Source organism: Typopeltis vanoorti, chromosome 25 (genome assembly GCF_054136105.1).
Source record: "Typopeltis vanoorti isolate ZY-2024b chromosome 25, IOZ_Tvanoo_1.0, whole genome shotgun sequence".
Lineage (NCBI taxonomy): Eukaryota > Metazoa > Arthropoda > Arachnida > Uropygi > Thelyphonidae > Typopeltis > Typopeltis vanoorti.
Window position 1 is genome coordinate 48,563,293 of NC_143573.1, and position 261,070 is coordinate 48,824,362.

The 261,070-nt window shown below is 35.6% G+C and overlaps 1 protein-coding gene across 1 annotated transcript; it reads left to right on the forward strand.

Moving 5' to 3' along the window:
- The first annotated feature begins 12,366 nt into the window (after positions 1-12,366).
- On the forward strand, positions 12,367-242,431 carry LOC150092727 (carboxy-terminal kinesin 2-like). The gene is made up of 13 exons (XM_090414368.1): positions 12,367-12,430; positions 30,773-30,872; positions 48,541-48,685; positions 80,461-80,767; positions 93,849-94,059; positions 99,010-99,177; positions 126,696-126,836; positions 154,790-155,101; positions 181,581-181,748; positions 200,910-201,048; positions 215,742-215,881; positions 230,111-230,260; positions 239,260-242,431. The coding sequence occupies exons 2-13, from the start codon at positions 30,792-30,794 to the stop codon at positions 239,302-239,304; spliced, it is 2,007 nt and encodes a 668-aa protein (XP_090270494.1). The 5' UTR covers positions 12,367-12,430; positions 30,773-30,791; the 3' UTR covers positions 239,305-242,431.
- The last annotated feature ends 18,639 nt before the right edge of the window (positions 242,432-261,070 follow it).

The following is a 261,070-nucleotide window of genomic DNA, read 5'->3' on the forward strand; positions in this document are numbered from 1 at the left end:
CCATCAATGAATATGACATTCTAGCAAGTTTTGACATTATATCTAGACGAGGTACTTACATTACTAAAGGACAAATTATCCAAAAAAATGTTTGCTTTATTAAACATTGCATTCATTCTAGTTACTTCAGATATCAGGACTCCGTTTACCAACGAAAACAAGGCTTGTCAATGGGCAATCTTTTGTCCCCAGTTCTAGCTAATATCTTCCTTGAAGATTTTGAAACGAAATCCATATCTTCCTTCTCATTTAAACCAAACGTTTGGAAACGATATGTTGATGATATTTTCATTATTTGGAATCACAGGCATACATCTCTGAGAGATTTTCTTCATCATCTAAACATCCAACATCCTAATATAAAATTTACTGCTGATCTAGAAAATAATAACTCCATACCTTTCCTGGATGTCATGCTTACACGATGCTCTGCAAGATTAAAAATCTCTATATACAGAAAACCTACACATACTAATAGATATCTGCATAATCTTCCTCATCATTTTCCACCACAAAAACTTGGAACTATTTCTACCTCAGGACACAGAGCACGCTCTCTCTTGAATGAACAAGATGAACTACAAAAAGAAATAAATCACCTCATTCTTATCTTTAAACAAAATGGATACTCTGAAAAAACGATTGAGAAATTTCTTCTGGATCCTCCTAGGCAGTGCACAACAGAAACTCTTAATTTTAAAGGTATCATCTCCATTCCAGACATTAGCACAGTCTCTAAAAAATTAGCTCAGGTCCTTAAAAATACAATATCAGGACGTTCTTCACCACACTCCCTAAAACTCATACTTTAATCAGCCATCCAAAGCCTACTCATCGCAACTTAAAATATCCAGGTGTATATAAATTATGGTGCGATTGCAATATCCCTTATTTTGGACAAACTAACAAATCTATTGAACAACGTATAGATGAGCATAAGAGAGACATCTCCTACAAAAGATCACATGCAACTGCGTTATCCAGTCATGTTCTTTTTTCAAATAATCCTAATGATGATCAACAAAGCCACTCCGTTTGCTGGGATAGATCAGAAAATATTTTTCGCTGTGATGATGAGTTTGAGAGTAAAATTGTAATATCAAGGGAAATCCTACTGAACCCTGTCCACTTAATCAACAATTTGAGTTATAACATCTCAGATAGCCATGTTGCAATTATTCAATATTGGCGTTCACGTGAGCCTGCACGCACACTTGCAATAAACAATGGCACGCCTGTTAGAAGAACTTGAAAAAATACGTTTTTTATGTATCAATTATGTGTGGCAATTTTTACCTGTAATTTCCATTTTTTTTAGATACTTCAATGTTTATAACTATTAATAATTACAACACACACACACACACACACACACACACACACACACACACACACACACACACACACACACACACACACACACACACACACACACACACACACACACACACACACACACACACACACACACACACACACACACACACACACACGCACGCACGCACGCACGCACGCACGCACGCACACGCACGCACGCACGCACACACACACACACACACACACAGCAGAAACTATTAATTTTAAACGTAGCATCTCCATTCCATACATTAGCACAGTCTTTAAAAAATTAGCTAAAGTCCTTAAAAAAATACAATATCAGGACTTTCTTTACCACACTTCCTAAAATCCGTTCTTATATATATATATATATATTACACACACATATAAATATATATATATTGCTAAACACTGTGCACATATTCAGTCAAGATATATCAATGGATTTTGGCGTAGACAAATGTGCAATTGCTAGAATAACAAGAGGAAAGTTTGAAGTTATGAACGATATCGAGCTGCTGAATGGTGAAATAATCAAAGCAATAAAATTCAAAGACAGCTAGAAATATTTGGGAATGTTAGAAGCTTCACAAATTCTGCACAATAAGATCAAAGAAAGAACTAGAGCAGAATACATAAGACGATTAAGAAAACTCCTTAAGTCAATGCTTAATGCTGGAAATTTGATAAAAGCAATTAATACCTGGGCCATACCTGTTCTGAGATATTCAGCAGGCACTGTTGAATGGACCTAGCTAGAGATGGAAGATTTAGATCGAAAAACTCGAAAATTAATGATAATGCACCATGCCCTCAATCCTCGCAGTGACATTGATGGGCTATATCTATCACGCAAAAAAGGAGGCAGAGGATTATTACAAATGAAGCAAGTTATTGAAGAAGAAAAACAAAATTTAAACGATTATCTGCAGCAAACAACGGAAAAATTTCTAATTGAGGTAAGGAAAGAGGGTTTATTTAAACCAATGGAGACAAAATTGGAATACAAAACCAACCAAGTCAAAGTGCGAACCGAAAGATGGAAAAATAAAGCTTGGCATGGAAAATACCTTACACAGCATAGAGGACAGCGCTGACAGCAACTTGTCCTTGCAATGGTTGAGAAATGGAGCACTAAAGAAAGAAACAGAATCGCTAATTTTTGCAGCACAAGAACAGCCCATTAAAACGAACGTTATGAAGGCAAAAATACAAAAAATTCAAGAAGACAGTAAATGTAGATTGTGTAAAGAAAACGAAGAAACGGTAGACCACATTATAAGTGTATGCAGCAAAATTGCACCAATTGAGTACCGTAAAAGGCACGATAACGTAGCTAAGATATTCCACTGGCATTTCTGTAAAAAGTATGGGTTTGAAGTATCTAAAGACTATTGGAAGCATAAAGTTCACCAGAAAGTGGTTGAGAATGAAACAGCTAAAATACTCTGGGATGACAAAATCTAGACTGACAAAAGCTTGGAATGTAATACGCCAGTTATTACAGTGGCTGAAAAAAGTGAAAACAAGGGTGTTATGTTTATCGAAATATCAGCCAGGAAAAGGTCGGATTGACAACAAAGAAAATGAAAAAATTACAAAATATTGCGATTTTATATATATATATATATATATACACATATACAGGGTGTTTCAAAATTCACGCAAGATTTAAATTTAGCGCCATTTGTGCGGTAAAGTGTTGCAAACGAGAAAAAAAACACAGCGTGACAGCTGACAGTTCAGGGTTATTAAAAATGGAGCGCTACACGAAAGAACAACGCATTTTCATTGTTGAGCAATGTTTTAAAAATAATGAAGGTTTGGCAGCTACAGTTCACAATTTTCATACAAAATATGGTCGGAATAGTGATTTAACTTCGTCAACTGTGAAAAGATTAATTAAAATATTCAAGGAAACTGAATCAATTAATGATCTTATACACTCTGGCCATCCTTCAACAAGTCGTTCAACAGAAAACATCTAAGCAGTTAGTGAGAGTGTTGCTGAGAGTCTAGGAACATCAATTCGGCACCGTGGTCTTGAATTGGACATTTCGAGATGCACTCTACAGCGTATTCTCACGAAAGATTTGCATCTTTCTGCTTACGAAGTTCAATTGACTCAAGAACTGAAGCCTACTGACCACACACAGCGAAGAGAGTTCGTTGAATGGATTATGGAACAACAACAAGTGGATGCTTATTTTTCGAACAAAATCATCTTCAGCGATGAGGCTCATTTTCATTTTGATTGTTTCGTTAATCGACAAAATTGTCGTATTTGGGGTTCAGAAAATGTACGAGTGATTGTTGAGAAACAAATGCATCCACAACGTGTCACTGGTTGGTGCGGATTTTAGGCTGGGGGCTTCATCGGTCCATTCTTCTTCGAAAATGCGGCTGGTAAGGCAATAACAGTTAATGGTGCTCGCTATCGCGACATGATAATCCAGTTTTTTGTGCCTAAATTGCAAGATATGAATGTGGACGACATGTGTCAACAAGACAGTGCCATATGCCATACAGCCGGAGAAACAATTGAATTACTGCATGAGTCATTTCCTGGTCGTGTAATTTCCCGTTTTGGTGATCAGAATTGGCCACCCAGATCATGTGACTTATCGCCGTTGGACTTTTTTTCTTTGGGGTTTTTTGAAGTCTAAGGTTTATTCCAACAAGCCCATGACCACCCACACCTTGAAGGAGGAAATTGAGCGCTGTATCAACGAAATTCAGCCTCATTTACGCAAAACGGTTATGGAAAATTTTGACAAAAGGGTGCGTATGTGCCAGCAAAGCCATGGAGGTCATTTTCCCGATCTGCTATTCCATGCATAACCCTATACTGTATACTTTTTGAATCAATAAGAAATTACAATTTTTAATTATAAACCTGTGCTTTCTATCAAAATTACTTCTTGCCTGAATTTTGGGATACCCTGTATATATATATATATATATATATATATATATATATATAGTTTTATGAAGAATTAAATGACTAAAACCGAAATTTAAGTAAAAAGGTTTTAATATAAACACACTACCACACTGCTAGTTTCGGCCTGTAACAGCCTTCTTCCGGTGACATTATAAAAGAAAAAACACTAAATATTGAAGGTTAAAAGACTATGAACAACATAGACAGTCTTTATACATAATTAGCATGAAAACGTTGTAGTTGTATTTGAAGCTGTTCTTTCGTTTGTTGCATTGTTGGTAGAGTGCGTGCTTGCTGCATCACGTGAACACCAGTACATGATTACAGCTGAATGAACCATAGCTGAAAAACTGGAAGAATCTCTAGATAATGAAAGTTGGCATACCTTTAGTACATACTGTGAATCTCAAGCAGCCAGAATACAATATAATAACAAAGTAAATCTTATAAGTAAATTTGAAACATTAATGATATTACAAAATAATAGGAACTCAAAACCACACATCAATATTGACAAAGTCGTTATCAACAAATCATCCTATATACTTTCAGATGTAGTACAAAGCATCCTTAGTAAAGGTCTAAACTTTATTCCTTCCCCAAAATTAATACCAAAGGAGACACTACTTACAAATATAGAAAAAGCTACTTGTTTTCTCCCTCCACAAGATGCAAAACTTCTATGTATTGAATCAAACTTTATTATCAATAACGCAAAACCACCTGCAGATAACATTACTTCAACAGAACGCAAAGCTATTAAAAGTTTAAAAAACAACAGAGATATAATAATCCTTCCTGCGGATAAAGGCAATGCAACAGTCATCCTCAACTCTGAAGATTACCAGAATAAAATGCTTGAATTACTACATAATGATACCTTCTCAATACTCGAGAGAGATATCCAACTCCTGAACTTCAAAATCGTACAAACAACTTATTAAAAACAACAAGTGAATTATCCCGAAACGTTCGTTTATCTCTACGCTCTCTCCATCCGTTAATTCCTCGCATATATGTTGTTCCTAAAATCCATAAAGAGAACATCCCGTTAAGCCAAATTGTAGAAGGTATCGATTCTCCTACATACAATCTTTCAAAATATCTTGGTACATACCTCGAATGTTTTTCAGGGAAGTTACCATCTTTTATCAAGAACACTACAGAATTTGTTACATACATCAAGGATATTACAGTTAATGAAGATGACATCATGGCTAGCTTGGACATAACTTCTTTGTTCACTAATGTCCCAACAGATCAAGTCCTAACATTACTCAAGGACAAGTTATCTAAAAAAATGTTAGCGTTGCTTACACATTGCATCAGGTCCGGTTACTTCAAATTTCAAGATAATATATACAAGCAAAATCATGGACTGGCTATGGGTAATCCTTTATCTCCTGTTCTTGCAAATATTTACTTAGAAGATTTTGAAACCAATGCTATCTCTTCCTTTATTTTAACCCCTAAAGTTTGGAAATGTTATGTGGATGATGTCTTCTTTGTTTGGAGCCATGGACATGAATCCCTTATGGTTTTCCTCGAACATCTCAATAGCCGACGTCAAAGTATTAAGTTTACTGCTGAGCATGAAACGGATAATTCCATGCCTTTTCTTGATGTCAAACTGACTCGCTCTTCTGGTAAATTCAAAATATCGATATATAGAAAGCCCACACATACCAACAGATATCAACACAGTCAGTCCCATCATTTCCCTCCTATAAGCTTGGAATAATTTCCACCTTTGGGCATAGAGCCCGTTCTCTTCTTGATGACCCAAATGAACTGCTTACAGAAATAAACCATCTGAAAAGTTCTTTCGAAGTTAATTGATATTCCAAGAGAATTACTGAAAAATTCCTTCTTAATCCTCCTAGACATCGTTCAGAAGAAACAAATAGATTCAAAGGCAATATATCTATTCCTTACATAAGTAAAGTTTCACATAAATTAGCAAAAGTTCTAAGAAAATACAATATTAGAGCCTTGTTCACTCCACTTCCAAAGATCCATTTCTTAATAAGCCACCCAAAACCTTTTCCTCATCAACTCAAATACCCTGGTGTATATAAAATATTATGTGATTGCGATATTACTTATTTTGGGCAGACAGACAAATCTGTTGAAATGTGTATGGAAGAACACATGAGAGACATTACTTACAAGAGACAGCGAGCGAGTGCATTATCAAGTCATATCCTTTTCTCGGCTAATCCTAATGATGATAACCAAAGTCACAAAGTCTGCTGGGAAAGATATACTAACATCTTCCGTTGCAGTGACGAAATAGAGAGAAAAATTGTGGAATCTAGAGACATCATCTTCAATCCTGTTCATCTAAATAACAACTTAAGCTACAACCTCCCAGATAGTCATTCAGCTGTAATCATGTACTGGCGTTCACGTGATGCAGCAAGCACGCACTCTCCCAACAATGCAACAAACGAAAGAACAGCTTCAAATACCACTACAACGTAAGACTATTACACTTTTTTTATAATCTTTGTCAAGTAGCTTTATTTTATCCTCCTACATGTTTCGCCAATCTTTTTCTATTGGCATCCTCAGGGAATACAAACTAGTAAGCTAAAATGAAGGTTACAGACTAGGTTATAACTGGTAATTCTAATTCATACAAAAAATTGGTATTGCGCGTGACAATGTGCGTGTCTCGTTAACGTGATTTATTCGTTATGGCTCATTACGTAATTGTTATGAAAGTTAATTTCTTTGATGTTTAATGATCTGATAAAAGTTTTCCAAATTTCTGGTAAAATTAGACCTTGATTCTTGTTTAGGTTTTCAGTTTTACGGGCGACTGTAGCTGCTTCTCTAAAGGTTCTTGAATGGTAGTTATCTTCTATGTATGGCATAAGGCTCTTATCCACTCAATATGATGGTTAGTAGAGGCAACGTGCCTGAAAGGCCTGAAATGAAATGTAGGTCAGACCTCTAGAAGCTTTGAAACGAGAAAGAAAGAACACATAGGATATGTCAGAAATGACAGACAAGACATTTCAGGCCTTTATCCCAGCAAACTGAGTGACTATGTAGATCATCGTGAGGATTGTTTGAGAAAAGAACATGACTGGATAGGGCACATGCATGTCATCTTTTATAGGAGATGTCTCTCTTGTGATCCTCTATACGAAGTTCAGCAGATTTCTTAGTCTGTCCAAAATAAGGAATATTACAATCGCTCCACAACTTGTAAACACCTGGATATTTCAGGTTGTGATGAATAGGCTTCGGATGGCTTATAAGAGAACGGACTTTAAGGAGTTGGATCTTAGGTCACAGAGCACGCTCTCTTTTAAATGAACCAGATGAGCAAAAAAGAAATTAACCACCTTTCTCTTATCTTTAAACAAAATAGATATTCTGAAAAAAACGATTAAGAAATTTCTCTGCATCCTCCTAGGCAGTGTACTACGGAAACTACTGATTTTACAGGTAGCATCTCTATACCGTACATTAGTTCAGTCTCCAATATATTGGCTAAAGTCCTTAAAAAATACAACATCAGGACGTTTTCCAGTCCGTTCTTTAATAAGCCATCCGAAGCCTATTTATCACAACCTGAAATATCCAGGTATTTACCAGTTGTGGTGGGATTGTCTATAATGTGTTATGGTCTATAATTTGCTACCGTAGTCTTAGTACCTCCTGTATGCAAAATAATAATTTTGCCCTCTTTCCACTCCCTTGGAACTCTACCAGAGCTGAGACTTATATTAAACAGCCTTTGTGAAAGGCATTACCATTTCCCTTGTGCATTCCGGCAGAACCGTAGCTGATATCCCATCCACTCTCACAGTTGTATTTACATTGAGATTCTGTAATATCCTAAGAACAATTTAGTATCACTGTTTCCACATTAGTGTGTCACATAAGTTAAAGCAATAACCTCTAATCGAATTTTGCTCATAATCGTTGATACAGTATGGGATACTCTGGATATATATAGCCAGGGTATCTGGTAATGCTTATATATACAAGAAGAATAGTCATTAAAGGATTTCATGAGAAAACGTTGTATTGCTTCAGCTCGAGTAAAGAATTAATGTCAGAGTATAATTTCCTGTAAGGTATAAATGTCGTAGTGTGATGTACTTTGTAGAGGGATCATTAAGAAGGTCTTATAATCATAAATACCTCTTACAGTTTTCCCAAAACCATTTATTATAAACCATTTATAATCATTTCCTCTTACAGTTTTCTCAAAACCTTTCTTCATGTAACTGGACGGCTAATAATTTTATTCCAGTGTTGCCCGTGTCTTCGTAATATGCTATTCAAAGACAAATATAATCAATTATTTCGCACAGAACAATTTTGAGAATAATCCGATACCACGGTAATAGATATAAGTACATATTGCATACTCTAATACTTTCTGATTTCATTTTCAACTAAACTGTCGAACAAAGCCTTTTTAATGATGATTTGCTAATAGTGTTGCTGGGAAAAGAAATACTCACATGTGGCAGTAGAATATTAGTAAGTATTCATTAAAATTATAAAAAATGAAATAAATACACGAATTCATTGTTTCTGCTCCCACTTATAGAATAACAAAAACATTTGATTTTTTTCTTGCTAAGATGGATATTAAATATACCCCGCATTAACCTACATTATATTAATCTTGTCTACGAGTATATGCAAACTGTAGTCAATTCAGATGGAACATATAAATAGAGTATATTAGTTAAATAATACTTAATCGATTAATCTTCTAAAAACATCTCATATTTCTTCTCTAAATACTAAGCAAGGAGCAGGTTGGTACAATTGATGAGCGACTAATTGCCTAGGATTATTTTTACTTTCATATTTCCTCGTTGGTATTGCTGTTGTAATGGAATCGTCAGATTTTAGACCACATAGACGATTCGATTCCAATAATGAAAAAACAACAAGGTCAGCCACTCCAGTGGTTGACATTCTTGACATTCAAATTCTCTTAATATCATCAGGCATTTTCTCCTTATTCTTGTTATTCGTTCTGTTTAGAAGGTTCTTACTGATCACTTCTGCCTTAGGCTGAAGAGGGAAGAAGAGACTGAGTGGGCAGTTCAATCTCCACTGGTACGCAATCAGAGATAGCTGGTCCTAGGTTATCACTAATTAAGCAACACGCAGTGAAGTGAGACGCTGAATAAGTCTCAATAAGTGCCGCCATCTCGTGGTCCCTAACTCTAACACTCGTATTTAATATATGAAATAATGTGGGTTCTACGGTCGAGTTTCTTGAGTTCACGGGACGACAAACCAGAGTTTCCGGAAAAAAAATCTGCTTTCCTGTGCCAGAGATCGACTAACTTCGGGAAGCGGTTGAAAAAGGCATAGAAAACTTTCTTCTAGTGGCTGACTAGATTCGAAACCAAGAAGTCTTCCTTCGTGTTGTTAAGCGCCGTGGTGTGCAAACGTCACATCCACTGAGTTACACAGGCCTTAGTCTGATTAGATAGAAATTCCCTTGATTCTCACACATTAGCAACAAATGCAGTCTCTAAATTTAGTAACAATTCGAAACATTTGTAATGTTGAGTCATCTGTAGCAGAAGTAGCAGGATAGTTTTGTGTGTTTTTATTAATTTGGTGGAGTCCAATTCTGTCATTAATTGTATTTCGCTGTTTGAAAGAAAGAGACATCATTTAAAACTGGTATCTTTGAAAAAAAGTTGCATGCAATGAATATTCAGCAATGGAACTAGAGTTTAGTCTCGTTGTAATATATAAAATACTTTTCAAAATAGCACATGAGATTATGTGGTCTTTAATAACACATGAATTGGAGAACTCACTAGCAAACATAAAGAGAGAGATTTTTCTCCCCTCCCCTAGATATGGCAAAATCTGGAATACTGCGCTGGACTACACCACCGGTTCATTCCCATGATCCATAGGGGAACGACCCAGATTTTGGCAGGTCTATGGACGAATGTTCCCTGCTAGAATGAATTGAGTGTCTGCGAGTTTCAATCTAGGTGATAGTCGAAAAACAAGGAGATGATATAAACTTATAAGTTATTAAAGAGGTTTTATATGATTAACACTGAAGACTTTTTTCAGTACACGGTAAGAATGGAATGAATCAGAGGTCACCCTTGGAAGCTGTTTAACAATGTGGTTAACAAGGGTATTGAGAAATGGTGAAGAAATATGATGGAAAGATGAAGATAAAAGGTTGCTGCTATTGAAAATGATCATCACAAATTTTGAAGTAAGACAATGAATCTGTTCTTTCACCTGTCGGAGAGAGATAGTATCAGAACTAAGATTTGAAGGAAAAACTCACCTGGGTTGGTCATTTCAGCAGATTTGATGGTCTCCCGATGCAAGTTCTTGAAGGACTTATTACAGGAACTGCAAAAAAGAGGCAGACCAAAAATAAAGTAGATAGACATTATAAAAAATTGGATATGTGCTTCACTACCAGTGCTGAAAGTAAAGTGTCAATGAAGGACTGAGTGGAGTTTTTGCAAAGTATGTTTCCTGATATCTATGCGATTGTCCGTTTTGGACTGTTGGTGGAAGAAGCAAAGGTGGTAGAACTAGATTTTTTTTTGAATGGCGTTGAATAATTTTGTCAGATGTGATTGTGAGTGCTTCTTCCGTGAATGAGTTTATGGAGACGTATAATAGGTAAATAAAATAAAATAAATCAGCTAACCCCTTTTATTCTCTTATAGGGAGTAGGCGAGGCTTTTATACCCTATCTAGCTTTTGGAGACTGAGTGGGCAGTTCAATCTCCACCGGTGGCCAATCAGAGATAGCTGGCCCATGTCTATCACTAATTATAGCATCCACCGATGAAGAGCCTGGAAAACAAGTGCTGCCATTTCTCGGTACCTAACCCTAACAAGATATGTCACTGTCTGAAATAATGAGGGTACTTCAGTCTATTTTCTTGAGTTTATGGGATGAAAAACCCGCTTGCTAGTGCCAGAGATCGGCTACATGTGGTTAGTCTGAGAATAATATTCTCTCATTATGGGTCTTCTGACTTCATGGAGATATCTCTACAAAAAAAAAATAATAATCAAAATAATAATAATAATAAAGCCTGTGTAGCTCAGTTGATGTGGCGTTTGCATACCACTGCGCTTGGCCGCACTAAGGAAGACTTGGTTTCTAGTCTAGTCGGCGACTAGAGGAAATTTTTCTAAGCTGTTTTTCGACCGGTTCTCGAGTTAGTCTATCTCTAGCACGGGCAAGCGGGTTTTTTCTCCCGTTAACTCGGGTTTTTCATCCCGTAAACTCAAGAAAATTGACCGTAGAACCCACATTATTTCAGACATTAAATATATTGTGTTAGGTTTAGGGACCACCAGATGGCGGCACATTTGAGCCGTCTCTCTTCACTGCGTACTGCTTAATTAGTGATAGCCTTGGGCCATCTATCTCTGATTGGTACCAGTGGAGATTGAACTGCCCACTCAGTCTCCAAAAGTTAGATAGGGCTAAATGGCCTCGCCTACTCCCGTATACCGGAATAAAAAGGCGTTAGCTGATTTTTTTTTATAATAATAATGTCGAGAATTTAGAGAAATATAAGAATCTAGGGAAATTGCTGTATTGGTTATAGGAAGTGATGTGCGTGCTCACCCAAAGAGCTAGGCTGCCCGTAGAAGGAAACTCGGGTGTTTTCGTGTCGTCAATAAAAAATAGACTGTAAACCACACACTCTTTGAAATAACAATTATTGTCTTATCATTAGGAATCTCTAGATAACGTGATTGATAAATGGGCTCTCTTCACCGGATACCGTTGGCTGATTGGCAACCGGTAGGGACTGAATTTTCACCTCAGTTTCCAATAGTTGGATAGGATTAAAATGGCCTTTCCTACTCTCTATAAGGAAATAAAAGGCTTTACTGGATTTGTTTTATTATTATTATTATTATTATTATTATTTTGTGAAATGTATAAATAAAGTAGAATTATAATAATAAAACACTTCTATCATTTCGCCTATTTAGTTATCTTCTTTGTAGATGGCGCGCTAACGAAAGTAAGTTATCAACCAATCATCAAATGTCAAATAAGCGTGGGTAATTTTAAATATTATGAAAAGTTAAGTTTGTGAAGTTGAATGCTATTTTTTGTTTACTTTTAATTTATATATATTAGAAGTGAGTAGCCTAATTATTAATTATCTAATTAATTCTTAAAAGTGTTAAGTTATCCGCTATGCCGATTTTTTGTAGGAGAAGTAGTTTTATCGATTTCTGTAATAATTTTTAGACTGGAAACACTGACAGTTCTTAATGGAAATGTAGTAAACTTGAATTATCTTTATATAAATATAGTAAACGTGATTATATATTTTTTATTTATGTATAAATATATTTACTTTTATGTAAATATATATTTCACCCTTGCTACGCTCCTGTTGATCATATATTTCTGAAGGGATGCATAAATTAATACTATCTTCACCAGGCTCTTCGGAAGTAATGAATTAAAAGAAGGACGTGCAGTGTCATACGACCTGCTATTGGGAACAGCACTGCCGTGGTTTGTTTTAAGGTGGGAGATAAACAACCATCTGGTAATTATAGCATTATAAATAGAATGGCCTATATTATATAAAAAGCTGACAAGACAACAGAGAATAGGGATGATGCAGTCAATAAATTTAGTTCAGCTGCATCTTGTCACCATGTCTTATTCATGATTCCTTGTATAGTGAAGAAAAGGTGTTACTCATTGTACATAAAAGTGGATAACACTATTATCTTAGCTGATAACAATTCACAAAATTAGTAGTTTCTCATATTTGGAGAAATATGTATTCATACCCACAGTCATCCCCAAATTTGTTCTAGCACTAAATGATAACTTTTAAAAGTCCCTCTCTCCCTCCTCATCTACTGACCAAATCTTAGATAATTTATACTGAGGCAGAGGTTCCTTGCAATATGAGAATGTAAGCCAAAGCTGGTCTTATTTGTAAATATGGTCCTGTTCATATTAAAGCTATAAAATGTGGGATATATTTATAGTAGGTATTTTTTTTTTTTTTTTGCATATTGCAGTAGTTTATGAAAGAGGTAAAACATTTTGTTTACTTTATTTTTTCTCATGTACACATTTACAGTTCTCATGCAAACTGAATATGATTCAGTTTTTCACAAGTATATTGTCACAATTTCATTTTTCAGTAAAAAATAGTTTTCTCAAGAATTTCAGTAAATAAAATCAAATGCTCTGAAATATAAAATTTTTATTAAGAAAGCCTAAAAGGGCTTCAGGTTCCATTCTTTATTAAGAATGCCAATAGTAAAACCATTAAAACTGGGGTGTGATGAACTTTGAAAGGAAGGAAGACAAAACTAGGATGCAACTAGGAAGTATATAGCAGTCTAATGGTGCTGAATGTGGGAGAAAAAAACAACAACAATAAAGTATAATAAGTTTGTGAAGAAACAGAAAGCATTATGAAAACAGAGGCAACTTGATTGGGCAGTCAAGAAATATTAACTGGGGGGAGGGTGTTAATAATTTATTTGCAGTAGTTTTTTTACTTGATTTATCTCCTCACTGATCGGAGACAGTTCTTGGATAGGATACAGTTAGTGCGGTCAGTACTGTTACTGTGGTTTGCAGTGAATGAAATTGTGTTTTCATAGTGTACATGATAGATTGATTCAGTGTATGGACTAATACAGCAGTAAATAATGCAAATTACAATGTGTAATTGTTGTGGAAAGATATTAAGAGATGTTTTGGTGGTATTTAAGATCTGTTTGTTTATTTATGGGAATGAAAATGTGAGAGAAAAAAATTTGCTGTTCTTTGAACTAGAGTAAGGGATTATAAATACGTTTGTTATATTATTATTATTGCATGGGAAGACCCAAAGCAACTGACTCTGGCAACCCTTTTGATTCTTTCCACTCGAACTGAAAAAGCTAGTTCTCATGCCCTTACTAACCATACTCATAACCAAATTCCAGAGATGACATCTTGTTCTGCTCACTCTAGCCAACTGCTGAAATATTGCCTTTGTATTTAATCCTATAAAATCCTTTAAGTAGCTTAAATGTTTCTATCACATCCTCCTCCCCTTTTCCCCCAACAACCAAAGGCTCAATCTATCCTCACAGGGAGCATTCCATAGACCTCTCACCATCTTGGTCATTCGCCTCTCGATACTTCCACCACATCTTCAAGAAACTAAGATGATCAGACCTAGCACAGTAATCCAGTGGTCATATCAGAGCTTTATAAAGAGGAAAGATGAATGATAACTTCCTTATCTCTGCTTGTTAATGTGTTCTTCAATAACCAAGTAATCCTGAGAGCTATTCTGGCTACTTTAGTAATATGCTCTCTAAATTTACTCCCAAAAGCCTGGCTTCATCAGTTTCCTGGAGTAGAATTCCTTGATGTGGTACATAGCAATCTTTGTATCCCAAAATGCATAACTTCACACTTTTCTACATTAAATTGCCATCCATTATGTTTTGCCTAAACTATCAGCCTATTAAAATCATTTTGCAAGCTTTCTACATCTATAACTATTAACTAAGTTTAATCAATACAATCTGAATCCCATATCATGGTTTGCCTTCCAGTATATCTTGAATCTGGTCAAAGCAAGATGGAAGGTATATTGAAGGTATAAGGTGTATTGATTCGTACTACATCACTTTAACAATTAACCTTGGTTAATAGTTAAAGTGATGTAGAGAGCTTCTAGGATGATTTAAATAGGCTGATAGTTCAGGCAAAACATAATAGATGTCAATATAATGTAGAAAAGTGTAAAGTTATGCATTTTGGAATATAAAGATTGTATGCTATGTACTATATTCAGGGAATTGTACTCCAGAAATTGTTGAAGATAGGAATTTGGCGGTAGTAGTAGATAGATAGTTGAGGTTTAGAGAGCATATTGCTAAAGTAGCCAGGATAGCTTGCAGGGTTACTTGGTTATTGAAGAACAACACACTAACAGAGATAATGAAGTTATCATTCCTCTTTATAAAACCACATCTAGATTACTGTCATCAGGTTTGGTCATGTTAGTAATGAGGAAGTGGTGGAGAGGATCGAGAGGTGAGTGACTATGGTGGTGAGAGGTCTTTGGGATGCTCCCTATGAGGATTTAGAGGTTGCAAAAGTTGGTCGATAGGGGGAAAAGGTGGGATGTGATAGAAACATTTAAGCTATTTAAAGGATTTTATAGGATTAATACATAGGCAATATTTCAGCATTTGGCTAAAGTGAGCAGAACAAGAGTTCATCTCTGGAACTGGGGTAAGAATATGGTTGCAAGGGCACGAGGACTAGCGTTTTCAGTTGGAGTGGTGAAAGAATCAAATGAATTGCCTGAGTCAGTTGTGAGTGCTTTGTCTGCTAATGGTTTCAAGGAAAGGTATGATAGATACTGTATTGACAGTTTGGGTCTTCCTGTGTAATAATAATATAACAAACATAATTATAATCCCTTACTCTAGTTCAAAGAACAGCAAATTTCTTACCCATTTTCATTTCCATAAATAAACAAACAGACCTTAAATACCACCAAAATATCTCTTTATATCTTTCCACAACAATTACACATTGTAATTTGCATTATTTACTGCTGGATAAGTCCTTATACTGAATCAATCCATCATATACACTATGAAAACACAATTTCATTCACTGCAAACCACAGTGACAGTACTGAATGCATTAACTCCAATGATGCTGTCTCTAATCAGTGAGAGGAGACACATCAGCATGCCGTCAAGTAACATTTCTTGATTGCCCAATCAAATTGCCTTTACACTTATATGTTTTTTTTTTTCTTCCGATATTTGGCATTTCTAGACTGCTATATACTTTTTTGCATCCCAGTTGTTTCTTTCTTCCTTTCAAAATTCATCACATCTCACTTTCAGTGGTTTCATTATTGGCATTCTTATATAAGAATGCCAAGAACAATGCTAAATATTTGCAACAATACTAAGTTTGCTCTGCCACCTCCCTTTTTTTTGCTTCTGTGCAAGCCAAAATATATCTTCACTAATAAGCAGATTCGTTTCATCTCAGTGTACTCTTGAATAAATTTGGTACTTGATTCTGACTTCATCTTATGTTGTACATAATGAAGGGAGAACTTAAATTCTGAACAAGTTCCACATCAACAAGCTTTATTGGTTCTTCAGCTGTCTCAAATATCCAATCATTGTATCCATTTAGCAGCAACACACCTCCAAATTCATAAGCACTGTTGACTGAAAGCTTACAAAAGTACAAATTTTCAGCATGAGTTACTGGTAACTGCACTATTTAAACGAACTGTTCCAAAAGCCAGAGTCAAGGTATATTGGATGGCATTGTAAGTTATTTAATTGTTGTATCAGTCAATTTTATAACCTCTTTAAAAATCTTGGAGGAAAGTAAATCAATTTTGTTTCTACATCCTATGGATCAGTTACATTTTCTGGTGTTGTAGATTTGAAAATGCAAAACAACCCATTCAACATCCAACATTCAACTCATATCAACCTTTTTTTTTATGTCATTCCTATCCATGAAAAGTTGTAAACCTATAGCACATATAACAAATTGTCCTCTGTACCATCCAGTGCATTACCAATGCCGCACTTAAATGATTTAACCACTGTCTCCGTTTTCACAGCATCCCATGAAGCTTTGACCCACTCACAAACTGGCAAAATGCTAGGCTTCTTCTTGATGGTTTGACCTCACAATCTGAAGACTGCATCCAGCTATTCCACTTCCCCTTCATAAATCCCTTAAATGGTTTATTAATACAGACATCTCAAGGTTGAAACTGACTAGTTAGACCTCCTGGAATTACAGCTAACTGAGATTTTAACATCTTCTGTTCTGTGAGAACGAAACTGAGCCCACTAACAGGGCAGGTCTTCAACATTCCTACGGGGTGCCTAGACCGAATTTTATCTATCCATAACTTTATTCCTCCTCCATCCATCCACAATTTTGTCCCATCAGCACAGCAGGATAAAACAACCGTGTAGTGAGTTTTTTGTTCCCAGAAGTTTTAACAGTAACACTTTTTGTGTCCTTGGAATCTACAGTTTTGTTTGAGGGCACATCAAAAGTCAGCGAAACCTCGTCCATGTTTCCTATTTAAGCAAGTTCAAAATTTTCTCATTTTCTTGCGTTAATGACGAATTGATGAAATTCAATTTGTAGACACTGAAAGTCCTGCTTTTCTGTGGTCTAAAATCCAAGTATTCAGTTATGCCTCAAGTTCCAGTTACGTAGAGTTCAGTGGATGCCCACTGAACTCTACGTAACTGGAATGCTCTCACACACTGCAAGGAAGCAAGAAAGAAATCGCGTAACTCGGAACAGAGAAAATTTCCAGAAATGAAAGTAATAAAAAACTGAATATTGGTGTATACGATGCACCCTATTTTTCAGACCTATTTTCAAAGAAAAAAAGTTCGTCTTATACGCCGGCAAATACAGTAAACAAGGAATTGAATAAAAATAAGCAAATAAAACCCAACAAGTTTCATACATCGTAAGACTTGCATCATCAGGTGTAGCGGTACAACAAGTCTATTAACAATTAATTACACATAATATAATGCTGGGTATAGAAACAACGGCATTTATATGCTTTATACTAATGCCAGGAGTATCCGGAATAAGGGAGAGGAATTTGTGGTGCAGATAGCATCAGCCTGGCCAAAAATTATTGGGATCACAGAGACATGGCTGACAGAAGAGGATATAATAACAGGAATAGAAGTTGCTGGGTACAGCATTTTTCGGCAGGATAGGAAGAGAAAGCGTGGTGGTGGTGGAATACTGCTTATGATAAGTGACGACCTATGTCCTCTAAGAGTGGAGACTTTGGAAGGCACTAATGATTTTGAAAGCATATGGTGTGAGATAGAGGTGGGCAAGACAGGATATTTAGTAGGGTGTTGCTACAGACCCAGGAAGCACAGGGCAGGGACCAGGAAATGTTTAGACAGTTGAGTATGGCAAGTGCAAGAAGAATGATTGTTATGGGAGATTTTAATTACAGTAGTATAAATTGGAGAGAGAAAGATGCATGTAGCAATAAGGGAATGGAATTTCTAGAATTCTTGAGGGACAAATGTCTTAGGCAACATGTAATTGAGGGAACAAGAGTTTTGGATTTGGTTATAGTATCAGAAGAGTTGATAATAAGTGAGATGACATCTCTCCCACCAGTTGGAGAGAGTGACCATATGGTTTTGACTTGGAAAATGAATAGACATGCAGGAGTATCAAAGAGACGGGAATATATATGGAATTATAAGGCAGGTGATTATAATATTCTAAGACGTCAACTTTGGGAAGTTTCATGGAGGGAGGAATTAGAAGGCCGGGATATCATTAGTGCATGGGAAATTATAAAAGAATATTTGATAGCAGCAATGGTAAGTTGTATACCATGAGTGAACAAGAGGACACAATTTGGAGTAAAGTGGATGACAAACAATATTAAACAGGAATTGCATGCGAAAAAGAGGCTATGGAAGAGATATAAGGAGACAGGTGAAGAGAAGATGCATGAAGAGTATAAGACACAGGCCAGAGGAGTGACTAGTATGGTAAGGAAGACAGAACGAAATATGAGAAAAGATTGGCCCTAAGATCCAAAGAAAATCCTAGGGAATTTTTTAGATATGTGGCCAGTAGGAGGAGAAATGACTGTCGAAGAATGATATTGTGAGATAAAAATGGGAATAGAGTGACTGATGAACACTTTATTGGATTATTTCATCCTGGAGGAGTCAGTTTTAATACTAGAAGGAGTGGGCAGGTTTGAGGTTTAGAGGTACAGGAGGAGAGTGTGTTTCAAGTACTGAGTACTCTGGATGTCAGTAAAGCTGTGGGACTGGATGGTATTTCACCACGAGTTTTGAGAGAATGTGCGAGGGAACTGACAGTGCCTTTGACCTGGCTTTTCAATGAAATCTGGCTGCAGGAAAGGTGCCCATGGAAGGAAGGTAAGATAGTGCCATTGCATAAAGGCTGTAGCAGACTGGAAGTGTCTAATTATAGGCCAGTTTGTGTGTCATCAGTAGTTAGTAAGATCTTGGAGAAAGTAGCGAAGGACCGTATACAGCATTGGGCAGATGAGGCTAATGTTATCTGTGAGAGTCAACATGGATTTGTGAAGGGGTGCCTTGTTTTAGCAATATGCTAGCCTTTTATGATAAAGTTACAAGAGCATTAGATGAGGGAAAGGCATATACTGCCATTTTCTTATACTTAGCGAAGGCATTTGACAGGTATTTAAGTTGCAGCACATGGGTCTAGATGTCAGATTGGTCAACTGGATTCAGGATTGGCTGTCTGATAGGTATCAGAGAGTTGTGTATGGTGGGGCAGTTTCAAGGAAGCAGAGGGTTACAAGTGGGGTCCCACAGGGCTCAGTACTGGGACCTATATTGTTTAACCTTTATATCAATGACATTGTCAGTGGATTGCAAGGGGATATTCAGTTGTTTGTGGATGATGCGAAGCTTGGAAGGATTATTAGTAATAGTGCAGATGTGGCAGCCCTGCAAGAGGATTTGAATAAGCTAGATAGATGGGCAAATGAATGGGGGTGTCGGTTTGATGCACAAAATGTGAGGTCTCGTGGTTTGGGAAACATCGATAGGACACTACATACTCTATGGGAGGAGTTATATTGGAGGAAGTAGGGGAGACAAGAGATCTGGGGTTGATGATTGATAGAAACCTGAAATTTAGGGGACATATTGCAAAGGTGGTGACGGTAACACAGAGGATTGCTGCAATAATGAGAAACATGCTGACCTGCAGAGATAAGAGTTATCATTTTGTTGTATAAGACCCTGATCAGATCACACTTGGACTATTGTTCTCAGATTTGGTCCCCAGGATTTGAAGGGGATAAATTAACGGTGGAAAGGGTACAAAGGCAGATAACAAAGATGGTTTCAGGACTGTACAATGATAGTTATGAGGATTGGCTGAGGGAATGTGGACTGCAGAGTTTGATGGGTAGAAAGAGAGGTGATATGATTGAGACTTTTAAACTGTTGAGAGGTGGTTACAGGGTTGACACTGGGGAGTTCTTTCGCTTGGTTGAACAGCAGGAAGGAGTGATGACAAGAAGCCTTCCCTGGAAGTTACGAAAGGAAACTGTGAGCAAGAGGGTGAGGAGTAGTTTCTTTGCATGGATGGTGGTTGAACCATGGATTGCATTGCCTGATGGAGTGGTGAGAGCGAGAACAGTCAATGAGTTTAAGGAGTGGTATGATAGACTTTGTGTTTCTTAGGGGGGCACCTCCCACGATGAGTCTTTTGACTGGAGGCCTGAATAATAATAATAATATCCTAGGTCCATGGTAACATTTTTGATGAAAGCAGACCATACTTGATATAAAATTAAGCCTAGATTTTTATTGCATTGTGTAGGAATCCTAAGCATTTGTGAGGCTAATTTAAATTTTCTTGTAAAACAGTTCTGATCAATATATAACAATTTTGTTTGTTATATATTAGTGGTGGAGACGGAGAGTTGCAGAGTAGGAGCCCTCCCTCGATGAGTCTTTGGACTCCTTGGAGGTGTCACATAATAATAATAATAATTGATAGCTTGATAACATATACTTGATAGCTAGTGGTTGTGTGGAATGCCAGTCCTGATTTATGCTCTTCTTTTTTCGAAATCTTTTACGTGTTCAGACATGCAGATCTTTCCCAAACTTCCTAACAAATGCCACAAGAGCAATGAATCTCATAGATGTCTAGTTTTTTCATGGGATGATGTGGAGATTTTGGTAGATGTAAGAATATTGATATTTTTTGTAAAGGCAAAAATGCCACTTTTATGTTGTACTTGTAGAGCAATGCAGCCACTTTGTGATGTAAGACAGCATGATTACATTCCCAAAATCTTGTTTAAATATGGGAGTTTGAAGGAGATGTATTAAGAATTTTTCTGATTGTCTTCGGTTCAAAACCATTAAGTGCATAAAATTATAAATCTGCTAAGCTTGGTTTTGCTAAGTGAGGTTCTGTTTCAGGTAGTGCAATTCTTGATTCATTTTAATGGACGTGCTTGATATATTGTATGTCCTGCCTCATAAAGTTTTAATTATATCTATCTTTTGCAATGGATGGTGGTGTGAAGTGGCATTTAAAAATCTTCCTGTTGTGGTAGATTTTCTGTATACTGAAAAGGATAACCTTTTTTTTTCTTCTTCGTTTACTTCAAGGATATCAAGGAACTGTAATTTTTTGTGCTGTTCTAGTTCAAGAGTGAATTTTATATAGGGATGTGCAAGTTATTCAAATCTTTGAAAGCAATTAGCTCATCCACCGTTCCTGACCAAATGATGAAAACATCATCGATGTAATGTAATCAAATTTTTGGTTTCTTCTGATAGTTTTTAATGCATTAGTTTTGAAATTTTCCATAAATAGGTTGGCTACGACTGGAGCAAGGGGGAACCCAGGGCAAGGCCTTTTTGTTCCCAATATTTGTCTTGAAATACGAAAAAAGGTGTGTTTCATGCAGTGTTTGAATAGTCCTAAAGTGTCCGGTCGAAAAAGATTTACAAGTAGATTCACTACATTGGTGAAGAGACTGTAGCATAGTCGTTTCACCATTCGAAACTTGCTAAGATGTCTGAAGGTTCTTTATATCTTTTACCTTTTTTCAATAAAATGTAAGCTATTTTTTACAAGTGATTCTGTTTTTCCTCTGTGTGGTGATATCAGGTTTGACAGATATTTCGCTAAGCTTGAGGTTGGAGAATCTCTCCTATCTACAATTGGCCATAACGGAATATCCTTTTTGTGTAGTTTTGATTCACCATAAATTTTTGGGACCAATGGATGTTTTGATGATGATAGATTTTTTAAATTCTTCTGGCCAATTAGGTAGCTTTTTGATCAAGTCATTGGTTTTATTATGTGTGCGCCCTGTGAGATCCCTGTCTGAGGATGAATAAATATTGGAATCTTCTAATAGGCTGTTCATTTTTCTTGCGTATTTATCTTAATTCATAACTACTGTTGTACTTTCTTTATCTGCTTGACTATTACTATGTTTTTATTTCATCTCAATTCTTTAAGGGCTGTTAACTCCGATTTTAGTATGTTTTTACGTGGTAATTTAAATTTTAGTAATAAGGTTGAAATATGTAGGCAGTTGAGATAGCCGAATCTCTAGGAAGACTGCGAATTCCTTTTTCAATTTGCACTATTATGTCTACTTTTGGAATGTGCTGTGGAGATGATGCAAAATTAAAACCTCTCATTAGGAGATTTCTTTTCATTTTTGACAGGACTTTGGAAGAAAGATTAATGACAATTTTAGACTGATCTAGATGTTTTTCTTGTTGAAGCAAGTTAAACTTTCTTATCAAATTATTAAAGAGGAAATTGTATGTTAGACAATGAATTTATATACATATTTTCTGTTAGAATTGATATAAAAGAATTACTGTGTAAATTGCATATAACCAACTGAGATTATAAGGTGAAAATACGTGGGCAAGACACCGAATTAGTAAGTTTCTTCAAGCGGTCACACGTGCATACGGCATGTGGTGACCTAAGTTTTTGGGGAAGACGCTACGAAAAGGCAAGACCCATGAGTGCGAGGGAATAACGTGTCGTGTGAAAATTTAGGGTTACAAGATGTCCCGGTAGGGGTTGATATAAAAGGGCTGAACCCCCCCCCAAAGGGACTTATTCGCCTTTTGTCTGGAGTCTGTTCTCTCTCGGTGGCAGAAGTCGGAGGTGTCGGGTCGTGATTAGAGGGATCGCGAGATTCCAAGCCCTACAATGAACGAATAGAGGATTTTCGAAGCAATGGCAACTCTCGGAAAAGATAGTGGCCAGGTAGCATGCGCCTTATGGATGCAGAATCGCCTTGCGCTAAGAATATTTGGCATAGATGATCGATATACAGACTCGCTGAGGACCAACCTAAGCTGACAGGAATTTTAGCCTTAACATAGAGGGAAGAAAATGTTTAGAAGGAAAGGAATCCAAGAATCAAAAGGACATGCATGAGGAATCCTCGAGTTCGGTATAGTAAACCTTTAATCAAGTAATGTATGAGAGGAAGGTAATTGTAACTTAAAAATCATTGACCTTCATAAAGTTTTGAGACTATCTAAAATTAAGACAGAAATGTGATATTTTTATCGTATTCGGTGAGCAACATGTGCTATGTATTATAATTGTATTTGTGTTGATTGCTAGCTATGTTTAAGAGCTGTAGAGATGTCTAATCCAGACACCATGAATAAACCTTTAACACCTGAAAGTCATTATTGGTTTTATAATCTAAGAATGCGAGTTTTGAATCTTTGAACATAATGTTTTTTGTAGTATTAATTACTGTGTGATGTATATTGATTAATTTTACTTTGTAATCTAGTAATACAGTGATAATTGAAAGTTCTTTATTCTGTATGATGATCATTATGTTAAATAAACCTTTTGCTCTTATTAATTTGATTGCCTGTGTCTAAGAATCCGATGCACTACTCATAAATTATTCGGATCTAAGTGGGAAATAATTGTTAATTAAGACAATGACTGCAAACATGGTTGATTATAGAAGGTTTTGATAATTGATCACTTAGTATAGAAATATATTAGATTAACCACGTGTATATCTGAAGATTCACTTCTTGACTGAGAAGTTTTTCCAATCTATGGGTTCTGGATGGTGCAGCGGAACAAACAAATTTTCCCAGAACCTTAAGAGAAGTTAACTTCAGAAGCTTTGTTACCAAGGAGTTGGCTTAACCTTGAGACAATCCCTGTGTAGATCAGGCTCGTGCACGTGATAATCAAAGGGGCTGAAGTATATAATAGTAAGACAAAGACGGACACATTATAGGCACTGCTGAGATAGGAAAAATTATTCAAGAGATAGTTAAGTAAAAGAGTTAAACCATATTAAGTAAATATTACTACTACGACCTTATAACACTCATCTAAAGACAATCATATACATCCATGTCCACTGCTGGATTCAAACCTTCAGGCTGCTAATTGAGGAGCAGTGGATAGACTAGGAAAAGATAAACCAGCACAGTTGATAGGCTTTTGACTATTGGAAGATTACAGATTTGTACATATTTTGATCTAAAATCTAATCTCTGTAGAACAGCCAGGCATCCTTGGCACTGATAGCTTGTGTAGACAGATGCAATGAGTAACTCAAGCTGTTTAAAAAAAAGATTAGTATTTAGAAAAAAATTAGAAAAGATTAGTAGTATTTAAAAAAGTTTAGTATTAAGAAAAGATATTGTGTTTGTTTTTATTTATATAAGTTTTATAAACATATAAATTATAAATATAAATTTATATATGTTTGCAGTATTTGAATTGACATCTTTTTTTTTGTATAATTGTTTGGTATTTAGTTAGGATTTTATGATCCCTGTATTGTTTCCACATATTGCAATTATATTTATAAATTTAGGGACACAAAAACACACATGTTGAACAGATTATTTTATTAATTACTAATAAAATAAAACTAGACGTTTCGACCCCTGTATCATCAGAAGTATACACGTGTATAAGGAACCAAGCTACATACTCTAGCTTTGTATACCGGTAAACTAAATCTACCTAGTTAATTAATCCTTTTCCCTAGCCTGACCTCTAGTGATAAAAAAAAATAGAAAATAAATAAATAAACAATAAAATAAAATAAAATAAATAAATAAATAAAAAAAAGCACACCATTACATCCGATTGTTGAAGGAATTGACAGCCCAAATTATCACTTAGCCAAAAAATTAGCGGCTACACTCAAGGAATTGGTAGATCAGTCCCCTTCTTACATAAAAAATACACCAACATTTCATCAATAAAATTAAAAACATTACACTCAACGACCAAGATTTATTAGTCAGCTTTGACATAACTTCCCTTTTCACCGATGTCCCAATCAATGACACTATCTTGCTCTTACCAACATATTTTCATATGTTGATAGTTTAGGTAGTTAAGGTGCAGCAATGGGCTCACCGCTCCCCCCCCCCCCTCCATAGCTAACTTTTATATGGAAGACTTTGAGCAACATGCTCTAGAGACAGCATGTCTAAAGCCCAAAACATGGCTCAGATATGTCGATGAAATTTTTACCATTTGGCCCCACAGCTGCAAAGCTCTAAATACATTCCTTAGCCACCTAAACAAACAACTCTCTTCCATTCCTAGATATACTTGTTGCACGTCTTCCCTCTGGCTGCCTCTCCTTCTCAGTTTACCGCAAACCTACACACACAGGCCAATACATACACAAAAATTCTTACCACCATCCAACACAAAAATTAGGTGTCATAAGCACCCTTAAACACAGAGCTCTAATTATTTGTTCTAATGAACAAGCTCTAAACCAGTAATACAAGATCATCAACCAAACATTTATAAAAAATGGATACAGTAAAAAACTATTCACAAGATCCTCCACAAATACCAGTAAGAACAAAAAAGATTTCAGGAATGCTATTGCCATTCCTTATGTTAGAGGCATTTCTGAAAAAATAGACAGAACGCTACGCAATTACAACATTAAAACCACCTTTAAACCCCCAAATAAGTTAAGACACCTACTCAGTTCTTCTAAAGATCCTCTTCCACACCTAGCCCACCCAGGGGTATACAAAATACAATGCACATGTAAAATACCATACATAGGGGAAACAGGGTGAACTATCCCAATCAGGCTCCATTTTGAAAAAACCGGCCTTTCTGACCATGCACTCGAAACATACCACACAATTGATTGGAAAAATACCAAGTCCATACACTGCACCAAAACCTGGTTTGAGAGAAATTTTAAAGTCATGTGAAATGCTCAAACATAACCCAAATCTCAACAAAAAAATGATGGCCTGACCATTTCAAGAATGTGGAGGACCCATCTACAACCTGTATAACAACCTAAACTAGCCGTAGAAAAATCCCATTACAAGAAGACAACCTGGTGAAGTGTTTGTAACATTCAACAGCAACTGAAGGAAATCATATTATAACAATTAGAACTGCACAAATCCAGAAGAATATTAATACATGAGGACTTTAGCAGTTTATTGTAGTTATATTTTATTATTATTATTATTTATTTATTTATTTATTTTATTTTATTATTTTTTAAAAATATTTTTATTTATTTTTATCACTAGAGGTCAGGCTAGAGAAAAGGATTAATTAACTATTTAGATTTAGTTTACCGGTATACAGGGCTAGAGCATGTAGCTTGGTTCCTTATACACCTGTATCCTTCTGATGATGACCTTGATACAGGGGTCGAAACGTCAAGTTTTATTTTATTAGTAATTAATAAAATAATCTGTTCAACACGTGTTTTTGTGTCGCTAAATTTATAAATACGAATGCTGATCACCGTGTAACCTTAAAGAAAGAATGTTGCAATTATGTTCAATGTGGTGGTTCTTCCCCATTTGAAGACCGTTATTTGTAACATAGTCGAAGATTTTGTAGCTTACTACACGTGATATGTACACATCCCATTGTTTAAGAATATGGCAGGTGTGAGACGGGAATGTGTATGTGTGCATGAAATGCAGGTAGTGGGAGGTGCTGGCAGATACGAGTGTCTCAATCTCGAGATTTAGTGGCAGTGGAGATAATGCAAGTATGTTGGAGGATGGAGAGAATGTTAAAGAACCTACATATAGATTTAGCTTTGGGTAGTTCAGCTGATGGAGAGTTCAGCTACTTGAGAAGGGTGAATTAAAATCTTGGGAGGATAGAGAAGTTGGCTAGTGTAAGAGGAACAAGAGTAGGTCTAAGAAAACAGCATCAGAGAGCAATGGAGAGAATGGGAGAGACAGTAGAAGAGAGATAATTGCAGAAAGACAAGTGAGTATAGAAGCAAGGGGAGGAGAGAGGTGAAAGGTAAGAGGAAGAGAAAGGAGAGAGAGATTGCAAGCCATAAGTCAGGGTAGCCAGTGAGAGAAGAATGAATGCATCTTTCGTTTGAATGAATGAATACGTTTAAGGATAGAAGGGAGTATGCAAGAGATGGGTTGCATTTGAATGCAGAAGGGAGCAGGAATTTGGAGAGACTGTTATTTTCTGGACAAGTGAGTGTGTCAGACAGGGAAACTAGAATTGCATGGAATCGAATGTTGCAGGGATGGCCTCATGTGGGGATAGTGGCTTGAGAAATGGGGGGGGGATTATTATGCAGAGTCGGGTGGAGTATGAGGGGAGTAATAATGGCTATAAGAAGGCTGGCAATACACTTGTTTTTCTGTATACAAATGCTAGTAGCATTAGGAATAAAGGAAATGAGTTTGTGTCATTGATGACTCATTCTCTCCATAGTCAGTGAAACTTGGTTAACTGAGGAGGATGAATAGAAATATTCATCCTCCTCAGGAATAGGCTAACAGGAATAGAAATCGAAAGATATAGCATATTTTGGCAGGAAAGGAAGGTAAATGTGGTGGAGTGTATGCATGATAACACATGAATTGTGCACTCTCAGGGTGGAGAACCTTCATATGGCCACCACTCCAGTAAAACTTTGTCCATCTATTGTCTTTGAGTCTTGCGATGTGTCCTGTCTGTTTCCATTTCTTTCGAAGTATATGTTTGCTACAAACCAGGAAAACTCGATGGCAATGAGCAGCAAATGTTTAGGCAAATTGATTTGGCAAGCACAAAGCAAGTGATCATTGTGGGGAACTTCAACTATAGTGATATAAGCTTGGCTGAGGAGATAGCATGCAGTAATAAAGGAACTGAATTTTTTAATTTCTTGAGAAACAGGGAGATACTTAAGAAAAAATTGTTGATACCAGTGACAAGATTGTATACCTCGAGTGAAGAAGGTAAAGCAATTTGGAGTCAAATGGATGATAAAAGGAATGAAAGGGAATTGCAGAAGAAAAAGAGATTATGGAAGGCATATAAAGAGAGAGAGGTGGAAAACAGTTGCACGAGGAATATAAAGTTCAGACTGGGAAGGTGACTAGTGTTATAATACTGTAAGGAGAGAAATTAGAATATGAGAGGAGACTGGTACTTCAATCCAAGGAGAATCCCAAGAGTTTTTTTGCTATATGGCAAGTAAGAGGAAAAATGATGGTAGGGAGATTATCTTGCTAGGTGGAGATGGGAATCAGATAACCAAAGTAGATGACATAGTTGAGCTATTTAATGACCACTTTATTAGTGTGTTCCATCCTGCTACTGCAGGCTTTATTCCTAGAAGGATAATGAGTGGTAAAGTGTTAGAAGTGAATGAAGAGGATGTATTCCAAAAACTGAGTGCACTAAATATCAATAAACCAGGGGTGACTAGATAGAATTTCAAAATGTTTTACGGGACTCTGCCTTATCGAACCGATTATGTCATCTTGGCTGTTTAATGAAAGTCTTGCAATGGGACATGTACACCTGTTTGTATTTTTTCTGTAGTTAAGATTTTTGGAGAATTGGGCAGACGAGGGTAATATTATTTATGTAGGCCAGCATGGATTTGTTAAAGGGTGCTCTTGTTTTAGTAATCTGGTTATTACCTTTTACTATACAGTAATAAGGTAATAAGAGCAGTGGATGATCTAAGGAATACCCTTTCATTTGTTTGGATTTTTCCAATGCATTTCACAGGATGCCATGTGACAAGTTGATCTTTAGTGAAATGTTTAGTGAAATATTACGAAGTCAGAAAGTGTAACTTACAATTAAGTAGAAAAAATTACCTACAGCGTTCTCGAACTAGGGTATTTTAATAATATGGTGATACACCATTTTACTACTTGTGTATGAAAATATGTCTTTTGTATTGATTCCACCTAGGTATCTTCCATGGTCTGGCTTCCATTAATGAGACTTTAATAAAGGTCGAAACTAGTGTGGATAGTAACCCTTCTCATAATGCATTGCATCAGGATACTAATGTAATTGATGTTGAAGTCAACAGCCTCTATATACAAGAAGCCTACTTGAAGATACTTCACATGCAAACTTTGCTTACACTTGGATGAAGAATTAACACAAATATAATTTCTTGTCAAGCAAGATATATACTTTATTACCGTATATATATATATACAGGTACACGATTAATTAATCCCTCAATGTTACCGCATATATCAAAATCACGTTAATCAAATATAATGATCATTGGTAAAAATTACAATTCGTTCATGATCCATTACTGTATTAATAATTCGTTTTATATGGTATTCTTTTAGGAAAGATAAAAAATGAATGCAAAGGAAATGTTTAATAAATACTTGAACCTACATTAGTTACTGCAATTCAATTTTTTATCAAAAAGTCGTTCGAATTTTCATCAAGAGTCGTTCGAATAATTTTAGTTTTATTCCTATCAGCATAAATTCTATGGTAACAAACAAAATGACTCTCTAGACCTCGGCAAACAAGCATTCCTTGATTAACATCTGGATCCATATCCATTACTTGCTGTTTAAGCGATTCTAAACTGCAAAATATTCCATCCAGTTCTTTGACTGTTATCTCCTTTGGAACATCATCTTCACATTCCATTTGTTCGTTGTCTTCATATGCGTGTTGTTGTTCAATTTCAAGAAGATACTGAACTCTTTTGAATTTGAATTCAATAATTCTTTAACATCATCTGCATCAACACCATCAAAACCAAGGTCTTCACCAATTGCAACGATTTCTTCAACCACGTTTTCAAAATCTTGTTCACAAGATTTTGAAAACCACCTAAGTCATTAACGCATTCTGCAAAAGGTTTTTTCAAACAGCTCTCATGCAGGTAGAAGTTTGCTCCCACGAATCATGAATGTTTTCAATTGCATGTTTAATGTTAAAATTTTTCTAAAATTCTTGGAGCGTAATTGCATTTTCTCCCATTGTTGTTTTTACTGCCTTTGAGGATGTCTTTTTAAGAAAATAGGCTTTGAAAGTTGCAATGATGCCCATGTCCATGAGTTATAACAGTGATGTCGTATTTGGTGGAATTTTGGTAAATTTAAAGGCACGTTAATTAAACACTTGCTGCGTATATCAAGGAATTGTCACGATTAATTTCACTGTGTTAATCAAATCCCGCATTAAGCAAGTATTTAATATTTTTATAAAGTACAGGGATACCTGTACTTTATAAAAGTATATAGATATATATATAGATAAGTATATAGATATATACTTTATAACCAAGCAAAAAACCTTCCTCTGTTGTCCAAATGATAGCTGTGCTTCTTATTATTTCCTTAATCCATTGCTTGGGATAATTTTTTGTTGGATTTTATTAATGACAAGAAATTATAAGAAATATGCACAGATCTTCTAGTTTATGATGATTGTTATTTTATTTTTTTTTAAATTTTGTGATCAGCTACTTGATATTTCTAGTTTAAATTAATTCTATGTGATGATATTTGGCAAAACCAATCGTATTATAAAATGTGTACATATATTTGTGCTATACATCTGCTAAGAATATGTGTATTTTATTTTAGTATACTCACAATTCAAGAAATGACTTCAAAAAAAATTGTTAGCCGCCTTAAACCACCTGAGGCCTCTTTTAAACGTCCGCTATTTTCTGAAGAAAATCAGGTAATTATGTTACAAATTGTGTGTATTGTCATTATTAAATCTAATTGTCTAATCTTTATTCATATTCTATGCATTTGTGTTTTAACCTGTAATTACTGGGTTTACTAATTGTGGATTGCCAAGTTGTCATTAAAGTGTTTGGTCAAATGATACTCCTGTGGAAGTATTTTAATTTCAGGTTTTTGATAGGTGTTTTGTATAACATTTGGTTTCAGTGTTATTCTAGTATTAAAAAGTAAATATTCAAAGGTCTATGTATGAAGTCTTAGAACAGAAGTTTCATCCTCTATTTCCCTTCCCAATCTTCAGTGGTACAATAGTAACAGTTCCTCTTACTGGCTGTCAAACAGTGTATTGGACTGAACCAGATATCAACACTAGATTTGCCACTCACTTGGTACATAATCCTGCTGCCTTCTACATTGCTAGATTGTGAATAAAGGGAGAGTGAGTAGTTGTATTCTGTGGGAACACTGTGAAGGCCACATAATTGCAAGGATTCATCTCCCCCCCCAGCCTCTTTGCTTGTTTATCTTCACCAGTTAAAATTTTTTAACAATTCCTCAATCTTCCCAAAAAATTGAAATAAAAACATGGAAAAATCTTACAAAGAAAAGAGATTTTTGAGTTTTTCCACATTTGCTTCACTGATGTTTGCTGCATAAACACCAACTTAAATTATGTGTCTTATTAAAACACTTAAGGAATTGAACAACGTAGTTAAGGATATAAATTAAATTATACTTTAATAAATAGTTTCCGATATTTTGGCAACGTCACATAGCCATCTTCTAAAGGAACTTACAAAAAAAGGCACGTGCACGTAGGCACTACAAACACAGTAACTGGCAATGAAGAGATGAAGCTATTGTTCTCCTAAAAGTCCTGATGGTGCCCTCTAGTGGACTAAGTAGGTGTTCTTGGCCGTTGGGCTGAAGGTCTGCTGATGTAAGCCTCCAAAATTTGGACAGTCACATACAACCAAATTTGTTGAGGTTTGGAGAATTTCTTAGGGCTGAGGCTGATTCCATAAATAGTCTTTCAAATTTGTATTTGCTATGGTGTATTACTGTAGCTTTCTTCCACCGTATTCTGTGGTGTGTATGCAGAGCATGGTCCGCAAGACCAGAATGGCTGTACTTGTGAAACCGAATGTAGTCCTTGTGTTCAGAAATTCTGATATTCGCTGTCCTGCCTGTTTGGCCAAAGTAAGAAAGTAAGACAGTAAACAGGAAGAAAGCTACAGTAATACACCGTAGCAAATACAAATTCGAAAGACTATTTATGGAATCAGCCTCAGCCCTAAGAAATTCTCCAAACCTCAACAAATTTGGTTGTATGCGACTGCCCCAAATTTGGGAGGCTTACATCAGCAGACGTTTAGCCCAACGGCCAAGAACACCTACTTAGCCCGCTAGAGGGCACCATCAGGACTTTTAGGAGAATAATAGCTTCATCTCTTCATTCCCAGTTACTGTGTTTGTAGCCTACGTGCACGTGCCTTTTTTTGTAAGTTCCTTTAGAAGATGGCAATGTGACGTTGCCAAAATATCGGAAAATATTTATTAAAGTATAATTTAATTTATATCCTTAACTACGTTGTTCAATTCCTTAAGTGTTTTAATAATGCATAACCAACGTATAAGCCTGTCTACGAGAATAAATTATGTGTCCTGTCACCTGCATGCATCCAAACCTAATCTCTTGTTTTTGACTGAATTCTAAATTTCAGCTGTAACAACCACATTCTACCTTAACTGTTCACACTACATTCTGTATCATTTCTTCTAACACAAGGGTGGTATATGCTTTTGTGTGGTCTGATATTTCTTGCCGACTATGCCAAATCTTGAATTTACTCTTTTTGACCTTCTCCATGATGTATCATTCATCTGTTTTCTCTGCTGCTCTCCCATTCTGAAAATCACTCTGACCTCTTTGACTTGTTTTCTCTTGAAACTCGATATCCTACAATCTATCTTAAGAGTGAAGTCATCTTGATGAGTTTAATGTTCCTAATTTCAACTGTTTCCCTTGTTTTCAGTTTCACTGACCAAGCTGGAAGAGAAGCTGAAGTATTTTTTGCAAGCAGTGACTTAAAGGAAATTGTTTATCTACCAACCACAATACCTGACAATCCTGTCTGCTCACCCAACACTCTAGTCTATCTTAACTAATTTTTCTTTCATGTATACTGTTGAGGTGATCTTTGCAGTTTGTAATTCAGATTGTAATCGCATTCATCTCTAGTGGAATATCCTTGTGAAGCATTCATAGCTTCATATCGGTTGGCAGTACAACAGCTTCAGATGTTCAGATTATTGTTCATGATCTCCAGATCTATATATATATATAGTACTTGTGTTCATGTTACAGAAATTATCAATGTTGGAAATTCTTAATCTTTCCAATTTCCACATTTTCCAGTAAATGTGTTGAGCCAGTCAAAGAAAGAAAGATATTAAGTGGCTTGAAGACAAAACTCCAGATTTATTCTCATCCTGAAGTCAGTAACAATTGCAAAACATTCATTAACAAAGCTAAGTCCAATTTTTTTAAAGAGCAAAATGCAGTAAACGCTTTGCAGAAATGGCAGTCATACCTACAAAGGCTGTTGGATGCTACTGTCATCTGCTTCTCTCTCTCTCTTTCTCTCACTCACCCGAATGGCACTACTGCAACATCACTTAAAGCTGACCTCCTGGCATCATTCTTCTCCTCCAACCATCTCCTGCATAGATGACCAAGGCAAATTACCTTAGACTATACCTGGAACATTATACCAGAAATTGCCTTATCATCTGTGCAGAAGTTGGTTGGAAGAGTAGAATGATGCTAGATCAGCTTTCAGTAATGTTATAAAAATGTCATGGCATGTGTGAGAGATGGGTGATCTACATCACCTGTCTCCATAATTTCTGCACAGTGAACTCCCTTTGTAATTGGATCATTTTTCTCATTTCTCATGTAAGGGTAGAGGTTTTCCCCTTCAGATATTCCTACTGATGCAGATGCTTCTCAGTGCTCTGTTATTTCAATCCATCCTCTTCCTCATAAGTAAACGATCTTCTCTCACTGACCTCAAACTCTGTCCACAGTTTTACAGATGATAGCACTTTCCATATCTCCCACTTGTAGAACAAACCTTGCAGTGTTCAAATATCTGAAGTTTCAAAATCTTCTACAACTGGTTAGTGCTCTCAACACTGATATCCATCACATCTCTCAATGAAATGACTAATCTGGTCACCTTCTGTCTCCAAAACACAATTTTGTCTTTTAAGGTTAAAAAAAAAAAAAAAAAAAAAACTTACCATATTTGCCGGCATATAAGACGCATCCCCTTTTTTGTACACATTTTTTAGGAAAAAAGATTTTTTAGATCCTCTTCCTGATTCTGCCAAGTGCTTATCATTTTCTCAGTTGGGGAGTGTCCCGAAATGCCTCTCTGCAGCCCTGTTTCCATGTTCTTTAGCACACACAATCACACGTAGCTTGTATGCAATACTGTAGCAATGCCGATGTTTTACAGCCATAATTTGCCAAGAAATTTGGAGAAAATTTAACGGCAAAAATTTATCACCTACACAACAACCGCGACAACAATTTGAAAGTTTAAACGAACAGGAACACAGATGTGATCGTTGATGACAGCACATGCGCATCTACTGAACACGTAACTGGAATACTCTCACACACTGCAAGGAAGAAATCTTGTAACTCGGAACAAGGAAAATTTCCAGAAATGAAAGTAATAAAAAACTGAGTATCAGCATATAAGATGCACCCTGTTTTTCAGACCTATTTTCAAACGAAAAAAGTGTCTTATACGCCAGCAAATACGGTAATTCGTTTCCCCTTACCTTTTGATAATGCCCAGCTCAGCAACCAAGATCAGATCTCTTTTCTCAGACTTTAACCTTTCCTAGCCCAAATATATATATAGATTAACTGTATTATGCTCAGATGTAGCAGTTTGTATAGAAATTTCTCATGTCTTTTGCAAGTGCTTTTTATCTTTTATGACCTTTTTGAAACAATTTTTGGTTACATGCTTCTCTCCTACCTCATTTGTCTCTAGCTTTGTTTGTTCAAGGTCTGCTAATGCTATCATTCTCCAAAATATTTCTGTCCTCTCTCTCTCTCTCTCTCTCTCTCTCTAGGTTATCCACTCATTTGTTTTCTTTTGTATGGGTATACCACTAGGTTATCATCTATATCCATCAATATGACCTACCCTTTCCATTTTAATTTTAAAATATCTTCTCCTGTTTACATTTAAAATATCAAGTTCTGTGGCAGTATATAGAAATGGCCTATGTTGACATAACTTTGTTAGAACAATCAGTGAATTTTACAGAAATGTTACAAAATCCTGGTCACTGCAACAAGAAGCAAAGAATTATCCCATTAAGTATGGTTGTGTTTCATCAAAAATCTAGCATATACAGATTTGAGATATGATGCTCATTATAATGCTATTAGACAATATAATACATCTTGTGCTGTGCTGTTAATCTAGTGTTAAACTAATAAATTAGTATTATGTTGGAGGTTTAATGGATTTTTTACAACACTCAAAAATAATTAAAATAGAATTTAATACTTCCTATATTTCGTCCTAGTCACTAGGACATCTACGGGGATTACAAAGACAATTAATGTAGCATGCACACAAAAACTTACAATACTAAGCCCAACCACGTGGGTGACAATAAAGACCTATCTAGGTGGAGCGCCCTCTAAGGGCAGTAGTAGGTAGCCTGGAATTTAAGGTGGGACCTCTGGTGATGACTGTTTCCCAAATCTTCGGAAGCTTAATGCAACCGTATTTGTTAAGATTTCGTTGGTTTCTGAGAGCTGCTGCTGCTTCTAAGAAAAGTCTCTCTTTCTTGAATTTGCTGTGGTGGAGCATGGTGGTTTTCTTCCATGATACTCTGTGGGTGGTGTCCATAACATGGTCAGCCAAGCCTGAATGGCCATAGTTGTGTTTAACGATGTACGACTTGTGTTCCTCCAGGTGGATGGATGCTGATCTGCCTGTCTGTCCAAAGTACGCAAGCTTACAGGAACAGGGTACTTTGTAAACTCCAGGCAGAGAGAGAGAGGAGGGAGCTGATCTTTCGTAGAACGGATAAGGGTAGCCAGTTTGCGGTAGGGCTTATATGCTGTGTGTAGGTTATACTTTTTTAGTATCTTGGCTATTTTTTCCGAAGTGCCACGGATGTAGGGTATGGTGATGGCATTTTTAAATTCTTGTTGACGAGAGGGATGGGGAATGGGGGAGGAATTGATTATTTTTTTGATGCTGTGTTCGCTGTAGCCATTGGAGATGAAAGTTCTGTGTATGTGGTTAAGCTCAGTAGTGAGAGCGGTTCCACTGGAACAAAGATTGTGGGCTCTCTTGGTAAGGGTTTTAATGATGCCATATTGTTGTGAGGGGTGGTGGTGGGAGAGTTTGTGAATGTATGTGCCTGTGTATGTGGGTTTTCTGTATCCAGTGAAGGCAAGTGTATCATTAGGCAGGTGCGTGACTAAGGTGTCTAGGAAGGGTAAACAATTGTTCTTTTCCTTTTCCATAGTAAACTGGATTCTTGGATGTAGGCTATTGAGATGACCGAGGAAGGAGTCTAACGTGTCTGGGCCATGAGGCCAAATAGAGAACACATCATCTACATATCTTAGCCAGATAGAAGGTTTGAGTGGGGCTGAGTCTATGGCTCGTTTTTCGAAATCTTCCATATAGAAATTGGCATGGGGGGGGTGAGAGGGGGGAGCCCATGGCGGTTCCCTCTATCTGCTTGTAGATTTTGTTATTCCAAGCGAAATAGCCAGAGTTGATGGCGAAGGAAAAGAGATCTAAGATGTCAGAGGGAAAAATGTTTTCTAAGAGAGATAAAGTGTCAGTTAAGGGAATATTGGTAAACAAGAAGGAGATATCAAAGCTTACTAATATGTCTGTATTATTCAAGTTAAATTTTCTGTGAGGGCTTTAAAGTGGGTCGAGTTTTTTATATAGGAAGCTGAATTTCCGGTGAGGGGGGACAGAGAGTTGGCCAGCTGTTTAGACAGTCTGTAACAAGGTGCATTGGTGGCATCTACTATAGGCCTGAGTGGGGAATTAGGTTTGTGGATTTTTGGTAAACCGTATATTCGGGGGGGATGGGAGCGGAAAGGTTTAAGTTTTTTCGTGACGTCGGTGGGCCAGGAGGTTACTTTTTTAAGTAAGATTTTTCATTTCTTAACTTGCGTTTTTGTGGGGTCGTGTTCTAGCGGGATGTAGGTAGCGCGATCGCGGAGGATAATGTTCATTTTACGATTGTATTTGCTGGTATTAAGGACAACTGTGGCATTACCTTTATCCGCTCTGGTGATGACGATACTTTTTTCTTTGCGTAATTTCTGGAGAGCCATGCGTTGGGAATAAGATAAGTTACTTTTTGGAGGCGAAGAGTGAACGAGGATGTTGGCTACGTCGAGTCTGATGTTGTTGGCTACTTCCAACGGTAAGCGACCGATCCCCGTTCGACGTTAACCATTACAACGAGCACTGGCACTTCTTTCGGGACGACGGCAAAATTACGGCCGAGGCAAAGGGCGCTGACGGCATCATCGTTGAGCCTTTTGTACGAGAGGTTTATTACTGTCTGGAGCGGTTGAATTTGTGGTTGTGGTTTGTCTTTAACCAGGTTGCTGTATTTCTTGACATGTTTGTTTTTTATTTTCTGAAATTCTCTCTGTGCGGAAGTTCCCGAAATGTCAGAGAGAATCGACCAAAGTTCAGGGTTGCACCACAGCAAATTCAAGAAAGAGAGACTTTTCTTAGAAGCAGCAGCAGCTCTCAGAAACCAATCAAATCTTAACAAATATGGTTGCATTAAGCTTCCGAAGATTTGGGAAACAGTCATCACCAGAGGTCCCACCTTACATTCCAGGCCACCTACTACTGCCCTTAGAGGGCGCTCCACCTAGATAGGACTTTGTCACCCACGTGGTTGGGCTTAGTATTGTAAGTTTTTGTGTGCATGTTACATTAATTGTCTTTGTAATCCCCGTAGATGTCCTAGTGACTAGACGAAATATAGGAAGTATTAAATTCTATTTTAATTCTTTTTGAGTGTTGTAAAAATCCATTAAACCTCCAACATAATGTCCTCACAGCACTTAAGCCTCTACACAAGAATTCTAATCATCCATGAAGAAGAGTTAGCACGCAAATCCAAGCAATACGGTAAGTCAAAACTACGACTATCTAGACAACTAAATAGGCTGGCCTTTTTAAAAAGATGTCGGGATACAAGAGTGATACCGAAATGTGTTAAAATGAAGATCAATTTCCATTCCAAAAAAGCACTCCGGATATACAAACGTGCCAGCTTAGCATTACTACGCGAGCAAATCGCCTCTACTCGTGCCGCCCTCGCAGTGACGAACGCCGCCATTGGCTCCTTACATGCGGAGCTCTCCACCGTTCTTAACACTGAACTTTGGTCGATTCTCTCTGACATTTCGGAAACTTCCACACAGAGAGAATTTCAGAAAATAAAAAACAAACATGTCAAGAAATACAACAACCTGGTTAAAGACAAACCACAACCACAAATTCAACCGCTCCAGACAGTAATAAACCTCTCGTCCAAAAGGCTCAACGATGATGCCGTCAGCTCCCTTTGCCTCGGCCGTAATTTTGCCGTCGCCCCGAAAGAAGTGCTGGTGCTCGTTGTAATGGTTAACGTCGAACGGGGGATCGGTCGCTTACCGTCGGAGGTAGCCAACAACATCAGACTCGACGTAGCCAACATCCTCGTTCACTCTTCACCTCCAAAAAGTAACTTATCTTATTTCCAACGCATGGCTCTCCAGAAACTACGCAAAGAAAAAAGTATCGTCATCACCAGAGCGGATAAAGGTAATGCCACAGTTGTCCTTAATACCAGCGAATACAATCGTAAAATGAACATTATCCTCCGCGATCGCGTTACCTACATCCCGCTAGAACACGACCCCACAAAAACGCAAGTTAAGAAATGAAAAATCTTACTTAAAAAAAGTAACCTCCTGCCCCCCCCCCCCCCACGTCACGAAAAAACTTAAACCTTTCCGCTCCCGTCCCCCCCGAATATACAGTTTATCAAAAATCCACAAACCTAATTCCCCACTCAGGCCTATAGTAGATGCCACCAATGCACCTTGTTACAGACTGTCTAAACAGCTGGCTAACTCTCTGTCTCCCCTCTCCCCTCACCGGAAATTCAGCTTCCTATATAAAAAACTCGACCCACTTTAAAGCCCTCACAGAAAATTTAACCTTGAATAATACAGACATATTAGTAAGCTTTGATATCTCCTCCTTGTTTACCAATATTCCCTTAACTGACACTTTATCTCTCTTAGAAAACGTTTTTCCCTCTGGCATCTTAGATCTCTTTTCCTTCGCCATCAACTCTGGGTATTTCGCTTGGAATAACAAAATCTACAAGCAGATAGAGGGAACCCCCATGGGCTCCCCCCTCTCACCCCCCCTTGCCAATTTCTATATGGAAAATTTCGAAAAACGAGCCATAGACTCAGCCCTACTCAAACCCTCTATCTGGCTAAGATATGTAGATGATGTGTTCTCTATTTGACCTCATGGCCCAGACACGTTAGACTCCTTCCTCGGTCATCTCAATAGCCTACATCCAAGAATCCAGTTTACTATGGAAAAGGAAAAGAACAATTGTTTACCCTTCCTAGACACCTTAGTCACGCACCTGCCTCATGATACACTTGCCTTCACTGTATACAGAAAACCCACACACACAGGCAGATACATTCACAAACTCTCCCACCACCACCCCCTCACAACAATATGGCATTATTAAAACCCTTACCAAGAGAGCCCACAATCTTTGTTCCAGTGGAACTGCCCTCACTACTGAGCTTAACTGCATACACAGAACTTTCTTCTCCAATGGCTACAACGAACACAGCATCAAAAAAATAATCAATTCCTCCCCCATTTCCCATCCCTCTCGTCAACAAGAATTTAAAAATGCCATCACCACACCCTACATCCGTGGTACTTCGGAAAAAATAGCCAAGATACTAAAAAAGTATAACCTACACACAGCATATAAGCCCTACCGCAAACTGGCTACCCTTATCCGTTCTACGAAAGATCAGCTCCCTCCTCTCTCTTTCTGCCTGGAGTTTACAAAGTACCCTGTTCCTGTAAGCTTGCGTACTTTGGACAGACAGGCAGATCAGCATCCATTCGCCTGGAGGAACACAAGTCGTACATCGTTAAACACAACTATGGCCATTCAGGCTTGGCTGACCATGTTATGGACACCACCCACAGAGTATCATGGAAGAAAACCACCATGCTCCACCACAGCAAATTCAAGAAAGAGAGACTTTTCTTAGAAGCAGCAGCAGCTCTCAGAAACCAACGAAATCTTAACAAATACGGTTGCATTAAGCTTCCGAAGATTTGGGAAACAGTCATCACCAGAGGTCCCACCTTAAATTCCAGGCTACCTACTACTGCCCTTAGAGGGCGCTCCACCTAGATAGGACTTTATTGTCACCCACGTGGTTGGGCTTAGTATTGTAAGTTTTTGTGTGCATGCTACATTAATTGTCTTTGTAATCCCCGTAGATGTCCTAGTGACTAGGACGAAATATAGGAAGTATTAAATTCTATTTTAATTATTTTTGAGTGTTGTAAAAAATCCATTAAACCTCCAACATAATGTCCTCACAGCACTTAAGCCTCTACACAAGAATAATAAATTAGTAGTTTCTTAACATTTGGTAACTATACTGATATTAGATTAACATATATCTAAGTCACAGAGGTCTCAAAAGCAGCAAATTTTAAATTATTATTAATTATATAAGAATTGTATAAGGGTTAAAGATGACTGCAAGAAACTTGCACCCCGTTTCCTGCCATCATACAAAAATTATAGCAAATCACCGGGATCCTTAAAAGTGATTCCTAAAGGCATTATCCTCTTCCAAAAAGCAGTAGCATTAGCTTGTAGTACTGTGATGAACGTATAGTTCATCAGTAGGAAAATTCCCCTTAATTCTTGCATTCAGTTTTATTTCCCTTTTTTTTTTTTTTTTTTTTTATTTATTTTTTATTTATTTATTTTTTTAAGATGGGTCCTTTGATAGCCAGGGATTGGGGAAAAAAAAAAAAATTAACAATCAGAGGATTTTAGTTTTCTTTACATAATGATAATTCTGTAACATGCTTTGTTGTAAATAGTTAGTGTATTTTTACCTTATCACTCCTGCTGGCTTGTAGGTCATTAGTCAATTATGACAAAATCACTGATTTTGTCATAATCGAATACAACAACAAGAGGAAGGGGAGGCCAAGATATGTACTTTTATTGTTTCTAGAGAGAGAGCATACTGCAAAATAGCCCTTGTGATATGTAACATAAATAGATGTAAAGCAGATAGTACTGATTTCATTTTCTCAGAATATACAATTCCTTGATATTGACTCAAAAAAACATAACCTAAATGTTTTACACTTGTTCTCCTGGTTATTTCTATTTCATTTGACTTCGCAGTCCTGTCCATCCACCAGTGTTTCAGAGCCAGTCAGAATTCTGTAAACCTAATAATATATTCCAGGGGTTCTCAACCTTTTCTAGTGGCGTACCGCTATATCTAATTCAAGATATTAGATGTACCAGTAAGGCAGTAGCTCATGTACCACCAGTAGTACACATACCATAGGTTGAGAATCCCTGATATATTCAGTGTGCATTTTATTTTACCCTCAATATTTGTTTATAATGATACACAGAAGAAATTGTATGATTTCTTTTTTTAATTAATTTTTTTCCTCTAAAATGATTTAAGACATATTGTAACAACTGGAAATTTGAAAATGAGCATATATCATCATCATCATCATCATCAAATTTCTGATATATCCCCTCAGGGAGTGTACAGGATATTAAGATAGTATGACATGAAAAAAGTTACATAGTTACTAAACCATCGACAATCTTCCTCCATATTAATGTGTTATCTCAAGACTCCAATATTACTATATTGTATATTTCTGTCTTCTAAGGTAATCAGTCCATTCATTTTGGTCTTCCTTTGGAATTCCAAAATGAATGGACTGATACAGTAAGAAGTCTTTTCGTGACGTGGTTGTTTTGCTAGCCTTTTCTCTCCCCTTCTGTTTACTGCCAGAGGTTAGTTCTGCTAACACATTCCTGAATGTTAACAATTTACAGTCTAAATCTTGCATCATGTTGTTCCCTTGGTATGTGAAGTTCCTAACCTCTTCCAGCTCATGTCCATTGATCTGTATTTGCCTTTTTAACCTCTTCTCTTTGAATATTGTTTTTGTTTTATCAATGTTTGTTATCAACCCATATCTCTTCTTAACTTCAGCACTGTTTCCATTTCCATCTTTTTCAATAATGACTGTCATCTGCAAATTGTAAATTATTTATTTTTGTACCTTGAATTGAAATTCCCCTTTTATTATTTTTTATGACATCCATTGTTCTTTCCAAATGCATGAAGATATTGGGTTTCCTTGTTTCATGCGTCTTGTCCAAAACCATCTTCCTATTTCTCCACAGTTTCTCACAGCAGTTTCTGCATCAGACATATCAGGCTACTGTCCACTCCATAAGATTCAGGTACAGTCCATGCCACTTTCTGATTATTATTGTCAAATGGTTTCTGAAAATCAACAAAGCTGGTATAAATGTTTTTTTTTTTTTTTTTTTTACACAGAGCTTTCTCTACAATTAATGTTAACATTAATATTCACAGTACTTCTGTCTCTTCTTAATTCTGCTTGCTCATCTTCCAGATGTTCTTCTCTTAGTTTCTTATTCTTTTTGTTAAATATCATCACAATACTTTTCCTACATGATGTGTTAGAGCAATTATTCTGTAGTTTTTGCAGTCCACTTTGCTTTCTCTCTTGTTTTCCTATTCTTTTGTTGCTTTCTCTTTGTTCCATGCAATGTTACACAACCAGTATAGTTCATCTATGATCACTTTGCTACCATGTTTCAGCATCTCTTTTATGGTTTTTCAGACATTTTACTGCCTTCACAACCTCATCCCTTAGTATATGTGTTTCTCCCCTGTGCTTGGTGGTGATATTTGTCTGAATTCATTAATTATAACCTCCCTTGCACTTCAACATCTCCCTTTGTCTTATATAACCAAGCAGTATCTTGTCCATCTCTCCTATTTCTTCTGTGTTCATTAAGCTTTCACCCTTTTCATCTTTTATAGTGCTCTGCTTTGGACTCCATTTCTGGTTGATGTTTCTGATTATCTTGTGCACTTCTCTTTGTTCTCTCTCTCTCTTCACCATAGTATTTATTGATCCTCACACTGCTCCTTTAGCTATTTTGATTTGTCACTTCTGACCACCTTCTTCACTTATTACATTTTGCTCTATACTGTTCTTCCATTTTCAAAGAAATCTCTCTCTAATCCTTGATGCTCTTTTTTCTTGAATTATTTTTAATGTCTCCTGTGATATCCTCGTTTTCTTTGGTTTTCCTCTCTCTCTCTTTCTCTCTGGACTCTTTATTCCACTACTCTCTTTCTCTTGATTGCAGATACCACTTTGTTGTTTCAATCTCCCTGTTCCTTTTTCTGTAATGGATTTTGGTTCTTCCTCGAGCACCTTTCTGTACATTTTCTCTGATTTCCTCATTAAGTGTCCTCTTGTCTTTCTGACTATGAAACTGATGTTGTGTTGAAACCCACACAACATCACTTGTGTGGGTTTCAACTTATATTGGCAATCACTAAGCTATGATTTGATTCTACATCTGCCTCCCCGAAATGTTCAATACTGCTGAACTGATGTGGCCCAACACTTGATTATGAGTATCATGTCTAGCCTGTTGTTTGTTCTTCCATTAGAACTTCCATGTCCATTTCCTGCAGTCTTTTTACTGGAATTTTGTGTTGCAAATTACTGTGTCATGCTTCAAAGTGAAATCAAGCATTCTTTTTCCTCTTTCACTGCTTTCTCCTTATCCATATTTACTCATTGTTCTTTCCAATCTTTGCATTCCCATCTCCTCCAATGATTAATATATCTTTCTTTCTTTGGTTCTGACTTCATGATTATTTACAAGTTGCTATAGAATAACTATTTCTTCTTTAATACTTTCTGAATTAGTTGAATAGACAAGGACTACTGTGATGTTAAATGGCCTTACTGCAGATATTGCCATTATTGTTCTTTTGTTTACTGGTTTGTATCCTAATAATGCTTATCTTCCTCTTTTACTGAGAGGAAATCTAACTCCTACTTTATGTTTTATGCTATTGCCAGACCAGATGATTCTTCCACCTATCACTCATCTTCTTTAATATATTAATGTATTTGCCAGTATGAGTTGTTTTTGTGTATACAGAGAACTGTAGATTGCCATTAGGTTGACAAAGAATGTCCAGAAAGGGAAGATGGTTGTTATCTTCTACTTCTAGTGTAAATTTGAGGCTTTGATTTAATGAATTAATCTTCCCAAGAAATTATAGAGATCAGACAAGGAAGAGTTCAATACAGCAAAAACATCATCAGCATACCTGTACCAAATGGATAGCTAAGGTGAAAAAATCAATTCATATTGGCAAATACATTAATTCTACTTCACATTATCATCCTTATCAGAAATATGGTGTAGTTAAATCTCTAGTTTACAGAGCTCATAAAATTTGTTCAACTGATTCTTTTTTCAAATATGAACTTTTTATTATCAAAGCCACCTTGATCTCTGATGGTTATAATGCAAAAACTATCAATAAAGTAATTAATAATTATGGCCTTCATTTTAATTCTCCTTGAGAAGAAGTTTCTAGAATCTCTCTTTCATATGTTAAATGACTATCAGAAAAAATAGCAAGATTTCTTAGCCAGATTAACCTAAAAGTCTCTTTCCATCCAGTTCATAAACTAAATGCCTTCCTTGTGTCTCCTGAACACAAATATCCTCCTCTCTCTTATTCTGGAGGTTATACAAGGTGTCCCAAAATTCACGCAAGATTTAAATTTAGCACCATTTGTGCGGTAAAGTGTTGCCAACGAGAAAAAAAAGACAGTGTGACAGCTGACAGTTCATGGTTATTGAAAATGACCACACACAGCGAAGAGAGTTCGTTGAATGGATTATGGAACAACAACAAGTGGATGCTTATTTTTCAAACAAAATCATCGTCAGCGATGAGGCTCATTTTCATCTTGATGGCTTCGTTAATCGACAAAATTGTCGCATTTGGGGTTCAGAAATTCACGAGTGATTGTTGAGAAACAAATGCATCCACAACGTGTCACTGTTTGGTGCGGATTTTGGGCTGGAGGCATCATTGGTCCATTCTTCTTCGAAAATGCGGCTGGTAAGGCAATAACAGTTAATGGTGCTTGCTATCGTGACATGATAATCCAGTTTTTTGTGCCTAAATTGCAAGATATGGATGTGGATGACATGTGGTTTCAACAAGACAGTGCCTCATGCCATACTGCCTGAGAAACAATTCAATAACTGCATGAGTCATTTCCTGGTCGTGTAATTTCCCGTTTTGGTGATCAGAATTGGCCGCCCAGATCATGTGACTTAACGGTGTTGGACTTTTTTTCTTTGGGGTTTTTTGAAGTCTAAGGTTTATGCCAACAAGCCCACGACCACCCACGCCATGAAGGAGGAAATTGAGCGCTGTATCAACGAAATTCAGCCACATTTATGCAAAACGGTCATGGAAAATTTCGACAAAAGAGTGCGTATGTGTCAGCAAAGCCGTGGAGGCCATTTACCCGATATGCTATTCCATGCATAACCCTATACTGTATATTTTATGAATCAATAAGAAATTACAATTTTTAATTAAAAACCTGTGTTTTTCTATCAAAATTACTTCTTGCGTGAATTTTGGGACACCCTGTATAATCCCTTGTTCTTTGTGGCCTGTGTTATTATGTACAGACTGGTCATTCCACCCAAATTCATCTAGTAGTAGGGTGACTAGTAGTGTCCTAGGGCACTGTACTAGGACCACTACTATTTAATTTGTATGCATTAATGATAATGGAGATGATTTGAGGGATAATATTCAATTGTTAGCTGATAAAGCAAAACTGAGGATATCAATAGTTGATAAAGATGATATAGATATCTTGCACAATGACTTAAATAAATTGGTAGTGTGAGCAAAAGGCATTGGTTGTCAATCTAATGTAAAATGTAAGGTAATTCGCTTTGGGATGAAAGGGTTACATACTTCGTATCATATTAATGGTATTAGTTTACAGGAAATTGATAATGCTAAGGATCTGGGTGTTATGGTGGATAGAGATTTGAAATTCAGAGAACATATTGCAAGAGTTGACAGTACATCTCAGGATTACTTGGATATTGAAGAACATATTGACAAGTAAAAATAGGGATATTATTATCCCTCTTTATAAGGATATGATTCTGCCACTTATTGAGTACTGTGCAGAGATTTAAGGGTATGTGGGTTGCAGAGTTTAGCTGACAGGTAGAGGAGGGGGAGATATGATAGAAACTTGCAAGTTACTAAACAGATTTTAAAATTGACACAAAAGAAATTTTTCAATACATGGGGAATATGAGGAAAAAGGAGGGATCATACTTGGAAGTTGTCTAAGAGTTTGTGGAATAGGTTCTTTACTTGGAGAGTGCTAAATGAGTGGAATGGATTTGCTAGAGTTGATTGTGAATGCCCCAAGAGTGAACGAGTTTAAGGAGATGTATGATAGGTATTGTGTTAATGAATAGTGTTGGTCTCTTGCAATGAGTCTTTTGACTCCATGGAGTACCTGTATAAATAATAATAATGTAAATATCAAAAATTTTTGCCATATAATGAAAATATCGTCAACATATCTCCACCATATAGATGGTCTAGAGGAGATTGTGGAGAGAATTTCTTTTTCAAGTTTTTCCATGAAACTCTTACTAATAGCCAACACATTATCACAAAATGGATATCCTTCAAACATCTTCAAAAAATATCTATACGGTGACAACCCCAGACAAGAAGAATCAAGCTCCCAGCACTCTACTGTAGTGATCCCTTTCATCAAGTCAATTTCTTATCAAATAGCCAGAATACTAAGAGCCTACAACATCAGAGTGGTCTTCAAACCAACCACCAGCATCAGACAGGTTTTAGGATCCCCAAAAGATAAGGCACCATTCTACAAATATCCAGGAGTATATTACATTCCTTGCTCTGTGGTCTTGCCTGCATCGGACAAACTTCACGGAGTTTAGAAATCAGACAAAAAGAACATGTTGGTGATGTAAACCACAACAGAAGTATCTCTTCCGGCTTAGCACATCATTTCTTTACATCTAACCACACGATAGAGTGGCAAAACAGCTCCATGCCATATCTGGATGACGACTACAGACATCGTTTATTCAAGGAAGCCATAATAGTGTTAATAACTGGCGGAAACCTCTACAGAAATCAGGGTGCAATCCTAAACAGTTTGTGGAAAAACCTGATCCTCTCTTTAAATCCATCTGAACTACAGCCAGTAATCACATTTATAACATGTGTAATGTGATTACTGTGAAACACGCATGCGTGATAATGAATAAGAACAATAAGTTCTTTCAGTCTCTGTCACGCGAACATGTAACCTTAGCTACTAGTTTGTTGACAACGTTTTTATGTTTCTTTCAATTTGCATTTACTAGTATTTATGTCTTTCCGATAAATGCCTTGAAAAAGCTAGACAGTTTTCTGGCGAAACTGGTAGGCTATAATGTAAGATGCTTGTAAATGGTCAGTATTAAATAAGTTTGTATTTTTAATTATCAAACGACCAAATATGTTTAGTTTAAACAGATTTCACTTTTGTTCCAAAAGAAAACTCTCAGTAATATCACAGCAAGTGGTGTTGCATCAATTTACTGTGCTATTAAAAGCTATTCATTTTATACACCAGTTACATATAATGATATAGCCATGCTGTGCTGAAATAATTTATTTCACATAATGATTTTCCTGAATGCATCCTTTTACATTAACGTGAATATTTTAACTATAAAAGGAAAGTGACTAGATAACGTAATGAAGAGGAGCAAAAATTTGGTTCACAACCTGACCATGGTACTCAGAAATATTAATAATCATAATAAGATAAAACATGTAATTTATCTGATAGTTTTTATTTTTGTATTAGTTTAATCAACTTGAAAAAGTAGAACAAGTTAAAAATCTTTTAGAACATTTCCAAATGCCCATATTAGGTTGTTTCCGAAAACACCAGCAACTAAAAATATATTTTTTTTAATTACTGAAAAACATTTTTTTTACTGGAGAAAGAGCTTTGCAAGGCTACAGCCTGGTTTCTTAAATTATTATTAAAATGATAATAACATGTCAATTTTTTTCTCACTTGATGAGACATTGTGTTAGGATCTCTGAATGAGATGATTTGGCCATGTTCCAAAGCATTTTAATATAGGGAAAAAAAAAAAGATATTTCAACAGTGCAATAAAGGCAGTTAAGTGATTAAGAACATTAATGTAGTTATTATTCTTTTATATCTTTAAGGGAGATACAAACAATTATAGTTTGTTAACTGTGCTATATTTTCATTGAGGTTTTATTTTTTTTTTAAATTCTCAGCCTCCCGGTATGAAGAGGGCTCGAATAGAGGGTGTGCTTTCTTCAAGGCGTGCATCACAATACTCAAAGGCTGTTATAAGAAAATCTCCACAGGAATCAAGTGCTACAATGAGTAGTACAGTAGTAGGAAATAAAAGAAATAATGGTAAGTATTTTAATTTTTTATTGTTTCTTTAAATGCTTCCTTTTAATCAAACTTGGCAATGTTCAAACTGATTTGTAACTTTGGCCATCTCAATTGTCATATTCATTTGACTCTCTGTAGCAAATTTATATAGCAGTCCAAAGGAGCATTTTATCATAAGATTGGTGCTAGTGAAATTTAGCTTAGCCTTATTTGTAATTTTTCATAGTGGACGAGTTCACTATAACATGGTGAACCCTCTCGCTGTTCTATATTACGTGATTGCATAATTACTAATTTCCTACTAACACTGCAGCTTGGCAGGAGAGAGAGAGAGAGAGATGAGCATCAAGCAAGATTTTACAGGTAACTGAGTGGAAAGAACATGCTGTGCTGGCTAAATGAAGTTAATTTCAAAGTATTAGAAAGATAAACTCGGCACAAATCTTATCAGTGAGATTGAGAAGATTGAACAGGGAAAATGTGGAAATACATGTGGGAAAATAGTAAGCAGTTGTATGAAGTGCATTCAAGCAAAGTGACAGGTATAGCAATGAACAATGAAAATAAGCTTACTGAAGAAGCCAAGTCTAATTGAAGGAAGTTCTTTAATTATCTTGTTAAAAGGAAGGGCGAGCATGGAATAGTCCAAACTGAATTTCAAAATTTATGTATCAGATACTATTTTTGTATTATATTAGTTACATAATTGGATAAATTTCAAGATGGAGGAAGGAGTGGAGAAAAAGGTGTGTGTAAAAAAATAAGAGGTAAGGCAACACAGGTGATCACTACCTGCTGCAGAATTAATGAAGTTTTTCGTAAATCTGTTGATATTACAGCTCACTGAAGCAAAGAAATCATTGGACCTTTTGAATATAAAATTAATTCCCTTAAGAACTCTTTTTTAACTGTGTTATCAAAGCTTTTAAATATTATTTTTCATTTCTTACAAACAAGTTTTTATTTAAATTCCCTTAAACAAGTTCAGTTTACTAGTCAGTCATTCTAGAACACCACCTTCTATACGAACAGAGATAGTTTTTTTAATTGATTAGAAATTTTATTGACTGGTTATTGTTTTACTTACACTGTTCTTATGTTACTTATGTCTTACTCATGCTGTTCTTATGTTTATGCTATAAAATGCATCTGTTATTTCTATTTTAATTGTGTTCCATTGTATTGCACCGAAGATGTCATTGATATTAAAGTGAAAATTTTACATCATTAAAATAGTTTCCATCTAACTTTTTTTCTGTCTCGTTATTTATACACATACTGTTTAAGGGAATAGAATTAAAAAAAAAAATTTCATCATCAAATTCCTGCGATGTACCCTCAAGGGGTGTACAGGATATGATAGTACTACATGAAAAAAATTACATCAATACTAACTTCCTATCTACAATTTTCCTCCAAATCAGTCTGTTACTTGTCAAGACTTCGACATTATCAGATCTTATATTTCTATCGTCTAAGACACTTAGTACCGTATCAATCCACCTATATCTTGGTTTTCCTCTGAGTCATTTTGCTGTCACCTGGCAAAGAACACTTGTTTTGCTAATCTTTCTTCTCCCATTCTGTTTAAGTGACCATACCACCTGAGATTAGCTCTGCTAATGCATTCCTGGATGCTAACAATGTCAAGTTCTTTTCTAATATCCTTGTTTTTAATATGATATTGCACTTGATGCTATCTGTTCACTCCTATAATCTTTTTCAGGATCTGCGGTATCTAGTCTTTGGTCAAGTGTTTTACTTCTGACCCAGCTCTCACATCCATAAGTTAAAAGTGGTTTGAACACTATCTTGTATACAGCTAATTTAGTGTTCTGACTAATTTCTTTCTTATTCCATATGAATTTATTCAATTGACTTCCTACCATACCAGCTTTGTTGATTCTGTTGTCTATTTCTATATTTAATTTACCATCTTCACTAAAAAACATGCCTAAGTAGCTGAAATGTTTTACTTGTTCCACAGGTTCTCCGTTCATAACACAGTTAACATTTTCAATGATTCTGCCTATTTTCATTGTTTTTGTCTTTTTATTGCTGACCTTCATACCATATCTATTACAACAGTTATTCAGTTTAGTCAGAGAATCTTGCAGACTTGTAGCGGATTTATTTAGAAGTATAACATCGTCCGCATAAAGCAAAGAGCTGATATTAACATCTCCAATTTTGATATCATGTTTAATACCACTTTCCTTCATAATGCGATCCATATAGATAATGAACAACAGAGAGGATAATGTACATCCTTGTCTCACATCAAATTTAACATTAAACCATCTCCCTGTGTTGGATTCTGATTATGTAGAGATTAGAGTAATTATTATTTGCTTCAGAATCCAACATGATCTTCCATCACAAAGGCTAAACTTGTAAATATTATTTAATGTAAACAACTTATTTTACAAATTAATATTCATATAACTACCTTAATTTTGTCTAATATTTAATTATTTAATCAAGATATATGTATTAATAATGAAAAGACTGTATTAAATATTATTAAGCTATTTTGATTATTATTATGTTAACATTATAAGAACTTGTATTTGATAATTTAACTGCGCATTATTTGAAATGTAAATATTCTCTATCTATTCCTGTTTGTAAAGTTTAATGTTATGTAATAGCTCAATTTTATTATATTTTGTTTTGTTGTTATGGAAACGTATGTAAGTGAGCGAGCACGTTTTGGAACACCACGTGAGGTTTAGTGAAAAGAGTTTTAGAAAGAAATCACGAGAAGAATTTAGGCGGGAAGAATGGATATAAAAAGCAATGAACGCTGAAATTAATAATAAGGAAACAGAGAGAGAGAGAGAATTAGCATTAGGTTGGAATCGGGGCATTTGGGAATCACAGTGCGATAATAGCGAGTCGGCAAGTCACTCAAGCAGCTAATAAAGTCTACTAGTCGAGAGGCAGTTAGCTAATAAGTTGTAGAATAACAATTATAGCTATGGAAGACAGCTGAGTTACTACTAAATAGACTAGCAATACTTGAGTTGAGATTTAATTTTCAGAGCCGACCTGTCAAGGACACACAGAATCTTGAAATAAAGCACGGAGTTACTAGAGAATAGTAGAGCTGTAAAGTTGAAGTTTATCGATAGCTGTGTTTAGAATTGTAGTGTCTAAGAATTAATTGAATGCTGGAAGAGTGAACAACTTTGCATATAAAACCTCAAGTTAAGGAATTATTGTGTATTGCCTTAATTCATAAATGATCAGTAGTATTTCATGCAAGAATGTTTGTTTATGTGTATAGCGACTGATGATTAATTCAGTTATTGCTTAGAAGATTTATTTAATGAGTGCTGTTTACTGTTCAAAGTGTTTACAGTTATAAAAAGTGTTTACGTATAAGTAAATGAAGAAGAAAAGATTATCGGTAAGATTATTCCAACCTTAATATTTCTGTACAGAGAAGTGTGTGTGTTTCATCTTAGAATTCCCTGATACTAACAGTAACTATTGTGGAGAATTAGCCGAAGTGTAAAATTAAAAGTGATTGTTTGTGAAGAAGTGTTACTGAAATTTTTATTGTATTTGTAATTTAAGGAACTGTGAGAAGACTGTAAAGTAGAGATAGCAGAATTACCATTGTCTGAGTTTGCATGACTGTATTGCCAGGAAGGCTGAAGTGTTTCTAATAACTTAATTAGTGATTTGAAGTTAAGTGTAAAACTTGTGATTCTAAATTAAATGTTTGTTTTTGTTTATCTAAATTGTATTTTGCCTGAATCTCTTTTACTGCACCATTTCATAAAATATTCGAACCAAAGCGGGAGAGATAAATAAGTTAAATATACTCGGCCAGTATATACAATATTAACACCTAAAAGGAGAGATAGTTGTGAGTTGGTTTTTCTTCAGTTCTTGAACTAATTCAGATATAGAGTGGCGCAGTCTTTAAATATAAATTTTCTCTATATTTGAATTAGAAATCAACTTGCAACCTATCAACTAGTTAAGAACATCGTAATAGTAATCATGTTGGATCCAAAGTATGTGTTAAGAAGAAGTAGGATCCAACACCTGTACTTCCTTCAATTCTAACTGCTGACTTACAACTCAAATAAAGACTAAGTATTGTTTGATATAACTGTAGCGTATTGAATAGCTTCTCTCTTGGCACCTTGTCATATGCCTTTTCCAAATCGACAAAACTTAAATACAGATCTTTGTTATATTCCCATGCTTTCTCGACTATTTGTCGTAAAGTGAAGATCTGATCCTGACAGCCTCTATTTGGCCTGAATCCAGCTTGTTCTTCACCCAGCTTTTCTTCCACAATTCTTTCAATCGTTTCTCAAGTATACTTGCATAGATCTTGCCAGGAACACTCAGTAGGGAAATACCTCTGTAATTCTCGCATTCAGTTTTATTTCCCTTTTTATATATGAATACTATGAGAGCCCTACTCCAATCATTGGGAATTCGTTCCTCTGTCAAGGCTTTCTGAACTATGCAGTGCAGCCACTGTAAGACTTTTATACCACCATACTTCAGCATTTGTGGTCGAATATCATCTACTCCTGCTGCTTTTCCACATTTTAAGCCTTTAATGGCTTTTTCCACTTCAGGTATGGATATGTATTCCTGACTGCATGCCTGGTCAGTGTTTTTTGCCACTGTGCTGTCATCACTGCTTGTTTCATTTAGCAGTTTTTCAAAGTAATTACTCCATACTTCAAGGATATCTTTTTCTTCCATTTTCATGTCACCTTTATCATCTCTAACTTCTTTTACAGCACTTTCCACCATTTCTGAGCTTCTTCAACAACCTCCAGAATATTTTGCACCTTCTTGATATTTATTTTCTCTATTCTTACTGAAGTCTTCCCATGACTTTTGTTTAGCTAGTTTTACACAGTGTTTAGCTTTCTTACATTTGTCTCTGTATTCTCTAAGAGCACAGGCTGACTTATTTGCTAGGAACTTTTGATATGCTTTCTTCTTTTCCTTCACCGCCTCTTTAACTTCCTGTGTCCACCATGGAGTTCCAATTTTTCTATCCTTGCAGACATCTTCACCACATGCCTCTCTGGCTGAATCAATCAGTGTTTTCTTCAACGCTTGCCACTGAATCTCCAAAGTTTGATATCTGTTCTCAAACTCTTTCATTTTTTCTTCAATAATCTTTGTGTATTTTAGTCTATAGTACATATCTGAGAGCTGGTCAACTTTTATTCGCTTTAAAACTTTCTTACATGTTTTTGTTTTCAGTATGAACTTCAATTTTATCCTGCTCAAGACTAAATGGTGATCACTTCCAATTTCAAATCCTCTGCACACTCTGTTGTCCTGCACCAGGGGTAAAACATCACTATCAACAACAACATAGTCAATGAGACTTTTCTTATTCCTTGCCTCTACTCTTCATGTGAATTTGTGCACATTTTTATGTTGGAACATGGTGTTACTAATAACCAGCCCATGTCCTGAGCAGAAATCCAACAGATATTTGCCATTATTATTAGCTTTGCTCTTTTCTCCAAATTTTCCCAAAATATTTTTGTATGTCTCACAATACTTTCCTACTCTGCTATTTAGATCCCCAACAAGGACCAACTTTTCCTTTTTCATTGTGTCAGTTGCTTTTTCTAAAGCCTCAAAAAATAAATTCCTCCACTTCTACCTTAGTAGAACCTTCTGTGGGACCCATAGGCACAAATAAGTCTCATTGTCAAATTCTCCATTCCGATATTTTCCCACATCACTCTACTTGAGACTGACTGCCATTCAAGAAGATTAGCCTCGTATTTTGTGTTGAATACTATGGCTACTCCTTCTTTTCCTTGATTGTCATTTCCTGAATATAACATTTTGCTCAAAAAGATCTCACCAGTTTTTGTCTTTATTGTTTCAGTCACCCCTATTATGTCGATTTGGTACTTATCTAATTCCTCAGCTAGCTCCATTTCTTTGCCATTCAGGCTTCTTTTGTTGATAGTACCAATCTTTAACTCTGGTGATGTTGAGTTGGGGTTTGTTTTCATATTTGTTCCAGTAGCTGCCTTTTTGCTGTTCGCCCTGGTTCCTTGGCGAAACCAACGGGGCCTTGTTTAACTGGGCGACACCCCAGCTGGCATGAAATTTTGTCATGTCGTACCATCATTGATACTGAATGAAAGAGGATGGGCTGCCAAAGTGGGATTTAGCAGACCAAATTGTATTCTTATTGGTTAAACCAAAATAAAAAAAAACACTTTGTAAATAAAATTAAAAAATCCCACTTGATAAAAGTGCTTTATTAGTCAGTTTTATGTATCTGCCTGCCCTTTCACAAATGTCCCAGTCAGTGATACAATTCTTCTATAACAGGAAAAATTCAGATTGATGTCATGATGCTCTTTATCCATATATTACAGTTTGATTATTTTGAATGCAAAATACTTTCAAAAAGAAGGTATAGCTGTGGGCTTGCTATTATTTACCCCAGTTGCTAACTTTTATATCGAAGCTTTAGAGAATGTGTACTGGATTCTTTTACTTTAAAACCCAAAGTCTGGCTTGGTTACGTTAATGATGTTTTCGTTATCTGGCCCCATAGCTGACAGACTTTAGACACCTTCCTCAGCCACCTGAACAACGCAAACGCATACAATTCACAACTGAAACTGAAAGCTAGAACACACTTCCATTTCTGGATACACTTGTCACATCTTCCTTCCAGCAGTCTTTCCTTCACTGTTTACTGTAAGCCTACATGTACTGGCTATTATATACACCTAAGCTCTTACCATCACCACCCAATATATGAACTATGTGCCATTAAGACACTAAAAACATAACTTTAAAGATTTGCACCAATGAACAAGTGCTTAAGCATGAGTTAAAAATTATCAGTAATACTTTCATAAAAAATAGCTACAGTAAAAATACAATCAACAAAATTCTTCACAAGATTACACCTAATAATAAAAATAAAGATTAAAATAAAATTAGCCATCCCATACATTAAATGGATATCAGATAAAATAAAGAATACTACACAAATAAAACCTTAATGCTGCCTTTGAACTTTCTGGAAAATTAAAGAGCTTATTCAACTTCTCCAAGGATCTCCTTCTTACCCTGGAGTATACTGTATTTAATGCACCTGTAACTTGTCTTATATAGAGGAAACTGGATGACAATTCCTATCCAGAGAAAGGAACATAAATAACACATTAATTTAATAACTATGGAAAATCTGGCCTTTCTGATCATGCCCTGAATGCTTAAGGGTGAAAGCTGTATAACTGAGAGGAAACCTCCACATAGCCTTTAAAGGAATGGAGAGAACCGACCAGGGCTTCTGACCTAATGTCCAATCCTCACCTTCTCGTGGTGCACCCTGTTGGGTATCTACCTGGATACTGAACGAACGAGGATGGGCTGGCAATTTGAGACTTAGCTGACCAAATTGTATTCTTATTGGTTAAACCAAAATACAAAATGATGGTACTACAAGACAAAATTTCATGCCGGCTGGGGCGTCGTCCAATTAAACAAGGCCCCCGTTGTTTTCGCCAGGGAACCAGTGCGAACAGCGAAAAGTCAGCTACTGGAACAAATCTGAAAACACACCCCAACTCAACATCACCAGAGTAAAAGATCTGTACTATCAACATAAGAAGCCCTGAATGGCAAAGAAATGGAGCTAGCGGAGGAATTAAATAAGTACCAGATCGACATAATAGGGGTGACCGAAACAAAAAAGACAAAACTGGTGAGATCTTTCTGAGCAATAAATACAAAATGTTATATTCAGGCAATGACAATCAAGGAAAAGAAGGAGAAGCCATAGTATTCAACAGAAAATAAGCAGCTCATCTTCTTGAATGGCAAGCAGTGTCAAGTAGAGTGATGTGGGCAAATATGAGAATGGGGAACTGGACAATGAGACTTATTTGTGCCTATGGTCCCACAGAAGGTTCTACTAAGATAGAAGTGGAGGAATTTTTTGAGGCTCTAGAGAAAGCTACTGACACAATGAAAAAGGAAAAGTTGGTCCTTGTTGGGGATCTAAATAGCAGAGTAGGAAATGATTGTGAGACATACAGAAATATTCTGGAAAAATTTGGAGAAAAGAGCAAAGCTAATAATAATGGCAAATATCTGTTGGATTTCTGCTCAGGACATGGACTGGTTATTACTAACACCATGTTCCAACATAAAAATGTGCACAAATTCACATGGAGAGAAGAGGCTAGGAATAAGAAAAGTCTCATTGACTATGTTATTGTTGATAGTGATGTGTTTTCCCTGGTGCAGGACACCAGAGTGTACAGAGGATTTGAAATCGGAAGTGATCACTATTTAATCTTGAACAGTATAAAATTGAATTTCATATTGAAAAGAATAACATGTAAGAAAGTTTTAAAGTGAATAAAAGTTGAGCAGCTCTCAGATGTGAACTGTAGACTAAAATACACAAAGATTATTGAAGAAAAAATGAAAGAATTTGAGAACAGGAATCAAACCTTGGAGATTCGGTGGCAAGTGTTGAAGAAAACCATGATTGATTCAGCTAGAGAGGCATGTGGTGAAGTTGTCTGCAAGGATAGAAAAATTGGAACTCCATGGTGGACACAGGAAGTTAAAGAGGCGGTGAAGGAAAAGAAGAAAGCATATCAAAAGTTCCTGGTAAATAAGTCAGCCTGTGCTCTTAGAGAATACAGAGACAAATGTAAGAAAGCTAAACACTGTAAAACTAGCTAAACAACTCATGGGAAGACTTCAATAAGAATAGAGATATAACTATGAAGAAGGTGGCAAAATATTCTGGAGGTTGTTGAAGATGCTCAGAAATGGGAAAGAGTGCTGTAAAAGAAGTTAGAGATGATAAAGGTGACATGAAAACAGAAGAAAAAGATATCCTTGAAGTATGGAGTAATTACTTTGAAAAACTGCTAAATGAAACAAGCAGTGATGAGAGCACGATGGCAAAAAACACTGACCAGGCATGCAGTCAGGAATACATATCCATACTTGAAGTGGAAAAAGCCATCAAAGGTTTAAAATGTGAAAAGGCAGCAGGAGTAGATGATATTCGACCAGAAATGGTGAAGTTTCCTGACAAGATCTATGCAAGTATACTTGAGAAACGATTGAGAAGAATTGTGGAAGAAAAGCTGGGTGAAGAACAAGCTGGATTCAGGCCAAACAGAGGCTGTCAGGATCAGATCTTCAGTTTACAACAAATAGTGAGAAATCATGGGAATATAACAAAGATCTGTATTTAAGTTTAGTCGATTTGGAAAAGGCATATGACAAGGTGCCAAGAGAGAAGCTATTCAATACGCTACAGTTATATGGTGTCAATTGGGCATTATATCAAGCAATACTTTGTCTTTATTTGAGTTGTAAGTCAGCAGTTAGAACTGTGGGAAGTACAGGTGGTTTAATGTTAAATCTGGTGTGAGACTAGGATGTACATTATCCCTTCTGTTATTCATAATCTATATGGATCATATTATGAAGGAAAGTGGTATTAAACATTGATATCAAAATTGGAGATGTTAATGTCAGCTCTTTGCTTTATGCGGACGATGTTATATTTCTAAATAAATCTGCTACAAATCTGCAAGATTCTCTGACTAAATTGAATAACTGTTGTAATAGATATGGTATGAAGGTCAGCATTAAATAGACAAAGACAATCAAAATAGGCAGAATTATTGAAAATGTCAACTGTGTTGTGAATGGAGAACCTGTGGAACAAGTAAAACATTTCAGCTACTTAGGCACGATTTTTAGTGATGATGGTAAATTAAATTTGGAAATAGACAACAGAATCAACAAAGCCGGTATGGTAGGAAGTCAATTGAATAAATTCATATGGAATAAGAGAGAAATTAGTCGGAACACTAAATTAGCTGTATACAAGACAGCGTTCAAACCAGTTTTAACTTATGGATCTGAGAGCTGGGTCAGAAGTAAAACGCTTGACCAAAGACTAGAGACCGCAGATATGAGAGTCCTGAGAAAGATTAGAGGCGTGAATAGATGGCATCGATGGCAATATCATATTAAAAATGAGAATGTTCGGAATGAACTCGACATTGTCAGCATCCAGGAATGCATTAGCAGAGCTAATCTCAGGTGGTATAGTCACTTAAACAGAATGAGCGAGGAAAGATTAGCAAAACAAGTGTTCTCTGCCAAGTTGGCAGGAAGACAACCCAGAGGAAGACCAAGATATAGTTGATTGATACGGTACAAAGTGCCTTAGATGATAGAAATATAAGATCTTGTAATGTTGGAGTCTTGACAAGTAACAGCTGATTTGGAGGAAAAATGTAGATAGGAAGTTAGTAATGATGTAAATTTTTCATGTAGTGCTATCATATCCTGTACACCCCTTGAGGGTTCATAGCAGGAATATGATGATGATAATCTTAACAATAATGATGGTCTGAAAATCCTGAGAATATGGATGGCACATATTATTATAAAAACCTCCATGGAGTCAAAGACTCATCGTGGGAGGTCCACTGTTACACACACAGTTTATTGTACTGTCCCTTAAATATATTCCCTGTCTCTGCACTCATGACACTCTCTGGCAAAGCATTCCAATCACTCACCACTCTCCATGCAAAAATCCTGCTCCTCACTCCCCTGCTCACACCCTCCTTATACAGCTTCCAGGAATGATCTCTTGTTCTTCTGCTATCCTCACCTATTCTGTGCAAAACCTCCCCGACATTAATCTGGTAACAACCTGTTAACAGTTTATATGTCTCAATCATATCACCCCCCCTCCTCCTTCTATCTGCAAATTGCATGTTGACAATCTGTCTTCATACTTTACATTCCAGAGACCAGAAACCACTTTAGTCAATCGCCTCTGAACTTTTTCCAATGCAATTTCATCTTTTTGAAAACCAGGTGACCAGATCTGTGCACCGTAATCCATATGTGGCCTGATCAAAGCCTTATACAAAGGAACCGTAACATCCTTACTTCTACAAGTCAATGTCCTTTGCATCATTCCCATTGTGTGCTGTGTTGTCTTCACAATTTTAGTGACATGTCCCCAAAATTTTAGGTCTTTGTCTACAATCACTCCCAGATCTCATCTCCTCTACCTCTTCCAACATATTTTCACTGATTGTGTACTTTATATTTCATCTCTGCTTCCCAAATTTCAAACCTTACACTTTGAAACATTGAATTGACATCCCCACTTATTTACCCATTCAGCCAGTGTATTCAAGGCCTCCTGCAAAGCTAAAGCATCCACACTACTCCTGATAGCTCTCCCCAACTTTGCATAATCTGCACATCACCATTCAGACCTCTCCAGAATTCATTTACATACAAATTAAACAGCAATGGACCCAAAACAGACCCTTGAGGTACACCACTAGTAACTTTCCTCTTCTGGGATATCGCTCCTCCATAGACAACTCGCTGATACCTATCAGACAGCCAATCTCCAATCCAGCAATCTACTGTTCAACCCCATCTATTCTAATTTAATTACCAGCTTGTCATGTGGCAATTTATCAAACGCCTTTGCAAAATCTAAATATACCACTGTATATGCAACACCCTTATCCAACGCATTTGTCACTTTATTATAAAAAGTAAGCAGGTTGTTAAAGCACGATCTTCCTTTAGTAAATGCATGCTGGCCGCCGAAGAGTATTTTTCTGTTTTTAACCCAATTCTGAATATTATTCCTAACTAACTTCTCTAATACCTTGACCACAACTCCAGACACACAGACTGGTCTATAATTCAAAGCCTTACTCTTATCACCTCCCTTATGAATTGGAACAATTTTACCCTCTTTCCACTCTTTTGGAACTTGACCCAGTGAGAGACTCGTTGAAAAGATATACAAAAGCTGTTGTTGACTCTCTGGCACATTCCCTCAAGACACGTGGTGAAATAGCATCAAGTTCCACCCCCTTATTTACATCAAGTCTATTCAATTCCTCATATACCTCCTGTTTACTTACTAACAGTTCCTCCTCCTCCTTTCCCACTGCTTTCAAGTTCTGCATGATGCCACATTCACAAGAATGAAATACCTTTAGAAATTGCTCACTAAATATCTCAACTATATCCTCTGCAGCAGTTATCATTCCTCCATTTTCACCAATCAATCCCATCCTACCATAATCATTCTATCTTCTACTGGCAACATATCGAAAAAACTCCTTAGGATTTTTTTTGGCCGATTTAGCTAACTGCTGTTCATACTGCATTTTTGCTACCCTTATCAAGCTAGTCACCTTCCTCGCCTGCTCTTTGTACTATTCATGCAACTGGTTGTTATAAATACCCATTTTGTGTTTCTTTTATAATACCTTCTTCCAGATTGTATACCTTATTGCTTGATTCATCCATTTTACACCCACCTCTATTTACCCTCTTGACCCTTGGAATACACTCTGATATTGCCTCCACCAAATAGTTCTTGAGTATGGCCCAAGCAGCATTGATATCCTTTCCATCCAGTTCCTCTTTCCAATTTATTATCGCAAGCTGTTTCCTGAGCTTTTCGTAATTACCAGTCTTATAATTCCACATATATCTCTTTCTAACAGACGTCCTCGAATGACTGGTCACCCTGCACGTGATCACCTCGTGGGCACTCTCACCAACTGGTGGAAGATTTGACACCTCATTTATAATAACATTGTCTGATGAGATGATCAAATCCAATACTCTTGATCCTCGTGTACCCTCCGTTACGTGCTGCCTAAGATAATTATCTTTCAAAAACTCCAAAAATTCATTTTCTTTATCCCCAGATGGTCTCTTGCTTCCAATCTATATTACCATAATTAAAGTCGCCCATAATGATAACTCATTTCTTGCTAGCTAGGCCAATTTGCCTATACATTTCCTTCTCATTACCCTCCATATTACCAGGCCTATAGCAACACCCAACTAAATATTTCATCCTGTTTACTTCTACCTCACACCATACTGCCTCAAAACTGTGACCACTATTTTCACCTTGCAAATCCACCTTAGATGGGCACAACTCATCTGCTACCATTAACAGTACTCCTCCTCCCTTTCTTCCCTGTCTATCTTCACGAAAAATATCATATCCATTCATCTCTATTCCTGTCAGGATGTCATCGTCATCTAACCACGTCTCACTTATACCAACAATTTTGGGGTGAACAGACTCAAGCAAAGCAACAATTTCATTCCCCTTATTTCGAATACTTCTAGCATTAGTGAATAAACATAAGAAATCATTACTGCTTCTACAAGTTCTACGATGTGACTCTTCAATACCTTCCCCAGTCACTTCCTCTATATTACCACCAATTCTACAACTTTCCTCACACCTAAACTCTTCCCACCCATCCTAGGCCATCTCAATCTGTGTTTGCCTGCTTACACATTCACCTCTGAATTCAGCATCCACATGTCTCATAAAGTTTCTCCCCATCCACCCTGACTCCCCCCCCCCCCATTTCCCTGTTCGTGTTGCACCTCCACTCTCTCTCTCATTTACTTCATTCATGATATTCACCTCCCCATTTGCAAGTGAACAAATACCTCTCCCTACCCTACTTTTTTGCTCTTTCATATCACTTCGCACCACCTCAGATATATTCATTACAGTCATTACCTCTCCCGCCTGTAATTGTTCTAAGAATTCATTATAAATAATAATTAAAACTACATTATTCCAGGATATTAGCTTTAATATAACAAACACTTATGTTAAATTATTGATTAGGGCACTACTATTGCTGTTGTTATATCGTTGTTTTCTAAACTTATATACCTCATTAACCTCTATTATCTTTTCTTATGTGTAGCCTAACTTGATTCTTCCCAGGGATATTCCCTTTTCAGATACTGGCAAATTTGTATTATATTGCGCCAGCCAGTATCCTATAACAGGAATTAATTCAAGTTCAGGGAAATATTCCTAGATTCATTGGCATACGCTCTAACATACACTTAAATAGATATCGGTACTTTGCAGTCATGATCAATGATCTATTACTTAAATATGTATATCTAAAATTTCTCCTGCTAAGGTTCTAATTTCATAAGTGGTAATTTGATATCTCGAATTCAGACATGACTCAGGCATATGCAATAAAACATGTTTATTGGAACTAAAAGACAAGTACAACTAAATTGAATCAAAATACTAAAACTTCTAAATCTCTTGCTAAGTTAAATCTCATGCTAAGATAGTTAAACAATTCTAAATTAATCAAATTCGCGTAGACAGATCAAAATGTTAATCATACAAAAACAATGGAAAGCAATGACAATATCACACTAAATTAAGATCCTCTCATGCATGCATCACAACTTGTTGCTTTCTCAGTTAAGGTTATCTACTAAACAAAATACACTTATCATTTCAGTCACATTCAATTAGAGATTCGTTGACAATTCCTTGTCCAACAGAATTAGCGGTTTCAAAATACGAAATTTTATTAAAGTTCTCTAAAGGATTGTCCACATTACTTGATCAAACACAAATTTCTATCACTTCCGTAACATATAACAAAGATCTCTACATTACCCAGTTCCTTCTGAAGATCTATTAACTACCGCGTGTTGTTCTGGTGATCCTTCGATCGGCTATCTCAGCGTCTGGCTTTTGGCTACGTCGTCCTTTCTACTGCTGCCGGACTTGAACTAGTTTCTGTCGCTACTAAGGGCTATCTCTGTTCCTTTCCGATGGGACATGCAGCGACTGGCACATTCTGCATAGGCTGATGATTCACATATGGCTCTGCGTGGAATCTTCTTCAGCATAATCAGGAAAATGGCCCACTGTCCGACATCATAGAACCCTGGCTCGTTTTTTCTCCAACCATCGGTCAAGAATCCTCGAGATGAAAATCTGGAACAAAAAGCCTTGCAATATGGCACGCGTTGCCTTATATTCCGTGTTCGAGCGCCCTCTTTCTACTGTATTCTTTTTCACATGACCCTTTACTTTTAATGCCCTTAGGTTGATCCCTTACTCTCCCTTTTGCTGTTAGGTGCTGCATTTTCGTGGAAAGTGCTCGTATGTCACTTTCAGCTTAAGGTGTAGCCTCTGCCGTTACGATCATACGTGCAGTCCAGACGCACCCTTTGAGCTGTTACTCACTACCTGTCTAGCGACTTACGTTATTTGAGACAGCTTAATAGGACACACATTTAAGCTAATATTTCTTTTACATAGCATCACTAATTTGACAAAATTCCCTAATTTTAGTCTTCCGTTTGACAACAAAATATTTCCAATACATTACACATATTAATGCACATTCTCATATACAATAAACAAGATCTTTCTTACTTTCTGCTGGTGTGCAGGTATTATCTTAAATTGGTTAAATTTTCATGTTAGATTCTGAATGAACAACTTTTTAGAAAATTCTTCATTCAGGATCTAACACTGTGTTAAAAGTATTAAAAAAATAATATGAATTTGTTCTTTGGCCATGTTATTAAAAAGCAGGATGTAGTTTTTTTTTTTTTTTGTTGTAAAAGAGGTTTGCTTATGCCTACTGTTTGAATTGTAATGTAGCTTGTGTTGTGTATACTCCAGTTGATGACCTTGATATGAAGGTGTAAACGTTGGGAAATTAAAGTAATTATTCTTAACACTCTATTCATCGAAATGAATACTGATCCCCATGTAATATGTGGAAGACTGCCAAATGCCTTTGCTAAGTTTAGCAGTATCATTGAGTAGCTATTTCCTTTATCCAACTCCAGTGTCATTTTATTATAAAAAATAAGTAAATTACTAAGGCAAAGCAAACTCATCATAAAACCATGGTTACCCCTTATATATTCCCATCAACCCAGTCCTGAATTCTGTCTTTCTAATTTCTCCAATGCTTAATCACCACTCCTGTGATACTGATTGGCCTACAATTTGCTACCTCTGTCACGAAGTCTCAAACTCTCTTCCCACTTCTTTGGCACCTTCCCAGTACTGAAGCTTAAATAGCTTGATTAGAGGAGCTGTTAATTCCCTTAGACGTTCTCATAAGTCCTAATCCCACAGCAGTGTTCCCATTAAGGTTCTGCACTATACTAAACACCTCTGTTCATTTCATCTCTATTCTCCCATCATTCAGTGTCCTATTTGGCATCAATATCACCACCTAGATGGGATGCCCTTGCAAAATGATCGCTGTAACTTAATTATTCGGTTTGCTTCTACCATCAGCAATTTTTATGGTCTTCCTTTCATAGTCATTCCTGCTTTTACTTGCTACATAGTGAGAGAACTGTGTAGAATTTCTTTTGGCCGTTCTTATTATATAAGTCATCATCCTGTACATTGTAATATTCATGGGCACGCTGATCGCTTTTTTATTTGTGTTTGTTCTCTCCACAACTTTTCTATTGATGATGCTATTCATCTATATAAATCCTACTTGATTTATCCTTCTGAATCTGAGTATATAGTCTGATACTGCTTTCTTCGAATACCACCCATTTATCACCAACATCTTTCCTTTCCAAATTCTTATGCTATGGTGCTGACTTCTCATCATGTCATAATCACCTGCTTTGTAATTCCACATATATTCCTTCTTACCATAAAATTTTACATGTCTGGCAATTTCCCAGGTCAAGACTACATGATTGCTTTCCCACTCCTTGTTACTAACCATTTCTCCTCCCAGTCTGTGTCCTCATAGTTGAAATCCCCCCATAATTACTCTTCCCCATAATTACTGAACCTGCACTCATCATGCTAATTTGTCTGCCATCTATGTTCTCCTTTCTTCCCCCTGGATTACTGCAGCAATCAGTTACATGTTTCGTACTATTGACTTCTATCTTATGCCAGATAGCCTCAAATGAACTGCCCTCTGTATCCCTGTCTACTTTTGGCCAAGTTGAGCTTATCAGTGCAAAAACTCCTTGCCTTTATTCTGAATACTTTTGGTATTAGTATATATATAAACTTCAATATCTCCTTCATCCCACAACCTTTACACCTTGTGTTGCATAGCCCACTAAAGTTAAGAACATAGGGAGCTACATTCAGTACTATGTGATGGCTCTCCCACTTACTAACCTCTGGGTTGCTAATCTCAAGACTCCTGACTCCAGATGCATTTAAATGCAAGCATCCACCTTATATAAATCCTTTCTTCCATCATATTCACTTGACACAGCCACATACTGCATGCCATTCCTCCTGCACAATCTGTATACTGACTCATTTGTGATCATAGCTGCCTTTTCAGCTTACTTCTATCATACCATAACAACAGACAACTTTTACTTTTCCACTCTTCTTTTTTGCTTGTATTAGTAACGCTTTCATATCTTATCTTCTGTTACCGAAGTCTTCCCATGACTTTCATTTAACTACTTTTACACACCAGAGAAAATTAATTAATGCAGTGAAATATCTTCAGAGCCCAAAGTACAACTGTGATAAAGCACACTGCAACCAATTAGATTGCTGTAGAAACATTTAAAATTTTAACTGAAAAGGAACTAATGTACTAATGTCATCCTCTAGGGCAGGGGTCAGGAACCTTTTTGAACCAAGAGCCATTCCACCAAAAAAATTAATTAAAACAAAATTTTGGGAGCCGCAACTTCAATTTTATTTTTCGTGGTGACTCAAAGTTGCAGTTAGTTCAAACTTAGGTAAATTTGTTTTTAATTCAGTACTTCCAGATATCAAATACCACTTTTATGTTTGCATATAAATTTTTTATATGTTCAATAAATAAAACAACATTAAGTTTGATTAAGTTTTTAATCACAAAACATGTTTAAGTAAGTATAATATTGCAAAAAAGTTAAAATTTGTATTGCAAAAAGAATTAATCCGAACAAAAATGCAATATTATGTATTTTAATAGATATTTGATTGTTTTAATTTAAAATTCACTAATGAGATTTTTGATTTTGCATCTTCTCAGCCAATTGACTTAAATCTGGATTGAATGTCATGCACTTTAATAGTAATTTAGCTTTCAAACTTTCATCAGTCAATTTGTTCCTATACTTATTTTTAATGTAATTTATTGAAGAGAAAAATTGTTCGCAATTGTACGTTGAACTGAAACGAGTCAAAACCCCAAAAGCAAGTCGCCTGGCATTTGAATAATTAGTTGGGAAAGAATTCCAACATTTAAATATAATTTCCTGTGGTGTTTTTTCCATAGTTCCCTCATTTTCTTCAATTTGTGCTACCATTTCCTGAAGTTTTTGTACCCAGATGCTTTTATTCTGAATTTCCGGAAGCTCCATTTGTAGTTTTGCAATTGATATTCCGGGAAAAGCTTCAATATCTATTAATTTTAAATTGCAATTTAACGGATGTAATATAAATTTCATCATCTCCTGATGTTTTTTAAAATCCTGAAATCTGCTTGTAAATGAATCTAAAATTATGGTAATCATTTCAGCGAATATTTTGCAATTAACTTTTTCTTGATTTAAATTCAATCTATAATTTTTTAGATTTTCAAAATATATAAATTTTTCTTCACTAACATCTTTGAAAAACACTCTTAGTTTCTGTTCAAAGGTAAGGACTTCCTCTAGTAATTGTAAGGCTGTGTTTCCTTCCCTTGGGACTTCAAATTTAGCTTATTAAAATGTTCTGTCATATCAAGCAAAAAAACAAATATTTTGTATGCATTCTGGATTACTTTGAAGTTCCACATGATTTACGTTATAATTTTTAGTGGTTAAGAAAACCATTACTTCTTTTAAGCACTGAAAAAAATGTTTTAATGCTTTTCCTCTTGATAACCATTGTACAGATGTAAATGTCACTAAATCTTTATGTTGACTACCTAGTTCCTCTAAAAATGTGTCAAAGTCTGTGATTCAACGCCTGAAATCGGATGAAATTGATCATTGGCACAACAATTCATCACTCTTTTTAATTGTGGTAATAATCCCAAAGAATTTGCAACTAAAGCTTCTTGATGCAAAATGCAATGAAATGAAATAACTCCATGTGGAATATGAGTGGAGAATAATTTAACAAACCCCTTATTTTTTGCAATCATAGAAGGCATGCCATCGGTCACAATGCATACTATATTATTAATATTTATATTTTTATTCTGTAAACTTGTTAGAAGGTTTTCTGAAATATCTTGACCTGTAGTGTGTCCTTTAAGTGTTAGTAGATTAAGAAGTTCTTCTCGAATACCAGAAGATGTGATATATTTAACCATCACGCAGCATTGTGCCATATCGGAAATATCATTTGATTCATCAACTGCAATAGATATAAAATCGACAGAATTAATATCTATAATTTGCATATTTGAAACTTCTGCAGAAATTGTTACAATCCGTTCCTTGACGGTTCTAGCCGAAAGATGTAAATCTTTAATTTTTTTACGTATCTCGTCCTTATTTTTCATATCCTTAAATAGAATTTCAGAGACATTATACATGCAATTTTTTAGAAATTCACCATCGGTAAAAGGTTTTCCCGCTTTTGCTATTTCAAGGGATAACAAAAAACTTGCTTCAGTAGTATTCGACGAAGATTTCGTCCAAGTTGACAAATTTCTTTGCTGAAGCAATGTTTTCTTTTGTAATTCTTCAATAGCTTTTTTTCTATTATCACCCTCAGGATATTTTTTACTGACGTCTAAATGTTTTCCTCTAAAATGTTGTTCAACATTACTTGATTTGTTATTTTGAAGTCATAGATGGCAAATTAAACATTGCGGATTTCCATTTATTATTTGGCAGGGTTAACATTTAGCAGTATTTCAAATGTAACGTAGTTGTCAGTTGTTCGTGTCATAAAATTTCACGTGTAACACACGTCACATGCATAGTATCTAGCGCCATGAACAGGACATTATATAGAGTAGCCATTGTATGATCTATCAGTTTTGACATATCCTACAGATGATGATGAATATAGTTTTTATATTCTGCAAGGTGGTTAACTGATTGATCTGACCATTCAAAGTTGGTTAAGTTGCTGGCTTAGGACGCTGCAATCCAGAATGTGCAAAAGGATGAAGATGAAATAAATATTTTCCTTGTGGCCTCCTATGGTAACACTATTACTGATCCCAAACGCAAATATTAACTCAATTCAAAAAATTTTAATTATTGTCCATTTTAGCTGAAGTCAGTTATTACTCCAAGTGTAATAAAGCATTTGATAAATCAAATATTATTTACATTTAATATTAAATCACTCACACACTGTCTCTCAATTTAATTGTACAAACAATTGGAGATAAATATGTAATGAGCTCAACTAAAAGAGTTTAGCGAACTCATAATGACAATTATGTAGGTCAAGTTATCACATCACATTAATCCATCAGATTACACTCTAAACAAGTAAGTGAACTAAACAGAGCAGACAATTACACCAATTGCCTGTTCTACATTCAAAGTTCAAGGCATTAGAACCCATCTGTTCCACCTTCACCATGAGAGAAGAATTTAACTGTGGAAAAAAAAACAGTGTTACCTTTCAGTAGTTGAGAGAAAATTTAGACAAATGCTGCTTCCATTCCGAAATGAAGAACACAGGTTCTCACATAGCATAATGGAAGTACATACTAATTTCTTCTGTTCCAATGATTACAGGAAGTACATACATACTTAAAATATTAAAAAATATTGGCATATACCTTTTTGTCATTAATAGGCTGTATTTCCATTCACTTCTTAAATCTCTATTTTATTCTTTACATTTAATGAAAATTCTGGATCCAAAATTATCTATCTTAACATTATTCCTTCTCTCTCTCTCTCTTTCAGCTCTTGAGTGTTATTTTTTTCAGCATTCTCCATTGCTTGTGAATGAAGTGCTGCATGGCATCATGCAGATTGTATCAGCCACATCTGGTTTCTTTGCTTCTATGTTTAGGCTGTCAACATGTGCTTTTGTTATAATACACCCTACCCATGGAGAGTTGTCCATTAAATTTTTTTCAAATGTAGTGTGTGTATATATGGGTGTATATTCAGGGTGTACAGGAATAGCAATAACACCAACATTTTTGCATTCATTCCTGTTAAGGACTCTCCTAGTTGTTTCCTGGCTTTGTATGATTCCTAAAATTAAACATAATGTATTAATGCTTTGTGAAGAAGATACTTTTCAATGCCTAAACATTGCATCACATTCGTGTTAATAGCCTGGTTGTGCAGTCACAAATATGGACACCTTTGAGCAGATGGTGCAGTAGGTCAAATTCTTAGCTTTCCAGTGGTTTAAGAATACCCAGAAAGCGAGGCAAGATGTACAGTGAGACAATAGCACCCAGAAATCAGTGGCTGTGATTGGTTATTGTGTCAGCCAATCCAATTGAAGGTTGTCATTTGTCACGAGTGCTGTTTTTGTTTTCCATCTGTTTAGCGAGTGCGAAGTGTGAACTCACGTGTTTAGGACACCAATATAGACAAGTTTTTAATATATAATTTTCTATGAATAATTTATAACTTTTTTGTCCATATTTACAATGGGAAACTGTTGATGATCTGCTGAATGTCCTTTTCTGTCAGAGCCTCTGCAATTGTATGATTGTAGTTGAAGGAGATAAGCTTCATCCTCCTCCTCTTCTGAATTTACTGAGCAAGCACAAAGATGCAAAAACTGAGTACATGAGACTCTTCTTGATTTCACAATCCATGCTTAACACATTGGTCCTCCCCACTCTATGCAGATTTGGTTACAATTAACTGATAAATTGAAGTATTTAAAGTTATCCTGTAATTAATTGCATTGGAAAAATTAAGATGAGCACTGATGTGCTCCACACTCTTAAAACTTTCATACATCAATAAAAATGCAATCATACGGAAAAAATCGATGTGAATTTTGTAGTGCGAGTTATATATATAACACGACAGCACATACCCAACAAAAATGGGCATGCGATGCCATTGGTATACACTAGCTACCAATAATTGTCCAGACACCTCTGTTATTTGAAGTTATGGAATATTTGGAACATTCCAGGCGTGTTAATAACATAAAAACCAATGTACAGATAGTCATCATCAAATCTTTCTATGCCTACTGGCACATAAGGCTGCAATTCTGGTTTTCCATCTGCTCCTGTCCTTTGCAGTTGCTCTTGTTTCTGCCTATCTTGCCTCCTTCATTTCAAATTCCATCATTCTTCTCCAAGTTAAATTTGGGCGACCTCTAGATCATCTCCCTTCTGGAGCCCAACTCATTGCTACTTGGGGAATTCTGTTTATCCCTATGTGAAGAACACGGTCCATTTCCATCTTCTTAGGTAAATCTCTTGGAGAAAGTTTTCTTTAAAATTCTTCGTAAGATGTATAGATGGTAGGAAGCAGTATTACATTGCAGCTGCTGAATGCAAGTGGTATGGCAACACTACGTGAACTCAGTGACTTCGAGAGAGGTGTCATCATGGGCTGTCATATTGGTGGCCTGTCCATACATGCTGTTGCTGCTCAACTGGAGCATTCAAAATCAATGGTTGGCAAAACAAATTGAGATGGGAGGGATCACTAGTGCAGGAAAACACTTAGGGCACCCACCAAAAATGACTGACAGGAGGGTGTTAAAACGGATGGCATACAAAAATAGTCTACAATTGGCACAGACCACCCATGATGAGTTCCACAATGCAAGTAATACCATTGTGAGTACTAACGCTGTATGAAAAGAACTCCATTTACTGGGTTTCCACAGAAGAGCAGTGGCATACAAGCCAAACATCACAACAACAAACAAGGTGGCTTGTCTGGCATGGTGCAAAGAGTGAACCACTGGACAATTGACCAGTGGAAAACAGTACTCTGGAGCAATGAATCAAAGTTCACCTGTTTCCAGTATGATCGCAAGGTGTGGAGGCAGCCTGGTGAATGCTTGTATCCACAGTAAAGTTTGGTGTTAAAGGAGTAATGGTATGGAGTGCATTCAGCTAGTTTGGAGTGAGACCACTGATCTGTGGTTCCATGAAGGCAGCTCAGTACCTTGATATTCTGGATAATCAGGTGCTGCTTACACTGTGGAATTTTTGTGGAACGGACCCATGTTACTATCGAGATGACATTGCCCCATGTCACAAAGCTGCAGCTGTGATGGAATGGTATGAAAAGATGGGTGTTAAACGACTGCCCTGACCTCAACCCTGTCGAACACCTGTGGGACAAATTGGAGTGATGGTTGAGTTCAGAGCAGCACATCCTCGATCTGTCACTGAACTCAGTGTCTCTTTGATGGAGGAATGGAGACGAATTCCACCTAATGTCTGCCACACATTGGTAGAAACCCTCCCTCAAAAGGTGCAGGAGGTGATCAAAGCCAAAGATGGAAACATCCAATATTACAGTTTCCCTGCTGTATCAGTTGTAAAGTACCTGGACAATTATTGGTAGAGTACGTGTGTAAATTTTTTTTTTAAATTCTAAATCCTAAAATATATACAATCTACCTGTTTTAATCCTAACTACGGAATCCTTGTTGGTGTAATTTAGCTTCTAGTGTATGTATGCATTTTTCAGGTAAATTAGAGAATAGGGATGAACAAAAAATCCTGAATAGTTTCTCATGATCTTGAATAAGAATTAGCCAGTCATTACAAGATCAGTTGTGGTTGAGAGTGCAAGGAGATGCTGCAATTCATGTATGCTAATGCTAGAAAAATCAGAAATAAGTTTGAGGAGTTTAGGGCATTGATTAGTTCTACTTGACTAAAAGTTATTGGCTTTAGTGTTACTTGGTTGATGGAGGATGATGCATTTAGAGTGATTATGTGAAGAATATTGTATTTTCAGTGAATATAGACAGGGTGGAGGAGTTGTATTGCTGATAGTAGAATTACAACTAGTAATTGTATAGGTGGATGACAGTGCATTCGAGATTTTTATATTCTTATATTTTTCCTGCTTATTCTGTATACACTGCTCATGAGCTTGCAGATCATGTCTTTATATTAAATCCATAACACGGACTCAGTTTTTGAGTTCCTGCTTAATGCTAGTTATCCATTTAATTCCTACTTGATTTATACATAGAGGTGTACTTGATGTGTAGAGGTGGGTGGCAGTGCATTTGAGATTATCTGAAGGCCAACAAGACAAAATATATTAGCTGCTACTGTAGGCCAGGGAGGGGGGGGGGGGCATCAAAGGAGGATGTAGTGGAAATGCATCAGTAAATTAGCTCTGATGAAATGCAGGTAATGTAGATTGGGAGGAAGAAAGGATACACGGAGAAAAGGAAATGGAATTTATATAGATACTATAATTACAGCATGAGAAGGAAGAAGCCAGTTGGACAGTGTTGGACCTTGTGATAACATCAGAGTATTTATCCATAAGTAATGTACCTTTTGCATCTGATTGGTCTGGGAAGTGTCTTAACATTAAATTTTCAGTTAAGAAGAGGTAAATATGGAATTACAGAATTGGTGATTGAGATGACTTAGGAGACAGCTTGGAGTTCTATGACAAACTCCAAGAGAAAGATTATGATAATGTATGAGAAATAGTTATGTTATTTGAGGGAAGTAGTATGAGACTTGCATACCTAGGATCAGGAGGATAAATCAAGTAGGAATTAAATGGATCACTAGCATTAAGCAGGAACTCAAAAACTGAGTACATGTTGTGGATTTAATATGAAGATGTGATCTTCAAGCTCATGAGCAGTGTATACGGAATAAGCAGGAAGAATGTGAATGATCATGGCTGCTGGTTGGTGTATCTGCTCTCCATCCAAAAGGCTGCAAGTTCGAATCCTGTCATGGGCATGGATGTTTGTGATTGTTTTTCACCTTCATACATTCATTCATACAATTTTATATAAACTCTCCCAAGATGGAGTGGGTTACCATGGGAGAAGTAGATCCAACTAATTAATCAGTGGACCCTGCACCAAGCGGGATATAATGCTAGGAAGAAGAATGTGAATGACCATCTGAAGTCAAAAGATTTTGTTAGAAAATTAACTGTGAGAAGGCCAAAGGAAATCCTATCTATAGGGTTCAGTTCTTTTACAGTGTGGCAAATAAAAGGAAGATGATTATGATAGTGTAACCTTCATGAATCTTGTTGGTAGAAAAGTGAAGCAGAAAGAACAGTTGAATTATTGGATGATTGCTTTATGGATGTATCATCCAGGCAGAAGTATTACAATGAGAGATGTGAGGGACTGTTGTGAGAATAGAAATAGATAAACTGAATAAAATAGAAAAACTGTTTGGGATACCACAAAATCTTAATGTGAATATTGCTATGCCATTCAAAAAAAAAAAATAAAAAAAAAAAAAATGGCTCTCTGACCAAGCTGTTCAAGTTAATCTCAGTTTTGGCATTCTTTCAAGAGAATGAAAAGAGGTTCCATTACATAAAGGAAACTCCATGACAGAGGTAGTAACAAATTACTAGAGACTGATCAGTATCTCAGGAGTAGTGGTGGTGGTGGCAAAAGAACTAATAAAGTTGGTTAAGGGCAGAATTCAGGAATGGATGGACATGAATATATTACTTCTTGGGGGGGGGGAAGCAGCATGATTTTCTGAAGGATAAAAGTTACATTAGTAATATACTCACCTCTTATGGTAAAGTGACATTCACATGGGTATGTTATGATATTTCTGAACTTTACAAAGGCTTTTGACAGAATACCTTATGAAACTCTTCTACTTAAATTGGATCAGGTGAAGATGGACTGAAGCTGATGACATGGATAAGAGGATGGTGATGGATAGATTAATATATGCCAAAGTAAATCCAAGAGAAAGCAAATAACCAGTGGTGTGCATTAATGATATGGGGAATGATTTGTAAGGGAATATTCAGTTTGACGATGGTGCAAAAGTGAAGAGTAGTTAACAACAGTGATTTAGACATCCCACAAGATAATTTAAATGGACTGACTGTGGGACAAAAGTTCATTATTGTCAGTTTAATGTGGAAAGTGTAAATTTATACACTTTGGAATGAAATTAGTACTGGACTGCAAAAAATTGACACTGCCAAGGATTTGGAAGTGGCATATTGCAGAAGGCATATTGCAAAAGTGGAAAAATAACTTAAAGGATCACTTGGATGTTGATGAACACACTAAATCAACAAGTTATTAGATAGGAGATAAGAGTTATTATTCTTCTTCATAAGGCTTTGTTATGGCCACATCTGGATTACTGTGCAGAGGTTTAGTCACTTGGGTTTCTTGGGGATGAGAACCTAAACTACTAAATGGATTTTATAAAATGCTCAAGAATTTTATGACAGGAGAGTACAAGGAGTCACCCTTGGAAACTGAATGAGGGTATGGGTAAAGAGCATGGAGACTCAGTTTTTGCTTTGAGAGTAGTATTTATTTATGCTTATGGCTACATGAAACTGGTAAATGAAAAGTACAATCACAATTTCCAGCAACAAATGATGAAAATCTTAACTATAAAAGTTCATTACATAAAAGGCACAACCAGCTTTCTAAGTCTTTCCTTTTTTTTAAAATAAAGCAAAAGTAACTTGTCATAATCAAGCCAGGGGCAATTATCACCCTACTGTAACAAGTATGACAAGGCTGCATGTTCTCACAACATAAATGTAGCTGTATCCTAGATTTAATTAGAGAGCAGTTGTGTCTTGTGTGAGAAAACTTGATCCATTAGAGGGGGGGGGGGGCCATTTCACATTTCATCTTCTAACATGAGGAGGAGTTCTGCTGATACCATGACGAGGACTATGAGAGTGACTACGAGAATAACGTCATCGTGGCGAGATGGGACCATGATCTTCTGTTTCCTCCATAATCACCGCCACACCAACTACAGGTCAAGGTCCAGACTGGAAAGCCATGAAATTGCCGCCTTGGGCAGTCGTACACAATATGAGTAATCTGACAACCCCCATTTATGTAGAAGGTAGCCACATCTGCCCTAACTAGTTCTGATCCTGTGTATTGATGACCAAATCTTCCTAGGAAGATCAAAACCAGGCTGTGGAGCACAAGGATCTTCTACCAGGAAGCCATTTGTTGGTAGATTGTTGGACCAGTGTCTCTCCATATGTCAGATATTGATGGTAGCTGAGCTGAAGAGAGAGTTCTTCCATGGACCAAAGAGGCCTTCTAGATTTGAGGTGGGTTTATGAGAGTCTGATGTATGTTAAATTCCTTAATCGAGGCTTGTCTTCTCCGTATGTGTGGTGGAGCAATGTTAGATAGAACAGGCAGCCAGGAGAGAGGGGTGCTTCTCACTGCCCCACTAATTGTGCGCCATACATATACTTGCTTGATCTGGTATGAGGTAGATCATACATGTAGATGTTAAAAAGTATAGGGAATAACACAGAGCCCTGAGGAAGACCATTGTGAAGAAATCTGGGCCTGCTCTTTTTTTTGCCAATATGGACCCAGATCTTTCTGTTGGAGAGAGAGTAGAATCACAAAGTTGGAAAGTTTTTTTTACACTTTATAATATTTCCTAGTTTTAGGAGGAGGCCCCTGATCCAGACAGTGTCATAAGCAGATGTTAGGTCAATGAAAGTGCTCCAGATTTAAGTTTCTTCTGGAAGCCTGCTTCAATTTGAGTTGCCAGGACCTGGCCACAGCAACTTCTTCCTGGCCTGAAGCCAGCTTGTTGAGTCGGGAGTGCTTTTCCGATGAGTGGTGAAATTCTTTTAAGGAGAATTCTTTCAAAGAGCTTAAAGGTGGTGCAAAGCAAGCAGATAGGTCACAGGTTTTTCACATAATTTGGATCTTTCCCTGGGGGGGGGGGGCACCGGAAGGCTGTCTCAACCCCCCCCCCTGGAGAGTAGTGAATGAGTGGAATGGCTGGTGAAAAGCAGTCGCAACTGTCAGTGAAGGAATTTAATGAGAGAAACGATAGGAATTGTTTGAATCATGATTAATGTAGGTTTCCTGTGTTAATTTTTGGACTTATTGGTAAGATGGTTATTCCTATCACTACAGTCTTATTGTGCTTGTGCTCGCGAGTCGTTTGTCTGACCTGGCAAAGAACCCACCCCCTGTCACTATCCGTATGAGATGACTAATTCACCTTTACTTGAAAAAAGTCTTATAGAGGCACTTTGCATCCTAGATGGGATTTCAAACTCAGATTTCAGTCATATGGCATTATTGGATATCGATATGCTAACATTTATGAAATATACTTACTTTTAAAATTTTTGGAGAATACAGATATTTTGAAAATATACTAATAAAGCTATATTATGAATATGACAATTTATAAATCTCTTGAGCAAAGATAACCTTATTTACAGTTATACTATATTCTGTGTTATGATCTGTTATTTTATAATCATGTTCAATGGTACACTATCTCTGCTGCTTTGCATTACAGTTAAGCCAAGCTGAGAATGCAATCCTTAATCAGTGCAGGGGTCGGCAACCTTTTCAGACTCGTGGGCCATGTTCAACTTTTATTTTTAATAATCAGGCCGCAAGTGTTTAATTAATAGAAAATAGTGAATGAAAAAAATACTCAAGGTATCAATTTTTATTATATCAATCTTAAAAAAATACACAGAAATATTTAAAGTACATGATATGCAACAATCGTGAAAATTAAACTCAATAAAAAATTATCACGTAAAAACAAAGTAATATAGTTTTATGCATCACAATATGTCTCCCTGCTTAATGTGACTTTTGTGATTGTTTTCTCTTAGCCAAATTATCTAGATGATTAGATCCACTTTATAACCTGTGATGTAAATTCGAATCAAAGCATGCAAATATTCATCAGTTAGTCAAGAAGACAATTTATTTTTTCTAAAACTCATGGCAGAAAATGCTTGTTTGCAAATGAATGTGCTTCCAAATGTGACTATCATCTTCTCTGTGAAACTGAATAATCCTTCAAATTTTTTGGTAAGCATTGATCAATTTTTTGGATATTTTCTAAAGAAAATGTGTTCTTTAATATTTCATTGTGTTTCATTTCCAAAACTTCCATCAGCAGTCAGTTTGATAGGTCATCAATGTCGACATTAAAAAGGTTCAATATCCACAAATCTTGTTGAAAATTCCATTTTGTAAATCTTCAATAATACCAACAAAAGTTTCCTTTTGTGTTTGCCATCAAACTGGATGCTGATTTGCAACATATATAATCATGTAGATTTTCTTCCATCATATATTTCTTCAACAGACATAGTTTGCCTTCAAAAGCTTTTATGTCAGAAAACAGTTCTGATAATAATTTACCTTGGCCCTACAGGTGCAAATTAAGTTCATTAAGGTAGTTGTAATGTCTACCATAAATGCAAGAGACATAATCCATTTTTTATCTGATTGTTGTGGGACAGAATTTTCATGTTCTGTCATGAAAATCCTTTCTTCACGTAAATTAAAAAATATTTTTAGCACAGCACCTCTACTTGACCATCTAGCATTTGACTAGTTGATAACGTCCTGTTGAAATATCCATAAAGTATTTTCTCAATGATAAAATTTTATGGGCCACATGCCATGCAAGTATGGTCAACCTTTTATGGGCTGCCAAAAATGCATGTTTGGGCCGCATGCGGGATATTGGTTGCCAACCCTTGCTCTAGTGGTTTCGGTTAATCAGGAATTCACATTCAATAACTACAAGTTAGTAGAACCATTCATAGAATGAGATTTTAGGTTGAGAGCTGCTGCTGAAGCCACCTTGAATGAATCTACAAACTGAATAGAAATAACTGCCTTAAAATATTCAAAATATGGATAACTTATCTACATTCAAGGTTTGTCAGTTGCTTAGGTTTTTCTTCCACTTCCAAAACAAATATGGAATTAATTCATATCAGACAAATTTTGGAGACTATAACCTCATTAAAAATAATTGCTTTAATTTCATGACGGTTTGATAGGTCATCAATGTCTGATGACCTATATGTGTATATCAATATATGTGTATACTCCAGACTGTATGAAGATGACTTGGTGATCAAGGTGAAATATTGATCTAATAATTTAATAACTATAGTTACTTTATTATTTTTCCTAGATGTGTTTTCTCTTCTAAACAACTCGAGTGAAATCAGCATCTAGGAATTCTTACCAGATCAGTATATCAAGATATTTCAGTCATGCAGTCAATATGCAGTTAGGAGTCAGTCCTTTGGCCCAATCTAAATGCTTATGTCTTCTTAACTGCAGTATGCTACTCAGAATATTTAATGCAAGTAGTAGCATCTCCACCTTTCTGTCATATATCTTCATGAATAACATCATATCTCTCCATCTCCATTCCTTTGTCATCCTCATCCAGCCACATCTCACTTATTCTGAGTCTTCTTCTTTGTCCTCACCATTATCCTATTCCATTTAGGGTCAGCTCATCTAATCTGTAATTGCCAAGATATTCTGTTCTGGATTGTTGATGTCTCTAACTAAGATTCAAAGGTGGTTTATATATATATATATATATATATATATATATATATAAGGATATGACTCCTCTGTAACCTTCTCCAGCCATTGCTCTGTATTACTGCTGATCTCAACCCACTCCAGACCTTCAGTTCTTTCTTGTGTCTACTTACACATTCACTTCTGCATCCAGCATCCATACTTCTCACGCAATTTCTCTGTTCATCCTGATCTCCTATTTTCCTGTCTGTCTTTACCCTCACTCACACTATTTTCCTCTTTATATACAAGCTCTCCTATCTTATGTTAAAGATACCAAGCTATTTTAAACCTGGTTTTTACTCCATTTCCCAAGTAAGCACACAGACAAGTAAGTCAAGTTTGCGCCTGCAAGTATTGCAAGTCTAGGTGATCCCACACGTAGTGCAAAACCAAGGCAACTCATGGTAAAAGGTGAATAAGCTCTGATCACTATTCTTAATATTTACCCTTAATGCAAAGCATCTCCTGGAGGAGATGTATGATGCTATGTATTAAAGGCAAGGGGCCACTACCCAGACCGGTTTCGACCTTTATTGAGGTCTCATCAGTGGGAGCCAGGCTAGAAATACCAAGATTTTAGTAATACAGAGCTTATAAGTATTTTACCAGAACAAGTTACCATAAGGTGTTTTAACCTTATTATATAAAAATCTAAGGAAGAGAGATAGATGTAGAAAGTATTTTACCTTGGGTATAATAAATGTTAAATATACCAAGCTATTTTAAACCTGGTTTTACTCCATTTCCCAAGTAAGCAAACAGACAAGTATGTCAAGTTTGTGCCTGCAAGTATTGCAAGTCTAGGTGATCCCACACGTAGTGCAAGACCAAGGCAACTCATTCACCTTTTACCATGAGTTGCCTTGGTCTTGCACTACGTATGGGATCACCTAGACTTGCAGGCACAAACTTGACATACTTGTCTGTTTGCTTACTTGGGAAATGGAGTAAAACCAGGTTTAAAATAGCTTGGTATCTTTAACATTTATTATACCCAAGGTAAAATACTTTCTCCTACCTTACTTTCCTGCTTTTCCACATCACTTCTTACCTCCCCAAATTTTTTATTTGTTGCAATCATTACCCTGCTTTTTTGGAACAGTTTCCAGCTAACTGCATTTTAAAGTTACTCCTGTTTTTATATTTAATTAAATTTAATTAAAACATCACCTTTATTTTCTTTTATATTGGCTAGAAATGGCTGATAATATGGGAATTCCTCTCTCTCTCTTTCTCTCATGGACTGAACCATGTAGTTTGTTAAAAGTTTGTTTGTCCATGTTTACACAATTCAAGCTACTCATCCTTCATTCTCTTTTGATCTTTTAGATTTCTTTTCTTTTCCTTTTTTTTTTTTTTTAAATTTACAATGATTAATGAAATATGTGATTTAGAGCATCACTGCTCTAAAGTAGAAATTATCTGACATTTTTTTTTTTAATAGATAAAATATTACAGTGTACTACCAATAAAGGAGGAACAAAAGATTCTACAAAAATTGTACCTGAGAATTTGCCTAAAAAGTCCAAAAGACCAGCTTGGGATTTAAAAGGTAGAATTCAAGACATGGAAGAAAAGGTTTTATATTCTCATAATGTAAATAGTAATTTGCAAAAGCAGTTGGAAGATAACAAAATCAGAATTGAAATGTTGGAACAAAAAAATATTAATTTACATCAGGATGTGGAAATGAAAGTATCACAAACAGAGGAAGCATCCTTTAGAATTAACCAACTTGAAAATGCATTAAGGTAAGGAATTTAATATACTCTTCTAGAAAATTTTTTTTTTACCGCTATTTACCTCAGTTGTGTGGTGGTCTTAGTTGCAAGAGATCTGTCATTGACTAATATAAATTTATTTCTACACACCCACACACACACAAACTCATTCTTTTTGTTTTAATGAAATGATCTATATTTCACAATCAAGGTATATTTGTAGGATTTTAAACCAGATTAGTATTTAATATGTGACTCACTGCTTTGAGTGTTTAATTGCATGATGCTTCCAGAATATTTTATCATATACATAATATTAGGTTAGAAAGAAGAGTTATTAAAGAAACCAAACTTTTTTTTGAGACCATGTTATGTAGTCATCATTGTTATCATCATCAAATTCCTGCCATGTACCTCAAGGGGTGTACAGGATATGATAGTACTACATGAAAAATTTACATCATTACTAACTTATCTACAATTTTCCTCCAAATCAGTCTGTTACTTGTTAGACTCCAACATTATCAGATCTTATATTTCTATCATCTAAGAGGCACTTTGTACTGTATCAATCCATCTATATCTTGGTTTTCCTCTGAGTCGTTTTCCTGCAAACCTGGAAGAGAACACTTGTTTTGCTAATCTTTCCTCTCCCATTCTGTTTAAGTGACCATACCACCTGAGATTAGCTCTGCTAACGCATTCCTGGATGCTGACAATGTCAAGTTCTTTCCCAATATCCTCGTTTTTAATATGATATTGCCATTGATGCCATCTGTTCACTCCTCTAATCTTTCTCAGGACTCTCATATCTGTGGTCTCTAGTCTTTGGTCAAGTGTGAGACATCCTTGTCTCACACCAGATTACTTCTGACCCAGCTCTCAGATCCATAAGTTAAAACTGGTTTGAACACTGTCTTGTATGCAGCCAATTTAGTGTTCCGACTAATTTCTCTCTTATTCCATATGAATTTATTCATTTGACATCCTACCGTAATTGCTTTTTTGATTCTGTTGTCTATTTCCATATTTAATTTACCATCTTCACTAAAAATCGTGCCTAAGCAGCTGAAATGTTTTACTTGTTCCAAGTTCTCCGTTCACAATGCAGTTGACATTTTCAACGATTCTGAATATTTTCATTGTCTTTGTCTTTTTATTGCTGACCTTCATACAATATCTATTACATGAGTTATTCAATTTAGTTAGGGAATCTTGCAGAATTGTAGCAGATTTATTTAGAAGCATGACATCGTCTGCATAAAGCAAAGAGTTGACATTAACATCTCTAATTCGGATATCATGTTTAACAACAATTTCCTTCATAATATGATTTATATAGAAAAGAATAAAAGAGAGGATAATGTACATCCTTGTCTCACACCAGATTTAATATTAAACCATCTTCCTGTACTTCCTTCAATCCTAACTGCTGATTTACAACTTAAATAAAGACAAAGTATTGCTTGATATAATGCCCCATCGACACCATATAACTGTAGCATATTGAATAGCTTCTCTCTTGGCACCTTGTCATACGCCTTTTCCAGATCGACAAAACTTAAATACAGATATTTAAGTTTTTTATATTGTTATATTCCCATGATTTCTCGACTATTGGTCGTAAAGTGAAGATCTGATCCTGACAGCCTCTATTTGGCCTGAATCCAGCTTGTTCTTCACCAAGCTTTTCTTCCACAATTCTTCTCAACTGTTTCTCAAATATACTAGCACAAATCTTACTAAGAACACTCAGTTGGGAAATACCTCTGTAATTCTCATATTAAGTTTTATTTCCCTTTTTATATATGGGTACTATGAGAACTCTACTCCAATCATCGGGAATTCGTCCCTCTTTCCACGCCTTCTGAACTATGCAGTGCAGCCACTGTAAGACTTTTATACCACCATACTTCATCATTTCTGGTCGAATATCATCTACTCCTGCTGCCTTTCCACATTTCAAGCCTTTGATGGCTTTTTCTACTTCAAGTATGGATATGTATTCCTGACTGCATGCCTGGTCAGTGTTTTTTATCACTGTGCTGTCATCACTGCTTGTTTCATTTAGCAAATTTTCAAAGTAATTACTCCATACTTTTGATATGCTTTCTTCTTTTCCTTCACTGCCTCTTTTACTTCTTGTGTCCACCATGGAGTTCTGATTTTTCTATCCTTGCAGACAATCTCACCACATGCCTCACTGGCTGAATCAATCATGGTTTTTTCTTCAAGGTTTGCCACTGAATTTCGAAGGTTTGGTTCCTGTTCTCAAACTCTTTCATTTTGTCTTCAATAATCTTTGTGTATTTTAATCTATAGCTCACATCTGAGAGCTGCTCAACTTTTATTTGCTTTAAAACTTTCTTACATGTTGTTCTTTTCAATATAAAATTCACTTTTATTCTGCTCAAGACGAAATAGTGATCACTTCCAATTTCAAATCCTCTGTAACCCCTGGTGTCTGGCACCAGGGAGAAAACATCACTATTAACAATAACATAGTCAATGTGACTTTTCTTATTCCTAGCCTCTTCTCTCCATGTGAATTTGTGCACATTTTTATGTTGTAACATGGTGTTAGTAATAACCAGTCCATGTCCTGAGCAGAAATCCAACAGGTATTTGCCATTATTGTTAGCTTTGCTCTTTTTTAGGAAAGAACTTGACATTGTCAGCATCCAGAAATGTGTTAGCAGAGCTAATCTTAGGTGTTGTGGTCACTTAAACAGAATGGGTGAAAAAAAATAGCAAAACAAGTGTTCTCACTAGGTTGGCAGCAAAATGACCCAGAGGAAGACCAAGATATAGGTGGATTGATACGGTACAAAGTGCCTCAGACGATAGAAATATAAGATCTGATAATGTTGGAGTCTTGACAAGTAACAGACTGATTTGGAGGAAAATTGTAGATAGGAAGTTAGTAAAGATGTAATTTTTTTCATGTAGTTCTATCATATCCTACACATTCCTTGAGGGTACACGGCAGGAATTTGATGATGATGATGATGATTGCTCTTTTCTCCAAATTTTCCCAAAATATTTTTCTGTCTCACAATCACTTCCTACTCTGCTATTTCGACCCCCAACAAGGACCAACTTTTTCATTGTGTCAGTAGCTTTATCTATAGCCTCAAAAATATTCTTCCACTTCTACATTAGTAGAGTCGTCTATGGGACCATAGGCACAAATAAGTCTCGTTGTCCAATTCCCCATTCTGATATTTTTCCACATCACTCTACTTGAGACTGACTGCCATTCAAGAAGATTAGCCTCGTATTTTGTGTTGAATTTGGCTACTCCTTCATTTACTTGATTATCATTTCCTGAATATAACATTTTGTATTTATTGCTCAGAAAGATCTCACCAGTTTTGGTCTTTTTTGTTTCAGTCACCCCCATTATGTCGATCTGGTACTTATCTAATTCCTCAGCTAGCTCCATTTCTTTGCCATTCAGGCTTCTTACGTTGATAGTACCGATCTTCAACTCTGCTGATATTGAGTTTGGGTGTGTGTTCAGATTTGTTCCAGTAGCTGACTTTTCGTTGTTCGCCCTGGTTCCCTGGCTAAAACAATGGGGGCCTTGTTTAACCGGGCGATGCCCCAGCCGGAATGAAATTTTGTCATGTTGTACCATCATTTTCTATATTGGTTTAAGCCAATAAGAATACAATTTGGTCAGCTAAATCCCAAATTGCCAGCCCATCCTCGTTCGTTCAATATCCAGGTAGATATCCAACAGGATGTACCACGAGAAAGTGAGGATTGGACATTAAGTCAGAAACCTTGGTCGTTTTCTTCATTCCTTTAATGGTTGTGTGGAGGTTTCCTCTCAGTTATACAGCTTTGACCCTTTAGCACCCGCATGTTATATAGTAGTTCATTAATTTGATAATTTCTATTCATTAACATTGCCATAAAGTAATATTTTTCTAGTAATATTGAGCATTGGGTCCTATGCACAGTTCTAAAATGTAACTGTTATTGTGGTCAGATTGTTTTCACTTAATAAGCTGCTTATAATGGCATTTTATTCGAGTTTGAAATTCTTGATTCAGTGCAGTGAATCTTTCATGTTAAAAATTAGAAATGTTCATTAATTGTTGCAGTTTAGTGAAATTGAAGCTTGCTTGAGGGATTATTTTGGAAATTTTTCATGTTTTTGAATTTGTGGGAGGTAATAAAAAACGAATGTCAGTATTTCTCTTTTTGATTACTTGCTCTAGTATGCTTCCATTGGCAATAACACACAAATTTATTATTCCTAATGGTTTGTTATGATGTTGACATTTTTGGAGTTTAAAAAAAATGTGCAAAAACTTTTCTGAATTAACTTGGTTGCTAATTCAAAGTTGGTACCCTAAAGAATAAATTTACCAAGACTTATCATTGTCAAACGATGCATTCTGTGCTTATTTTATTTTATATTTACTACTTCTTCTCAAGTTTTTAATTTTGAAGAAGTAATTTTGTCTGTTCCAGACTATGTAAATAACTAAAAATTTTTTGAAACTTTGAAAGTTTCTACATGCATTTGGCTTTGAAATAGCGTTGGATCTTTAATATCCACTCTTTCTATATAATTTATGTGTGTGTGGTGTTAATGATTACTGAGATAGAAGTTTTTTTTGAAGAGCTGAAAGTTGCTTGGGAATACTTCATGTGAAAGGCTCTTCCAGAGGACTGAGGTGGAGAGAATAAAAGAGGAAGAGGAGGAAACAAGTTTGGTGCATTTGCAGTTGCACTGTAAAGGGATGCTGGGCAACTTATACTCTTGTATAACAGGTGCAACTGAAAGTGAAGGAATGATAGTTTCCAATTCACTAGAGCAGTGACTGTGGAAGTACCTGTAGAATAGACACAGTGCTGAAACACTGCATCTGTGAGATAGAGGCTGAAGTAAATCTGTAAGAGAGGGATCATCAATGAGCCTGCTTGTCTCTGGACAGCATCAAGGATTTTAAAGAAAGTGTTAGGTGCACTTCCCGAGACATGTGAGCAGTATTCTAGGCATGGGGATTTGGGTTTGTATATAGTTAGGAGTTGGTTGGGTATACAGTATCCTTTAGAACAAAAGAGAATGCCTAGTTTCTTGAATGCTGAGGAGGCTATTGATGTTATGTGACAGGAAAAACTGGAGGTAAAGATCAGATCTCTCTGCTTGGACTAATCTTTACCTCCAGTTTCTCCTGGTGATTTGTGTTACTGAGGGTAAGGGTAGATGAACTGAGATCTCTTTTACAAGATAAAAGACAAGGCTGTGTTTTGGTGGCATTGACATGACAATGCTATCTTTGCTCCACTAAACAATAGTATGAAGATCAGTGCTTAGGGTACTGGTTGAAGGTGATCTTAAAGCATGGGATGTCAGAATACTGAATGGTTTGTTGAATGAGTGGAGAGTACTATCATTAGGAAAGCTGTGGATAGGATTAATGGTGCTTGTGAATAGGTTGTTTATGAACAAGAGAAAGAGACTATGTGATAGGACAGAGCCTCGAGGCACTCTGCATTGATGGTGAAGCTCAAAGAGAGAAACATCTACCATGACTCGCAGAAAACGACCAGAGAGAAAGTTGGCTATCCATTTACAGAGGGAGGTAGGGAGACTAAAGGATGACAATTTGTTGAGCAGGCCACGAGGCAATGCTCAAGGGGCAACAGCTCAAATTTCTCTGAACCTTAATATATATATATCTGAATTATATCCAATTAATTAATATATCTGAACCTTAGTATAGTGAATACCCCTCCCTAACTCTCACACACACACAACACAGCAAGAGAAAAGTAGTTTTATTGTGGCATTAAGTATGGTACAACATTCTAACAACCTATTTTAAAATAATAGATAAGGGAAATTCTAAGAATTTTTTATCCCAAGAAAGAAAGAAAGGACTTAAGTTTTCAGAGTTTATTTCCAAGAAACACCTTGCTAATCCTTTAATCTTTTGAAAATGCCTGGAGAAAAAGTGGACTAAGACATTGTGAAAATTGATGTAAAATGTGCATTTCAAAACCTGTTGATACGCCAATAACTTTGTTTATTTAAAACAGAAATATATATTCAGAATGTCATGTTTCAGGATTTTGAATTTTGTTTGATAAATGAAATCAAACAAATATGATTATTTTATATAAGTAATGATTATAGTGTGTGTGTTTTCATAACTGTAGGGGAGATAAGAATGGAAATTCTATCTCTGTATTTAATATTTGCATTTGCTATCAGTATATAAAATAATTGCAAGTCATTACAGCGAATTATATGTATGGATGAATTCATATCTCATCTGCCTTTTTCAAACAGCATTTAATTGATTTTTAAAAAATCTGCAGTTGTAGAAAATAAAAGTGGTTGTAGCAGTTCAAAATACTTATAAACGTAGTGCTACTTCAATATTGCTGCAGAGCCTGCTATTTGTTATGATTTCCTTTTTTGTAGATAATAATGCAGCATGATGTAACCATAAAATTGAAATATCACTAGACATTCATATATGCTTCAGTAGATACAGAAGTCAACCAATTGATGTAATACAGAATAATTTTAAAAGAAAATTTTTTTTTTTTAGTGATTTGAAATAAGATCACATTACTGTTGAAATTTTTGATACCATTCAGACAGTTTACAAATTAGTTTTACACAAACATTATACTGATGAAAATTGAAACTAGTTTACCATATATATTAATGAATTTGTGAAAAATGTGCCTTCTCAATGCAGAAGAGATGTGAGCCATGGCCTAGCGCAAACGGGTTATTTCCAGGTTCGCTGCATGTTCAGCAAACTGTGTGTGTGTATTATAGAATTGTATGTCATGTTCTCATTATTGTAACACATCCCTGTGAGCTAATTTAAAAATCCAAGGTGAGTGATGTACTTCCTTTGTAGACTGGTTAAAAATTAGGAGATTTATGGTAGAAAGACTGTTTTTGGAATTGGCCTGAGTCATTCCATATGTATCCAACTTTAATAAATATAAGTATTCAAGATTTTGAAAATGGCTATAGTATGTGATATATCTGTCTAAAACATTACCATTTTTTTACTTAATTGTCAACAAAATATTGGTAATAAATGGTGTTTATTTCATCTTTGCTTCTCTTATTACCATTAAGCCTTAGGATGAATTATGACCAGTATGTCCCGAATCTGTATTTCAGTAAAAGTATCACATCACATTATTATCAACAGTAGTTTGCACTTGTGAGGTCAAAATATAAGTTGTATTGCAAATTCTTGTTACTATCGCAGTTGGCAGTATGCCTCTATAGCTCAGTCAATAATGACGATGTCCTTTGGTTGGAAAGACACTGGTTCAAATCTTATTTAGGATGTGAGGAACCTCTGTAAGGAGTTTTTAGCTGAAAGTACTTTGCCTTCTCATATATATAGTGTTGTCTGGATTTTTCCTCCATGAAACTCAAGGTTTCATACTGACCAGAACACACAATGTTTAGATGTTTATCTTTCCTAGCTTATCTCTGAAAATTTGCATTCAACTGGCTAACTCTTTCTTTGTTTCTCTGAAGTTTGATTTTTCTTCTGTGATTTGAACCTCTTCTTTCATGTTGATTTAATTAGAAGACGTTTTTAGTGCTCAGCATTCAGATGGATAATGCAAAATTGTTTTATATGTTTAGCTGGTATATTTAATGGTTAGTAGCTTAATAGTAGGTTGACTTTCTCAGAGAGGCTAAAATCATAATAAGGATATCTGTTAATCTTAGGTTCCCTGACTAATGGCCGGTAGCTTCTCCAGGATAAGTAAGTACAGGCAACCCTCGTATAATGCGGTTTCGATATATCGCGGTCTACAAATTGTAGTAACCCTTGTCAAACGCAGTACTTATACAATGCGGTTTCGATATAAGACGGTCTACAAACTGTAATAACCCTTTATCTTTTCATATATTTTTCAATGCGTGACTTAAAAATCTAATTTTATCTTCATTGAATTTTCGTCTGCTCGTATCGCACATGTAGTTATAAGTAGCAAATTTATATTAGTGGAAATACCTTTTATCACACATGTACGTCAATTGTTTACCATATAAAGTATTTATTGTTGAAAATTGTCTTTGTTTTCTGCCAAGAAAGTGCATTAAAAATCATAAATGTGTTAATCTCAAGCTCAGCACTTTCATTTTTTTGGTGAGTTACACACAATATGTAATGCTTTTTTTATGTAAAAAAAAAAGATTTTTATAGTAATGGCCACTTAGAGCGCTTTAGCGATATACACATTTGTTAATAGTGATAAAGCCACCCAGTGTAAACTGCGAAGGTAACAATTGAACAAGACCGAAGATACATTCGGTTTCGATCAGCACCCGAGACTCAACCTTCACGAACTTCTTCGTAAGTGCTCCAATCTCTTCATGTTGTTAGTGAATTAATTGATGGGGAAATAGATTTAAATGAGGAGGAACTGGTACAATTAATAGATGAATTCGAACCAAATGGCGGAGAAAGTTCTGCCGAAGATTCTGATTGTGATGAATCCGTTAAAGAATTCAGTTTAAAGAAATTAGCAGAAGGATTGGACTTGGCAAGAAAGTTATTTTATGGATAATGATCTTTCAATGGAGCGCTCCGGAAAATTCCCGAGGCAATTGGATATTTGTTTAGCTCCGTATTATGAACTTAATAAAAAAAATTGCAGTTTAGTGGTAAGCAATGTCTTATTACTGACTTCTTGATAACTAAACCAGCCGAAGTATGCAATGAGAATTATACTAATGATGTCCAAGAGATTTCAAGTGATGACGACGTCTTGCCACGCTTAAATAAACGAAATGTTCATTTTGAAGAGAGTGATGATGATTAAAATATACACTTTATTTTATTTTGCCTAAAATATTTATGTATTATGTGCAAAGAAGTTTACGTACAATTTATAAATTTTTATAATTTTATACTATGTGTTTGTTTCATAGTTCATTTTCTTAACTTACATGAATTGCCTGAATTAAATAAAAAATATTTTTTCGTTGGATATGTCATTGTTGTTTATATAATTTAAAAAAAACGATTTCAGAACCTAACCTTACTTTTTCTATGTGATCTGAGTCTCGCATAATGCGATTTATGTAACGCTTCATTTTTGTGGAACCTAACATCCCCATTGTACGAGGGTTACCTGTACATATAAAGAGCAGAGAATGGATAATCTGAAACTACACTATGAACACTGCAAATGATTTTGATAAAAAGATAAGAGGACAGATATGATTTGTAAACTATGTTATGTTCTCTGTGAGGTTTGAGCAGATTGTTGGCATAATGGAACTCAGACATGTTAAGAGGCCATTTGACACTTGTACACATAATGAAATTACAACTTGGTTCTTTTGTGAAGTAATCACTTTCGTGGATTCCTTGATACATCATGGCAAGTTTGCTTCTATACTGGTTTCCATTAATTAAGGGACAGAGAAAAATCACAATAACTCAAACACTTTATGATGAATTTTTATGTAATTCGTTGAAAAGCAGTGTGATATGAGATGTGAAAGAAGCACCCACAAAAATTGTAAATAGTTTAATTCAGCAACAAATGGATACATGAAGACAATGGTCAAACAAGAGGTCAAAATAAGACCTTCATCCTTTATAGCAGTAATGTTTCATTCTGTTTATAATAGTATCCAGGAGCTTACCAACAATGTTACCAACTTATAGTGTCTCTATAAGTTGGTAATAATAACCATTGTTCCTGCAAAGCTAAGTCTTTCACAGTTTTGGAGGGTGGGGAAGGGGTTGAGAGCAGCAATATATCTACTTAGAGTATCACAGATGTGGTCAATAGGATTAAGGTCAGGAGACCTGGTTGGCCAGGCCATTCATTCAGTAGATATAGTCTCTGCTTGAAGATATTGGTCCACAAGCTTTGCTCAGTGAGGACAAGCATTAACATCTTGTAGGCTAAATGTCTTTCTTATTGCACCTGCATATGGATGAACATAGTGGTCCAGGACTTTCTTAATCAGTTGCAACATTCATGATTCTGCTAGGAAGCACGTACAGGTCAATGTGTCCACCCATTGAGATGCCTTCTCCAGCTAGCCTAAAATGTATCTCTCTGATTTTAGATATATTGACAATTTCATTATCTGTAAACTGTATTGCTGACAGACAATCCTCTCTCAACTCATGTGATCAAAAAAATAAAATAAATAAAAATATCTGTGAATTACAGTCAAGCTTTCTGGTCCTTCGCCATGGGTGTTGGGCAAAACTTCTCCTATACCATGTTTCCACCTTGTGCTCTCATAGTCCAGGTAATCAGTTTCTTCCAAAAACCTTTGTTCCAGAATTAACACTCATCCTCTGTTGCCTATATAAGTTCTAATACTCTCAAAAGTAAAGGTCATCAACAACCATCTTCTTTACTTTACCTGGAGATCCATCAGTTAATTAGTGATCACCAGTAAGAATTTTACTTTTCTCATTCTGTACCAGACAATACTTATCTTATCCTCCTTTGGACACAGACTATGAAAAGATTTGGAGAAATTCTCAGTAGTTCTCGATATTTTCAAGGCATTTGATCCTGTATGGTATCAAGGTCTCCTTAGTATGCTACCATTTTATAGTCTCTCTCTCTCCTGCCTTTGGTTGATTGAATTGCCAGTTTCCCTCTCTGGTCATAAATTGCATGTTATGGTGGGTGGCTTCCTGTCAGATTTCTTTATCATTGCTTGGAGTACCACAAGATTCTGCACTGTCATTCATGTTCTTTCTCTTATGTATCAGTGACCTTCTTTCTCTAACTTTGTTTCTATAGTTTTGCTAATTACAGTCCTTTCATTTCCTTTTTTTTTTCATTTGAGAAACCTTAGATTTTCCATAACCAATATCTTAAACACTAATCTGCTCTCCATTCTGAAGTAAGGTGAAGTTGAACTAGTGAATTTCAGTGCAATATCAAAGCACAGTTCTGTCATATTACTTAGAAGAAAGTTCCTGCTTCACCCCCCCCCCCTTACTTTTGATAATGTTCTGATTTCCAGTCAAGATCAGTTTTCTTTCCTTGGATTTCTCCTTCTCAGTTCCTAACTGTAAATTCTAAATCCAGCCAACCTTAGAATATTATTTTCACATTTGGGATGATGCATCCAAAGGGCAGCTTGGTTGGCCAAGTGGTTAGCGTATCCACTCTCCAGCCAAAAGGCTGCATGTTCGAATTCCGCCCTGGGCATGGATGTTTGTGATTGTCTGTGAAAGTACTAGTGGTGGTAGTCGGCAGTAGATGGAGTTGGTGTTAGATGAAGGTTAGTGGAGTAGTGAGACAAAGAGTTGTAGAGTAGATGTCCTCCCTTGATGAGTCTTTGGACTCCCTGGAGGTGTGATATAATAATAATAAAAACCTCCCTAAAGTTTCTTGATTGTATACAGCAAGCTGCCTGGTAGGTGACCTCCCTCTCTCACAGACTCACTCTGATTACTTCCACTGTATTTTATAGGTACTTTAATGAGTGTTGCTTGCTCCACCAAATTGTCTGCAACAATTTCTTCTAATCATGTAAGAACTCAATCAGCTGCTGGTCAACATCCATACACAATTTAACTATCTTCTGATCAACCTTTGCACTTTGGAACACCCTTCTCTGTATTGTTTTTCTCAATGAATGCAAACTTGCAAATCGATTCCTTCTTTCTTTTTACAAAATAGCTGATATTAGTTGGCCAAGTGGTTTGTGTATCCACTCTCCAGCTAAAAGGCTGCAGGTTCGAATCCTGCCGTGGGCATGGATGTTTGTGATTGTCTGTGAAAATACTAGTGGTGGTGGTGGGCAGTAGATGATGTTACTGTAGTTGGTGGATTGAGTGGTGGTGACAGAGTTGTAGAGCAGGTGCCTCCCTCGATGAGTCTTCTCTGACACCTCCAAGGAGTCCTGGGAGGACTCCCTGGAGGTGTCAGAGAAAATTCCAGAAGTGTCACATAATATTAATAATAATAATATTTCTATTGGAATCCTTAGAGAGAACTCAATGACCAAACACTTGATGGAAGTTTTTTCACTTGGCTATGCTACCAATTATATATTTGGTTTAATCCTTTATCCAAGTGTAAGCAAACAAAGTTTGTGCCTGAAGTATTTTCAGGACTGGGGTAACTCGTAAAGGTGGGACAAGTTCTGATCACTTCCTTTAGTATCCCATAATGCAAAGCTCATCTCCTTGCGGACATGTATACTGCTATGCATTAAGGGAAGGGTCACTATTCAGACTGGTTTTGACCTTTATTTCAAGTTCAAGGACAGGTCAAACTCCAAAAACTCAGCATTGTTTCCCTCAGTAACACGCTCACCCTGCCACTGAGAAGAACTCTCAACGTTGGCTCTACCCCCGTGCCAGGCTCACCGAGCAAAACTGCTCATTTGATCATATGTCATCTGAGGGGTAACATCAACAGCCATGCATCAGTTAACTTCATGGGCTACAGCATTGCCATTCATTATCTCCCTACCACCACCACCACCCAGGACCTGGGTGACAGCAACAGCCAAGCCTCAGTTAAAACTTCATGGGCTACAGCATTGTCATTCATCACACAAGCTTCCAACCAGTTTCGATCTTTATTGAGGTCTCGTCAGTGGGAGCCAGACCCAGAGATGGTGATGCTAAGGCGGAAGCAATGCAGAAGTCATATCACCATATACCGGTTGCCGAAAGGTGTCAACACCTTATTACTAAAATTCTCTGGATTAGAGGTAGCTGATGGAAGTTTTTTCACTTGGCTATGCTACCAATTATATATTTGGTTTAATCTTTTATCCAAGTATAAGCAAACAAAGTTTGCGCCTGAAGTATTTTCAGGACTGGGGCAACTCGTGGTAAAGGTGGTATGACTTCACATCACTTGCCTTAGTATCCCATAATGCAAAGCATTATGGGATACTAAGGGTTTATTTTTTCAAATTTTTGAAATAGTTTTTTCTTAAAATGGTCTCTACTTGTACAACATTTAGAAGAATTTATGTTGACCACTGTCAAAAATTTGATAAATCAATTTTTTTTTTTTTTCAAATAAAATCCAAAGTTAAAAAAAAAAATATTTTTTTCTCCTTTTATTAATGTAATGATTAATTTCAAAGGCAAAAAGAAGAAGAATCAAAAATCATCATTGCTAAGTTAACTGCTGAGATTGATCAACTCATACTCTCCAAAAATTGCTTGGATCGTCAGATTTTGAGACTTCAAGAAAACCTTGATATGGCTAATCAAGAAAATTGTATATTGAAAACAACTGTTACACATTTAACAACAGCTAATACAGCACTGAATGCTGAAACTGAAGCCATAAAAGTAAGCAACAACAATTCTTTGCTTTTATAAGAAGTGCTATATGCATTTTCAGTGAATTTTATTTCTTATTTAAAAAATACCATGTTTCACTTTATACAATACTTAAAACAGATCCAATCATTCTGGGGGAAGTATGGTTTAGAAAATTAATTTAAAGAAATTACATTAATCTAGAAAACATCCGGAAGTTTTGAGACTTACTTTGGATTTGTGAGACAATTGGAAAGTATCTCACTGTAATATCATTTAATACATTTCGCTGCAATACATAACTTGCTGCTCATATCATTCAGATTTAAGAAGTGATTGCATTGTGAATTTCATTACCTTAAAAAAAGTCTATATTTTAAAAAAAATCGAAATATCTAAATAAAATAAGCAGTGGTGTGAGAGTAAAAAAGAAAAAAGGGAGGCATTAAAGCATCAGTATTTTTTGTGTGTGGTGAGCAGATTGCAAGAAAAGAGATTAGGGATCATGTGATAATATAGCCAAATAGGTTAATTATCTAGTTTATTAAAATATATGAATGTTAATTCTGTGCAGTAAAACTTGGATAATTGGATATTACTATTAATTCAAGGCAGATTCCTTTCTTTTAGTATTACACGATGATCAACTTTCATTGTAGTAAAATTATGGAAACTACAACCGTGTTAGGAATAATTACTTTATATTCTTTGTGTATATATGTATGTGTGTGTACTACAGATGACCTTAATATTAAAGTCAGAATGTCGAGAAATTAAAGTAATTATTCCTAACACAGTTGTAGTCTCCGTAATTTTACTACGATGAACTGTAGATTCCATTTCCTGCCTATGAAGCATAATTTTGTATTAATTTTTATGGCTATTTTGCATTTGTGTATGCTTTTCAATTAATTTATTGCAAAATATTTTGTTTAATTCAAGCACAAAATTGCCCATTATTATCCATGTCATTTTGATTAATTCAAAGTTTATGTTATTGTGTCTATTCCTAAAAAAACGTTACTAGATTTTCCTTTTCGTTTTCATACATATTTGAAACTTTCCAAAGGCTGATCTCAAGCTTAAAGCAAGTTTTTATTTTTAGCAAACCTGCTTGAGATGAATGGTTGCCAACTTTTAACTGCATATGTAATATCAGGATTCCTAAGAGATGCAGTGTATTTACCTAATACAGCAAGCTACAAGCAAACATACACAGGTCCATTAACTATTTAATTTCAAATTTGTGGTTACTATCTCTCAATTAGTCAGGCAGGAAATTCACACTGTTTGTAAAATTTACATCTGAAAAACAGTGCTATTAGAAACATTTTCATATATGTTTCTTTAACATACTAAAATTACTATATAGTAGTTGTTGATATTTTTGTAATTACTGAACTACGTTAAAAAAAAAGTTTAGCATTATTTGTTAAGAAGTTGTGTATTATAGCAAGTCACTGGCTTATGCAATTCTGTTAACAGTTGAAACTTCCTTATAGAACCCATGTATAATTTCAGTATCTGCATTTATTATTATAAAATCAGATTTGAATATATTTAAGCGTTGAAGAAAATCTTGATTGCATGTAACAAAAATAACTTTTAAACTAAGCTTTGTTGCCAATTTTTCATATACTGAAAACACTAAAGCATATATATCTTCAGTAGCTATGTCAGTCAAAAGAATAGTTTGAAACTGCTAGAATTTTCATTAAAGAGAGAGAAATGATCTAACTACTTTTTTACAATAATCTATATACATATGTTTTGATCTGAAAAACACTATTAGAAACATACTAAAATTACTATATTGTAGGTGTTAATATTTTTGTAATTACTGAACTACATTAAAAAAAAAATGTGCACATATAGATACTGCAGCAAGTGATTAATTGCATAAAGAAAATTAACAGGTAATCATTTATGCATTTATATTAGTCTGTAGTCATAAAATAATTTCCTTTATCCCCTACCTTTCCCCATTCATGTTACAAAATCAATGTAAGCTCTCTTCCTTGACATTAAAATCTTTTAAACCGGTAAATTGCCATTCAAATTTGTTTACAAGTTCATCTAAGTTTTTGAAATAAATTACTGAACACCTCTTTAAAATTTTTCACAACCAAATTTATTCTGTTTACTATAGTTAGTTAGATTAGCGTGTATTAGCAAAGATGAGATTTTTTAATATTTTCATTCTTGAAAGTCTCTTTTACGGGAGGGAGAACTCTGCCTCTATTTAAATTAGATTTTAAAATTGAGAAGTAAGTAGAAGACATGAGAATAACAATGAATACAGATGCCACTTGCATTAATTTATTATTTAATAAATTAAATTATATTAATAAATTAACATAAGTGACATCTGTACTTAAGTATAAAGAGCTAATAAGCTTCATTTCGGCAATGAAAACATTACTTAAATTAAGGGGATATTAAATCCCACATAGTTTTAAAACCTTTGAGTTTCTCATTCGGTTTTAAAACTATGTGGGATTTAATATCCCCTTAATTTAAGTAAAGTGACATCTGTATTTATTTATTGTTATTATCATCAAATTCCTACCATGTACCCTCAATGGGTGTACAGGATATGATAGTATTATATGAAAAATTTACATCATTACTAACTTCCTATCTATGATTTTCCTCCAACTCATTCTGTTACCTGTCAGGACTCCAACATTATCAGATCATATATTTCTATCTTCTAAGGTGCTTTTTACTGTATCTATCCACCTATATCTTGGTCTTCCTCTGTCTTTTTTTTCCCTACCAACTTGGCAGAGAGCACTTGTTTTGCTAATCTTTCCTCGCCCATTCTGTGTAAGTGACCATACCACCTCAGATTATCTCTACTAACATATTCCTGGATGCTACAGGAATGTGTTAGCTTATCCACTTGCCAATGTCAAGTTCTTTCCTAATATCCTCATTTCATCATCATCATCAAATTCCTGCCATGTACCCACAAGGGGTGTACAGGATATGATAGTACTACATGAAAAAATTATATCATTACTAACTTCCTATCTACAATTTTCCTCCAAATCAGTCTGTTACTTGTCAAGACTCCAACATTATCAGATCTTATATTTCTATCGTCTAAGGCACTTTGTACCGTATCAATCCACCTATATCTTGGTCTTCCTCTGGGTCGTTTTCCTGCCAACCTGGCAGAGAACACTTGTTTTGCTAATCTTTCCTCGCCCATTCTGTTTAGGTGACCATACCACCTGAGATTAGCTCTGCTAACGCATTCCTAGATGCAGACAATGTCAAGTTCTTTCCTAATATCCTCATTTTTAATATGATATTGCCATTGATGCCATCTGTTCACGCCTCTAATCTTTCTCAGGGCTCTCATATCTGCAGTCTCTAGTCTTTGGTCAAGTGTTTTACTTCTGACCCAGCTCTCAGATCCATAAGTTAAAACTGGTTTGACCACTGTCTTATATACAGCTAATTTAGTGTTCCGACTAATTTCTCTCTTATTCCATATGAATTTATTCAATTGACTTCCTTCCATACTAGCTTTGTTGATTCTGTATTGTATATTTTCATATTTAATTTACCATCTTCAGTAAAAATCATGCTTAAGTAGCTGAAATATTTTATTTGTTCTATAGGTTCTCCATTCACAATCCAGTTGATACTTTCAATGCTTCTGTTTATTTTCATTGTCTTTATCTTGCTGTTGCTGATTTTCATACTAAATTTATTACAACAGTTATTCAATTTAGTCAGGGAATCTTGCAGACTTGTACTGGATTTATTTATAAGTATAACATGATCCACATAAAGCAAAGAGCTGAGATTAACATCACCAATTTTGATATCAGGTTTAATACCACTTTCCTTCATAATGTGATCCATATAGATAATGAATAACAGAGGGGGATAATGTACATCCTTGTCTCACACCAGATTTAACATTAAACCACCTTCCTGTACTTCCTTCAGTTCTAATTGCTGACTTAAAACTCAAATAAAAACTAAGTATTGCTTGATATAATGCCCCGTTGACACCATATTACTGTAGCATTTTGAATAGCTTCTCTCTTAGCACCTTGTCATATGCCTTTTCAAGATCTACAAAACTTAAATACATATCTTTGTTATATTCCCATGATTTCTGAACTATTTGTCATAAAGTGAAGATCTGATCCTGACAGTATCTATTTGGCCTGAATCCAGCAATTAGTTAATGCAGCCTAAGTTGAATAGTTTTTGTCACCATTCATTACATTCTGATTTGTTCTTCAGTGCCGTGGAAGTGTCAGAAATTTGAAATGGGTAGCTTGTATTTTTGTATTGTAGCCTGTATATCATCACAACTGCTTGTGATGATATACATCAATGAAGGGGAAGGTGTCATGTATACTTGTTAATGATGAGCAGAAGACTGCATTCTTAGGTGTGCACACTATGACATTTCTGATTACTAGTTATCTGGGTACTTGAAAGCTAATGCACTTACGTTAATATTTTTCTTTAATTTAAACAACTTTAGAACTTATTGAAGGGATCTGTTAAAAACAGACTAAACCTGTTTCAAGATAGCCTTCATATTTTTCAGTTTTGAAAATTTGATAAGGTAGATTCTTAATTTCTTATCTTGTCATTTTGTTCATCATATTAGAAAATAATATATACTTAGAACAACTCAGATTCCAGTTTTGGTATCAGTATAAATGTATGAAATGTATAAATTTGTATGAAAATGCTTTGTATTTAATATTCTTTGTAAGAAAGACTTTTTGCAAAACTTGCCTCCCAAAATTTGATGTTAAATATTTTTTACATGAATAGTCTGATTTTACATAATAAAATTCTACTTGCTTGGAATCAGTTTTCTCATTATATGCTCTTTGATTCGTCATTAAAATAAAGCCTTTATCTATGTGAAGCTTAAAATTAAGGTTTAGAAATGACTTTATGTAATATCACAATTCTTTTTTGTATTTTCCCATGTAGCTGAGCCTGCATCAGGAAAAAGAAAACAAACAGAGAGTTCAAAAATTAAATGAAGAACTTTGTTTAGAAATTCAGCAAAAAAATTGTGAAATAGCAGATTTAGAGGATAAAATCAGAAAAGATGAATCAACTAGACGTCATTTGCATAACGTTATTCTAGAACTAAAGGTATTATTTGCCATTATTTCTTTATTTCAGTTAATTTACTAGCTGCTGTTCTTTGTGATGTTCTTTTAACACATGGTTTAATTAGTATTTCTCCTTGATTACTAGTGTTCATTTAGATCGCTGAGCTGCTTAACAAGTTGCCAGAGCCATTGGCATTTTTTTTAAAGATACCACACATATATTGTAGTCATAATAAATGAACTTATCATATTCATAACTGTCTCAGACTCCAACACTTTTCCACTCAACATTTCTTTTCACCCCATAAATTTCCAATTGTCTCTCTCATTAGTTAATGTTCACCCTTCTTTGTTAAACTGTAGATCATCTTTTCATCTCTTGATATCCACTTGCTGCCTAATTTTGACCATCTTTCATCTATTAATCTGATAACTGGAGTATAGGATGCTGTGAGATACTTGTTTTACAGTATCTCACAGCATCCTATACTCTAGTCATAACACTAATTTTATTATTTCTAATTCTATAATTTTTTTTTATGTATAGCATTCTTCTCTCCAAGACTCTTTGATCTATCTTTCTATTCTTTAGTCTTTGCCAATGTCTCTTCCATAAGTTAACCAGAATAAATAATCTGTGTAGCTGTTGAAAGTTTTCCATTTGGTTATATTATAAATTAAAGATGCCAAGAAATTATATTCTTGGTTTAATCCTTTATCCAAGTGTAAGCAAACAAACTTTGCATGTGAAGTAACTTCATGACTAGGCAACTCGTATTTAGAAGTTAATGACTTGTCTTAGTATCCCATAATGCAAAGTACATATCCTTACAGATATGTATAATGCTGTGCATTATGGGAAGGGTCACTACCCACTTCATGCACAAACTTTGTTTGCTTACTCTTGGATAAAGGATTAAACCAAGTGTATAATTTCTTGGGAACTTTAATTTATAATCTATCTAGCTGCAATGCTTTTTACTAATTCAATTCTCATATTTATTTCTTTACCTGGTTTCTCTTAAAGCCAGTTGTCCAAGATCAATATAACCATCCATGATTTCAATAGAATTATCTATTATGTTAACTTAAGTTCAGTTTTGCATGAATTTGTGTTGAAATTTGTTTTAGCTAGGTTAATCTTTAAACTTTTTTTTTTTCCTATCTGCAAAATATAAATGATTTAGATTTTTTCTAACATGGCAGAAAACAGTTTGGGTGATATCTTTACTTCACTTCTCTTTTGATGCCAGATTTCTTTCCCTTATGTTCTAAGTTTATACTGGCTGTTGAGCTCCAAGATATAGTTTGTAATAATTTATCTTTTGCTGGGATTGCTGATTTTTTAAAAAATTTTAATTTAATTTTATTTTTTAAGCTGCTTATTATTTCTGATTGATTTAAAGAGTCATACTTTTGCAAAATATATAAACACCAAATATGTGGGAAATAGATATTGTTTTACTTTTTATTGGATAATAACATGAAAAATAAGTTTCTCTACAATAAATCCAACAGAATTTAGTTGAAGATATTAAAAAGTTTGTACAATTGCAATAGTTAACTGATTGACCCATAATTATTGATATCATCCTTGAAGCTCTTTGATAAGATAATTGAGTGGAACAATCTGTGGAACCATAGGCTCAATGAAATTTATTTGTGTCTAGGGTCCTGCAAAAGGTTCTACTAATAAAGAATTGGATGAATTTTTTGGATCATTAGAGAAAGCACTTGACATGAAAGAAATGGAAAAGCTGTTTCTTGTTGGATATCTAAGCAGCAGGATGGTAAATGAATCGCAGTCGGATAGGTAGATAAGTTTGGGGAAAATTTGGATAAAAGGACAAAAACAATAATAATCATTAGTGCCTAATAATCAAGACGCAGACTAGTCATCACTAACACCATGTTTCAACATAGAGATGTGCACAAATTCATATGGAGAGAAGACACAAGAAAGAAAAAAAAGAAATGTTAGCAACTATGTTATTGTTGATAGTGGTCTTCTCTGGTTCAGAATACAAGAGTATAACATGGAATTTGAAATTGGAAGTGATCATCACTTAGTATTAAGCAGAATAAAAATATATAAAAACATGTTAAGAAGAACTAAAATTTAACTTAATAATGAAAGTGCTCGAAAACAAAACCCAAACCATGGAGTCTCAGTGACAAACACTGAAAAAAACAAACAAACATGAAGTTGTTACAAGGATAGAAAAAATTAGAAATCCATGGTGGACACAAGAAGTTAGAGGCAGTTGTATGAAAGAAGAAAGCATATCAAAAGTTCCTAGCAAATAAGTTGGCTGATATCCTAAAAGAATACAAAGAAAAATATAAGAGAGCCATTAAGAGGCCAAATAGGGGTTTTCAAGATCAGATTTTCACTTTGCAACAATTAGTTGAGAAATCATGGGAACATAGCATATCTATGTAAGTTTTCTAGATCTGGAAAATGCATATGACAAGGTGACAGAGAAAAGCTTTTCAACAATTATAAGCAGTAAATGGGGAACAATTTTGGAGAACAATACATAGTCTGTATTTAAGGTGCAAGTCAGCAGTTATAATTGAAGGAAGTACAGAAAGATGGTTTGATGTAAAATCATGTGTAAGACAAGTGTGCGGACTATCTCTACCATTATTCACCATCTATATGGATCATATTAGGAAGAAAAGAAGCATTCAAGTAGGTATCAAAATTGGAGATGTTGATCTCACTTCTTTGCTTTATGTGTATGAAATTCAGTAGAAATTTGCAAGATTCCTTAACAAAGTTGAATAATTGCTGTAACATATCAAATGTAGCATGGAAATAAAGAGTAAAAAGATCATAACATTGAAAATATGCTGGAACATAGAATACATCAATTGCATTCTGATGAAGAATTTATACAACACATAGAACATATCAGCGGTTAAGGTGCAATTTTTAATAAATGTGGCAAATTAAATATTGAAATGAAATTTAGAAGTTAGTGAGAAGGTTAAACTACTAATAGTAATACAGAAGACACTGTTCAAACCAGTTTTTAGTTATGAATCTGAAAGCTTAGAAGTAAAACAGTTCATCAGACCAGCAAACCACAAACATATGAGGGTATTGAGAAAAATTAGGAAGAACTTGATATTGTTAGCATTCACAAATGTGTGAATTGGTGGTATCAGATGGTATCTTTGCTTAAACAGAATGGAAGAGAAATGATTTGCAAAGCAGGTTTTTGACACCAAGATGACAGGGACCTGGAGGTAAGGCACAATATAGGTGGATTGATTCAGTTGGAAGTGTCTTAGAAGACTAAAATATAACAGCTTACATTATTGGAGTCCTGGAAGATAACAGACTAATTTGGAAATTTTCAATAGGAATTTAGTAATAGTGTAAACTTTTCATGAAGTACTTTCTTAGAATCTTGTATATCCCTGTAAGGGTACATATCAGCAATTTGATGATAGTAATAATTGTTATTTTTCAGGAAATAACAACATATACAGGTAACCCTCGTATAACGCGGATGTTAGATTCCATAGAAATGCCGCATTATGCGAGACTCAGATCACATATAAAAAGTAGGGTTATGTTCCCATATATATTTTTTTTTAAATTATATAAACAATAATGACATATCCAACAAAAATATATTTTTAGTTACTTCAGGTAATTCATGTAAGTTAAGAAAACATAAACTATGAAACAAATACATAGTATAAACTTATAAAAATTATGAATTGTATGTAAACTTCATTGCACATATTTCATAAATGTTTTAGGCAAAATAAAATAAAGTGCATATTTTAATCATCATCATTGTCTTCAAAACTAAAAAATGTAGATGTTCTTTATGTACGAATGGCCGGACATAGTCATCACTTGAAATCTCTTGGACATCATTTCTATAATTCTCATCACATACTTCGGCTGGTTTAGTTATCAAGAAGTCAGTAATAAGACCTTGCTTACCACTATTCTGAAAATATTTATTAAGTTCATAATATGGAGCTAAACAAATATCCAACTATCTTGTGAATTCTTCAACGGAGCGCTCCATTGAGGATTCATTATCCGTAAATAACTTTCTTGCCAAGTCCAATCCTTCTGCTAATTTCTTTAAACTGAATTCTTTAACGAATTCATCACAATCAGAATCTTCAGTAGAATTTCCCCACCATTTGTTTGACGTCATCTATTAATTGTGCCAATTCTTCATTTAAATCTATTTCCTCATCAATTAGTTCACTAATTTCGTTTTCGACCATTGCAAAAGCCCTCTAAGTGGCCATTACTATAAAAATAATATTTTTACATAAAAAAGCATTACATATTGTATGTAACTCATCAAAAAAAATGAAGTGCTCAGCTTGAGATTAACATACATGATTTTTAATGCGCTTTCCTGGCAGAAAACGAAGATGATTTTCAACAATAAACACTTTATACGGTAAACAATTGACATATATGCACACTAAAGAGTATTTTCCCTAATATAAATTCGCTACTTATTAATGCATGCGCAAACAGGCGGATGTGAATTTAACGAAGATAAAATTTGATTTTTAAGTTGTGCGGTGAAAAATATATGAAAAGATAAAGGGTTAGACAGTTTGTAGACCGTATTATAACGAAACCGTGTTGAACAAGGGTTACTACAATTTGTAAACCTCGTATAAGTACCGCATTATACGAGGGTTACCTGTACTAAATATTAATTATAATAAATTTATTTGTAATATTTTTAATAATTTAATTTTAATTAAAGTTATTATAATAATACTTAATAATATAAAGTAATATAAATATAATATAATAATACTAAAATTAATATTTGTATTATTATTTATGGCATCTCCATGTAGTCCGGAGACTCGTTGTGGGAGACCCAAATCAACCATCATACGCACAAATCCTATCGTACCTCTCCTTGAATTCATTCACCATCAGGGAACTCACAACCAATTCTGGCCATCCATTCCACTCGCTTACCACTCTCCATGCAAAAAATCTGATCTGCGCACCCCTAGTAACCAAAGTCTTACACAGCTTCCATGGATGTCCCTAGTTCTCTATTTGTCATATATTGAGAAATTTCACTTGCATCAATTTTATAAAACCTCTTTAATATCTTAAAAGTTTCTGTCATGTCCCCTCTTTTACGCCTATCAACTAAACTTCGTAATTCACAAACCTTCAACCTATCCTGGTAGGGGGTATTCCACAGACCTGTCACCATCTTGGTCACTCCTCTCTAAATTTTTTCGACCACCTCCTAGTCCCCAGGAAACTCAGGTGACCAAATCTCTGCGCATTAGTCGAGATATGGCCAAATCATATCCTTATAAAGAGGAACAATTACTTCCTTATCTTTACTTGTTAGCACTTGTTTTTCAACATCCAAGTAATTCGTTGAGCTATTTTACCAACTTTTGCAATATGCCCTCTGAACTTTAACTTTTTATCCACCATTATCCCCAAGTCCCTATCCTCATCAAACCTGCAAACCAATACCATCGATATGATACACCATATACAATCTTTTCAACCTGAAGTGCATAATCTTACATTTTGCAACATTAAATTGGCAGTCATTATTCTTTGCCCCCCCAATACCAATTTATTTAAATCATCCTGCAGGATATCTACATGACCTTTATCAACTATTGCTTTCCCCAGTTTTGCATCATCAGCAATCAACTGAATATCCCCTCTTAAATCTTTTCCTATGTCATTGGTATTCAAATTAAAGAGTAGAGGTCCAAGTACCGAATCCTGAGGTATTCCACTGCTCACCATCATCTCCTAGACTTTATTCACTATATGTTACTCTCTGGTGTCTGTTGTGAGATCTTGAATGAAGAGTTTTCATTCAGGATTTAACAAGTATAATAAATCTACAAAGAGATTCTTGTGCTTAAGTAAAGAAGCAGACTGTAAAAGGTGCTATTAATTGGATACCTAATATGGAATTTATTTAATCTAAGTAATGTGATCTGTTTTGTAAACTGTAACAATTACGAGGTATTCTATATGAAATATTTGTCGTGAGATAAAATCAAAAGTTCAAAATCTGCTGGCGAAACTTTCGGATGAACATTTGGCCTAAGGCAGTGGCCCTTGCACGGAGAACAGTGCGTGCTCGTATTTCTCGGAAGACGCGGAGGAGAGAATTGTCCCGTGTGCACAGGGAGACGCGGTATAGGGGACTGTCCTGCGTGAAAAGGATCGGTACCGAGCTAGAAAAAAACGTAGCAGTAAAGAGGGTGCCAAAGGTGCAACATAAAAGGAGTCTGCTCTCCTTTGAGAAGGCTTTTTCGTTCTTCGTGGATGTCGGATCTCTCACCTCTTTATGGATTCCGGACCACCTTCGGTAGTTTGATGTCGACAACTGTCATTCCAGAGTCTTGGCTCGGTACGTTTTCGGAAAGGAATAACTGAGTATGGCAGTCAGGTCGACAATACGGATGACGACAAATGGCAGCGGAATGAGTCAAGAGTGGGTGCAACGAGACAACCTTTTGAGATAACCAGATCGAAGGACCGCCACGAGTGACCACATGGGTAAAAGCCAGACTGAGACGTTCTAGTCACATTAGAGGAAGAAGGACCGAGCAGTGCAAGCTGAATTAAGAACTAAGTGACGGACCTATTGAACATCCTGAAAATTGGTAATGTACAGCTTTTAGTTTTTCCTTTCGAAGAGAAGAAATGTTGTAAGATAGTGTACTAGGACATTTAGTGTAGAACTCTTAAGTAATTATTGTAGATAGCAACTGCATAACTCCAATGAACATTTCTTGAGAGAATGTTAAATAGATGCATTGTGTCAATAATGTTATGTGAAGTGATTAACGAAATTAAGTAGAATAATTGTATGGATGCAAAATTTTGTCAGTATATTGTATACAGGGAAGGTTTAACCTTGTAGAGAGAGCTCATGATAGAATCCAGTCGAGTTGAGATTTAGTGGTCCTAAATTGTTCTATAACGTAGAATGATATTAATTTAGTAGAGTGTATGTATGTGAACTTGTAATCTTATGATCTCAATAAATGTGCTTTGTATTTTACCTGAAATTTTAGCCTGAGATTGAATTCAATGCACCACTCATTTAATCTAGAACCAGAGTGGGATAGAATAGTATGTCAATAACCATGACTGCAAACGACAATTGACAAAGGTGATACAGATAATTAAGTACTACGTATTAATGATAGATTGATCATCGCTGTATGTTTATCTGAGAGTTTTCCTTGGTTAAGGAAACCTTCTAACCTAATGATATTGGCGGTGCAGCTAAACAAATAAATTTGCCAGTATCTAGTCAGGAAATATCTCCAGACAGTAATAACAAAGGATTTGTCTCCAGTCTGAGGTAAACCCTTTGTCTAAGTAGTTAATGCATGTGATCAATCTAGGGATCTGCCAGATTGTATAGATAACTTCTATTACTAGCACCGAAGCTCATAATAAAGTTAGGGTCTTAGATGTAGATGAGAAAAGGTATGTAAAATTTAAATAAATAAACAACAAACTAACAACGAACTAAAAACAACGAAGGGGTGCTTAAGGGTCAAAGCTATATAACTGAGAGGAGACCTCCACATAGCCTTTAAAGGAATGCGGAGAACCGACCAGGGCTTCTGACCTAATGTCCAATCCTCACCTTCTCGTGGTGCACCCTGTTGGGTATCTACTTTGATACTGAACGAACGAGAATGGGCTGGCAATTTTGGATTTAGCCGACCAAATTGTATTCTTATTGATTAAACCAAAATAAAAAAATGATGGTACAACATGACAAAATTTCATGCCGGCTGGGCCATCGCCCGGTTAAACAAGGCCCCCGTTGTTTTCGCCAGGGAACCAGGGCGAACAGCGAAAAGTCAGCTACTGGAACAAATCTGAAAACAAACCCCAACTCAACATCACCAGAGTTAAAGATCGGTACTATCAACGTAAGAAGCCTGAATGGCAAAGAAATGGAGCTAGCTGAGGAATTAGATAAGTACCAGATCGACATAATAGGGGTGACTGAAACAAAAAAGACCAAAACTGGTGAGATCTTTCTGAGCAATAAATACAAAATGTTATATTCAGGCAATGACAATCGAGGAAAAGAAGGAGTAGCCATAGTATTCAACACAAAATACGAGGCTAATCTTCTTGAATGGCAGTCAGTCTCAAGTAGAGTAATGTGGGTAAATATGAGAATGGGGAACTGGACAATGAGACTTATTTGTGCCTATGGTCCCACAGAAGGCTCTACTAAGGTAGAAGTGGAGGAATTTTTTGAGGCTTTAGAAAAAGCAACTGACACAATGAAAAAGGAAAAGTTGGTCCTTGTTGGGGATCTAAATAGCAGAGTAGGAAATGATTGTGAGACATACAAAAATATTTTGGGAAAATTTGGAGAAAAGAGCAAAGCTAATAATAATGCCAAATATCTGTTGGATTTCTGCTCAGGACATGGACTGGTTATTACTAACACCATGTTCCAACATAAAAATGTGCACAAATTCACATGGAGAGAAGAGGCTAGGAATAAGAAAAGTCTCATTGACTATGTTATTGTTGATAGTGATGTGTTTTCCCTGGTGCAGGACACCAGAGTGTACAGAGGATTTGAAATTGGAAGTGATCACTATTTAGTCTTGAGCAGGATAAAATTGAATTTCATATTGAAAAGAATAACATGTAAGAAAGTTTTAAAGCGAATAAAAGTTGAGCAACTCTCAGATGTAAACTGTAGACTAAAATACAGAAAGATTATTGAAAAGAAAATGAAAGACTTTGAGAACAGGAATCAAACCTTGGAGATTCAGTGGCAAACTGTGAAGAAAACATTGATTGATTCTGCCAGAGAGGCATGTGGTGAGGTTGTGTGCAAGGATAAAAAAATTAGAACTCCCTGGTGGACACAGGAAGTTAAAGAGGCAGTGAAGGAAAAGAAGAAAGCATATCAAAAGTTCCTGGCAAATAAGTCAGCTTTTACTCTTACAGAATACAGAGACAAATGTAAGAAAGCTAAACAGTGTGTAAAACTAGCTAAACAAAAGTCATGGGAGGACTTTGGCAAGAATATAGAAAATAAATATCAAGAAGGTGGCAAAATATTCTGGAGGTTGTGGAAGAAGTTTAGGAATGGAGGAAAGAGTGCTGTAAAAGGAGTTAGTGATGATAAACGTGACATGAAAACAGGAGAAAAAGATATCCTTGAAGTATGGAGTAATTACTTTGAAAGACTGCTAAATGAAACAAGCAGTGATGACAGCACAGTGATAAAAAACACTGACCAGGCATGCAGTCAGGAATACATATCCATACTTGAAGTAGAAAAAGCCATCAAAGGCTTGAAATGTGGAAAGGCAGCAGGAGTAGATGATATTCGACCAGAAATGCTGAAGTATGGTGGTATAAAAGTCTTACAGTGGCTGCACTGCATAGTTCAGAAAGCCTGGACAGAGGGACGAATTCCCGATGATTGGAGTAGAGCTCTCATAGTACCCATATATAAAAAGGGAAATAAAACTGCATGTGAGAATTAGAGGTATTTCCCTACTGAGTGTTCCTGGCAAGATCTATGCAAGTATACTTGAGAAACGGTTGAGAAGAATTGCGGAAGAAAAGCTTGGTGAAGAACAAGCTGGATTCAGGCCAAATAGAGGCTGTCAGAATCAGATCTTCACTTTACGACAAATACTCGAGAAAGCATGGGAATACAACAAAGATCTGTATTTAAGTTTTGTCGATTTGGAAAAGGCATATGACAAGGTGCCAAGAGAGAAGCTATTCAATACACTGCAGTTATATGGTGTCAATGGGGCATTATATCAAGCAATACTTAGTCTTTATTTGAGTTGTAAGTCAGCAGTTAGAATTGAAGGAAGTACAGGAAGATGGTTTAATGTTAAATCTGGTGTGAGACAAGGATGTACATTATCCCCTCTGTTATTCATTATCTATATGGATCACATTATGAAGGAATGTGGTATTAAACATGATATCAAAATTGGAGATGTTAATGTCAGCTCTTTGCTTTATGCGGATGATGTTATACTTATAAATAAATCTGCTACAAGTCTGCAAGATTCTCTGACTAAATTGAATAGCTGTTGTAATAGATATGGTATGAAGGTCAGCAATAAAAAGACAAAGACAATGAAAATAGGCAGAATCGTTGAAAATGTCAACTGTGTTGTGAATGGAGAACCTGTGGAACAAGTAAAACATTTCAGCTACTTAGGCACGATTTTTACTGAAGATGGTAAATTAAATATAGAAATAGACAACAGAATCAGCAAAGCTGGTATGGTGGGAAGTCAATTGAATAAATTCATATGGAATAAGAAAGAAATTAGTCGGAACCCTAAATTAGCTGTATACAAGACAGGTTCAAACCAGTTTTAACTTATGGATCTGAGCGCTGGGTCAAAAGTAAAACACTCGACCAAAGCTAGAGACCGCAGATATGAGAGTCCTGAGAAAGATTAGAGGCGTGAACAGGTGGCATCAATGGCAATATCATATTAAAAATGAGGATATTAGGAAAGAACTTGACATTGTCAGCATCCAGGAATGCGTTAGCAGAGCTAATCTCAGGTGGTATGGTCACTTAAATAGAATGTTAGAGGAAAGATTAGCAAAACAAGTGTTCTCTGCCAGGTTGGCTGGAAAACGGCCCAGAGGAAGACCAAGATATAGGTGGATTGATACGGTACAAAGTGCCTTAGACGATAGAAATATAAGATCTGAAAATGTTGGAGTCTTGACAAGTAACAGACTGATTTGGAGGAAAATTGTAGATAGGAAGTTAGTAATGATGTAATTTTTTTCATGTAGTACTGTCATATCCTGTACACCCCTTGAGGGTACATGGCAGGAATTTGATGATGATGACAACGAACTAAGGGACATAACACTGTCCATCAGCCATCCCCCCTATACGTGCTACTAGCCTCATATCTATTCCCATTTGCTCCAGTTTTTGTAATAGTTTTCCATGTGGTATTCTGTGAAATGCCTTGGCAAAGTCGAGCAGTATCATGGTGTTGCCGTGACTATATTATAAAATATGAATAAGTTACTAAGACAGCACCTAACTTTTACAAAGCTGTGCTGCTGCTCACTATAGAGTAGCGCATCCGTGTCCACCCACTGTTCTATTTTACCTTTCAGCAACTTTTCCAATACTTGAACAACCTCTCCCAATATATTAATTGGTCTGTAGTTTGCTGCCTTTGTCTTGGAGCCACCTTTATGCAATGGTACTATCTTACCCTCTTTCCATTCCCTTGGAACCCTGCCAGAGATGAGACAGTTTGAACACTTTTGTCAGAGGCAATGTCAATTCTCTTGCACATTCACGTAGTACATGGGCTGATATGCCATCCAGTCTCACTGCTGTGTTCACATTCATATTTTTTAATATGCTGAACGCCTCCTGTTCATCTACCTCAATGTTGATATGTATCTTATTAAATTTAGTTTAATCCTTTATCCAAGTGTAAGCAAACAAAGTTTGCACTTGAAAATACCTCCAGGACTGAGGTAAGGTAGTGCAACACCAGGCAACTCTGAGCAAAGGTGGACCAAGCTCTCATTACTCCTTGTCTCAGTATCTCCCATAATGCAAAGCACATCTTGCAGATATGTATACTGCTATGCATTAAGGGAAGGGCCACTACCCAGACCAGTTTCGCCCTTTATTGAGGTCTCATCAGTGGGAGGCTGACCCAAACGTGGAGATACTAAGGCAGAAGCAATAGGAGAGGTCATATTTACCTATAGGAGTTATAGGTAAATATGAACCAGGTATACCACCTTATTATTGAATTACTCTGGATTTAGAGAAAGATGTTGGAAGTTTATTTTTCACTTGGTTAGACTATAATAAATTTAGTTTAATCCTTTATCCAAGTGTAAGCAAACAAAGTTTGCTCCTGAAAATATCTTCAGACTGAGGTGAGGTATGTATATGTATCTCTATAACATCAGCAATTGTAAAATCACCACCTGGATGATACATCTTTGCAAAATGATCACTCAGCAACTCAACTGTTTCTTTTGGTTCAGTCACCTTCCTACCATGAGCATTGTTTAAAGTCATTTTTCCTCTTACTTGTTACATAACAAAAAAAAACTCTTTTCGATTTACTTTGGCCTGTTTGGCTAATTTTCTCTCTCATAGTCTGATTTGGCCTTCCTTACCACACGAATCACCCTACTTGCACTTTGTACTGCTCGTGAGTATGCGCTGATCACTTTTTTCTTTATATTTCCTCCACACTGTATTCTTTTTTTTTTTTTTTTTTTTTTTTTTTGCAGCTCTTTCTTTATATCCCTTCTCATCCACTTAATTCCAACTTTGTTCATCCTCCTGAGTTTGGGAATGCAGTCTGATATTGCTACTCTCAAGCAATCTCTGACCACTTGCCAAGCACTAGTGACATTTTCCTTGTAGCTTTTCAAGCCATGGCACTGTTCCAAGATGACTCCTGAGTTTTTTAATTGCCAGCCTTATAGTTGAACATAAGTTCTTCTTGACAGAGAACTCCATGTGTTTGGCAACTTCTCAGAACAAGACTGCATGGCCACTCCCCCCAATTGGAGGCAGAGTGGATACATATGGATACATCTTCTGTTGCTAATATCAGATCCATCATCTTCAAACCCCTTGTCCCCTCTATAACATGTTCTTTCATGTAATTATCCCTTAGCAACTGTATAAATCTCACTTCCATCTTGCTATGCCTCCCTCCAGTCGATGTCCCCATAGTTACGATCCCATAATAATTGTTCAGCCTACACTCATTGTGGTGATTTGCTGATACGTGGTATCTACATCTTCCACTGGACCCCTTGGTCTATAGCAGCACCCAACATGTTTTGTCCTATTTGCCTCAGTCTCACACCAGACAGACTCAAATCCCTCACACCTAATATCCTCTTTAACTTCTAATTTTGTTGATTCTAATTCTGCATCAATATCCCACTTCCTGTCCTGTTCCTTCTATTCTCCCTGAAAATACAATACCCTTTACATTCTATCCCTGTAACTATATCATTTTCAGTCAACCAGGTCTCAGTGATGCCTACAACTTTTGGATAAGTTGAGCTAACCGATGCCCAAAACTCCTCACTCTTATTCCTGATACTTCTTGCATTCGTGTATATGCATTTCGACATCCCTTTGTACCCTTGTGTGTATAGTTACTCTTGTATCATGTCATTACATCCCACTTAAATTGGAGATGTGAAATTCTGTTTGTCATTGCATACTGTTACTGGGGTGCTTAAGGGTCAAAGCTGTATAACTGAGAGGAGACCTCCACATAGCCTTTAAAGGAATGCAGAGAACTGAACAGTGGTTCTGACCTAATGTCCAATCCTCAACTTCTCGTGGTGCACCCTGTTGGGTATCTACTTCGATACTGAACTAACGAGGATGGGCTGGCAATTTGGGATTTAGCCGATGAAATTGTATTCTTATTGGTTAAACCAAAATAAAAAATGATGGTACAACATGACAAAATTTCATACCTGCTGGGGCGTCGCCCGGTTAAACAAGGCCCCCGTTGTTTTCACCAGGGCGAACAGCGAAAAGTCAGCTACTGGAACAAATCTGAAAACAAACCCCAACTCAACATCACCAGAGTTAAAGATCAGTACTATCAACTTAAGAAGCCTGAATGGAAAAGAAATGGAGCTGGCTGAGGAATTAGATAAGTACCAGATCGATATAATAGGGGTGACTGAAACAAAAAAGACCAAAACTGGTGAGATCTTTCTGAGCAATAAATACAAAATGTTATATTCAGGCAATGACAATCAAGGAAAAGAAGGAGTAGCCATAGTATTCAACACAAAATACGAGGCTAATCTTCTTGAATGGCAGTCAGTCTCAAGTAGAGTAATGTGGGCAAATATGAGAATGGGGAACTGGACAATGAGACTTATTTGTGCCTATGGTCCCACAGAAGGTTCTACTAAGGTAGAAGTGGAGGAATTTTTTGATGCTTTAGAAAAAGCAACTGACACAATGAAAAAGGAAAAGTTGGTCCTTGTTGGGGATCTAAATAGCAGAGTAGGAAATGATTGTGAGACATACAAAAATATTTTGGGAAAATTTGGAGAAAAGAGCAAAGCTAATAATAATGGCAAATATCTGTTGGATTTCTGCTCAGAACATGGACTGGTTATTACTAACACCATGTTCCAACATAAAAATGTGCACAAATTCACATGGAGAGAAGAGGCAAGGAATAAGAAAAGTCTCATTGACTATTGATAGTGATGTTTTCTCCCTGGTGCAGGACACCAGAGTGTACAGAGGATTTGAAATTTGAAGTGATCACTATTTAGTTTAGCAAGATAAAATTGAATTTCATATTGAAAAGAATAACATGTAAGAAAGTTTTAAAGCGAATAAAAGTTGAGCAGCTCTCAGATGTGAACTGCAAAACAAAATACACAAAGAATATTGAAGAAAAAATGAAAGAGTTTGAGAACAGCAATCAAACCTTGGAGATTCAGTGGCAAACTCTGAAGAATACATTGATTGATTCTGCCAGAGAGGCATGTGGTGAGGTTGTCTGTAAGGATAAAAAAATCAGAACTCCCTGGTGGACACAGGAGGTTAAAGAGGCAGTGAAGGAAAAAAAGAAAGCATATCAAAAGTTCCTGTCAAATAAGTCAGCCTGTGCTCTTAGAGAATATAGAGACAAATGCAAGAATGCTAAACACTGTGTAAAACTAGCTAAACAAAAGTCATGGGAAGACTTTGGCAAAAATATAGAAAATAAATATCAAGAAGGTGGCAAATATTCTGGAGGTTGTTGAAGAAGCTTAGGAATGGATTAAAGAGTGATGTAAAAAACGTTAGAGATGATAAAGGTGACATGAAAATGGGAGAAAAAGATATCCTTGAAGTATGGAGTAATTACTTTGAAAAACTGCTAAATGAAATAAGCAGTGATGACAGCACAGTGGTAAAAAAACACTGACCAGGCATGCAGTCAGGAATACATATCCATACTTGAAGTAGAAAAAGCCATCAAAGGCTTGAAATGTGGAAAGGCATCAGGAGTAGATGATATTCGACCAGTAATGCTGAACAGCCTGGACAGGGGGACGAATTCCCGATGATTAGAGTAGAGCTCTCATAGTACCCATATATAAAAATGAAATAAAACTGAATGTGAGAATTACAGAGGTATTTCCCTACTGAGTGTTCCTGGCAAGATCTATGCAAGTATACTTGAGAAACAGTTGAGAAGAATTGTGGAAGAAAATCTTGGTGAAGAACAAGCTGGATTCAGGCCAAATTGAGGCTGTCAGAATCAGATCTTCACTTTACGACAAATAGTTGAGAAAGCATGGGAATATAACAAAGATCTGTATTTAAGTTTTGTCGATTTGGAAAAGGCATATGACAAGGTGCCAAGAGAGAAGCTATTCAATACGCTGCAGTTATATGGTGTCAATGGGGCATTATATCAAGCAATACTTAGTCTTTATTTTGAGTTGTAAGTCAGCAGTTAGAATTGAAGGAAGTACAGGAAGATGGTTTAATGTTAAATCTGGTGTGAGACAAGGATGTACATTATCCCCTCTGTTATTCATTATCTATAGGGATCACATTATGAAGGAAAGTGGTATTAAACATGATATCAAAATTGGAGATGTTAATGTCAGCTCTTTGCTTTATGCAGATGATGTTATACTTCTAAATAAATCCGCTACAAGTCTGCAAGATTCTCTGACTAAATTGAATAGCTGTTGTAATAGATATGGTATGAAGGTCAGCAATGAAAAGACAAAGAGAATGAAAATATGCAAAATCATTGAAAATGTCAACTGTGTTGTGAATGGAGAACCTGTGGAACAAGTAAAACATTTGAGCTATTTAGGCACGGTTTTTTCTGAAGATGGTAAATATCAAATATAGAAATAGACAACAGAATCAGCAAAGCTGGTATGGTGGGAAGTCAACTGAATAAATTCATATGGAATAAGAGAGAAATTAGTCGGAACACTAAATTAGCTGTATACAAGACAGTGTTCAAACAAGTTTTAACTTATGGATCTGAGCGCTGGGTCAGAAGTAAAACACTTGACCAAAGACTAGAGACCACAGATATGAGAGTCCTGAGAAAGATTATAGGTGTGAACAGATGGCATCAATGGCAATATCATATTAAAAACGAGGATATTAGGAAAGAACTTGACATTGTCAGCATCCAGGAATGCGTTAGCAGAGCTAATCTCAAATGGTATGGTCACTTAAACAGAATGGGAGAGGAAAGATTAGCAAAACAAGTGTTCTTCCAGGTTGGCAGGAAAACGACTCGGCGGAAGACCAAGATATAGATGGATTGATACAGTACAAAGTGCCTTAGATGATAATTTTATCTATATTATCAGATCTGATAATGTTAGAGTCTAACAAGTAACAGACTGATTTGGAGGAAAATTGTAGATAGGAAATTAATAATGATGTAATTTTTTCATGTAGTACTATCATATCCTGTACACCCCTTGAGGGTACACGGCAGGAATTTGATGATGATAACTGTTACTGTACCCATGCTCATTTATCGCAGGGGTGGCCAGACACATGCTAGATTTCATCCTCCCTAATATCTCTAGTTCTCTTGGTTTTGCACTACATCATCATCAAATTCCTGCCATGTACCCTCAAGGGGTGTACAGGATATGACAGTACTACATGAAAAAATTACATCATTACTAACTTCCTATCTACAATTTTCCTCCAAATCAGTCTGTTACTTGTCAAGACTCCAACATTATCAGATCTTATATTTCTATCGTCTAAGGCACTTTGTACCGTATCAATCCACCTATATCTTGGTCTTCCTCTGGGTCGTTTTCCTGCCAACCTGGCAGAGAACACTTGTTTTGCTAATCTTTCCTCTCCCATTCTATTTAAGTGACCATACCATCTGAGATTAGCTCTGCTAACGCATTCCTGGATGCTGACAATGTCAAGTTCTTTCCTAATATCCTCATTTTTAATATGATATTGCCATTGATGCCATCTGTTCACGCCTCTTTCTCAGGACTCTCATATCTGCGGTCTCTAGTCTTTGGTCATTTGTTTTACTTCTGACCCAGCTCTCAGATCCATAAGTTAAAATTGGTTTGAACACAGTCTTGTATACAGCTAATTTAGTGTTCCGACTAATTTCTTTCTTATTCCATATGAATTTATTCAATTGACTTCCCACGATACCAGCTTTGCTGATTCTGTTGTCTATTTCTATATTTAGTTTACCATCTTCAGTAAAAATTGTGCCTAAGTAGCTGAAATGTTTTACTTGTTCCACAGGTTCTCCATTCACAACACAGTTGACATTTTCAATGATTCTGCCTATTTTCATTGTCTTTGTCTTTTTATTGCTGACCTTCATACCATATCTATTACAACAGCTATTCAATTTAGTCAGAGAATCTTGCAGACTTGTAGCGGATTTATTTAGAAGTATAACATCATCCGCATAAAGCAAAGAGCTGACATTAACATCTCCAATTTTGATATCAGGTTTAATACCACATTCCTTCATAATGTGATCCATATAGATAATGAATAACAGAGGGGATAATGTACATCCTTGTCTCACACCAGATTTAACATTAAACCATCTTCCTGTACTTCCTTCAATTCTAACTGCTGACTCACAACTCAAATAAAGACTAAGTATTGCTTGATATAATGCCCCATTGACACCATATAACTGCAGCGTATTGAATAGCTTCTCTCTTATCACCTTGTCATATGCCTTTTCCAAATCGACAAAACTTAAATACAGATCTTTGTTATATTCCCATGCTTTCTCGACTATTTGTCGTAAAGTGAAGATCTGATCCTGACAGCCTCTATTTGGCCTGAATCCAGCTTGTTCTTCACCAAGCTTTTCTTCCACAATTCTTCTCAACCGTTTCTCAAGTATACTTGCATAGATCTTGCCGGGAACACTCAGTAGGGAAATACCTCTGTAATTCTCACATTCAGTTTTATTTCCCTTTTTATATATGGGTACTATGAGAGCTCTACTCCAATCATCGGGAATTCGTCCCTCTGTCCAGGCTTTCTGAACTATGCAGTGCAGCCACTGTAAGACTCTTATACCACCATACTTCAGCATTTCTGGTCGAATATCATCTACTCCTGCTGCCTTTCCACATTTCAAGCCTTTGATGGCTTTTTCTACTTCAAGTATGGATATGTATTCCTGACTGCATGCCTGGTCAGTGTTTTTTATCACTGTGCTGTCATCACTGCTTGTTTCATTTAGCAGTTTTACAAAGTAATTACTCCATACTTCAAGGATATCTTTTTCTCCTGTTTTCATTTCACCTTTATCATCTCTAATTCCTTTTACAGCACTCTTTCCTCCATTCCTAAGCTTCTTCAACAACCTCCAGAATATTTTGACACCTTCTTGATATTTATTTTCTATATTCTTGCCAAAGTCCTCCCATGACTTTTGTTTAGCTAGTTTTACACACTGTTTAGCTTTCTTACATTTGTCTCTGTATTCTGTAAGAGTAAAAGCTGACTTATTTGCCAGGAACTTTTGATATGCTCTCTTCTTTTCCTTCACTGCCTCTTTAACTTCCTGTGTCTGCCAGGGAGTTCTGATTTTTTTATCTTTGCACACAACCTCACCACATGCCTCTCTGGCAGAATCAATCAATGTTTCCTTCAGAGTTTGCCACTGAATCTCCAAGGTTTGATTCCTGTTCTCAAACTCTTTCATTTTCTTTTCAATAATATTTCTGTATTTTAGTCTACAGTTTACATCTGAGAGCTGCTCAACTTTTATTCGCTTTAAAACTTTCTTACATGTTATTCTTTTCAATATGAAATTCAGTTTTATCCTGCTCAAGACTAAATAGTGATCACTTCCAATTTCAAATCCTCTGTACACTCTGGTGTCTTGCACCAGGGAGAAAACATCACTATCAACAATAACATAGTCAATGAGACTTTTCTTATTCCTAGCCTCCTCTCTCCATGTGAATTTGTGCACATTTTTATGTTGGAACATGGTGTTAGTAATAACCAGTCCATGTCCTGAGCAGAAATCCAACAGATATTTGCCGTTATTATTAGCTTTGCTCTTTTCTCCAAATTTCCCCAAAATATTTTTGTATGTCTCACAATCATTTCCTACTCTACTATTTAGATCCCCAACAAGGACCAACTTTTCCTTTTTCATTGTGTCAGTTGCTTTTTCTAAAGCCTCAAAAAATTCCTCCACTTCTGCCTTAGTAGAACCTTCTGTGGGACCATAGGCACAAATAAGTCTCATTGTCCAGTTCCCCATTCTCATATTTGCCCACATTACTCTACTTGAGACTGACTGCCATTCAAGAAGATTAGCCTCGTATTTTGTGTTGAATACTATGGCTACTCCTTCTTTTCCTTGATTGTTATTGCCTGAATATAACATTTTGTATTTATTGCTCAGAAAGATCTCACCAGTTTTGGTCTTTTTTGTTTCAGTCACCCCTATTATGTCGATCTGGTACTTATCTAATTCCTCAGCTAGCTCCATTTCTTTGCCATTCAGGCTTCTTACGTTGATAGTACCGATCTTTAACTCTGGTGATGTTGAGTTGGGGTTTGTTTTCAGATTTGTTCCAGTAGCTGACTTTTCGCTGTTCGCCCTGGTTCCCTGGCGAAAACAACGGGGGCCTTGTTTAACCGGGCGATGCCCCAGCCGGCATGAAATTTTGTCATGTTGTACCATCATTTTTTATTTTGGTTTAACCAATAAGAATACAATTTGGTCGGCTAAATCCCAAATTGCCAGCCCATCCTCGTTCGTTCAGTATCAAAGTAGATACCCAACAGGGTGCACCACGAGAAGGTGAGGATTGGACATTAGGTCAGAAGCCCTGGTCGGTTCTCCGAATTCCTTTAAAGGCTATGTGGGGTCTCCTCTCAGTTATACAGCTTTGACCCTTAAGCACCCCCGGTTTTGCACTACCCACTCACTAAATAGCACTTTCTCCAAACATTTGACTCTAAAACCATTCAAATGCAGTCTGTCAGGCATATACGATTCCTTTTGTCCATGAAACTCACTCCATACATCAATTAAATGCACACCATTCCTCCTGCACAATCTTCTCAGTTCTGTCCTATCATGCGAGGCAGCAGACTCACAATCTTTACTTTTTTGCTCCTCATTTTTGCTTCCACTAACAACTCTCATATCTTCTCTCATTGCATATTTCTCACCTTTCAAATCATTTGTGCCAGCTAATACAATCAACTCCTTTGCTCCATTCTTCTGCATACTTACAGCATCACTAACATCCTTTATCTTTGTACCTGAAAAACATGCTTTCATCACTTTATCATCTCTTATCAAATCCCCATACAATACTATCTTTTCTCCCAGTCTCTTCCCATTGAATGGGAAATAAGAATGAAAACAGAAAATTACCAAAATAAGCCTTAAAGTACAAGCCATTAGGAAAAAAGAAAACCAGGACATCCTCTTAAATGATTCAACGATGTCTTCTAAGGCCGGAACAGGCCATGCTATGCCTAAATTCTTGATATGCATGATGATGATGATGATGGGAAATACATTGTTACATATTTCCTGAAAAATAAGTTACAAATAACTAATATAAGCCCATCTACCAGAATGATGATGATAATGGATGAAATTTAACCAGGCATTCCTCACCCATATGATTTTGTAAGAATTTTGAGTAGGAAGATCTCTGTGATTTCTTCATTTTCTGATTGAATTCTTCCTTTCTTTTGATCTGATCATTTGCACTGAACATATCAGAAATAATTCTTATTATGAAAGCATGTTTTTTAGAGTTTTTCTCTTTATACTAAAGCTAATAGTTTCAAGCAAATTACAAATACATTCTAAATTAATTTCGAGAGGTTCAAAGGAAAAAAGTGCACTATATGCAAAAATGTTTGCTTTATGGTCTCTTAATAAAATTTTTTGGCCATAAATTTTGTCCAGTCATGCTTTTTTTTTTTATGGAGGTTTTTTTTACTTCTATTAATGCAAATTACTATAAGTAATTTGCATTAACTTAATAAATAACCAGGTTTTAACTTGTAAACATTTTATATTAACACTAGATGTTTTGCTGTCTATATGGCAGACAGCAGCATCCTCAGGAAGTTATTTTATATAAGCAAAAACAATACATATCCAAATGTTTCCCGACAGTTGTTATTGTATTTGTAAACTCAATGTAGCTTAAAAATATGAAAGCACTTTACATAGATTTTACAGAGGTCAAGTCTCATGAGAACTGTTACAAAAATAACCTTGTTTGTCTCTATGTATTTTATGTTGAATATTAATGTAAATAACCCTATGGGAATTGATTGTATTTACTGTTTTAACTAAAATTTCGAAAACCAAGGCAATGCTTTGCCATCAGAACTTTGTATAATAGCTATGTATAAGAGCACAAGAAAGTTGTTTACAATTAAATGTGTGAGAAAGTTTTGTTTGCGAGCTCTGTGCATGAACACCTTCAAAGCTAGTATCAAAGAGGTCCACTAGTTTCAGACAAGTTTTTGCTGCCCGACAAGACAAGGAAAAAAGAGTGCATGGAGGAGATGAAAGATCGCGTCGGCTTTATCAAAAAGATCGAGGAGAACTGCCGATTTCTTTGGTGTTTACCCTTGGTGCAAGGTCTCAAGAAGGCAAAAATAAAAGGGGACTGAGCTGAACATCAGTGGGCAGTTTTCAGCAGAGACCCAGAGGCAGTCGAGGAGAGGTGAGGTCCAGTTGCCGAAGCAGGAGAGGTGAAGCATTGTTACAGAAGAGAGCGAAAGGCTCTCTTCTGTAAAAGATTCTGTAAAATTTGTAGCAGTCTGACCCAGAATAACAGACTTTACGGCAAACCCATACCAGAGGAAAATTTGGGAGCAGCCGAAGCCAAATGCCAGCTGGATGTCCTATTGCTGCGGGAAGTCAACCGAAGCCAAAATCTGCAGAATGATCTTCATGCCTGTATGCTGAAACTTCTTGCCTGAGCTTTTGAGTACCGGGAAGATTGCAGTCCAAGACCACCAATAATCCGACGAAACGCCCCCTGAAGCAAGACTCCAGGCGGAAACCTAAAGCCTGAGATGAAAGAAAAACCATAGACTTTGATGCAGGACTTTTGGAAGGTGTCGTGACAAAGAGCCTCCGTAAGTGTGTTACATCCTTTATAATGTACATTCTTTTTGTAATCTAGGAGATATGTTATAGATGGACTGTCTATAAGAGAGAATATCTATAAGAGAGTCCCCTGATCTGTTGTTAACTGGAATGTAAATTGTAAGTTATTGTACGTTATTATACAATTCCAATTATAATTGGAATTGTATAATAACCGTATTACAAAGGCGCAGTAACCGAATAGGCTTATAAATAGCAATTAATAGCGCACAGTTTACAATGGTACTGTTTACATTATTTCTGTAAATTGAAAAAGACTGGAAATTGATGGTTTATCACATGTATCATTATGCACACTCTCTACATTGTTGTAAACTCTGTGTAAAAAGGCTGCAACGAACTCAACATCAGCAGAATTCAAGATAGGTACAATCAACATAAGTATCAGTGGAATGGGAGTTGAACTGGCAGAAGAAATACAGTGTGACCATAATTGGTGTTTTTGAGACAAAACATAAATTAGTTGAGATCCTGCTAAATGATATAGGATGTTGTATTCAAACAGTAGTGATCAGAGAAAGGAAGGAGTAATGAATAGCATTCAACACGAAACACAATGATAAACTTACTTTGTGATTGGCAGGCAATTTCAAGTGTCTTATATGATAAGATTTAAAATTGGGAATTGGACAATAAAATTTATTTTTGCCTATGATTCCATAGAAGTGTCTCCTAAAGAATTGAAGGAATTTTTGAGTCATTAGAGAAGACAGCTGACATAAAGAAAACAAAAGTTGGTCCTTGTTGGAGATCTAAACAGAAAATGAATCCTGAGAATATACAAATATTTTGGTAAAATTCTCGTAGATAGGTTTATACGTTGGTTATGCATTTCTAAATCACTTAGGGAATTGAAACAACGTAGATCCAAATATAAATTAAATAATACTTTAATAGATATTTCCGATATTTCGGCAATGTCTCATTGCCATTTTCTAAAGGAACTTACACAAAAAGGCAGGTGCACACAGGCCCTAACAATACAGTAACTGGAAATGAAGATATGAAGCTATCGTTCTCCTAGAAGTCCTGATGGTGCCCTCTGGCAGGCTAAGTAGGAGTTCTTGGCTGTTGGGCTGAAGGTCTGCTGATGTATGCCTCCCAAATTTGGGGCAGTCGCATACAACCAAATTTGTTGAGGTTTGGAGAGTTTCTTAAGGCAGAGGCTGATTCCATAAATAATCTTTCGAATTTATATTTGCTCTGGTGTATTATTGTTGCTTTCTTCCACCGTATTCTGTGTGCGAGTATCCAGAGCATGGTCTGCAAGACCAGAATGGCTATATTTGTAAAACCGGATGTAGTCCTTGTGTTCAGAAATTCTGATATTCGCTGTCCTGCCTGTTTGGCCAAAGTACGACAGTTTACAACTGCAAGGGACCTGGTATACACCAGGTAGGTCTAGGGGAAGTGGTTGGGCTTTGGTAGAGCGGATAAGGGATGCCAATTTTCTGTAAGGCCTGTAACAGGAGGTGAGGTCATGTTTTTTTAGAATTTTGGTAATTTTTTCTGAGGTGCCTCGGATGTAGGGAATGGTGATGGATTTAGAGTAATCTTTTTTGTGGAGGGGGGGAGGAGGGGGCTGTGGTTTGTAGGTTTTAATATTTTTTGGATTTTTTTTTGGGGGGGGGGTAGCCATTGGCTGAGAAAGTGTTGAGGATGTGATTTAGTTCAGTGTTAAGGGCTATGTCGTTAGAACAGATTAGTTTAGCCCTGTTGTATAGTGTTTTTACCACTCCATATTGTTGTGAGGGGGGGGGGGATTGTTGGTGGATGTATCTGCCTGTATAGGTGGGTTTTCTGTAAACTGAGAAAACCAAAGTTCCATCAGGCTGGCGGGTGACTAGTGTGTCTAGGAAGGGGAGGCAGTTGTTTTCCTCTTTTTCCAGGGTGAACTTGATTCTGGCGTGTTGGTTGTTTAAGTGTGTAAGGAAGGAGAGGAGTGTTTCAGAGCCATGTGGCCAAATAGCGAACACATCATCAACGTAGCGAAGCCATATGGTTGGTTTTTGTGGGGCAGAGGCTAAGGCTTTTTCCTCAAAGGTCTCCATAAAGAAATTGGCTAAGGGTGGGGAGAGTGGTGAGCCCATGGCTGTCCCCTCTATTTGTTTGTAGAATTTTCCCTGCCAAACGAAATAGCCTGAGTTCATTGTGAACTGAAATCGGGCTGAGATATCGGGGGTAAATTTAGCTTGGATTAGCTCTAAAGTTTCCTTGAGTGGGACATTTGTGAATAAGGAGGAGACGTCGAAGCTGACCATTATGTCAGTATGTTGGAGTGTAAGGTTTTCTATGCTGGCTTTGAAGTGGGCTGAGTTTTTTATGTGTGATGGTGTGTTGCCAGTATAGTGTGTGAGCTCTTTGGCCAAATGTTTAGCTAATTTGTATGTGGGGGAATCAATGCCATCCACTATGGGACGTAATGGCACATTTTCTTTATGTATTTTTGGGAGTCTGTAAATATGGGGGGGGTATAGAGTTAAACGGTTTTAATCTGTTGGTAACTTCTACAGGCCATGAAGTGACTTTCTTAAGGAGGCTGTGAAGTTTTCTAATTTGTGAGTTGGTGGGATTGTAATTGATAGGGAGGTAAGTAGCCCGATCTAATAGAAGAGCATTCAGCTTACCTTTGTAGTCCTTTTGGTTAAGTACTACAGTTGCATTTCCTTTATCCGCTTTGGTGATAACTAATTCTTTATTATTTCTCAATTCCTGTAGGGCTTCAAATTCCTTGTTGGATATATTGGTTTTGGGTTGTTTTGCTATGGAAAGGACACAGGCTACATCCAGTCTTACACTGTTGGCGATTTGATATGGAAGGTGGCGGATTCCTCTTTCAATCTGGATCATAATATCCTCACTTGGTATTTTTTTGGGAGCAATGGCGAATTTGTGGCCACGTGAAAGCACGTTGAGAGCTTCAGGCTTCAGGGTGACTGTAGAAAGGTTGATTACGGTGGAAGAAAGCAACAATAATACACCAGAGCAAATATAAATTCGAAAGATTATTTATGGAATCAGCCTCTGCCCTAAGAAACTCTCCAAACCTCAACAAATTTGGTTGTATGCGACTGCCCCAAATTTGGGAGGCATACATCAGCAGACCTTCAGCCCAACGGCCAAGAACGCCTACTTAGCCGTTGCAAGTCTCCAGGATTCTCTAACTAAGTTGAATAACGGCTGTAACAAATGGAGAATCTATAGAACAAGGAAAATATTTCAGCTATTTAGACATAGTTTTTTGTGAAGGTAGCAAATTCAATATGATGGAAACGGACAACAGAATAAGCAAATCTGGTATAGTGCAGAACCAGTTGAATGAATTTTTGGAGTAAAAGAGAAATTAGCCAAACCACTAAATTAGCAGTATACAAATTAGTGTTCAAACCAGTTTTACATTATGGATCTGAGAGTTGGGTTACAAATGAAATGGTTCATCACAGATTAGTAACCACAGTTATGAGAGTTCTGAGATAAAAATGAGGTGAGTGGAGAGATTGCATCAATAGCAGAATCATGTTAAATATGAATGTACTAGGAAGGAACTTGACATTATTAGCTTTCAGAATGGCAGAGCTAATCTAATGTGGTGCGGTCCTAAACAGAGTGGTAGAGATAAGGTTAGCAAAACAAGATGACAGGACCTGGGAGAAGACCAAGATCTAGGTGGATTGATGCATTCTGAAATGCCCTAGAAAACAGAAATGTAAGATCTGAAAATATTAGAGTTTTGACAAGTGATTGGAGAAGATTTTTGACAGGAGATTATTAATGTAAACTTAACAGTTCACTGCCACGCTCCTCACACATAGTTTGTTACTGCACGCCAAGGTGTTGGGAAATTAAGGTAATTCTTGACTTGGTAGTAGTCTCCATATTTTATCAAAATGAATGCTGATGACCATGTAACATTAAAAGAAAGTAATCTCCTGTACCATTAAGTAAGTTGATCCATTTCTTTTTATTGACTTTCACTTCTAGGCTGTTTGTGGCACAAACATTCCATCATCCATAGCCTCCTTATTATTTAAAAAACCGAAGTCTCCAAAAATCAAAATACTTCTTGCTTGCACAATTCCTAACTTTTCATAAATCTCAAACCTGTTCCAAGATAGAATACTGTTCCCACATTTGGGGTGGTGTATCAAAAAACCTTCCTTCAAATACGCAAAGCTATTCAGATGAGTAGCACGGTGCTTAATAGATGGTCTCTCTCTCTCCGAAATCCTCTCCAATTGCTTTTTCATACACTATTTCTGCCTTTTTTTTTTATAAATACTTCCATGGGCACTGCTCCCTTGAACTGGTCACCACCATTCATGTCCTTTCTTCTTATTGCATAAGAATTCGGTGTACAGACATTGATATCAGTGTTCATTCACTTTGACTCCAAACTCGTTGCCCACTTCTTTTATTCCATCTACCTTTGTTCTGCAGAACATCCTTCCTTGAGCTGTTTTCCACAGTGAATACCTCTAGCTTTTCATGAAACACATTAACTGACTTCCTGATCACTTGCCTACCTGTGGCACTATTTTGTTATAGGTTTTATAACCTCTCATCGTGGAGTGGAGTTTATAAAAATATGAGGTGGATTGGAATATCCAGTACTAAAAGAAAAAGTGATAATCCACGTTTTTCTAAATAACATTAACATGACGATTATTAATGCACATTGTATATTCTATTACCAGTATCTCCATACCATTATTGAAATTGCAAAGGAATATTTAAAACTGAGTTTGTTTTCCATTGAAAAAAATTTGAAGGCCATAAGTTTTTGTTTTTTTTGGATAATTTAAAAAATTCTCTGAATATTGGTTTGGACATTTTTAGACTGTAATGACATTATTAGAAGTAATAAAAATGTGCACCCAAACCCTAAAACAAAAATCATTGAAGCAGCATTAATGTTGTATTTAACATTTTTGTTTGCATTAAAAATTAAAAGTTATTTTGACTTTTAAGTATAAGATCATTTCAAAGTAAACTCATTTTGCCCACTAAAATGTAGTTTATATGCTGTGAGCCCCAAATGAAAAATTTCAAAATTATACCAAAAACTATATTTGATTTTTATTCACACCCTTTCTGTATTAATTTTAATGTGAGTAATAACGAAAAAATTACCAAAAAGATTGCAAGAAATGGATTAATTATTTTTTTTATGTGCATATTACCATTGAAATTTGGTTCGCTTTGATCAAGTGATACTTTGTATCAGAAGTCAACAAAAAAATTTGTGTTACTCTTTTAAACAGTGTTCATAATGCTTTTCACAATAATCAATCAAATATATATATTTTTAAATAGGGAAACATTAGAGTATTTTGTCGTGTCCGCCCATTGCTATCAGAGGAGTTGAAGAAAAGTTTAGATATGTATCATATAAACATTGATCCAAATCAAAGAACAATAGAGATTTTCCAAAACAGTGATAATAATTTGAATGAGGTATGTGCTGTTTCATTTTTTTTTTCCTGCTAAATTTTTTGCTATTCATCTCATGAATGAGTTGTCATTGTAGCATGAGTAAGTTTGCTTCAAAAAATGAATCTGCTCTAATGAACAAAGGCTTCCTTTGTTCTTTAGAGCAGATTTCCAGTAAGCATGACACTGGTTTCATACTAGGTGATGAAAATCATCTATCTAAAATTTTTCACAAACATCCATGCTGCAGTGGGATATACACATACTGCAATAGTAAAACTGTATTTGATCCTGTTCAGTGTGCTTGTGAGCAAAGTATTGCTTTAGAATCATTTCCTTTCCCCATACATACACATGCAATAGTGAGATGTGTGTGTGCACAGTTGAAATAATACAAGCCTATTTAATTTGAATACAATGAGCATCTAAGCCTTTCAACTGAGCTATTATGGTCTCAGATGTTAGGTAGCCAGCTTTCCCTTTAAAAAAAAAAAAAAAAAAAAAGCTTGACTACACATGCAAATTGCCATGGCTGGGTAGGAAATACATTGATTTGTCAGTTACATATTGCTGTTATTCCACTCTGGCTGCATGGACTTATTTTAGTTTGTTAGACTGTTAATAGCAGATTTATTTATTTTATATACCGTATGGCTCACATATGAAAAGTTACATCACATTAATCCTTAATATGTATGAACAGAATAATAAGACATAATACAGTCAAAAAGAGGACACTCAAGAATAGGCTACAACTGTATGTCTAGGTTGATTATCCAGTCAACTTCACTTGGTGTAGCATGGATGAAGTCCGACAGGTTTCCATTGTATACATGTTGGGCACATTGTGCTGTAATATGATTAATTGTCTGGTGGGGTGACCCACAGTTGCACTTAGGTGAGGCAATCATGCCTCATTTGTAAAGGTGGTCTGCACATCTGCCAATCATGGTAGATGTGCAGACCACATAATTCTTCATGCAGATTCGGTTAAGGGTAGACCAAGTTTTTTGAAGTAGGTCAAAACTCGAAGGCATCTGTGTTGGGTCCACTAATTCATGGAAGTCCGCTGTTGAAGTGTTATATCAGGACTCTTTCCACTTCTACTTCATGTTGAAACTTGTCTCTGCAAGATTTTTCACTGCTAAGATTGGAGGGTACGTTGACTTTAGCCTGTTTATTTCTAGGGGTGGGATGTATTCGTGGATTGGAAGATTTTGGATTTCCATGATTTTGCTGTATTCATGTAGAAGAAAGTTGGATCTGTGGAGGTGGGATGTTGCTTAGCACTGGGAGCCAGTAGGCTGGAGTTGATTTCACTGTTCCAGAAACAAGGCACATAGTGGTGTTAAGCTGGGCATCAACCAAATACACATGGGTGCTGTTCAGCCATATGGGTGAGAAGTATTCAGCTGCAGAGTAAACGATACCAAGAGCAGTGCAGCGAAGCGTTGTTGCTAAGGCACCCCAAGTTGTTCCGCATAGTTGTTCTGCATTTGCTGTATGTTGCTTTGTGTTTTTAGCTTGGATGCTGTGTTAATGAGATGTGATTTAAAGGATAGTTCTATCCAAAGTGATGCCCAGATATTTCGGGAGTTGTAGCTGAGCAGTTTGTGGTTGAAGTAGACCATGAGTTCTTTGTTAACCTGGTTATTGTTCAGGTGGAAGCATGAAACTTCTGTTTTGCTAGGATTTGAGCTACAGCTGTTTTCAGGCATTGTTGGTAGCCTGCCTCTATATGTGTGGTGAGTGACAGAACCTGATGACAGCAGCTTCGTTTATGTCTGAATCCGGCCTGTTCCACTGGGACTTGTTCTATTATCTTAGGGGGAAATTCTATTGAGGATGAGCCTTTCTAGGAGCTTATAACAGGTGCTAAGCAGGGCGATTGGTTGGAAATTTTCTGGTTGGTTGTTGGTTTTTCCTGGTTTTAAGATGGGGATAATTTTTGTCCTCTTAAACTCTTTTGGAAGTCTACCAGTCTGGAGGATGTCAGAGAAAAAGCAAGCCAACCACTGTCGAACTTTTTGGCCTTTCTTCAACAGGAAATCAGGGTGAATTCCATCGAAACCTGGAGCCTTGCCTGGTTTCATATCCATTAGAGCAGTGTTAATATCTTCAAGAGTGAAAGATCACGAATATAAAGGGTCTGATTGTCTGTTATTTTTCAAATATGTAAGTTCTCTTTTTATTTGAAGAGTGTGTGCTGTTTGTCCTTGGCAGTATATCTTGATGTGTTGACAATATGTGATGCATATTGGTTAGGAGAAATAGCTGATTGTTCCCGGACAGTCAGGTTGTCACTACCTAGTTTTCTTAGAAGGCTCCATGCTTTTCTACTGGAGTGCTAAAAATTGAGTCTTTCTACTGTCTCAGTCCATTTCTTCTGTCGGTTGGTGTCAAGGCTGTGAACGAGTTCATCTGCAATGTCAAGATTGCCATACTCTAGGTATTCTTGGTACAAGTTATTATTGTCATCATCCCATCCAGGGATATACTCCTTCTGGAAGCCTCTTGGTATGGTCTTCTTACCTACAGCTAAAACAGCTCCCACGAATCTCTTGTAATTATTGCATTTTGGAGGGATCCAATGGACATATTTGTCAAGACAGGAGGCAAATGTATCCCAGTTGGCTTTCTGGAAGTTCCAGCGAGGACATTGGATGGATCTGACAAGAGGTACCTACAGACCTACATCTAATATAATTGGTCTATGTTGGCTTCGCAGAAAGTTGGAGAGAACTCTTCTCGATGTAGGTAACGGTCGTCCATTGTTGCCTTGAGTGATGAAGCAGAGGTCGAGGTTGTACTCCCTGTTCAGCTACTGACCTGAAGGAAAATCTATCTTTTGCATCGAAAATTAGGTGCATGTTGTGAATTTCTGCCCATTCAGTCAAAGTCTCTCCACATTCATTGGAAGCATATTTCCATAGCGTTATAGTCACCTATATGCATCGCAGGGTGGTTGTACACTGTATATGGCCTCCACTAGAACTTGTGGAGGCCATACAAGGACAGGGGGTTTATACATGTTGGTAATGGTTATGTTCCCTATCATGGTTGTTATCAGATGCACGTCACCGACAATGCTGGTTGTAATGAGGTGGGAATCTTCTAGGGTACTATGTGCATAGGTGGCAAGGCCATGTGCATGATGGTAAGTGGCTCCAATGATTATGTAATTCGGTTCCTGCGGTGGAGCTGATCCTCATCCTTACACTGAGTCTCTCGAACAAGAACAACATCGATGTTGTAGTGATATAAAATCTTTGAGAGGTATTCATAATTTGCTTTTGCTCTACATATATACCCTCAATGTTAATTTTGCAAATTCAGACAACAGGTTCAATATTTCTATTCATCTTGCCCTTCAGAGAGCTAATTCGTGTGCTTGAGTTCATGTGTGTGCTGTAACCAGGAGATCGAGAAGACAGTCTAGTTGCTAAGTCACTTCAGCTCTTTAGTGTTATCCAGGGTGCTCCACGAGGAGGCGAGCTAGAATTTGCACCCCTTAATAGTGGAAGAATTTATCAAAACAAAATTATGTGTTCACACCACACTTAAGCCAGATAGATTAAAGTGCCATAAACGACATCTAACTTTAAAATTTGGAGAAAAGAGCAAAGCTAGTAATAATGACAAATACCTATTGGATCTCATATTACTAACACAATGTTCCAACATAAAAAATGTGCATGAATTCACATGGAGAGAAGAGGCAAGGAAGAAGAAAAGTCTCATTGACTATGTTATTGTTGATAGTGATGTTTTCCCACTGGTGCAGGACACCAGATTGTACAGAAGGTTTGAAATTGGAAGTGATCATCATTTAGTCTTGAGCAAGATAATATTGAATTTCATATTGGAAAGAATAACACGTAAGAAAGTTTTAAAGCGAATAAAAGTTGAGCAGCTCTCAGATATGAACTGTAGACTAAAATACACAAAGATTATTGAAAAAAAAATGAAAGAATTTTTGAACAGGAACCAAACCTTGGAGATTCAGTGGCAAACCTTGAAGAAAACCCTGATTGATTCAGCCAGAGAGGCACGTGGTGAGGTCTGCAAGGATAGAAAAATCAGAACTCCATAGTGGACACAGGAAGTTAAAGAGGCAGTGAAGGAAAAGAAGAAAGCATATCAAAAGCTCCTGGCAAATAAGTCAGCTTGTGCTCTTAGAGAATACAGAGACAAATGTAAAAAACCTAATCACTGTAAAACTTGCTAGACAAAAGTCATGGGAGGACTTTGACAAGAACATCGAAAATAAATATAAAGAAGGTGGCAAGATATTCTGAAGGTTGTGCAAGAAGCTCAGAAATGGAGGAAAGTACTGTAAAAGGAATTAGAGATGATAAAGGTGACATGAAAACAGGAGAAAGGGATATCCTTGAAGTATGGAGTAATTACTTCGAAAAATTGCTAAATGAAACAAGCAGTGATGACAGCACAGTGGTAAAAAACACTTGACCAGGCATGCAGTCAGGAATACATGAACGTACTTGAAGTAGAAAAAGCCATCAAAAGCCTGAAATGTGGAAACGTCACAGGAGTAGTATGAAGGTATAAAAGTCTTACAGTTATAGTTCAATAGGCCTGGACAGAGGGACGAATTCCAGATGATTGGAGTAGAGCTCTCATAATTCCCATATATAAAAAGGGAAATAAAACTGAATGTGAGAATTACAGAGGCATTTCATTACTGAGTGTTCCGGGTAAGATATATGCAAGTATACTTGAGAAACTGTTGAGAAGGATTGTGGAAGAGAAGCTTGGTGAAGAACAAGCTGGATTCAGGCCAAATAGAGGCTGTCAGGATCAGATTTTCACTTTGCAACAGATAGTTCAGAAATCATGGGAATATAACAAAGATCTGTATTTAGATCTGGAAAAGGCATATGACAAGGTGCTAAGAGAGAAGCTATTCGAAATGCTACAGTTATACGGTTTTAACAGAGCATTATATCAAGCAATACTTAGTCTTTATTTGAGTTGTAAGTCAGCAGTTAGAACTGTAGGAAGTACATGTGGTTTAATGTTAAATCTGGTGTCAGAGACAAGGATGTACATTATCCCCTCTGTTATTCATTATCTATTGATCACATTATGAAGGAAAATGGTATTAAACCTGATATCAAAATTGAAGATGTTAATCTCAGCTCTTTGCTTTATCTGGATGATGTTATACTTCTAAATAAATCTGCTACAAGTCTGCAAGATTTCCTGACTAAAATGAATAACTGTTGTAATAGATATGGTATGAAGATCAGTATTAAAAAGACAATGAAAAAAGGCAGAAACATTGAAAATATCAACTGCATTGTGAATGGAGAACCTAGTAAAACATTGCAGCTACTTGAGCATGCTTTTTACTGAAGATGTTGAATTAAATATGGAAATATACAGCAGAATGAACAAAGCTGTTATGGTAGGAAGTCAACTGAATAAATTTATATGGAATAAGAGAGACATTGGCCAAAACACTAAATTAGCTGTATACAAGACAGTATTCAAGCCAATTTTAACTTATGAATCCTGGGGGTGCTTAAGGGTCAAAGCTGTATAACTGAGAGGAGACCTCCACATAGCCTTTAAAGGAATGCGGAGAACCGACCAGGGCTTCTGATCTAATGTCCAATCCTCACCTTCTCGTGGTGCACCCTGTAGGGTATCTACTTGGATACTGAACGGACGAGGATGGGCTGGCAATTTGGGATTTAGCCGACCAAATTGTATTCTTATTGGTTAAACCAAAATATAGAATGATGGTACAACATGACAAAATTTCATGCCGGCTGGGGCGTCGTCGCCCGGTTAAACAAGGCCCCGTTGTTTTCGCCAGGGAACCAGGGCGAACAGTGAAAAGTCAGCTACTGGAACAAATCTGAAAATAAACCCCAACTCAACATCACCAGAGTTAAAGATCGGTACTATCAACGTAAGAAGCCTGAATGGCAAAGAAATGGAACTAGCTGAGGAATTAGATAAGTACCAGATCGACATAATAGGGGTGACTGAAACAAAAAAGACAAAAACTGGCGAGATCTTTCTGAGCAATAAATACAAAATGTTATATTCAGGCAATGACAATCAAGGAAAAGAAGGAGTAGCCAGAGTATTCAACACAAAATACGAGGCTAATCTTCTTGAATGGCAGTCAGTCTCAAGTAGAGTAATGTGGGCAAATATGAGAATGGGGAACTGGACAATGAGACTTATTTGTGCCTATGGTCCCACAGAAGGTAGAAAGGTAGAAGTGGAGGAATTTTTTGATGCTTTAGAAAAAGCAACTGACACAATGAAAATGGAAAAGTTGGTCCTTGTTGGGGATCTAAATAGCAGAGTAGGAAATGATTGTGAGACATACAAAAATATTTTGGGAAAATTTGGAGAAAAGAGCAAAGCTAATAATAATGACAAATATCTGTTGGATTTCTGCTCAGGACATGGACTGGTTATTACTAACACTATGTTCCAACATAAAAATGTGCACAAATTCACATGGAGAGAGGAGGCTAGGAATAAGAAAAGTCTCATTGACTATGTTATTGTTGATAGTGATGTTTTCTCCCTGGTGCAGGACACCAGAGTGTACAGAGGATTTAAAATTGGAAGTGATCACTATTTAGTCTTGAGCAGGATAAAATTGAATTTCATATTTGAAAAGAATAACATGTAAGAAAGTTTTAAAGCGAATAAAAGTTTAGCAGCTCTCAGATGTGAGCTGTAGACTAAAATACACAAAGATTATTGAAGGAAAAATGAAAGAGTTTGAGAACAGGAATCAAACCTTGGAGATTCAGTGGCAAACTCTGAAGAAAACATTGATTGATTCTGCCAGAGAGGCATGTGGTGAGGTTGTTTGTAAGGATAAAAAAAATCAGAACTCCCTGGTGGACACAGGAGGTTAAAGAGGCAGTGAAGGAAAAGAAGAAAGCATACCAAAAGTTCCTGTCAAAAAAGTCAGCTTGTGCTCTTAGAGAATATAGAGACAAATCCAAGAATGCTAAACACTGTGTAAAACTAGCTAAACAAAAGTCATGGGAGGACTTTGGCAAGAATATAGAAAATAAATATCAAGAAGGTGGCAAAATATTCTGGAGGTTGTTGAAGAAGCTTAAGAATAGAGGAAAGAGTGCTATAAAAGGAATTAGAGATGATAAAAGTGACATGAAAACGGGAGAAAAAGATATCCTTGAAGCATGGAGTAATTACTTTGAAAAACTGCTAAATGAAACAAGCAGTGATGACAGTACAGTGGTAAACACTGACCAGGCATGCAGTCAGGAATACATATCCATACTTGAAGTAGAAAAAGCCATCAAAGGCTTGAAATGTGGAAAGGCAGCAGGAGTAGATGATATTCGACCAGAAATGCTGAAGTATGGTGGTATAAGAGTCTTACAGTGGCTGCACTGCATAGTTCAGAAAGCCTGGACAGAGGGACGAATTCCCGATGATTGGAGTAGAGCTCTCATAGTAACCATATATAAAAAGGGATATAAAACTGAATGTGAGAATTACAGAGGTATTTCCCTACTGAGTGTTCCTGGCAAGATCTATGCAAGTATACTTGAGAAACGGTTGAGAAGAATTATGGAAGAAAAGCTTGGTGAAGAACAAGCTGGATTCAGTCCAAATAGAGGCTGTCAGAATCAGATCTTCACTTTACGACAAATAGTCGAGAAAGCATGGGAATATAACAAAGATCTGTATTTAAGTTTTGTCGATCTGGAAAAGGCATATGACAAGGTGCCAAGAGAGAAGCTATTCAATACGCTGCAGTTATATGGTGTCAATGGGACATTATATCAAGCAATACTTAGTCTTTATTTGAGTAGTAAATCAGCAGTTAGAATTGAAGGAAGTACAGGAAGATGGTTTAATGTTAAATCTGGTGTGAGACAACGATGTACATTATCCCCTCTGTTATTCATTATCTATATGGATCTCATCATGAAGGAAAGTGGTATTAAACATGATATCAAAATTGGAGATGTTAATTTCAGCTCTTTGCTTTATGCGGATGATGTTATACTTCTAAATAAATCTGCTACAAGTCTGCAAGATTCTCTGACTAAATTGAATAGCTCTGTAATAGATATGGTATGAAGGTCAGCAATAAAAAGACAAAGACAATGAAAATAGGCAGAATCATTGAAAATGTCAACTGTGTTGTGAATGGAGAACCTGTGGAACAAGTAAAACATTTCAGCTATTTAGGCACGATTTTTACTGAAGATGGTAAATTAAATATAGAAATAGACAACAGAATCAGCAAAGCTGGTATGGTGGGAAGTCAATTGAATAAATTCATATGGAATAAGAGAGAAATTAGTCGGAACACTAAATTAGCTGTATACAAGACAGTGTTCAAACCAGTTTTAACTTATGGATCTGAGAGCTGGGTCAGAAGTAAAACACATGACCAAAGACTAGAGACCGCAGATATGAGAGTCCTGAGAAAGATTACAGGTGTGAACAGATGGCATCAATGGCAGTAGCATATTAAAAACGAGGATATTAGGAAAGAACTTGACATTGTCAGCATCCAGGAATGCGTTAGCAGAGCTAATCTCAGGTGGTATGGTCACTTAAACAGAATGGGCGAGGAAAGATTAGCAAAACAAGTGTTCTCTGCCAGGTTGTCAGGAAAACGACCGAGAGTAAGACCAAGATATAGGTGGATTGATAGGGTACAAAGTACTTTAGACGATAGAAATATAAGATCTGATAATATTGGAGTGTTGACAAGTAACAGACTGATTTGGAGGAAAATTGTTGATAGGAAATTAATAATGATGTAATTTTTTTCATGTAGTACTATCATATCCTGTACACCCCTTGAGGGTACATGGCAGAATTTGATGATGATGATGATGATGAATCCTGGAGCTGGGTCAGAAGTAAAACACTTGACCAAAGTGTTTTACTGACTAAAGTGAATAACTGTTGTAATAGATATGGTATGAAGGACAGCATTAAAAAGACAAAGACAATGAAAATAGGCAGACACTTTGAATATATTTTCAATGTTTCTCAGTACTGCATTGTGAATGGAAAACCTATAGATGAACCTATAGTAAAACATTTCAGCTACTTAGGCACACCTTTTAGTGAAGATGGTAAATTAAATATGGAAATAGAATGGAATCAACAAAGCTGGTATGGTAGGAAGTCAACTGAATAAATTTATAATGAATAAGAGAGAAATTAGTCGGAACACTAAATTAGCTGTATACAAGACAGTATTCAAGCCAATTTTAACTTATGGATCTGGGAGCTGGGTCAGAAGTAAAACACTTCACCAAAGACTAGAGACCGCGGATATGAGAGTCCTGAGAAAGATTAGGGGTACGAATGGATGGCATCAATGGCAATATCATATTAAAAGCGAGGAAAGTAGGAAAGAACTTGATTTCGTCAGCATCCAGGAATGCGTTAGCAGAACTTATCTGAGGTCATATGGTTACTTACATAGAATGGGCGAGGAAAGATTAGCAAAACGAGTGTTCTCTGTCAGGTTGGCAGGAAAAAGACACAGAGGAAGACCAAGATATAGTTGGATTGATACAGTAAAAAGGCCTTAGAAGATAGAAATATACAATTTGATAATGTTTGAGTCTACAGGTAACAGTCTGATTTGGAGGAAAATTGTAGATAGGAAGTTAGTAATGATGTAAAGTTTTCTTGTCGTACTATCATATCCTGTACACCCATTGAGGGTATATATCAGGAATTTGATGATGATAATGATAAACTTTTAGGGCACTTGCAGAATATTTAGAATGTTTAGAAAAGTTAGATCATTTAATGGAAATTTAGAACTATAAATTATTCATAGCCAGTTCTTGAAAAAATGATAGAAAATGTTTGAAAACAGAAATTCAACTCAGAACCGTATTATATATTCAAAAATCAAAGACAACACTTTTGCTTCTGACAGCTGTATAAAACATACTACTTGATAGAATGACTTGCAATTTCACATGGATATTTATGACAGATATTCCAACAAAAAAAATCATGCCGATAGTGTTGCCATCTATGGTCAAGGCTGAGAACTTTTCAGACCACCTTCTTATCTTCCATGTCAGTGCTGAGCTTTTTATAGAGATATACACCTGTTGATGTGAGAGGTGGGGTGGTTGGACTTTTTGTGCTTTGATATATATACTTTAACTTTTGAGAAACATTTGAGTTACTCTTCGTATTGAGCTTGATTTGAGAAACTTGTTTAGTTGTGCAAACAGCTGCATAAATTGTTCGTGTTTACACTTTATTCATGTATCTCTTAAAGAGTGTATATGGGAAATAGCCTTGAAGCTAGTTTTTGGAAGAGAAAAGGTTTTGTATTACATTTTATATAGTTTTAATCAGGGGAGGTTACTATGTATAAATTATTTTCATTTTACACAAATTATGGATTCTACAACCATGTTATAAATAATTATTTTAATTTCCTGACGTTTCAACCTTCATATAATGGTCATCATCTGGAATATATATCATCATCAAATTCCAGCCATGTACCCTCAAGGGGTGTACAGGATATGATAGTACTACATGAAAAAAAATTACATCATTATTAATTTCCTATCTACAATTTTCCTCCAAATCAGTCTGTTACTTGTCAAGACTCCAACATTATCAGATCTTATATTTCTATCGTCTAAAGCACTTTGTACTGTATCAATCCACCTATATCTTGGTCTTCCTCTGGGTCGTTTTGCTGCCAACCTGGCAGAACACTTGTTTTGCTAATCTTTCCTCGCCCATTCTGTTTAGGTGACCATACCACCTGAGATTAGCTCTGCTAACGCATTCCTGGATGCTGACAATGTCAAGTTCTTTCCTAATATCCTCGTTTTTAATATGATATTGCCATTGATGCCATCTGTTCACGCCTATAATCTTTCTCAGGACTCTCATATCTGTGGTATCTAGTCTTTGGTCAAGTGTTTTACTTCTGACCCAGCTCTCAGATCCATAAGTTAAAACTGGTTTGAACACTGTCTTGTATACAGCTAATTTAGTGTTCCGACTAATTTCTCTCTTATTCCATATGAATTTATTCAATTGACTTCCCACCATACCAGCTTTGCTGATTCTGTTGTCTATTTCTATATTTAATTTACCATCTTCAGTAAAAATCGTGCCTAAATAGCTGAAATGTTTTACTTGTTCCACAGGTTCTCCATTCACAACACAGTTGACATTTTCAATAATTCTGCCTATTTTCATTTTCTTTGTCTATTTAATGCTGACCTTCATACCATATCTATTACAACAGCTATTCAATTTAGTCAGAGAATCTTGCAGACTTGTAGCAGATTTATTTAGAAGTATAACATCATCCGCATAAAGCAAAGAGCTGACATTAACATCTCCAATTTTGATATCATGTTTAATACCACTTTCCTTCATAATGTGATCCATATAGATAATGAATAACAGAGGGGATAATGTACATCCTTGTCTCACACCAGATTTAACATTAAACCATCTTCCTGTACTTCCTTCAATTCTAACTGCTGACTTACAACTCAAATAAAGACTAAGTATTGCTTGATATAATGCCCCATTGACACCATATAACTGCAGCGTATTGAATAGCTTCTTTCTCTAGGCACCTTGTCATATGCCTTTTCCAGATCGACAAAACTTAAATACAGATCTTTGTTATATTCCCATGCTTTCTCGACTATTTGTCGTAAAGTGAAGATCTGAACCTGACAGCCTCTATTTGGCCTGAATCCAGCTTGTTCTTCACCAAGCTTTTCTTCCACAATTCTTCTCAACCGTTTCTCAAGTATACTTGCATAGATCTTGCCAGGAACACTCAGTAGGGAAATACCTCTGTAATTCTCACATGCAGTTTTATTTCCCTTTTTATATATGGGTACTATGAGAGCTCTACTCCAATCATCGGGAATTCGTCCCTCTGTCCAGGCTTTCTGAACTATGCAGTGCAGCCACTGTAAGACTCTTATACCACCATACTTCAGCATTTCTGGTCGAATATCATCTACTTCTGCTGCCTTTCCACATTTCAAGCCTTTGATGGCTTTTTCTACTTCAAGTATGGATATGTATTCCTGACTGCATGCCTGGTCAGTGTTTTTTACCACTGTGCTGTCATCACTGCTTGTTTCATTTAGAAGTTTTTCAAAGTAATTACTCCATACTTCAAGGATATCTTTTTCTCCCGTTTTCATGTCGCCTTTATCATCTCTAATTCCTTTTACAGCACTCTTTCCTCTATTCTTAAGCTTCTTCAACAACCTCCAGAATATTTTGCCACCTTCTTGATATTTATTTTCTATATTCTTGCCAAAGTCTTCCCATGGCTTTTGTTTAGCTAGTTTTACACAGTGTTTAGCATTCTTGCATTTGTCTCTATATTCTCTAAGAGCACAAGCTGACTTATTTGACAGGAACTTTTGGTATGCTTTCTTCTTTTCCTTCACTGCCTCTTTAAGTTCCTGTGTCCACCAGGGAGTTCTGATTTTTTTATCCTTACAGATAACCTCACCACATGCCTCTCTGGCAGAATCAATCAATGTTTTCTTCAGAGTTTGCCACTGAATCTCCATGGTTTGATTCCTGTTCTCAAACTCTTTCATTTTTCTTCAATAATCTTTGTGTATTTTAGCCTACAGTTCACATCTGAGAGCTGCTCAACTTTTATTCGCTTTAAAACTTTCTTACATGTTATTCTTTTCAACATGAAATTCAATTTTATCCTGCTCAAGACTAAATAATGATCACTTCCAATTTCAAATCCTCTGTACACTCTGGTGTCCTGCACCAGGGAGAAAAACATCGCTATCAACAATAACATAGTCAATGAGACTTTTCTTATTCCTAGCCTCTTCTCTCCATGTGAATTTGTGCACATTTTTATGTTGGAACATGGTGTTAGTAATAACCAGTCCATGTCCTGAGCAGAAATCCAACAGATATTTGCCATTATTATTAGCTTTGCTCTTTTCTCCAAATTTTCCCAAAATATTTTTGTATGTCTCACAATCATTTCCTGCTCTGCTATTTAGATCCCCAACAAGGACCAACTTTTCCATTTTCATTGTGTCAGTTGCTTTTTCTAAAGCGTCAAAAAATTCCTCCACTTCTACCTTTCTACCTTCTGTGGGACCATAGGCACAAATAAGTCTCATTGTCCAGTTCCCCATTCTCATATTTGCCCACATTACTCTACTTGAGACTGACTGCCATTCAAGAAGATTAGCCTCGTATTTTGTGTTGAATACTATGGCTACTCCTTGTTTTCCTTGATTGTCATTGCCTGAATATAACATTTTGTATTTATTGCTCAGAAAGATCTCACCAGTTTTGGTCTTTTTTGTTTCAGTCACCCCTATTATATCGATCTGGTACTTATCTAATTCCTCAGCCAGCTCCATTTCTTTTCCATTCAGGCTTCTTAAGTTGATAGTACCGATCTTTTACTCTGGTGATGTTGAGTTGGGGTTTATTTTCAGATTTGTTCCAGTAGCTGACTTTTCACTGTTCGCCCTGGTTCCCTGGCGAAAACAACTGGTGCCTTGTTTAACCGGGCGACGCCCCAGCCGGCATGAAATTTTGTCATGTTGTACCATCATTCTATATTTTGGAATATATATATATACACAGAGACAAGCTAAATTACATTTCACACAGTATGCTGAAGAGACAATGATTTCATCAACAGTTATTTTACTCGCCTGACCTCTAATGGAAAATAAAATAAATTAACTACATCAAAGCTATATTCTGTTTAAGACAACATCAGAGAAACATTCATTCATATAGATAGTTTTGTTACAGTAAAAATGATGTCCTAATTTAACATGACAGTTATGTTGTGGCGTGATGTAAACAGTAGGTGCTTTCCAGTCAGTTCTGGATGCATAATTGCTATCTTTTCTGATAGGAATTATGTGCCCTGTGTCCCTTTATATAGGGCAAATTACAGGTGCAATGAATATGGTATACCCCAGTGTGGCCAGCGGAGGGAGTGGGTCCTTGGATGAGTTGAGTAAGTTCTTTAATTTTTCAAAATTAAAGAACCACTTAATATTTCTCTTTAAGAGTTAATTATAGGTGGGGCCATAGATAATCCAGGATCATCTTAAATCTAATGTAACAATTGTCATGTTAATTAGGACATCAAGAAAATAAAATGGATTAATGTTGGAGATCTAAAGAGCAGAGCTGGAAATGAAAAATAATAGACATATAGAATTGTTCTGGAAAAAGAACTAATCTGAACATATACAAACTGAGTTAAGTTTTATTAATTATTGTTGATAGTGATGCATTCATATTAGTTCGAAAGATAGTAGAGTGTACAGGCATTTTGAAATAGAAAATGATGCTGCTCAGTTTTCAGCAAGCAGTGATGGCAAATGATCATAAAAAGGTGTTTCAAAATAACTTTCATGTAAAGCAGCATCATTCATTAGCACAGTTGAACCTATTACTGTTTTTCAATAGGTGCTATGGACAGTTTTGTTTTTACTAAATTTAGTAATTATCCTAAATACTAAATTTCATCAAATTCCATCCATCTAGGAAATAAATATCATTTCGAATCTATATGCCAGTAAAAATGGTTCATTTATAGGATTAAAAGAAAAAGCATGTTATTTCAAATAATTTTGCTACAAAAATTGAATTATAATGAAAGAATCTTTCAGCTAAAAGTATGTAACCCACAACTGGTTTCACAGTGAATATTACTTCACTGCTACTTGTACATATTTGACCAAATAGACATTAGCAGTTCTTATATAAAATGGTTAGATCTGAAAATTTCATTATTTTTTATTGTTTTCATGAGAATCATCATGATATCTGCAAGAAATACACATTATTTAAAGAACTCTTCAAATGGATTACTTTTGTAAAACTGGAATGGCTGTTTCAAAAGTTATAAAACATTACCTGATTTGGCGCTTATGTAGCATAGACAATTAAGCAAACAAAGTTTGCATGTGAAGTAACAATACGACTTGGCTGCTTGTATATAGAAGCTAATGACTTCACATCAATTGCCTTAGTATCCCATAATGCAATGCTCATCCTTATGGATATGTATAATGCTATGCGTTATGGGAAGGATCACTACCTAGACCAGTATCAACCTTTATTGAGGTCTCATTGGTTTGAGCCAGACCCAGAAGAGATTCCAAGGTTGAAGTAATGTAGAAGGCATATATTTTCCATATACAATTATGGGAAGATGTTCTGGAGGCTGTTGAAGTAGCTTAGAAATGGAGGAAAGAGTATTGTAAAAGGAATCAAAGAGGGTAAAGGTGACATGAAAACTGAAGATCTGAAGATAATGATATCCTAGATGTCTGAAGTAATTAGTTTGAAAGATTGAATCTCAAGAGCGATTCAAAGAGTAGAAAAAGCCGTCAAAAACTTGAAATGTGGAATGGCAGGCCTGAGTAGATGATATTCGACCAGAAATGCTTAATCCTTTCTTTTAGTGTTGCAGGTGATCAGCATTCATTTTAGAAATTATGGACTTTGTGTCCATGTTATAAATAACTATTTTAATTTCCTGACGTTTTGGCCTTCATATTAAGGCCAAAACGTCCTTGTATACAAATATACAAGGACAAGCTTAGTTATTGTCCTTGTATATTTCACACAGTAAGCAAAAGAAACAATGATTTGATCACCGGTTATTCTACTGGCATGACCTCTAGTGAAAGGGAAAAAAAATACAGAATCAAATTACAAATTAATTATTTAGAAACTACGTGAAAGCTAAATTCTATTTAAGATAACATGGGAGAAACATTCTTTCTTATATATAGTTTTCTTACAGTAATAATGGTTTCCTACTTTTAACATTACAATTGTTATATTAGATTTAGGATTCTGGATTATCTACAGTCCTGTTTATAGTTAACTCTTAGGGAGAATGGTTCCATGGGTAGAATATGTGCCTTCCATATTGGAATTTTTAGACCATAATTATTGTTCAGATTGGGGTGGTTGATAAGAATCTCACAGGCTTCCTTAAATTTGCGTTCATCACATGTTTTGGTGTGATGTAAACAACTGGTTCTTTTCCAGTCATTTCTATGTAAAATGTTCAGGGCATGATCACAAAGGCCAGCTTCACCATAGTTATTATATTTAATGTGTCGTTTATGTTCCTTTTGTCTGATAGGAATCGTGCATCCTGTTTTCCCTATATATGGTAGGTTACAGGTGCAATAAATATGGTATACTCCAGGGTGGGCTAGCAGAGGAAGTGGGTCTTTGGATGAGTTGAGTAAGCTTTTTAATTTTGCAGGAGGTTTAAAGGTGGCGTTAAGATTGTATTTTTGTAGTATTCTGTTTATTTTATCTGATGTTCCTTTACTGTAAGGAATGGTTATAGTTTTATTGTAGTCTGGTTTTTTTATTGAGGTCTTGTAGAGAATTTTGTTAATAGCGTTTTGGCTGTAACCATTTTTTAGAAAAGTATTGCTGATAACTTTAAATTCGTCTTTCAGCACTTGTTCATTGGAGCAGATCTTCGAAGCCGTGTTTTTCAGAGTATTAATGACACCTAGTTTTTGTGTTGGGTGGTGATTGGAGTTTGTATATATATTGGCCAGTATGTGTCGGTTTCCAGTAAACAGTGAAGACTGCCAGAAGGAAGACGTGTATCTAGAAACAGGAGTGTGTTCTGTTTTTCAATCTCAGTTGTGAACTGTTTGTGTTGTTTGTTTAGGTGGCTAAGGAAAGTGTCTAGTGTCTGGCATCCATGGGGTCAGAACATGAAAACATCATCAACGTATCTGAGCCAGACTTTAGGTTTTAAAGGAGAGGAATCTAGAGCATGTTGCCCAGAATGTTCCATATAAAAGTTAGCAATAGGGGGTGGATAATGGCGAGCCCATGGCTGTGCCTTCTTTTTGTAGGTAGAAAGTGTTTTGCCATACAAAATAACCGGAACGTAATACATGCACAAAGAGTGCCGTGATATCTGGAGAGAATTTGTTCTGTAAAAGAACGATTGTCATTGATTGGGACATTCATAAAGAGGGCAGAGACATCAAACCTGACTAATAAATCATCCTTTTCTAATGTAATGTCTTTGATTATGTTTATGAAGTGTTGTGTGTTTCTGATATAGGAGGGAGAATGACCTACCAACTCCTTGACTGTTGCTGCAAATTTCTTGGCTAGGTGATAATTCGGGCTGTCTGTACCTTCGACTGTCGGCCGGAGTGGTGTGTTTTGCTTGTGTATCTTTGGTAGACCATAAATTCCCGGGGAACGAGCGTAGTGTGGAAGTAATTTTTTGATTGTATCTTCGGGCCATGTAGTAATTGATTTAAGTAGTTTCTCTGTTTTTTTATTTTTTTTATTATTATGTTGGTATGTACTATTCTCCAAGACTAGCAGATTCATTTTTTCTAAATAAGTGGTTCGATTTAGAATAACGGTGGCTCTTCCTTTATCGGCTCTAGTTATTACGATGTTTGGATTTGATTTTAATAATTTCACCGTCGTTAATTCGTGTTTTGTTATTATTAGTTGCTTGTTATTGTTTTCTTATGATTTATTTAAAAGGTTGGCGGTTTCTAAATGTATTTTATCTGCCATGTTATTTGGGATGAATCTTAAGCCTCTTTCAATATTACAAATAAAATCCAGTTTGTTCATCGATCTGGGTGCTACAGCAAAATTTAGACCTTTGCCGAGTAGTGAGAGTTCATCTTTGTTTAAGGCATGGTTGGATAGGTTAACTACATTACTGTTACTGACATTACATTAGAAAAAGATGATTTATTAGTCAGTTTTGACATCTCTGCCCTCTTTACGAATGTCCCAACCAATGACACAATTCTTCTTTTACAGAACAAATTCTCTCCAGATATCACGGCGCTCTTTGTGCATGTATTATGTTCTGGTTATTTTGTATGACAAAATGCTTTCTACCTACAAAAAGAAGACACAGCCATGGGCTTTCCATTATCCCCCCCCCCATTGCTAACTTTTATATGGAACATTTTGAGCAACATGCTCTAGATTCCTCTCCTTTAAAACCCAAAGTCTGGCTTAGATACGCTGACGATGTTTTTGCGTGATCTGGCCTCATGGCTGCCAGACACTAGACACTTTCCTTAGCCACCTAAACAAACAACACAAATGCATACAGTTCACAATTGAGATTGAAAAACAGAACACTTCCGTTTCTAGATACACTAGTCAGACGTCTTCCTTCTGGCAGTCTTTCCTTCACTGTTTACCGGAAACTAACACATACTGAGCAACATATACACATAAACTTCTACCACCACCACCCAACACAAAAACTAGGTGTCATTAATACTCTGAAAAACAGGGCTTTGAAGATCTGCTTCAATGAACAAGGGCTAAAAGACGAATTTAAAGTTGTCAGCAATACTTTTCTAAAAAAATGGTTACAACCAAAACACTATTAACAAAATTCTCTACAAGACCTCAATAAAAAACAAAGATGAACCAGACTACAATAAAACTATAACCATTCCTCACATTAAAAGGACTTCAGATAAAATAAACAGAATACTACAGAAATACAACCTCAAAGTCACCTTTAAACCTCCTGCAAAATTAAAAAGCTTACTCAACTCATCCAAAGACCCACTCCCTCCACTGGCCCACCCTGGAGTATACCGTATTTATTGCAGCTGTAACCTACCATATATAGGAAAAACAGGATGCACAATTCCTATCAGACAAAAGGAACATAAACGACATATTAAATATAATAACTATGGTGAAGCTGGCCTTTGTGATCATGCCCTGAACATTTTACATCGGCAAAACATGGTATGAACGCAAATTTTAAGGAAGCCTGTGAGATTCTTATCAACCTCCTCAATCTGAACAATAATTATGGTCTAAAAATCCCAAGCATATGGAAGGCACATATTCTACCCACGGAACCTTTCTCCCTAAGAATTAACTATAAACAGGACTGTAGATAATCCAGAATCCTAAATCTAATATAACAATTGTAATGTTAAAAATAGGGCATCATTGTTACTGTAAGAAAACTATAAATAAGAAAGAATGTTTCTCTCATGTTATCACAATTAGAATTTAGCTTTGATGTAGTTTCTAAATAATTAATTTGTAATTTGATCTGTATTTTTTTCCCCTTTCACTAGAGGTCATGACAGTAGAATAACCGGTGATTAAATCATTGTTTCTTTAGCTTACTGTGTGAAATATAACTCAGCTTGTCCTTGTATATTTGCATATACTTCAGGTGATGACCTTAATATGAAGGTCGAAACGTCGGGAAATTAAAATAGTTATTTATAACACAATTGTAAAGTCCATAATTTCAGAAATGCTTAAGTATGAAGATATAAAAGTTTTGCAGTGGTCACACTGTATAATTCAGAGGGCCTGGTTAAAGATCAAATTCCTGATGATTGGACTAGAGCTCTCATATTACCTATCTATAAAAAATAGAATAAAGCTAAATGTGAGAATTACAGAATTACTAAATGTGAGAATTACAGAGGAATTTCTCTACTAAGTGTTCTAGGTAAGATTTATACAAGGATGCTTGAAAAGAGATTGAGAAAGATTGTGGAAGAGAAACTTAAAGAAGTTTCTCTTCTCCCCTTCTAAATCTGATTATTCATAATCAGCATTCCTGATTATGAATAATCAGGAACGCCTCATATTCTTCTAGTATCTGTATGTTTTATGTGAATCCTATAACAAAAAGTTGTAAATCTATTTCATGTGTAATACTCTGTGTGGGCTTAAGAGTAGTTGCTGTTCTGGAGACCAAACATGGAACTTTTTCAATGATTTTAGACCTGCTATAAGCAAAGCACTGGGAAACAAAAATCATCTACTATCTAAAGACTTGCAGACATTGATCCGACAGCACGCTTCGACCCCACCACGTGTTTGTCGTAAAGTGGGTATGTTATCCACTCAGCTATCATGGATATGAGCCAATATTCTTGGGAAATTAGTTAACCCTCAGACTATCATCCTGTAGGCCTCACCTCAGTTCTCTAAAACAATGCAGAAGGCCATCAGTAGTTATTTTCATTACTTGCAGGTCCAATTCATTAGTGAGCACCAGTATTATTCCCCCCCCCCTTACTTCACAACTATTCTCCTAGCCAACATTATCCAAATGTAATGTTGTTTAGTAGATCACTGGCCATGGAGAGATTTGAGGCATCTCTGGTCATGCTTGACATTTCTAGTTCATTTAATTGGGTTTGGCATAAAGGCTTATTTATCAGTCTGCCATATTATGGTAGCTTGGTAAGTAATCCTGTTGTAATTCTTTACTAATTGTGCAAAGGATCACAAGTGTCCTCTTTTTTTTTTTGGTAATTTTTATGATAGATGGTTTTCTCTTTTTGGAATTCCTTATCAGTTTTGAAATATCTCAGATACTTTAGCAAAGTATTTTGGTGCACCTCTCCCCCTTTGTACATTATCTTCCCTCCCTAACCTCAAATCCTTTATGTAGCTGGTTTACGTAAGTTTACACTGATCTTATTGTCATTCTCCAGCAGGGTTAGGACACCTTCATGAATTTCAGTGTTACTAAAACAATCATCTTCTTGCAGGAATGACGATCACTTCAATTCCCTTTACCTTTGATAATATTCAAATTTCTGGCAAATACTGAAATGCTATATAGATACCACAAATTAATAAAAACTATTAACAAATATTTAAATCTGAATCTAACAGATCATATTCAGCTCACTGAAAATTCAAAAGTAGAACAGTAAAACTGGATTTTGAAATGATACGAGCCATAGGCTAGTATAACATGCTACAATAGATAGCTTCTTCTTCTTATTGTGCTATCTTCTATCGAAGGTCAGCGACCATCTTGGCGAACAAACTGCGCTCTTGTGCTAATCTGAGCAGACAATAGATAGCAAGATGTGATTAAAAAAAAATACTGCCATTAACTACTGATAATTAGACTTTCCGAAATTTTAGGTAAGGAGAGGCTGTCATAACTATTCAGATTTGGATGATGTGGTAATGCTTCAGATGCTCCTTGAACAAGCAGTGAGATTTGGAGGCAATGATGAGGTACACAAGTTTTAGACCAGAAGATTCTTGATTCTTTGTTCAGCATTTAGAGCTGAACTAGCTCAAGCTTAATATAGGTGTTATTTGATTGGTGTTTTTGTAACCTTTTCTCTATAGGACATCCTGTCTGTCAAAAGTAGTAAAAGGATAGCAATCACAGGGAACTTGGTATACACCAGCAAGGGAAAAAAAAAAGAGATCGTTTGTTTATTCTATAGTGATAGTTAGGAGTGCTCTTCCTGTGAACCCCTATATATTCTAGCAGACCTGTCTGTCATAAGAATCAAGAGTCTGCAAACTATTTTTGATAAAAAACCATTCTGTTAAGGATATAAATGATTGACTGGATGCATCTGTAAAGTAATAAATTAATTTTAAGTCCTTGCATAATTTTGTAAGTTTTTTCATTAAAAGTAATGTAATTTTAATTAAATTAGTGATTTTTAAGATAATTTTTTTTTTGTGTGTGATTGTCTGTGGAAATACTAGTGGTCGGTGGTAGATGGCGTTGGTGTAGTTGCGGTCAGTTAGTGGAATGTGAGTGGTGGAAGCAGAATTATAGAGTAGATGCCCTCCCTCAATGAGTCTTTGGACTCCCTGGAAGTGACAAATAATAATAATAATAATAAATCGCTAAAAGATATGGATGTATGTTAAAATTTGTTGAATTATTTTCAGTTTTGGTTTTACATTTGTAATGCCAAGAGCAGGCAAAAAAATGGATCAAAGTTAAATAAAATGAATTATAACTTTTCACATGCTCATCCAGTTTTTACAGAGATTCCAGTAAACCATGGAATCTTTGGATAACATAATTTTGTTTCAGACGTTATGATATTTCTCACATAACCATGGAAATATCAAAGTCAAATTATACTCTGAACAGTTAAGCAGTTATAAGAGCTTGCTCTAGAATCTCACACCATTGAAAAAGTTGATGATTACATCTACCTCAGACAGTCCATAAAAATGAATAACGACATATCAAATGAAATAGCAAGGAGCAAAAGAGCTGCTTGGATAGCCTTCAACAAAATAAAATCAACAATCACCAACCAAAAACATAGATATAAATATAAGAGCCCACCTTTTCAATAGTCACATCCTACCAGCATTAACTTATGGTAGTGAAACATGGAACACAACTTTAAAAGAAGAACGAAGCTTAATAACAACTCAATGTGCAATAGAAAGAAGAATGTGCAATATGAATAAAATAGACCATGTAAGACACACAGAAATCAGTAAGAAGTCTGGGCTCAAAGATGTAATAAAAGCAATCTGCAAAAGTAGATGGGCAGGACATCTCGCCAGAATGAGAGACAACAGATGGACAGAGTAACAAATTGGTATCAAAGAGAATCAAAATTGGTATCCTGGAAAACCAGCCTTAAGGTGGGAAGACCCAATAATTAAGAAAGTTGGAAGAAAATGGAGAAGAAAGGCCCAAGACAGGAATAGCTGGACTCTTTATGACCTGCAGCCATGGAGAAATCCTGACTGAAATCACAGGTCCATCAAGGTAAAGAGCTTGCTATTGTGGTATTCATGTCTTATTAGTATACTTTAGTGCAGTTATTTCCATTGTTCAGGTTCAGAACTGATTAATGAAAATTTGTTCTCCTCCTCCTTCTACTTGTTATAATTCTGTTTATTGACAAAACAATTTGAAAAATTGTAACATTTTGATTTCCTAATTGCATTTTCAGACAAAATGATTCTTTTGAAGATATGGTTACCTGCATTTAGGTATTACAAATGCCCCCCCCCCCCCATTTTATACTTACTCTATAGGCTCTAGGATGAATCCACAAGTCTGATTTTTTTTAATATTTTTATTTATTTATTTTTTTAATACATTACTTTTTTGGGGGACCGTATGCAGTGGTACAGTGTACTGGCACCTCTAGCATACTGGCAACAGTGACATTTGACATTGATGTAATACATTTGGAAATTTGTAATATTCAGTAATATATTTACATGTTTACTTAGTATTCAAATATGCTTAGTTATGTAATGAAATTTGCATTTTTGTTTTGCTATGCCTATTGTTAAGATACTTGATATAACTATTTCTAGAATTTTAAATTACTTTCATGTTTCTAGATTAACATTTTCATGCTAGGCTGTGGCTTGGTGTCCAAGACAGTGTGGTATCAGTCTCTGTTTCTTTCTCACCCTCCCCCTTAAATATTCAAGTGCAACATGAATAATTTCTCTTCTTTGCGAATGTGTTAAGTCAATTATTTGACTAGGTTTTATCTGCATTTCACAGATGTTCTGTTCATCTAAGAAGTAATACAAAAAAAAAAAAACTTAAAGTAAAAAATGAAAAAGATTACTAGTTTCTTTTCCCTGTTCACATTTAAGAAATTAAAAACAAGTGAGAAAATGGGTGAAGAGGTTAAGAGTTACAGAGGCTTTGTCAAAGATTTTGTTCATGATATCACCATCCATCCACAAGGAATGACTGACATAAATGACTTTTGTGCGAAGTATAACTGGTTAAACCAGAGCTTCCCAAACTGTGTGTCGCGTGAACATAAAGCGTTAAACAGAATAATCGCTCAAAATTTCCACAGTGGAATCCATTTCGCAAAGTACCGATACGACTTTTAGTTAGTGCCGTCAAAATTATATATACAAACTATCTTTTAATTATTTTTAACCTTTAAGAATATTTCATATCAATATATTTCGATAAATAATGGAGAATAAATGCAGCCGAATTCATCCCTGTGGTTTTATTACACAGTAGTCGCTCGGTTCTTATTATCATGTTATTATCGTTCAACCAATAAAAATAAAGCGCACCACTTATTCATACAAATGTTACTATTGGTGTTTATTCTAACTACAACGTGAATAAACGAAGAGCTGGTGCTTGTATTTTATGTTTAGTTTCTGTTAAAGCTTTACAATAAATTCACACAGTTTTATTTATCAAATTGGTGGTGAATTACCCATAAAATGGATAAGTTTCTAATTAATAAAAGAAAAGCTGAAGGTGGCATTTGTGATGAACAAAATGTATTGACTATAGAGGAAACTACGCAAGAATCAGCTGTTGAACGGTCTGCATTAATACTGACCACATGACCCATGAGAGGCACATCAGACTGAATTACTGTGCCGCGAAATTATGCTTGTCTAAAAAGTGTCACCAACATGAAAAGTTTGGAAAACACTGGGTTAAATTATCAAAATAAGAGACTTGGATGCATAACTGTTGTTAAGGAATATGCTGCCACTGAATTCAAGAAAATATGTATTTTTTTTAAGGTGTTTTTTGATGATTGAAATACTATTTTGCTGCCCTCAAGCATACTCCTAGGCATTGCCTTAGTTAGTAGATTATGATGGTCCTATTTAGATGTACACTATGCAAAGAAATTGGAAGACCTCTTTGAGTGAAAAAAACAGGGACATGAGATTTTCTAAAGAATTAGCAGTCAATGAAGTTGCCTATTTTGGTAGAAGTAGACAGCAACATCTACTATATTTAAGAAAAAAAACATTATCACAGTATGTAGTAACAACATGGGTAAATACTCTTTCTAGTTTTCTTTTCATATCCTTTAAATTTTTAATTTTTCCTACTATCAAGGAATGAGTGGTAGCACCTATTTTTGTTTTACAAAAAAAAAAAAAAAAAAAAAAAAAAAAAACACTGGTTTCATGAATACATGTAGTGGAATATATATACCCAAAACTATCTTGATTGAAACTTTTCTTCTGTGAAAAAATATTTTGCAAAAAATTAAAACAGCTGACTTTGACTTCCTTGCCCCTCTCTAAGAAAAAAATGTCCCATTGTGTTATTTTCACCCCTTCAATATTCAGCTCTCTGAAAGTGAAGAAAACTGTTTTTTTTTTCCGGTATAAATATTTAGTACATTTACTTATCAAGAATTTTTTAGGGCCTTTTGAGTGGTGTGAAGCAAGCATATTATATGTTGAGTTTATATGTCACCAGCATTGATGTAAAAGTAGAATAAAACATTAAAAAATACACATTAAAAACATTCAAAAATTACACTGTAGTTTGAAGTACTTACAAAATATTGTTCTATTTTAACCAGTTTTACTCAGCTAGGTAATAAAAAATGACAGGTGCTCATCACTTAAATGTAATTTATTTTTTCAAAAGACATGAGCTTGTCTTGTAATAGCAATTCTCTCCTATTCCATTCCATTTTCCTTTCATGGTTGGTATCTTAGAAAATTGATTAATACTTAGTCTGTAAATTGTATGTGTTGTTCTTGGCTGATTCGCCTGTTTTACAGGATTCCTGTTTCATATACTTAGTTTCATGTCTCATATGGGGATGGCAGGTAAAACCCTGCCATCCCCCATGAGACAAGCTAATTCACCTTCACTTGAAAAGCTCTGATCCAAAGGCTTTTATGTCATAGGCTAGATTTGAACCCAGATTTTTTCCAACCAGAAGGCATTTTTGATACCATCTAAACTACAGAGATTCTGTTGTAATTGTGTAATAAGTCAGTTTTAATTTCAGTAGTTACCATTATAAACATAGCATATATGTATTCATTCATTCATTCATGAGGAAATAACTGTTGATGCTCTAAATGACTACAATAGCTTCAAAGCTCTCTGAAGCAGAATAGACAGCATTTTCTCATTGACAAGAACATTCTTGTGTGTTTCAATTTTCTATATTTTTTCAAATGCTTCTTTAAGTAGTTGTCTTTGTGTTCAATGTTTGTGTTGGATAAAAAAAATAGACCAGCAGTGACAGTATGCATACTTTATGTAATAACAAATGACAAGTGCTCACCATTTAATACAAAGTAACTGTTTAATGGTATCCCTGGCACCATCACATGAACTCTTGCTATGTGAAATGGCTAAAAAAAAAAAAAGTGCCACTCTGTAAGTAAGCCAAAATCATCCTTGTGCTGATAAGGCAGATGAACAGAGTATTTTCTGCTTTTCTACTCAGTGGATGAGCCATCACTAATTTTTTTTTTTTTTTCAGAGTAGAAAACTTTTCTTTCAAATGGTATATCAAACTCTGGAAAGTGTGATCTGCTACTGTGTAGTGTTTCAGACAGTTGCTGATTACACAAAGTGTTTCAAATTTTAAACAATCATTTTCTTTTAAATACACTACAAATAGATGCAGTGCGATTTTCTGAAAACTCCCTATGCAATCAGAAGTGATATATCTTAGTTTTTAAAAACTCAAACTTGCTGACCGACTTTTAATCAGGTTTTCCTTGAAATCAACCAAATACTTCTCCATAGTTTATCACAATAACAAGTTCATCATTTTGATACCCATTGGTTATATTTAATTTCAGTCAGCATTTCATCCTTATCACAAATTTTTCTATCTGTTTTAATCTTATCTATTAAGTTATCTTAGGGCATCCTGGTAATGTGAAAGCATACAACTTTCCTTGGAGTCATCATAGTCAATCATCATAATAAAAAAATAATTTCTGAGACACTACACTATTGATAGCTACTAACATTAATTGCACATTCTAATGCATTGAGCAGACACAACATACAGACAGATGTGAGTTTGGAGTTGAATTAATGCAATTTTTTCAGTCTCAGTGCATCAAATTTAGAAGGAAAAAAAAAAAAAAAACGGGAGTACTACCGTTTTACTTTTACTGCTTTGATTTTACTTCACTTGAAATTAAAGGAAATAGTATATACACCTTGAGCATTAAAATGGTAGTAAAAATCAGATGTTGGCAATGTGAAAATAAGCTATGATTAATTTTAAAACCTTTTAAAATTATAAAAATTCTGTAGATCCATCAAATAAAAATGACCCATAATTAATAATTGGATGCCAGGAAAATAAAATAATTTTTTTCCATTTAAAGGATAGGTTACTAAAATAACTCATTTCATTAAAATACTGTATGCAACAGATGCAAGACCCTTCGACACTTCTGCGCATGTCAGAAGAAGGAGAATCCATTCCAATAATAGGGTAATCAATCCGTCTTGTGGGATGAGTTGTTTATTATTACACTTTGGAAAATTAACTTTTATGACCATTGTAGTTTTTAAAGTGGTAACTATTTTGCTTGTATAACAGTTGGAAAATTTTATGTATAAAGCACGTGATTTCATGTGTTAGTGACCAATTCGTACATCCTTTATTTCTTTCTCCCCTTCAGCATGAATTGTGATTATTCTTGGCAGTCTGCCAGACCCAGTTATATGAAGTTTGGGCGTACTATACAAAATTATGCAGCTTGAAGTTTATTTTTAATCTGATGATTTCATAAGGCATGACCTAGACTTAGAAGAAAAAAGATACTTATCTACCTGTATGTATACAATTATCTTGTTTAGACTTCAAGGGGGGACTGTTTCAAAGAACACCATTAGAAGGAATGCATGAATGAAGGCATAGAAAAGTTTGTTCTTTGAGTTTGGAGTTGAACCATGAAGGTATATTGATCAGCTCCTCTGCATGTTTTAAGAGATTTAGAACAGAGCAGAAGAATTACTAACACTATTGTTGTCATCATGAGTGATGTGACTATATAAGAATGCTATCATTAAATACATTTTTTTAATGATTGTGATCATTTCCTTACTTTTTATATTGGTAAGAGGTAATTTCAGCTTTCTAGAGAGTGAAATTCAAAATTTTTAATTCATTGGGAAATTGATTTTCTGTGGTATATGGTAGCATAGCTCATATTTTTCTAATGTACTATTTTATTCTTTATTTGATGTTTCATTTCTTTCTGGATGCTATAAGTTTCCAGATAATGAATCCATTTAATGAACCACAGAAATAAAAAGAAAGTTAATAATATTACTATATTCATTACATTTTTAGTTATAGCATTAACTAACTATATGCTAATTAATTTTCCCATAGAGTTTGCATTCCAGTAAATCAAGAAGCATAAAAAGAAACGAGTTTACCTTTGATAGAATTTTTGGTCCTAGTTCAACACAAGAAGAAGTTTTTACAGAAATCTCACAACTTGTGCAGTCAGCTTTAGATGGATATAATGTCTCGATTTTTGCATATGGTCAGACTGGGTCAGGAAAAACATATACAATGGAAGGACCAGACCATATTGCTGACTTTACATTTGAAAATAGTTTGTCTTGTTTAGGAGTGATACCACGTGCAGTACAGCAAATATTTTATTCTTCACAAGAATTGAAAACGAAGGGTTGGAAGGTAAGGATAATATATCTATGTTTATATACACACACACACATAGGGTGGTTCAAAATTCCACATACCAACTTTGAAGGGAGGTAGAGAACATCAAAATCAACCATATTCACATAGGAAAGCATGACCAGAAACGCCACCGGATGGTACTAACAGGGACGCAAAGATACAGAAATAACATAAGGCAATAAGTAGTGTAAAAAATTTTTATTATACATAATTGAACAGTTCAATAGCAGTTGGATTCATAATATCGTAAACGAAGTGCATGTCTGCTATCTCAGTGTTCGTAAAACGATGCATGTTCTTCGTACGACGTAGAAAGCTTGAATGAGGAAGCCCCAATTGTCCACCTGGAGCAGTGGCGAACAGCGCCATTATCGCTCACTTTCGGATGCCGTTTCCGGTCATGCTTTTCTATGTGAACGTGGTTGATTTTTGATGTTCTCTCCTCCCCTCAAAGTTTGTACATGGAATTTTGAACCACCCTGTATATGTGTGTGTGTGTGTGTTTAATTTTGATTTATAGTGCTTAACATTACCTCCTCCTCCACATATACACACTCACCAAAGAACTGAGGATAGTTTAGAGCAGTTGTACATTGGGGGGGGGGGAACAGAATGAAATGCATCATTTACTATTACCAGAGATAGCATATCTTGTATAATTACTGAATATTATGAATATTTTTTCCCCTCCAGATTTTGTTTAAAATATAATCTGTGAAAATTTATAAGAGATACCCTTTCTGCGTGGGGAGCTCTGTCCTGTATAGAATGTAGCAGCTCATTGTGATTAATGTTTGCTCTAATACAGGCCATATATATGATATTTAGTATTTTTTCTAGTATAGAGAAAGATAAGATTAAAAAAAAAAAAAAATCAGCTAATGCCTTTTTTATTCTCGTAAAGGCAGCCAACAAGGCCGTTTTAGCCTTATCTAACTTTTGCAGACTGAGTGGGCAGTTCAATCTTTACTGGTAGCCAATCAGAAATAGCTGGTCTAAGGCTATCACTAATTAAGTGGCACGCAGTGAAGAAATAGCTAACAAGTGCTGTCATCTTATGGTACCTAACCCAAGTACAATATTTTTAATGCCTGAAAATAGTGTGGGTTCTATGGTCAATTTTCTTGAGTTTATGGGACGAAACACCCAAGTTTCTGGGAGAAAACCTGCTTGCTTGTGCCAGAGAATTACTAATTCGGGAACTGGTCGAAAAAATGCTCAGAAAAAGTTCCTCTAGTCAGTGACTAGAATCGAACTCGTGATGCTCTTTCTTCAGGTAGTTTAGCGTTGAGGAGTGTGAGTGGAAGTGGTTTCACTGAGTTACACAGGCTCCAAAAATAACATATAAACTGTAAATGTATATTTTGAGTGGGTGCCTTGTGATGAACAACCCTTACTATTTCTTTCTAAGCTTTAAGATTCTACATCTTATATAGAAGAAGAAAAATTTAATGAGCTAAGAATTTATATATATATATATTTTTTTTTTTTTTAATACACAAGAGAGGGCAGGGTCTGGAAAGTTCTAATATACACCTAGAACAAAAATTAATTAATTTTATGTCTTATATATCCTAAAAGAAAAGATATTTTCTGAAAAAAAAAATTCTTTTTTTATATGAAAAATGCAAAATAAGATGACAAATCACAGTTGCACTGCATTTCAACTTGCAAAGATTTTTAAAATTTCCATATGTTAACATTATATATAAGAGCAATGGTGATTAGTTTATGTTGCTCTTACCTACAGAAAGTTGTAAGAGGGTTGTTTGAATAGTTTTGGTAAATTTCCGATAGACAGCGACATAATTCATTCATTCATACCAGTGTCGGCACATATCATCTTTTTCATGACCGTGTTCGCATTTTTCATAAAAATGGAGAAAAATGAGTTTCGTAAAGTGATAAAACACTTTTACTGAAGAAGTGATCGGGCATGCAGATCAAAGCCAAGTTAGATGCGGTTCATGGGGACTCTGCACCAGCATTAAAGACTATTTATTTTTGGATAAATGATTTTAAACATGGTTGTAAGTCCATTTGAAGATGAATTGTGCTCTAGACGCCCAACTGAGATCCCTACGAAGGAAATGATTGATAAAATCCATGGTATCATTATGGAAGACCGCCGAGTGAGAGTGTGTGAGATTGCTGGGATTGTAGGCATCTCAAGTGAATGGGTGTATATCCTGCACGAAAAATTGCAAATGAAAAGCTGTGTGCGTGATGGTGTCGCGATTGTTGACTGTCGATCAGAAACGCATATGGAAAGACATTTCAATGCAGTGTTTGGCGATGTTCAATTGCAATTCGTGGGATTTTTTGCATCGATTCATGACTGTAGATGAAACTTGGACCCACCACTACACACCTGAATCCAAGCAGCAGTCAAAAGAGTGGACATTGCCCCGGTGATAGAGCACTGAAAAAAGTGAAGACCGTTTTATCAGGTGGGAAGGTGATGACTACTGTTTTTTTGGGATTTCCAAGGAATTATCATGATAGACTATTTGGAAAGAGTAAGGCAATAACAGTGTCAAGCCACACGGTTAGCTGAGTGGTTACGCACTCCCCAACCATATGCTTGGGAAAGGAGTGTCCTGCGTTCGATTCCTGTCGCTGACGTGAGGAGCTTAGGATCTTTCTGAGATATAGCCAAGTTAGCCGGTCTTGGACTGCAGGGTTTTTCTCTCCAGTTTATCTGGGGTTTTTCCTCCTACAAGCAGGCAAACCGGCCGTGAAGACACACTTCTACAGACATAGGATATCTCCAGGAATAAGGAGTAACCAACCTATTCCATAGGATTTCGGTTCTGAATGCCTACACTGTAAAAGGTGTAGGTCTATATGTGAGCGTAAGGAAATCAGGACAGGATTATGTGTCATATCAAACTTTTCAAACAACCCTTGTAAACCTATGGCACATTGCTACCTGGATGGGCTAAGGATTTTTTTTTTTTAAAATATTTTTATTTATTTAAAAGTTTTTTAATATACAAGGAAGGATGGGGTCTGGAAAGCTCTTATAAACACCTAGAACAAAAATTAATTTTATGTCTTCTTATATATCCTAAAAAAAAAGATATTTTCTGGAAAAACATTTTTATATGAATTCATATTTACGAATTTAGGGACACAAAACACACGTGTTGAAATGATTATTTTACTTATTATTAATAAAATAACAATTGACATTTCGACCCCTGTACTGAGGTCATCATCAGAAAGATACATGTGTATACGAAAGCAAGTTACATCGAATCTACGCTGTTAATTGATCTTTTACTTAGCTTGACCTCTAGTGGTAAAAAAAAAAAAAAAATTTATATGAAAAAAACATTTTTGTTCTAGGTGTTTATCAGAACTTTCTAGATCCCCTTGTGTGTGCGTGGTCATTAAACTGATGCAATCATATATATATATATATATATATATATATCTGTGTGTGTGTGTTGTAGTTTAATTATGGTTTCACACCAGGTGATGAAATTCATCTTTCATCATTTTTACCTAAAAACAATCACAAATATTCATGCCTATGGCAGGATTCAAACCTGCAGCCTGCTGGTCAGAGAGCTGATATTCTAGCCACATATGATTTTGCAGCATAATACAGTCCACTCTGACTGTATTAGACTGTATTATTATAACAAACTTACTCATTATTACAAACAACTGAAAATCCGGACTTAAACCCTATATGCACAATGCCATTATAAAGAAAATTTAGGATGGCAAATTAACAAACTATTCTTGTAGTTCCTGAATTTACTATTATGAGTGTCATCTGCAAAAAATCATATTATCTGGAGCATCAGTCAGTTAAACATCTGTTTAACTGACTGATGCCCCCAGTTATCTCTGTTACTTTTTGTTTTTGCAAACACAGACAAAGAAAGATGCATTGTAGACCCAACACTTATAACCTCCTACAAACCTCACTCAATGGTTTCAGTAACAGCCTTAAATTTACCATAGAATCGGAACATGACAAATCTATAAACCTATGTAAATTTTAACTTTAATCAAATTACCACATAGAAACAGAAATATTCTATAAACCTAAACACATCAGGAACCACCTGCACTTCATCTCCTACCATCCATACACCACTAAAAAATCATTCTCTCATGGTTCATCAATGCATATAAGTTCTCAACTAACAATAAGCATTTTAATAATGAAATTAAAAAATTAACACAGATTTTCAAAAACTGAGGATATTTAACACAATTGATAAATTATGTGAACTTAACAATCAGGATTCAGTTAACCATTCCACCCATCAAAGAAAATTTCCTTTATGTAAGATAGTAAAATTACCCTATATTCAGAATATGTATAAGGCTTTTAACTATATTTCTAAACATATGAAATTAGTTTTTACTACTAGTCACAAACTGGCTACCCTTCTGCAATCCACCAAATTCATACATGCAAAGAAATATTTGAATACCACAACATAATATATAGATTCTCTTGCTAGCTGGATTGTAATATCTATACAGGCTTGACTAGTAGATATGTGGTTGTAACTGTAATATCCCTATTCACCAGCAACTAAGCAATAGTAATAAAAAAGAATAAAAACCAAAATAATAAAAAATCTATTATTGGCAAAACATAAATTGCAATCCATATGCTGAAATTTGTAAAAATACGAAATTAGTTTTTACTTGCTTACGCTTGGATCCGTGAAACTTTTAGTTTCTATATTCGGCACGAAACTCTTTTAGTTTCTCTATTCAGCTTTGAAATAATGTTGGATTCAATATCCACTTAATTTGAATAATTTTGCATCTCCAAAGTGAAGCCTTCTGGCTCTCTTTTGTCAGCAGTTTTTACTATTTGTCACAAACTGTGTTACGCTGTTGCTTTCTCCTATTTTCTAACCTTTATTATCTCTGTAATCGCTATTATCTATTCTGCATTCGGACCTAAGAAATTTCTATCTAGGGTTGTCTCCTTTTCGGATACCGGCAAATTTATATTTTAAAGCTGCGCCAGCCAGTATCCTATAATAGAAGGGACTCTTACTCAGGGAGACTTTCCTAGAACTTTAGACATACACATTAATAAACACTCTGTTACGGCCAGATAGATTTCAGTTAGTTAGCAGTCATGACCTGTAATCTATCTCTAAACACTTTCTATTCCTTCCTGCCTAGGTTCAATTTTTATAAGTGGTAATTTGATCTCGTAATCAGGCATAAGTAATAAAACATTTATTGGGAATTCAAGACATTTACAACTATGATGTATCATATATTCAATGATCTCAAATTCATACTATTAAATTTATGCTAAGAAAATCAGTACATACTAATTTAATTCAAATCATGCTAAGTTAGTTCTGGAAAATGCTAAACAAAACTAGATAAGGTAAATAGAACACATTACTACACAAACTATAATCCTTTTCCACAAATTACTCATTAGTTACACATTATACGTTCTGGTGATATTCAATTAAATGCTTTCTGCAATATCAGCTTCACCTATCTCAGTCACACTCATATATGTAATCACTTCCAGACAATTTTGTTTAACAGAAGCTAGCTACTCCAAATAATAGTTCTCACTAAAGTTCTCTGGTAAATTGTCCACATTTTTCTATTACACATGATTTCTTTCCTTTAACACAACTGAAACATATAACAAAATTCTCTACCGATTCTTTTCCGGACAGCAGGTCGCTTCCACGTGTAGGGTCTGGTTACCTTCCGATTAGGCTGTCTCTGCGCCTATCGTTGGGGCTACGCTGTCCTTGAACTGCTGCCAGACATGCACATGTCTGTTACCGTGTCTAAGGAAACTTTCTCCGTTCCTTCTGATGGGACATTCGGTGAGGGCTCGATTCTGCAGAGGCCGATATATCACTATTAGCTCTGCGTGGAATCTCTCAAGCATCTCCAGGAAAAGGCCTGCTGTCCGACATCGCTGCACCTATCGAATCACCAGTCAAAGGATCCACGAGAAGAAAACAGCCAAAAAAAGTCCTGTAAAACGGCGTACATCGCCTTATGTTCCCACTTCGTGCGCCCTCTTTTTCATTGTGTATTTTCCGCATGTCCCTCTTCGTTCATGCCCCCTAGCTGATCCCTTACTCTCCTTTTGCTCTGGGAGTGCTGTTTTCATGGAAAGCATGCTAACATCACCTTCTGCATATGCTATTGCCTCTGGCCCTATGCTCAACTTCTACGGCTCGCATGCAGCCTTTGGACTGCTACTTACAACTTGTCTAGTGATTTACAGCATACTAAATATCTTAATGAAACTAATAATTTTCTTATACAAATTCTCTATTTTGATTTCCAGTTAGACAGCAACAAAATCTTAGTAAATTGCATATAAGGAATATATTTTCTCACATATAGCAAACAATTTTCTTTATTTTCTGCTGGAGTGCAGGTATCTTCTTAAGTTGTTAGATTTAACATGTTAAATCCTGAATGAACAATTTACTTTCAAAAGTTCTCCATTCAGGATCTAACAATTGGCTACCCTTCTGCAATCCACTGTTACACCCTGATAACTTAAGAATGTCAAAATTTCAGTTATCATGATGTAACAAGAGAAGAAATAAAAACCCTGTATAGATAACTAAGTAAGCAAGCTTGTTCCTAAGCAGATATCGTTAAGAGCTTATGAAAGTAACGAATACAAAAAAATAAAAAGAAAGAAAAACATGCTTGCATCCAAGTGAAAATTATAGCTGAAATTGTTTGTTGAACTAAATAAAAAAAAAAAGGAAGGGAATTTTATTACAGTTGTGATATGATAAAATAAGGTTAAGTAAAGCAAAGAAGCTTAGTCATAGGATTTTGTATGTGAGAGGCTAGTTTTTACACTTGAAATAAGAGATTAAAGATTCGAGTTAATTCTTAGAAAATTTTGGAAAGGGGATTAATTTAGTATAGATGACTTAAACAAAAGTTAGCTTAAACAAAAACCAAAGCTCAAGGTCATAATTCCCGAATTGAGACTTCGTCATGTGTCAGTTGCATGTACACGGATCGCATTATGTTTTGGCAGAAAAACGTCACTCTAATTGGTCAGTGAAATCGACTCCAGTAAGGGGGGGAAGAAAAGAAATGGAAGAAGGTGCTGGTAGGGGTCATCATATAAATGGGTTAGGACCCCCAAGAGGCTTTTTTCCTCAGAGTTTTCTTCACGAGTCTTCGTATAGTCTCACGCGGTTTTCCTGAGTGATGGAAAATATGCAAAGAAATATTTTAATACCACAACGTAGTATGCAAATTCTCTTGCTAGCCAGATTGTAATATCTATACAGGCTTGACTAGTAGATCTATGGTTGTGACTGTAATTATCCCTATTCACCAGCAGCTAAACAATAGCAATAAAAAAAGAATAAAAACCAAAATAATAAAAAAATCTATATCGGCTAAACATAAATTGCAATCCATGTACCAAAATAAAACCACATCTCCAAAGTGAGAAAGCCACCATCTTCGACTTTCAAAATAACAAAATCAGGTTACGGATTTCAGAAACTATAGCTATCAGAAGCATTAGGAACTCTATAAACATTATTGCTCCTATGTGATTTTGGAGAATTGGAAGCCTTCATCAATGCATATATGTTCTCAACCAACAATAGGCATCTTAATAATGAAATTAAAAAATTAACACAGATTTTCAAAAACTCAGGATATTTAACACAGTTGATAAATTATGTGAACTTAACAATCAGTATTCAGTCAACCATTCTAACTTTGATATGTAAGATAGTAAAATTACTATTGAGATATTTTTATTTATTCATCCTTTCTTGGGTTTTAAATTATTTCTCCACATTTTCTATCCTTTTCTAGTGTTTTTAATTATTTTTCCATGTATTTTTAACTTTTCCTGACTTCCAGTGCCTGAATACATTATATTATGCTATCTTTTACAGTTTATTATGTTTAGTTCATTTCTGACTTATCCTTTTCATTTGGTTTCCTTCTTAAGTCTTTAAAATAATTTATCCATAATAGTACCATCTCAATTAAATTATCAGTTTTATGAATAAAAAAGCATGAAGTACTGCAGTTCCACCCTAAATATGATTTCAACATATATTTTTCAAAATGTATTATCTATTTCATAATAGTTTTAATCACTAAATCACAGGCCTAAGCCAGTTTTTCAAAACTTAAGGGTATTTCTAAACAAAATAAGCATTCCGTTATTTGAAATTAGAGTTGCTTCTTGAAAAACTTCAGCAATAGTATATTGTCTAATATACTTGAATACTTCTAAATAATAAGTATAATATAATATATTCAGGCACTGGGAGTCGGGATAAGAAAGGAAAGAATAAATATAATATTAACAGTCAACATGAAGATAAACTTCTAGAACTGAAGACAGTTTTGAGCAGAGAATGATGTGCAAATTTCAGAATTGGAAAGCAAACAATGAGACATATTTCTGTCTGTGATCCTATAACAGGTTCTAGTGAAGAAATAATTTTTAAGATCACTAGAGAAGTCAGTTTGTGGGAGAGAAAAAAGAAAGTTGATCTTGTCAGATATAATAAATGGTAAGCTATACCAGCCAGATTTTGCTTATGTTGTGAATGTGTAAGTGTTGATCTTATCAGATATAAGAATAAGATTTATGATTAGTACACAGATCAGTCATCACTAATACCATTTTACCACATAACACTGCAAAAATGCATGTGGAGATATGACACACAAAACAGAAAAGTTTTATTATGTTATTGTTTCTCATATCACCAGATTGGTCACAGATACAAGAGTGTGCAAGTAATTTCAAACATCAACTGTTGAACAGGATAAGAACAAATGTCTGTTTCACAGAAAATAAAAATATGTAATGTTTTGAATCAAAGTTGATCATCTTTTATATCTGAAATATAACCTCAAACATGTAAATAGTATTGGGTTTTTCAAGAAGAAGAGCTAGACTTCAGTGGTGAAGTTTGCAAAGATATATATATAAGAATTCACAAAGAACTTAAGGATGGGCCATGAAGAGAAGAAATTATGTAAACAGTTCCTGCTAGTAAGTCAGTATATGCTCTTTAGCGAAGAGCTTGAGAAATATACATAATTAAATTAGATCTACATCCTCTGTCCAAAAAAAAACCGAACTTTTCAAAAATAGAAGAAACTAGTTCCGCTACCTGTTGTATCTTTTATTGTCGTCAAAAGCGGCAACCTTCATTAGTGTTGTGTCAACTGTTTATGATATTTGTTTCATTAGAAGCCGAGTTATAGTGGCAAGAGTGACAATGTGTTTTGACAAATGGTCGGAAAATGAGTTTCAAACAGAGAGCTGCAATCGACTGTTATGTTAAACTTGGTAAAAGTTTTCCCAAAACACATCATATGCATCAAAAAGCATACGGTGATGAATGCTTATTCCGTACTCAAGTTTACGAGTGGTTTAAATGATTTCAAAGTGGTCATGAGATGCTTGAGGACAATGAAAAGCCAGTCGTCCAAAAACTGGACTGAGCAAAGTCAACATCCAAAAAGTGCATTATTTCGTCAAAGAAAACCTGAAATCGTCTGTGAGATTGATTGAAGATGAATTAGGGATTCCAAAATCAACTGTGCACAACATTTTGACCGAGAGTTTGGGCCTTCGTAAATTGAATTCGCGATTTGTTCCCCCACAAGTTGACTGACGACCAAAAAATGTATCGAATTGAACACTGCAAGGATCTCATTAAAACTGCTCATAAGGACTCAAACTTCCTTGAAACAATTGTTACTGGTGACAAAACACAGTGTTTTGAGTATGAGCCTGAAACAAAGTGCTGAGTGGAGACCACTAGAAGAGGGGAATCTGAAAAAAAAGTCGCTTGGAGAAGTCAAAAGTAAAGACAATGCTGATTTGTTTCTATGATTCCAAGGGCATTATCCACAAAGAATTCATTCCACCTGGCCGAACGGTCAATGGTGAGTTTTATCTCTAAGTTTAGAAGCGATTGATGGCGAGAATTCGTTGCATACGGCATGAATATCGTGATGCAGGCAGCTGGTCACTTTTGCACAATAATTCACCATCTCATCATCCGAACGTTGTGAGACAGTTTTTGAGCAAAAACCAAGTTTGTGTGTTGGATCACACACTGTTTTTATGTCGGAAGACATAACATTATTATCGTTTAAACATAAGAAATTAATAATCTACCAGAAGTGAACGTTTGTGTATAATTTTGTAATATAGTATTGTGTAATCTTAATTTAGTATTGTGAAATTTCAGTGTATAAAATATATAATAGTTACTTAGTCAGAAATTCTATATGTGAACATCTAATCAACTTTGTTAGAAAAGAAATCAAAATAATATTACCAAATGTGTATATGGCCAACTTCAGTAAGTCTGTTGTGAAGAACTGTGCTTTCCTCCCTTCACTTTATGGAAAGTTACAAGAGTTTAGTTAGGTTGCCGCGAGTGGCACCATGTGCTGGGAGAGACCCAAGGAGAGTAGGACACATGCGCGTTCAACGACAGCGGGAAACGAAGGTAGTTTAAAAGCGAGTGCATCGCTATGCAAACGGCTTTTTTCTCGGAGACGTTTTCCTGCTGCTGTTCACCCGTGCGATGGATCGTCCGACTGGTAGGAAGGAAGCTTCCACGTGGTTCCCCTAGTTAGTGGAAAGTATAATCTTATGACAAAGGAAACTACCAGTCGGAGGCAAAGAAAGCCCAGCAGACCTAATGGTGGAAAACAAGAATGAGGAGTTCCAGTCGAAATATCAGAGGGAAACTCAAGGTATTAGTCTGATGAAATAATTCTGAGGTGGCCCAGAGAACTAATGCAGTGAATCGGTAAGGTGAACTTTGCATTTCCTATTTAGTGAATTTATAGTGAGGATCTGAAGTGTGTGGAGAAAGACAATCCTAGAACTGTGGCCGATTACAAAGCAAAAAAAAAAAGACAAATTTTCGTGTTGTGTATGTGTAAGAGAATTATTTATGTTACTCAGATCTTGGAAAAGAGATAGAAATGTTAAATTGGATAGGACTATTAAGGAAAGTTTTGATTGAGCTCTAGCGTATTTAAGAGAGAGGGAAAACTAAATAACTGATCTTTAACCATGGTAGTCTGTGATATAAACTTTAAAGTATTGTATTACTGTGATATATAATTTAGATTTGGTATTCTTAAACATGAATTTTCAAGTGTTTTATTTAAATATGTGTACAAGAGTGAGATAATATATGTGTATTCTGATTGAAAGATTGACTAAGTTTACATAAATGACTTGTATGATTCATTCAGTGAAATTAAATTGTTTTGTTTAATACAATGAAATTAGTTTTCCTTATGTATAGAGCTACTGCACCTGTTCATAAAAGTTAAATGAACCTAGTAAAAGCGGGAAACATTTAAAGATCGGGTCACGATTGCAAGGTACAAAATTTTATTGAGAAGAGTGAATGCTGACTGGCTTCTAACTCCCTGGTTTTAATTTCAATTTATCCTAGGACTCAAAGTGGCGCAGCTCAAACAAAATAAATTTCTTTGAGTTTAAAAAGGGGAGATGGAACCAGAGCTGAGATAAAGAAGTTGGCGTCCACCATTAGCAATTCTTTGTCTCACAAGACCTCAGCTTCATTCTTGTCAAAGGTATGGCCATAAGGGTTAGTGAGAGTTAAGAATAAATAATTTTAAGGGAAAGTCGACACGACACCGTATTCACCTGATTTAGCACCCTCTGACTTCTTTCTCTTCCCCCGACTTCATTTGCCGATGAAAGGAAAGTGATACGACACCATTGAAAACGTTCAAGCAGCAGTAACTACGACCCTCAACAGTATTCCAAAAACCAATATAAAAAAAACTCATTTAACAAATTAATTGACTGTGTCAAATGCTGTATCGAAGCTGAGGGAGAGTATATTGATTGAAATACATGATTTGAATAATTATAATTGGCCTGTGTTTTATTTTCTATCAAAAGTTTGGTTTCTTTTTAGACAGAGGGTGTAAAAGGTAGCTAAAAAGTCATGGAAACATATTTGAAAGAATGTAGAAGATAAATATCACAAAACTGACATTGTTTTGGAAGTTACTAAAAATCTTAGAATTAGAGAAAAGAGTAGGAACTGCAAGGAATCAAAGAGAATGAATATAATATAAATCAGAAATCAATAATTGTTACTTGCAAAGTTATATGATAGAAGAGGGATAGAAGATATCAAAGAGGAGTCTTGCTTGAAGTATCGGGTACATATCTATACTTGAGTGAAAAAAGTCATCAATAACCTGAAATGAAAACAGACGGCTGGGGAAAATGATATTCAATCATATTTTTAAATATGGTATCATGGTACTCACCAAACAATTGTAGAAACAGTTAAAAATTGTAGTGAATAATTAACTAAAGTTATATTGTGGTATCCTTTGTGGTTGGATTTAAAAAAAAAAAAAAAAAGTTATTAGTTGGAGTTGGTTTTAAAACAGTTCTACAAGTTTTTAATAAAGTAATGCAGCCATACTTAAGTTTTGCCAAGTGCTTCATTGCTGTTACTTATTCAAAAAAATAGTCTGACTTGTAACAATTTCAGTGCTGCATTATAGTTTTCATCCATTTAATCTCATGTGACTGTGTCCAAGCATAGTATGCCATTCCTGACTTGCTGTAATATTGGTAGCAAATGTATCTATGTATCATCTGCCTGTAAGTCAATTAAGTAAAGTATTCTTTCCTACTTCTTAGCCCAAACTTTAGAAAGTGATGAGGCAGAATATGTGCTAAACTTCCAGACTAACAAGATTTGACTTGCAAACAAGAAAAACATATAGTAATGATTAAAAAATGTGAAGCTTTAAAAGGTCATCACAAGTCATAAATTTAATAAGCAGAGACCCATAGATAAAATAATAAACCACTTAGGTTATCATTCTGTACAGTAGAAAAAAAAAAGGGAGAGGGGATGATGCATTATTTCTTGTAATAATTAGAAATGTTAATATAAGAAAGCTTTGTTACTTATGTCCCGTCGAAAACTACCTGATTGTGATATTTTATTTTTAAGAAAATGACTTGCCTCTAATTTAGTTTTTTATTTCTGTAACATGGACTTGAGATAAGAAATTATTGAACTTTCCAGCAACATTTTCGCAGCTGGTTTTCAGCGGTTCTTGTGAAAATTGTTTACAAGTGCACTTCATCTCCATATTGATTTTCATTGATTACTCCATCAGACAGTAGTGCGCTTGTGTGAACATCATACTTCTAAAGAGGAAGTTGGATTAGTGCGAGAGAGAGAGAGAGAAAAATACAACAGCTGTTGCGTTCATGAGCACACAGAAAGAGAGGACATTGTAGAAGGGAGTTAGAAGTTCATCATCATCAAATTCCATACCCTCAAGGGGTGTACAGGATGTGATAGTACTACATGAAAAATTTACATCATTACTAACTTCCTATCTACAATTTTCCTCCAAATCAGTCTGTTACTTGTCAAGACTCCAACATTATCAGATCTTATATTTCTATCGTCTAAGGCACTTTGTGCCGTATCAATCCACCTATATCTTGGGAGTTGGAAGTTTTAAGAGAGAAAATAGTTTTAATTTCTTAAGCCAAAAAAGGTGGATAAGAGTGTTTATGAGGGAAACAAATAGTTATCCCAAAATTAACAGATGAATTTCCTTTAATATGAAGTATAGTTGTGACAGATAAAAGTGATTATATAGATTTTCCTGAAGCAAAAGTTCCTTTTTGATATGATATGCAGAAAGCGTATTCTGGCTAAGCACTGTAAAACCATAAGAAATGAACTTTTTGTATTTAAGGATAATGATGAAGCTTCCACAAGGAAACTGGGAACTTTAAAATTATCTCCATATTCTAAAGAAAAAGGAAAAGAACTGATATTCCAAAGAAGATATGAAAGAAAAATGTTCTTTTTTTTTTGAGAAATATGCAAAAATTTATTTTTTTGTTTTAGAGGAAAAACTGGTATGATGAAATTTATATTTTATGGCCATTAAAAGAGCTGAAGAAACAGTATGTTATGAGATTAAAGTTTGTGTATTCTTACAAAATCTTGTAATTTTGTAGAGAAGAAATATTATGTAATGTTTATGTTCTCTGTGTTAAATGTGTGGGCCTTTATTTTCTCTTTAGGAGATACATTTATTTGAAATGCAAAATTGTACATAGCACTTGTGAAACATAAACCTTTTTTAACTCTCACACACTCTTTAAGATAATACCAAAAAATCAACACTAATATTAATTGTAAATAAATATATTATTTTTGAATTTCCTTTGTCTCTCACTCAATCTCTTAATGTATCATAATAACAATATCCTGGGTATGAATCTGTGGTATTAACCATTTCTCTTATTTAAAAAAAAATAAAATGAATAAATAAATAAAAAATGGAAACACTGTTAAACTACATAGTTTACCTAATGATAAATAGTAAAAAAAAACAAAAGTTATCCTTTCCTTTTTATTTAATTATTTTATCAAATTCGGACATAGCTAAATAGTAGAGATTCTTCAGTCTGCCATTTCTGATTTGCTGTAATATTGGAAGCAAATGTATCTACGTATTATCTGCCTCTAGGTCAATTAAGTGAAGCAGTATATGTGGTAAAGATTTGATTCACAGACAAGAATAAATATAATAAAAATTAAAAAATTTGAAGGTTTAAAAGGTTATCACAAGTCATAAATTTAATAAGCAGTGATCCATAGATTAAATCATAATAAACTACTCAGGTTATCATTCTGTACAGAAGGATTGGGGTGGGGGGACATTCCCAGTAAGGCATATAAGTTCTGCTGTATGTTCACATTAAATATCTAAAGAACGTTTATGAGGGGTGTCTGGAAAGTTCTGATAACACCTAGAACAAAATGATATTAAAACAACTGATATAACCACAAGAAAAAACATACGAAGACATAAGAACATAAATTATAAGTTACCTTTACAACTCTGCTACTAGTATGTTCTTTCTTGTGGTTATATTGTTGCTTTAATATCATCAAATTCCTGATGATATTAAACTCCCCCCCCCATATTATCCAAAGTGGAAAGGGCTGCCTCCTTCTCTCTTCTTCTAAGAGCCTAAATTTTGCATCTCAAATCAGTGCTTATAACAAACAAGGCCCGATCATCAAAAGACAACACTACCACTGAAAAATGAAAACCGTTTAAAAGAGAATGCTAACATAGCAGTTCTTCATATGAAGGGCCACATTATTCTTGATACAGAGGACTATGATTATAAAATATTACTCAGTATGGATGCTTATACAAAACTTGAAATAGATTCCTACATGAGAATTCCAAATTTGTACCTATAATACTTGAAACAACAGACTTCACAAGAGAAACAAGATGATGCGTCCAAAATACACAAGGAAAACTCTACTAAGAACCAATGGTTGAAAATATCAACTGCTAACTATAGGATAACCATTTAGCTAAATTATTAAAGTGATTGACGGACTCCATCCATCAGTTCGTATATTAAGAATGATGAACATTTTGTTTCTATGATAAGACATACACCTTAAAGAGATCATGGCTAGCTTTGATATCACTTCTCTTTTCACAAACATTCCCACCAAAAAAGTGATAATGCTACTGGAAGATGAACTCTTCAGAAAAGTTATGGCACTCTTGAAACATTGTAAATTCAAGTTACTTTGTATACAAGGACACTGTCTACAAACATAACTTTAGCCTGGTGAGGGGAAAACTCTCTCTCTCCAGTACTAGCAAATATGTATATGGACACATTTGAAGAAAGAACCATGAGCACTTGCCTGTTAAACCAAGTGTCTGAAAAAGATACTAAGGACATATATTCTGGGTGTGCTAGGTGTGTGGTGCACATCCATGGAATCAGAATGGCAATATTACAATGTTATACTTTTGCATTTATTCCTGTTAAAGACTGCCCTAATTGTTTCTTGGCTTCACATGATTCCTAAAATTAAACACAATATACTAATGCTTAATGAAGAGGACACTTTTGATGCGTAAACATTGCATCACATTCATGTTAATAGTCTGGTTGTGTGGTTACAAATACATACGGACACCTTTGAACAGATGTACAGATGGTGCAATAGGTCAAATTCTTAGCATTCCAGTGGTTTAAAAACACCCAGAAGGCAAGGCAGGATGTGCCCTGAGACAACAGCATCCAGAAATCAGTGACTGTGATTGGTTATTGTGTCAGCCAATCCAGTTGAAGGTTGTCATTTGTCATGAGTTGCTGTGTTTGTTTTCTGAGTTTCATATGTTTTGCATACATGAAGTGTGAACTGACGTGTTTAGGACAGCAATATAGACAAGTTTTTAATATATAATTTTCTATAAATAATTTATAACTCTTTTGTCCATATTTACAGTGAGGAATCAGTGTTGACTATCTACTGAAAGGCCCATTTTCTGTCCAAGCTTTTGCGGATTGTATGATTATAGTCGAAAGAGGTTGGAACTTATGTATAAATAAGTAAAACAAGTTATTTCAGCCTTTCTGTGGTTCCATCTGGAAAAATAACAATTTCTCAAGTGATGGTTTTTTTCCAATTGTTGTGCATATTATATGGCTGTATTTAAAAATCATATCAAAATTCAAATTATCAGTATCTCACTTTAGCCACACTATTTGCCAATGATAATCTAAGATCACAAAGCATAAACCCTTTGTGCTTCCCAAATAAATGGCGAGTGTGAAGCATGACTATTGTTCATTACACCTTTATGCTTTCCATATTTAAAATTATATTAATTGATAAAGTATTCAAAGTTATCCAATTAATTGCATTAGACTAATTAAGATGAACGCTGATGCATTATGCACTCTTAAAACTTTCATACACCAATAAAAATGCAACCATATGGTCAAATCGATGCAAATTTTGTAGTGCGGGTTGCATAAGCCACACGACAGCACACCCAACATAAATGGGCACTTAATGCCACTGAAAGATACAGTAATGTTTTCCTGCCTTGGAGTTACTGTCAGGATGCTCTTCATCTGGATGACTACCATTCAAAAATGAAATTCGTAGAAGACTTAAAAAATAATATTCTCTTCCCTTTTTTGATATATAGAAAGTCAACCTACACTAACAAGTATTTATATGCTTAGTCTCATCATTATCAACCTCAAAAACTGAGTATCATATCTGTGCTAGGAGCTGGGGCCTACATTCTCATTAATTATGAAGAAATAAATAAAGAACTTAAACTGCTTTTAGCCACATTCCAGAAAAATGGTTCTGACAAAAGAACTTTTACCAGACTTTCTCTTGTATATCATCTCCATTACACAAGTTAGAAAAAATTCTCAAGTACAAAATCAGAACCATATTCGTCCTTCTAACCGAACTACGATCCTTGCTTCATCCATAATCAAACCCAGACACGGCACCCTGAAATACCAAGGTATTTATCACTTTAGATGTATTGCAGTGTCTCATATGGCATTACAAACAGAAAAATACATAGAACAGCATATAGAGATGCTTGTTAAAGATTACATTCAGGAGTCTAGGGCTTAATCTGGATTCAACATGGTAACCAATCTACTTGACATGTAGTACTGTGGGACACATTGGACATCTTACACTAAAGTTATCACAAGACTGAAGGAAAGATACTAGAATCTACAAAAATAATACTTGGTCCTGAGCATATAAATGCAAACTTCAGCTGCAACTTATCAGATTGTTATTTAACTATAATTCAGATTAGTTAAAACAAGACCACACACACACTCAATGCCAGGAAGTCTGGAATAGTTTCGAACTACAGTAAAACCCCGAAGTTACGCAGTAGGTGAGACCAACAAAAAGCATGTAAGTCGAATTTGCGTAACTCGGGATATAATTTTGCATGTAATTTATATATACAAACATACAATTGGGACCAAAGGTTTACAAAAACACCTATATTTTTTTAAGAAATATAATCATAATTGTAGTTTTTCGTACATAAAAAAAAAAGAAAGTTATTTCGATGTCAATGGTTTCATAAAATCTAATAGATTCGTCTGACGGCATAATGTCTTTTTCTTGTCACGCAAAATTTCTTCATAGCAAGCTAATGATTTTTTTATTCCTTACCTTGTGGCTACAATTCGTTCCTCGTTAGAATCTATGTCCTCCAAAATCTGTAAACCTTTCTTTTATGATTGTTCTTAATGTGGATTCCTGTAGATCGAACTTCTTTGCTAGCTCACAAATTTTCATTCTGCCTTCAAAATCCTTAATAATGTTGAGTTTTGTTTCCAAAGTCAATGTTTTTCTTTTCTTGCTAGCAGTAGAAGAATCGGACTTGCTTCTTTTGGATGACGTTATTTTTTATGTGATAAAATTTTTATCAAGAACATAACATTAAACAATCGCAAGGTTTGTAGACTATAAAAATTGTGTATGAATGGAGACCGTGCGAAACATGTCAGTGCTTGTTCACGGCATGTGCGACACTGGTGAATGTGGCAGGCGCCTGAAAGATACGACTAGTGGTGAAGCGGGGCGGGAATACATACATATAAGAAACCGCGTAACTCCAGATTTGCGTAAGTCGGGGTATGATTGTATAGTACTCCTGTTTTAGAGTAATGAAGGTTACTGTATTTATTTCTGCTGTTTTCTTGTATTTCATTGAATCTTTTCTTTTGTATATATTTAGTAAGACAGAAGTAGTCATTCTTTTTTTTTAAAGTAATTCAGAATAAGTTTTTTTTTTCAAGTCACACGTTGTGTCGAGAAAATGTGATGAGTCATCTCCCTTTCCGACCCAACATAGGGTTAGCTCAGAAGGAGTGGATAAGGACATACTTATGCCTCCAAACAGAAAATGTGCTCATTAATGACCCAAGAACATGTGTATATCCAGATTAGTAAATTCTAAGCAATGTTAAAGTATCCCATAAACTAAATAGAGAAGGTTTGTTAAATCTATTAAGGTAGAAAATCATGTATAAATTCTAAAAAGATGTGTACAAGCTAATAATAGTTTTAGGCCATGTCAAAGATAGTTCGTGGCCACGGTATCCAATCGGCAGCCGCTGTACGTATGACGACACCACCAAGTGAGGGCGCTGTTTTGGAGTATATAGGTTTTGGCGGGGATTTGAATCGCTCTCTTTTTCTTCTCGTTTTGTCAATACCTGGTTTCCTGTGCGGAAGGCTGTATAACTGTGAAGAGCTTGCCTCCATGTGTAGCAAGAATCTCCCCTTGCTATGTGTGCTACGTGGATCAAAGCTGCAGCTATAGTGCATCCAGATTCTTAAGAAGAAAGGGCCACTGATGAGTTAACGTCAGTGTATAATTCAGTGTAAGAGTGTTTCGTTTCGTGTGGAACAAAGGAATAGTGAAGCTGCCATTAAAGAAAGTACAGTAAAGAGATCTGAATATCTGAATATCTTTATCTGAATATCCAGATAAAGCAAGAACCGTAAGCAGAAACCTTTTCGTATTAATATTGGAGTAACCGTGGAGTAAAGAGAACTGATCTTTAAGAACACAGCCCATTTCCGTGAAGTGTTACAAGAACTGTCTGCAGTTTGGACATTTTGTCTATATTTAAGGAAAAGGCATTTTAGGCTTGAGCCAAGTAGGAGACTGAGGCTACGAACTGTTTGTGTCTAAAGAATAATAATGTTATACTGTTAAAACCTAATTGAATGTTAACTAAAATTTTGGGGGAGGATTAAGTCTAAAATATAAGGAGCATTGCCTCAAGAAATCTATGTCAGGGTTACTGAATTGACTTGTATATATATGTAATTAGCATGTGTGATAGTAGATTGGTTATTTAGTATATGTTGTCAGAGTCTGAGGATAGTTATATATAAGTGAGGGAATTTGTGTCAGTATGGAGGATTACAGTGTAGAAATTTTGGATGTGTTAAATTAAGAAAAGGGAGGGAACCCAGACTCTTTTAATTTAAGGATTAACTAACTTGTATCATTATATTTTGTGCTAAAATAAACGTATTTCTTTATGTGTAATCAAATGAGTTTGTCATGCTTTCTGTGGATTGAATTACCGCTTGGAAAATTACGAACCGTGCATAAAAGGGGAATCCACTAATAATATAAGAAACGGGACCACGACTGCATACTTCATGATCCCTGCATTTTCTTTCTAAGTAATCTTGGTTAGTGTATCAGAATTTAGTTGCCGGCTGGCGCAGTCATTAAATAATATAAATTTGTCGGCAAACGAATTAACTGATAATAAGTAAAGTACTAAAATTTAATGATAACAAAAGATAAAGTTTAAGATAGGACAAATAAGAGATAAGACGCAAATAAGACCAAAGGACCAAAGATATAACACACAATTTTGTACTTATATGCATGTTCATGCTGTAAGATTTATTATGGAACCAAATTTATCCATAAACAACACAGCAATAGAAAGAGAAATGATACTTGTGCAAAATATTATCAAAGGGAAAGTAAAAAATAAAAAAAAGGGACAGCTTGAGTTTCTCCAAACTTTTTTTCATGGCTTGTGTCCATAGATGCAAGGTTGGCTAGGAGATCTGCTGTGAAGCAAGAGTGATGACCAACAATTGAGTATTGCAAACCATGAAAGTTATTAAATTTACTATAACAAGCTGCATTTACTAGTTGACATCAAAATCTGTGCAACAAAATGACATGAAGAATTAATGTAGTTAACACAACTATTATCAGGCTAGGTGAAACGATGTCACCAACACTTCTTGGAACATACAGGAAGTCAATTACACTGCCTTGGAGGAGAATAGCTCTACCTATTATAATTAGCAAGTGGTTTTGACTGATCTTGCAATCAAAATAAACTTTTGATTGGATAATCAGTCTTTGCTTGTTTACCAAGGGAAAATGAAGTGGCTTGAATTGTTCTTTGTAGTATGTTTCTCTGTTTATTTGCCTAAAGAAATCAAAATAAGTAGAAAAAAATTGAACTTTAATTTTGTTACACATAAGTCTTACTACACAAATTTTCACTTGTGTAGTAAGACATGTGAATTTTCACTCTTGCATGACATTGTTTATAGACATACTTAAGAAGAGTAACTTCCAAATGCCAAAGAGATTATTATAATAGATTATCATACCTGAAGTTTGTGTAACTCGTTTAATTAAATGTACATTTCCTTAAACTGAAATTATTTCATTCAAATTCATTTTATTTCGATCTACTGCTGTTCTCGTTGTCACTCTTAACTGTAGTAGGTGGTGAGGAAGTAAGTAAGATGACCTTCCTTTAGTTCATGCTACTATGCATAGAAACATCCATTACATTAGCTGGTGATAATCTCAACACTAAAAAATCATTCTGTCAACAAGATGCAGAATGCCAAACTCCATTATTTGGTAGATACAATAAGTCTGTGTCTGGTCTATAGACTTTCATCATACATTACTGATGTATAATAAGTTTACAGCCTCTCATAGGTGGGAATTAAAAAAAGTATTTTAAATGTAACCTCTTCCATTTTTATGGCCTATTCTAAATCTGTTTTATATCTAAAAAGGTTCTAAATCTGTTTTCATATCTCTTAGGATGTATGTTTATTATTAATTATTCTTCTTCCTACTAGTTTGTTACAGAGCTGACTTGAGCTCTTCTAAGTCATACCTATCCCAAGGTCTTGGGTGTGGGCAGTAGTGTTTTTCTCCCAAGTTTATCTGGGGTTTTTCCCTTCCAGAAGCAGGCAAACCAGGCCCCCAGATAAACTCAGGAGAAAAACCCTATTGTCCACTCCCAAGACCGGCTAACTCGGCTATGTCTGAGAAAGATACTTAAGCTCCTCACGTTTCCGATGGGAATCGAACCCAGGACACTCCTTTCCTAGGTATATGATTGCGAAGCACATAGCCACTAGGCAAACCGCACGGACATTATTAATTATTATACATTATTATTAATTATGAAGTCCATTTGGCACAGCCAAAATATGGTCGTGTTTATAATCAGCTCTTATAATTTTGTCTTCTAAAGCTTTGTTAGCTGTGCTGCCAATTTAGTTCTTGGTCTTCTTCTGGATCTTTTCCTTTTATTTTTACTTTCAAGTAAGCAGATTAGTTCTGCTTACTCATTCTGTGAATAATAATGTCCAGTTCCTTTCTGATATCATCATTTTTGTTATGGTTTTGACATTATTGCCATCTGTTTATGTGCATGATTTTCTTTGCTGTCATTTTTTTTTTTTGATCAACTGTGTTTTCCTATACCAACTTCATCTCCATATGTTAAAACAGGTTTGAGCACTCATGAATTGCCACTTGGATGTTTTGGCTAAATTCTATCTTGTTCGATATACTGTAATTTTATTTAATTGACTCCTGACCATATCATTATTCTTTATTTTAGTGATCTATTTCCATATTTAATCTTCCATTTTCATCAAGCACTGTATCTGAATAGCCGAACGTTTTACCTTGTCATTCAGCTCAGAATGCAATTGATGTTTTGGGTTTTCTCCTCTATTTCCATAGTTTTGGCACTTCAACTGCTGATAGTTCAAATTTGCTACAGAAGTCATTTAATTTGGTTAAACATAGAGATTGATCATATTGTCTGCATATAATAAACTGAGTGCAATATTTCGATTGTGATATTCGTTTAATATGATCTTCTTTAAAAAATGTGCTTCATAAGTTATAAACAATAGTGTGGATAGTGCATCTTTCAGTTCTAACTGAAGAATATGCACTATTTGTGTCTTAATGATTCTTGTAATATGAGTAGTTCATGATTTTTTTTAAGCCTACTAGAGACTTTGGTCTACAATCTTCTATCAGGTGCAATTTTCCAGTATAAACTATATATTGCACTCATTTTTGGTTTGATGTTGTTCACATGTTAGTAAATATATGTGAACAACATGTATGCAAAGTGCAGTTGAAACTGAAATACCATTTGGTTACTGTTGAAATAATATGAAGCAAAAATTGATATATTTCATCCATATAGTTATTTAGATGATTAATGATTAGTATTTTGTTTCTGTCATAGATACATCATCATTAGGAACACTATAAGATTATTATTATTTCGTAACCTCCAAGTAGTCCGAAGACTCATCAAGGGAGGGCACCTACACTACAACTCTGTCACCACCACTGCATCGAACCTCTACTACTATCATCTACATCAATGTCTACTGCCCATCACCACTAGTATTTTTTTTGTCTGTAAATTGTGTGTGTTCTGAAGGGCCAATTTGTCAACTCAGCCAACAATTGCTGGGAGAAAAAACCCTGCTACCTCCATATGAGATCGGCTAACTCACCTTCAATTGAAAAGATCCATATAAAGATTCCTCCTGTCATGACGAGAATCGAACCTAGGCCTTTTCCATTCAAAGGGCACAACATGCCGCCATCTTCCAGTTGTGCTATAGAGGCACTTATTATAATGCACATATAAGCAACACGTCTTTTCCTCTGTGAATTTCCTTCAGAATGGCGGTGTGGGGATTATTATGGGCGCATGGGAATTATATTTACAATGAGTCTCTGGCTCCATGGAGGTCAGATGTTAATATATATATATATATATATATATATATATATACGGTTGGATGAGCTTTGTGTCTGATGGAGGTGCACACCATCAGACACAAAGCTCATCCAACCGTGCCTTAAACTGATTTAGTGTGCCTACATTCACAACACACTCGGGCAATGCATTCCACTCACCAACCACTCTGCATGTAAAGAACTTTTTCCTCACTCCTCTGTTCACACTCCTTATACAATTTCCAGAGATGACCTTGTGTTCTACCTCCCTCTCCCAGTCTATGAAAAATCTCTTCCATGTCAAACTGATAACAACCTCTGACCCTCTGACTAACTTATATATCTCAATTATATCCCCCCTCATGAAGCTTTGCAATTTACATTCTTGCAATCTGTCCTCATACTCCACATTCCAAAGACCACTGACCACCTTTGTGACACTTCTCTGGACCCTTTCTAACATATTCTCGTCACCAATCTGTGTACAGTAATCCATATGAGGCCTGATCAAGGCCTTATACAGTGTCATCTTAACCTCTTTATTTCTGCATGTCAGGGTTCTCTGCATCATTGCCATTATCCGATGTGACATCTTCACAACTGGTGCAATGTGGTCCTCAATTTCAGGTTCTTGTCCACCATTTCTAGATCTCTCATCTCCTCTGCCTACTTTAAAGTTTCCCCACTAAGTGTATATGTTGCATCCCATTGTTACTTACCAAATTTCAAACCTTACACTTTGCAAACATTGAACTGACAGTTCCACTTACCTTCCAATTCATGCACGTCTTCCTTTAAGGCCATAACATCTGCTTTACTCTGCATTGCTCTCCCCAATTTTGCATTATCTGCAAACAGCTGCATATCACTAATTAAACCCATCTTAATATCATTAATATACAAATTGAACAACAATGATCCCAAAACTGATTCCTGTGGCACACCACTAGTGACCTTCCTATTTCTAGATACCCCCCCCCCCCCATATGCAACTTTCTGATACCTCTCTGACAGCCAGTTACCAGTCCAACTCAGGAGTCTGTTATTGAATCCCATCCATTTCAATTTGTTTTACAGCTTGTCATGTGGCAGTTTATCCAAAGCTTTTGCAAAATCTAAGTATACCATTTTATATGCATCTACTTGTTATAGCACGTAAGTTAGTGAAACATGATCTCCCTTTAACAAACCCATGCTGGTAACCACAAAGAATACTGCTGCTACTAATGCATTTCTGTATTTCTCATCCATATTTCATATTTCTCACCAATCTCTCTCTCTCTCTCTCTCTCTCATACCTTCACTACAACTCCAGATATATAGATTAGCCTATAATTTGTAGCCACAGCCTTATCCCATATGAGGCAAACTTATAAATTCACTTCATCCATGGGTGTAGACTGGTTCTCTCTGCACCTGTGAAGTGATCCAGGCACAGTGATGTAACACTTAATTATTGGGAGGGGGGGGGGGCATGCTGATTCAGTTATGCGTTATGGTCTCACTCATCTGACAACCTGTTGAAGTTGTCAACCCATTCACCTCATTTCATAGTCTTGATACCAAATTTATTCTAGTTATAAAAAAGTGAGCAGTTGTCAAGTGGAGAAGTATTGTACTTCTATATTTGAGCATTTCTGGTCGAATATCATTTATTCTAGCTCCAGAAAATGATGGTGCAGTTATTTGCTGATTCCTCTTCCACAGTCATTCCTGTCACTTTCAAATGTATTTTGTTTCTGCGTTGTCTTTTCTATTTTCTATTGGTATTTTCATGGGTGTTGTTTCACCATCTGTACACCACCTTTCCTCCACTTTCATTTAATCATGCAAAAACATGAGCAGTTGTTTGTCAACATATACACAGTTCAGACTTATCAGACTAACTGCTCATTCTCCTTCTTTATATATATATATATATATACTTCTTTTTGGAACAGCCTTCCCTATACCATTATCCCCCCCCAATGGGATCTGCTGCTGTATCTTGAACAGCTGGGGATCTCACTACTCAAGGATCATGACCTCCAGCTGTTTAAGAAACACATAATGATTACTTTGCTTTCTCTAATCACTTGTCCATACATGGCAGCTGTGTTATAAATTTTGTGTCTGCAGCCTCTTATGTAGGTTGTTAAAAAGAATTTTACCAGATAAAGAGTACCATATCAACCAAATTCACTGAAGTTTGAATTTGTCATTGTGTAAACTGCTGATCTGTATGAAGAAGTAACATTGTCTGAAACAGCATTTAATTTTAAATGATGTTATTTACAAATCACCACAATCTTTCCATTGCTTCGTCTATGGTGCTAATTTATCTCGTTATTATTTCTCTTTTATATCTATTTAAAGAGGCAAGAAATTTTCTTGTTTGAAAATTTGTGCGAAAGCTTGAGTGAAACTAGTTTTTTTTTTGTGTAAAATATTCTTCATAATCTTCTCAGAAGTTGAACTTTTAATTATGTGAGAACAGCTGATGATGATTTTACAATTCATTTCAAGATTAAAACTGTCATACTGCATCTAGCTTTTTTTATATAGATTAAACAATTAACTCATTTCTTTAGTTTGTCATTAAATAAATTTAAATGACATATAAAAGCAATATAAGGTTTTTAATTAGTCAGATACACACTGAATCTTAAACATTAGCAATTTTATGTACATGCACACATATGCTTAAATTTTTTGAGGGGGATATTCTTTAAAATTTGAGAACTAGCTGTTATGCTATTGTTCATTTTTGGGCATTTACTATTTTGCTCATTGAGACAATCAGCCACCTGTCAGTTGCATAACAAGTGACCTGTTCTTTATATGCTGAGTCATTTAATAAGAGTAATTTTCTCACTTATTCATTAAATAAGATTAAATAAAATTATTTATTTAATGCTAATCTTAGTGTGCATTTCTCAATCTTTTAAATATTAAAATTTTATTCTTCCTTTCTGCACTCTGTTTTTAGTATGAAATGCAAGTTTCTTATTTGGAGGTTTATAATGAAGTTATCAGAGATCTTCTTCAAGAAGGAAATAATCCATCAATAAAACATGAAATTAAAATGATGGGAAGTAAGAATGCCGAAGTTTATGTTACTAATTTAACAACTGTAATTGTAATATCAGAAAAGCAGGTAAGATATATTTAAAGTAAAAATTGCTGTTGTAATCATTAAAAATGGATAGTTTTCTCTGGATTACTCTTAAAACTTAACAAATATGCAAGTTCTTTGTACGAACATAACATTGAAGATCTGGATTAATAATCAGTATGCTAGAACATCATGGAAGGATGAATTCAGTATTATCATTATTCCTGATATGTACCCTCAAGAAGTGTCTGAGTGCATAATTAACTTTTTCACTGCTATGCTTGAGTATTCTCTAGTGCACTTTTTGCATTTAAAAAATCTCTGCTGAAACAACTGGAAACTTTTTTGCATTTTGCAGGTATGTTGTGACATCTATTACTGATATAATTCATAGGCTTCTCTCTTTTCACCTGTATCTGGAAGTAAATATTTGCACTTTTGCCTATTGCAGAAGAAATCTCCTAACTGATGTCATATTGGTCAGTGTCTTCCCATGGATAATAAAATAGTGGTCAATGTCCAGTGCTGATCACAAGTTATAAAAATTGCATGAAATCATCAGGCAGAGAGAGAGAGAGATAGGTGGACCAATCAACTAATAATGAAGTCCCATTGTGTAACAGAATATCATAAGAATGACATGACAGGTCAAACATCATGAGTAGCTCTGAATGTTTTTAGGACTTGAAGTGGTAAAGAAAGTTCTGTTTTCTCATGCACATTAGCAGTTGTCTCAGACACTGTATGAAGTAAATACAGGGAAAAATATAATATTTGCAGATTTTCAGCCAATTCTCATAAGAGACATTTTTCAAATCTTCTGTATGCTGAGAGTAAACACCAAAATGGGATGTGTGTCATCTAGTGAATAACTCCCCAGATTGAAAGGAAGACACTTCTCAACATTTTGGTTCTTCCCACTCAAAAAAAAAATCCTGCAATGTATTGCAATAAGTGACACACCTCATTTGAAGAGAAGAAAAACAGAGAGAGAAAAGATATGTGTGACAAATGTGGGGTGTCCTATGTATCTCTACCATTTCAAAATACATCATAATTGCTAAATTTTTTGAAAGTATGGTGGAGGCAATACAGAATATTCAGCCTTGCATAGAAATAGTCATCATAATTTTCAATAAAGCATACTTTATAATCATGCCTCTAATTTTTCTCAGTGCTCATATCATGATCTCTTGTCTTGGATCATCTGCTTTATTTCTAACCCATATCTCTGATCAATAGATTAAAACTGGTTTGAAAGCTTGTGTACTACTAGTATAGTTTTGACCAATTTCTCATTTCCCTCTTATTCCATAAAAAATTCTTCAGCTAACCCCTCCCCACCAATACCACCTTTGCTTACACTATCTACCAATAATTGTCCGGACACTTTCACAATTTACAGTTGATACCAGCAGGTAAACCCTAATAATAGGTATGTCCGCCTTTGGCTTTGATCTCCTTCTGCACCTTTGAGGGAGGCTTTCCACCAATGTGTAGCAGACGTCAGGTGGAATTTGTCTTCATTCCTCCATCGAAGCAGCACTGAGTTCAGTGAAAGATCGGGATGTGCTGCTCTGGACCTCAGTCGCTGCTTCAGTTCATCCTGTGTTCGACGGGGTTGAGGTCTGGACTCTGTGCAGGCCAGGGCAGTCATTTAACATCCATCTCTTCATACCATCATAACAGCTGCAGTTTTGTGGCATTGGGCATTGTCATCTTGATAGTAACACAGGTCTGTTCCATAAAAACTCCATAGTGTAGGCATCACCTGATTTTCCAGAATATCAAGGTACTGAGCTGCCTTCATGGCACCCCAGACAATGACCATTGGTCCCACTCTAAACCAGCTGAATGCACCTAACATCTTTACTCCACCACCAACAAAGTTTACTGTGGGTACAACACACTGTAGTAACACGTGTTCACCAGGCTGCTTCTACACCCACACCCTTCCATCAGACTGGAAACAGGTGAACCTTGATTCATCACTCCAGAGTACTGTTTTCCTCTGATCAATTGTCCAATTCACATGCTCTTTGAACCAGGCCAGACAAGCTGCCTTGTCCATTGTTGTGATGTTCATCTTGTGTGCCGCTGCTCTTCCGTGGAAACTCAGTGAATGGAGTGCTTTTTCATACAGTATTAGTACTCACCATGGTGTTACTGGCATTTTGGAACTCATCACGGATAGTCTGCCGATTGTAGCCGGTTTTTAGAGGTCACTTGTTTTAACACCCCTCCTGTTCCTGTCAGTCATTTTAGGTAACAGCCTTGGATGTTTTCCTGTACTAGTGATGCCAGAACATCTTCGTTTGATTTTGGATGCTCCATTGAGTGGCAATGGCACCATATCGACATTCCACCAATGTGACAGCCTATGATGACGCCTCTCTCGAATTCACTGAATTCATGTTGTGTTGCCATACCACCTGTATTTCATTGGTTTTTATATTAACAAACTTGGAATGTTCTATAACTTCAAATAACGGGTGTCCAGACAATTATTGGTGGATAGCGTATATTTTCTGTTTGTATAATTTGCAGTCATCACTAAAAATTGTACCTAAATAACTGAAATTTTTGTAGAAAGGCTTATATGTTGGCTGCACATGATTATTAAATAACACAACGTATATTGGAATATAAATTAAAATAATCTTCAATATATACTTCCTACATTTTGGCAATGTCACGTTGCCATCTTCATGGGAACATAAGACTAAGACACGTGCACACAGGCACTAAAACAGCAAATGACGTCAAAGAGAGAAAACTACTTTTTTCCTAAAGTCCTGATGGTGCCCCCTAGCAGGCTATATTAGGTATTCTTGGCTGTTGGGCTGAAGTTCTCATGATGTACATCTCCCAAATTTGGGACAATCTCATGCATCCAAATTTGTTGAGGTTTGGGATGTTTTTTTAGGGCTGAGGATGATTCTAAGAATAGTCTTTCAAATTTAAACTTGCTGCGGTGTATTACTGTGGCTTTCTTCCAACGTATTCTGTGGTGTGTATCCAGAGCATGGTCTGTAAGCCCAGAGTGGCTGTACTGGTGAAACCAGATGTAGTCTTTGTGTTCTGAAATTCTGATATTTGCTGCCCTGCCTGTTTGGCCAAAGTAGGACAGGTTACAGCTGCAAGGGACCTGGTATACACCATGTAGGTCTAGGGGAAGTGGTTGGTCCTTTGTGGAGTGGATAAGGGATGCCAATTTTCTATATGGTCTGTAACATGAGGTCAGGTCTTATTTTTTTAGGATTTTGGTTATTCTTTCAGAGGTGCCCCAGATGTAGGGAATGGTGATGGATTTAGAGTAATCTTTATTGTGAAGGGGGGGAGGTGGGGTTGTGTTTACTGGTTTAGTATTTTTTGAATTTTTTTGGGGGTTGTAGCCATTGGCTGAGAAAGTGTTTAGGATGTGATTTAGTTCAGTGGTTAGAGCATTGTCATTTGAACAGATTAGTTTAGCCCTGTTATGTAGTGTCTAAATGACTCTATATTGTTGTGAGGGGGGGGGGAATTGTTGGTGAATGTACCTGCCTGTATGGGTGGGTTTTCTATAAACTGAGAAAACCAAGAGTTCCATGAGGCTGACGAGTGACTAGTATGTCTAGGTAAGGGAGGCTGTTGTTTTCCTCTTTTTCTAGGGTGAACTTGATTCTGGGGTGTTGGCTGTTTAAGTGTGTTAAGGAGTGGAGTGTATCAGAGCCATGTGGCCAAATTGCGAACACATCATCAACATAGCGCAAGTAATATGTTAGGTTTTTGTGGGGCAGAGTTTTAAGGCTTTCTCTTCAAAAGTCTCCATAAAGAAGTTGGCCAAGGGTCGGGAGAGTGGTGAGCCCATGGCTGTCCCCTCTATCTGTTTGTAGAATTTTCCCTGCCAAACGAAATAGTCTGAGTTCATTGTGAACTGAAATGAACCTTTCTTCCGTTGATTTGAAGCCTGAAACACTCAATGCTCTTGCACATGGTCACAATTTTGCCATTGCGCCTGGAAAAATACCGGCCGAAGAAATAATGATCCAGATTGAACGCGGTATCCGCCACCTTCCAAACCACACTGCCAACAATATTAGACTGGATGTAGCCTGTGTTCTCACCAAAGCAAGACCACCAAAAACCTACATATCCAATAGTGAATATAAAGCTCTACAGGAAATGAAGAAAAACAAAGAAATAGTAATCACCAAAGCAGATAAGGGGAACGCCACCATGGTTCCAATCAAACTGACTACACAGGTAAGCTTAATGCTTTATTATTAGATTGTGCTACCTACCACCATATTGAATATAATCCCACCAACTCACAAATTAGAAAACTCCATAGGCTCCTTAAGAAGGTCACTTCTTGGCCTGTGGAAGTTACCAACAAACTAAAACCTTTTAACTCTCGACCCCCCCCCCCCAGTATATATGAGCTTCCAGAAATACATAAACAAAATGTGCCATTATGTCCCATAGTGGATGGCATTGATTCCCCCACATACAAATTAGCCAAAGCGCTCGCACACTATATTAGCAACACACCATCACACATAAAAAAACTCAGCCCACTTCAAAGCCAGTGTAGAAAACCTTACACTCCAACATACTGACATAATGATCAGTTTTGACATCTCCCTATTCACAAATGTCTCATTCAAGGAAACCTTAGAGCTCATCCAAGCCAAATTTCCTCACAATATCTCAGCCATTTTCAGTTCACAATGAACTCAGACTATTTTGTTTCGCAGGGAAAAGTCTACAAAAAGATAGAGGGGACAGCAATGGGTTCACCACTCTTCCCACCCTTGGCCAACTTCTTTATGGAGACTTTTGAAGAGAAGGCCTTAAACTCTGCCCCACAAAAACCTACCATATGGCTTCGCTATGTTGATGATGTGTTCGCTATTTGGCCACATGGCTCTGATACACTCCTCTCCTTCTTAACACACTTAAACAACCAATACCTCAGAATCAGGTTCACCCTGAAAACAACAGTCTCCCTTACCTAAACACACTAGTCACCTGCAGCCTGATGGAACCTTGGTTTTCTCAGTTTATAGAAAACCCACCCATACAGGCAGGTACATTCACCAACAATCCCCCCCCACACACACACACAACAATATGGAGTCATTAAGACACTATATAACAAGGCTAAACTAATCTGTTCAAGTGACAATCCCCTAACCACTGAACTAAATTACATCCTAAACACTTTCTCAGCCAATGGCTACAACCCCCAAAAAATACTAAATCAGTAAACCACAAACCTCCCCCCCCTTCACAATAAAGATTACTCTAAATCCATCACCATTCCCTACATCTGATGCACCTCTGAAAAAATAACCAAAATCCAAAAAAATATGACCTGACCTCATGTTACAGACCATATAGAAAATTGGCATCCCTTATCCGCTCCACTAAAGACCAACCACTTCCCCTAGACCTACATGGTGTATACCAGATCCCTTGCAGCTATAACCTGTCCTACTTTGGCCAAACAGGCAGGGCAGCAAATATCAGAATTTCAGAACACAAAGACTACATCTGGTTTCACCAGTACAGCCACTCTGGGCTTACAGACCATGCTCTGGATACACACCACAGAATACGTTGGAAGAAAGCCACAGTAATACACCGCAGCAAGTTTAAATTTGAAAGACTATTCTTAGAATCATCCTCAGCCCTAAAAAAACAACCCAAACCTCAACAAATTTGGATGCATGAGATTGTCCCAAATTTGGGAGATGTACATCATGAGAACTTCAGCCCAACAGCCAAGAATACCTAATATAGCCTGCTAGGGGCATCATCAGGACTTTAGGAAAAACAGTAGTTTTCTCTCTTTGAAGTCATTTGCTATTTTAGTGCCTGCGTGCACGTGTCTTAGTCTTTTGTTCCCATGAAGATGGCAACGTGACATTGCCGAAATATAGGAAGTATATATTAAAGATTATTTTAATTTATATTCCAATATATGTTGTGTTATTTAATAATGGAATAAACTGAAATGTTTTGCTTGTCTTCTCCATTGAAATTGATTTCAACTGTTTTACTGTCTTTTTGGCTGACATAATCTTCAGGAAGATATTTAACACAAAAAATATTTCAAATGTTTCCGACAGCCGTTATTTTTATAATTTGAAAGATATTGGAGTGACAGTTTAATCATGCATATCATTGGGCACATCATATGAGGTCTGTACATTATTTGTACAAACCGTGTATGTGATTACTGCATAACAGAGGTCCTGAATGTTACATACACTAATTAATGACCTCCAGATGTTGTGAAATATAATTCCTCATTTTCTATTTAATGTGCCACATAATTGAATTGTCGGATGACTATGAACATTCTGAATAGATGAAATTATTCACTTCTAAGTAAGACATGGAGGATGATGGTCAGTTTACAATGTGATGTTCTGAGAAGGATGTGTGCCATGAGCCCACATCTTTCTGCTCTTGTTTATGTATTTTTTATGCATTTTGAAACTTCTTCCAGTTTGTCCCATGTGCACCTTTCCACAAGAACAAAGGAATTTTGTATATCTCCAGGATTTATAGAATGGAATTATATCTTTGGAAGAATATAGGAAACTGCCACAGTCCTTCACTGCAGCCTCCCCAACGATAGCTGTATGGACTGGTGCATTGTTGTGAAGCAGTGAACACCCCGACTCAGCATTCCTCATCCTTTATGGCATTGCACAGTTTGTGCAGGAGTGAAACATGATATTCTGTATTCACTGTGATATTCTTTTCCATGACGTCAATCAAGAGACTTCCCCACCAATTTCAAAATATTGTTGCCATGATCTTCTTGGTGGACTGAGTGACCTTTGGCTTTTCTCAGCTGTGCTTCACCTGGTTTGTGCCACTCCATGGATTGCCTTTTGGAAAGAGGATCTTAATAAAGGACAATGGATTCCAGCACTTTTCTTCAATTTCCTTGGCAAAGCTCTAAAAACTTACAGGAACAGGTCACATGATGTTCATTCTCAATTGAAGAGAGAAGTTGGGGCACCCACCTCGCACTGACCTTTGTCATGTAAAACTTCTCATGAATGATACGAAAGATGGTTGTTATAGGAAAGTTATATATTTAAAAGCAGTTCTTATGTAATGAAATTTTGATTTCTGATTTGTATTTGAAATCTTGTAACATATTAAAATTACTTAAATGAATTTGTTGTAAAAAAAAAAAAAAACTGACCAATATAATTACTGTAGTTAATGTAAATGAATGCAACTGCATTCCGTTAGTAATTAGCAAGATATTTTGAATGTTTTTAATATTTTTAAAGTATGTTATGTTTCTGATATGAAATTCAATATTTCCTTTGGAAATTCTTTTTTTAATGATAATCCTATACTCACAACAAAAGGTTGGGAAACTAAAGCACATTAGTACTGTGGGTGGAATAAAGATAGACACAAGATTCCTGTTTTAGATAGATCATGGCACATTTTCATGTCACTTCAGCCCTCTAATTCATAAGCATCCATGTCAGGTGGATTTAAATTCACAGCATATTTGTTGAATAATGGAAATACTATCCACTTAGCCAGTGAACTTTTTTTTGTAACAAGACATCGGTTCTATGTTCCGCCCTCATTTAAGGACAGGCTTGGTATATCGACATAGGAATAATTCTTCATAATTGATATTGTAGAAATGTGAATTTAAAAGAATTTAATGCCTTCTCCATAGCACGTTCTTAAGGTAATTATATAGATAATTCTCTCTCTCTATATATATATAGAGTCTATGAGAAAAATGTATACACATTTTAACAGTGTCATCTATGGACTTTTTTCGAAGTTGGATCGCATTACAGTAGCAATGTGTACACCCTCTGTCCAAATGTCCAAAAAGAAACTGAACTTTTCAAAAATAGTGGCGCCACCTGTTGTATCTTTTTGTTGTTGAAAGCGGCAACTTTCATTAGTGTTGTGTCAACCGTTTATGACATTTATTTCATTAGAAGCCAAGTTATAGTGCCAAGAATGACGTGTGTTTTGACAAACGGTCGGAAAATAAGTTTCAAACAGAGAGCTGCAATTAACTGTTGTGTTAAACTTAGTAAAAGTTTTACCGAAACACATCAAATGCTTCAAAAAGCATACGGTGATGAATGCTTATCTCATACTCAAGTTTACGAGTGGTTTAAGTGATTTCAAGTCTTGAGACTCTGGAGGACGATGAAAAGCCAGGCTGTCCAAAAACTGGATTGAGTTAACATCCAAAAAGTGTATGATTTCGTCAAAGAAAACCTGAAATTATCCATGAGATTGATTGAAGATGAATTGGGGATTCCAAAATCAACTATGTACGACATTTTGACCTAGAGTTTGGGCCTTGATAAATTGAATTTGCGATTTGTTCCCCACAAGTTGACCAACGACCAAAATGTATCGAATTGAACACTGCAAGGACCATATTAAAACCACTCCTAAGGACTCAAACTTCCTTGAAACGATTGTTACTGGTGACAAAACACGGTGTTTTGAGTATGAGCCCGAAACAAAGCACCAGAGTGCTGAGTGGAGACCACAGAAGAGGGGCATCCCAAAAAAAAAGTCGCTTGGAGAAGTCAAAAGTAAAGACAATGCTGATTTGTTTCTACGATTCCAAGGGCATTATCCACAAAGAATTTGTTCAGCCTGACCAAACGGTCAATGGTGAGTTTTATCTTGAAGTTTTGAAGTGATTGATGGCGAGAATTTGTTACGTACAGCATGAATATCGGCATGATAATGCACCACCTCATCGTTCGAACATTGTGAGACAGTTTTGGACCAAAAACCAAGTTTGTGTGTTGGATCACTCGCTGTATTCACATTGATTTAGTATCCTCTGACTTCTTTCTCTTCCCCTGACTTCATTTGCCGATGAAAGGAAAGCGATACGACACCATTGAAAACATTCAAGCAGCAGTAACCATGACTCTCAACAGTATCCCAGAAACCGATATAAAAAAAAAACTCATTTAATGAATTAATTGATCGTGCCCAACGCTGTGTCGAAGCTGAGGGAAGGTATATTGATTGAAATAAATGATCTGAATAATTATAATTGGCCTGTGTTTTATTTTCTATCAAAAATTCGGTTTCTTTTTGGACAGAGGGTGTAGTATGATGTTCTCTCAAAAGATGTTGTTACTCACATGAATACTAACATCAACACGTGACTGGTAGGACAATCAAACAAAATGGCTGAGGCACAATTGTCATTCGAATAATGCAAGACCATTTTAAAGTAGTGGTATTTCAAATTTGAGAATGTAGTTGAAGTTCAACGCAAATGAGTTTGCACCACAACCTTCAACATGCCACAATTGCATGTGTTGGATTCTGATTATGTAGAAGTAGGATAAATGTTATTTGATTCAGAATCCAACATGAATTTCCGTCACAAGAACTATATTTGTAAATATTATTAAATGTAAATAACATAAATTATAATTGATATCATATAACTACCTTAATTATGTCAAATATTTAATTGCTTAATCAAAGAAATGTGTTAATGGTAAATAGATTCTGTATTAAATGTTATTAAGCTATTTTATTTGTTCTTATGTCAATATTATAAAGTCTTATATTTGTAATTTAACTACGCATTTGTTGAAATTCGATTATTCTATTTATTCTTTTTGTGAAAGCTTAATGTTATGTAATAACTCTATGTAGTTGTATAGCCTAATGTAACATTCGCGAGAATGTTTACGTCTATCGGTTGTCATAGAGACGCGTGGAAATAAACAGGCGCGTGTGAAGGGAGCGTTTGTAGAGGAGAAGAGAAAATGGATACGTAGTAGTAAGTAGGGAGTTGGAACGGAACTTTGGAACTATAAGGTAGCAAGGAAGTAAACTAAAGAAGTAGAAGTAATTAAAAGATTCCTAAGGAGTTGAGTAGATATTTTTTTATATAAGTGAATCTTATAGTTGGCTGAAAGCAAAATCAGCCGTAGTAATAAAAAGAAATTATTGCCGTAATCGGATAATTAGAGAACTGGACATTCAAAGAAGAATACTGAAAGAATCCAGTCAGTCTACAATTACGACTTATTTCTGTACTACCATGAAAGGGAATTGTACGGAGTTAAACTAGTTGATGAATGATAAATAAGAATAATTAATGTACCTTATAGTTGTTATCTGTATTTTTGAAGTGCGATTAGTAATGTTTTAGTTATTTAGTGTTTCGCAAGTGTGATAAATACAATTTGAAAGTGTGCTCACAAAATATTGGAAGTACTGAAGATTATTTCTGGTAAGGACAGTCATATTAGTTTATTTCAGTGTATGCAGATTTAAGTATTAGTTCCGTTGCGCTGTTTCTAACATTAACTGTAGCTTACCATCGAGGCCGAGAGTTGAAAATATAGACATTGAAGTGATATCTACCGTGGTTAGTGCCTGTTATGAGTTAATCGTAGAGTGTAGCTGAGAGATACATGGAAACTGAATAAATAAGAAATTCTATTGTAATAATTTAAGTAAAGAAACTTTGTGATTCTGAAACTGTGAATTTATTTGAGAAAGTTTGAAAGATTGGATTAATATGAATGACTTGACTTGATGTGCTAACTTGACTGGTTTGTCATATTTAGAAGTGGAATACATGTATTTGTTATATAACCATATATTAAATGTTTTGTTTGTTAATTTAAATATTGTGTTTGCCTGAATTTCTTTTTACTGCACCGTTCACAAAAATTCGGATCTAGCGGGAATCCCAGAAAGAAAGAAAATAAATACCATCGGCCTGAATGAATGAATAGACTGCTAACTAATTTTGAATTAATCCTACTAATTCATATAGACTTATCTAAGGATTGGCACAGTATGATAGAAATTTCTCTACCCTTAGATCAGTGATTAATTTGCAATTAGTTTTCCTTTATTTTATGAAAGTGACTTTTAGCAAGATGGCGGATTCGAACGTCGAGAGAACACGTCACGACACATGTATTCGTGATAAGTTTGAGACCCATGGTGCCATGTGTGATGTGCACAAGGGAAGATCCGGGAGGCCTCACGCAGCAACAAGTCCTGCTTACTCAGCTATGGTGTTGAAATAGTTTACACGCTTGCCACATAAGTCTACCACACAATGTGCATGTGAGACAGGAGTTAGCAGTGCAAGCATATGACGCATTCTTAAAGCAGCTAAATGGCTGCTTTAAGAATGCGCCAAAAATTTTTACATCCCAAGATTATTACATGCAATGAATGAAGATGATCCTGATCGAAGAATGCAGTATTGTGAGTGGTTTCAACACATAGTGCCACAGAAGTCTACCACACAATGTGTATGTGAGACAGGAGTTAGCAGTGCAAGCATACGGCACATTCTTAAAGCAGCTAAATGGAAAGTTGACATCCCAAGATTATTACATGCAATGAATGAAGATGATCCTGATCAAAGAATGCAGTATTGAGTGGTTTCAACACATAGTGGATGAGGAGTTTGAGAGGAAGGTGGTTTGGTTTGACGAAGCACAATTTAAGCTTAATGGAACAGTGAATCAGCATAATTGTGTTTACTGAGCTCAAGAAAATCCAGGCGTTCACGTGGACAAGGTAGTCAATGTACCGGGGCTCAATGCCTGGTGTGGATTGACATCTAGGGATTTAATAGGACCATTCTTCTTTGAAGGTACTGTTACTGATCAAGTGTACCTAGACATGCTATGCACATCCATTTTACCTGCCATTCATGCACTTTATGGGAATGATCAATTTCTCTTCCAACAAGATGGCGCACCACTATACTACCACCGAGACGTGAGAGCTTACCTTGATGAGAGTTTGCAGGGACAATGCATAGGACGAAGAGGTGTAATTGAGTTCCCTCATGTTCTCCTGATTTAACACCTTTGAACTTCTACCTATGGGGGAACTCTAAAGGATGCAGTGTATCATAGAAAATCAGCTACACTGGTAGCCCTTTGGAAAGATATTGAAATGGCATGCACAGCAACCCACTGGACACTTGGCCAACGTTGCCCAAGCAGTAGTTTGCTGTAATAATAAGTGTCTGGACACAAATGGTAACCACTTCGAGCAACTCATGTAATTGTAGAAATCAAAAGTAACGTGCATTCATCCCTTGATGTCTGCATAAATTTAGTATTACAATTTTTATACAGGTTTTTCTTTTGCTGAAGTGTGTATAAATTTTTTTGATGGACTCTGTATATATACATATATATATTTAAAACAAGGTAACTTGTGGGATGTGGGATACTGCTAGACATTGGTGAATGGCAATTAGTGTTACTTATGTTATCCCATTTGTGGCTATCATGCAGAACAGAATTCATAGTCATGATATATTTTATTATCAATCAATTCAAATTCTGTTTTTTTTTTTTATGTGAAAAATATATGTACATTTGGGTCTCCATATTTGTGGGCGTTATGTGTTAATGTTTCACCCAAATAGCCTGGGATTAGTGGACATCAAGACTTCCATTTCAGGGGTATGAGGAGTTTTTAGGCATCGATGTAGAAGTTGTCTTTTTCAGGAACATTGTGATGGGATGCTGTTTATTCTTTTATTTGAACTCATTAAACATTGTTTTGTATGGTGTCAAAATATTATCAAAGCTTTCCTTGAGTCTCCATATTTGTGGGTGTTATGTGTTAATGTTTCACCCAAATAGCCTGGGATTAGTGGACATCAAGACTTCCATTTCAGGGGTATGAGGAGTTTTTAGGCATCGATGTAGAAGTTGTCTTTTTCAGGAACATTGATGGGATGCTGTTTATTCTTTTATTTGAACTCATTAAACATTGTTTTGTATGGTGTCAAAATATTATCAAAGCTTTCCTTGAATGCATCATAGAAGTTCGCGAGGTTTTTGGTGTCATACATTATCCATGCTAGGTTTTCCAAGTCAAACTTCTTCTCTTGGCATGGTTCTTTCTCGACTTCATCCATTACTGTTGTTGCCTACCCATCATTTAAATTGATGATGTCCTCTAATTTCTCAAAACTTATGCCCCTATTCTCCTGGCCAACTCTTATTTCGGGCATGGTTTTTTGTGCTGTTCTTCTGGAATGATTTGGAGTTTGTCTGGACTGAAGTCATGCACAACCTCAGGCCACAAGTTCTTCCAACAGTTCTTGAGTTGTGGAGGGTGAGCTTTAGCAGCCTCATGATCAGCTGAAGCAGACTTGCCCATAAACTTTACATTACAGAGTAATAATGCCTCTTGAATTTCTGGAACCAATCTTTGCTGACAATGAAAATGGTTTCCATGCTGCTACAGAGGGTTTGCTGTTTAAATCTGTTGTAAAGAATGAGCATCTTAGTAGAAATCAGACCAATGTTCACAGGCAAGTTTTTCTTGTACTGGTCTTTGATCCAAAGAAATGTTACATTCTCCATTTTTAACATCAGTTTATCATGACCATAAGCCACATATTTAGTAGTAAGAATTCCACCAGTTTGCACTGACTCTCTGATTTCAGTTTCTTGTTTCCTTACGTATCGTATGGTACTTTAATTGATACCAAATATGCAACATAAGGCCACATATGAGTCCCTTTTCAACACATATCTAGAATCCTCACTTTCTCATTCAAAGTCATCACTTTCTTGGCCCTTTGAGGCTTTTGTTCTGTCACTAGATGCATTTTGTTTAAAACATGGGTATTCACATTAGCACAGTAATATTTTCAGCATAAGTAGCATAATGCAGACACATACACGATACACAAAGGTCGCAAGCTACCCAAATTTGGATTCTGGTGTGTAATGGTGAATCCAGGTCTCATCCATAGTAATAAATCGATGCACAAAATCAGTTTTATTCTTGTTAAAACGCTCTATGCACTGTTCAGAGATTTTCATGTGAGTGTGTTTTTGATCCGCTGTGAGCAACTGTGGCACCCAACTTGTGCAAAGCTTTTTCATTTGCAATTCTTCTTCATGCAATCCTACATGTTCTTTTTGAAATGCTTATAGTCTCAGCAATTTCATGCACTTTGACTCGCCGGTCATCCAATACCATATCGTGCACTTGATCAATGATTTCTGGTGTTGTTACACTTTTTGGACATCCTTCACGTGGATCATCTTCAAGGCTGGTATGGCCACGTTTATACTTGGCAGCCCACTTTTTAATTGTCGAAAATTAAGGAGAAGAATACCCATAAACTTTTATGAACTTTGAATGAATTTCTTTTGGCGTTAAACCTTCTTTTACAACGAATTTTATAACCGCACGATACTCAATTTTATCCATTGACATAGGCAACACTTTTGCTTCAGACAGCTGTATAAAACAAACTATTTGATAGAATGACTTGCAATTTCACATGGATGCTTATGACAGATGTACTAACTTAGGAAGAAAAAAAAATTGCAGAAAGTGTTGCCATCTATGGTCAAGGCCGAGAACTTTTCAGACCACCCTCGTAGAAGAGCATATGACACTACTTGGAGATTTGGAATATTGAAAGAGCAACACAATTTTGGCATCAGAGGGAATCCCTCGTTTTATCAATAACTTTTTATCCAACCAAATTATCTGAGTGGGAACCGCTCTCTCCCAGCTGTATGCCCAAGAGGAGGGAGGACCACAAGGTTTCGTTTTAAGTGTCACACTTTTTGCAACCAAGGCTAACTTGACAACCGAACAACTTCCTGTAAGTAATGTTCTGTGTGTGGGTGACTTTACCATCTTCCAGCATTCATATAATATCGGAATTATAAAAAGACAGCCAGCAAATGGGTTCAGGTTTTCATAGCAGAAAACAGTTTGGGTGCATTTTTTGCTTCAGATTGGTCTTCATTCAGATCAGGACATACTCTAATCCCAGTTGCATCAGAAGCCCAGTTCTTGGGACTCATATTTGACAAACTCAGTTTCCTCCCTCACATATGCCAGTTGTGACATAAGTGCCATAAAGTAACAAACAGTCTTTGCACTGTGTCTTTCACCTCTTGGAGTGCTGATGTATGTTCTTTGTTTTGATTGTATAGGGCACTGATTAGATCAAAACTTGATTATGTGTCTATGCTTCTGCCAGAAGAGTATTCTGCAATGACTGGACCCTGTTCACTATCAAGCAGCTGAAGCATTTCAGACTTCACTGATACCTTGTGTGTATATTGAAGCAAACGTGAATCACCTTTGTCGCTTCAACATCAACAGCTGTATCTATTACATGCTACAAAAATAAAATCCCTGCCCATGACTAGAGAATCTGTACAGACTGCTATATGGTTTGCAAATAAATGCTCTCTTACAAGATCTAGATAGTGGGGTGAACAACATAGCACAGATGCTACTAAATACATTACCACTATGCCATTCATACATACATCATGCACTTGATCTTTCTGCAAGCTACCTAAACATTCCATCCCTCCTGTTGTCTACCAGCAGCTCTTTAAAGCACAAAAAGAAGGGAATGCTCTGATTTTGTTCCTCTTTATACTAATGGTTCAAAATCAGAGGCACTAGTGGGATCTTCTCTTCCCCAGATAGCATACCATCTGCTTAATTCCACAGAATGTGACATGTTTACTGCTGAGCTGTATGTGATAGAGCTTGCATTAAAATACTAAAGATAGCATTGCTACAAAAGCTGCATAATACAGTATGGTGAAAAAAAAAAAAAGTACTGAATAACTACAATGATGTATGGTGTGACTTTTTTCCCTGACTACTTGTATTAGAAACTATAACTCATTTCTAGGAATGTTAGTCAAATATTACTCACTCGACTAACATTCCTAAAAATGAGTTATAGTTTCTAGTTACAATGATGTATATTATATATCATTGAATTCAGTTATCTGTAGTAGATTACGTGCTTGAAATGGGCACCTTGTCGTTCAAGACAGGTTTCGTAGCACATACGAAAGTTGTCTGTCATCTTGGAGAACAAGAGTTCGGACATCTGCTGGACCTATCATGTAATTTTATCCCTTAGTTCATCAAGGATTGAAGGCAGGTACCCCCAAACAAAAGCATCAAGTGATGTGAGATCAGGAATTCTGTGAACCTCGAAATGAGCCTCCTGGGGAAGTGTTCTGATAAATAGGCTCTAGAACCATGTGATGTGTGACAGGTTGCTCCATCCTGTTGGAATGCCTGTGCACGAAATGGAATGCTTTTTATACAGCACATCCTATGTGAATCCTGGGTGAATGGAACCAATAACCAAGTCATGGTTACACTACACTCTTCAGTGAAGTATGGCCCAATTATGGCATGGCTGGAAACCATATACCATTCAGTGCCCGTCTTGCTATGAAGAAGTTTCTCTTGGACAAATTCAGGTCTCAAGAAATTTGTAAGTTGATCTGTTTACATGATCACTTAGATGGAAATGTGCTTTCTCCAAGAACCAGACATTGTGGAGGAAGGACAGATCTTCATAGACATTGGCCAGTATGCATGCCAAGTATTCCTGCTGTGCACCATAATCTGTTGCTGTTAAACACAGACCCACCCGAATGATGTACAAAAAGGCACCCAGCTCCTTATGGATTCTCTGTAGTGACTAGTGACTGCATTTCGGAGACTGTAACACTTGCTCCAGCACACACTCATGATTCTCGTTTGTGTTAACAGTTCGTGGTCTCCCTGAATGCCCTTTGCATTGCAGCAGAACACTCCTAGTATGTTGGAACCTCTTGATTAAGGTAATCATGACACTATTGTTTGGGACATGCTTATTGAAATGATGAACAAACTGGTCATAAACATGCTGTAGGCTTGGACCATTTACTCTTCCAACTCTGTTTGAACGAAAATAATGCTCAACAATAAATGTCTTTTCTTCCAATGTCAACACCCATACTTGGTATAGCTAAATGTAAGGCCGACTTTACACATACTCTTCTATTAATGTGCGTGCAGTCAAACAGCATATCTCATAGCACATGTACCGAAGGTGGAGGAGGGGGGTGTCAAAGTTCAGTGCTGCTTCTTCTTCTTATTATTATTATTGCCATACTGTATATTCAGATTCACAAAGTTCTTTCCTGATAAGAGTTCTGGAGCTGCAGAAATATCCCAGGGCTCTCTCGAATCCAATCTGTCCTCCATCAGTTATGGATGCTACACATGGATAAATAGAAACTTATGAAGAGGAAGTTGTTCTTGCTCAGCTCCACATACTAAAAACTAACCATGATGTCAGTACTCCTTAAAACCAGATTTTGGACTAAAGATTTGAAGTGGGGAGTTGTATATGTATATATTTGAAGTGTGTCCAGTAGGGCAGGGTCATTATCTAGAGGTTTGAGTGGTATTCTTTCAGAGCAAGACATTCATTTTCCAATTGTATCCACTAGCTACAGGAGCATTGCCTTATGGTCCACACACACACACCAATGAACCACAGTAACGTTCTTATATGCCACCGAATGCAATTGGAAAATAAATGTGTCTGAACAACATATTCATTTTAGTTGTATTCACTGGTATTGAATACCATAATATCATTGTCCTTATTGGATCTAATAATCATTTTATTTTTGTCTATGTGTAATTTATAGTTGGCTGTTGGAGTGGTTTCATTTAAGTGGTGAAGCTAAGATGAGGATATCAGCCAGGTTAAAAATTTACCAGCAACATGACTCCAGATATTGTCAACAAACTAAAGATGAGCTTAAACCAGTATGTAAGCCTAAATACATGTTAGACTGCATTTACTGCATACCCCCATTCCCTATATCTGAGTTCATTTGACAAAAGTTCTTCATAAATATAATCTCCATGCCACTTTTAAACCACACATCTAATTAACAGCCTTTTCTCTTCTCCAAAGGAAAAGCTTCATCTGCTTATGTATATACTTGAGCGTATCAAATTCTGTGCATCTGGACTTAGCCTACTCTGTACAGAAACAGCTGGTATATCTGTTAATGACAGTGAGATGCTGAAGCCAGCTCAGAGAATTATAACTTCACAAAAGTATAAACATATTCCATTATCAGCAAAAATCCACCTAAATTAAAGATGCCAAGAAATTATATTCTTGGTTTAATCCTTCATCTAAGCATAAGCAAACAAAAAGTTTGCAAGTAAAGTAACTTCATGGCTGGACAACTCATATATAGAGGCTAATAACTTCGCATCAGGTCCGCGTGTTTAGCTGAGTGGCTATGCGCTTCACAACCATATGCCTGGGAAAGGAGTGTCCTGGGTCCGATTCCCGTTGCTGACATGAGCCCACTTTGTACAGAAACGGCTGGTAGATCTTTTAATGACAGTGGGATGCTGACATCAGCTCACATGAGCCAGTTATTCAACCAATTATGGCTATAAACTGTAGAGCAGTATTCACTTCAATCCATACTCTCTAGTGGCATTTGAATGATAAGTTTGTTTGAAATGGAAAATGTGGTGACATGGAAAATCTAGCTGATGGATGGTTATTTCAGCTCCATTTCCTTTGCAGTAGCTTGTATAGAAATTATCTCTGCTAGCAATTTTACAGGAATGTTATTTTCCAACAAACATTCACCTAATTTTGCCTGCACTGCTTTCTTCATAAGGTGATGATTTCCATGCTCAGTTTCTCTCAAAAAGTTTGTATTTCTAGAGCTTTATGTGATTTTCACTCTAAAAAGTGGTCCAAGAAAAATTAAGTAGATTTTTGTTGAAACCATAGTTTTGACACCATGTTCCATACACTTAAGTAGTAGTAACTCATTGAAACTAGGCAGGTCCAATGTGGACACCTTGTATAAAAACTACATTGCATCAACATGTCAAGTCGGGGGCTGTCAGATCACACTCTGGATACTCATCACATAAGATTAATTAGGAGAAAACAGTGCTGCATAGAAGTTGCTAGAAAGAGAGAGAGAGATTTTAGAATTAGCATTTGTTATGATACTCCTCCAACCTCAATAAGTATTGCTGCATTAATTTGTCAAAGATCTGGGAAAGAGTCATTTTAAGACCACATCTAGCCTGACTTCACTAAAATAATTACCTTTATCCAGCTATCAGAGTACACTTTGATAGACATTGGTTCCTTTTCAGTTAAAAACTGAATTTGTTTCCACAGCTACATAGTTCATTGGTTTGTTTTATAACAATTGTAATTTATGTCTTGGAGATTAGAAAACTAATGAAATATTAGTGATTTAAATTATCTTTTTTCATGTGGTTGTATTTTTTAAAAATTAATTTGATGTGGTATTATTTTATTCTGTGTAATAGGTGTTTGATCTTCTCAAAAGAGCCCGCAAAAATAGAGCTGTAGCAGCTACACACTGCAATGAATATTCATCACGCTCTCATTCTGTATTTCGGCTACAACTGATTGGAAAAAATGATATTACTGATGAAAGTTGTGAAGGTCTGAATCTTTATTCATTAGTATCATTATTTTTCTTTTATAAATATTGCATTTAATGTCTGCTGTTTAAAACAAACATAAATATTATTTCATTCTTTCATTTTTCAATTTAATTTTCCTTTTAATTTGTAATGTATGCATGGATTTTAAGTGAAAAAACTATCATATACAGCATCTAGACAAAAAAAAAAAAAAAAATTGCGGAAATGGTTAATGGCTAGTTAGGCAGCTTGCATTCTTAAAAATAGCAAAAGCAGTTTACAAAGACACAGGCCAGTTTTCAGAAGCTTGACTTAAAATGGAGATGTGATCACAGCTATGAATCACTCTTAGAACAATATACCTTATAAGAGATGTTGAAAGTTACTCCCTCTGTCTTATATACCCTTTAAGATTATCCCAGAAGTATTTCATAAGATTTGAGTCAGCATATTGCACAGGCCAGAATCCTGCTGGTGACTCTAAGCTATGTTGCGAAGTCATTAACTATGCTTATTACAAGGATCATTATGGCCAGAATTTGACTACCATAGCTCCAATTCTAAATTGAATATTATATGCTGTTTATTCAGCAGAGGAAGATTCAACAGGATGCAGCCTGCCAAATGGAAGGTTTAATCACCCCTCCCTGCATGATGTGTTTACACTTTACTCAAAATGTGGATGTGAAGCATTAAATAATTGATATTTCATCCATATTGGACAGCTAGGTGGTTAAATCCAATTAATAATATTAAAAAACTTCAAAGAACACTTTGAAAATAGTAAACATCTCAAAGTATAATTTTTCTTTTTTTTTCCCCCTTCTCCTCCATCTACAGTTTGCACTGTTCAACTGATTTTCTAAATTTGGAATATAATTGTTTGTTGCTAAAGGTCCTTAATTTCTTTCTTCCAAAAAGTAGGGAGAACAAAGTATAATGCCAGAGGCACATCTATGATTTGCATTTCACACAATTTTGACAATTAACTCTAGACTGTGTGTAGTGGATAACCTCCCTTCCCTAGTACTCTGAGCATTAAAAAAAAAAAAAAAGTTTTATTATAGCAGTAAATACAGTTCATTTTCTTAACAATGTATTGTATATCAAAAATAATTGATAGATGAAAATTATTCTGAGGTTGCTGATGATCTCACACCTTTCCTATCTTATCTTTGTCTTCTTTTAAAGAAAGATAGGATTTCTATAAATTTTCAGAGGTTATTTATGATATGAATAGAACAATTTTTTTTTTTTTTATTGCTGTAGAGAAGGGAAATAAGAATATCTACATCCTCCTTAATTTGACATTTATTAATTTATCACAGGCATATAGAATCATTGTAGGTTCAGTGAATTCTTTGAACACACAAGCAATTTTTTTCTTTCCAAGAAGTAGTGCTTCCTCCATTCTTTTCTCCAATCAACTTTTTTAAATTAAATTATAGCAACTAGTACATTCTTGAAACCTTAATATTGCTACACTTAATAAGATGGGGAAGGGGCATTGTAACGTCTTTGTTTTCACTTGTTATTTTTCATCTTATCATAAAATCAAAGTTTTGTCAGGAATACATGTTCCTTCTCTTCATTTGCCATTTTCTGTCTACCTGTTGGATGATAGCCTTCCCCATATTCCTCCGTTCTATTCTGAGCTCTTCTGTGCCACCTCTAATCTTATACACATTCAGCTACTTTCTTGCAATATGACTTATCCATTGCATTTTTTAATACCTTTTACAGTCCCCCCCCCCAGTCTGAGCTTTAACTTAAGTATTACAATTTTTATCTTGCATATAATACTAAGCAGTGATCTTTCCATTTTTCATTGGATAGTACTCAATTTATTGGCCAGTTTTTTGATAAAAATCCATATTTCACTTTCATATATCATGATTAGAAGTATAAAACTGTTGAATATTTTTTCTCTTAAGGGAGATTGAGTTATCCTCTTTGAATGCATCTTGGCATTTTACAAAGGCTACTCAACCACATTGAATTCATTCTTTAATGTCTTCCATCTTCCCTTTCAGCCCTCCTTCTACTGTAATTTTTTGTTCTGGTTTTTCCATCTGTACTGAATTTTTTTGTTTTGCCAGCAAAGGTTGGTCGATTGGTAGAGCCTCTGTTATTACTAATCGCTCATGCAAAAAGTTAAGCAAGTTTGATCGCGGTTAGTAGTTGGAAGGGATCAATCGTTCGATGCTGTTGGCATACTCTCCCTCGATGAGTCTTTGGACTCCCTAGAGGTGTCACATAATAATAATAATATTTATTATAATGAATTTTTGTTTCATTTTTGTTTATATTTAATCCTTTATTTATTTATTTTTTAACTTGCTTCATTTAGCTTATATTTCTTGAAATTCTGCTGAGGTGCCTAAAAGAATAGTCATTAACAAATTGTAGGAGATTTAACTCTTTACCATTTACAATTTCCCACTTTTCCATTCCAGATTTTTAAATATTTCTTCTATGGTCAGTAAACAGTTTAGGAGAATCAGTGTCTCCTTGTTTCTCTGTTTTGTTGCAAATTTAATGTTTTTGTTCCTTATTTTATGTTGAAACTAAATAACTGAGAGGAGACATTCATGTAGCCTTTAAGAAATGCTGGAAACCAGCTGGGGCTACTGAACTAATGTCCAGTTCTCACTTCACATGGTGTATGCTCTGTTAGCAGATATCCACTGGATACTGAATAAATGAGGATGGCTGGCAATTTGGAGCTTAGCCTATGAAACTATATTCTATATATTAAACCAAAAAAAAAAAAAAAAATGAAATATGTTTAAAAATATATGGTCATTGCCATTTTTCTCAGAGAACAAGAGCAAACAGTGGAAAGTTATTTACCAAAAGGAACTTTATCAGCTGAAGAGAAGTTGAACTGGCAAAAGAGCTAGAGAAGTAATGTGTGACATGATTGGCATTGCTAAGATAAAAAAAAAAGTCTTAAACAGGTGAGATCCTGCTATATAATGAAAGGATGTTATATTCTGCCAATAATAATCAGGCAAAGGAAGAAAAAGAAGGAATAGTGATAGGAGTAGCCATAAACTTCTTGACTGGCAGGCAATTTCAAGTAGAGTTTATGTGGGAATTTTTTTTAGAATGAGGAATTGAACAATGAAATTTACTTGTGCCTATGGTGCTGCAGAAAGTGCTCCTAAAGAAGAAGTGCAGAAATTTTTTGAGTTGTTAGAGAAGGCAGCTGACATAAAATGGGAAAAGCTGCTCCTTGTTGGAAATATAAACAGCAGGGCGGAAACTGATTCAACACATATTAGACATGTTGGGGAAACATTTTGGAGAAAAGGGTTAAGCTACTAATAATGGTGAGTGCCTTCTGGATTTCACTTCAAAACCTGAATCAGCCATCTTTCAACAAAAGGATGTGCACAAACTCACATGAGAGAGAAGATGCAAAAAAGACAAGTCTTACTGATGTTATCATTAACAGTTATGTTCACACAGATTCAGGATACAAGAGTATACAAGGAATTTGAAAGAAAGTAATCAGCACTTAGTTTTAAGCAGGCATAAAAATGAATATCATATTGAAAAGAAAAATATTTAAGAACATTTTAAAAAGAATTACTTTTGGGCAGTTTTTACAGGTAAACTGTAGACTCAATTATGCAAATATTCAAGAGAAAAAAAAATGAGAGTTCAAAAACAAGAATAAGGCCTTAGTCTCAGTGGCAAACTCTGACAAAAAAAAAAAAAAAAAATGATGATCCAGCCATAGAGATATATGCTGAAGTTATGGACTTGAGAATTTAAAGGGATAGTCTGAGAAAAGAGGAAGAAAGCATAATGAAAGTTCCTAGCAAGAAATTTGGCAGGTGCCTTAAGATTTCTGTGAGATATGAAACATTTATTATTGGTGCCTGTTCGTGGTGAACTATTTTTTGTAGATTTTATTTTGTTGAAATAACATATAATTATGTATTTATTATAGATACAAGACTGAATTCTGACGAGTGTCACTGTTGAAATATGAAAATAATTATTTTTTTCAATTATCGTTACACGAAACAAATGCACTGCGATCTAACGACAATATTTGTTTGCGTTTGTCATTGCTATTGATAAGAAACTTTTATTATTGGTATTTGTTCATGGTGAGGATGAAATATTTTTAATAAAGCAATTTTTTTATTATTTTTATAAAAAAAATGTAAATTTATTTATTAATAAATTCGTTACTGATTAGGGAAAAAAAAAGTTTTTTTTTTGTATATGTAGCATCCCCACTTAAAAATTTTCACTGGCTGCCACTGATGGGATCCGTATAGATAATAAATAACAGAGGGGATAATGTACATCCTTGTCTGACACCAGATTTAACATTAAACCACCTTCCTGTACTTCCTTCAGTTCTAACTGCTGACTTACAACTCAAATAAGGACTAAGTATTGCTTGATATAATGTGCCATTGACACCATATAACTGTAGCGTTTCGAATGGCTTCTCTCTTGGCACCTTGTCATATGCCTTTTCCAGATCTATAAAACTTAAAATACAGATCTTTGTTATACTCCCATGATTTCTCAACTATCTGTTGTAAAGTGAAAATCTGTTCTGTTCTTCATGAAGCTTTTCTTCCACAATCCTTCTCAACTGCTTCTCAAGTATACTTGCATATATCTTACCAGCAACACTCAGTAGAGAAATACCTCTGTAATTCTCACATTCAGTTTTATTTCCCTTTTTTTATATATGGGTACTATGAGAGCTCTACTCCAATCATCGGGAATTCGTCCCTCTGTCCAGGCATTCTGAACTATGCAGTGCAGCCGCTTTGAGACTTTTATACCACCATACTTCAGCATTTCTGGTCGAATATCATCTACTCCTGCTGCCTTTCCACATTTCAAACCAACTTCAAGTGTGGATATGTATTTCTGACTGCATGCCTGGTGAGTGTTTTTTACCACTGTGCTGTCATCACTGCTTGTTTCATTTAACAGTTTTTCAACGTAACTACTCCATACTTCAAGGATATCTTTTTCTCCAGTTTTCTTTCACCTTGATCATCTCTAATTCATTTTACAGCACTCTTTCCTCCATTTCTGAGCTTCTTCAACAACCTCCAGCATATCTTGCTACCTTCTTCATATTTATTTTCCATGTTCTTACCAAAGTCCTCCCATGACTTTTGTTTAGCCAGTTTTACACAGTGTTTAGCTTTCTTACATTTGTCTTTGTATTCTCTAAGAGCACAAGCTGACTTATTTGCTAGGAACTTTGGGTATGCTTTCTTCTTTTCCTTCACTGTCTCTTTAACTTCTTTTGTCCACCATGGAGTTCTGATTTTTCTATCCTTACAGTCCTCACCACATGCCTCTCTGGCTAAATCAGCATTTTCTTCAAGGCTTGCCACTGAATCTCCAAGGCTTGGTTTCTGTTCTCAAACTCTTTCATTTTTTCTTGAATAATGTTTGTGCATTTTAGTCTACAGTTTGCATCTGAGTTTACATCATTGTTTAAGTGTTGACTCTAAAAATCTTCAAGGGTAAAGGAGTCTGTTGAATTATTTGCAAATAATGTTTCTGCGAGTGGGTTGTCATCAGTTGTCCATAAATCTTTATAGTATTTAAGCCAGTCCTCCAGAGGTATGGTGTTGATCTTGATCGATTCTCTAAGATTATTTTTCACATCTTATAAATTTATTTGTTTGTGTTTGAGGCTTATCAGTATTGTTTTCTAAACTGATAATGAAATTGTTACATTGAACTCTGTCTTTTACTACTTGTTTCTCTTTTTGCTATTGCTCTTGCATTTATATTCAATTTCATCCTCTGTTTTGTTTGTGCTTAACTATTTTTTAGAGGCCTTCTTTTTTTCATCTGTGATTTTCTTGATTTCTGGATCTTAGTTATGAAGATCTTTTTTTTCCTTTTCCATTGTTTTTTTTCATTCCCAAGATTTCTCAGGCTGAATTTCCTAAAATATTGCAGAGATGATTCCAATCTTCTTTAGTAGATTCATCTGAAGGTATTTGCTGTAATTTTTCATTGATTTTTTGCTGATGTAGTTTTCTTTTGTCTTTGGTGGTGGGAGAACTAGGAGACACCTATGGAAGCTGGGCAAGAGTGTGGTTAGCAGTGGTGTTAGAGCTGGGTTCTTTACTTTTAGAGTGGTAAATGAGTGGAATCAGCTGCCAGAGTCTGTTGTGAGTGCTATGACAGTGAGCGAGTTCAAGGCAAGGTATGATAGATACTGTGAGAATGTCGTATAGTTGTGTGGACATGATGTTTAGGGCCTCCCTCGATGAGTCTAAGGACTCCCTGGAGTAGCCCGAAAATAATTATAGTCAGATAATGAGCTGACTTTGAACCCAAGTTCTTTGTTTTTTTTTTTCTAATGAATACTGGTACTTTATTCATCTGGAGGAGAACCGTATCGATGTCACACATAAATAATGATCTGATTCAATTTCAAAACCTTGGAAGACTAACTTATTTACTTATAACTGAATTTACTTATTTTATTATTTGCTGTTGTATAGTCTATAATAGAATTCAATCCTCTTGCTGACCATGTGAATTTATGAACGTCCTTTTGTGTGAACTTTGTATTTATTATTCTCAGATTATTGTAGATAGAGAAATCGATTAACCTTTCATCTAGTCCATTTCTATTTTTTACTAATTCCCCAAAGGTTCCAACATGATTTTGGATTTTCATATTGTCTACATGTTATTAAATCACAGTAATAACATGCCATTTTTGTTTATTTTCTCTGTTATATTTTGGAGCCGGTTAAAGAAGTCCAAACTTTCTTCTCTCTCTTCCTCTGGAGCATATAATCCAAGAACTGTGAGATATCCTCTATTAAGTTTCAATCTGAGTTGTAATATTCTTTCATTCCAGTATTTATAGTTATTGATGTTGTCTTTATCTTTAACCAAAGATACAGGAGACAAGGTTGAGATGGTTTGGTCATGTGATGAGGAGGGAGGAAGAGTTATGTGGGAAGAAAGGTCATGCAGATGGATGTGCAGGGGAAGAGGAAGCGCAGACAGCCAAAGAAGAGATGGAGGTAGATGGTGGAGGAGGAGGACTTGAGGATGAAGAACTTGGATGTGGCTACAGCCCAAGACAGTAGGTTGTGGAGGAGACTCACCACAAACAGCAACCTTACTTAAGTGGGAAAAGCTGCAGAAGAAGAAGATGTTGTCTTTAATGGATTTGTGAATCATGATTGATACTCCTGCTCTTGCCCTCTGGCTATAGATGCTTATGTAGTTATCGGTTTGATTGGGTTTTCCTGATTTTTCTTCTTTGTTTCAGTCGATACTACAATTTTGACTTTCTTTTGATATAGAATTTCATCTATTTGATTTTCTTTATGAGATAAACTTCTTACATTCCAGGTAGCAGAATGAGTGATAATCTTTTTCCACTTGGTACCTTTAGCTGGTCTAGGATCATTTCCATTTTGAGTGGTCCTTGAATTCTTTCTTGAAGATATGAAAGTAATTAGAATACTTGTGAATTGGTTACTAGCCAAAGCACGAGGTGTCACTAGTGGTGGGGCTGCCATCTTGAGGCAACTGGGCTTGCCTTTTTTTAGTAGGTAGTGGAAAACATAGTTTGAGAGGAAATAATCACCCTTGAATTTGCTCTAATAGCACTTGGGGGGGGGGGGGTGAGAGAGAGAGAGAGAGAGTGAGTAGAGGAAAGAAGAGTAGAAGACCAGTCTACAGTCATGATATCTGCATATTGTAAGAAGTAAGATCAGGTCTAGCTCGGGTATCTCGGATTTGCCATGTCTTGCTCGGTCATCTCGGGTACTCACAGTGTGAGCCGCTGAGTGACAGTTACAAACAACCACTCGGCCAATCAGGCTGAAAATTTGATTCTTTCTTTCTTGATCCTTCTCTTTTACCTTTTACGGTGTTGAGGTAAGTATTCTTGCAACCATACTTGAGGATAAGATGGTCAGCCCTATGCCTCCCAGTGTATCCTATGTCTGTAGATAAGTGTGTTCATGGGGATGAAACACCCATTTTCCAGGTGAAAAAAAATCCTATATGAGACCAGCTAACTCACCTTTCATCGAAAGAGACCAGATAAAGGTTCCTCACGTCAGCGATGGGAATTGAACCCAGGTCTTTCCAACCAAAGGGCTTCATCTATACGGACTGAGTTATGGAGGCTCCTGGCAATTTGATGCCATGTTCAAATTTTCAACCCAAATAAATCTAGCCATTTCTTATTAAAATTTATAAAGCACATGAATTAAAAATAATCTTCTTTGAGTGCCATCTTCTATCAGAAGTTGGCGACCACCTTGGCAAATTTTGAGGGATCTTCAGCCACTCTGAACAGTCTCTCAGAGGTCATGCCAGTCCACTGTGTGATGGGTGAAAAAAAAAACCTATTTTTCGGGTGAAAAAAAACCCTATATGAGACTAGCTGACTCACCTTTCATCGAAAGAGACCAGATAAAGGTTCCTCACGTTAGTGATGGGAATCGAACCCAGGTCTTTCCAACCAAAGGGCTTCTATACGAACTGAGCTATGGAGGCTCCTGGCAATTTGATGTCATGTTCAAATTCCATCTCCCACTGTGTGATGTCCGCATGGTTAGCCTAGTGGCTGTGCGCTTTGCAACCATATGACTGGGGAAGGAGTGTCCCAGGTTCGATTCCCGTCGAAGACGTGAGGAATTTGAGGATCTTCCTCAGCCATAGCCAAGTTAGCCGGTCTTGGGCGCGGGCAGTAGGTTTTTTTCCGCCAGTTTATCTGCTGTTTTTCATTCCGTAAGCAGGCAAACCAGCCCCATGAACACACATGGATCTACAGGCATAAATACTTAACCCCCCCATGAGGGGACTCAACTCACCCCACTAGGGACAGGGGAAAAAAAGGGAGGAAACTCCATACGAATACTGTGTGATGTCTGCCAGCCAAGATTTTCTTCATCTTTCTTGTCTTCTTCCATTTATCTCCCCTTTTATAATCAATTGCAGTATCTTATATTTTTCATTACGAAGTAGGTGACCAAGATATGCAGTTTTTCTTCTTTTTATGGTATCTAAAAGTTTACATGACTATTTCTTCCAGTACTTCTTGAGTGGACGTTTTTGCTGTCCATGGGATTTTTAGCATTTGTCTGTATAACAACATCTCAAAAACTTCAAGTTTTTTTATCAATGTTGTCTTCAAGGTCAAAGTTTCCGCACTGTACAACAATACAGACCATACATAGCATTTAACCATGTGTACTCTAAGTTCTAAATTTAAATTGCGGTTACACAGTATAGATTTCATTGGGAGAAAATGTTTTCTTGCCATTTCAATTCTAACTTTTATTTCCATTTCTGGATTGTTCTTCATTTAACCAGCATCCAAGATATTTAAATTTTTTCACCCTGTTTGTTTCCAGTTTAAAGAAAGTGCTGAATTAAGAATTGGTTTCTTGCATGTGATCATGAATTTAGTTTTGGTGATATTTGTTCTTCATCCCATTTTTTCACTCTCTTTGTTCACTAGTTCAAGAAGATTTTGAAGATCCTGAATATTGACGGCCAGGAGAGCTGTGTCATCAGCATGTCGGATGTTATTGATGATTTTGCCATTTACATTAATTCTTTTCTCTCTTCCTTTTAAGATTTTTTGAAATATGGCTTCTGAATATATGTTAAAAAGGAGAGGCCAGCACACATCCTTGCCTTGCTCCTCGTTTAATGTTAATGAAGTCTGTAATAATGTTAATGTTATCAACTTGCAGATAAGTTTATACATTGGTAACATGACTATTAAACTATTTCAGGAAATTATAATATATACTAAATATTAATTAAAAACCAGAGACCAAAGACCAGCCTCTTCCCTTAGACCTATCTGGAGTATACCAGGTCCCTTGCAGCTATAAAATGTCCTACTATAGTGAAACAGGCAGGACAGCTAATATCAGGATATATGGACACAAAGACTACATCTGATTTCACCAATACAGCCATTCTGGGCTTGTGGGCCATGCTCTGGATACCTGCCACAGAATACGCTGGAAGAAAGGCCACTTTACTACACTGCAGCAAATATAAATATGAAAGATTGTTCATGAAATCAGCCTCAGCTCAAATGGGTGCATGAGACTTCCCCAAATCAACTTGAACCCAATTTAGCCTTAGGGGCACCTTTAGGACTCTAAGAACAATGTTAGTTACTCTCTTTGGCCTCATTTGCTCATTGTTGGTGCCTGCATTCACATATCGTAGTTTTATGTTCTCATGAAGATGGCAAAGTAAACGTGTGGACAGACTTATGTGTTCGTCGAACATGTTGTTTATTATTTTAACGGTATAATAGAACACAGAAACTAAGTAAAAATTAATTTATTAACTTGATGCTGATATTTCGCTGGTATTATAACCAGCATCTTCAGAGCACAAAAACACTGTTTGTCACAATTTTTTTTTTTTTTTTTTTTTTTATTTTTTTTTCAAATAGAGAGCGCTAAAATCAGGACTCTAGTCTTTGTGTTACTGCTACAATTTTGTTTTAAGTACACCATGTTGTTTTAGTCTCGCGTATTGTGACAAACAGTGTTTTTGTGCTCTGAAGATGCTGGTTATAATACCAGCGAAATATCAGCATCAAGTTAATAAATTAATTATTTACTTAGTTTCTGTGTTCTATTATACCGTTAAAATAATAAACAACATGGCAAAGTAACATTGCCGAAATATAGGAACTATTGATTCAAGTTTTCTTTTAATTAATATTTAGTATACGTTGTAATATCCTGAAATAGTTGACTAGTTATCAATTTGAACAGGTGCCTTTTGGTTCCAATATAAGTTTTCAATGATCCTGATGTCTTTCCCATCTAATCCAATTCTTTTTAATAATTCAGTCATTTTAGTATGTTGGACTTTGTCAAATGCTTTTTCAAAGTTGAAGCAAATGAATACTTCCTTGTTTTGGTTTCTACATTTTTGAAATAAGATTTGAGAACTGAAAAGAGCCTCTCTTGTTCACAAACTGCTTCTAAAGCTGAATTTGGTATCACTGATGGTGTGTTCACATTTTCTGTATATTCTTTTTTGAATTATTTTCAGAAACATTTTGAGAACATGACACATTAGACTGATAATTCTATAGTCATTATGAGTTTTTGCATTTGCTTTTTTAGGTAGCATGATGAAGGTCGACTGTCACCAGTCTTGAGGGATTATACTTGTATCGTAGATCTTATTAAATAGCTTTACTAATATAGTAATGTTGTTGTTGCCTTCTACTAACTTTACTATTTCTACTGGTATTCTATCAGGGCCTAAGGCTTTACCATTTTTAGCCGAGTTCAGCACATATTCTACCTCTGATCTTAGAATGCATGGACCTTCCATTTGTTTATAAGTGTTTTCTGGATTTTGTCTGTTATCAGTAAATAGTTCTTATACATATTTCATCCATTCTTGTATTTTATCATCCTTTTTGGATGTTATTTCTTCCTTTTTGTTTCAAAGGATACTTGAAGTTTCTCAGCTTTTTGTATAGATTAAAACTGTCATGTTTTTCCTGTTTAGATTTTTCATTCATCTGGATTTTTTTGCTTTTTGATCTTGTCTTTAATAATTTTCTGAACCTCTTTATATTTTGTTGGACTATGATTTTTATATGATCTGTATTGATCCATGAGAGAAAGAATTCATCAGTTATCCAATCTTTCTTTTTTACTGCTCTATCGGGACACGAGGTATTGGCACATTTCTCTGTGAAGACAGATTTTAATTTGTCCCATGATTCATCAACCCTCATGGCATCATCATTCTTGAAAAATTATATTTCTTGACTCAGTTTTTTTCTTTCTCACCCCCCCCTTATCTCTGGTTTTTTTTAACTTTCCTAGATCAAACCTTTTTTTGTTGATGTTTCTTAAGTATAGCTTTCAGCCTAAGTTTTAACTCTGTCACCAGTAGATTATGTTCAGAAGCAATATCTGCACTAGGATAGATTTTTGTACTCTTTATGGAACTTCAAAATCATTAATTAATTAGCAAGTAATCAATTAGGTTTCTGACTATATTTGTATTATTATCCTTAGGTGATCGCCAAGTATATAGCCTTCAGGGTGGTAGCTTAAACCGTGTGTTTGTGATTATTAGTTGCTCTTCTTGGTGGAATCAAATAAGATGGTCCCAGTCCATGTTCGCCAACTAAATCTCCACTGCTACCTTTCCCAACTTTAGCATTGAAAGCACCCATGATGATGTTAATATCATGTTTCTTTGTATTTTTCATTAGTTCTTTTAATTGATCATAAAATTCTTCGATCTCGGTATCATTCTTGTCACTAGTAGATCTGTTGTTGACCTTTCACTTTTAATAACATCATCCTATCTGAGTAGGGGATGAAGGTCAACAGTGACTCATTGGCATCTTTGTTTAATATTATTCCAACTCCATTCTGATTGTTTTCACTACTTCCAGAGTGGTACATTGTCATGTCATCAACTTGAGTTTTGCTTGATCCTGGACACCTAACTTCACTCATTCCTAAAATTCCAATTCCAATCTTTTCATTTCCTGGATAGCATTTCTTAGCTCTTGCTTCATACAGGATTCTAACATTCCAGGTTCCTAGTAAAAGTAATAAAAATCTCGAATTATGTGCAGGAAATTGAAGTGAATCAGCATTGGCTGTTGCATGCCTATATGAAACCAAAAATGTATGAAAAGTTTCTAATTCAGTGGTCAGTATGTATACTATGAACTGGCTTTTTTTTTTTTAACTTTTGTAAAAAATGATGAGCCTTATAAACCCAAGGAGCTATACAAGTTCATCCAGAGCAGGCTTTTACAATCATCCATTCCTGCAGTGGGACTCAAACCCATAGCCATTTGGTTGGAGAGCAGGTATGCAATTCCCTCAGCCAACCAGGCTGGCAATTTGATGCCATGTTCAAATTTTCAACTCAAACAAGTCTTGCTGTTTCTTTATCAAAATTTATAAAGCATATATAAAAACAACAATAATAATAAAACTCTGGCTATTAATTGTATTGTTATGATTCTGTGAAATGAACAAAATTTCTAATGCTTTTAACATTTCAAAATGATTTTTCTTAAATAATGTCACTAATGTCTATTTATAAAATTCAGTGTACCACTCAACATGTACACTGAATTAAATCAGGCTCAGCACCTTAAATAGCTTTCTGTTTATTATATATAAACTTAAAATAATAATAATAATAAAAACACTGAAAGCAGCTCAAAAATCGCTGCTATGCATTCAGATGTTTAATACTACACTTAACCTTGACTAGTAAATTATATTAACTTGTTCCATTATGATAAATTCCTGTCTGGAAGATATTTCTCATTTTGAAATAATGAATTAATTGCTTAAAAACCATCTTTATCTTTAATTATATTGACAACTTGAATAATTTGCTCTTTAATAAAACAAAATTGTAGGCTTTAACAGATGTGATTAAAATAAGCATCATAATGATTTATTTACCTTTCATATCATGATATTACTACTACTACTACTTATTTGATTTAATACACATCTTATTTTGTGTTTCATTAAGAAATATGAACATAGGATAAGAAGGTAGTTATGCCACTGGCTAAAGCACACTCGGAGTATTATGCTCAAATTTGATATCTGATTTCCTTTGTGTTGTAGAAATTCTGGAAAGGGATCTGGAGATAAGTAACAAAAGTAATATCAGGACTCAAGAATATCAGTTATGGGAAGAAGTTGAGGAAATGTAAATTGCAAAATTTAGTGGATAGGTGGATAAGATAATATGATAGAGATGTTTAGTTAGTGAGGGGATTTTACAGGATCTTGAATATAGTGGAAGATGAGAGGGGAAGAACAAGTGGCTATCCCTGGAAGTTGTGTAAAGGTTAATATTTATATTTATTTCATATATGTGATTCACCCTTTCCTCCCCCAATTCCTTAGGATGGATTGAGCCATCCTAATGAGGGATTAAGTATGTATTTCATGACTGTATCCATGTGAGTTCACAGGGCCAGTTTCCTGTTGTCAGGGACAAAAAACCCGAGTTTCCAGGTGAAAAAACTCTCTACCTCCGTATGAGAATGGCTAACTCACCTTTAATCAAAAGAGACCAGATAAAGATTCCTCACGTCATTGACAGGAATCAAACCCAGGTCTTTCTGACCAAAGGGCTTCATCTATACCAACTGAGTTATGGAGGCTCTATAGGTTAATAGGGAATTGAGGAGTAGATTTTTTTACATAGAGAGTGGTGGGTGAATAAAATGTGTTGTGAATGAGTTAAGGTTTAATATGATATACAGTATATATTGCTCAATGAGTGAGACCTATGACATTGAGTGACTCCATGGTAGCTTGTTATAAAATATATATATGTATATGTATGGAAAATTTATTATAGTTAACTTGATGCAGCAAACTTTAAGGAATATTTTTATTTTATTTTTTTAATTTAATTATATTTTTTATAGTAGAGTAGGTTTGCTAGTAGAGTGAATTTCCTTTGGAATAGTGATTCTATGAAACTGGTTATGTTGGGTAAGCACAATTGCAAACACTATAATGGTGTTTGCTATTGTGGTAGATGACTGCACATAGCCTGTAATTCTGGAGTCAAGTGCTAAATATATTTTCTAATATAGATTTTAGTCTCCAAAAACATCCCCAAAGTATATATGCTGTGATTTCATCTTTATTTTCCTCCTCTCAGGAAATTTAAACCTTGTAGATTTAGCAGGCAGCGAGAGATTGAAGGAGTCTGGATCTGAAGGACAAAGGCTTATAGAAACTAAAAATATTAACCGCTCTCTTTCTAATCTTGGAAATGTTATTATGGCCTTGGCACAAAAGGTAAGATAAATGAGTTTTATAAAGGTTAACATGCCTTACAAAAAAAATTTTTTTTGTAAGGCATGGAATAATTTATGTCTTTCTAGACATTAATCACCAATTATCATACTGAGACTTTCTAATAGGCATTTATAATTTTCATGATAAATACCTAAATGAAGTAAAGTTTGTCACCTGAAAACTATTAGGTTATGAGGATAAAGCTGCTTCACTTTCAAGTTCCTCTTCTTATCCCTGTAACAACATAATGGCATTCAGTGTCTGTCCACTTTTGTTGTTGCCACAAAAACTAAAAAGTTTCTGTGACAACAATTCTGTCCAGGGATCAGACAGATACTGAATGCCAAGGTCGGCAACAAATTCATGTATAGTGTTGATGTAATAAATTAACTAATAGCTCATACCAAATAAAGATTTCTTCAAAGGATTTCATCTTTACCTTAAATTTCCCCAATAAGATCTTAAATTTTAAAAAGTTTAATTATTTATTAGTATGAGACCTAATATGGAGAGTCTGGGAGAAACAAGATCGTGTTGGGAGGAATGGTGAGAATCTATGCATAAGAGTGATGAAGTTATGAACTGTTTTAATGATATGAATGTTCATAATCATTGAGATAATTGTGATGAAAAAATGATTGTGTGCTCATCTGGTTTGGACCATAGAAACTAAAAATATTAAGACATAAGGATGTCTGCATAAGTGAAGCACTAGCTGCAAATAGAAATCTAAGTTGTCCAACTGGAGCATACAGACTACAGAGATGAGTATATAAAATTGCCTAGAAGTGACATGTCTGTACACGAATGCCAGGAGCATCAGAAACAGAGATTTGAGTTTGTTGCCTCAGATTGCAGACATTAGTAAAATGTGGCTCTCAGAACCAGATATTGGTTGATTGATTACCGCATGATGTTGATAGTCAAACTAAAGCAGATGCGGTTGGATATTAGACTTGTGCATTGGATTGGAGATTGGCTATCTGATAGGTATCACCAAGTGGAGTATGGGAGAGCAATATCCTGGAAAAGGAAAGTCAGTAGTGGCATGCCTCAGGGGTCTGCTTTAGGGCCATTTCTGTTTAACCTGTATGTTAATGATATTGGGAATAATCAGTTTACAGATGATGCAAAGTTGGGACAAATTATAAGGAGTAGAGCAGATGTTATGGCCTTACAAAAAGACGAATAGGTTGAATGAATGGGCATAAGAGTGGGGATACTAGTTCAACGTTGCAAATTGTGATAACATGTAAGAAAGTTTTAAAGCGAATACAAGTTGAGCAGCTCTCAGATGTGAACTGTAGATTAAAATATACAAAGATTATTGGAAAAAAAATGAAAGAATTTTTGAACAGGCATGTGGTGAGGTTGTCTGCAAGGATAGAAAAATCAGAACTCCATGATGGACACAGGAAGTTAAAGAGGCAGTGAAGGAAAAGAAGAAAGCATATCAAAAGTTCCTGGCAAATAAGTTGGCTTTTGCTCTTAGAGAATACAGAGACAAATGTTAGAAAGCAAAACACTGTGTAAAACTAGCTAAACAAAAGTCATGGGAGGACTTTGGCAAGAATATAGAAAATAAATATCAAGAAGGTGGCAAAATATTCTGGAGGTTGTTGAAGAAGCTAAGAAATGGAGGAAAGAGTGCTGTAAAAGGAGTTAGAGATGATAAAGGTGACATGAAAACAGGAGGAAAAGATATCCTCGAAGTATGGAGTAATTACTTCGAAAAATTGTTAAATGAAACAAGCAGTGATAGCTAAGTGGTAAAAAACACTCAACAGGCATACTGTCAGGAATGCATATCCATACTTGAAGTAGAAATAACCATCAAAGGCTTGAAATGCAGGAGTAGATGATATTCGACCAGAAATGCTGAAGTATGGTGGTATAAGTCTTACACTGCATAGTTCAGAAAGCCTGAACAAAGGGACGAATTCCCAATGATTGGAGTAGAGCTCTAATAGTACCCATATGTAAAAGGGAAATAAAACTGAATGTCAGAATTACAGAGGTATTTCCCTACTGAGTGTTCCTGGTAAGATATATGCAAGTATACTTGAGAAACAGTTGAGAAGAATTGTGGTAGAAAAGCTTGGTGAAGAACAAGCTGGATTCAGGCCAAATGGAGGCTGTCAGGATCAGATCTTCACTTTACGACAAATAGTTGAGAAAGCATGAGAATATAACAGAGATCTGTATTTAAGTTTTGTCGATCTAGAAAAGGCATATGACAAGGTGCCAAGAGAGAAGCTATTGAATATGCTATAGTTATATGGTGTCAATGGGGTATTATATCAAGCAATACTTCGTCTTTATTTTGAGTTGTAAGTCAGCAGTTAGAATTGAAGGAAGTACAGGAAGATGGTTTAATGTTAAATCTGGTGTGAGACAAGGATGTACATTATTCCCTCTGTTATTCATTATCTGTATGAATCACATTATGAAGGAAAGTGGTATTAAACATGATATCAGAATTGGAGATGTTAATGTCAGCTCTTTGCTTTATGCAGATGATGTTATACTTCTAAATAAATCTGCTGCAAGTCTGCAAGATTCTCTGACTAAATTGAATAGCTGTTGTAATAGATATGGTATGAAGGTCAGTAATAAAAAGACAAAGATAATGAAAATAGTCAGAATCATTGAAAATGTCAACTGTGTTGTGAATGGAGAACCTGTGGAACAAGTAAAACATTTCAGCTACTTAGGCATGATTTTTGCTGAAGATGGTAAATTAAATATAGAAATAGACAACAGAATCAGCAAAGCTGGTATGGTGGGAAGTCAATTGAATAAATTCATATGGAATAAGAAAGAAATTAGTCGGAACACTAAATTAGCTGTATACAAGACTGTGTTCAAACCAGTTTTAACTTATGGATCTGAGAGCTGGGTCAGAAGTAAAACACTTGACCAAAGACTAGAGACCGCAGATATGAGAGTCCTGAGAAAGATTATAGGCGTGAACAGATGGCATCGATGGCAATATCATATTAAAAACGAGAATATTAGGAAAGAATTTGACATTGTCAACATCCAGAAATGCGTTAGCAGAGCTAATCTCAGGTGGTATGGTCACTTAAACAGAATGGACTAAGAAAGATTAGTAGCAAAGCATGTGTTATCTGCCAGGTTGGCAGGAAAACGACCCAGAGGAAAACCAAGATATAGGCAGATGGATACAGTACAAAGTGCCTTAGACAATAGAAATATAAGATCTGATAATGTTGGAGTCTTGACAAGTAACAGACTGATTTGGAGAAAAATTGTAGATAGGAAGTTTGTAATGATGTAAATTTTTCATGTAGTACTATCATATCCTGTACAACCCTTGAGGGTACATGTCAGGAATTTGATGTGATCAAATTTGGGAAACAAAGATGGAATGTAGAATTTACACTTGGTGGGGATATATTGTTGGAGGTAGAGCAAATAGGAGATCTTGAGGTGATGGTGGATACAGATCTAAAATTTGGAGAACACATTGCCAAAATTGTGAGGACAACGCAACAAAGTCTGGGAATAATGCAAAGGACACTGACTTGTAGAAGTAAGGAGATTCTGGTTCCATTGTATAAGGCATTGATTAGGCCACATATGGACTACTATGCTCAGATTTGGTCACCTCGTTTTCAAAAGGGGTTTGAAAAGATGTTGGAAGGGTCCAGAGGCAATTGACCAAAATAGTTTCTGATCTCTGGAATGTTGAATATGAAGAAAGGTTGAGATGATGCAATTTGCAGAGTCTAGTGGATAGGAAGAAGAGGGGTGATATGATAGAGACATACAAGTTGGTAAGGAATTGTTATAGGATTAACATTGAAGAAGTTTTTCATAAGATGGGAGATTGGGGAAGAACAAGAGGTCATCTATGGAAGCTATATATAGAGAGTGTGAGGAAGTTAGTGAGAAGCAGGATTTTTACACGGAGAGTTATGATTGGAATACATTGCCTGAGAGTGTTGTGTCTGCAGAGAATTTGAATGTGTTTAAGGCAAGGTATGATGAGCTGTGTGTGTATAACAAAGGGACCTCCTAGATGAGTCTTTCACTCCATGGGGTCTTAGGAGAATAATAATAATATAAGACTGGTATTGATTGTAAAGGGTACAATATTTTTAGGAAGGAAAAACAGGAGAGAGAGAGAGGGGGGGTGCTACTAATGATATCGGATGATTTGAGTCCGTTTAGGGTAGAAAGTTATGACTGCAATATTATTATTAACATCAGACTGCTAAAGGAATCAAAAGACTGATTGTGAGAGGTATATACTCACACAAAAAGAAGTGACTATGCCCCAAACCCATTCATAGTATCTGCACCTGCCACGCTATCAGACAGTGCACTCCACTCACCAACCACCCTTCATACAAAGAACCTCCTTCCCCAACTCTCTTGGTCACCCCTCCCACATACATACCTCAGAGAGGGCCTCAGTTCCACCTATCTCCCTCTATCCTATGAAAAGCTCTTCCATACTGATCTGGCAACAATCCCCTCACCAATCCATTAGTCTCGGTCACATCCCTTTTCCCTTCCTCCCTCTCCTCTATACATAAGTTTCAGCAAATTGCATTTCCCTCTGTCCCCACATTTCACTTTCCAGACTCAATATTGACCCAGTGAATTCATCCCAACATCCCCCCCCTTACACACATCTGAAAAACTAACAGGTCTGCATATAGCAGTACACATGAAGCCGAATCAGCATCCTGTACAAAGGAATTACAATCCCCCTACTTCTGCATATTAAGATCCTTCTGATCATTGCAACAATCAGTTGTGAGGCTCTCACAGGTTTAGCAATGTGATCCCCCAAACTTCAAGCCCCTCTGTCCCAACATTCTCCAAAATCTCCCTGCCATTTGCATACTTCACATGAAACTGATATCCTCACCTACCCAACCACATAATTCATTGAGATCCACATTTCCTCCCCAACTTTGCATCACTGACAAAGAGCTGCACATCTCCAGGCTAAGCCTGTCTCAATATTAATAACAGTGAATTTGAAGTTATTTTGTGTGAAGTGGAATGTAACTAGATCAAATACATGTTGAAATGTTTTTACAGACCTAGTGGATCAGTTGCTGGTGGCAGTGAAATGCATCACCAAACAAACATGATGGGCACTAAACGAGAAATCATAATCGATGACTTTAATTATCTGAACGTTGATGCTATAGTGGGGAAATTTCATGAGAAGAACGATTTTATTGGATTATTGCAAGACAACTTCGTTAACAGCATGTGACAGAGGAACTTGGGATCAAAGGGTGTTAGACGCGATTTTAGTGTCAAGTGGAGTTTCAGTGAAAGATCTAGCTGTTCTGCTTCCTGCTGGTAGAAGTGGTGAAGTCTATGGATGTTCTGTTCTTGTCTCAGGGCCACTACCCATGGGTAGTGGCCCTGAGACAAGGAGTGATGAGAGCTTGGTCCACCTTTATTACAAGTTGCCTCAGTCCTGAAGATACTTCAGGTGCAAACTTTGTTTGCCTACACTTTGGTAAAGGATTAAACTAAATTTATTATAGTCTGACCAAGTGGAAAATAAACTTCCAAGTGAAAATAATGTGTGATAATCGAATTGCACAAGAGTATTATCAAGAAGTTGATACTGAGTCAACTTCTCAGTATCACTGGAATAGTGGCGACGATTTCGGAAAAGTTGATAAGAGATTGCATATAAAAATGGAGTGACAGAGAATCTATACTTGCAGGGAAGAATATAGGGTGTACTAAGGGAAGATCACATTTGAGTTACCTGCTCACATTTTATAATAATGAAATGATCGAGAGTTAGACAAGGCAAATGGATACACCGTGTTAGTCTCAGATTTTACTAAGGCTTTTGACAGGATACAACATGAAAAGGATTATCACACACATTATTTTCACTTCTAGAATCTTTCTTATGCTGACACAAATTATACAACAAGGTTAATGGCATAGCTAGTTCAGATGAACTCTGTTTTAGCATTTAAGCTGATGTCTTATCAGCATATATTGCCAAATTCTTATTTAGTTTATACAACAGCTCTAATACTTCCTCATGCATCTAAGTTTCTTCATCCAGTGTAGAGGTAGCATTGCGCTCCATACTGCATACACCAGGTTGACAGCTCTCAGCAAAATGGTTACTCATTAGTTGAATAATCTCTTGTTCAACTTGTTCTTAGCCTGCATACAATCTGTTATATAGGCTGGAGGATATGGGATTGAACTATAAACTACACTGGTGTCCAAAAGCTAAGGATGAACTACATTTTTACCTGTATATGAAAAAATGTTCATGTCTACAGTCAAATGTGAACATAAATTTATTGCCAGCATACTAATAGATATTACATAAAAAATATGTTAGAAATTTCATAGAAATTAAATTGCAATACATTTTTGGCAACAGTTACAAACTTCCTGAGGACATGGTTAAGCAATTAATGTACAGTGCTTACAGAAAACTGTGCAGAGAGACATTTTAGTATGGAATATGCCCACCCTGAACTGCGATGCAACTTTCACATCGTACCAAGTTTAGCATCATGTGATTCAGGAGTTTTTGAGGCAAACTGGTTCACTCCTCCTTCAGAGCAAGGATAAGGCCTTGTTTGTTTTCTGGAGGGGAATTTCGAGCATCAATGCTCGAAATTTCCTTTTGTGTTCCAAACGTGTTCTATAAGGTTGAGATCTGGAGTGTGTGTTCTGGCCACTTGATTCGATTAATATCCTTGGTCTCCAAAAGTATCTCCACTGCCCGTGTGCAATGTGTTCTGGCATTGTCTTCCATAAAAATGAGTTCTTTACCTACAACACCACAGAACAATTGAACATGATGTTGAAGAACTTCATTGCAATATTATTCACCAGACATAGTCCCTTTTTCTAGCACTTTTACTTGGTGCATCCATTAAGCATAATGCCTCCCCACACCATGACCCCAGCACCACTATAGTTATCCCTTTCAAGAACATTCTCACGATGGTAAGCAGTGCCATTTTCATGCCAGATCTAGTGTTGTCTAGAATCAAAGGAAAGACTAAAGCTTCCAGGTATGTAAAATAAATAATAAATAAGAAAATTCAAGTTCCTTCTTTCTATCTGACTTCTACATAGCACTAATGCTGTGGGTAGTTCTGTAATATTGTGTTATTTATTTATTTAAAATAATGTAATAGAAATAAAATTAACAAACAAAAAAGTCAGATTAGCAAAAACATTATATTAAAAAAAAAATACAAGCATTATTCCACAGATTATATTTGAGAATATAATCCTTTTCCACTCTCTCATCTGATATTGACTTGCTTTCTTACCCTCTTCATGCCCCATGGCATATAAGGCTAAGATCCATTTTTGGTTGCCACTAATTCTGCTTCTCTCCCAACCAGCCTTTTTTTTATTTTATTTTTTTTTCTCATTCTCTGCTAAGTTAATTTAGGCCTTTTCCTTCTGGAATCAAAGCTACTCTTGGAATCCCTGCTTCCATTCTCAGTACATATCCAATCCATTTCCATCTGCAATTTTTTTTTATTTCACTGGTGATACTTTTTTGTTCAGTCTGTTTATATGATTCATCATTTGTTATATGTTGGGCCGAAATATTTTTTAATGTTTTATGCAAACATTTAGTTTGAAAAGTATTTAATTTAGCTTCCTGTTTTTTTTTTGGATCAGTTTCCATGTCTTTTATCTGTATAAAAATAATGCCTTAATAAATAAAAAAAAGTTCATGCAGTATTTTTTAGGCAAAGTTCCTCTAGTTTAATATCAGCGTTATAAAAAAATACTCTTCAAGGTTTAAAATTCCATTAGAACCTCTTAAAGCAAATTTTGCAGATATGTTTTAGCAGTTCTAATGGATATTAAAGATTTTGAAGTTCTTTGCAAATTTGCAAGGATAGTGGAACCAGTATCCTTATAGATTTGCTTTAATAATATAACTTAGCAGTAATCAAGTTTGATCCTAAGAAGGATTTCCTGTCCAGCCTGGTAATGGTCTGTCCCTCTGTTACTCAGGTGCAGTCTGTTTAACCACTAAGTTATAGGTCACAAACTTTATTACCAGTAATGGAAACTCAGATTTATTACATTCAACTCACTAGTATAACATACTACTGAAAATGTTCCAACCAAAGCTCCATAGATAAATGCCATGTTCAAAGAAACTCACTATAGCAAACTTTCCAATATAACAAACTATTTAGTTGTATTTCTGAGTTTGCTATATTGAAAGTCAGCTGTAGTGTTATAAATAACTTTAAAATGACACTTGGGTAAAAGAAAGTTAATTAGCCAGAAAAAATTTGCACACCTTGGATTCTGATGAAATCAGAATTCAACATGCTTAAATTCTGAAATAGTGTTCTTGTTTCCAAAGCTACAGTTCTTTATGACTCCAAAATAACTAAATTTTTCCCTATCCAACTTATCCTGATTGTTGTTTTGTAGAAAACAGTATATACTTAGAAAATACTAAACAGTTTCACTTAAAAAATTTCAAATTACATTTGTTATTCAGCTTTAATTTGGAATTTATTTTGAAATGACATAAATGTAGGACATACATTTTCAATTTATAAATTGTACACAATTTTTTCCATAACTTTAACAGTTCACTGAATTAACTCTTTGTAGAAAAGCTTCTTCACATCATTCTGTATGATTGACAGATTGCATTTGGTGGGGAGGGGGGAAAAGAACTATTTAATGCTTTGAAACTTCATTTTGTTCTACATATAAAATTGTCCTCTGTTGTGAAATGTCATTTCTCTATGTAAACAATATAACCGATGCTGTTTCTGCACAGTTATAAGTGCTGATGTGTGTGTGTGTGTGTGTGTGTATATCATACTTCCAGCTACATTGTGGTTTCAGGTAGGATAGTATATACCATTTGCAAACATTGAAAAGTAAGTTGACATTATGTTCCTTTAATCAAGAACTAATTAATCATCTATTGGTGTTTGCTCTCAGGAGAGGAAATATAATTCCCAGTTGCCTGGAAGATTTGCCTATTATTTGTGAGACCTGATTTGATTAGCTCTTTATTTTCTTTCTTTCTTTCTTTCTTCTAAAACACTGGCATCAGTCTGGCCTGGTTGGCCAAGTATATAGCATCTCTTCTCTCCAACCAATCTCTCACTGCAGTCATGGATGGATATGTGTGTACATGAACATCTTAGGGTCGGAGATTGATTTCATTATCCAGTGTGAAGCCTGAACTGGCTTAAAAAAGTTCTGTTTGGTCACTTTTGAGTGGAGTTTCTGGATTATCTAACCCTTAGCCCACTCTGTACTAATGAAATATTAACAATGTTCTTTTCCGATGTCTGCATTTTTCAGTTGGTTAATCTTTAAAAGTGTAGTATGACACCAAAACAACAACAAAAAAAAAACCTGAATGACTACAATGATATATGTTATTGAGTAAACAGGTTTATTAACAAAGAAATATATGCTGACACATGATATGTACATCCACAAGTATTGGTGGAATTTTTGTCGAATAAAGCATCAATGACATAGATTACGTGCACTTTGTCTTTCAAGACAGATTTCATAGCACATGCAAAGGTTCTCTGTCATCCTGGAGAACAAAGATTAGGACATCTGCTGGACATAGCATGTAATTTTATCCCTTAGTTCATCAAGGTTTGATCTGCAGGTCATGGTGGAATACCAGTTCCATCAACATACCCCAAATGAAGGCATCAAGTGATGTGAGATTAGGAGAACATGAAGGGTACTGGATTTCTGTGAACGACAAAATGAGCCTCCCAGGGGAAGTGGTCTGATAAATAGGCTCTAGAATCACATGATATGTGACAGGTTGCTCCATCCTGTTAGAATACCTGTGCACAAAATGGAATGTTGTTTGCATGTGACATATCCTATGAAAAACCTGGGTGAATGGAACTAATGCATTCTCATTGTAGTGCACACATCATATACGGAATAGCGAACACTTGAATAGTGTTCGCTATTCAAGGTCATGGTTACACCATCCTCTTCAATGAAGTAGGGTCCAATTGTCATGGCCAGAAACCACACACACACACACCATGCAGTGACCTTGCTGTGACCTACTCGAGACCTGAATTTGTCTCTTGGACAAATTCAGGTCTCGAGTAGGTTAACATTTTGTGGTCTCCTAAATGTCCTTTGCATTGCAGCAGAACACTCAGTATGTCGAACCTCCTGATTAAGACAATGATGACACTATTGCTTGGGGCATGCTGGACTCCATGGAAGCCATGTTATAAGAAATGTTTTATTTTATTTTTTTCAACTAGTTTCACTGATAATGTGATCAATGTTTTCGGAAATATCTGCTATAGATGATGGTATTATAAAAATGAGTAACTTAATTATAGGGCATTGGTTAACATTAACAGAGAATATTTAGTCTAGTTCATTTAGTAGTATTGAAGAAAGATGTAACAGCTGGGTGAGACTGCAAGTGCTGTCTTCATTGTTGATCTGGTGCACATAATGTGTGTGTTCATGCCTTGAGGCTAGAGCTTTTTTTTTAATATGTATATATTATTTTTTAGCCTATGTCAAAAATCATACTTAGTAAATTACTAAAACCGAACTTTATATAGTTTCTATATTCGGCTATGAAACAATATGGGATGTAATATCCCTTAATTTTAAATAATCATACTTAGTTTTTATTATATTTAGTTGATGTGCATATCCTCCCATTGAATATTTGAATGCCACCTATATATATATATATTCCATGTATGGAAATTTTATCTAAATCCATGTAATATTGTGCTTTTTTTTTTTTTGGTGGGATGGAAAGCTAAGTAGGACTCACGGGTATTCTTTTTTCTTCAGATGCTAATCTACTAACATCTTCTTGATAACAAAAATTTTGGGAAAAAGACTTACGATGGTTTTCCTTGATGGTTTGGGGGATTAATCAGTTGCATATAATCTTTACAAAGCTACACCAATAAATAATTAAAAGAAACACATATTAACCACAGTGAAAATTATTTAATTGTAAATATTTCATCCTATGTATCTTAGGACATCACCAGTACAGTACTTTAAAACAATAATAGGAATAACATACAGTTAGGGCGCATGATTACAATAGAATCTCATTAAATGTGCATAACGTGCTACAGAAGTAAAAAAAAAAAAAAAAAAAAAAAAATATTTAACACAATTTTGTATGACAATTTCACATACTTTAGGAATAGTAAAAATGTCGTTGCAGTTTAAGTTTGGTCTGTGTAGTAGCGCTTCAGAACTTTCTTTGTATAAATGTTCATGTTTATATAAAGATCTATGTAAAAGTTGCCTATCAACCAAATTTACAACTTGTTATCTTCTCCTAAGGACAAACTCTCACCTTTGATGTTGCCTGGCGTTTATGAGATTCCATGCTCATGCAAATTGTCTTACTTTGGACAGACAGGTAGGTCTGTTCAGAAACGCATCTCGGAACATCAAGATCACATTCGTTTTTTTAAACCGCAGAAATCTGGCCTCTCTCAACACTGAATTGAAAATCCAAACCATAGGATCCATTTGGAAAAGTCTAAACTTACATAGATCTTTATATAAACATGAATGTTTATACAAAGAAAGTTCTGAAGCCCTACTACACAGACCAAACTTAAACCGCAACGACATTCTTACTATTCCTAAAGTATGGGAAATTGTCATACAAAATTGTGTTAAATATTTTTTATTTTTATTTATTTATTTATTTATTTTTACTTCTGTAGCACGTTACACACATTTAATGAGATTCTATTGTAATCATGCACCCTAACTGTATGTTATTCCTATTATTGTTTTAAACTACTGTACTGATGATGTCCTATGATACTTAGGATGAAATATTTACAATTAAATAATTTTCACTGTGGTTAATACGTGTGTTTCTTTTAATTATGATCGCACCACAGGTCTCATTATTTAAAAAAAACGCCAATAAATCCTCTATGCTTGGTGCTTTATACATATATAAAGGTTTGATGGTCTCATTTCATATGAAACCTTTACAGTTCCATAACATCAGCTTGAAAGAGATTCTAAGTTTGATATTTTGAAATATTTTGCATTTTACTTTTCTTGATTTGAAAATGGTTAAATGCACAAAATATAAAAATAAAATAAGTATGTATTTCTTATCTAATAACATGTCTACAAAATGAGAACTCTGTTTTAGTCTGCTCCAAGCTATTACTTCCCAATCTCCACCATAGATTGTTTAATAAGCATGCAGATCAACGAGTTGATATTCTGATTTTTTTTTTTTTTTTTTTTTTTTTTCCCCCTCCCAGAATTATGATTGAGTTTAAACTTCCACTTGGTCAAAAGTTATAAATGAAGCTATATAAAAAAAGATTAAAACACCACTGACTGTCACTATACAAACTACTGAAAAGTCCTGATCAAAGAACAGTAGGTACAATATCATGCTTAATGAACCTGATTATACCCAAATCTACTATAATAAACTATTCCTGTGGTTACTAGGAGTTTGCTGTAGTGAGAGCTAACTATAAAAATATGTACTGATAATATAACTCATTTGGTTATGAATCCATATTTTAGTAATAAAACGTCTTTTTTAAAAAATAACCAAAAATACTGTGTTGATAAAGTGGTCTGGAAATGGTACAAGTAGTAACAACACAGGATTCCTATTTAGAACAATTTAGTTAATTAGAAAAAGATTAAAATACTTCCATGAGAACATGAATATAGGTCCAGTTTGTATTTATTGAAGGATAGTTGTACTAGTTTAAGGGCATCATAACATCTAAGTATTCCTTACTATAAATGTTATTCGTATCTATACTGAAGTGGGCATTTTATGAAAATGCAGAAAAGCAATAGTTGGATTGTTGCAGAATTCTTGGAAAAGGCTGCCCCCCCCCCAAAAAAAAAATCTTTAAGATATAGACTTTCTGCTGAACAAATCTATAAGTCAATAATATGGTCTTATATTTAATGTTTCTGTACTGCATCAACACTGTTGGAATCCATAGATGCAAACCTGTGATTTCAAAAATTGTCCTTTGAGTTTTATTGAGGGAGACCAGAAAAAGGCATGGATGATCGAAGCAGATATTCCAGGAATGGTTCACTAATCTCTCCCAAAGTAATGGGATACCCTGAAAGGATTGGACTTCCAGCAACCACTATCATGGTTTTGTTTAGAATAGTTTTTGAACATATGGAAATCAATGTTTTCAACTGAAGGTTGAGTTAACTGTTGGTATATTATTCTTTCTGGAAAATAGAGAATTTCATTCTGCAAAATAGGCACACTGGCAAAGGAGAATATTTATGCTTCCTGTTTGCTGCCAGATTTTATTGCCACTATCCAACTGATGACCAATGGCTCGTGAAATTATTAGAAGATTGAAATAATTTCATAGAAAAGATTACTAAGAAAATGATATTGATTTTGCAAGAACACTCCGGGAATTTCATTCTAGATTCACTCTTGGGAGGTTCCAGAGATCTGGGAGTGTGAACCAAGAAATTGATGACATTAATATAATATAGCATGACAGCACTGCTTCTATTAATAAATCCTGACACTAATCCACTACCAGAGAGCTAGAAGAGGATAGCAAAGAATACAGGACTGAAAAAATAGAAGACAAAAGTGTCATTTGGAAAATAATGCCAAACTATTTAGAAACATTAATTTTGTAGAAACAAAAAAACATGTTTAGTCGTCCTTAGAGTGAATAGTCTGCAGAAGCTTCTGTTTTATCAGAATATCACTACAAGAAGCATTTAACACTTTTGGATCATTCAAAAAATAAGCCAACTCAATAATACTAGAGTTAGCTAATATAACTATACAATATAAAATTGCTTCTCTCAGTATAGCATATCAAATTAGATAAAAAATTACAGTTGGCCCCCTGAACAACGTGGGGGTTAGGGGTGCTGACTCTCCACATTGTTCTAAAATCCATGCATAACTTTTGACTCCACAAAAGCTTAACTACCAAGAGTTGAACTGTTCTTCAAGGGTCACTGTATTTATAAACCTGAAAACACTTCTTGAGAGTGCATATCAGGAAATTGATAATAAATAACAACACAATACTAACCAAATTTGGAGAGATTTTACTTTGGTTCTTACTCAGGATCATTAGTATTTCATACAAAATGATATGTATTTGTTAATTTTGCATTTTCTCAGTTTTATTTTAGATCTCTGATATTTTTCAGGCTGATCATATACCTTATAGAAACAGCAAACTTACCCATCTTCTCATTAACTCCTTGGGAGGTAATAGCAAAACACTGATGTTTGTTAATGTTTCTCCAAATGAAGAACACTTGAATGAAACTTTAAACTCTTTACGATTTGCTAATAAGGTACGTTAAGATTTTTTATTGAATGTATATATATATATATCAAAAATATAAAAGCAAAAATATTACCCACTTTCTTTGGTAAATCAGCCTTAGTGAATTTATTGTTTTTTTAATTAAAAATTTGATGATTTGATTTCAATTCGAGTTTCAATAGTGGCATAATAAAAAAAACCTAGAATACATAATAAAAATGATATGTGTGTTAAGCACACTAACTTTTGACATGCTCTGCAGATTTTTTACAGAAGTACAACAAGTCAGTAGAGGTGTTGGAATACCTCTACTGACTTGATTATATCAATCTTCAAATCTGAAGTTGTCATACATTTTGTTAATTCTCACAAAAACATCAGAAATTGAAAATCAAAAATTCAACTCTGATCTGTTTGAAACAGATCAGAGTTTAATTTAAATAATTAAAAGAGCCTATTTGTAAAGCTTGTTTGGTCATATTGTATATGCAAAATTCCATTGTTAAACCTTCCTGCATTCAGTATTGAATGGGATTGCAGGAATACTGCTTGATGAAAGATTTTTCAATATTGAATGGAAAGTAGTTAATTCTCACAAAATCTGAAATCTTGCAAATCGAAAATGCAACTCTGAACTGCTTCAAATAGAATTATATGTAAACATCTATAAAGGCCTATTTGTAAAGCCTGTATGGTTTTATTGTACATACAAAATTCCCATTGTTAAACCAGTCCTGCATTCAATACTGCCTGACAAAAAATGGTTCTTCCTCAAAAAAAAAAAAAAGTTAAATAGATGTCATCATCAAATTCCTGATATATACCCTCAAGGGATGTACAGGTTGTGATAGTACAGGCAGCCCTCGATTTACATCGGTTCAATTTATGCCAATTCACAATAACGCTGATTGCCTGCCGTGCTTTCTTACTGTAGTGTGGTTGACTGAGAAACGGCACTATCAGGCACTCTAGTGTTTACCTTCCTTCACCCTAATGTAAAGGTCATATTTTTACCAACCAACGCTACATTGTTACTACAGACAATCTTCCAGGGAGTCATTTCTGCATTTAAGGCTAATTACTTACGGCATACGTTCCTGCAAGTAGTCAGGGCTACGGAAGATGATGTGATGACCTTGAGAGAGTTCTGAAAGAATTATAACATCTATGATGCCCTCAAAAACATTGCTGATTCTTGGAAGGAAGTAAAGCGATCAACAATTAAAGGAGTGTGGAACAAACTGTGCCCTCAATTCTGTGATGATTTTTGTGGCTTCACAGAAGTCAGAAAAGCTGTGTTGAATAGTGGCAATGCACTGCAATTGGACATTAATGAAAATTATGTCATTGACTTACTAGAGCCCCATTCACAAGAATTAACCAATGAAGATCTTATGGAGATAGAGAAACAGCTGATAGAAACACAAGAACATGAAGACTCAGAAGATCCAGAGCCAAAAAAGGTTTACTACAAGAGAATTAGTTGAAGCCTTTCGTCTCATTGAAGTGGAATTTGCTAAGCTTGAGGAGCAAGATCCTAACATTGAGTAGTTTACAAAGGTTTCCCGTGCAGCTAATGAGAACATCAGCTGCTAGAAGGCCATTTATGATGAAAAAAAAAAAAGGTTGTGCAAACAACCCTAGATACCTTTTCCAAAAAACTGACTTCAGTGGCAAGCTTCCCTCCTCTAGAAACAAAATCAAATCTTGATTCTTGAGCACCAGGTCCATCCTCTCTAGCACCAGAATCTTATCCTGATTATCCAGCACCACATCCATCTTCTGATTCATGCTAGCCTACCTTCTTGCCTCAGAAATGCCCCTCCAGCAAGCAAGACATTGATGCAACTTTCAATGTTCTTTTTCAAAATTTCTCCTATCTAAATATTTTGTATGAGTTTGTTTTTGTTCTGTTTGTTTGAAAGAGCACAATTGTTTCTATAACTTATTATTACAGTATCACACTGTATTATTATTACTACATATGCACTCTTCATCAGGGATCCGAGTTACATACAAATCCGACTTAAAGACGTTCTTAGAAACGTATCCTGTTCGGAACCCAGGGACTGCCTGTATATATAGTTGAGTATTAAATTGATTCCTATTGCACCGTGTTGGTGAATGAATCATTTGCAAAGCTTCTTTGAGCTTATGGATGTATTTCATTTTGGTTATAACATTGTTTCTCTTTAGCTGTGTGGAATTAATACATCCAAGGAAGGCTGAACCTGATTTATGAGCAGTGTCATGTTGCATCACACCACTGTCGGTACCCTGAGGGATGTGACATATGCCATATCAACTGATGAGGAGGAAAGAAAAAAAACAAGCGCTTGAATTATTTAAATTAAGGGGATATTAAATCCCACATTGTTTTAAAACCGAATAAGAAACTCAAAGATTGGAATCATTGAGTTTCATGCCGAATATAGTAAACTATAAAGTATCGGCGATTACTAGCGTGAGCTAATGCAAGTAGTCCTAGTATGTAGTACAATCTTGGGCAACTCGCAGCAAAGGTGGGTAAAATTCTGATCACTATTCTTGGTATTTTCCATAATGTAAAAACACATTTCCTAGGAAATGTATGCTGTTATTACATTACGGTGAGAGGTCACCACCCAGACCGGTTTCAGCCTTTATTGAGGCTTCATCAGTGAGTAGCTAGACCAAAAATTAATACCAAAGGGTATAGTGAAAAGAACTTATATATTCTGCTATACGAGTTGTCAAAAAGTGCACCCATTAAGTTACTTAAATATAAAGAGCCAATAGCTTCATTTTGGCGATATAAACATTATTTAAATTAAAATAATGTACTACGTACTAGGACTACTTGCATTAGCTCACGCTAGTAATCACTGATACTTTATAGTTTACTATATTCGGCATGAAACTCAATGATTCCAATCTTTGAGTTTCTTATTCGGTTTTAAAACAATGTGGGATTTAATATCCCCTTAATTCAAATAATGTTTATATCACCGAAATGAAGCCTATTGGCTCTTTATATTTAAGTAAAAAAAAAAAAAAGAGCTTAAATACCTAAGGGATATTCTAATAAAAAATGGTTACAATATGACAATAGTAATTAACATGTTACAACAGGCACTGAGAGAAGAACCCAGTAGTCAAGAACAACATGATTGTAAAATAACGGAAACTATCATAGGTGCTACTATTTTACAATCATCAATGCTAGCTCGTCTGCCTTTAACGGAGCCAGGAATTTATGAAATATACTGTGCTTGCAGGATTTTTTGTAAGACAGTTGTGTGTTCTGGAGAAATTTCATCTAAATGAGTGATCATTAATAATAGAAATATTAAAAAAAAACATAAATCAGGTTTAGCATTCCACGCAACCAGGAAGAAACATAATGACCAAAATAATTTGCATCTATAAATAGGTTTCAGAAGTTATTCACCTGAGTGCAATAGGAAAGAGAATATAATACTTAACTACACATTGTCCACACTTATAAGAAAGTTTAACTTAGCAGAGATAGGATGAGAAATCATTCATGTTAATTGTTGTTTTACTGAGGGGTGCTGCATTGATTTATTTTGAATGATGTGCATAATGCTTTTGTATATTAATATCTTTTAAGTGTATTTTTTTCCCCTAAGCTGACTACCGAAAGAACTTGCTAAACTAGTTGCTGTAAATAAATTAATGTTTGACTGTGATATCTTATAGAATATGAAAAAATAACTATAGAAGCTTATTACATTTTTACAACAAACTAGATCCTGAAATGTCTTTCCTTTGGTTGAGACATCTCTGAGTCACTTTAGAAACTTATCTGTAATGGTCATAAGTTCTCCAACAGTGAAATTATTCCAGGCCTTTTTCAGATTATACTTCATTGTACTTCAACAAATCCACACATGTAACACTGTAAAGCAGATGTTCTCCAAGACAATACACACAAAGTAGTAGGATCAAGATCAAATGAGTTAGATATCAAATTGTTTTCCCACACTTCCAGAAACAACTTTTTGCAAAACATATTTGTCAATATTTTCCTAAATGTGTAAGTCTCCATATTGCAACATTCATTTTGCAATTTTCAAAATACTTGCATTCCCAAAAATTCAGAAAATCTTTTGATTAAAAGTAGAGAATATTTACTTCATTTCAATGAAAATTGTTTAGCTCTTTCTAGTCAACAGTTACTGATTCGAGATTTCTACAATAGTAAGAAACTGTCTCCACCTGTTTTCTTTCATGAAAATGAAAGCAGGCAATTTATGGACATCTCCAGTACTGCTTCTGGAAATGTCACAGTCTCTTTGCCAACATGAAAATTACCAGTTGGTGTTGAGGAGCAGCATCACCTAATCTCAACAAATCGTACACATTTTGCAGTGTCATCAGTTGGTTTTCAGGGGGTGCTTAAGGGTCAAAGCTGTATAACTGAGAGGAGACCTCCACATAGCCTTTAAAGGAATGCGGAGAACCGGCCAGGGCTTCTGACCTAATGTCCAATCCTCACCTTCTCGTGGTGTACCCTGTTGGGTATCTACTTGGATACTGAACGAACAATAATGGGCTGGCAATTTGGGATTTAGCTGACCAAATTGTATTCTTATTGGCTTAAACCAATATAGAAAATGATGGTACAATATGACAAAATTTCATGCCGGCTGGGGCGTTGCCCGGTTAAACAAGGCCCCCCCGTTATTTTCACCAGGGAATCAGGGTGAACAGCGAAAAGTCACCTACTGGAACAAATCTGAAAACACACCCCAACTCAACATCACCAGAATTAAAGATCAGTACTATCAACATAAGAAGCCTGAATGGCAAAGAAATGGAGCTAGCTGAGGAATTAGATAAGTACCAGATCGACATAATAGGGGTGACTGAAACAAAAAAGACAAAAACTGGTGAGATCTTTCTGAGCAATAAATACAAAATGTTATATTCAGGCAATAACAATCAAGGAAAAGAACGAGTAGCCATAGTATTCAACACTAAATACAAGGCTAATCTTCTTGAATGGCAGTCAGTCTCAAGTAGAGTGATGTGGGAAAATACCAGAATGGCGAACTGGACAATGAGACTTATTTGTGCCTATGGTCCCACAGAAGGGTCTACTAAGGTAGAAGTGGAGGAATTTTTTGAGGCTTTAGAGAAAGCAACTGACACTATGAAAAAGGAAAAGTTTGTCCTTGTTGGGGATCTAAATGGCAGAGTAAGAAATGATTGTCAAACATACAAAAATATTTGGGAAAATTTGGAGAAAAGAGCAAAGCTAATAATAATGGCAAATTCCTGTTGGATTTCTGCTCAGGACATGGACTGGTTATTAATAACACCAACATAAAAATGTGCAAAAATTCACATGGAGAGAAGAGGCAAGGAATAAGGAAAGTCTCATTGACTATATTATTATTGATAATGATATTTTCTCCCTGGTGCAGGACACCAGAGTGTACAGAGGATTTGAAATTGGAAGTGATCACTATTTAGTCTTGAGCAGGATAAAATTGAATTTCATTTTGAAAAGCAGAATATTTAAGAAAGTTTTGAAGCGAATAAAAGTTTAGCAGCTCTCAGATGTGAACTGCAAAACAAAATACACAAAGATTATTGAAGAAAAAATGAAAGAGTTTGAGAACAGGAACCAAACCTCGGAGATTCAATGGCAAGCCTTGAAGAAAAACCTGATTGACTCAACCAGACAGGCATGTGGTGAAGTTGTCTGCAAGGATAGAAAAATCAGAACTCCATGGTGGACACAGGAAGTTAAAGAGGCAATGAAGGAAAAGAAGAAAGCATATCAAAAGTTTCTGCAAATAAGTCAGCTTGTGCTCTTAGAGAATACAGAGACAAATGTAAGAAAGCGAAACACTGTGTAAAACTTGCTAAATGGGAGGACTTTGCCAAGAACATAGAAAATAAATATCAAGAAAGTGGTAAAATGTTCTGGATTAAAGAAGCTTAGAAATGGGGGAAAGAGTGCTGTAAAAGGTTAGAGATAATGAAGGTGACATGAAAATGGGAGAAAAAGATATCCTTGAAGTATGGAGTATTTACTTTGAAAAATTGCTATCACTGCTTTGAAAAACAAGCAGTGATAACCACACATTGGTAAAAAACACTGACCAGGCATGCAGTCAGGAATACATATCCATACTTAAAGTAGAAAAAGCCATCAAAAGCTTGAAATATGGAAAGGCAGCAGGAGTAGATGATATTCGTCCAGAAATGCTGAAGTACGGTGGTATAAAAGTCTTACAGTGGCTGCACTGCATAGTTCAGAAAGCCTGGACAGAGGGATGAATTCCTGATGATTGGAGTAGAGCTCTAATAGTACCCATATATAAAAGGGAAATAAAACTGAATGTGAGAATTACAGAGGTATTTCATTACTGAGTGTTCCTGGTAAGATATATGCAAGTATACTTGAGAAATGGTTGAGAAGAATTGTGGTAGAAAAGCTTGGTGAAGATTCAGGCTGGATTCAGGAAAATACAGGCTGTCAGGGTCAGATCTTCACTTTAAGACAAATAGTGGAGAAATCATGGGAACATAACAAAGATCTCTATATGAGTTTTGTAGATCTGGAAAAGGCATATGATAAGGTGCCAAGAGAGAAGCTATTCAATATGCTAGAAGTTATATGGTGTCAATGGGGCATTATATCAAGCGATACTTAGTCTTTATATGAGTTGTAAGTCTGCAGTTAGAATTGAAGGAAGTACAGGAAGATGGTTTAATGTTAAATCTGGTGTGAGACAAGGATGTACATTATCTCCTCTGTTATTCATTATCTATATGGATCACATTATGAAGGAAAGTGGTATTAAACATGATATCAGAATTGGAGATGTTAATGTCAGCTCTTTGCTTTATGTGGATGATGTTATACTTCTAATAAATCTGCAACAAGTTTGCAAGATTCCCTGACTAAATTGAATAACTGTTGTTATAGATATGGTGTGAAGGTCAGCATTAAAAAGACAAAGACAATGAAAATAGGTAAAATCGTCGTAAATGTCAACTGTGTTGTGAACGGGAAACTTGTAACTGCCAAAGTACATTGATATGGTAGGAAGTCAATTGAATGAATTTATATGGAATAAGAGAGAAATTAGTCGGAACACTAAATTAGCTGTATACAAGACATAGTTCAAACCAGTTTTAACTTCAGAATCCGAGAGCTGGGTCAGAAGTAAAACACTTGACTAAAGACCGCACATATGAGAGTCCTGAGAAAGATTAGAGGCATTAACAGATGGCATCAAAGGCAATATCATATTAAAAACGAGGATATTAGTAAAGAACTTGACATTGTCAGCATTCAGGAATGTGTTAGCATTACTAATCTAAGGTGGTATGGTCATTTAAACAAAATGGGAGAGGAAAGATTAGCAGAACAGTTGTTTTCTTCCAGGTTGGCAGCAAAATGACCCAGAGGAAGACCAAGGTATAGGTGGATTGATACGGTACAAAGTGTGATAGAAATATAAGATCTGATAATGTTGGAGTCTTGACAAATAACAGATTGATTTGGAGGAAAATTGTAGATAGGAAGTTAGTAATGATGTAAATTTTTCAAGTAGTACTATCATATTCTATACACCCCTTGACGATACATGTCAGGAATTTGATGATGATGATCAGTTGATTTTCATTTCTTCCATTTAGAAATTACTGCAACAAAAATGATGTTTCTGATTTGTGCTGAATACCATCTTTTATCTTCTTCTGCTTATCTGTTTTCAGTCATCTTTCAATCTTTGACAGCCTTTCCTGCACGATGCAAAAAATTTTCAAGCAAAGAGAAAGTATAAAAAAGAAAACTATCCAAATGTTAATCATCCTGCAGACAGTTACATCTTATATTTAAGGATATCAAACCTGTCCTGATTATTATAACAAGAACTAAAATCTCTAATTTGTAGATCATTATTATTGAAGCAACAAATTCCAGACTTCCTTATACTATTTGGTTGGTTTGAAGTTAACATTTCATCTTAGGAAAACACTCTGATCTCAGTTGTCCAAATGTTTAATCTCATCTGTATTCTCAGTGAAGTGGATGCTTTAAAAAGTTCTGAAATGCTCTAGAACAGGGTTGTCCAAAGCACTGCCTGTGGATCACATGTGGCCTGCAGTGCAATTTTTTGTGGTCTGCCTGTGGATTTTGATTTTTACGATTTGAAAAATAAAATAACAATTTGAATCGAATTTATATTAGATATTTTGATTTTATTACTAATCGATAATCTCGATGTTGATAATTTTATTTGGTGTTTTTACATCACTATATACCCACTTGTTTTTCAAATATTAGATGTGTCGAAGTGTTCTTACACTGTTTTGTTCCAACACGCATACTCTGGGTGCTCACAGGAAATGTGAGCGCGCGATTAGTGTGCAATTAGTGTTGTTCGTTTGTTCAGCTTTTGAGGTTGTGTCGCTACTGCTCACCAATTTACTAGATATGCATTGTGATGCAGCCCCTTGGATAAATTTTTTTTCTAATGCAGCTCTCGGATTACGTAAGATTGGATAGCCCTGCTCTAGAACAAAGACATTTCATTTCCACTTCAATTTACGTTATTTTCTCCTTTTAAAAATCATGCATTACTCATTGCTTAAGTATTCATCCTCCATTGAGGCCACACCTTGCTGAAGTGGCTTGAAAAAAGTTCTATGTTTGGTCTGTAAAGCAGGGTTTCTGGATTATCTAATTTTTGTCCAACCCAAGATACTAAATGTGCTATAGGTTTCCAAATTTGCATGACTGAGATTGACATAAAAATAAATTATAGCCGAACAGCAATGATCCCTAGTATTGATTTATGTATAATATAGTGACAAAATTTGCTGAAATGATAGCCATCAGTCCATTTTTGTAATTTTTTCAAAAGAAATAAACCTTTTGACCCTCCCCTAGCATTAGTACTAACACTCCTAATATGTGAAATAAAAATAAAAAAATTAAAGTTTTTAATAATTAATGAAATTACAAATCTGAAAGTATATATATTATATTATCTCTTACAGGTAAATCAGTGTGAGATAGGAACAGCTCACAAACGCGTCAAATAATCCCTGATGGCCATTTAGACTTGCATTTAAGTTGCAGCATAAATATGTAAAATAATTTAATTCATTCTGTATAATATAGACAGAAAAGAATATTACAAAATATTTGTAAAAAAATTATTTGCTTTATAAATTTCTTTACAAATAAAACATACACTTATACCAGCACAAATTGTCATTAAAAATTAGGATACAAATATTTATGAAATCTGTTACTATATGTGATTATAGCATTTAGAATCATTAATCATGTGGGATAACAGCTGAAAACATCACATTTTAAACAGACTGATCTTTTACCAGCACTTTAAATAATGTATCTCTTAACTAATTTTATGCTTGATGAAAATTACTTAAACAGAAGCTCATTATTTTTATTTTTTTAAGATTGCCATCATAAAAAAGTCCTTATAGCTGTGTTGGCTTTCTTGAAGGTAGATATTTGTGACATACTGCATTGAATGAGTTGATTTTGCGCATGATATTCATACGACATATCACAAAGTTCAGTCAGGAGAGCAGTTATTAAGAGAGAGAGAAATACATACATGCAAACAAACATGGATATGTCTGTTTTCAAGAATGAACTTGAGCTAAAAGACGTAAAAATGTGTTTTTGCAACTGTGGTATAAATATTTGATTAAACTCATCAGTTTTGATAAAAAATGCATAGAATTATATAGATAATTGCAGTCATCTCTTACTATAGTAAATTATAAAAATTCCCTGAAAATTTCCATAGAAAATGCTATTACAGAAGAAATAAATAGCAAAAAACTATAGTGAAGATTTCACTATACTAAACATTTGTAATAAACAAATATTCTTCTGATTATTGCATGTTTGCTCTACTGAGAAATGACTGTATGTATTCTGATGAAACAGTAAAAGTTATTTGAAATGTGATTATATGTTGTTAATTTTATAAATCTTTTTAAAATAGTGTTAAAATTTTATATGTTAATAAATTTTAAACTTTAACTGCCAAAGTACATTGCAGTCATGATTTACATGTATGTTGCATTTCTGTAATGCACACAAACAAATATTCTCATCAAATTAAGACCTATTGTTCTTTAGAAATACATTCAAAAATGCATTGTAGAGTTCACAATGACTAAATTGAATGAACAATCATTTTAAAAACATCCTTATCCATATGTATTGACTAATGATACATTAGCAAATGACTTCATCTGTATTATGTAAAAACACTTTTTCTTGTTTCATGAATATGCCTTTTTTTTTTTTTTTGAACTTGCAATGAGTGACACTTTGGTAGTTCCCATTCGGATGCTGAATTTTGGTCAGATTTGCAAGATAATATTTTCCATAAGAGGTATAAAATATTTATTTTAATCCAAAACCACATCCCTCTCCAGTAGGGGTGCAAGCCCTAGTAATTTGTGCCCTAGTATTCTTTGTGAAATATCATTTACTACAATAATTTCATCCTTTCTAGCTCTGCCTGTGTGTAGACCCAACTAGTGAAAAGCTTGTGCTCTACATGAACTAAGATTTATATTTCTGTGAATTGAACTTTTTTTTTCTTTTCCCATCTTGAATTCATATATATATATATATATATAATACATTTTCCTTTAAAATCTGCATGAATAAATATTGGCCTAAAATACTCTCCCTCCTTTGTTCCCCCTTTACTACAGGCTGCTTATTTTCTCTCTTCTCCAGTCTCTGCATTGTTTCTGCTTCCTTCATCTAGCTAATATTGGGATTCATCTTGACTGTATCACTGTGTATATCTTTTCCTGTGACCCTCCCCAATTCTGAGGAAGAAATCTTCACATGTTAATGACTGTTAATTTTAAAGTTCAAATTATTGTACATTCTTTTATTAGTATGGTTCACTTTGAAAGATTGTCCAATGATAAGGTAACTCTACTGATTTTTCAGTTACATACATAAATCATCAGTCCATAAAAGTACATTATCATTACCCTCAATGAATGCACAGATACTATGATACTAATACATAAGCTTTCTTCCACATTAATCTGTTATCCATCAGGTCTCCAATAAGTTCATATCTTATGTTCCAGTATTATAAAGCACTATTAATTGTCCTATGTGATTGTCATTATTATCATGTATTTAGTCTCCTGCTTTTCTCTAGAGAAAATTAGCACTACACATTGACTAATTTTGCTCTTATTCCATATAAATTTATTCAGATGGCTCTCCAGAATACTAGCTTTACTTATTCAGTTATCTGTTTCCATATTTAGTTTGTCGTCTTCACTGAAAAGTGTACCTAAATAGCTGAAATATATTTTTCTTTAGGTTTTCTGTTTAAGATTGTAGTTCACGTTTTCCATACACCTGTTTTTCATATGAAATTTGTAATGGCATTTACTTAGTTAAAGAGTCCTAAAGACTTGAAGTGGATTTATTTAAGAGTATAACATTATCTACATAAAGTAAAAAGCTGAGTTTAATATCTTGCTATTTTGCTATCAGGTTTAATGCCTGTTTCCATCATGTGATCTGTATAGATGATGAATAACATTTGTGGTAATGTTCATCCTACAGTTTTAACTGCAAACCTACAACTTAAGCATGGGCTATATATTACTCTCTATAATGTTCCATTAACACTATACAATTGTAGCATTTTGAAGAGCTGTTCTCTCAACACCTAATCAAGTGCACACAAAACTTAAGTACAGAACCATGTTATATTCCTACGAGGTCTCAGCTGTCTTTCTTAAAGTAAAAATATAATTTTCAACATCCCCTGTTTTTCTTATAATTTTTCTTACTCTCTTCTCAAGTATGCTTGCATAAATCTAATCTGGAACACTCACTCAGTTAGGAAATTATTTTATAATTCTTACATCCCAAAAAGGAATGTAAATTCTTCAGTAACTGTCTGCTCCATTTCCAAAAATAGCTTTGCTTTTTCTTTCTATTACATAATAGTATTTTTTGTAAATTTGAACATTTATTAAAAGATGGTATTGAAGGCCTGTATATTAGTCAAGCCTAAGTCATAATGACTGCCTCTGTGTTCCAAAAGTTTAAAATAATTATCCTTTACTGTATGTTTTTTTTTTTTTTTTTTTCAAATTACTCCCAATTTGAATCTGTAGACATTAAAAAAAGATTCCATTAATTTTGCTGTGCAGTTGATTAATTTTGTTTTTGAGTTTTGATTAATAAAGTTATTTTCTACAGTATACATGTATCATTTAACCACTTCCTTATTAACCTCTGTAAAAAAAAAGAAAGAAAAGAAATTGGTCACTAAACAACCAGAAAAAGGCAAACATTTAATGTTTATTAATTTTCTGATCACCTTCCACTGACATCTGTATACTATAATACTTGCTCAACCAAAAAGTCTATCTTGACCCTTATAAATGCTTGAACAATCTCAAAATGTCTACTCTTGATGAATAGAATACCTTAGCCATATGTGCAGCTTTTGCCAGTAATTGAGCACATGTGAAAATTGAAAATACCAGTTAAAAATAGTGTGTTGATAGCAAAATAGTAGTTTAACTCACAAACTGCAATACATATCACTTTTTTAACAGAAAGTATCATCCAGAGACAGGGATAAATATATAGAGGTCACTTAAGACCCAGATTTAAATAACTGAGAGGAGACCTCCACGTAGCCTGTTGAGGAATGCAGAGCCTCGAATTAGAGATCTCATGTCCAATCCACCTTCATTTTGCTGTTCATCAGGGAACCATGATGAACAGCAAAAAATCCAGCTACTGGGAAAACAAGCTGCAGTTCAACATCAACAGAATTCAAGATGGATACCATCAACATAAGAAGTATCACCTGTAAAGAAGTGAAATTGGCAAAAGAATTAGATATACCGCATCAACATAATCAGTGTTTACAAAAAAAAAGTGAGATTCTTCCAAATAACAAACACAGCATGTAATATGCAGGCAATGATCTGGGAAAGGAAGGAGCAGTAGTATTCAACACTAAACACATAAAGATAATCTTCTTGAATGGCAGACATATCAGTTAATGATTGGGCAAACATCAAAATAAGGTACTGGACAATTAGACTTATTTTTGCCTATGCTCTGACAGAAAGTTCTGCTAAGGAAGAAGTGGAGAAATTTTTCAAGCATAGAAAAGACATCTAACATAAAGGAGGAAAAGCTTGTCCTTGTTGAATATCTAAAGAGCAAAGAAATGAAAACCAGACACATAGAAGTCACATTAAATTTTTCTTACATAGAAAAATATAAGAAAGTGAAGCACTATAAAACTAGGCTGCTTAACAAAAGTCATGGGAAGACTGGTAAGAATATAGAAGATAAAAATCAGGAAAGTAGCATAATGTTCTGGAGGCATTGAAAAAGTTTAGAAATTGAGAAAAGATTACTGTGAAAGGAATCAGAGATGATGAATGTGATATGGGAAAACTGATGATAAAAATATCTTTTATTTTTAGGTGACTCCCATCTATGAAAGGTTTTAGTAAACCACATTAGTATCCTGAGTGGACTAAAGATATTTTTCTATTTTTGTTAATTTTTATATGTTTTATTGATTATTTTTTACATAGTCTGGAAACTCTGCTCTAGAGACTAAGCATGAACTTTTTCAAGCCACTTCAGGCCTCCAGTTAGTGGGGTGGTTGTCACACACTGGGCAGTGAATTCATATCTCACCTAAAGATAATCACAAACATCCATGTCCATAGAGAGGATGATTGTGATTGTCTTTGGGTGAGAATATTTGAAGCTACAGCCTATCGGTTGGAGAGCAAATACAAGAAGTACAGAACAGTAATAGAAAATGTTCAGAAAGAATTCAGTCAGGAGCACTTATCACTACTTAGTGTAGAAAAAAAAAAGCCACTGAAAATCTGAAATGCAGAAAAAAGGAAGCTGGAGTAGACAGGGCCGGTTTTATCATTAGGCGAACCTAGGCAATCACCTTGGGCACCAGATTTTGCTACATATAAAACTAACAGGAACTCCTGTATTCCATAAAATTCATGTATGTAAGCATACCATTTCTTTGTTGGACGTATATACACGTCCAGCAAACCTGGATAATATTCTGTCTACCTGCTGAAAGAACATGGATAAGAAGTGTAGTTTGACAGTCATGTCCATTAGAAGGGGCAATAATCCTTCATGCTGGAAAGAACACTTAACTAGATTACATGCCGTATGTAGTAGCTTTGTTCAGTTGCCTACAGCAAGAAACGCAGTTGCTTGCCGTTTGCTCGGTAACCGGAATCTAAGTTATGTCAGACTAAATACCTATGAGTTATATTCATTTTGCTGCTTGTTTTTATCATATAATTATAGTTTTTAATGCTAGCACAAAATAAGAAATCCTTTCATACTTTCTTCACTTCATATTGTATCACTATGGAAGATCAATGTCACTATCAATTTTTTGGCTAATTATTTTAATCACCAATACATTTTAAAATTCTCCCAGAACTTGATTAAAGATAATTATTTTTGTCAAACAATTATTTTATAAATTCATGAAAATCCGAATTTTCACTTGTGAGCATTAACTTTCTTACAGTTTCTGAATTTTGAACCACATACTCCTTTTGGGCCTTTGAATCTTCAAGAAATATTAAAAATTCAGAAATCTCACAGATTTCTGAATTTTTTATTTCTTGTAAGGTTTTGATGGATACAAAAGCATACATTTGAATTATTTCTTGACAGTATTTCTTAACTCAGGAATGGTTTCTAAGCTTCAGATTTTTGATCTGGATGAAGACCAAGCAGAAGTGTTATTTTTAGCTAAGAATTAGAGTATAAAAGTTTTAGTTGCAGTTTACATTTTTTGAATTTCAGTTGGCTTTGTCCCGTGAGCTTGTGATATCACTGAAATTTTAAATAATGATTTTGAATCTTACTTTAGGAGAACAGTTTGCTATTATCTCATAGATGCCCATGTGATTGTGGAACTCATTAACTCAGCATAATGCATTCCAGACTAGTTCCCTTCCCTCACACTAATAATGAAATAGATGCCTTAGACTAGAGCTTCGTGAGGTTTTGCCTAGTAGAGAGGATTAATTTCCCTATTATGACAAAGTAATGAGTAAACCTAATTAATACTGCAATAGGGAAGTTTTCTCTTCTTTTCATGTGCTTTGCATTATGGGATACTAAGGCAAGTGATATGAATTCGTTAGCCTCTCTCTACGAGTTGCCCATTTGTGAAGTTACTTCACATGCAAACTTTGTTTGCTTACACTTGGAGGAAGGATTAAACCAAGGACAGTGGCAGCCCATGAAGTTTTAAGTGGTGGTGCTGCCTATACAAAATAATTTTAAAAAAAATTATTTTTTTCCTAATTATAACCTATTTATTAATAAATAAATCTGTAGATTTATTTATTAATAAATTGGTTACTGATTAGGAAAAAAATTTTTTTTTTTAAATTATTTTGTATAGGCAGTATCCCCACTTAAAACTTCACGGGCCCACCACTGACCAAGGATATAATTTCTTAACATCTTTAATTTATAGTAAACCATAAAGTTTGAGAAAATAATGGAAAGAAAGTTGAAATAAAAGCATAAATGAATCAGACTTTGCTGAGCAGATGGAGGAAATATCTTAACAGTAATGGAAGTCAATAACGATTTTAAAAAAATTATCAAAAAACAGAACACACAGAGGAAAAACACCATACAGGCACTTGAAATTAGAAAAAAAAAAAAAGATAAAAGAATTAAGGAAAAGTAGAAGCAGGAGTAGCACAGGTAATGTGGAATTTGTTGAAATGCGAAATAAATAAATTGCCAAGTGACATCATAAAATATAAAAATTATATAAAACAAAAAAAAATCCCTGAAAATATCAAACAAGGATTACATGGAATGAAAAAAAATTCATTCTAAAACTGAAAAATGAGTACAATAGAGAAAAAAAAAAAATCTTACAAAGTTGCAAAAACGGGTACCTATTTGTCTACTAAATTTAGACAAGGTAGATAGTGAACACTAATTTAACAGAGAATCATGTATTGTCAAATCAGTGAAGAATAAGTCTGAGAAGATGGTATATTTTAGCAGAAGACACAAAATCAGCAGATGTACAATTTCATGAAGTCATACTAGAATTCAATATGTTAATTACAGAAATTCCACAGCATTGGCATAAATTAATGATTACCTTATACAGGGTGTTCGGGATAAATTTGACATATTTATAATTAATTATATTTTTCCGTAAGTTACATGTATTAACACACACTTCTCTTCATTTAAAAGTTTGGACCCTTCATTCATATACAAGATGTCAGAAAGGATGGATAGCTGGAACCCACCTGAATCATGGAAGAGAATAACTTGTATCATGATGATTCGTGCCCGCCATCAAAATAAGGATATTACGACTGCTGCCCAATGCTCCCTGAATACAGTAAAAACAATCAGGCATGAACTAGAGACTTGCAATGGTGACTACGAGGATGTAGCAAGAAGAAAGATCCCTAGCAGACGATCTGATTGCGTTCGTACAGCAGAATTCCTCGCAAATCTGCAGGAACAGGTGTTGAAGAACCCTGGCATTGGAATTCGGGCTTTGTTCGTGGAGTTGCTAACTGTAGTCAAGCCCTGGATAACAAGAGTAGCCAATGGTAGGCCGTATGTATGGCAGCAGGATTCGGCCCCTTGCCACACCTCTGGGAAAAGTCAAAAATAGTTGTCTGAAAATTTCTACGACTTCACCAGTCCAAATGTTTGGCCTCCAAACTCCCCAGACCTTAACCCCATGGATTATTTTGTATGGGGCGCAGTTGAAAAAGACACCAATCGCACTTCCAGTAATACAAAAGCCCAGTTAATGGATAAAATTAAAACAGTTTTTGCGGCCCTTCCCAGGGAGACTGTAGCATCAGCTTGTTCGAGGTTCCGAAGCAGAATTGAAGCGGTGATCGATGCTAATGGTGGTTATTTTGAGTAAATCTTGTTGATAGTATTGTAATTAACTCTGCCTGTAATGTTTTTTTGTCAATTCATTAAATTTAATAGATACAAAGAAGATTTTCTTTTTCCTTACGAAACTGTCAAATTTATCCCGAACACCCTGTATAAAATATATAGCAGAGTTGATATCAACAGCTATAGGCCAATAATATTATAATCGCGAAATATACAATATTTTAATATCCTTTATTTGAAACAGAATCACGTGATTCTATTTCAAATTTTGGATAATACACAATCATATGAACAATCAGGCTTTGGAGCAAGGATCTCTATAAAGGGAACCACACTTATTCCCCAAGCAATAGAAAAAATAATGAATGTCAACTTCCTGAATATTTAGTGTTTGTAGATTTTGAGAAAACCTTTGACTATTTATACGGATCAGAAATAATAAAACAACAGGCCATCCCAACAAAAATATATCTGATTTTTAGAAACTATGTTGGAACTCAACAGTCCATATGAAGTTGGAATTTCAGGGAAAAGAATTTTGGGAACCAAGAGAGGTATGAAGCAAGGAGATTGGCTATCATCCACAGGGCTGCCGAGAGAAATTTTCGGGCCCTGACAAGTCTGGTCCAGACCACAAGTTTCTCCTTTCCTTTTTGATTTCCAGATTTGTGATGATACATTTCTGTTGGTCAAATTTTTATTATTAAAAATATAATTTTAATAATTAAAAAATCAAATTAATAAGAATACTTTCATTTTTTAGCACATGGCCTACACTATACAGTTGCACACTTTACAATCACGAAACCTTCGTCTATTAGAATACTAACAAGAACAAAGCGTTCTGGCAGGGAACATTACTGTGAATGCAATTACTAGCTAGCGCTAGTGCAGCCGACTGCAGCAACCTTGCACGAACGCTTGAACAAACCATTTAAAAATCACATGCGAGAACAGTGGAATAATTGTATGTTGACTGGTGAAAAAATCAATTACAAACGGTGGATCTATGCGCGCTGCATCGCTTGATATGTTGTGCAATTTTGTGATCAAAGCATGGAATAAAGTGCAAGTAGAGATGTAATAAAATCATTTAAAAAGTGTGGTATCTGTAATCTTATGGATGGTATAGAATATGGTTTGTTGTGGGACTGATGACAATGAAAACGAAATCAATTCACCGGATTCGAACCAGGAACCATATGACGATCATTTCAACAATGAATCTGAAGAACTATTTTCAACAGATGAAGAAAATTAACATGAAAATTGAGGTTAATAATTATTTGTTTTTATAGACTTACATCTATTGTAATATTTTAAATAAACTTATGTAACAAAAAATGAATCTGATTTGTTAAGAAAATAGGCGGTGTTTGTAAACACTGCTTTTTTTTTTTTTTTTTTTTTTGTAAGGATGTAACTACCTAAATGTTCATTCGAGAAATTAAGATTCCCTTTTCCTACTCGCTGTAAAAGACGACCAATGATTTCGAGGGGTTTTCTGTAGTATTTTGAGAATCGTTTTATATGCCGACATATACGGTATTTTAATGTCTGAAATAGTGTGGGTTTTAAGGTCGATTTTCTTGAGTTTACGGGATGAAAAACCTGCTTGCCCATGTCAGAAATCGACCAACTCGGGAACCGGTCGAAAAAAGGCTTAGAAAAATTTCCTCTAGTCGCCGACTAGAATCGAAACAAAGTCTTCCTTCGTGAGTGCAAACGCTACTTCCACTGAGCTACACAGGCTGACAATATTTCACATCGGAAATTTAAAATTCTGAATTTTAAACATTTATCTTAAGCTCTTTCACTCTTATTTCAATGGAATATTAATAGTACTGTAATTTAAATTGACTCTTTGCATCCATGGCAACCTTTACACGTAACACGTCAAGGTCAATTGAGTGGTTAAAGATGTTACAGCATGGATTATTATAAAAATGTAAGTTTAGAAAAGGCAAAGCGTGTTCCATAATAGACCCTCCGTTTTATTTTAAGTTATCATCCCGCAATTCGAAAATTGACAGTGGAATGTGTACTATTTCACAATAGTACACTATAAGCATCATTTTATAGCAACAACAGCAGTAGTTATCTGCCATTCTCTCGCCCTAATATCGTTCATTGCTGCTAGCTCAATTTTAGAGACAGTTAAAGGTGTGAATAGCATCCTCTGGATTTCCAAAAAATCTAGCCAAGAGTGTTTCTTCTACTATTTTTGTGAACAAATTTGTTCACAAAAATAGAAGTTTCACCAATTTTTGTGAGAAGTTATTTTTTCCCCTGATGATGTAAACTTGGAAAGATCATTAAGAAAATGAACGGTATAGCATTCCTTTACAAAAATTCACATTGACTAGTACTGAGAGCATTGCAGTCTGGTACCAGCTTGTCACCAAGAGTGGTTTACAGGTAGGATTTATTCTACAGTGCTCTAGGACACTGGTGAAAAATGAACCGAGTTTTGAGATTCTCTGAAATTATAACTTATGTTGAGAACACTGCATATTGAGTATATGCAGATTATTATTGCTCTTTAGGAAGGCTTGATGAAATTCGTTTATCTGGATTGCTATGCAGATATCTGATCGTCTGTGTTTTTAGATGTAGAATAATCGAGAAGGTGAACAAGTAACTAAGAATATATCATGACTAACTTATGTGTGTTAAATCGTATTCAAGATGAGTTGCAAAACTTAGTAAATGCGTGAAGAAAAAAAGGATAAGGTGGAGAGAACTTCCAGGGAAGTTCCCTCCCTGGAATCGACCAAGACAGCGAGTTCATTTTTTTTTTTTTTTTTTTTTTCCCAGAGTGAAACAGGTTGCTGGAAGTATGATGAAATGGTGGTATTCAAAGGGAGATAGGACAGTGTAACAGTGGCGAGTGCTGGTCTTGACATTCACGCCTGCTCTTGTTATCATTCAGGGAGTGAGAGGTGTGACTGAAGTCTGATTAGCGGAATAATGAATTACTGACCACTTAAAACTATATATTTAGAAATTTATGTACATTTAATCATACAAATACAACATTTATTTTGCAAATGATATTCTGTCTTTTTTCAATTTAGCTACTTGAATACAAATTCTACCCTACGGGTCTTCTTTATGAACTGGTAAATAACATCGTCATAAAAAGTTGGTTGTAACTTAATTTTCCCAAGCAACACACACACAGTTGTAAATGTTGGTTGAAGCTTACTGGCTAGAGCTACGTTGACTGTGTATGGCCCTGTGTTTAACAACAGAGGGAGACGTGAAATGGCTATGCGCGCGCATGAAATCACAGTGTTGCTGCGAGGAACTGGAATCTCCTACAATCGAGCAATCCAATGTAGCTTTGACTAGACGAGCAGGCATCGGCCTTCGATACACAACGCTAAGCTCAATTATTACCGTGCAAGCTTAAGAGGTCTTCTGTCTACAGATATGAAAGCCTAAATGGAATGCTTATAAATGCATGCATTTATTAACAAATAAATATTACTTCTTTCTCAATTAATGAGCTTGCGCAGCAAGCATGGAGAATTCTCCCCTACAGTGTAACGTGTGTTAAAAACAGGACATCTGAGTCCATGGAAGATTAGAACTAATAAAGGTTTGTTAAATGTGAGGTAGTTGGACAATGCCACAAGTAGGCGATGCTGTATACTGGAGCGAGTCTGCTATTGTATGAAACCAATACAAGTGGGTGTAACTTGGGGTTTCCATTTAAAATATTTTTGTTATTCCTCTGTAAAGTTACACTAGAGAATATTCAATTATAGGATTATTTCATTGTCTTGCACGTGTACCTTTATATATCTAACGATCTTCTTTCTAATCGGAATTCGATAGTATTATGATGCAGTGTGTCACACATTCAGAATGGTGAAATATACTGCTTAAATATATAGTATTTATCCTCATGCTTCGTTATGTTTACAACTAGAAGAGAATGTATTCAAGAAGAACAAATAGAAGTAAACAGGTGGTTATTGTGAATCGTTGTCCATCCTCAAAAACATTTTGTTGTGATTGTGATATTGTAAGAAGTACTCACTGCTTTCTAATTCTACAGCAAGCTCTTTTCAAATGATTAATTCTTATCAGACCGTCGGTTATCATTGTTCTATCCATCCTTCCATATGGCAGACTGTCAACAGTTATACGTTCTTTTAGTATCTGATCTTATGTATCCATAATATTTTAATCTTTTCTTTTATGATCTTCGTGATATTATTTTTTACTCCTATTTGTTGGACTAGTATTTGCTCAGTAAGTTTATCGCCAGTATTATCGTTATTACGAATGCCACTTCAAATTTTTGCACACTGCATTTTTGTTGATAAATAGAACTTATTTAACAAAATACATTTATAAGCCTTCAACATAATCTCGCTTCTTCATTATTACCATAGTCCAACGTTTCGTAAGTCAGCCAACACTTTTGTTGATGATATGCTAGATACGTATCTCAGGTCCTCGGTAGAAATTTTGTCACTAATAAAGCGTTCCCAACACAGTGATTCTTTCAGTTTAACGAACAGATGGAAGTCTGGAGCATTAATTCCGGGGGGGGGGCAATTTTTTCGACTGGTGATCCAAGGACATAGATCATTGAAGACTGAAAGAGAAAAAAAAACACCAGTACACAGGATAACCTGCCTTCATGCCTAATCAGTGCTCGTGGTGAATGCAGGTTGTCCTACTTTCTGCAAGATTCATGGGCACACACCACACACACACACACACACACATATGTGGAATGGCTAACCATGTAATCTACTCCTTTCTTTTACCCAGCATCCTTCCACTCTTGATACATCTTAGCCATGGTATTCCCTGAATATCTAACAATATTTCCACACATTTTCCAGGATACTTTACAAGCATGCCATTTCAAAAGTCCATCAGATCACATTCCTTGAGTATTTTACACAATATTATATATATACTATACTAGCTTCGCAGCAACACCTGATGAGGTGGAATTGAGGTTTAAAAATAAAGGAAGATGGCCATAATATTTGAATGAAGAGTGAGTATGAGGTCATTTATACTGCTGTTATGCAGAATTTATATTTATGTGAATCCTACAAATATTTCTAGGATCAAAAATCATTAATCGGCTAATGCCTTTTATTTCCATATAGGGAGTAGGAAAGGTCGTTTTAGTCCTCAATTTCGGATAAAGTTCAATTTCCACCATTACCAGTCACAGTTAGCTTTCCCAAGACTATCACTAATTATACACGGCATCCAGTGAAGATAAGCGGCTGACATGCCACAATCTCATGGGCCCTAATCCTAACATTATGTTTACTGCTGAAAAGTAGTTTCGTGAGTTTATAGGGTTTTTCTTCAGGAAAAACCCTCTACCCTGTTTAGAAATCGACTTACTCAGGAACTAATCGAGAAAAATCTCAGCAAAAGCTAATCTAGTTCACGACTAGAAGTGAACTTATGACACTTTCTTTGAGTGGTCTAGTGCTGTTCACACGTTGTCGAGTCCGTTGAAGAGCTTCTAGATATAATCGTGAGTCTAGTAGATTTTTTCTATAGGGTTCAATTTTCTGGAGAGCAGCGGCACGTTCTGGACAAGAATACATATGGGCTGGTGTTAGTCTGACTCCTGGACAGTTCTTACATATTTCATAGCTTATAATACCATCAGGATGAAATTTCATGTGTTTAAAATGTTCCATCCTTAGTCTTGTGATAATTATGGTTGTTTTTATATTTTCATTAATTTCGCTGATTTCATTCTTCTTGATAGTTTGTTTTACCAATCTTATTTTTTTGCGACAGAGTTAGCATCAGTAAGTGATAGTGGGTGTAATTTTTGAAGTAAGTATCTTGCTTCTTTGGCTAGTTTGTCTGCTCTCTCATTGCCTTCAATATTTACATGAGTTGGTATCCATTGCAGTGTACAGTTCTTATTTTTTAAATTTAAAGTTGTTAGTTGTTCATGACTTTCCTGTGTAAATTTTGTTTTTCCATTTTTTAATGCCTCAAGTGCAGATTTTGAGTTGCTGTAGATGGTTATTATTCCTGTAATGTTTATTACTGGATTAGAGAGAGAGAGAGATAGATAGAACTGGAGAGCTGCTTGTATAGCTGTTAATTCACAAGTGAAGTTTGAAGTTATTTTGCAAGCTTTTGATTTGCATTTCCTTCACTCCAGGTAGAGTTAGAAAAACCCCTGCTGCTCCTCCTTGTTTGAGTGCTTCATCAGATGATCCATCGGTATAGGCAATGACATGATTTAAGTGATGTATAGTGTCAAGTCCTTTTATTTTCATGCTGTGAATCCTTTTTCTTGAACAAGGTTGTAGGAGATTTAAGTTAATCATTGTTTTTTGGTAGTATAGTGGAAAACAGTGGCTCTTTGCTTATTTCAATGGACATGTGCTCTAAATCTATCTGTTTTCTAATTTCATGATCGTATTGTAAATTAGATTATCTGTTTAGTCCAGATTTTCCTGTCAAGCCATCGAAAGTCCTGAGTAAGATGTGATCCTGTTGTTGGCTCCTAATTCTGTTAGTGAATTTAACTGGGGAGAGTTTTCTTCTGTCTTCTAGTATCTGAAGCCCACAATTATTTGTGGATGAGACTGCACCTATAATAATTTTTGCTGCTCTTGATTGTACTCTATTAAGTTTTTATTTTGAGCTAGTAGAAGCTGGAGTCCAGATTGATGAGGCATATTCCATAGTGGGTCGAAGTTGCCGGAAAGCATACGTATTTTGTAGGAAAAAATCAGCTAACTCCTATGTTGTTCCCGTATAGGGAGTAGGCGGGGCCATTTAGCTTATCTAACTTTTGGAGACTAAGTGGCAGTTCAATCTCCACTGGTAGCCAATCAGAGAGATAGCTGGCCCAAGGCTATCACCGATTCATCGGTACGCAGCATTTTGTAGGATTCACATAAAAATCAAATATCTAAGTAAAAAATATGTTATTAATGATCTACGTCAGCGCCGTAACTAGCTTGTCATCGGTCTTGTGCAATATTATATTTTTTTGCCCCCCCCTTTTTTTTTGGAAAAAAAAACGATAGAAATAGAGATTTTGTTTGGAAATAAACTTTGTGTACATAATAAATATGCAGTGTATTTAAAAATTAAAATAATCATTTTAATTGCACTTTTCTGGCTTTTATTTCAGCAAATACATTAATCACACCATAATATGATGTGATTGTGAAATAGTAGATCTTAGACAGTTCTTGATTAATTTTAACTTGCTAGAACTCCTCTCTCATGAGGCAGTGGAAACGGGAAGAGTGAGAAATATTCGGAAAGCAATACTGATATTTGGATACGACTCATTTAATCCAAAATCATGAAAAGCTTGTAGAATATCAAGCGGAGTTACAGAATCGGCCCACGGTTGAAAATTTAAAAATTAAAATATATAATAATTATTTTTATATCCCATTTCAGGGCCCCCTTGGTCATGGGGCTTGTGCACACGTTGTACCTGCCTAGATAAGGTCCGTTTCAGAACAAAGTTTTTTTTTTTTTTGCCTTTCTCTTTCCGTCTCCTCCACTCATTATTTTTTCTTTATTCTCATTTTTACAGCCTTTAAATTAAAAACTTGAGATTGTACTAGGGTAACAAATTCAGCATATTTTAAGAGATCAAATTTTTCAATCAAATTTTGGCTATGTTTAGATGTTACACATAGATCTGTTTGTAATATTTCACCTAGTAGCTTTACAATGTGAGTAAAAAGAGACTGCCCTTCATTTTAGAGTAATAATCACCTTATTAAAATTTGGTCTACACAACATAGCCAGACTCACATGAGTTACTGGTCTTGCAACCATACCAGCATTACCCACATATCTGAATCAATTTCATTCAACAGACAACAACGGATATTTATATTTCCCTATTTCTTAGTGACTTTTCTACAGGCTTTCAAAGGAGCTGTTTATCTGTAATTCCATCACTCTCTTCAAATTTATTGAACTCAAGCAACAGCAAGCACCTCATTTCAAGTTCAACTTCAGACTAACCTATCTATCCCAATGGCTTTAACAGGCCTTTAAGGCCCACAACCGTCCAAGCATGCTTGGATTTCGTAACCGAAATACGAGGATAGAATGGTCACTCCTATGCCTCAAGGTATTCTTGGCTGTATTTCTGTGTGTTCACCGGGCCGGTTTGCCTGCTTGTGGGATGAAAAACACCAGATAAACTGGCGGAAAAAACCCTACTGCCCGCGCCCAAGACCAGCTAACTTGGCTATGGCTGAGGAAGATCCTTTAGCTCCTCACGTCTCCGACGGGAATCGAACCTAGGACACTCCTTCCCCAGGCATATGGTTGTGAAGCGCAAAGCCACTAGGCTAACCGCGCGGACGAACTTCAGACTAACCACTCACTGTTATTTCATCCCTGCTACTACTACTACCCTGGAATTATGTTACGTTTCCAATAGAAGCCAATTCCAACAAGAAACTGTAGTTTTTAATGTAGTTTCTATTTAAATCTTAGCTTTCATATTCAATGTATTATAGGTTTTAAAACTTTTGCATATGAACTATTTCTATAATAAATGAAAGGTGGGGGATATCTAAACTCGCATTGACTAACAAAAAAAAGTTGTCTTTTAGGGTAAATATCATTTCTAGTTATGCTATGTGGATGGCAGATCAAAGATTAGGTAAAAACTTGAAGGGATCACCCAAATGTCATGGTCCAACAGAAACAGGCATGAGGTGGTAACAGGGTCGTCGCCAGATTAAATTGCGCTCTGAGGCAAACAGTCAAATATCGCCCCTGATTGATTATAAGACAAAAATATAAGAATATCTCCAAAACTCTTCTAAATTTAAATTATAAGCTATGTTTGCCTCTATGAATATAGTTGCTAGACCGACTAATCCTTCTTGGGTTATTGCTATCGGCAAATAATTTTTAATCAGTTTAAGCTTGGAAAAACTTCTTTGCACGCTTGCTATGCTAACAGGAATTGTTAACTATATCCTTAGGGTGGTGGTTACGTTGGGATAAATTTCTACAAGATTTTGGTTATATATATATATATATATATATATATATATATATATATATATATATATATATATATACAGTATATGATAAAATTTGGTACGGACCACTTTTCTCTTGTATTATTTTTGAAAGAATTTTTAATTCTTCAAATAAATCATTTGCATCTGCATCAGATGTTGAAAAATATATCGTTGCTCTAATACGGCGCCTTCCGCAATATGGCTGAACGAGCGCCCTTAATTATTATTCGCGATACCTCCAAGGAGTTCGAAGACTCATCGCGGGAGGACACCTAGTGTACAACTCTTCGTCTCCACCACTACCGAACCTCTACTACCAATCAACTACATCAGCGCCATCTGCCGCCCATCACCATAACAAGTATCTTTTCTGTAAATTGCGTGTGTTCTGAAAGGCCGATTTGTCTGTATGTGGGATGAAAACCCTGCTACCACCGTATGAGATTGGCTAACTCACCTTCAATTGAAAAAGTCCATATAAAGATTCCTCCCGTCACGACGGGAATCGAACTCAGGCCTTTTCCAATCGAAGGGCGCAATGTACCGTCGTTCTTCCAATTGCGCTACGGAGGCGCCTTGAGGCAGGCTGACTCTATGCTACACCCTGTCGACGGTACTGGGTGGTAACATTATGATATGGGGGAAGGTTGGAGTACAGATACCCATAGACAGTACTAAGAATGCTACAGAATACCTATACATTGTGGCTGATCAGGTATTCTGTAGCATTCTTAGTGTAGCATCCTTCATGTTCGCTGTTATCTCACGTGTGTTTCAGCAGGATAATGCACCCTGCAGTATCGTTCGAGAAGGATTTACTAAACATGACAGCAACTTCTCAATGTAACCAAAACCTAATTCAAATCCATCTCTGGAATTGCATGGATCAGGAGATGCGGCGTTTGAATCCTCCAGTTGAAGCACTTGAAGACCAGTGTGATGCTCAGGTGCAAACTTGACTTACTTGTCTGTTTGCTTACTTGGGAAAAAGGATTTAAAACCTAGCTTATAAAATTGCTTGGTATCTTTAATATATATACACACACACATACTAGGGGGGGCTTCCCCCCCAAAACTCTCGGGCGGGTAAGCCGGAGACAAAATACGTGACATAAAAACGTTTCAAATTTCGGCTTATCTTTTTATATATTTTTATATATATAAACTAGGTGACTCCACCCCCTGGCGTCCAACCCCCGTGTTCCGGACTGATAGGCCGGTTCTCCTTGAATTCTGATGACTGGACACAAAAAGGTTACATAAAAAGGCTTATCATTTTATATATATATATATAGAGAGAGAGAGAGTATGTATGTATGTGTATATATATATATATATATATATATATATATATATATATATATATATATATATATATATATATATATAGCATACCTTCTGTAACATAGTGCCTTGCAGAGTGCATGCCATGCCACATAGTTTTGATTCTGGCAGCATGGTTATATTTTGAATGGACTATATGTATATGTACTTGACAAGAAATTATATTCATTGTTTTGCACAAGAATGGACAGATAAAAGTTTGTATGTGATGCATCTTCTTGACTGGCTTATGTATACAATCTGATCTCATGTATGATTCCTTTTTTCGCATCGCCGGTCGCGAAATCTCGCGTCTTCAGTTTCTCAGTGAGCGTTAGGCTACTTGTGCATAAAATATATTGTTGTACTTATGTGCATTTCTATAGATTCTAAACGAAGTGCATCTAGTGACTGTACAAATGCATAAAAGGGCCAAGAAAGTGCGGATTCTAGACAAATGTCGACAAGGACTCACTAATGCAGCTGTAGTCCGCATGTTTGGTTTCAACCACAGCACGATACATAAGAATTCAGGAAATTGAGATTAGAGAGGCAGCGCAAACTGGTGGAATTCTTATTGTTACCCTTAAGGCTATAAATAGAAGGTACGCTTACATGCACCATCTTGGATCCAGAGTCGCCCACAGTCACCTTTTGTTCGAGCTCTTGATTTTTTTTTTTAGAATTATTTAATCGATTGGATAATTATTAAACTTATTAAACTATCTCATTTTATCACCTGGTTTATAATTCTCGTTATATGCTCAATTCAATACTCACTCCACAAAAGTCTAGAACAATCTGCTGGTTTTTATTCATCCAGCACGACGACAATTCTGTAGCCATATTGCCCTGCTATCTTGGAAATCGATAGACACTGAATCCTTTAGAATGCCTGTTTGTACAATTTGGAGCAGAACCCCCCCCCCCCCCGCCCATTTCGATATAAATCAAGAGCTCGAACGAAGGTGACTCTCGATCCAATATGGCGTATCTTCTATTTAGAGCCTTAGTTACTCTCACAGAAATAACGCGCGCAAGTATATAATTTATCTGTATGTGCGCGTTATTTCTGTGAAATACAAAACTTTATTGGTGTGTGTTCGTGGTGAGGGTGAAATGTTTTTAATAAGCAATATTTTAACATGTAAATTTATTAATTAATAAATTACTGATTAGGAAAAAAAAAATTTTTTTTTGTATATGCCGTACCCCGGACTTAAAATTTTCACCGGCCGCGACTGCATTCGTCACCAACAAGCAAAAGTAACCACTTTAAAAACTAGAATTTTCATAAAAGAAAAGCTAAGTTTCCGACGTATAATATTAGTAAAAACACTTATCCCACGAAACGCAATGCTTATCGGAATGGATTCGCCTTCTTCTGCCATGCGCAGAAGTGTCGAAGGTTTTCACCTCTGTGGTCGGTCAGTATTGTAAAACACAAACCCTTTTAAACATTTATTTTGTTAATGGTTTAGGTATACGAAGAAAACATCGGCTATTTTGCGGAGTTACGCAGGAAGTCATCACACGTAACCCAACCCCCGCGAAAAGGAGAACCGACAGTACAATAGAAGGTTGATTTCGCATTAGTTGTCTATCCCATAATATAAACATCCAGCCGTGCTGTGTGTCATTGGATATTGAAGCAATTTGATGTAATTCAACAGCCTCTATAAGTAGTCTAGCCATGAAGATGTTTCACATGCAAACTTTCATTTGCTCATGAGAGATAAAAACGATAATAGAATTTTTCTGTCAATCTTTACTTACCGTTCTTGCTGAAATGGACACTTCAGATCTTTAGAGTACTGAATTACGGAGGGAATTTATGTAATGCATCAATAGTGTCATTGATCTTTGCCACACATTGAAAATGGTTAAATTATACAAAAATCATTAAAATTTAGCCATGATAATACATCCACAATAAGCTACTTCAAATCAACTTTTTCCATGCAGGTTTTTACTTCAAACTAACTTCAGCGCTAGTGCTGAATTGTCTGCTCAAATCCACTTCAACATTGGAAAAAAAAAAAAAAAAAAAAAAGGCACAAAACTTGGCTCACTTTCCTCCAACAGACTATATCTCCCTTAACAACCAGCATCCTAATATAAAATTTTCACTGCCGAACTAGAACGAAATAACTGCCTTCCTTTCCTGGATGTAATTCTTACACGATGCTCTGATAGATAGAAACCCTACTGTCCACAAAAGCCGTGGACAGTAGGGTTTTTCATCCCGCAAAGCAGGCAAACCGGACTTGAGAACTCAACACGACGACGGACATAGGACCTTACCCTGAGAACAGTTTAGGTCCGATGATTAATAAAAATATAGAGATGAGATATATATATATATATATATATATATATATAAATGACAATATGCACAGAAAAATTTTGATCAAGGAACAGCAAGCATACAAGTCAGGGAAATATGGCAAAAAAAAAAAAAAAAAAAAAAATCCGCTAACGCCTTTTATTCCCTTATAAGGGATAAAAGTAGGCTAGGCCGATTTAGCCTTAGCTAACTTTTGAAGACTGAGTGGGCAGTTCAGTCTCTACTGGTAGCCAATCAGAGATAGCAAACCCAAGACACTAATTTCAAGTGGCATCCAGTGAAGAGACAGAAGTGCAGTCATCATGTGGTCCCTAACACATTTACTGTCTGAAATAGTGTTGGTTCTACGATCGATTTTCTTGAGTTTATGGGACAAAAAAACTCGCTTGTCTGTACTGAGATTGACTAACTCGAACTGGTCAAAGAAAGTCTTAGAAAAAGTTACTGTAGTCAGCAAATGGAATCTTTGGAGCCTTAAAGAAAAAAAAAATTACCTTAACTCCTAGTTTCAACCGTCTCCTTTGAAGTAGTCCCATGTTGCATATATTATATATATATAAAGCAATCCCACGATTCTATTCATCCCTGGAGGTCTTCAAGTGTGACTGTGTTGAGCACCCTGCAATTTTCCCCCAGATCTTTTCAATTCTGTCAAAATGACACCCATTCAGCTAGAATTTCACCTTGGAGAAGAGAAATCATGGGGTGGTGGGGGTGTCAGGTAAATAGGAGGATGGAGAACCTAGTCGTTGTTCTTCCAAGTTTGGCCATTTGCATTGAATGCTCTCCCTTAGCCACTTCAAAACATCACAATAAAACCTTGGATATATATATATATATATAAAACACCTACATTGAGTTGTTATTGCTGCGAATTAGACATGCTTTTCATCCAGTGAATTTGGCAGCTGCTGCAGTTTTCTTGAGGTTAAAGCAAAATTTGATGCAGATTTTCTGCTCCTTAAAATCTGCCATTTCAGTTGGAAAAGAAAATCATCAAACCATTAAACCCCACGTTACAAACCTCAAGTAACCAAAGCATGCAACCGCTCAGCTTCCCAGTTGTTGGCATACTGATTCACAAAAAGTACCTTGCCCCTTAGCGGCTGAAGGCCATACTACAACTAGCTCTCGCATGCTGTT

Bases quoted from the DNA above. Each gene is read 5' to 3' on its own strand.
- LOC150092727 (XM_090414368.1), top strand. From the start codon at position 30,792: ATGACTTCAAAAAAAATTGTTAGCCGCCTTAAACCACCTGAGGCCTCT. The intron at 126,837-154,789 runs GTATGTGCTGTT...ATTTTCCCATAG, and splicing joins GTGATAATAATTTGAATGAG to AGTTTGCATTCCAGTAAATC. The intron at 230,261-239,259 runs GTACGTTAAGAT...TATCTCTTACAG, and splicing joins CTTTACGATTTGCTAATAAG to GTAAATCAGTGTGAGATAGG.